This window comes from Rhinolophus sinicus, chromosome 15, assembly GCF_057876585.1.
Source record: "Rhinolophus sinicus isolate RSI-liver-muscle chromosome 15, RSI-T2T, whole genome shotgun sequence".
NCBI lineage: Eukaryota > Metazoa > Chordata > Mammalia > Chiroptera > Rhinolophidae > Rhinolophus > Rhinolophus sinicus.
Genome location: NC_142515.1, coordinates 104,263,423 through 104,497,519, shown reverse-complemented (window position 1 = coordinate 104,497,519; position 234,097 = coordinate 104,263,423). Strand labels below are relative to the sequence as shown.

General features: G+C 39.8%; 1 protein-coding gene and 1 long non-coding RNA gene across 3 annotated transcripts; both read right to left on the bottom strand.

Moving 5' to 3' along the window:
* Window positions 1-8,746: 8,746 nt before the first annotated feature.
* Window positions 8,747-179,363, bottom strand: KIF13B (kinesin family member 13B). Of its 2 annotated transcripts, XM_074338346.2 has the most exons (40): window positions 179,212-179,363; window positions 162,261-162,354; window positions 130,814-130,826; window positions 126,574-126,634; window positions 123,959-124,051; window positions 122,924-123,104; window positions 120,252-120,339; window positions 117,164-117,298; window positions 115,090-115,202; window positions 113,486-113,597; window positions 107,394-107,606; window positions 105,927-106,037; window positions 101,429-101,563; window positions 93,578-93,708; window positions 90,198-90,284; window positions 88,597-88,781; window positions 86,689-86,899; window positions 85,646-85,808; window positions 83,440-83,586; window positions 82,052-82,201; window positions 81,634-81,762; window positions 76,171-76,341; window positions 74,853-75,016; window positions 74,376-74,508; window positions 69,803-69,949; window positions 69,193-69,222; window positions 67,694-67,793; window positions 67,015-67,141; window positions 66,196-66,251; window positions 64,367-64,491; window positions 62,915-63,091; window positions 60,066-60,158; window positions 56,002-56,154; window positions 55,141-55,218; window positions 53,771-53,824; window positions 44,674-44,785; window positions 38,455-38,588; window positions 21,719-21,781; window positions 17,002-18,004; window positions 8,747-13,710 (listed from the first exon to the last, which is right to left on the bottom strand). In XM_074338346.2, exons 1-40 carry the CDS (start codon window positions 179,264-179,266, stop codon window positions 13,421-13,423), a joined length of 5,817 nt encoding a protein of 1,938 aa, XP_074194447.2. In that variant the 5' UTR covers window positions 179,267-179,363; the 3' UTR covers window positions 8,747-13,420. The 2 variants fall into 2 exon arrangements, with proteins under 2 accessions (XP_074194447.2, XP_074194448.2); XM_074338347.2 differs by lacking the exon at window positions 21,719-21,781.
* LOC148755278 (uncharacterized) lies at window positions 173,908-175,742 on the bottom strand. The gene is made up of 2 exons (XR_016019051.1): window positions 175,553-175,742; window positions 173,908-174,001 (listed from the first exon to the last, which is right to left on the bottom strand). It is a non-coding gene; the product is annotated as an uncharacterized LOC148755278 (long non-coding RNA).
* Window positions 179,364-234,097: the final 54,734 nt, after the last annotated feature.

The following is a 234,097-nucleotide window of genomic DNA, read 5'->3' as shown; positions in this document are numbered from 1 at the left end:
TTTTGTTCCCCTTGAAATACCTAGTCAAATGTCTAGTTGGGCTAGGTCAGGAAAAATAATGCCATAAAAGGTTTTTACTTAGTGCTTCTCTTCCTGTAAGATCTGAAAGTGACTGTGAGACCCCACCCCACATGCCAGCTTTCAAGGTCCAAGTGCAGTCACAGAGGCTTTTCTGTGGGATCCTCTCAGTCTTCTGACAGTTGGAATGACTATGGACTTACGACTCCGAAGAGCAGAGTATCTCATCCCTTTTCTTATTTTCCTAGCTGCTAACAGAAATGCCACGAGAATCGAGAATCTGTCTTAAGATTAGCAATTCTGAGAACTGACTAGATGAGTATAATTCTGTGATTTCTGAGAGATGCATGCATTAAAACAGCAAGCAGAACATTCTGATTATCTGCTTACATTCAAAGAAAATAGAATTATCACTGCAGTTAAAACCTTCTAACGCAATCTGCAGTTTTAGGGGTCAAAGTATTAGATGTGTTGCTTAAGGGATGGTGCTATTTAAAAAGACTGGCGTTGGCCAGACACTTCCCAGATGTTTAAAAAGAGGCCACTTCAGTGATTAAAAAACCCTACACCATATATTCCTGTACCGTCAGCAGCCCTCGCTAACAAAAAAAAGGAAACCAATTCACCAAAATCTGAAAATATAGGTAGTGCTTACCCATGAAATACGTATTTTTTGGAAGAAGAGGCCAGAAGTAAGTTGTTATTACAAGAAACTAAAGATTCCATCATTCTAAATCATACAAGAGACATTCAGAACTCCCGGAGCATTCAAAGCTCACGACACGACAGCTGACGTGTGCTGAGCATGTGCTGTGTGCTGTGCTGAGGGTTTTACTGCCTCGCTTCTCAGATGTGCAGACCCTACACTGAGCTGTACCACTGTAATGGGGTTGAGGGATCGCTACTTACTTCTTTCACCTTAGTAGGATGCTAACCGGCCCTGCTCTGAGTAAAACCACTGCATTTACTGCCATCATCCTTCCCCTCGCATGGGACCACGCTACCCTGATGGTCTGGACACCGAGTGTCCCTTCCCCTGGGCCCTTCTCAGCGATGGTGACAGGGACACTGAGCCTTGGCAGCTGTAACGTGACACCTCTTGTTTCAAGTCTCCGGTCTCCGAGAGTGTGAAGGTCTTGGCTCTCACCGGAAGGAAATGTTCCAGCAGCCTTCTGGTCAGTGCTGAGGGGCACTGGTCTTCCCGGCGCTCCCTGGGTGTGGTCCCAGGGAGCCGAGGCAGAGAATATGAGAACCTCTCACACGTCCTCTTCTCTGTCTCGTCAGCTCTTCTGGCACTTTCTTAGCGCATCCTGCCTGTGCTTAGCGGTGTTTTGCTCAGCCATTGCAACTCATTCCACAGTCCCTTGCCCCTCCCATCATTGTCACAGCGGCCGTGGGGCTGGGCCAGTACTTGTGGAGATGGGAGGCCCTAGAAGGAATTCCAGTATCCGCTCCTGCCCTGCACGAGCTGTCTCTCGGGCTCCTCGTGAGCCTCAGGTGGCCAGCAAGCAGCAGTTGCATAGACATCCATCCAGATTTTGGCTCAGCATAAGAACTTTCTAGTAACCACACCCAGCAGCAGGGCAAACGGCCTCAGGGTTCTTGTGGGGGCTCAGTGCCTGCTGTCAGGGACACGGGCGCCCAGCTGACCCGAGGACGAGACTAAAATCGCATGTTTCTCTTCACTCCATCTCCAGCTCTTTCCTTCTCAAAAATAAGTGGTTCTCCAAGGGCCGGTTCTGTCATGTCCCAGGCGTCTTGAAGCCCAAGAGAGGGGGACCGCCCCAGGACCAAGGCCCTAGCTGGAGTGGCCACATGAGGGGGACTGGGGGTCCCTGTGACAGGCACCTTGTTTCATGAGCTGGCTAATGGGGTTTGGGGTTATGCACTGCCCCCGCCAAAAAACCTGCCCTTCATGTGAAGGGAAGAAGATATCCATGCCTCCATTTCAGTATTGATCCAGATTTGGCACCTCTGGTGACAGACATTCTGGAATGGAGACATTAACTCCTCCCTCTCACCAGCCAGTAGGCAGGGCAGAGCTGGGTCACAGAACTGCCCCCCACCACCACCCCGACAGCTCTTTCAACTTCCCATCATTTCCAGGTCAAGTTTCAATCTCAGTCTCATTTTCTGGCTTCCTTTGAGCATAGAAACCTCTCCCTTTTTTTGCTTTACTGGAACTAGGAGCCCAGCATAAACTTGTGAGGGTCATCTTTCCACTTCATCATTCATTGAAGCTATTAAACTGGAAACAAAATGACATTAGTGCTGTATTAATGTAAACAGCAGCCACTCGAGTGATATTACATTGAACTCTTGTTTTTATGCCAGAGTCATCGTGGGGTGGGGGGGCAGTACATACATTAGTAGAATGGATTGAACGAAGGTGAGAGAGCTCAGCTGTGGGCTCCTTTCAAGAGCATGGTTGTTAGTTGCCTTGAAAACCACATTTCAACATACTGGAATCAGTGGACCCCTTCATGATGCGTCTCTGAAAATGGGCACGGCGAAGCCAAAACCAAAGTTACGGGGGCCAGGTGGGGGGAGCCGCTCTGTTCAAGCACTGGCGACTCTGGCAAGGCTTCTCTTTCCTGCTCACTGGTTTTGCCAGAACACTCCTCTTGGAAGGGCCTCTTCTTCTCCTAGTTGTTCTCCCCCCGTAATAGGAAGCAAGTCCATGCAGCCTGCGCCTCGCTGCCAGTCGTCCTGCCTGAGTCTAGAGCAGGCAGTCCCGACTGCCTTTCCATTCAGACGGAAAGAGAAAGGTCTCTGCTTGCCCCAGCCCCAGTTTCTTCCGATTGACCCAGCTGCAAGGTGGGATGCCGTCCACGCCAGAAAATGCCACGCACATCATAGTTGCCTCCCTGGAAGAGCCCACAGCCTTCTCAGATTCCCCGCGGGCTCCCCTCCCTTCCACGGCCATGGTCACTGGGGATGCAGTACCTTCCGAGGGTAAATTTCTATTTATGTTTTTTAAGTGCCTAAGCAAGTTACAGACCTCTGGAACCTGCCAGAGAGCCGGCCTGTGCCCTGCCCCCTCCCCTCCCCACCCTGCACTTAGCCTTCGGCAGAGGGCACTGGTGGCTGCCCCTCACCAGGGCCCCCAGCGTTCTGCGGGCAGAACAACTGCAAGGGCAGGATCGTCATGACCCCGTCAGGCTGGCTTTGTCCCTCTTTCCTGTGCTTCTTTTCTTGGGGTGTTTCTGTTGATGGTGTTAAGGTCTTGGTTCAGAGAGCATGTCAAGGAGCCTGCTTAGCAAAATCTGTAGCTACTGAGTGAAGAAGACAGGCGAGCAAGGCAGCCTCAGAGCAGCTGCAAAGCGCGTCCAGATCCAGGAGGCAGAGTCAACTGATGATAGTTAGAAACATGATGATTCATTTGCCACCATTAGTCCCTGGAACCCTGGCCCCTCTGCAGCCTCTCCGCCTAGATGTGAGGGTCAGGGTGTCTGCTCAGAAGGGCCGTCATCAGTCTGGCCGAAGTGAGATCAGAAGTGCGTCTTTGAAACTGAGTAAGATTATTTGCTTGCTTCTTTTTAAAGTTTAAGTCTGACCGAAATCCGGGGCCTTTATTCCGTGGTGGGTGTACGATGGTATATGTTGTGACTGCACACTGTCGACCTCCCAGCAGTAGGCGACACTCAGATGATTTGTTGGTGCATTAGAAGCTTTTGCAAAATGGAACAATCCATAGCCAGGCACTTTATTTTCATTAATAATCCAGCATTTTTGTTCAGACAGTGTAATAACCCAAGCGCTGGGCATTGACATTTAACATGCAGGGGCATCTCTGCCAGAGGAAGTCTTCTGACTTGGATGGAGAAGGGAGGCAGGCTGAGGAAAAGTGCTCCAATGGGGAAAGATTGCCTTGGTAATAATGAAAGTGAGGCTTTTCTGGAGCGTGTGTTACTCCAGTTCTCCAGACGCTGTTTTCACAGGTTCTACCAAGTGCTTGTCAATTAACCCTGGTTGTAATTGAGAGAGCGATGAATGTAAGCGAGAAGGAGGGCACAAGCTGGGGGAAGCAACAGTGCAGTGCAGTTAGAGGTGAAGAGAGGCCCGGTTTCTTTTCACTTGACTTGAGCTCTCTGGTGAGCGCAGAGCCTGCGTTATGGAATGTGTGCAGCTTTGTCTACCTGCTGTTGCTGCAGGGGTGGCAACTCGTGGGCGCAGCAAGTTAGAGAAAGGAAAGCAAGCTTGCCGGTCATAGTCTGACCCGATACCACGGGCCACATGCCTGGGGCCACCTGGAAGTCTCAGCAGCCACCGAACCCTCGAGCGTCTGTGAGGGGCTGTGCGGGCGCCCTGCCAGGTGGACGGGCGGGGGCCGAGTGCCCCTCCTGCCTTGGCCACCGTGTGTCTTAGTGTCTGTTTCCCTTTGGCGTCTCCCAGTCTCTGTCCCCATCTTGTGCACCATGTGTCCCTGAGGGGAGTCAGTGGCACCTGTGTCTGAGTCTGCTGTAAGGTGTTCAGTCTACCTCACGGGGTCCTCATGGTCAGCTCTGTCCCACAGCAATCCTGACATGGCCACACACACTGGAATGTAGATCTGCCCCCGGCCCTGCCTCCCCGCCAGTCACCTCCTGACCCCGTCTTTCCTAGAATCACCACAAACTCCTAGTGCAAATTGGATGCTGCTTTAAATGTGAAAACAATTGTTCAAAAGCTATAAAACCTGAATGAAAGCTAAAGCTGAATTTATAGTAAGCCTTGTTGCATATGAGCCAAAAGTGCAAAAAGCTCTATATAATGAACTAACCTGCCACTCGTATAAATATAAATATATATAAATATATTAAAATCAGACTGTTCTACAAAATTGTGTATTTGTATTTTTGTGTACGTACAATTTTCTGCTAAGCAGAAGGAGGATGTAGTATAGGAAGCTGTGAGAAGAGATTTGGTTTAATCCTATTTCTTTGTTACTTATTTTTGTTAACATCCGATGCCTGTCTTTGTCTTACGTGTATGACACTGTTTGGAAAGCTGCAGTATCTCTCTCCCTTAGGTCCAGGGTCCATCCGAGAATCAAATCGGGGGTTCAGAGAGTTGTCAAGGCCACCGAACGGGGCCACGTGGACAGAGGTCGGCCCCATACTGCCCAGAAGCCGCTGGTCCTGACGGGGGGACCACGGGGGGACCACGGAGGGACCACGGGAGGACAGGGCCTCTGGAAGCAAACTCCCACCTCTAGAAATCAGCTTCCAAAACAACAGATGGTCAGATCCTTCTACTGGATCCTTCTCCCGGGCTCTAGTGGCCCCCTCAGGAGGGGATGCAGGAGGAACAGGGTCTCTTACCTCTGGGCCAGAAGTTTGCCCAGAAAGCAGCAGGGGCTCTGCCTGGCTTAGTGCCAGCTCATTGGCCGTCCCTCCTGAGGAGATGCTGCCTTCTTCAGATCGGGCTCCCAAATGCTCCCCTCTGCCCAGCTGCTGGCGCTTTACCCCCCAGACCTCCAGCCCAGTTCCCTGGAACATCTCAGAACCCACTTTCCCGGTGCTAACACACAAGAGGAGCGCAAGTGGCTGCCAGTAAAGGCCAGACACCCACCCTCCTGGAGGCCAGGCCGGAAGACAAGCTGTGTGCCCAGGGCTGTCGGCTCTTCTACCACGAGGGCCCCGCCCCCCGTTGCCCACCCCCCCTCCCGCCCCCCTCGGTCCCTCTTGACCTGAACCTTCTCTAGGGAGAGCGATACTGCACCTTCACCTGTGGGACTCATATTTATAACAATGTGTAATGAAATGACTGTAGCAAGAAGCCCTTGTTTCTAGATGTAAATGGTCAAAGAAACAAGTGCCCTATTGTATTGATTAAAATAGTTCCAATGAGTCCTGTATCATTGTATCTCCTATTCTGGATTAGTGCCTTTTGGACAGTAGACTGTTCTGTAATTAAAATGTAGTATATACTGCTTTTTTGTACAGTTTTGTTTTAATAAAACTTTTTTTTAATTTGTGTTTATTTTAGTATTGTACCTATTAGAGAATAAAATGTATAACTGAACAAAGACTCACTGGGATTTCTTTGGGACACGGTCATTTGGGACGCGACTGACACACCCAAGGGGTGGGCGTGTGTTCTGAACAGCAGTCCCTTGTGCTTTAGAAAGGGATCGGTGCACCCAGAGACGTGAGGACGCATGAAAAGGGGGAGGTGACAAACACTACCTGGCTGGGCGCTAATGGGCGGCAGCACAAAGCCCTGAATCCGTCCACTCTGACTCCAACCAAGTGCTCTGTGTCCTGTCTGCTCCGCATTCCCCTCACAGGCCGTTGTGCAGCTTCCGCCCCCCAGGCCACATCTGCCCTCGCTGGGCACCAGCCCTCAGCTTTCCTTCTTCCCACCATCTGCCCACGTCCTGAAGCCACTAGCGGTTTCTATTGTGCTGAGCAGTGATACCAAACACACACCTTCACTCGCCCTCCCCACGCCACACCCTGAGCACCTTTTCTTAAAAGAGAATTCTTTCCTGGGGCTTCTCCTGCAGCAGGTTAAAAACAAGAGAAAGCTGAAGCTTCATTATCTGTGTTTCTTTAAAGGCATCCAATGGTTGGGATCAAATTCTTAAGCAGGAAATTAGTTCTCAGAGCACACTCAGGCTTGCAGTAAATTTTGTAACCAAAAAAAAAATGGGCCATGGGGAGAAGGGATGAGAGATGATGACTATGAAAAAAGTCTAAATTTTTTTTAAGAGCGATCATGGCAAGGACTGGTGGACACATGCTAGAGAAGAGGGTGGAGGGAGCAGAGCTGGCAGAACTTAACAGACACCACATTAGGCGGATAGAACAAGTGATTATAAACAAAAGTAATCGTGAAACTCCGAAGAGTAGACTAGGTGAGAGTTAATTACATACATACATATATACACACGCCCATATTTGCATGGAGATGCTTGTAATAATTATATAGCTGTTTGGCAATGCACTTTACAGTTTGCCACTTTGAAATGCATCTGTTCTGTCTTTCTAATTTTTAAATTGGCTGTACTCATTCTGTGGAAAAGCAAAAGTATACATAAATTCGTAATTGAAACAAAACAAAACAAAAAATTATTCAGCAGGACTCCAGGACAGTGCCCTAGCTCCCCACCCACAACACTCAAATCGATTTACTTTCCCTTCTCAGAGGAAACCTGTAGTAAACGGTCTGTTTTTTTCATTACAGAATTACAAAAGACTGCAAAATTTTAAGCGGACCCCAAACCTTAAGCTGCCAAGTGGAGGTGGGCAGGAGATGGGGGAGGGGCAATACCGAGGGCCATCCCCACCCCACGCTCCTGTTTGGGCCGGAAGTGCTCTTTCTGGTCTTTCATGCCCCACCTGGAAGTCTTCCCCACCTGTCCCCCATCGCTCCTCCGAGTCCCCCAAACACACTTGCCTACGGGTAACTTCCTCAACCTCTACAGCTTCTGCCCCCCCCCCCGTGGGCACTGTGCCCTGTGCCCCATTTCAGGGCTCCCGAGTGCCCTTCTGCATTGTATGTAAATATTCAGTGAGAGACTCAGTGGGTGGGGGGATGAGTACATGAAATAAACGTGACAAATCCACCAGCGCCCATTTCGGGGCCTGAGCAACAATAAAAACCCCACAGCCTTATGCAGACAAAGGAGATCTCATTGAGTTGCACAAGAGGAAACAGCAGCTCGAAAAACAAGATTTATCCTAGGAACTAGATCATTTCTCCATTCAGACTCCTGCCTCAGCGCAGCGCAGCACAGCTCCTGGCGGCCAAATTTCTGTCCTTCTTCAGCAGGGCCTATCTCTGCTGAGAACAACTCTCCACACTTAGGAATATAAACAAGTCACGCTGAGGTGCTCTGACTGATGCCACCTCAGTTCGTCTGAGGGGCTTTAGCCCTACGTTTGGGGGTACATTTTACATCAGACAAAGCCCGAGTGATTCAGTGATGCAGGGAGGGAAACGGCCAGCAGCCCACCGTGTCCCTCCCTGGTGCTGAGCTGTGCCCATGACCACAGGGAGGCCCTGCAGCCAATCTCAGAGGTGTCAGCTCACCTTCCCAGGTTACAGAGGCTGGGCCACCGTCCCCAGCGCAGTCGCGAGCCCACAGCCCACACTGGGCTGCACAGCCGGGCAGGCACCAACAGCTACCATCAGGCCCCACCACCCGCCAGGTGTGCACCCGGTCCGGCCCCCGATGGCGGCCACAGCCCCAATCCCCCTCCCTCCTTTCCCCAAACACCTTGTTGCAGAACCTTCAAGAGTCAACGCACCTGTGCAGCAGCGAAAAGAAGTCCTCTGCTCCCCAGCTGGGGGGTTTGGAGTGGGGCCCATCATGCAGACCAAGGCAGGCAGTGGAGCCCTGTCCTGACAGCTGGGACAATCCCTGCTCCAGAGAAGTGGCCTGTCCCCACCTCTCCAATCTGTCTCCCCATTAGTCCAGAAGCTCTAATTACCTTGGACCTCAGGCAACCAGCAAGTTTCTATTGGTTCTTGGCTCCTGTTAGACATCGTGACTGAGGGGTGTAAGACTGAGCATGGAGCCATGAGGCCTCCCTGGTTCTTTAGTTCAAATCGCAGAGTGCGGGGGCCGGGAGGTGTGCTGGGGGGCCTGCTACTCTCCTGGACCTCACTCTTCTAGGCTCCACCTTGAGAAGCCCCACCTCCATCACTCAGAACAAGGCCCAGTGGGACAGTTTAGAATGAGCCCGAACACCACGGCATGAGGGTGGGGAGGGGAAAGCAACAAGACCGACTTCAGACGTAGACAAGAAATCATCTGGTTTTATTCAGAAGCAGCTGGTCATGTGATGGAAAGGCATATATGGTACAAAATTACCAAGGTTTAGTTCATTATACAACACAAATCATTAAGTTTTTACATTTCATTACAGAGTCTTTGGATTTTTTTTTAACTCCCATTTCACGTGTAACAAATCAATATCCTCCCCCAATCAAAAATCACTTCTTTATATGTGACCCCATCCTATTTACAGAACTCCACACATGGAGAAGGTGTTCTAAGACTCTCCCGACACAATTAGTGTCAGCAGCCTGGCGGAAGGCACGATGGACTTCTCAGAGAGAAAGGTGCGTGTGGGGACAAATGAGTCAGTGTCTTGAGGATAAGATACAGGCTGGTCCCTAAGGCACAGCAGGCAGGCGGGCGGGGGCTGCCCGGGGAGCTGAAGGCACAGTGAAATGCGGCCCACAGGCAGGCCTTGGCCAACGGGGCCAATCTCAGCCAGGGAAATAAATAACCAGGGACGTCCTGTCAGTTTCACATACAGGGAACTTCAAACCAGGAGCAGAAAGCGTAAGGAAGTTACCGGGAATCTAAACACGTGAGCCTTTCAGACTCAGCTGTTCCAGTCACAGCTCATTCTCTCACTGGACACACACAGGCCCGTCACGGCGGGCCCCAGTCACACCACTGGCTGTTTCCTCACCCTCCTGCTGCCTCGGGCCAGGCTGGGCATGGGGACCGCTGCCCCCCACTGCCCGCGGTCCCCTGGGGATGGGGACCTGTAGTGACTGTGCATGTGCAGAGTGGGAGGCAGCGGGAGGAGGCTCCCTGTCCAGTCTCTGTCTGGGGGTGATCGTGTGGCACCCACAGCCCCACCTGGCCCCAGCTTCCTCCTGCCTGGGCCTGCCAGGAACTGAACTGCGAGTCCTAAAGCTGACACTTTATTTAAAATTAGGTCGGTGTATTAGTAAGGCAAGACAGATGACAGATGATATGGAGCCCATCCTTTGAGCTCCCTACTCTCAAGCCCGCACCTTCAGCCCAATACATGCTAGGTCATGGGAGCTGCCCGGGCTTGCGGCTTCAGTGACCACATTACTGCACGGCACCCCTTTTCCAGTCACAAGTTAACATCAGTCTGCACAAGAAGTGACGGTGAAAACAGCAGACTTCAAACACACTGCTCCCCACCTAGAAGGAAGGGGCGCCCCGAACATCCCAGGAAGACACGCCAGAGCCCTGAGTGCACCCTGCACGAGCCATCAACACACTCGCCCTGAAGGGGGGGACCAGGACTGCAAACCCAGCCCCCCACAGGGACCCAGCGCCCCCCAAGCAGGACAGCTGCACTGCACTCTGACAGCTACCACGAGCTGACGGACACTGACGGACGCGGTGCCCGAGGCAGCAGCCTCACCCACAGAGCGGCCACGTGCCGGCCTCCCGAGGCACCGACAGCTCACCAAGAGCGAAATGGGACAAACGTCTCCTCCCTAACACGCTACCAGAACGGCCCCAAACACGCTCTTCCTAAGAAAACCCCAAGCCAGCTGACGGAGACAGGGCTTCCCTCCCAGGAGAAACGGCTGCGTTTCCACACAATGGGCACCAGCAGCTGAAAGTTGTGAACCCAGCTGCCCTCCAAACAGGCTGCTTTGGCACAAGGCGGAAGGAAGGCCGCTTCCAGGGAGGGCCCCGGGGGTGGGGGAGATGGCAGGGCTAGTGGAGTACGCGCGGGCATAGCAAACAGCCCGGAGACAAAGGTGGTCCCAAAACATTTTCAGACAGCAGGGCTGGCGGACCCAAATCACTCACGGATCCTCCACTGTTCCCATGAGCTTCAGCTAATAAAACCTGCTCGAGCCACCAATTCCATAGGAATTTATCCCATTTTAATTAAACGGAATGATAAAGAGAGCACGACACCCTTCATCCCCCACTGAGCTTCCCAAGTTGGTTCCGGAAGGTTGACACCATGTCACAGGGCAGATGGGCTCCAGTAATACTTCACTAAGATCATGAACTCAACCATTTCACAGTGTTTTCCCTCTAACGAGCGTGGGGCACAGCTTGCTGCCCATGGCGGGTCACCTGAGGCTATAGGAATAAGAGCCGCTCTGCCCAGAGAGGGGTCGTTCTGGTCCCCACGTCAACCGACCACACTGATGCTGACAGAGAAAACTCTAACTGAAAACAGACCTTTAGGAACTTCTGTGCTGGTTTAAGTAGAAGACCAGAGCCCAGAACTGAGAGAGCACATTGTTCAGGGACACATGTGCAGCAGGGGCCCCCCAAATGCCAGCTGCACACAGGAAGGAAGGCCTGCCTCGAAGGGGCAAGTCCCTGAAGACCTGGCCCGCCCCCCGGCAGGCACGCGTGGCCCATGGGAAGGAGACAGGAATCTCCTGGCCAACCCTCTCGGAGGGCAAACTGCCAGGCCCAGGTGCCCTCATGTCTGGCAGCCAGAACTAGAGAAACAGAAAGACACCTACCTCCCAGGCCAGGGGTGCTGTACGGGTGAGGACAGGGCACTGGAGGGAGCTACCGCCCAGCGAGCTGAGTGTTCTGAGCTCCCGCCAGGGAGAGCCGGCTGGCATCCGCTGGGGGCTGGGGCAGAAGCCTCTTGTTAAGAGAGCGATGGTTTAAATAACTAAAACCTGGGGGCGGGCCCAGGCCCAGGTGCTCTGAGGGGCTGGCGGTGCTGGTGCTTCCAGGGGTGATGGAAAGAGCCCAGGCCAGGAGTCAGAAGCTGCAGCTTATGTAAACTGGAAAAAAACATCTGAACTTTCCTTGGTTTTAGCCCGTTCCCTGTGAGAATATTCCTTCCAGTTGTAGAACTATGACTGTGCGCTGGGATAAAGCTAAACGAGGAGCGTGCTCTTGAACTCCTGGCCCTAACCTCCTTCTGTTAAAATGGAAGAGGAAGTGAGCGCTTGGCAGTGCTGGACAGGCTGGGGTCTCATCAAGCGCCAGGAAACCCCAGGGTAGGTGGGAGTGGGGGGACAGCCAGCCCCGCACTAGCCAGCTGTGAGCGATTCCATTTCATCCTGCAGCTTATCCAACCACAGGCACCACAGGAAGGCAGAGAGGCAGCTCACCTGGCCGACAGCTGCCAGTTGGGAGGCCGGATCTGGGGCGGGCAGGGCATCACCATGTGTAAGTACTAGGCGCTAATTAACCCTCAGCCCCTTCTCCACGGGGTCTGAGCCTGCCCAGCCATGTCGGGTGGGTGCTGCCATTGGGACTCTGCCTCCCCATCGGAGCCACAGGCCCCACACAGCCTGGCACTACCTCCCATGAGGGGCTTCAAATCCCCAGAGAACCAGAGATTTTTCAAAAACAGGTTTCTGGATGTCATTTTTAAAGTCTAAACATGAGAACTAAAAACAGGCAGCCAAGAGTGCCATGTGCAAACCTCGATCCAGGGGCGGGGGGGGGGGGCGGCCCTCAGAGGTTCTCTGGCCCTGGCAGCCCTCTGCCCCCCCCATACCCCTCACCAGCCCAGTGTGCAAGGCGCCTGCCCTCTTCCGCTTCCCGACACTCTCCCGACAAACCCGGCAGGGACAGGGCTCCAGGACTAGAGGTCCCGGCAGCAGGTGGGCGAGGGCTCCCTCCACAGGCCCAGGCTTAGGGTACAGAAATGCCAAGAAGTTCAACTGGTCTAAGGACCTTCCCAGAAACCAACATTGCACCAAATAAGGTCGCGATGCCTCTGACATGTCACTGACTGAGAAGCACAACATAATTCTCCAAGTGTTTGCTGTCATCTTAGAGTAAGGCCACTTGTGTATCTGCATTAAAGGAACATGGGGGGGGGTCATCCTCTGGCCCCACCAGGGACCACCTGAGGTGGGAGGCCGGCAGCTCCTGAGGGGCCACAGAGGTTGCCTGGGCATTTGCACCCAGGCAGACGATTGTGGCTCGCGAATGATTTCCGATTTTGAAAAAATAAATATAAATAAATATATTCTAAGCACTCTGTTAAGGGAATAAATGGCAAAAAGAAAAAAATGTCTAGCTATAAAGATGCTAAAACACCCACAGAGAAACTGCTAAGAAACCCCGTAGGGAAGTCAGAGGGCAAGGTGGGAGGGGACAGGCCCTCTCTAGGGCGCCCAGGACCTGTGCCAGAGCCCCCCGAGGCCTGCCAGAGGCACTTGAGGGGCACGTTCCTTGGTGTGGGGGGACTGGGGGACAAGAGGGGTGCATGGAGCCTCAGGAGCCAGCCAGCACTTGGGGGGGGGGGCGGACACCAGCCCTGGAGGCTGAGGGAGTATGCCCTGCCCCTGGGGGAAAGGCACTAGTTATGATTATTCTTTAAATTAAAAGGTTAATGAGGTTGCCAGAGCAGAAAAAAAGAGCCCGGGGAGGAGCCCCAGGCTCCGCGGATGAAGCCCGAGGGGCCTCATTCCCCACAACCCAGGCCGCCCGAGTTCCTAGAACCTTCCACCCGCTACCCTGCAGAGAGGCTTCCTCCATTCTCTGGGTAGAGAAAGAAATAAAGCTTCCAGAGTTCCCGGAGAAATGGGCAGGTCACCAGCTCTGCGTCGTGCAAAAAGCTTTCATTGCCTGCTCCCCCAGGGAAGGGGGTTCGAGGTGACTCGGCCCACTCAGCGGCAGCTCCGCTCCAGGGCTGCGGCAGCCGCCTGACAGTCCGCCCCGAGGGCCAACGGCCAGGGCATCCGACGCTGCTCAGCTGGCCCAGGATTTCCGGTTCTCGGGGTTCTTATGGCTCCTGTCTGCGCGCACCACTGCGGTGCCCTCCGCCTTGGCAAGCGCTGCCGTCAGGGAGGCCAGGTTGGTGGCGGAGCCGGTGAGGGTGCTGCTCCTGCGGGACTCGGGGGCGCCCTGCAGCCTGAGCCCCGCGCTGCGCCGCCGGCCTGCACCCGCCGCCCTGCGCACCCGGCCCGGCCTCACCAGCAGCCCGTAGCCGGGGTTGCACTTGAAGTACTGCTTCCCTCCGATGGAGCCGTCGTTCTTACCTGAAGGGCAAGGAAAAGAAGACATGGAGGTGGCTTCTGAGTCTGCTCACGACCCCCACAGCGCCCTCCCGGCAGGACTCCCAAGTGCCAGATGCCCCGCCCCCGCCCCCCGCAGGTTCGGCACTGGTGCTCACCGTTTAATAAATGAGGCTGGGATGACCGGCTCCTGGGCAGCACACAGTGGTCACCAGGGCCAGATCCCCCCACCCCCGCCCCCCAGCCTGAAGCCTGAAGTTGATACGCTAGTCCTACCACTTCTGACACCCAGCTGCAGGTGCCCCCAAAGCAGAGCTGGCACTACCCCCCCACACCCAGGGGCACAGATTATTTTCAATCTAAATAGTTAAAATGTAAACCTCGGATGGATGTTGTTGGTAAAATGATCATTTTTTCTAAATCTATTAGATGGAAACTGGCAAATCACTGAATTGTAGCTGGTCAGACGTGACACTACACATGACATGTCAACGTGGTATAAAGAAGCTTCCCTTGTAAGAGTGAATAAAAAATTCTTTAGGTGCAGGATGAGAACACAGCACCCAGGTAGGGACCATCTGACCCCTACATGTCAACATCCCACGGTGATGGGTTGGTAGGGAAGATGATCTTTTTAACAAAAATGATCATGAATTTTCTACACTCACTGTCTGCACATCCTAAGCGGCCTTTCTCTCTATACCCCACTCCAAATAGGCCCAGCCTGCACCCCCAACTCTCACGGTCAACAAGGATGACCTCGGTCCAGACGACCTCTCGAGGTACGAGGAGACGACCTCTCCCACTCTGGCAGCTGCCAGCACTGGGCGCCGGGGACACTCCCACCTCTCGTCTCAATGGCTCCTCCCTTCCAGTCTTGCCCTCACAGGGCCGGGGGCTGTGCCCTCTCCCTTGGGGGCCCGCCTGCCGTGAATCCTGATGCCTCTTAGCTGTGTCTCCAGCCTGATGTGGCCCCTGTGCCATCTCATCTCCACTGGAACGTCCAAACTGCACGCTCCGCTTCACCTGTCCAACACAGAAGGCGGGTTCTCCCACCCTGCGCCCTCACCTGCTCTCTCAGGTGTTAGCATGTGGTCATGACTCTGGTCTCAGGCCACACTCAGCGGTCAGCCTGACCCCTTTCTCCCCGTGACATTCTCCGTCACTCAGGGCTTCATCGTCATCCTTTTCCTGACTCGACCACTTCTCACCACCTGCACGCCACCACTCATCCTGGCCTGGACGTCTGCGGCAGCCTCCTACGTGGCCTGCCCACTCATCATCCCAAGTCTAGTCTCCTAAAAAAGGTATCTTTTTAAACATTCCAATGGTTTCCTATCATACTTCACCCTTCCAGACGCAGTCACCGCGCCCCTCTGCCACCTGGCTGGCCTTCCGGCTGCCCCTCAAACGCAGTGAGCTCGACCCTGTGTGGAACTTGTGCCTGAGGTGCCCTCGGCCTGCAATGCTGCCCCAGCCGACCGCCTCTCCATCACTCAGGCCTTTGCTTCCCTCAGTCTTATTTAAAATAGCCCCACACCCACTGTCCTCTATCTGCTGAGCCCATTGTATTTCCTTCATGGCGTTTCTTACTATCAAATTCATCTGTTTGTTTAGTTGGTAATTTTCTCCCCTTCTACAATGAAAAGTCCAGTGAAACCAGAGACTCTGTTTTGCTCCCCAAGGTATCCAGTGACTGGAACACAGTAGGTGCTTACTATTTATTTGTTGGATGAATTCATGTATTTGCTGATCGCCCTTTAATTCTTGAGTTCAACAGCAAATATAAACTTCCTTCCCAATTCCCCTCTACATTTCAGAAATGGAGTTCAAAAAATATTCCAGCCAGTGCTACATTAGTCTTCTAGAACCACTTCCAATTTATGACATTCTTAGCCAAAATTACTTTTAAAGACAGTGAGTGACTTCACCGCTGAGCTGAGGGGCCCAGAGACAAAGAGTCCGAGGGGGGCAGGCCTGGGTTGCACAGAGCAACCCCCTGCCCTGCCCCACTCCCACCAAGGAGAGCCCCTTGGAGCTCCCACTCTACTTGTGGGGTGGGAACCACCCTCCACCTGCAGGGCCACACACAAGCCTCCTCAAAACCCATCTCCACAGCTCCCACCCCTCACCTAATGGAGAGGCTGGGTGGCAAGGAGAATGACATCAGCCTGGCAGTCCTCCAAATGTGAACCAGAGAGTTAAGTCCTGGGTAGCTACTCAAGGGAAACGAGAACGTGTGTCCACACAAACACACACAAATAGTCCCAGCAGCATTATTCACAACAGCCAAAAAATGGAAACAACCCAAGTGTCCATCAACTGACAAATGGACGAACAAAATGTGGGGCACTCATACAATGGGGTATTATTCGGCTACAAAAAGAGTAACACATGCTCCAACTGGATAAACCCTGGAAACATGTTCAGTGAAATAAGCCAGACACAAAAGCCCACATATTGTAGGATTCCACTTATATAAAGTCCAGCTTAGGACACTTCATATAAACTTAGAGAGAAAAAAAGTAAATTAATGTTTACCTAGGGCTTGAGGGGCAATGTCTTGCTACGGACATGGGGCTTTTTTGGGGGATGATCAACCTATTCTAAAATTAGATTATGGAAATGCTCACACAATTCTGTAAATATATTAAGAACCATTGAATTGTACACTGTAACCAGGAAGAGTTTATGGCATATAAATTGTATCACAATAAAGGTGTTTAAAAAACATCTAAAGGACGAAATATTTCCTCAAGTCCTGCCCTCAGTTTTTCTGAAAATGACGATTTACTGGCGTTCAGCGGTGCCATTCCAGAATGAGGCCTCAGGGACTGGAAGCCTGTAGCGGCTCTTAGGGGCCTTGTGGTCTGAGCTCAATCCATGGGCCAAGGAGCATGGGGATGTCTTAGTAACAAGTGAGCACAGCCACGGGCTCAGCGTCTGACCTGAGCAAACACAGCAGATACGGCTACTAGTGTAGCTCAAATGCAAATGCTCCTGTGACCAAAAAAAGAATACGTTCATTAACAAATTTATACTTGATTTCAATTAATGTCTTAGGTTTCTGAGGAGTTTCTAGAAGTTCAAAAAAGAAAACTTGACTCTTAAAACACTTAGGAAGAACTTAGAGACAATCCCTCAATTTGAAAAGTGGTGCCTGAGAGGCTCAGAGAGGTCGAATGACGTGTCCAAGGGCACACAGCAAATTTTGGGCAGCACCAGAAGTGGGGCCAGAGCTTTTCCGCCCGATTACAGTGAGCATATGCAGTCACCTCCAGTGCCAGGAACCTGTCCCCGACAAGTCACACTTACCTGAAGGTAAGTCCAGCTCCACGCCAATCCATGTGCCCTCCTGAAAGTCGGTGGGCCCGATGTATCTCACGATGCCCACCTTGTTGGCGCCCAGGGTAACATACTCTCCCTCTCTGAGCCACTCTGGGACTTCACTGGCTTCCTCGGAATCAGAGGAAACTTCCAGCTTCTCCAGGGCCTGCCCCCCAGAGCTGTCGTCGCCCAGCCCTGCAACAGCCAGGGGGTCCTCCTCAGCACCAAAGGGGCCGCCGGTGTCCCCACCGAGCATGCGTGTGAATGACTTCAGCTCCGAGGTTCGCACCTTCCGGATTCTGAAGGGAGATGCTGGTGCAGGCGACTGAGGCAGGAGGTCAGGAGGCAACTGGGCTTTGGAGACATCCGGCTCTAAGCTGGGGGTCGGCGTGGCCTGGGCCTTGGGTCGTCCTGGCGGCTTGCTGGCAGGGGAAAGGTCTCCGCACTGCGAGCTGGCTGACTCCTTCTGGGGGGCAGAAGTGGGAAGACCAGGGGGTGATGTGCCAGCTTCTCCATTCTGCTTCTCTGAGGAAACCGGACCCTTGGCCTGGGCACTGCCACCGTCACTCCGCACAGTTGGCTTTGCTGGGACAGGCAGTGATGGAAGGCCGCTGTGACCCTCCAGCAGAGCAGGGAGAGCACTGTCTGTGCTGGGGGCAGCGGATGCACATGGGGGCTCAGTCTCTGGGCTGGCCTGGCAGGAGACAGCAGGCGGCGAGCTGGGCGTCTGCATGCCAGCCTGGGCCGCGGCATCCTGGCCCGGGGCGAATGCATCAGACAGTGTGGCCGTGGAGACGCTGTGCGAGAAATACCCACTGGAGGCCTCACTCAGGGGGCTGGGTGGCCCCTCTTGCACTTCGGAGACCTGGGTATTGGTGGCCACGCACTGCGGTGGAGGCAGTTGAGCTGGTTTGTCACCGGTCTTCACCACCGGGGCAATCTGCACCGTCACATCCGGGGCCACACTCACCCCCACACTCTCTCGGTGAGTCTGAAGCAGGAAAGGGGGACGAGTAACTGGTTAGAATTCAATGTTAGGTATTCATGTCCACAAGAGTCGAGACAGATGCTGTTAGTTGAAACCGTACAGCTCTGACAGTGAAAAGCGCGCTGCTGGGCAGGAGGGCAGACCTGGTCCCAGTATCAGCAACACCACTTACCGGCACGTGACCCGGCTTTCCAGGCACTGGATCGTGAGGGCCCCAGTGTACTCTGCACGTGCTGAGAGCTGAGCAAACACCATGCCCCTTCCATCTCCTCACCTTCTATACAAACTATAGACTCTAGTAGTTGCCTGTGACACTGGCATTTATAATAAGAATATATATTCTGGCTTCATCCCCGTTTCTGGCATAGCGTTCTTTCCAAAACCTGTGGAATTTCCTAAGTGGTAAGAGCAATAAAGGTACCTTGATATTTATAATAAGCCCTTCCAACAACTCCTGAGTGTATATTAATAAAGGCACTCAGAAATCCCCTAATGATGAGGGCTGGTTGCCAGAGGAACCAACCATGCTTAGAGGGTTGGAACTTTCAGTCCCACCCCCTGATTTCTGGGGAGGGAAAAGGGGCTAGAGGATGAATCAATCACCAATGGCCGGTGATTTAATCAGCCAGACTTATGTAATGAAGCCTCCATAAAACCCCAAAAGGATGGGTTTCGCAGAGTTTTGGGGATTGGTGAACACACGGAGGAGCAAGGAGAGTGTTGTGCTCAGAGAGAATCGAATGCAGAGAGTGTGGAAGCTTTGCACCCCTTCCTCATACCCTGTCCTCCACGTCTCTTCCATCTGGCTGTTCCTGAGTTCTTTCCTTTTCTAATAAACTGGTGATCTAGTAAGTAAAATGTTTCTCTGAGTTCTGCGAGCCACTCTAGCAGATTCATCAAACCCAAGGAGGGGGTCATGGGGACTTCTGATTTATAGCTGGTCAGCAGCACAAGTGACAAGCTGGCCTTGAGATTGGTGCCTAGAGTGGAGGGCAGCCTGCCGGGACTGAGCCCGTAACCTGTGGGACCTGACACTATCTCTGGATAGACAGCGTCATAACTGAGGTGAACTCAGATACCCAGCTGGTGTCGGAGAACTGCTTGCTTGGCAGTGTGGGAAACAACACATACGGGGCTGCCACCGAGGGTCTGTGTGGTACGAGGCAATCGAGGCCTCACCACAGAGCATGGCACACATAGGTGCCCAGAGACCTCCACTGCCTCATCCCCCTGGCACTCCCACCTCCCTGCACTCAGGCTGAGAACTTTGCCCCTATGGAGAGATCCCCTGCCCAACACCGACTTCCCAGGGGGCCTGGGAGAATCACTAGAAGCCGGAAGAGCACTTTCCTCCTGTAGAAGTGACAGGATGATCTCACTGGAGGATCTGAAAGGGCTTCAACTCAGCTTCACCAGCTCAGGTTTGAAGAAATGACCTTTGGGCCGACTGCTGACTGGCTGTTCCTGGCTGGGAGGGAGTGGAAGACGAGGGGACAGAGGCTGCCTGCAGGCCATACCCTTTCTCTGAGAGCCTGTCTTTCAGGCTGATGCTGAAGGCTGGTCCCATGTCACAGGTCAGGGGGGCCTCTGCGCCTGGGAGACACCAGCCAAGAAGCAGTCAGCCCCGCAGGAGGGGTGACTGAGGATGGAGCCACAGCGGCCGGCCTCTCCCTCTCACGTCACAGCCTGAGTCACTCTGGCAGAGACACACACACAAAGCCCCGTCTCCTGGGGAATGACACAGCCACTGCTCATCCAAATTCTACTGTTTCTAAGGTGCTCATCAGGTGTTCTTTCGCTGATAACTTAAGTCCGATGAAGAAGGTGGCAGATTGTCTTTCTAGTCCCAATTCACAATGACGAGGGGGAAAGATGGCAGGAACGGAAAATGGGGTTGGGGAGGTGGAGAGCGTGCTGTTCAGAAAAAGAAATATGTTTTCCAATATTTACGGAAAGATTATTTATATTACAGGAATGGCCATTTTCCATGTGAAATACAGGATTTATTTGAACTGGGAAACAGCTGAGATCCATAAGTCTCTCACAGTCACTTGGCTTAACTCAGCAGTTTGATAAACGATGCATTTTCACGTGAATTGTCATTTATAGTCCTGTCTCCAGAGGCCCTCCTATCCCCACAAGGCACACTTTCAGGGCACGAAATTAACGACACCTCCTGAGATTAACAGCCCATTTTTGTGATGGATCTCTAGGCTGCAAAATTTACTAAATCCAATAGATCAATAACTGTTGCCAGCACAAATACTCTAAAAGATTAGGCAATCCTTCAATCATTTTTCTTTTGCAACTTATACATGTTTTATTTATTCTTTCCTATTTCATTTTTAATATCACTGACCAGGTAGGGAAGACACATGAACAAATTCCAAGAGCCCAGAATCCAAACAATAACTGTGGGCCTGAAACAGCACGTGGAACTATCCCCTCCTGGGGGAGACCCCAGCACTACCAGATCAACAGCGGCCATCTGGGTTCTGTCCTGAAGAGGTGACAGTCCAGTGACTTTAATGCCTTAAATTTCCCTGGTATTACCTGTTTGCTTCCACATGAATCCTTTGATATAGGCCAGAAACTATTATCATATTCATTTTACAACATGGCCCCGTAGAGGTTAAAGGATTTATCCAAAGCCACCAGGAAGGGAGAAACCAGGGCTCAGAGGTCAGAGCCACACCCACTACAAAGAAGAGACCAAAAGCAGCCAGGGAACACCGATGGATCGATCGTAGTATTCTTCCCTGCTGAGCCAAAGCAAACAGCCTCAGATTCCTTCAGTCACTGCACTGCAGGCAGTGGTATGTCAGTGGAAACCTATCTGCCGTCATCGGGTTCTATGCTTCCCATGAACATACTTCTAGAGACTGCCGTGAAAACCTAGACAGGAGAAAACCCCCTCGATGAGCTGCCCTGAGCTGCAGAGGCCATGGCAGGTCAGGTTCCTTTAGCGGTAAGGCACTTGCTCCCACTCTGTCCCACTGGCCCTGGAGCCCCAGTCCTGCCTCAGCAAAATCATACACACTACTCACGGGGGAGAGAGGGGGGCCACGGTATTATCTTCAGTTAAATTCGTGAACACCAAGGCTGTACTGGGTTGAAAGGGCCTTTTAGAAAGCAGGGCCTTCACGGAGGCCCGGCTTTTCTTTCAGATTATTTGGCCTTTTTTGCTGTTGTTTTAATAAATAAAAATTTCCTATGAAGATATAACATTGCCTAAGAGAATGAGCACGCAGTGGGAGAAAATAGATTTGCGACTCATAAGATGAGAAGTGCTGTTCATCTGTGGGAGATCATAAGAGACTATTTTTCTCCCCAGCCTAGCATTAGTCTTTTCACGCTGATATCATGAATCGGAATGAAATGTAAAACTGAGAATTAAGCAAACACTTAGAATAAGGAGATTGTTCTGTTTATAGAATCCGCCTTTGCCTAGCAGTGGGCTATTAAAGCAGCAGACTACATTAGCAGTCGAGCACCCAAAAGTTTAGCAATCATATGATTAACAAGTTGAAAATAGCAAAGTGTAACCAGGAAAATACAGAGGGAGAAGACGGTGGCCTATATCATGGTTAATTATCAAAACGGGAACCCTAAAATAAAAAACCACAGGTGTGGACTCAACAGTTATACCCTGGGGGCCACCCACTGGATGTGGGGCAGCTACCAGCCACGGCGCTGCCCTCGGCCCCCGTAACTCACCTCCGCCATCCTGGTCACCCCGAAATCCGCAGGAGCAGGCTGTACCAAGATGCGTGGCACGGGCTGAGGAAACAAGGGAAAAGGGGGCCTAGGCATCAAGAGCAACAGAATGGAGACACCGGAGGAGGATTTTCCTGAACTGACTGGAGAGTCCGTCACCGTGCGGGGATTCTAACAAGTCACTGCCAATGAGGCATGCCAAGTGCTAGGAGCGCCACACTACACAAGGAGACGGGAGAAATAAAGAGCACAGCAAGTGGCTCACCCCACAGTGGGCAACACAAGACACATGCTAAAGACAGTAATTTGTGTGGTGGGCTCACACGTTGCCAGGCTCTCTCTCCATTCACACACAACATACATTCATCAAAGGGCTGTGTCTGTACAGACAAGCGTTACAGGACTTCATGGAGAGAAGTTACTGGGACGGGAAAGATCGGGAAAGGCTGCAGGCAGGAGGCGGAATTCAAACCAGGCCTTGATAACCAGGGACACCTCGTGGTGCAAAAGGAGGAATGGTGAAAGCAGTCACAGAAAGTGAGGAGTAAGGAAGCCAGTCTGGCTGGAGCACAGCTCTGGGGCTTCAGACAGAGCAGGACAGACGCCTGGAGAGAGGCTGTGGCATCTGAAACAAACCTAATGAGGTAATGTGGTGAGGACCATCACAGCGGCCTGGGCAGAGAAAGCAGAAGACCGAGAAGACTGATCTGAGGGTGGCAGGCAAACTGACTGGAGCCATATCTATAAAGACTAAGATAGGCACATCACTAATGCGACTCCAGCAACAAAGCAGGTGCGAGGTGAAAAGAGCCTGAATTAACGGATGCAAGTAACATCACGAGAAAGGACTCCGTTACTTATGGACATGTCATTTAAGGAACATTAACATAAAAAAAAAAATACAATCAGCACCAGGATGATGAAAAGGGATGTCAGACAAGGAGCTGGTAACTGTGAAGGAGGAATCAGAAAGCCACTGTGGCCGCTGAGCTCACCACGGCAGTGGGACACAGACGCAGAAGTGATCAACCATCTAGAAGAAACCGGCAATCCACCACTTCTGCCTTTATACCCTCAACCAACCTCTGGCCCCTTCCCAGGTCTCCCTGCTCCCATGCAAGAGTCTGGACCTCAGAACGCTCAGTTCTAAGAGGGCTCCATTCCGGCAGAACAAATACTTACAAGGGGAGTCATAATTGGGTGTGGGAGTTGGTTTCCGTAAGGTATGAGTTGCTCTGCTCTTACTGGGTCCACAGGGAAAAGAGCTGGTCAGTGATCTATTATCTGATCTAAACTGCGAGCGGTGCAGCCTCTTTATCTTTCCACTTCTCTTCTGGCCCTAAGCGCTCCAGGTCCTCCCAGTATCTGGGTGTCTGAGGCTTCTATGCCGTCAAGAGTGGACAGAGTCTGCAGGCATGGAGGCTGGATGGCCAAAGACTTGTTTCCTACCAGGCAGCCCAAACTCTTAACTGTAGGGAGAAGAGCCTACATGCAACTAACAGGCTCACTGAGGTCACAGAACAAACTAACGGCATTTCTGCAAAGGGTACCACTATAACCAACCATGCCTTGGGGCTGCCTTTGGGAGAAAAGTGTGAGAAGGGATTGATTCTGCTGAAGGTAAGGGAACAGTGACAGGATTTGAGAAGAGGCACAGAGGAGAGGCGATTAAATAGGAAACGATACAAGATAAGGCTAAACAGATGGAAGGACCTAGGGATACACGAAAGGAGCATACGAGGTGTGACAAAAAAATACGGTGAATATTTAAAAAATTTTTTAAATGTATTACAGTAAAAGACACATTGCCATTAATCCCCCTCAAAATGCTCCCCCTCAAAATACTTCCTCTCACTTCGAACACACTTGTCCCATCGTTCTTGCCACTTTCTGAAGCAGTTCTAGAAGTCCTCTTTCATGAGTGTCTTTAGTTGCGCTGTTGTGGCTGCCTCGATGTCCTGAGTCATTTTGACTTTGGGGAAGAGCCAGAAGTCACATGGTGCCAGATCCAGTGAATAAGGTGGATGAGGACACACAGTAATGTTCTTACTTGACAGAAATTGCCGTACCAGAAGCCATGTGTGACAGAGCATTGTCATGATGGAAGATGAAGTAAAGACACTCACAAAAGGAGACTTCCAGCACTGCTTCAGAAAGTGGCAAGGACGATGGGATAAGTGTGTTCAAAGTGAGGGGGAGGATTTTGAGGAGCATTAATGGCAATGTGTCTTTTACTGTAGTAACTTTAAACATTCACCATATTTTTTTATCACACCTCGTATACTTTGCCCTGCAAACACCGGGGAGTTACTGGGAGGTTAAGGCAAAAGAGCAGAATCAGAGATGTATTTAAAAAGACAATGGAACAGACAGAGGGAGGACGCCCTGGTGGCAGCCGCTGTCTTTATGCCCATTTTTTCCCATATTATCTGAAGTCCCCCGCCCCTAACAAATGAAAAGGTGTTCAGATCATATTTCTTAGTAAAGGCAGAAAAAAATTTTCTTAAGTTCTAACTTAAAATACTTACATTTTCAGTTAGATCTTATTTAAAATACACAAGGGCTAAACATTTCCCTCAAAGTATAAAAGCAAAAATCCCACCAACGATGGAACTATAACCACCCAGGATGAAACCTTTTCTAAGATGACATAACTCTTGCACTCCTAAATAAAGCACAGAAACATAATTTACACTTTTCTTTATGACTCAGAGTAATTAGAAAATTCCAGTAAATGCTTTAAAAATATTAGCTACGATGAATTAAAGGACCAGATTGGCTGTGACACCATGCTGGAATCCAGGGGACCACAGGGCTGCCTGCTGCTCAGGGCCCCTGGGCCCTGACTTCACGACTCCTAGCTACTAAGCTGAAAACCTCACATGTAGCACTCACACATCTCCTGTCACCATCATTCACTCTCAAAGACCACTTCTTAATCAGGCAATACGTTTCATCAAGATGCCACCCAACCCCCACCATTTAAATAAAGTGTGAACCAGAAAACTAGATGATTCAACACATCTGAAATGGCTAAAACTGGTGTCAAAACTAAGATGCGATCAGGTCTGAGTGGGTCCTGAGTGCAGCCAAGACTTGGGCCACACCTACTCTCCTGGTCATGCACTAGTCATTCCATGGTGTCTCCCTCCATGGTGCCAGGTAGTGGTGGCTGCCAGATGCCCGCTCTGGACAAGTGGGGATCACAGGAAGACACTTCTCCAACAGAGCATGTCTGAAAGATAGATGCTACAAATTGGCAGTTACGAAATAGTCATGGGGATGGAAAGTACAGCACAGGGAATATAGTAATAATATTGTAATAACTATGTACGGTGTCAGGTGGGTACTAGACTCATCGAGGGAATCACTTTGTAAGGTATATAAATGTCTAATTACTATGTTGTACACCTGCAACTAATATAATATTGAATGTCAACCGTAATTGAAAAAAAATTTTAATTAAAAAAAAAAAAAAAGAACGCTACATGCTAAAAAGAGTAGGGGTACAGACATACAAGCTTAGCTGTGTGTTCACTTTTCTGGAATCTGAGTGACGAGTACACAGGCATTCACCCCAGGACCCTCTCTACTGTGTGTGTTTCACATTTTTCCATAGTACTGCCCTACACGAAGAAGGCAACTTGGCTGTGAGTCAATGTGAATTCAGTTCAGCAAAGACTTATTAGGCCACAGTGCACAAGGCATAGCAGAAGCGCCGTGGAGAACACAAAGGTCAGACAGACAATGGCTTTGCTCTCAACAGACTGGCAATCTGGTCTGTGGGACGGACACGCATGTAAGTAACTAAAATGTCAAGGAATAGGACAGACATGAGAATGGACGCTTCAATAGCAGAAAAGACATGGAGGAGGAAGGGATCCCACATGGAACAGGCCTAGAGTTCCTTCATGAGGGTGATTTTACTCTGAGATGGGCCTCGAAGGCCGAGTGTCATTTCCTAGGACACGGGGACACTTCCAATGTGAAGCGTGGCATGACAAAGTCAGGATGGCAAAAGAGCCACTTTGTGTCTGCTGCTCCCTCTACTCACATCTCTGCCCAGGGAAAAGCTACTCCATCTTCCAGGATCTTTCGGGGGGTTAGAGAGAAGGGTCTGGACAGAAGAGCACCGGGCAGAGGGAGAGAGGTGAGGGCCACGTGGAGCAGGCTGTATGAGCTCAGGGTTCATTTTCATAGGCAAGAAAGAACTATCCAAGGTTACTGAATGAAGCAGTAATAAGAAGTATGCTTACAGAAGATTAATCCTTAAGTAGAGGGAAGATACTAAACGTGGGGAAATCAATTAAGAAGTTGCTTTAATGGTTCGGTGGAGAGCTAATAAGAGCCTAAATTTGGATGGGAAGAGGAAAAGGAAATAGAAATTAAAATTTAGATATATGAAGGAGACTACAGAATACTTGGAAACAACTGGCTCTGGAGGCAGGGGAAATGGAATCAACTTTGATGCCCAGGAAGGAAGGGTGAGAGGGAGACGGGCAAGGGTGGTATTAACAGAAACAGTGTCGTGTGTGTGTGTGTGTGTGTGTGTGTGTGTGTGTGTGTGTGTGTACACATACACACACATATGTGCAGGGGTAAAGGGTACTTAGCTTTCTGTATTTGGCAGTGGCCTGTGATGAATTCAGCAACCTTATTAAGAGTTCCAAAAATACTACAAAGTATACTGAAATCTTAAGTGTGCCATTTGTCCTTCACACGTAACAGCTCAAATTTCCAAATGTGTATTGTTTGCATTTTAATGCTCTTTTACATATCCCCTGTGCAGGCAGTTGCCTCCTATTTCAGGAGCTCAAAACATTACAGATCATAAGCTCATTAATCCTTACGACACATCTGGTAACTATTAATAAAAATGACTGCAAAGTATTTTGCAGCTATAAATATTAAGGAGAAGTCCCATGAGGCAAGCGAATATAAGTATAATTATCTACATTTCACATCACAGAAACCAAGGCTCAGAGATATTTACCTAATGGATAAATGCATTAGGGTTGCCCAGTGAGTTAGCGACAGAGATGGAAAAGGGGTGAGCTCTCAAGCACCAGCTGAACCTGCAATAACACTGTCGACTGAGCATTGCTAAAACTGTTAACTATTAAGGAGTAGGTTACAGGTAAGAGAATTGCTTAGAACTATTGCAGGGGAGGGGTGATGGTCACTCCTCATAGCATATATCGTCATTTTTTTTTAACTCTGGCTTTCACTTGCCACATGAATGAAAATAGGGCAAATTAGCTCAGAATTTCCTAATTGGGCCTAAAAGCTATTTTGGAGACTGCTTTGCCTAAAAGAATAAAGTTTTAACTCCTTGGCACAACATGAAAGACTGTCCCCTCTCCGCGAGGCTGCAGGCTTCCCTGGCGTGTAACACTAACCCACGCGGAGCTCCCTGAGCCTTCCTCTCGCTGTCCCTTCCCCTAGGGAGTCATGTCCCACCTGGTGATCACCTAGTCATCTCTAAGTCTCAGCTCAAGCATGAGCTACTCTTCCCGAAATCACAGGGAGAAATGCTCTGCCTTCAGACACACACATATTACAGCATCCATGACATCATCCTGTTTATGTCGCTGAGGGAGCTCCTCTGAACCAAGCTCTCGGAAGGGTTGGATTATGTTTCATCCATCTCGGTATTCCCACACATAAAACAATAATGTTTGTTGAGTGAATAGACAAATAAGTGAATGAATGAATGAATTACTGAAGTCACATAAAGGCCACATTGCACAGGTACATCGAATCTGGAAAAGAATAGACATTCTGAAATTTGGGCATATGGGTGGGTAAAGGAGAGAAGAGAGATCAGTTGAAGGAAAAAATAATCTCTGTTCAAAAACAATAAATTTTCTGATGCACTATTTTCTTGTTTGAAAATTAACCCTGCCTAATAATCACCCCTTACCCTGAATTTGATAAATTCTTGTCATTTCCTAGTGGTGCCTAAGTTAACATCCTCTAAGTCTTTTTTTAAAACTCTGACCATCATTTAAATCCAAGCACAGGAGTATACAACAAGAGACGTAAGATTTACTTTTGCTACAAATAACCAGTACCCAACCTTTGATTTTCATGCTGCAAAGTGAGAAGAATACAAGGAACAAAACCAAGCATGGGCAGTGCATATAAACAAAATGCTTCCTAATCTTCTAATATGTTCTGTGAAAAGTAATAAACAATGGATAAAATCAGACATGTACACTTTACCTAAAGATCAAGACTCAGCAATAACCTAATCAATATAAACATAGTTTGTAAAGGTTACATTAATCAGAGGCAGGGTGGTTAGGCTGCAAGACGGGAACTGGGAAGTCACAGGAGGAAAGCTGTGGGAAGCACCCAGCACCGGTGCAGAGGGAGGCGCTTCCGCGACCATCGTCCAATGCCGTCCGTAACCGGATCACCCAGCCCGCTCCCCATGCTCACAGAGCACCCTTCTGGTTTATCCAGTGGCTTTTCCAGGGTGATCCAGAGGGGAGTGTGTTAGCTATGATGACATCAGCACTTCTCTCCATCTGGCAGTTATATTTCTTATTTTAAAGGAGTAACAACATTTGAATTGATCCATCCGTGCTTTGTTTGTGTAAACCTGATCACCTCTGGGGTTGCACATCTGGGAGGTGGAAATCGAGTCCCCATGAATTGTCTAAGCAATGGCAGCCAGGGAAGATGACAGGTGGCCACCAGCTGGTCCCCGTCAGAAACACTGGTACCCTACCTGCCACATGCCCCTTTCTATCAATGACATGAAAGTATCAATTTGTCAAGCATGGAAATGTGACTTCATTTTTCTGACCAATCTGACAATCCTTCATGACGTTTTTGCATACACTTGAATAGATTCTTCCAGTTTTATCCTCTTCAAACCCACCCTCCAAATTGCAGTCAGAGGAGCTTTCAAAAATACAAATTTGCCCATGCCACTCTCCTGCATTAAAACTGTCATTTTGATTCCCCACTGCACTGCCCACAGATCATTTTTTCAGAAACAAATGGGCAAGAAAAGGAAATATGGACAGGTCCTACTCAGTGTATTTCCACAGCTTGAGCAGTGCCTCCTTCAAGTACTTTATAGATTCATTCATTCTACAAATATAACCACTTGCTATTTTTAATCAAATCCAGTGAAATCTCTTAAGATCACAACTGTGCATTAAATTTTGCTTCTTGAATATAAATCTCAGTTCTACCCTCACGAGGCTCTGTAACCTTAGACAGAGTCTAAGGTTAACGTCCCTGAGTCTCACTTTCCTCATTAGCTAACTCAGTATCTAATATCACCCTCTGACTTGGCGCTGTCCAACGTGGCGCCCACCAGCCACAGGTACCTACTGAGTACCTGAAATGTGACAGAGAAGTGGGAGAAACATTTTTTTTATTTCACTTAGTTTTAATTAATAATATATACATTTAAAAGTTAAAGTGCCTTTAAGTGCGTTTGAAACAGCTTGGGCACGTGGATCTATTTTTTCAACGTTACAAAGTCTAAATGCTGCAGATCAAGTATTTCCAATGAAAATCTAGTATCCGAGTTGAGATGTGCTAAAACATGTGAAATACACACCTGCTTTCGAGGCCTGTACAGAAAAAAAGATGGAAATACCTCAGTAAATGTTTTATACTGATTACAGGTGAAATGGCAATATCACGAACATACTGAGTTAAGTAACTGTATTATTAAAATTAACTTGACCTGTTTCCTTTTACTCTTTTAAATGTGGCTACTAGAAAATGTAACATGACATCCGAGGGGACACACAGGAAACCCCGGGCACACAGTGAGCACTCAGCACATGTGCAAAACACCATGGCTGTCCTCGCCACTGGAACGCTGTGCGTTGTCTTCCAACATATCTCTGGGTTGGCTTACCATAAGCACATTTTTAAACCATCAACAATTATATCTTATCTAAAAAATCTGAAGTTCCTACTTGTGTTTATCAATCCCAAAGCCATTCATGATACAACATTAATTCAATTTTCTTTCGAACAAAGAAATGTAGGCTTTATTGATTTACCCATTTACAAACATGTACCAGGTAGCTATTATATATTCTAAAGATTGTGTCCGGAGCTGGAGATACAGTATGAGCCAAACTACACAGTGCATAGTCCTCATGCACCTCAAAAACAGGCACTCGGGACGGCCCGGTGGCTCAGGCGGTTGGAGCTCCATGCTCCTAACTCCAAAGGCTGCCGGTTCAATTCCCACATGGGCCAGTGGGCTCTCAACCACAAGGTTGCCGGTTCGATTCCTCGAGTCCCGCAAGGGATAGTGGGCAGCACCCCCTGCAACTAGCAATGGCAACTGGACCTGGAGCTGAGCTGCGCCCTCCACAACTAAGACTGAAAGGACAACAACTTGAAGCTGAACGGCACCCTCCACAACTAGGATTGAAAGGACAACAACTTCACTTGGGGGAAAAAAAAAAGTCCTGGAAGTACACACTGTTCCCCAATAAAGTCCTGTTCCCCTTCCCCCAAAAAATCTTTAAAACAAAACAAAACAAAAAAAAACAGGTTCTCAGGGTCCAATAGTTGATATTCCTATTTAATTTTAATTACACAAAACAACTAAAAGGACCGTTTCTTCTATCAATAAGTAAACCATTTTCTCAGTGGACAAAAGTGAATGAGACCATCCAAATAAACTTTATTTCACTATATGTGTTAGTTCGACTTATTAGAGGTACTGCACATAGAAAAATATGAACACTAATATTTCTGGAGTTGTCAGAAAAAATAGTTTCTTAATTTTAGAATTTACGTTTTAAACTTCTACATGATAATTGTTAAAACTTATTTAAACATTTATGTGAAAAAATAATTTATATTCTTTAAAAAGAAGATATAACATTCACTTCATCAAAAATGATGGTTGTTTTTCAAGTGTCCATGAAGGATGATGGATGTTTACTTAAAACACAGAATATTTGTTACTCTGGAAACTGAAAAATAGGGTCTAACTCTAGACTCTCTCCAGCTTGGTAAGTCCTTTAAGTAAGCATAGTTTTTACATTTTTAAATTGTTGAAATAAAAGAGCACTTAGTGACATGTAAAAACTACATGAGATTTAAATTTCAGGGTTATAAATAAAGTTTTATTGGAACACAACCAAACTCATTTGCTTACTATTGTCTATGGCTTGTTTTAACAGAGCCTGTATGGCTTGCAAAAGCCTAAAATAACATTATCTGGACGGACACACACACACACACACACACACACACACAGGTTGCCAATCCCCGATCTACAGAATTATACAAAAGCATACAATGCCAATTTCTGAAAAATGACTGTCAGACTGAAGTCTCTTCGATCAACTTCTCTACTGCCTCAGGAACTATCTTATTTTCATTATTTTTCACATCAGCTACTAACCCTGATTCTGAAGACACCTTTGTCAACTTAGTATCTCTAAGTATGTCAATACAGGAACCATACATTTCTGGGGCAAAGATAGACAGCAAAATGTTATGACTTTGGAAAAATAAACCAGAGATAAGAATCTTCTACTACCAGTAGGAAGAGTACCTAAGAATTCTTCCCTCGGAGCAAATGAACGGAAATCACTTGCCTCGCATTTTAAAAGAAGTCTGCATTCCAGAAGGAAGGCCTGTGCAAACTTCCCTTTGTTATCTCAAGAAGAAGTAAATTTAAAGAACCTGAACAATTATGGAAAAGGGAAGGCTAGATCCTTTTTCTAATCTTAGTTAAGATGATGAACCCTTAATCAACAAACAGGGATAGGGAGGGGAAACAGTGATAAGGAGGGTCGTTTCTTCAAGGGAGCCCAAGTCCAAGTAGTCTAAAGCAGCATCTTCGTGCACAAGGGAAGGATGATAGCGGCTTCTCGGTTCCTATTTTATATATGAAAAGATCCCTGATATGAAGGCAGAAGAACTAGACAAGCATCTTTCCAGATGGCACCAGAGACATGCAGGGTGCTGCTGTCTCCCAAGGCTCTGTCCATCTACCACGCTGGAAGCTGTGCTGAAACTGGAGATAACTCCCAGCGGGTGACGAGGCCAGCCATCCTAAGCAAAGTGCAGGACACTGAAAAGGGCAGACAGGGCAACAAAGACAGGCTGGAAAGGAACTCGGACTGTGCTTTTGAGGGTGGATATTAAATCTGAGCGTTAACTCTTTAATTCCCTAGATGAACCACAGATGCCATCTGGAGTCCCGAAGTTTGAAGTACAGAAATAGCATCATCTGAACACAAACTTCTAGATACGTGAAAAAAGCTATTATGCCAAATTAATTCAATCTAACTAATTAGAGAGCAGGAAGTTCTTTCAATTATTTTATGTGCTGTCTGAGAAACACACTTGAATATGAGTACAGATTTCATTAATTGCAGTTCATTATTTTCCAGATTAGTTACTAAACTTGCATCAGAAGGTCAAAGGCAGCAATTTTGTCAGCTGTCACCTTCTCCAGTGCAGTCTCTTTGCATTTCTGGGACTCAAGACAGAAACTGGTTACAAACAAAAACAAGTCTCTATAAAAATGAGAAACATAAGTCTTTATGAATATGGTCAAGCCAAAAGATTCTGTATTAGAATCTTTGTTTCTTAAATCTTCTGAATAAACTGTTAACCTCTACCTTACAAGAAAAGATCCATGAATCTTTTCAAATATTGAAATATAATGCCAAAAAAATAGCATCTTGATCTGAGAACCTGCTGATTCCAAAGAATAAGTTAATAAACGTTCATCTTTTCATTAGAGTTTCACTGTCGTTGTATGTTTGTATCTTTGCATGAGGGAGGGAACTGAACATTCTTGTTTGAAAATGTCAAGGACACTCTGATTAAAGGTACGTTTTTTATAATAATCATTCCCTTATTACACAACTCCTGTCTCTTCCACATAAGCTAACATTAAAAATATGAGGAATGAGTGGTAGAAACAGCATCTATTCCATTCCTCAGTTCTTACTTGGACTATTTTTATACCCTCAAAATCTTCTTAGTTTTGAAAAATAGAAGTGACAAAAATCCCATTTTTTTAAAGAGTATCCTGCTATCTATAAATCATTTTACTTACTCACAGTTCTTACCATTCCCTTCATTAATTTCATTTCTGTCATTCTATGCCTTTCAAGCCAGTGCTTTAGTGGAACTCGCCTTATACAATTCTTCCCCGCCTGTGGTGTTGATCGGCCTTGAATGCTTATACAATCAGCTCTCTCGGTCATTGTTTGGTCAAACTATAAATAACTCCTTTAATCCTTCCTCATAAATCATTTCTGATGTTATTCTCTGAAATAATTTCAATTGGTCAATGAATTTCTAGTAGTAACGAATCCAGAACCAAGTGCAATAATCTAAGTGTAGTCTAATTACGCCACAGAGAACCGAAGGGTGGTGTTTAGGTAGGTGAGGGTCAGTGTCTTCATCATTCTGACTGTTTCAGAGAAGGAATTTTAAGTCTCCAAACTAAACTGGGACAGAAACATAAAAAGGAAGGCTTTTTAATATCTTTCACCATAGTTAGGTGGGAAATGGAAAGAGAAATGGCTTTCAAAATGATGAAAAAAGTTGGGGGTAGGTAGAAATAAAAGGGTGTGCTATCATACAGGGTCTCCGGTTATCGTGTTCTGTCTCTGTTGATACTCAAACCATTTGAGGTTTTTGTATTTTTTGTGTGTGCCGTTTCACATCATAAGTCTTAAGGAAAGTTACTATCTACTTACTGTCTCTAAGTCTTATGCAATATTGATAGATCAATATTTATCCCTTCCTATACTTAGAATTGATCCAGATTCCGTTAAGGCATATGCACTGATTTCTATTTCTCTGCGTTTTGTCTTTGATGTTATTCCAAAACCTACAAGTTTGTTAGCCTGTTATTGATTATTTAATGATTATTTATATTGGCCAGTGAAATTAGTATACTCACAAGGCACTAGCAGCAAATCAAAATAGAGAGCAAGGTTCAGAGTGTCCATGCATTTCTTTATGCTACTGGTAAGCCAGACCATTAGATACTCACACAGAGCTACGGCAGAGCCCTGCAGTGCACAGGGTGAGCAAGAATGTTCATCAGCATGAACTTCTGTCTTAGGCTAACGGGACTGGTGATATAGAGGACTTCACGTATCTAACAAAATCTCCCACTATCTCTTTGGGGGAGGGACACGGAGAGGGTAAAAAGAGAGAGAGAGAGAGAGAGAGAGAGAGAGAGAGAGAGAGAGAGGTGGACTAAAGACATAAGTTACTAAATACATAGGCCTGAAATATGTTGATCTGTCACCCTGTGATTTGAGGAGTGATCTCTGTGTATGACAGCATTCTCTCTTCCACCCTATAAAGTTCAATATTTTGTTTATGACTCAAATGCAGACAGATTATGCCCTTAAAAAGTTTGCAGATGATAGCTAGAACACATGTACTTTAAAAATAATTGCTCAAAAAAGTATCTTGATATCCTAGAAATGTTATAACAAAATCAAGTTTCAAAATTTTAGCAATAACTCTCAAGTCCCTTATTTATTTAAGTATTTTTATACATCAACTAAAAAATGTAGTGATAAGGGAGAACTCATTGCCAAGAGTGTAAACAAATAAACAGGAAAAAAACACACAAATGTTAACTGACCAGAAGCATGATGAGTTAATATATGCCTTTAAAAAAAAGTACAATCGTATGCTACTTTGGTAGAAGTACATTATTTAGAAGAGAAAGATAATAGTTGCATGATTTTCAAGCATATGGATTGCCATTTCACTTCTGGGCTCCCCACTTTAATAAAGACCCTGGCAAGACAAGTGAAAAATGATGAAGCATTTATTACATGAGATGTAGTTGACTAACGTGTAGCTGTAAGGTCTGGAGTAAGCCTAAGGGAACAGAGATCCTCCTTCTCCCCTCCCTGTAACTCCTGAGTAATAGCAGAGAAAACTCTGAGGCAAAGACTAGCTGGAAATTAGCCGAGCTTTTCCCTGGAAGACCTGGAGGTTCCACAAGGAGGGGTGGTATAGATTATCAAAAAAAGTACGAACCTCAACTTTTAGGCACCAAATCTGATTACCAAGTGAACGGGATGCCATTGGAGTAAAAAATTGGGGAACACTCAAGTAGCCAATAGCGCCTTGTTCTTGTTGCTGTTATTTTGAAATTCCACTGGCACTAAAGTATTCCATTTCCAAGGATGAAACACCATTCAGGTGGTAACAACTCAAAGCATATTTAAAGTGGCCCAAGTAATGGAACCTGTATATTGATATTGTCATTTAAAATTATAATTTACTTCTCTTAGAGCTTTAGCAGAGACAGTCAGTGAAAATGAGATGAACACAAGTATCTTTGATCAACTGAATCCAAAATGATAAGCTACAGTGTTTCCCTCCTTTAGGAATGGTTCTTTTGGTGTAACTTACATCAATCAGTCTTGGAAAGAAAGTTCATGAGTATGTCTTGATATCTCAAATCCCCACTAAGATGTGATTCTCTCACCTCTAAACTATAAACAGAGTCCTTTATAGCACCAAATGACACTGGGTACATACAAGCTATCTAATATTATAATCTGTATGTATGTCACGGTCCATCGACCGGCAGACATTTTGTTATTGACTATGCCCCCGCCCTCAAGGATTACAGTCTAGAGGGGAGACAATCAATAAACATACAGACGTAACACTAACTCCCAAGGAAAAGATTAAATACAGCAACACAACGTACTGTGCATGGTGGAGGCTGTTGTTTTAGTTTGGTTGGTCAAAGCCACTCTAAACTCAGACGATTGCCTCAGAGTGGCCTTTCTTGGCCAGTCAAGTAGTAAACCTTTCTTCCAGAGATCTAGGTGCCACGCAAAGACTTGGGGAAGAGCAGTCAAAGCGGAAGGAAAGGCAAGTATGAAAGCCTAAGACTAACAGAAGCTTCATGTGTCATTGAGATAAAAAAAGAAAGAAACAGCCAATATGGTTTAGTATGATGAGCAAAGAGGAGAATAAAGGGAATAGAGAGTAAAGATCAGGGGATCAGATCACATAGGATGCTGTTAGTCACAGTAAGAAATGCAGATTTTATTTAGTTTCAGTAAGAAGCAGTGGAAGGCTTCAAGCTGGGGACTAATGTAAGGTTTTAGAAGGTCGCTCTGGCTACTTTGCGCATGATACACGGTCGTGAGGGAAAAACAGTGTCAGATAGACCAACCGGAAGGCTGCTGCCATAGTTAAGAGACGACAGTGACACGGATGAGTGGTGGGAAATGGACAGGACCAGAAGTCACTGGATTGCAGGTGGTTGGTACCCACACAATTTTTTTTTTTGTACCTACCCAATTTTACTGATGCACTATTTGTGAGGTATAAGCAACCAGGTGGATGTTTGTGCTACATACTGACGTGGGCATGTATTTTTGTAAGTATTTTGTGTGTTGGGGGTAAACAGAGTTGTGAGCTGAAACAAACAGTAATGTTTTGGACTTGTAAAATGTGAATGCCTAACCGATACGTATCTAAGTGGAAAAGCTGAATGGACAATTACATCCATGCAGCGAGAGGTCAGTGGCTAAGTCTGGGCAGGGATAGAAAGGTGAGCACGGTCAGTGTATAAATAGTTAAAGCCGTGGAATGACATTACCCAAGGAAAGAATGAGGTTTGAAAAAAGAAAAAGAAGGCCCAGGACAGAGCTCTGGGGCACCTGAATATTAGCGGCTTGATGGAATAAACGGTCCCAGAAAAGGCAATCGAGAAAGACTTAGCAGTCAGCAGAAGGGAAGCTGGCAAATGTTGTAGTGAACGAAGCCTAGAGATGAAAGTGTTTCAAGCATGATGTTCCTGGAAGGTCAAGTCAGATGAGGACAGAGGCCGTGCAGGCAAGATGCAGTTCCCTAGCAACCCTGAGAAAGGGTCCTTCATTGGAGTGAGGGTTTCACAAACCAGTTGGAACATTTCTGCTCCACTGGTGAGCGTCTTTGTTAAGTCCAGTCTTGCATTTATCTTTTCATTTATTTATGAAATATAAAACATTTGGGACCACTTTCCCCAACACTTTCGCTCATATATGCTCCAAAAAAAAGGTAAACTGAATTAGCAAGTACTGCTTTAAGATAGCTTCAAAATATTTCAAGATTACCGTCCTTAAATTGGATAAATTACAGTTATCCTCCAATCGCTAGATTTGTTTCTAACACATTATTGCTCTTCCAGAAGAAATGATCACTTACTGTCAAAACAGTAAAAATAATTTCTTATTGTAGCAGGTGATTTGACTTGCTACATCAAAAACTCAGAGTAGCTTTAAAAAATAATTGTAACTATTGTAGGCCGATGCAATGACTTCTAATGCCATTCCAATTTCCTTTAACGTATATAACTGTCTTCACCAAATGGCAATTGAAAAACAGTGGTTATCAAACTTTAATGTGAGTAAGAATCACCTTGGCTGCTCATAAATGCAGATTATAAGGTGCCCCCAGGTGGGGTATGGATTATGAGATCAGGCGCTTTTTTATTTTTATTTTTTGGTACCATTTTTTAAAAGTTACCATGGAAATTCTGACACAGTCCATGAATCATACTTTGCAAAATAACAATGTGGAAGTTTAGAACAGAATAATGTATAACAAACCCTTGGAAAAATCATTTTTACCCACCTCAACCCCCACCAAGTATTAGACTTGCTATTTCTCTTAGCTCTAACGGTCACAGATTCATTTTGATAACTTTCCAATTTTAGTATATGTGCTGCCGAAGCGAGCACCATTTTGATAACTTTCAAGCACCCGTTATATGCCTAGTTAAATTTAGTCGAAACATTTCCAAGATCACAATGTTTTCATCCAATGTGTGTACAGGTATGCTTATATAATACGAGATTGAAAAATTATATATCGGCACAGCAGTCTTACAAAACTAACACCATCACCCTTGCATATGTATTCATAAACTTAGAAATTCTTTTAAATAGTTAAGGTCTCAGACAAGGGCTCACCTGCATTTCTGTAACTTGAATGTTTTAGTGAATGTGGAGAAGTTGATGTCAAAAGACCTATTTCAACAACTGAACTTGCACTGTATGTGTTTTTGAATGAGTATAAATAAATCCTCATTTATCATTTTCTGCTGAATTCACACCTTTAGAAGTCTAGAAATTGCATTTCCAACAGGCTTCCCACTCACCGTCTCATAGGAGCAGTTTCCTGATTATTTGGAAAACGCTTTAACATTTTCTCCAAAACTTATTCTAAGGCCAGGTGGAGTTTTAAGAAAAAGGGGAAATAAGACAAATGATCACTTTTAATATTATAAATGAAAGAACGGATAAACCACAGTAGAGGAAAAAGAGGCTGAGAGGGAAGGACAGTGATGATAGGAAATTGTTTGAAATAAGAAATGAAATCAAGAATTAAAAATAGAATTGCATTTTCTGTTTGGCAATACACAAACAACACTAAGTGCACTTCATAAATTTTACTATTGTTGCTCTAAGTGGTATTACCATAAATCACATTAGTAGCGTACTTAGCATTTTTTAAAAGCAAGAAGGATTGAGAGTGTCAATAAGTTTAAACAGCTCTGTTATCTCTGAAGAGAGTGGAAGAGAAATTATCACAAGCTTTTACCAGATCTAAAAGCCTAGTTCTAACGCCCCCCATTGTTGCTTTCTACCCCCCTCCCTCCAGCTCAGGGCAACACAGAGCACCATTTTGCCAGCAATCTATTTTGAAAAACGTTCCCTGTTGCTTTTTGATGCTTTTACCTGATGTGCAAAGGGAGATGACTGCTTGCCCCTTTTTTCGTCACGAACAGGGAAGAGAGACTTTAGTAGCTTCGGCATCTGTGGCACAAAGGATTTTACTGGATTCAAGTAGGAGGCCGCAAGGCTACTAAGTCCTGTCAAAAATATCGAAGGGAAAAGAGATAAGGCAAAAACAGTTGCAACAGACATTTTCTTCACTGTAAATTTGCCAAATATCATTTGTAAGCATATCTAAAAATACAGATTAAAAAAGTATACTTAAAAATTAGTATTAAAAAACATAGTATTATTATAGTTACCCTCAAACACAATGGCGTTTCCTTTTCTGAATAAATAGGAGGAAGTGGGATACTTCTAAAATGTTCTAATATCCAGGGTTCCTATTAGTATGCAGAAGGTAATCCAACCCCAGTCCTAGTGACTAACTGGTTCAAGTTCTAACTTCTACCCTAGAATAAAATAAGGTTTCTCATTTTTAAATCACATAACTGATGACACATATGGATAGCATTCCATCTAGACTTTAAACTCTTCAGGGACTACATATTATTCAACTTTAATTTTTCATGCTATTTACTGAATGAAGATGATAAAACTGACCATTCAGGAAGAGAGTGGTGTTTTAGTTGTTTTTACAAGTGAGGGACACATGCCCTGAACCAACAATGTTCTTAGCAGCTCTTCATTACCAAAGCCTGGATCAGACATGCAGATAATGCCTATGATATGAGATTTCTTTCCCTTTCGTGAATAAAACTAAATTATTCGAAAAATCTAATTCCAGTCATAATGATAAAACACTGTATACTCATAACACTTCTTTTAAAAAAGCAAGACCACCGGAGGGGTTTGTAGGAGGCACTGCCTGAACAGAAGGGCACAGCCACACCCCTATCTCTACTCCACACTGACCCTGAAACGACTCAAATTTCACTGGCATTACAGTTCGTACATGGACTTATACAGTTGTAAGGTTTCTACATTTTACATAAAGTAGAGTCATATTAACTCTGGTGAACTATGAAAAGGTAAGGCTGTTTTGTAATCAGAACAGCAATCACTAAAAATATAAAGCAGGTGTACAATTCTGTATTACATCATCTATAAATCCCATTGTGTGTTCACCACCCAGAGTCAGTTCTCCTTCCATCACCATATATTTGATTCCCCTTACCCTCATCTCCCACCCCCCTTACCCTCTGGTAACCATTAAACTATTGTCTGTGTCTATGAGTTTTTGTTTCTCATTTGTTTGTCTTGTTCTTTTGTTGTTTTGGGTTTATATACCACATATCAGTGAAATCATACGGTTCTCTGCATAAAAGATATTTTTGATCCACTCGGGGAAATCTAAACTCTAACAAGATGCTTGATGATACATAGGAATTATTTTTAATTTTTCTTAGGAGTAAAACGGTATTGTGGGTATTGCTTTAGAGATACACGTACAAATATTTACAGATAAAATAATATCTGGGATTTGCTTCAAAATTGTCTGTCATAAGAGGGTGTGGAGCAGTAGTGGGATTGCAGATAAATAAGACTGGTGCTGAACTGATCATTTTGAAATCAGGAGTGGGTACTGGAGGGCACATCATGTTACTCTTTCTACTTTGTATGTTTTGTATTTTCCGTAGTGAAAGGATTCCAAGTGAGAGCAAAATAAAAACTTCTAACATATAAAAGAAATAGTTTATCACTAAAATGTGATTGCTAGAAGCACTAATGATGGATATAATTCACCAAAAAAGAGACTAAACTCATAAGAATGGTGGGGGGTACAAGAAGCAATAATGACCAAAGCAAAGTAGTAAATATGAGTATGTAAAGCAAGTAAGTATTGCATATATATATATATATATATATATATATATATATATATATATGTATATATATATACACACACACACACACACACACACACACACATATATATTCTTAAAAAAACAAACATATTTACAGAATTTTAAAATAAGGTGGTACTCTATGGTCCAGTAATTTCACTCCTAGGTATTTACTTGAAAGAAATCTTCACAGAAAGACTTACATAAGAACAAACTTTGTTCACAGTAGCCAAAAACTGGAAACAAACCAAATGCCCATAAATAAAACTGACTAAAAACTGTGATAAATTCAATTGTGATAATGAACTATTTCTCATCAATAAAAAAGAATAAATTACTGATGCATGCAGCAGCCTGGATGACTTGAACAGGTATGTTGAGCAAAAGAAACCAAACACAAAAAGAATATATATTGTATAAAACCGTTTATAAGAAATTGTAAAACAGGCAAAACTAATCTGAAATCAGAACATTGGTTGACTGGGTGGAGTAACTGGAGTCACATAAATCTTCTATATCTTGACTGGGGTATAAGTTATAATACACATGGGTAAATACATTTGTCAAAACTCACTAAAAAGGACCCATCGTCAAGATAAAAGCACTCAACAGACATAGAACATGAGATGGTCCCGGTGCTGGAGTTAGCAGATAAAAACTTTAAAGAAGCTTCTTTTTTATAAAGAAGCAGCTTCTTTATAAAAGCAGAAGCTTCTTTTATAAATAAGACTATGGTCTTAACAAATATACATACAGGGAATATCAGCAGAGAAATTAAAACTATTAAAAAAGAAGTAGAAATTCTAGAACTGAAAAGAAGAATAACTGAAATAAAAAATTCCCTGGGTGTGCTGAACAGGAGACTAGAAATGACAAAAAAATATAAAAAAAAATTGCCCAACAAAAAGAAATAAGAAAACTAAAAGCTAAAAAAGAATAGAGCTTCGGTGACCTGAGCAATATTAAGCAATCCAACATACGTGTAATTAGATTCTAGGGTCTCGGGATTTCAAAGAGACAAGGAAAGTGGGTAAAAATTTAATGAACTAATAGCTGAACATTGCCCAAATTTGTTGTAAAACTTCATCTTACAGATACAAGAACATTGGTGAAACCCAAGCAAGATAAATTCTAAGAAAACTATATCTAAGCATATCATTGAACTAACTACTAAAAATAATAATAATAATAATAATAATAATGAGAAAATTTTGAAAGCAAACAAAGTAAACAAAGACACATTACATGTAGGGGAAAGGTGACAGAAATGATGGCTGAATTCTCATCAGAAAAGAAGGAGTGGGATTGCTGGGTCATATGGTAATTCTATTCTTAATATTTTTGAGGAAACTTCACACAGCAATCCCTGTCCTGGTATATACCCAAAATATTTGAAAACGTTCACCCGTAAAGATATATATGCTCCAATGTTCACTGCAGCTCTATTTACAGTGGCCAAGACATGGAGACAACCAGTGTCCTTCAATAAAAGACTGGATAAAGAAGATGTGGTATAGATACACAATGGAATGCTATTCTGCCATAAGAAAAATGAAATAGTGCCATTTGCAACAACATGGATGGATCTTGAGATTATTATGCTAAGCAAAATAAATCAGACAGAAAAAGTCAAGAACCATACGATTTCACTGATATGTGGGATATAAAACTGAAAACAACAAAGGAACAAGACAAACAAATGAAGAAACAAAAACTCATAGACACAGACAATAGTTTAGTGGTTACCAGAGGGTAAGGGGTAGGGGGGATGGTAGAAGAGGGTAAAGGGGGTTAAATATATAGTGATGGAAGGAGAACTAACTCTGGGTGGTGAACACACAAATGTGATATATAGATGATGTATTACAGAACTGTACACCTGAAACCTATGTAACTTTACTAACCATTGTCACCCCCATAAACTTTAATTAAAAAATAAAAAATTTTTTAAATAAAGAAAAGGAGTCTAAAAAATAATGTAACATCTTTGAAGTGCTAAAAGAAAGAAACTATCAACCCAGAATTCTCTATCTAGAGAAAATATCCTTTAAAGAAAAAAAAAGGTGAAAAAAAGATATTCTCAAAAGGGAGAACATTCTTCTCCAGGAGAACTCCATAGTAAGAAATAATACAGGATAGTCTTCCAGCGAAACAGAAATGATATCAGATGAATATAAGATATTCCGGAAGGTTGGATAGTGCCAGAAATAATAAATATGAAGGAAAAGAGGAAAGATTATCCATAGTCTCTTAATTTCTTCAAAAGTGGCAATTTTAAAACAAAAAGAGTAACACTGCAAAATGGGTTCATAACATCTAAAAAAATACAACAATGATACAAAATAAAGGCAGGGTGGGGGATCAGATAAATGGAATTATACTGTTACAAGGCTCTTCTATGTGTGCAGTAGGAAGTGATATTAATTTGTAGACTGTGATAAGGATACATACTATAGTCCTCAAAAAATACTTCAATAAGTAAGCAAATAAATACAGGTATATCCAAAAGCCAAATGAGGAAATAAAATCAAACACTCAAAAATACTTTTCCATTAAACCAAAAGAAGGCAGAGAAGTCACAGTGAAAAGAAAAAAAAAAAAAAAAATAGAAAAGCCAAATAGAAACCAACAGCACCGTGGCAGACATAATAATATTAGATGTAAAAGAATTAAACATGCCAATGAAAAGGAAGAAATTGTCAGACTAGATTTTTTTAAAAAGCTATCCCTTACTATATGCTGTACACAAGACAATCACTTTTAATTTAAAGACATATACAGGCTAAAATTTAAAAGACTGAGAAAAAGATACACCATGCAAACAGTAAGCAAAAGAGAGTTGATGTGGCTGTAGTAATATCAAGCAAGAGATATTTCAAAGTATTACCAGATATATAGGGACATTTCATTATGAGAAATATTACTTAATCAGGAAAAAATAACAATCCTAAATGTATATACCGTGCATGCCAAAAAAATGTGTACACATGACTTGTATTCATCTTTTGTTATCAGTATATATTATTACAATTTTAATACAGTTTTTTCCTTTCTTAAAATGTGTATACATGGTTTTGGTACCCTCTGTATACCTAATAACAGAGTTTCTAAGTGAATGATGCAAAAACTGGTATAAAGGGAAAAATAGACAATTTTCAATCATATTTGGAGATTCAATGCCCACTGTCAGTGACTGATAGAATAGGAAAAAAAAAAATCAGTAAGGATACAGAAGATTTGAACAAGGTTATCAACCACCTTGACCTAATTGATATATCCAGAACATTATGTTCCAAAACAGAATAGACATTCTTTTCAGTGCACACAGAATGTTCACCAAGATATATAGCACAGTCTCAAAAAATTTCAAAAGACTGAAGTCTTTCCTCTGATAATGAAATTAAATTAAAAAATTAGTAAGACCTCTCCACACATATATGAAAATAAATTAACATGCTCAATAATCCATGGCTCACAGAATAAATCAGAGGGACATCAGAAAATATGTTGAATATAATGACAATGAAAGCACAACATGCCAAAATGTGAAATGCAGACAGAAATAACAGAAATCAATGAAAGAGAAAATAAAACCAAGTGTTGGTTCTGTGAGAAGACTATGAAAACTGATAAACCTGTCTCAAAAGTATTCAAGAAACACAAAGAAAACAAAAATTATCTATATGAGAATAAAAAGAATATCAAAACAGATCCCATTAAAAGGGCAACAGGGAAAACTGTAACATTTATGAAAATAAATGTAATAATTCAGATGAAATAGAAAATTCCCTGAAAAACATAATTTATGAAAACTGTTTCATAAGGGTATTCAAAAAGTTAAGTAACCTTACATTAAAGAAACTGAAGTCATAATTTAAAATCTTCCTATAGAGAAAATTCCAGGCCCAAATAGTGTCACTGGTGAATCCTGTCAAACATTGAAGGAAGTAACACCAAGCTTACATAAACCCTTTCAGAAAAAAAAGATGATGAGGAAAAAATTCCCAAGTCATTTTATGAGGCCAACATAATCACGATACCAAAACCTAAGACATTATTGTGAGAAAAGTACAGCTAGATATCCATCATAGAACATAGGCACAAAAATCCTTAACAAAATATCCGCAAATGGAATCAAGCAAATACAAAGTATAACAAACACATGATGATCCAGGGGGATTTATCACAGGAATGCAAGACAAATTCAACATTCAAAAATCAATATAACTTAACATGTCAAGACAAGAAAGAGGAAAATTCAGATGGGTTTTAACCAGTAGGACAGTGGTTCCCTGGTAGGAAATCCTGATTGAAACTATTTCTGAAAGCTGCTCAAATTTCATGACAATGATTGACAAATGAAAATATAAGTTACCTGGATCAGGAGAATGGTTATTTTGGGGACAACCAGGGAGGGATGGGGCCACAGGAGCTACTCCTCTGGAAACTTCGGTTTGAGATACATCCTGCTGACTTTCCCATCGACCCTATGCAGGACAAAATCGGAAATTTTGATCCAAATCAATCATCTAACAAAAAAAACTAAAGACACTTAAGACTGTTATACATTACTAAAGCTTTCTTCCCTTTATAGGACACAATCGATTTGATTACATAAGTACTTTTACTCTTGTACTTTTTAATCTTCTTTGTATTATATTATTAACTTCCCTAATAATAATAACACCTCACATTTGGATTTCCCTCCAGTTTACCACTCAGTTGGTCTCCTCAGTTCCATCCTAACATTCTTCATACTACATCATATTGCTTCCCACAAAATATGGATATAGTAACACATTCCTTCTGAAATTCTCCCTACATTCTGCTTCTTGGGCTGTTTTGGCTCTTCTGCCTCAAGATAACCATTTTTCACTTCAGATTCTCAACTGAAACCCAGGAACAACTCTAGTGGTGTCAGGTGTCTCTTCTCTCCTCTCCAGGAGTGCATCTTTCCATCCATTCACATATCGTTCACGAAAGGAAAAACTGTAGAACAGTATATTACCACGCTTCTCATTTTAAATAGACATTAAAGATAAGTTCCAGTTAAGTCCAAACCAAGGAACCCCAAGTTCCCAATAATGGAAGTCGGAATTAACAAGTTTTATTGCACTCTCAACTTATTTTGTAAATTCCCATTAAAGAGATTTCATTGGGTAATACCAAAACAATGCCAGCTACCGTGTTTCCCCAAAAATAAGACCTAGCCGGACAATCAGCTCTAAGGCATCTTTTGGAGCAAAGATTAATATACGACCCGGGTGGATATTAATGTTTGCTCCAAAGACGCATTACAGCTGATTATCCAGCTAGGTCTTACTTTCGGGGATCACTGATTAATTTACCATTCTAGAACTTGTGGTGAGCCATAAAAATGGTGATACCATCAAAGCACTTTTAACATTAGTCCCATCTTGGAAAGAAATAAATCCCAACCAAATGTTACAAGTACACAAACCAGTAATGGAGATGAGACGCAAATATTTCAAACACTTTAAGTTTCCATTTGATCCTCTGTTAATCACTGACTTCTTTTTCACTAGAGTTAAATAATGGCATCTTATATTAGTTTAAGCTAGTATTGCACAGATGAGCGACCGCCGCAACTAATGTGAGTTTTCATTAGTAATCGCCCGCAAAGCGAGTTTTCACCGCTCCAGAAGACAGATTGAGGTGGAAAGGCCTCTTACGTTTCAGATACGGATTGGAAACCTATCTGCTTTCAACAGCAACCTAAGTACTGATCATAAAATCAATGAGCTCTAAGTGATCTGGATCCTGTTTACCTTAGAGAACACTTTGCCCTAGGAACTCTCTCAGCACTTGACTTTTTTTCTTTAAATGGTATGGTGTTTAGCATTAGGAAGCAAGGAAACAAAAGAGACATGAAGAGAAGGTTTGGGAAGCCAAGAATTCTGAAATACTTCACTGCAGGAGCATTTGTGCTACTATGAATCACACACTGATTTACATACTTTAATGTTTCATTAATGTTGTTTGCATTTAAATGGCATCCTCTGTCTGGGAAGGGCGGCTCTGTGTATTCTGGGACATCGCACTCAGGTGGGTGAACACTAAGGTCAATAGCCCTTGGGGCTTCAAAAGCCTCATGCTTGGTTGACAGTGCTAAGCTCCTGCAAGGCTATTTTGAAGACAACTTACTCAATGTGAGAATACATTTATTTTCATATTTCAGATTTTCCTTCCTTGTTTGGCAGCTGACAGAGTGGCACTCTGTCCCTTTGGAAAACTGAGGAGCTGATTTGGAGTCGGCACCTCAGCTGTTTGGTGTATAATGGTCCAATGACAAATAATGTAGGTGTCACCTCTTCCCCAAGGCACACTCGGGGCTCTGCGAGCTTCCCGAGTAATTTTTCCCAGTTGGCACTCCCACACACAATGTTACTACCAAATCAGAATGAAAGCAATAACTCTTACTGTCTCATATATTCAAATAGCTCAAGTGAGAACATTTGAAAGGATGCACACAGTACTCACACACCGCCTCAGCCAGCCTGCTAGCCTTATCAGATAATGACAAATGGCGACACATTTCACTTCATCCACCTATCGTAACCGTCATCTTAACCTTGAGGAATCACGTATGCTAACTGTTCCCAGGTCTCGGTGACCAGAGACAAGGACACAGAGCGTCTCAAATCACTTTGAGACAGAACAAGCTCTGCTTCACAGGGAACAACAAATTTGGATAATGAACTGGGTACAACATTCCTCCCTCCTCTCTGTGACACCCACAGATCTCCGGGGAAACACTCTACTGAAATCATTCATTATATTCTTTTTCTCAAGCAGTACATGTCCCATTCTCTTGCCAGAAAATAAACCTGTGGTTCAGGGTCTAGCTACACCATGTACGCTGCCCTCCCAACCCCAGGGACAAGGCAATTAGTGTCTTTACAATTAATTTTATATGTTTGGCTGTTCCAGAGTCATCACCCTGTACTGAAAAGTTGGGGGGGGGGGGGGGGAAGCATCCCAGTTGAAGATAATTTAGAGGGAGAGGAACTCAGGACAATTAATAAAAACCATTTGGCCAGACCCTGGACCTCTCTGCTCTCTTATGAGCTCAGCTCTCAAAGTGAGAACGTGGCTGCTGCTGCTTTTTTTTTTCTTTAACTTCTACCACAGTTATCTATACTCTACTACCTAAAATCTAAAAAGATAAATCTGTGATCTGTTTCTAACATTCTGCTTGTCTATCAAACTTCAGAATCAGCCTAGATGAGGAGAGACGAGAGAGAAAACTCGGACATTGTTGTGGATCCTGCACTAGCCTCACACGTATTACAGAGGATGTGTCCTTACAGGCTGGATCCAAGGAAGCAAAATGCTGCTCGCAACAGTGACCATTTGTAGCTAGCACATGTTTACAGGCACAGGGGAAAAACACTGGAGGCTCTCAGCTGACCTGAGGACCTGATTGGGTCTCCGCCGCCCCCCCCCCCCCCCCCCAGCCACGTGCAGCCTCAGGTTTCCTGTGACGGGTCCTCTACGAGACACAGATTCTCTGAGTTTTCCACAAAGAGGTCTGTTTTTCATCAGGAAAGTATCAAAGAGGTACATCAAAAGAAGTGCCAGAGACGTTCCAGGCCCAAAGATGGCTTCTAACGCAGCTAAAGAAGTCGTCACACTTGGCATTGGCCCTTCCCAGGGCCACACGTGCTAACTGTAGTTTTGGGGAAGGGGATGTGGCCAAACACACAATTCAGTTTTGTTACCTGTATAGCCATCTAGGCTTCTGGCTGCTTCTAATTACATCAAAAACTCCAATCCGAAGATGACAAACACATTATCTTATTAACTTATTAAAAAACATAATTCCATCCAAAAGGGCTTTAGAAAACCCATTGTTTTTATGTTGACAATGTTCTTTGCATTGTAAAAGAGCTCTATGCACAGCCAATTTTTAGATGGAAAAACAATGTGCTGAAAATAATTCTGCACCTCAACATGAGTCCATCTTGGTAGACTGGTCATAAAAAAGTTTACTAAGTTTTCAGTAGATCTATAAAAGAATTGCCTTATGAACAGGGTGAAATATCCAGTTATAGTAAATAACATCACTGTGACTACGGATAGTTTATATTTTTAATTGAAAAGCTTATCAAGAGTAATTTTTTTTTTTTAGGCCCTAAGGTATATTTAGAAGTTGAGAGTAGTTAATCAAATTCAATTTTGATGGCGCTCAGGAAAACAATTCCAATTTTAATATGTAGCAAGCCTTGATAAATAAAGGAATGCAAAATACGGCTGGCTGAATTTGAAGTGTTACAGGCCCAAGTGTGAGATTGTTTTCCTCCCCCCTCTCCAACAGCGCTAATCCTATCAAGCTCTCTGTTCCTGCCTTCCTGCCACAGCTTTCAGTGTCATGCTGCTCCCAACTGACCAATCTTTTCCATGATATTAACTGAAAATTAGGAGAAAGGGAGACCTGAATCTACTCTGTGGCCTCTCCCTGCGTCTACACAATCTTTCCACTAACCTAAATGTTCTGAAGTCACACAGGGGAAGACACAGCAGATCAAATTCTTACTGTGTAATTCTGATTTCATAATCAAAATCAGAGGGAAAGCCAAAGGTGAACGTAAACAGAGAACCCAGAAATCGGCCCATTCAAGTTGACAAGGTAGACGTAACTAATGAAACCATAATTTTCAATTATTTCAGAAGACATCTTCAAGCATTTTAAGCATCATCAACTCCAGGTTAAAATGATATTTCTGACTCGACTCTTGTACATTAAATACTTTTGTGCAAAGAAACCAAGATGGTCCTGCTGAGCAAAGTTCTGTGGTGTCGACGGAATGCGCAAAGCACTTTTGCCATTTTTTCACTCCTCTCCTCTTGCCCCATGCTTGAGAAAAGAACATCTCGCAAGTTCTCAAATATTTATCTGTATTATTGGCTTAATATAAATTGACTCCAAATCCTCAGATTCCAGAGCCTTCTAAATTCAGTAAGAGGCCTAACTCCTCGTCTCTTTTGACCGATATTTTCAGTCTTAGGCCAGGTAACAAGAGATGTTAGAAAACAATCATACATACAGACTTCAGAAGTTACTTTCACAAAACGGTAAGTTGAAGAGCCAAAGAATTAGTATAATGTCGAATTTTGTCACCTTATAAAAACTATATTTAAAAACTCATTTTTATTCTCAAGGGAAAAACAAGCATGTTAAGTTTCAGACAGTAGGACAGCACTTGCATCCTGCTCATTAGGAAAACCTAATGGAATAATTGCCTCTCCCTGGATCTCTGACAACAGAAGAATACAGGAATCCCCAAAAGAAAAGAAAAAAAAACAAAAAAACATGAATCTGAAATTTTCCAAACAATTTCTTCAGTCATCTTTCCTTTAGGATTTTGTGAGCAAATTGTTATGGATAAAGCAACAGAAGATCTTCTCAAACCACTGCATATAAAAGAACAAAAACTTCTAGCTACTTAAAAGGGTAGAGAATAGAATTTTTACATTTTAATTTATTTAATTTTTAAATAGGTTATTGGTTCACATAATCTAAACCCAAACAATATAAAAAGCATACAGTGAGAAGGTGCCTACCTCTACCCCCACATATTTCTACCCTTTCCCGAGGCAGATGAAAAATGGTATTAGTTTCTCAGAGAGCCTCATAAGGTTTCTTACGTATATGGAAGCAAATCCATAAACAGCCACACACACTTCTCTCTCGTCTTCCCACTTTGGGAATACAAATGGCAGCATACTGTTCTGTACTTCATTTTTAATCACTAAGTATATCCTGGTGACCTTTCCACATTAGTAACTGGAGGGGTTCCTGATTATTTTTACAGCTGCACAGCATCCCACTTATTTATTTGTGTGTGCACGCGTGCATGTGGGTGTGGGTAAAATGTGCTTAACCAGACTAAACCAAGGGACGTTTAGTTTGTTTCCAATCTTCTGCCATTATAAACAATGTCACAGTGGACACCCTTGTATATATGTCGTTTCACATGTGTGTAAGCACTGCTGCTGTGTAAAGGGGTTTAATAGGACTCACATAATCTGTACGTCAGTTAGTTTAAACACTACGCAATTCTGAGGAATTCGGGTATGGGTCGCATTAATAACACACTTTGAATACAAGGCAATGCCATATTTGAAGATATTTTTCATTGTTTCATTAAAAAGGCCATAGGGAGAACCTCTGTTCATTGCTGCTGATAGGAGGGGAAACGTTTCTTTTCTCACATGGAAGTAAATATAATTTTAAGAACGTTTCAACTACTGGGCTTGGAGATGATGGGTCCTGGAAAAACACACTTAAAAAATAAATAAACAGTTTGGGAAAAAAAAAAGAATATTTATTTTCCCTAAAAATCTTTTAAGATGCTCTGCTTTAGACGACAAAACTACTGAGGGCCCCTCATCTAACAATGGACGAGCCACTCTGTACTCCCCGCTGAGGTGAGCCTGACAGCAAGTCCTCTTTGCTTAGTATTCTTTTTGCTTTGTTTTCTAGCATCACAGGTATAATCCTCTACTACCTGACTTTCTTTATGCACTAGATAGGTCCATCCATCATAATCTGTCTTAGAACAATTTTCCTCAACCTTTTCCCTAGTGAAAAGCAAAAGGTCTCTAATTTTGATACGTAAACATTCATTCAACCTGCAGATCTGGACACAAGCGAGAAGTGATGCCCATGGGACAGTGACAAGACAATGGCTGAAGCCCAGTTATACCTGGTACCCTTTCAGGGCTCATGGGTGCCAAGAGTTCCAAACAAGATAAAAATGATAGGTCCACACTGAACGGGGAGCAGAGCTGGACTGGCAAGTGGAGAAACCTTCCGTTTTCCCTGGCAATGTAGTATCATTACCAGACACGGAAGTACCACTGTCTGTCAGAGAGTGGGGACTGCTATGGTCAGGGAGGAGCAGGAGAGACCGAGTTCTGAGGAAGTTGCTGCAATGAGAGTCAAGGATGTGTCCCTTTTTTTGACATGTATGATGACAACTTAAAATACATATTGAAACAGAGTGGCGAGACCCATATCCTTCTCGCTATGATGGCACCACGACATCAGCAAAATCGGAGAGGGTGGAAATCAGACTTTCCTCATCTTCAACAAATTACCCAGGCACCCCAAGAAATCAAGATGACTAAAATAGGGGAAGTCCTGGTGGAGCAACAAAAGTATGTAATGTTATATATACTCATTTAAATGACTTCTAACTTCACCCCAACCCTCCACAGAAATTGCCCTGGGAAAGGTCTCCAACAAACTCTTTACTGTCACATTCAAATAGTCTTTTCAGTCCTCACTTTACAGTCTCTGAAGAATCTGGAAGGGGTCCTTCTTCACACCTTTAGTTGCCAAGTCACACTCAGTTGCCAAGTCACTCTCCCTTCCTGGTCGCCTTGCCTCTCTGAGGCTTCCTTTCAGTGGCTCGGCCAGTTTCTGCTCCTGCACTTGCCGCTACGTGTCATCATCATGCCCTCACGGCCTCACCTCTGTGACCTAATCCCTCCCACTATTTCAACTATGCCCTGACCTCCTCACTCTGTTTTCAGCCCAGGCTTCCAGACACTTGAACTGGCGATAGATACCTTACTGTCAAAAACTGAACTACATCATTTTCTTCCCCAAGCCTGCCCCTCCTACAGTTCATCTCTGTATACAATCGTCCAGAAACCCTGGTGCCACCCTAGTCTCCCCGCTCACTCAGCCTCACCCTTCATGCCCACAGAATTCTGAGATTCTGTCTCCTTAACATATCTCAGTCTCTCCTCTTCCCTCTGCCCACTGCTGAATCTTCTCCCTTACCTGATCTCTCCACCCTCCAATTAAAAATTTGTTCGCACTTTTGCAATGATAACTGCATGCATTTTTACTATATACATTATTCCAATGTAATTTTATGGATCATAGCCAGGAACAGAAGTGACCTTTAGGTGAAGTGTTAAAAAAAAAACTTTCCAATTCAAATTTAAGCATGGTACACCTCCAGTGGCTCCTTGGCACACGTAAGATCTTCTCAAATAAGGCCCCCTTTCTCTGGGGGCCCTCGACTTTAACTCACGCTGGGTGCACTGTCATGAGCACAGCAAACTCTTTCATCCCTCCACACTTTGTTCACACTATTGCTTCAGCTCCTTCTCTGCTTTGGGTGGACCTTATCGTCTTTCCGTGTTAAGCTTCTGTGGGGTTTCTCCTCTCTGCAGCCTCTTCATCTTTGCATAATGCACATAAAAGTGTCCACTCCCTGCTTTGGGCTCCTACTCTACCTCGCCACACTTCTATTAGAGCATCTATGCTCCTTTATTCTATTTATTTGGAGTTGATAAAGCACAATATTTTTCTTTCAAGTAGATACTATTATTTTCTATTATTTTCTCCATTTAAACATAAGGAAACTGGGCAGGGGTGGGGGGGATAGAAAAGCTAAAAAAAATTTGGCCACTTCTTTCAATAAACTTACAATTGAGGATCTGGGTTAGATGTATTTCCAAAAAACACAGAAAGTCATGTTTTTGCCTTATAAATAGGCTTTCCTTAAAATATTTCATTTATTTACATTTTAAAATAATGTAAACAATTTTCCAAAAACTCTGCTTCATTCAGGTAATTGCAACCTATGCTTTGCTTACCAAGAGCTAATCAAACTTATTGAACCAGTATAAAGGAGTACTAAACCTTAGCACACTTTCAGAGACACGGTAGATAATCAGTAAATTGATGAGTTGGAAAGCAATTTATATATCTATAAACATTTACACACACACACACCACACACACACTCATTTTTATAATCTAAGTTACTAGTAGTTTGCCTGAAGTAACAGGATATACACATACATACATATTATTATTTCAGGCAAACTACTAGTAACCTAGATCCTAAAAATGAGTGTTTATCAACTTTACTCTTTTTATAAGGAAAAGTTCAAACATATACAAAAACAGTATAGCATAACTAACAATAATAGAAAGAGTAGTGTAATGAATCTCACTTAGCTTTAATAATTATCATTAAATAGCCAATCTTATTAACAAGTAAATAAATTCCAGCTAACAAAATTTCTGTTCCATATTTTTTTTCTTCTAAAAAATAATATTAACTTTAGGGTATAATCTTCTTATTCTTCATACATTTTCAATCATTACATTACTATTTTATCATTAAAAACCTGATTTGAAATCCCTTTTATGACACAAATTGGAAGAACATTTTAAACAGAAATATAAACTTAAGCAACAAAGTTGTTTTTTAACCCCTAAAAAGTAGAGTAATAAGAAGGTCTATTAAATCATATTCTAACTGGCAGGTAAAAAGAAATGAACTCTAAACACATTCCAATAAATTTCACAGGCACAGAAGAATAGGAGAACTTCTGGCCTGCAAAACTAGCACGTGATATTTGAGAGAAGGAAAGCTGAATGGGAAATAGGGCTAAGACACAAAGAACGTACAAAAGCTTACCTTGTTGCTGCCTAGACTGTAGGATGGAATGAGATCTTGACGGCTGCCAGACAACTGAACAAGACATAACGAGGGGGATTAGTCCTTTATGTGTGAAAGTACATAAATCAACAGTCCTAGAAACAAGACTTTGAAAATCAAATCAACCGCATGTTAAAGTTGGATGGTAGCAGAGAGGTTGTCAAGACAAAAGTTGCAAACTAGATTAGTGAGTGGCCTTGGGATATTGTGAGGCACAGATTTTTTAAAAAGTGAATTAGTTATCAACAATTTTAAGACGGGAGGTTTGTGTAAGATCAGATATCCAGTTTCCACTGAGACAGCAACTAAATGGGCCTAAATAAGAGATACTCTTTTTGTTTATCCCCTTCCATTTAGAGCACACCAGGTCACCGGGTACCTTACCTGTGTCCTGATCTTACAACTCCTTTTTCTAGATATTCATAGAAAATGTATACACTCAAACCATTTTAAACCACATGATTATAAATACCAAATTGTTGCAGATGTCAGTACATTTTAATATATCATATTCTGAAGGAATGAGAAGATATTTATGTTGAATTAAAGTGACATTTCTTAATGTCTGAGAATGTTCCCAATATTTCGGTCTCAGAGCATTAGTGATGTCACTCAGTCACTCAGGGGCCACATGTGCCCTCCGGTTTGATACCCTTCTTACTGCTCACTATTGTCTCTCAAACACTAAGGCTAAGGGACAGCTACTCTTTGTCACAATGCTTATACTGTGTTTTTTCTTAGCATAAAGTTCAGACAAAGGTATAGTATTTCTCATAACTACACCTTTATCAAAAGTAAGAAAAGGAGATAAATCACAGGGTGTCAAGCATATTTCTTTGTGAAGAATTATTTGCATGCTTAATATGCACATAAACTATTTATCTATGTTTAAAAAAACAACAACAAACTTAAGATACTTAAGTGAAATAAACCTAACTTGTTTTACACACTTATACTATACTGGATGACGTGTAAGCAATTCAATTTGTAAACCTCACCCAGACTTCTCTCAATTTAAAGTCATTAAATTAAGCCCAGAAAATTCAAAAGGGATTCCCTAGGCACTGGGCTAGGTTGGTTTTAGTTCAACACTCACTGAGCACCTACAGTCACTATACCAGGCACTGGTGCTTAGAAATAAAGGGGAAAAACTAGAGAGGAACTTAAATGGGTACCCTTCCCCTATTATCAGTGAGGACAGTGATAGACGCATGCACAGATCCTACCGCGAAGAGAAGGGGCAGGCAGGGCACTGCCATCAGTTCAGAGAAAGAAATGACATCCAAGGACGGAAAGAGGAGGAAAGGAGAACACGAGCAGAGCACAGAATGGGGATTCCAGGTACTCACCCTGTTCACATTTGGAGAGCTAATACTCCTCCTATTCAGCTTCCCTTTCCCTGTCAACTGTTCCTTCACTGCAACTTCCTGTCAGACAGGAAAAAGAGGAAAAATACTTACTAGAGACACACCTCCAAAGCAATACTATCAACAGCGGGCTTTGAGCTACCATGTCTACATACACATTCCTAGTTCTGTCATGTTACTTCACATGACAGAATGCTCGAATTCCAATCACTGCAGAATATTCAGTTAATGATACAGCTGGCAGGTTACCTACACCATTCTCTTCTTTATCTACTGATGGTCCCTTTGCAGACGGCCTCTCCTGGGAGGTGAGTCCCAGGAGAAAGATCGTGAAAATTAGACCATTCACATTTATTTTTCATTAGTATCTTTGGTTTTTTAAAAAAGTCTCAATATTGCTAGGTAAAAGGAGGTTTAGGGTTTCGCTGAGGACTAGGTTTATTGCTGGCATTTCTATTATACCTTCTACACACCGCTCTAAGGCTGTAGCAGGCATACCCAGCTACGAGGGGCCCACTGTGCCTCATTACTGCGTATTTCTTCAGCAACATTATTGCCCAGTATGAAGGAATTTTTAAAATAATTCTTTAGCCAGTAAGAGTTAAATATTTTCTTCCATTACTCCAAGGCAACTAAATAACTATGTAGTGTCTTGGAAAAAGTAATTTTCCAAATGTAGCTTTTATATCTTCAAAGACTTAACCGGCATGTTTAAGCTAAATTAATATGCTCCACTTAAACAGACACTTCAAAAGTTTAGACATAACAGTACTGTGAATTGCAGAAAGTCAAACACAGAATCAGGTTGGGTTAGCACTGCGGCTACCAGCTCTGTGGGCTGACCTGGCGAAGACGATCTAACGTGAGAAGGTTCTCCACGGCCAGCACACTTCTGAGGTATTTTTCAATATAAGCCTCTGAGTCAGGGGAAGCCGTGTTTTCAACATTAGTTGCCATTCTTGCTAATGTTTCTCGTTCCTCAACTCCCTGGGCATCCTGGAGAATGGAAAGTGGTGTATTAAAATTAAGTACACTGCAGAAGAAAACATAAATGCTTCTTGAGCTACACAAATACACACACAAATACATGCATGCGCGCACACACACACACACACACACACACACACACAGTACTGAACTGAACTAATAAATAGGATACATTCCAAAGTTCCATTTTAAAGTCAGCTTCTGGAACTCAAAACTCATTTCCCACAGAAATCACGGTATAAATGGTTATTAGGTTGTCTTGAAAGGCTAGTTTAAACACAGTGTAGCTGAAAGAGCACACTCTCAACAAAACTGTCCTCTATTGCCATTGAAAACAAAAACATTAGTTAGAAAGGATTTGGTGGGCTAGCTGGAAATTGAACCACCACAACACTTGAGGAACGTATCTTGAAGGGCAAGAGAGAGGAATGAGGATCTGGGGTGACAGCTAGAGAAGGGTGGGAACCAAACAACTACAGTAGGTGGCAGACACGGGTATGGAGAATAAGAGCGGAAAGAAGGGCTGAGTTTCAACACTTTTACTAGGCAGCCTATCACGGACCACATGTTCAAAATGCGGCAGCTTCTAAAACTGGTCTCCATCCACAACTCTGGAGGGGCAGAGGCCAAAAGGCAGGGAGCCTACCAAGAAGAGAAGGAGCTCGGCATTCTCCCTCACTGTGCTTTCCAGTAGAGCCCACCCTGCTCCTCTGACGGGGGCAGATATGCACAAGCCAGGGAAGGACTTCGTTAATGTACTCAATCACCTCAAGCCAACTTGTTTCTAACAAATTACTCTTCTCAGGGAAAATCAGATACTTTATTTACTTGTAAACTGGTTATAATAATGTCAAAAACTACAAAATATATGTCCGTATGCTACTGCAACTGAAGATGCCATCAACTTTAAGAAATAACATCTTTCTATACAACTCTCAGGAGAAAAAAAATTGCCAATTAATTTTAAGATATCAATTGTAAGCCACATTCTAACCTCAAAAATATTTTTAAAAATTTAAATGAGCATTAGAACAGACTAAACAAGGAAGAATTTGAAAGATGGCAAAACTTCTGTCTCCTATAGTAATTCATCTGAGCCTTTTAATAACTCTGAAAAGAAGAAATCATTCTCATTTTATAGATGAGGAAAGCGGAAAACTATATAATTAACAAAAGAGGTTAAGATTAGAACTTAGGTCTCCTGACTCCTGATATTGCATGCATTCTTTTTACCATTAATTCTTTTTACCATTCAACACAGAATACTTTCTGGTGTCTGAAGGGGATAGACATCATCCTGATTTTTAAAAAAGGGGAAAGTTTTAAGAAACACATATATCCATGTTACTCACACAACTATCAAGATGTCAAGTATTTCCGTTACCTCAGGAAGCTCATTCATGGGCTACAGTCCCTTCGTCACGGCAAGAGAATTTCTTGGCCCATAGATTAGCTTCACTTGTTTTAGAATTTTAAATAAATGGGATCATACCCTTTTAGGTCTTGCTTCTTTCACTCAGCATAATGACTCTGAGATTAATTTATATAGTAGTTCATTTCTTTGTATAGCGGATTAAGATTCCAAAGTATGGATATACCACAATTTATTTAGCCATTCATCTGCTGATGGATGTTTGGGGTTGTTTCCAGTTTTAGGTTATTTTGAATTAAGTTGCTATGAATATTCTTGTGCAAGTCTTTATGGATATATGCTTTCATTTTTCTTGCTTAAGGACTTAGAAGTGGAATTACTGGATCATGGGGCAGGTGTATATTTTCTAAAGCGGTTGGTATCATTTCATACTCCTACTAGCAATGAAAGCATTCTGGTTGCTTTTTAAAAAACATCTCCTGTTGCTCTCTGGCCTTTGACCATTTCTTTTTTGCCATCAGCCTTCAAAGCTTCTGTCAAATAAGGAACACAAAGAACTTTTCGGGGCTTCTTCGTGATGAAACCTAGCTTCTTAAGGGATCTTTTTGTTTTTAAATAAAAAATAAACTAAGTGTAGTCCTGACACTGTAAGCTGTAAGTCTCACTTTTCCTTTTTCTCTACCATCAGGATTTGATAATGTGAAAATAACGCTTGCAAACTGAGATGTTTCGCTAATTATTAACAGGTACCCCAGTCACATGAGGCTCTATGTTTATCTTTCAGCTGATTCCCCCACATTTCTTCCCTTTGAAAACCATATTACCTGAAAATAAAAGCACTTTTAAAGAAGGTAAGAAAACTACCAGTTGGGGGACCGGGGGGAAGATGAAGAGAACAAAGGAAGAACTGAAGACGGCTCACGTAGCTGTCATTATGTACACTAGATTGTGAATGCAGCTGTTTCTCAACTGCATTCAAATCATTTCTAGAGTTAAGATCTGAAACAACTGGAAAAACATTCAGACACAGAGAATAAACAGTAAGTCTCTAATCAAACACATAAGTATACAAGGAGTAATCTATTATAGACCCAAGATTTTGCAGGTAGTCTAACTCTGAAAACAGACTTAACATTTGTTCAGCAGGCTCCAAATTAAATAGTTTAACAGTTAATATTTACTGTGTAAGTCTAACACTTTGAAGATCCAGGAAATAACTAGTTACTATTTGACATTCTTTGAGAGGAAAATGTGCGTTTGCGATATAAGAAACCTAAAACAAAGCCTAAGTATTGCGTAATCTTTTTACTCTTCCCAAAACTGGTCTCTGTATTAAAATATATTGTCCATCTATTGCTCAAACACTCAGTGGAATCAGTCAACAAATCCTGAGCCCTTAAATGAAGAGAATGAGGCTGATACTGGAGGTGTGGTTAAGAGGAAGTGTTCAGCCCCACGGCTGCCGTTCCATTTTCCACTCCTGAGGAAAGTTCAGTCTCACTCCCTGCTTCTGGACAATGAGTGTGTCAGAGGGACTGCTCTTCTTTCTCTTTTTCATATTCCTTTTCTTAGACCCTCTAATTTCTCCCCCCCCTGAAAGAAAGGCCTCCAAGTCCAGCAGTGCCGGTGCCCAGATAAATAAATCTGTCTAATTCAGGAATTAAATATTAGGAAGCATGTATAAACTGCATCCTCCAATAAGCTTCTGTCAGGGATAGTTTAAGCTCCATTTGTTTAATTCCTATGAATATCTCAGTGCATAAAAAGAAATAATAATAAACTAATAGTAGCAACTATAATAGTAATAGCAATCGCAATAATACCAACAATTTGTATACATTGTCTCATTTAATCCTTAAAAACCAGCCTGTTCGGAAGGCATCACTAACCTCATCTGATAAATGAAACTATTTAGGCTCAGAGCACCTACCTAAGTTCACTTCGGTAATAGGTGAAATAAACAAGATTTCTGTTTGACTCCAAAATGAAACACTAACTCTCTATGCTATACAATGTTGTCTCCCTTCGAGGGTTACAATATTATCTTATGTCTTTTTAAAAATTTATTATTTATGAAAGTATAGTTGACATACAACATTAGATTAGTTTCAGGTGTACAACATAGCAATTTGACATTTATATGCCTTAGAATGTGATCATCACAATAAGTCTGGGACCCATTTGTCACCATACGAAGTTATTACGATCTTATTGACTATATTCCCTGCGCAGCACATTATATCCCTGTGACTTCATTTATTTTATAACTGGAAGTTTGTACCTTTTATTCCTCTTCACATTCTCAGTGAAAAAGTGTTGATTTGCATTTCAAAAGAATATTCTTCTTTAACAAAATACTAAAACCAGAACCTTTAAAGCCACAAGTACATTTTACTATGAGTCCAATTAAGATTAGGAAGTTGCTCTAAAAATCTATAGCATTTCCCTAAATATACAATTCCATTTAATACAGATTTCTTGGGTAGGTGACTTTTCAGGAAGTTACATGTTTATTTTCAGTAAATTCAAATTTCATATGACCCTTCACCTCTGGAATATTGGAGACAATTTCAAAAGTCACTCCGCAGCCAGGAATAGAACTTCGATGAGACATCTTTTTTAGGAGACTCTGAGCAAAACCCTAGAGAAAAACAAAATAGAACATATGGTTTCCCATCTCAAAAACTGAGTTTACATTGACAGAGAGACAGCATAAAGATATTGCATTCATTCTAACCAAGAAGAAACAGTATTTCTCATATAAGCAAGTTGAAATTCAAATCACTAAATACAAGTTCCTCAACTTTATCTTAGTACAAACCAACTTAGATACCTGTGCATCTAAATGTGCACAATGGGTGACAGGTCCTGTACCCAGTGTATGAAAAGTATAGACCCTAACCTGGAAACTGGCACTAGGCATCAGGTTCAGCTCTGCTAAAGGGCTACAGAAATAAGGCTGTTGACTTCTACACAATAAAATGACCTTCTAACTAAGATGTAAGCAAGGACTGGTGACTCTTACACTTTTTTTTTTTTTTTTTTTGCAGCACGATGGACATCTTGTACCATGAATATTGACAAGTTCAGGCATTAAATTCTTGACCAAAGCAGGATCGTTATGAAGAATGATTTAAGAGTGCATGGTCATTGTTTATGCTGACTGCGCTCTTTGAGCAGTTAAGAATTGAACTGTTGAATTAATGCATAGATGACTCATTTGAAAATGCTGCTAAGACTGAACATCCTGTAGAGGTTGAAGAGAGCAGGGATGAGGGCAGAATACAATTGGTGAATAAAGATAAGAGGAGAGAATATTAAACGAACACTGAACCTTTGTCTCCATGAGAAAGGGAAGCAGGAAATATGTGAAAACCCCCAAAGAAAATAGAAAAATCAAGCTGTTTGGTTTTAGAAATACGTTATTTTCAAAAACTTGCTTAATCATAATTTCTTTCCTATTCTGTAATCGTCAGTTAACAAATAAAAAAAACAAAAAGATGCTAGCCTCTAAGACTGCAGAAAGACCATTTATTTCACCCCTTCACTCTCTCGCCGTGAGCCTGTGCCACTGCCACTTACATTACCTTTCTTCTAATGGGTGGTGGGGCAAAGTGTGGGTGCTACTGTCATCTTCCTGTTTTGTTTTCTATCTGTATGGAATCGCTGAAACTGACTTGTATGTATTAGGGTCATAAGGAAGTCTCTGTTCTTGCTGTAAAGAAGTCATTTTTAGGAATGAAGTATCTAAAGCTGGGAGGGAAAACAGCCATGCCCTAGGACATTATCATTTCATTCAGCATCCATTGGATACTGTCAAATCATTTCAACTAGGGGGAAATGCGAGAATTCCTTGTTCCTTAAACAAAAAATAGAAAAAAATAAAACAAAACAAAACCTTTAAAAAAAAAAAAGAAAGAAACTTGGTGATTCCACAATGCACCCTTTCTGTTAAAAATTCTGTGGGGCTGGTACGAGGTCATGCTCAGTGCCTGACAACCAGTATCTCTAGTTCTGAAATGGCAGATGACTCTTCAAAATGCTCCCTGGGAGCAACGTGTCTTTTTCAATCCCTTAAAGACTTCCGAGAAAAGGGAGAGCGAGAGAAGAGTGAATGGGCGGCACACCACGTGCCTCTATGGCTAACCCGATGACCTGGATTTTATTGATGTTGGATTGCCAAGCTAAAGAGCTGCAATTTTAACAGCATACCGCCAGTCTTCATTTCAAAGATTGATATCAGTGTGACATTTAGAACTAAAGATTAATTTTTAGGCGTGGAGATTATATCTAGGATTCTGTCAACCATGACTGTGCTCTTTTAAATGAAAAGATTTATTTTCATCTGTCCTGGTTTTCGTCAGTGTATCAAGAAGGCCTCCAAAAAGTAAGAACAGACAGTTAAAAAGAATCCCTAGAGTCAACCTCCCAAATCTTATATTTGCAAAACCCAGTAACAGAAATGGTTTGTATCTTTACCTAGAGTTTTCTACTAACCCCCTTCATATGACACAAGCTCCTTCATAGTCCAGCTGCAATGACGTGACAGCCACAGCTTTGGCCTCTGCAGCACACTCTGTCACACCCTGCTTCTCAAGGTCCCCGGGCCTGCCACGTCCTTTCCATCCTCACTACCTCTGCACATGTATCTCCTCCTCTCCATGGAACAGCCAACAGCTCCTTCTCTGCCTGCCACACTTCCCCGTCTGTAACAAAGCGGCTCACACGTGAGTGACCCTGCTCTCTGAAGCCATCTCTGACTTCCTCGGTCTGAACTGTCTGTCTGTTCTCTTCCCTACAGTCTCCCAGCGCGTGATGACCACCTACACGACAGAACTATTACAACAGAGAAGAGTCACCTGTTTATACATCTACATAGACCAACAGACACTGGCTCTTTAAGGATGCAGACTATTTGTTATTCATCTTTTTACCCCAAAGCCTGACGGAGTACACTTGCCAAATTTATGAATCAGTGAATTCTCAGAGATGACTGAAAGGAAAGAAAGGTATGGAAAGCGAAGGGTAAGAAGCACAAATAGCTAACTGCAGTGAACCTTCTCATCGTGTAGGACCCAGATGAAAAGTCACAAACAAACACAGTGAACTTCGCCTTGACAGGGCCCTGGGGCACCCAAAAGAATGGCAGTCCTTTGTGAATATGCAGTAAGAAAGAGTTTGTGTAACAAGTGAACACTGTCTAGGAGGAAGCCAGGATGACATGTTCCAGGACCGAAACAAGTGCGGTTACAGCAAAGGAAGAGTCACCTGGAAACAAAAAGCTCAGTGCTCCCCAGAGCCTGTTGGGACAGAAGGACAGAGCAATCACTCCCTGGCCCTGCCCTCATGTCAGACCTGCAGTTCAAGTCACTTCTTCAACTAGGAGTAAGGACTCACCTGCCGACCGTGCACACTGACACAGATTCGTTTGCGTAAAACCAGCTGCATGTCGGCCGGATGGCTGAGCTGGACCGTCACCCGCACAATGAGGAACAGTCGCTCATCCGCAGGGGTGCCTTTACTGAGCTGAGGACAACTGTGTACTGCAGAGTCCCAAGAGGCTTCTGCTTTCACCTGCAGAGAAGACACAGAGAACATACTTCTCCTTTTCCTCCTGAAAACAAAAAGCCTCGCAAAGGAATATCTGGGCTTGGGTTGAAGTGGTACATGCCAGTCACAAATGCAGTTCGACCAGAACTACCAAGAGACTGTGGAATATGAGGCTGTGGCCTCAGGCACCTGGTCTGGGAAGTACAGAGCAGAATGTTCCTGGCGGGCTGGCTTTTAAAGTTTTATTTTGAAAAATGCTCAAACATTTAAAAAAAAAAATTGTAACTTCAGTACAGTGAACCTCTGTGTATCGTTCATCTAGATTCATCAACTGTTAACATTTGCTACCTTCCCTTATCCTATCTTTCTCACAACACACATATATATACAGTATTATTACTTTTTTGATATATATTTTTTTTTACTGAATCACTTCAGAGTAAGTTACAGACGTATAACTATATCTCTAATGACTTCAGCAAGTATCTTCTAAAAGCAAGGACATCCTCTTATTTAACCATTGGACAACGATCATATTCAGGAAATTAAACATTAATACAATACTATTATGTAACATAGAGTCCATATTCAATTTTTTAATGATTCCGATCCAGATCACAAATTGCCTTTAGCTGTCATGTCCCTGTAGTCTACTCTAATCTGGAATGGTTCCCCAGCATCTCTGAATCACTCATGACATTGACGCTTTAAAGAAGGGCACAGGCCCTCTGTTTTACAGAGAACACCACAATTAGGTTTGTCGGATTGTTTCCTCACTGTTAGAGTCAGGATGTGCAACTTTGGCATACCCTTCAAAGCACCGTATCAGCTTTCCTTCCTTAAAATAGTTTATAATTTTTCCAATGTACTCAATATTTAAATAAGCCCCCATTGAATACCCATCACTCACATTCAAACATTATCAAGATTTGGCCACACTGGCTTCATCTATTCTTTTTTCCCTCTTAAGAAGTCTTTACTGAAGAATCCCAGAGCAAACCCCACGCATGGTTATCATGTGCCCTCTGCACCTTCCTCCCTAGAGCCTGGACCTCCACTGACCTAAACTATGAGCTTTTACCAGGAGAGGAAGGGAAATGCTGAAGGGATGTAATCTGATGGTCCACTCTTTCTGGAAGTGGTTCCATTCTTTCTGGAAGTCATGATAAAAGGTATTCACTCATCTTTCTTGAGAAATTAAGCACTGAAATGACAACCTTGCTAACTGTTTCAAAAGGCTCATGGGAAGGTTAAAGAAACTACTTTTCATCCAGTCCTCCTGAGCTATGCTTTATTTACCTCTCCATCGTAGTGTTTCACAATTTGCAGTTCAAAGAACTCGTCCTCTTCTTCCCCAGTGAGGGTAGCATCCCACCCACCAGCTTCCGGGTCATCAATATTATCCTGAGAGCTGAAATCATCCGCTAAAAGCAAAGACATTCCATTAAATATGGAGATCATTTTAAAGGATAATCCCTACCAGTTAATTTTCAATGTGCTTAGTATTAGATTCTTCTACGTCAAATTTCATTTACTTTGGCTCTAAAATCTTACGTGACAGAGATGATGACCATTCAACAGTTCATGGATCTTAGAGCTGGAAAGTGCCTCAAGAAATTATCTTATCCAATTTCCTACCTTTATGCTTTATTTTTACATGGAAAGCAACTGAAGCCAAGATACCCAAGAGGTTATTCAAGTCAGCCCACAAATATTAATGATAGGATTATAACCCAAATTCCCTATCTGGAGAAACAAGAATGAGATTCCAATTATCTGACAGTTAAGTTCAACACACGAATCAATTGGCTCCATGAGCTAGAAACTGGAGGGGTGTCCCATGGCGCTGTGGTTATTCAGTTCCAAGCCTGGCTCTTCCAACTACCTATCTATCATAAGCTTGTGAACAGGCATCAAAAGTATCTTTTCTGGTACATGGGGTTGGGTGGACCAAGAATGGGCAAAAGACTGAATAAGGTCCTTATCATATCTAGGAATATTCTTACTAACAGGTCTTCTTTAAGCTTATTCATTCCCACCTTCTTGCGTGAGCAGGCACACACACTCACACAGACACAGACACACACACACACCCTCACCTATCCAGGAACCCAACATAAGACTAGTTCAGAGTCATCTTCAGTCTCTAGAAGTCAAGAGAACAACAAAGGAGAGGGTGCAGTGGTAATATATTACAACCCCATCAGGTAGACAGATGGTGGCTAAATATTATTCCCTAACTCTGTGTATATATAAAAATCTTCCATGTGTCTCAATAAGCTAAGTGGTACAAGATGCGAAATACCTCAGGCATGACTCACTTCCAGCTATCCAGCTAGGTGGAAGAAAACCCCTGAAGACATCTAATCTTGCCCATTTAGAATAGTTACTTTTAATGTATAGTTCTTCTGCAGATGTTTTAGGAATTTAACTGCTGACTTTTAACTTATTTTTAGCTTGTTAATCTACCTTTTCATTTTTATTTTCCCTCCTCAGACAAAGTATACATAAAATGTAGCCACATCCAAAATATTTTACATGAGGGGGGATAAGTCAGAGAAAAAAAATGACAAGTTATTTTAAAAATAGGCGATATAGGGATAAATGGCATAAGAACTCACAGAAAAAGTGAGAAATTTATTAAACAGTGCGAAGAAAACACCGGATAAAATAAAACATGCTACATAAGCAATCACTAGTTATTAGTCCTTTCCAGAGAGAGGTCTTTTCCTAAAATTAAGGAAGGAAATATTCTAACCACTATGCTGTACACCCGAAATATAAAATATTGAATGTCTAAATGGATTAATTAATGAACTATTTTAAGCACAGGAAACCATGACTACCATCCCAAACTGCTGAAAGAACAAAGCATACACGTAGCAGTACGGGTTGTAGAATGAAATATGAGAACACATCACGATGAAACATACCTATTACTGTTATAAAAATATTATTCTTACAGAAAATCCATTCTCTGTCAAGTATCAGAGTCCTCTGGCACACAAGGAATGGTTCCTACTCTTACGCTTACAGAACTGCCTAACCGCATACTTTGTCAGAATCCAGGGATCATCTGGACACTAATTTGTCAGAGGTAAACCTTCAGAAAGCACCTCCTAACTTACCATTTAAGTCAAGGAATATAACAGGAATGTGTGTTTCCATCCCAGGAACTGGGGTCCTAAAACATAATGAACAAATAGCATCTCAAATAAAGCGGACTGTCTCATCAGCACGTACTTCGTGACACAGCCTTAATACACATTCAGAACTATTACAGCTCAAGCCAATAATAGCTCTGCGATTGGATTTGCTATAATTTCACATCAGAGATGCCAGAAAGACTTGACTGTAAGTGCTGCTCCTTTTCACTGGTGCACTCATGTATAATTATCATATGCCCTGAAACTAGAACTCAGTCTTATAAGACACATATACCTGTTTATAAATGAAATCCCCTTGTTTAAAGTTACTTTCTTATAAAATTATATACCTAAGGGCCTCGTATGGCTTAATTCACTATTTTTAATTTCTATAAAGTGGCACAGAACATTTGCTGACAATATAGTTTTAGCCAGCACCAAAACCTAAAACTCCTGGAGATGCAATTTTATGATGACCGAATAGTCTTTTAAGGGAATGACCCAAGTAATTAACATATTAACTATTTTTTTAAATGTTAAGTGCACTGGTACTAAATATTGATTTAGATTCTCAGAAATCTTAATTGCTTGAGCCAATAACAATATTATTTAATAAAACAGTTTTAGGTCATAGTTATTCTGACTCATGAAAATAATTTAACACTTCCTCTAATTCAAACAACTTTTTCCCCACATGCTATAACGAGTCTTCCTTTCATTAAAGCACAGGCAAAATTCCTACAGAAAGCAGTCTGTTTAATGAGCATTTAGAACTTCAGAAGACACACGGCAACTTCATACCATTCTGCAGGGGCCCCTGGAATCCCACTGCCGGCCGAGGGGACCATGACCGCGTTCCTTTCCTCCGTGAGAGTCAACCTCATCTCCAGGAGTTGAGCCTCACGGTCAGCATCATCCTCTGTCTTATCTAGAATATCAGAAATAAGGGACAAAGATTGATATCCCCCTCGCTATTTACACTTTTTGTCCTTTGTAATGGTAGGATTTGCCCATATTTCAGTTATCGGTTGATGAGAGTTCACTAGAAACTTACTACTTCCCGATTAGTGATAAAAAAAATTTCACAAAGAAAAAGTAACTATAAGCTAGAGGGGTTGGTGCACTGTTTACAGCGAGCCCATCCTTGGTTCGTAGAAGAGCACATGAATGATTTCTTCCAGAGTCAGAGGATTCAAGGGCTTTTGGACAAGAAATGTTAGCATCTTACCTTAAGTTATTTTTGAGGGACAATATTTACTTTGTGTATTCTCTTTCTTTGTTGGGGGCTGGGAGGGCAAAGACATCAATTACAACTAGATAAATGTTCTTTTGAAAGGATATGACACAAATAAGAAACACTCCTATGCTCTTGCCATCCACATTATTGATGTGTTCATCTACTTCTAATTTATGTGGCTGCAAATGGGAATTAATTATGCACCGACGAGGGGGAAAGGAAATATTCAACTTGCTTTCCTACCATGTTTACTGACAAGTTTTTGCAATTGTTGATCTAAGTACTCCTGACGTTTTGTTAACGCATTTAGCCATTTTCTACGTAGTCTCTCTAAATCCCGATCCTGGAAGAAGACAAGGGAAATGACAGTCAGTATAATGCCAAGATAAACCGTGCTCTATCTTTGAAACCGTGCTCTATCTTACTTTAATCTGGTTCGAAAATGCAAAGTATTATATACCACTAATGTCTTCATTACCACCATGAGTTGACTCCAACCATTATGCAGGACAGAAACTCTCAGAAATTAAAGCATTACCATTCTAGACTACTACTGTTTCTGAAAGGATGGTGTCTGATACCCAGAATCAGTTTTATTCCTATTGGCTCAGAACGCCAAGAGCTGGTAACTAAGATCTTCTAGGAGGTCTCTTTGCTGAATAAAAATCACAAATACTACTCAATCATCTTCAAAGTCTTCCCTTAAAGCCATCATAAGAATTCTTCGAATTCTTCACTACATCCTTCAACCTGTTTCACTAGTCTCTGCAAACAGCATGTAAATGCTTCTCTCCCTTGTTTTGGTGGTGGGGGGCATCACAGAGATGAACCACTCTTCCAGTCAACACCTGACTGTGCACCAGTCTTACCTCATTTCCTTTTGTAATCGAGTTACAAGACTGGGTAGCTCAGTGGAATGCTGCGGAAATGGTGCGTATCTGGATTTCTCTAAGGCACTTAACCAAATAGCTCATGACATTCTTGCGGACAAGATGGAGAAATGTGCAATGAATCTACTTGAATGAAATCAGAAACGACTGAAATAGCACATCCAAGGAACGGTGATTAATGAAATAATGTCAGCTTAAAAGAAGTCTGTATTGCTGTGCCATAGGACGTTGTATTTAACCCTCTCCGATACAATATTTTTATCAGTGACTTATAGGAAGGCAGACATTTTTATCAAATTAGAATGATGCAAAACCAGGAGAGTGACTACACTGGATGACGTAATCAGGATCCAAAGAGCTCTGAGAGTCCTAACAAGACTAACAAGATAAACCTTAACAGACATAAACAAAATCTTGCAGATTAGGAAGAAGGGTGGGGTGGGGTGGGGGGACAAAACCTGTGTGACTCCATGAAATGGGGAAGAAAGACCTGGCTTCAAATAAGGAAAATACCTAGGGGGTGTGGCTTGACTGACACTCAGTAGGAGACAACTCTTATAAGGAAAGGAGTGGGTGATTCCGCTCAAGGACAGAAAAAGCAGGGAGCCTGGACGGGGAGGAGCTCCAGGTTTGGAAAAGGATAACAGTCACAAATGATTTCCTACACTAAACAGATGTTACTTTCACAGTCTATGAAACACTCATTGTTCCCTACTCTATTTTAATTTGAGAAAAAGCAATATTTGAATCAAAATTGTATAAGTATTAAGTAACAGTATAGCAAGACTCACGAACAGGTAATTTAGTACTTTAATCAAGCTTATTTGATGAGGCTAACAGGTGTTTCATTACCTGGTAGCTGTCCATGTCTTCCTCTTCCTCCTACAAGACAAAATACATTATGCAGAACCGAAACAATACCCATGAATCCGGCTACGCTGAACAATCTGAGTCTCTTCCCATACTTTATATTTTCTCCCACCTAGCTCACCCTCTCTTGGTTTTATAGTTTTCAGAAAGTTGGAGTAAAAACCTTGAGCTTCTCATAGGAAAGTGAAGAACACTCATTTGACCTTTTCGGGGAACGAGTACAATACTTTCCCTGCTGGGTTTATAGTCCCACTCCCCAGGGGAAATCAAACACCTGCTGGCAAATAGTCTTTACAAGCCAGCAGGGGGTTTCTGCAGAGGGGTGGGTGATGGAGGTTAATCATGAACAGGCACTGAGGAGTTTCTGGAGACCGAGATGTTTTAACCCTCAGTCTTCCATGTACCAGGGCAAAACCAACAGTTTGGTGCAGTGATTCTATGCAAATGCACTACAATTAAAAAAAAAAAAAAAAAGACATCAATGGGAAACAAAAGAAATACTGAAAGAACTATTAGTGGAAGGCCGTTTTCTGACAGGTTCCAGCGTCTGGTTGGGTCTTTCAGCAAGAACCTAGCAGGCACAGAGACTTACATGGAAGGCGTCATGGGTCTTGGGGGATCTGAGCGCTCTAACTTTCACACATCCAATGCCAACAGACAGTATACATTCTTCCATCAGTGGTAAAGTCCCAGATTCCTGCACCGACTTCACTTCCACTTGGACTCGCCGGGACTGCCCCTATATCACAGACAATTTTAAGAGTTTTTAAAAATCAGTTTGATTCACAAAAATTTGGTTTAGAGAGACCCCTACAGGCTGATGCTGGGAAAAGCGTTTAACTTGGAGACACTGTATTTTAAATGGTAAGTGGTAAACTACAAATTGAAAAACTAATCAGGAAAAATTACCTTTGAAGGGCGTAGAAAGAGACAGAATACATGATTTACGTATTTTTTCAATAAAAATAAACATTAAAGGAAAACATTCTAACAAAAGAAACGCAAATAGGTAGACAATAAAAAATGGTCAACTTACTAATAATCAAATAAATACAAATTAAAATAAGCATTTATTTTCACTTACTAAGCTAGCAATTACCTTTTAAAAAGGAAATTTCCAATATTGCCCAAAGTTTATGAAACAGGCAATTACATACACTGTTGGTAGGAATATAAACTGATAAAGCTCTCTGCAGAGCAAGTTGCCTTAAGAAATATAAGTTTCCCTTGCAATTCAACTTTCTAGGATTCTTGTCTAAGTAAATAATCATATATGTACATAAAGAATCTTAAAGCAATGTAAAGAATAAAAAACTAGTTACAAATTATATGTATAATACTGTAACTGCTTATGGTATATATAATAAAATATTACATAGTCATTAAAATATGGCTGTAGAAAAATATACATAATATTTTAAGTTAAATAGACTTTTTTATGTTAACTATACAAATGTTAACTATACTTTTTTAAAAAAGAGATTTCCAAACCCAGCATATATAGTATGATCTACTTTTAAAAAATAAGCAATCAGAGTAGAAATAATTACTACTATCCTGGATTCACTGCTCTAATCACAAAATAAAATAATTTTAAATCAAGCTGCAAAATGAAGACTCAACCAGAGAGAACCTATTCCTTATTAGGCACATTTTCAGGATAATTACTGTGTGACTTTGTATATTTAGAATTAAATCTATTTTTCAAAATTCCCAGTTTTCCCAAATTACTGACTTCAAAGCTGGTTTATATAAAGTCTAGAAACATAAAACAGAATTTGAATATACAATTTCAAGTCTATTACTATTCTCCTCTGCCATCAGATTTTGAATCCCAAGAGCTTGGCATTATCAGAAAAATCAATTAGGCAATGATTGATCCCCATCAAGCTAGATTTGAAAAGATGAGCTACAGATGTCTTTTAATATTTTCCAAGCACTATCTATGCATCAGATGTTTTGTGGAACAAGTACCTAAGAAAACATTTTAATTGTCTAAAATAGTTTAGTCACTTTTAGCTAGCTACCTTTTGTTTATTTACTTAGGACAGAAAGTAGCGTATTTTAAATGTATGAAATACATACACTCTGGGGAGGATTCAAGATAAGAAGGAAAAAAGGAGGGAAAAGATCCAAGAATGGTTTAACGTCCCATAGAAAAATGCCTTGAATAGTGTACTTAAACCATTATATTGAACATTCTTTAGCTGCTGATACTTGACCTTTTTTTAACTACAAAACCAGAAATTTCATATGGTTAATTAACCTAATCAGTTTTTCCTCTGTCACTTTTCCTGTTCAAGAACAACAGGTTCCAAGTTTGAAAGACACTGAATTCAATGAACCTACCATTTTAGGCCCTCTATGCTTCTCTAACCTCTCCTGTTACTGCGTTCCAGCTCTTCCTACACGTTACTTTCTATCTAAATTTACCTAACTCCAAGTATCTTTATTCTTTAGTCTTGCCATTTCGGTGTGAAAACCTTTTCTAGCCTTTGTGTGATTCTTATCAGCATCCAGGTGAAGATGCACATCCTTCAAAAAAGCCTTTCCTGATAAACTCAATATATTTTTTTTTGCATGTCTGCATTTATTTTAAATTTTTATTAAGTTTTCAATTAATTGATATACAGTATTATATTAGTTTCAGGTGTACTGCATAGTGATTAGACATTCATATAACTTACGAAGTAATCACCGCGATAAATCTAGTACCCATCTGACACTATACATAATTATTATATTATTGACTATATTCCCTATGCTGTACTTTACATCCCCGTGACTATCTGTAACGACCACTTTGAACTTCTTAATCCCTTCCCCTTTTTCACCTATCCCCCTAACCCCCCGCCCATCTGGCAACCATCAAAATGTTCTCTGTATGAGTCTGTTTGTTTTATTTTCTCTTTTAGATTCCACATATAAGTGAAATCATACGGTATTTGTCTTTCTTATTTCACTTAGTGTAAATACCCTCTAGGTCCACCCATGTTGCAGATGACAAGATGTCATTCTTTCTTATGGATGAGTAATATCGCATTGTATAAATGTAGTACTTCTTTATCCATTCATCTATGGATGGTCACGTAGGTTGCTTCCATATCTTGGCTATTGTGAATAATGTTGCAATGAACATACGGATGCATATTTATTTTCAAAGTAGTGTTTTGCGTTTCTTCAGATAAATACCCAGAAGTAGAAATACTGAAACCCAATTTGTAGTAAAGGTTGTCAGAAGTATGATAAATACTTAAATATTTGATTCACACTAAATCAAAGAAAATTAACTGGTCTTACCTTCCAGATGAATTTCTAAGGGATCCAAAGAAGATATACATAGTTTTAAAGGATGTTCAGAAAAAGATTCTTCACACACTTAAGAATCCTATTCTATGTGTATATCTCATGCTATAATTTAAACTAATTTCCTTTTGCTTTTAGTTCCTTGACCATGCATGAATGAATTTGCTAAAATTCATTTGCTGGGGTCAGAGAATAAGTGCTTATCACCTTCCTCCTACTAAAACATTCAGGAACTTAAATATTTCAGCAAACTTTATTTTTCCTTTAATCTTTTCTCATATTTTGCTTTGAATGATTTCAACATTCATTTTCTAGAGCTATTCTAATATTTTACTATTATTCTGAAGTATGGAAACTATCATAGGATGCAATATTCCACTAAAGTAGAGCCAAAAAAAGTATTTCCATGTCTACCATGTAAATTCTATTAAGATATTCTCTCTCCTCTTTAGTTGGCAGCACAGACACTCCAGATTACAATCTGCCTGGGGTTAAGTGACAATTCTCACATATTTCCCTGCTGTATTGATTTCTGGAAGGTATTCATATCCACCTAGCTGAATTTATTTAACACCTCCTGTGGTATCATAAAAATATATTTCGTCTTTGTCCTCAATTCCTGGCAGAGAGCTCCTAAAACTCTTGGAATTTCTTGAGTGATAAAAGTTATAGGCACATCTTTAAATGATGTGACTTTTAACTTGGCGACTCTTGGCAGGCCCTCAGACAGCTTCAGGAGGGGCTGGTCATCAGAAAGACCCAGCCTTGATTAGAACTGGAACGTTCAGCCCACCTCACAGGGAGAGAGGGGGGCTGGAGACTGAGTATCGCCATTGGCCAATGCTGTCATCAGTCATGCCTACATAATGGAGCATCCACAAAAACCTACGAACAATGGGTCTTAGAGAGCTTCCTGCTTGGTGAACATCTCCAAGTGCTGGGAGGGTGGCGTACCAGAGAGGACACGGGAGCTCCTCGTCCCTCCTCCCCATACCGTGCCCCATGCATCTCTTCCATTTGGCTGTTCCTGAGTTGTACCCTTTATGATAAACTGGTACCAGTAAGTAAAAGGCTTTCCTGAGTTTTGTGAGTCATTCTAGCAAATTATTGAACCTGAGGAGGAGAGCTGTGGGAACCCCCGACTTTGCAGCCAAGTCAGATAGAAATGGGTAACCTGGGAATCCAATACTTGGAAGTCTCATCTGCAGAGATGGCACTCATAGGACACCCAGATGGTGTCTGCAGAGAATCAGAGAATTGGTTGGCATCAGGAAGAAAAAACCCTTCTCATCTCCTACATACCAAGCTTCTGTACTTCATGTGCAGTATCTCCAATCCTCACACTAATCCATAGAAGCTGGTACAATCATCACCTGCAATTTCTACCTGAGAAAGGTTCTGAGAGGTTACCGGGCCTGCACACAGATGTACAACTAGGCCACAGGGGAGCCAGAGCTGAACCCCAGCATGTCAGACTCTGGAGGCTTGTTCTTTCTACCACGTCACATTGCTTCTCCTTGTCTTTATAAATATTCTAATGCTGCTTGATATGTTTGTTTTATTTCGTACAATTCAATTCTAAGTTGTTCTTTAACATTTATCTTTTTCTTACTTACTACTAACCTACTAACTACAAACCTACTAACAAAAGCTAGTTTAAAAATATTATAAATAGAAATACACACATGAAGGAAAACACAGATGAAGTCAGGAGATGATTTTAACACAGGAAATGGACTTGGCCAATCTAGATTTCATTATCACTGACATTTCTGCTAAAAGGAACCCAACATTACACTTTATGGTGCCAAAGAATTTAATGTTAACATTCAAAATGCCAACATTCACAATTTTATTACCTGCCGGAGTTGGAAGATTCCTCCTGTTGGTACATCCTTTGCAGAAATTACTTCTACAGGGCAGTATTCACCATTCTCGTTCTGTTCCAAGATCTGAACCCAGAATTCCATTTTCCTGGTGACTTCACTCCATCTAGGAAATAGTTGAAATTCTTGGAAAATCATACATTTCTATTTAAATACAAGCAGCCTAGGCTCCTACACGAGAATTAACAATGATAATGACCTCCAAACAGAATAGCTCAACAGAATGATCTATAGTTCAATCGGTAATATACACGTACATATTAGTAACTACAATTAAAAGCAAAGTTAAACAAACTTAATAGCAGAACAAGAAATGAGTCCTTTTTTTTTTATTCAAGAAGGTCTAATTACAAATCTATTTCAAAGTAGTTATTTAAAAATCTAAACATTGTAATCACATGTACAGAAGCAAAAACTGTAAATGGAATCAGATGGATATTTAAAGTTCACCTGTCCCGAAGACTGCGTGTTTTTGCTTGGATAATCCCCAAATCCCATAGGGCTGGGTTCTTCCTAGGATCAGGATCGGTCATCTTATGGCCATATATTTCAATTGCTAACGCCCCTTCCGAAAGGTGCTCTATAAAGTCTTCAGTGATGTTAACAGAAAACTCCTAAAAGAAAATAATTACAGAAGAGGAAATACTTTCTGGTAACCTTGTGAATACTTACACCCAACATCACATACTTACTGCATCATGGAGAGGAGAAATAAAAAATAATGTTTTAGTTATAGAACAGAACTGTTATACTACACCCATAATGAAAACTCAGGTGGCCCAAGGGTCTTTCCTTTAAAAATAACTGTAACTCTGACTTTTAAAAAATGTTTCACCTTGGAAATCTATTGTGAAAAACCAGCATTGTATTCTATTGTGTTAGCAATATTTTGAAAGCTATTTTTAAAAGTATAAATAATTATATTATGAATTACAACAATGATCTAGTATGTGCTGATATAAAAGTTATTACATGCAATAAGGTAGCAGAGTGTTTCTCAGTTTTTAGGAAGCTATCTCCAAAACAGAGAAAGGAAATAAATAACGATCATCAGTGCAAAAAAAAAAAAGTCACCTAATTTTTAAAAATTCTCCCAATCTGTCCATCTTTACAAGATAAATATAAGAAAGTACTTTGCAATAATTAGGATAAAGCTCTAAAACTGTGCCACAGTGGAAGACTGAATCTAAAAATCTGACGGTCCAGGCTCTGCTAGTCACTAGACCTGGGCAAACTGACCTCTCAGAACTGGCTTCTTCTGCGGGTAGAAAGCACTCTCGTCAAACACAACTGAGGTCCAGATCAAATGAAAGAGGAACATAAAGTGCTTAGCAGAGCATTAGGTGCTCAATAAAGTCAGTTCTTGTCTTTCTTCTATCTTCACTATTTCTAAAGAATTAGTTTCTTTTTAGATGACAATTTCTTCAGTAATCTAATACAAAATATGATTCCTTTTGGAGAAGAGTATACATATATATGTATGCATGTGTGCGCACGCTCACAAAAGTTAACTTCTTATTGTGGAGGAATTAAATGCATTGACACTGTAGTTTTTCCCCCCAGCTTTCCTGAGCTATAACGGACATATAACACTGTGTTAAGTTCAGCGTATTCAATGTATTGGCAACACTTTTTACAGTTCCACTCTAAGAAACTCTGATCCAAGACATATATTGGTACCAAATTATTCAACAAAATAAGGTTCATTTCATTGTTTTGTTTTTACCTGAATAACTAAGTGTTGACCAAGTCTGGAAAACAAACTTACATTGCAATGATCAAAGACAACCATGCACTGGGGTTCCTTGCTGACAGGGGAGGACGAGGTATCCACTTCAGGTGCAACAGCTACTGGCTCCTGTTGATCCCAGAAGTTGTATTTGCAGAATACAAAATGGCACAGATGTTGTGGCAATCCAGTGGCTTGGAGTATTTTAACCTGAAGGAAAAGAAAGGCTCTGTTTGTTTTTAACTAAGAAAGTTCCAAGAAACACTTGAGCCAGAGATATGGACTCCAGTCCTGACTGTATCACTAACTGTTTATTGACCAAATCCCATTCACCCTGGGGTTGTATTCCTGCCTCTGTGAAATAGTGACAACCACTGTCATATTTAGCAAGCGGGTAACAACAACCTTGCCTATAAAGGTAGGTGTTTTAAAGCATTTACAGTCTGATGAAGAACATTTATATTCTAGGGTCTTATATCATGATCGTCATCATATTATAATAATAATAATCAACTCCGAGAAAGAAAGTTCTCAAACATCAACACCATTCAACAATACAAATTTGGCTAACTATTAGGTTGGTGCAAAAATAATTGCGGCTTTTGCAATTATTTTTAACCTTTTAAACCTCAGTTACTTCTGCACCAACCTAATCTGAATACGTCATAAGAACACAAGATTATTTAGAATGATGAATGAAGAACAAAATCAGTGTATGTGCCAACAAGCAATAAATATTCAGGAAAGGGCAAAAAACATTTCTGTAATACTTTAAAGTATAAAAAGAAACAAGATTCCCAAGTAGAATGTTACATGCTACTAGAGCATTGTTTGAAAAACTTTATCATGGAATCATCAGAAATCTATACTTTGAAGACCTGGAGGGGTAAAGAAGGAGATTAAAGATGGTGAACGTCTTTAATGCAGATTTAGGGAGGACAGGTGGATCAAGGGAAATGTGCCCTGGACTACAGGAGTGTAGAGGTTTGTGAAAACAATGTGCAATTAGAAATATGTATCTAATCAGATCCAACAACACCAGAAGAAATGCCCATATTAGATTTTAAAGCCGCCAAATACTCTGAATATTTCTTTTGGCAGGTAGCACCAGGTTAATTTTTAAGCTGGAGTTGTTGTGATGTTATAATATTCTAAAATTCCTCCAAGTATGAAAGAAATTAAATTCTAAAATTAATTAAGCTAAATTCTGATTTTACAATTGATTAGGCCGAATTTCATATAACTGAGCATTGATCATTTATTTATTCTTTATCTGGTCACTTCCTGTGTTGTATAATGCACTATTCCTTCAGTAAATAAATTTAACAAGAATAGATTTGACTATGTGGCAGAAGTTGGTGTAATTCAGCAACCACAAATATAATAGACTTATCACTTCAGAAAGCCGTAACAAGGACAAAGAAAATCTCACAAAGCAAATGACTTTCTTTTTTTCTCTACCAGGTCCATTATGGGTAAGCAATGAATGGGAACTCCTATTATCACTCATTTTTCCTGTGATGGCAACAAGAGTTGCCATCTAGGTAGAAACATCTAGACCGCAATTCCCTGACAGGCTATGAAAGATGTACTAACACATTTTATTCATTCAAACCAAATACAGTCTGATCAGTTTTCAGCAATTAAGTTTTCTTTAAATTTTAAAAATCATCACTTTTTCGTTAAAGTGTTAAAAATGCTTATTATATTCTTTAAGGTGAAGCAAGTGGTATTTGGGAAGACTACAAGATTTTGGAGTACTTAGATCTAAATAAAAATCTCTGCCACTTATTAGCTTCTATTTTTTGAGCAAATTACTTAAAATCTTAGTTTTCTTAAGCTTAGTTTTTCTCCTTGTGAAATAGGATAGCTACCTAATGATACTGGTGTGATGACTGACCATGCCAATGAAATGGAATGAACGAAAACACTGCCAAGCTTTGAGTGGATAGATGTTCATACATCCGTCTTTGTGATTGAATTCTATTTGAAAGCCATTTTTTTGGTCTTAGAAATCAGTCTCAGTTTTAAGGTTGAAATAAATAAGAAAGCAAAAGTTCATAGGCTGAACTCTCCCCAACAGGCAACTTCTCAGGAATGTGACTTCCCAGGAATGAAGAATATCAGGAATGAGGAACATCTTGATATCTAGAACATAGGTTTGGGGTTTTGTTTTGTTTTGTTTTTTCATTTTTGCAGACAGAAACCAAAAACCACCACAAGGTGTCAGAATATCACAGACTTTAACTTGCCACTGCTCACTGCCCAGGAATATCAGAAGGCATTCATGTTGTTTGGAATTTTAAAATACACTAAAATTGTACTCAATGTAATTGAAAATATCTATGTTAGTATGTGCATACTTTTTTTCACCACAGAAAAATAAATCCAGACTTCTTTTATACGCCGGCGATATTTAACACCCATGACACCTTAAGTGTCCTTAGACTGGTTTCTTTTTTTTCCCTACCAATATTTTGTTTACTGTCGTATAGTTTATTTTTCTTCCTCCTTTTACACAAAAGGCTATCACACGCTCAATATATGGTCTTTAAAAACCATTTTCCACTGTAGGGAGTCAGGTTCCTTGGAGAAATGACTGATTTCAGGTCTAGGACCGGACAGGAAATACACAGCATGAGACCAGAATACTCATCCTGTAGAAAGCACGAAAGCTAGCTCAGTCTATGAGGGTTAGCGTTGTGTCAATAGGACTCAAGAGCCAACTGAAGAGGCCCCCACAGACCAAAGATGGGATCATTTAAGCTTTAATATGGGTAATAAATACAGTGGATTAAAACACATCAACTATGTTTAAATCCAAGAGTTCATAATGGTATTAAAACTACAACAACAAAAAGTCATTGGTCATTTTTGGATATTAGTGGGAAAACCAATTCATTATTTTGAAAATTAGTAAATAACAGGAGAGAATGGAGCATTTACCTGCCTTTCCTGTACAAACTGTATCTCTGAATAGCAAAATAGTTGATAATGGAAGATTCTTTCTATAGAAGGAGTCCGACTAATAAATGAAGGAATGATGGAATTATGTTATCATTCTTCTCTAATGCCTAATGAAATATGTAGGTAATAATCACCAATGATTTCTAACATCCCCAAAAGAGATCCAGACACAATGTGCCTTCTGATGGAAGAACATACTGCCACCTATAAAGTATCCTTGCTATTCTCCATCCCTCATACATCGCCTTTATGTTACCCACTTACTCCCAACACATCTTAACACATTAAATGGTACCAATCGGCAAAATCCAGACTGAGAAAATATTATACAAGGCAACAACCCAGTTTCTACAGAAAATAAATTATAGGGTAAGAGAGAACGAGAGAGAGAGAGAGAGACAGAGAGAGAGAGAGAGAGAGAGAGAGAGAGACAGGGAGTGAGAACATGCACAAGTGCCAGAGCCTAAAGATTAAAATAGACTTTGAGATAAACAACTAAGACAAACAAACTGACTAGATAGTTCATATTAAGAAAGTATTAATTTTTAACTATGATATTATGGTTATATTGATTCTTGTAGGTATGCTTATTTTGGAGATACAAAACTATTTATAGATGAAATATGATGTCTGTGTTACTTGAAAATAATCCAAGGGAAAGGGACAGCATAGAAGCAGCGTGGGTGTATGAAAGAAACAAGACTGACCATGAATTGATAAATGTTGAAGGAGGGCAAATGGGGATCAATAATACTGTTCTCACCACTTTTTATATATGTTTGACATCGTCCATTTCAAAAATCTTAAGATATTTTAACTACATTTTTTAATAAACAAAGCTATGTTGGGGCGGCCGGATGGCTTAGTTGGTTAGAGCATGAGCTCTGAACAACAGGGTTGCCAGTTCGATTCCCACATAGGCCAGTGAGCTATGCCCTCCACAACTAGATTGAAGACAAGGAGCTGCCACTGAGCTGCCAGAGGGGCAGCCGGATGGCTCAGTTGGTTAGAGTGAGAGCTCTCAACACCAAGGTTGATGGTTCAATTCCCGCATGGGATCCTGCAACTAAAGATTGAAAACAGCGACTGGACGTGGAGCTGAGCTGCGCCCTCCACAACTGGATTGAAGGACAACTTGGGCCCTAGAGAAACACACTGTTCCTCAATATTCCCCGATAAAATTTATTTAAAGAAAAAGCTTTGCAACCCAGGATATACTACTTCTTTTCAGTGATAAAGACAAACTTCCCAAGTGAGAGAGTGTCCTTCTATGTTACTTTACTCATGGTAAACTTTCACACAGTTGATCTTTTCACTAGTCCATCACCTTTCAAATGGGCCATTATGGAGTCATCAAGCCTATGTCTCCATCTCTGATAATCCTATAACCTCAAAGGAAATGTTCTGAAATTAAATGCAATACAATAAAGATTAGCCTTTGAGTGAATTAAGAATTCCCGCCCTCTGACGTTCTCTGTGTCTTTCCCCCGGCTCCCATCCCCAGAGCACTCCTACAACTTCCAGCTTCGCACTGCCCGATTCAAGTTGATTTTTGCTCAAATAAACTCTTAAAAATCAAAAAAAAAAAAAAAAAGAGGATTTCCCCCTTTATACTGAAATAACTGACTTAAACATCTGAGGCCATCTTAATATATACAAAGGCCTACAGAAAGTAGCCCAACTTTTGACAGCTTTATTTCCCCATACCTTGCAGTTAATTCCTAACTTACTCTTTTCAATATCAACTTCAATTCTAGAATTATTTGCTGAGACACAGGCCTGGACCTAGGATAGATCATGAAATAAGAGTAAAGTTTAGGATTCCCTCACCTGAGCTTTTAATGGCCTCCTCCTCACTCCTATACTATTCCTGTGACCCTTGCTGATTTCTCTTCCTCAAAAACCTTTTTAACTGGTTCTTCAACCAATGGCATACTGGCTCACTCGAGTGTGTACAGAAATGTATGAGGGGGTTTTTTTTCAATGTCATGAGTGACAGAGGTGGCACTACCCATGCCGATTGAGCAAAAGTCCAAGAATGCAATGACCTACCTAAAATCTACCTACAAATACCTGTGAAAACACCACAGCACCTTATGGAGCAAACACGTTCTCCTTCAAGTCCACACTGAGTGATTTTCCTCAGATCTTCCTATCTGAATTAATTAATGACCTCTCCTCTGTGTCCCAGAACATGGCTTGTCTACCTCTCTCAGAGCATGTGGGTCACACAGTATTCGAGTCTTCTGCTCACGTGTGTGTCCCCCTTTTACACACACATGAACTACATAGGCTGCTCCTTAAGAAGTTCAGATAAACACAAATCCATATAATTTTGGAGTGGAATGGCCCAGAGGAAGGAAATGGAAGTACCAGGCTAACCGGTACGTCAGGATATATGATGAAATAGTAAATACTAAAGATTCAGAGACAGCTATTTTCAAAATTAGAAAAATAAATAATTTATCGTCTAAATACCCATAATCCTTAAAATGAGCCCCATTTCCACGACTTCTAAATGAAACCGGGACTTACCATGCATGTAAGTTTGTTCTCATGGGACTCCTTGTCAAAGGAGGTATCTGCGGCATCGTCTCCTCCGGCAATCCTCTCCACAATGTCACCACTGATTCTCATCACCTCCACATGCAGCCGGCCAGCCACCTGCACCAAGGCGGGGAATGACAGACACTTATTCCAGATTTTGTTCTTTCTTCTGCTTTAGAGTCAAGTAGTTAGGTTAATGGTATACAAGAACCTAGAAGCCTAGATTCTAACAGTAACTTCCCCTCAAATGCTTGCAATAATCATCATGAAGCAGCATGAAAACACAGGTATTAATAACACACATAAATACCATTTGTTACTGATGAAACTCAACAATACAGTATCAACACCCTACTGTTTCTTGAACCGTTCTCTGTAGGATAGAAGGCATGGAGAGAAAACTAACCTCTCCTTTCTGGTTGACAATTGGAACAGCATACTGTAACTTCACATCATAGAAGAGGGACTCGAGGAAGACATTAGCCACCCCAATGAGGCTGTGGTTTTCCTGCTCGTCATAGAATGGATCAGCACGCTTGAAGTAAGACCGTATTACCTTTAAGGAGAGTCAGAACACACAACTTCAGAAAACCGCTTAAAATAAATGAATCCAACCTACCACTTTTTGATGTACTCTAATAAGGTCACTAAACCTAGCTGAAGTGAGCACTGTATTACACACACACACACACACACACACACGCACACGCGTACACACACATGCCTACTCTCTCTCCCCCTCTCTCTCATTCCTATTTAAAATGGTGGTCAGCATCCTTCACCTGTGAGAGAACAATCCAATTAACATGTCATTACTTTTATTATTTCTTCTTGTTTATGTGCAAATCTTGCCATGAAACAGAGAAAACAGATATAGACTAGAAATAGAAGAGTGCACAAAAGTAGTTTTCATTTTTCACTCATATCTATTCCACATGTTTCTACCAAATCATTAGATACGCAGCTGCTAATGAGAGGTGACCCTCTCACAGGAGAATGGTTTGCTTTGTTGTATTTATTGTTAATGTGGTTTTACTTCTACATTGAAATAGGGCAGGGATAGAGAAGAGACTAAAAAATAAAAAAAACCTAAGAAAAAATGTCATCTAACTGTAAGAAGTCATTTTTATTGATGGCATTCTGGAAAAATAATTTTTACAAAACAAGAGGCTAAGGAAGTAAACCACTATATGCCAAAACAGGACCAGCAGTACGGAAAATATGTAAAAATATATGTAATACATATTTCTGTTTTAAATATATACAAGTACACAGCTGATCTAAATGAGAAAACCTGCAACTTCAGGAAAAAGAATCAGAGTACACGTCTATGGCACCTACCTAAGGATCAAAACACCTTCAAAATATATTCCTAATAGTATAAATATTCAGATACCACTGATGTTCAATTCAAAAACGGATACTGTAGGTTTATTATTTGCAAGATTAAATGTGTTGTGAAATAGAAGCGAGATAATAAGGTGTGGTCTCTGTCCTAAATAAATTCACAGTCCAGTACAGGAGAGAGAAACGTGTTACACCAACAGGAGTAAGAATGGGATATAAAAAAATTCGACTAGAAATCCAGATAATACAAAATGAGGAAAAGAAAAAAACAAGATACGAGAATAATGGGTTATTAAAATTCTTGATTAGCTAAACAACTTAAAGGATTAAAATAAATATTCTAGAAACATTTTGCAAAAATGGATAATTTTTCCCTTAAATGGGTAGACTCATTCCTGCTTGGTTCCTTCAATGAGTACCAGTTAAGTAATTTTTTAAATAACTTACGGGGGTATCTTCTTCGCACTCCTTCCACTCCTGATAAAGGTCTCTCATATCCAACAACCTGTTTTCCAGTTTTTCCAAAGACCAAATCTGCTTTCCTTTTCCTTTTCTTCTCACCTGGATTGCAGGTTCACTAAGAAGAGAGCCTCGCTGCAAAGACAGTAAGAGTACTATGTGAAACACAAAAATATCCATCATAGAAGTCAACCTTAAACATTCTATACCCACCAGTCATCAACCAAATGTCATCAACCAAAACTGAAACTATCACTCTTTATTTTGTGAATTGCAAAGCTTCCCAGAAATCTTACAAGTGTAAGATAATGTCTTTATATCCAGATGCAATCAAAATTTAAATATAAATTTAAATTTTCGTTGAAGTTGGATATAAATTTAAGTTTAAAAAACAAAAGACAAGACCATGTGTCATCAGAAGTCAAAAATGTTTTATTCGGGCCATATGTCCAGGGAATATCAGTGGGTACACAGAGAGTCTTGAGTATTAAATAGTAGGGGAAGGTTTGCTGGGATGGGTGGTTAATAAACTATCTTTCACTTTCTAAAAGTTTGAATTAAAAAAATTTTTTGAATGGGTAGCATCTTTACGTGGTATAAAAAAACAAAATGTTTAAAAGAATAAACTGAAAAGTATCCCATTTACCCATTCGGAGGCAAGAAACGACACCAATTTCCAAATATGCATAGTTTGAATTTATAAATAAAACAGTATAAAACTAGACAGAGTTGATGTTTGCACATTGTGAATATACTAAATGCCACTGAATTGTCACTTTAAAATGGTTAATTTCACCTCAAAATAAAAATAGCATTCCTTGAAGTTTTTCCAGCTTAAAAAAAAACTGTTTTTAATGTAGAAAAAAATGTTTAAATTTTTTAAAACAACAAAATAGAAAATAAATATGCCCCTGCGTATCTCCCCCACAGAGATGTATCTATCAGTTATCTAATCGATTTAGATTCACTGGATAAATTTATCAACTATTCTAACATGTCTACTCAGAATTTGGGAGAACTGTGAAATACACCAATGTTGCTTTAACGTCTTATCTAGAACCAGTTCCAAAGAAACAGAATTTATATAATGAGTTCTGAAGGTTAAAAATGACCATTCTTTCACATACTGTAAAGGCCCTTCTATCTTATATTCAGCCAGCTAGGGAAATATGAAAATCTCATTAGTGATCTGTGGGTAGTGGCTTTTCAAAGGAACAATGCTAGAAGTGGGACTAAACAGCAATGAACAATCCTCTGTAGCATCCTGAGTGGCCCTCCTGCAAACACCTACAACAGGGACTGGAAAAAAGAAAAAGAAGACATTTCTGCCTCTTAGCAAAAATCACTAGCTAGAGGTGAGTACAAGACCAGGAGTAAGGACCAGACTAAACAACAGCGTTCACAGCATGGACAAGACATTAAGTTTAAAAAAAAAAAAAAAAGTTTTGGTGGATAAAAGCTTGCAAGACCCAGCCTGAGTTAAGGAGACTGTCTCCTTAAGAAATACTTCTTGTCCAGCATCTCTTTGGCTAAAATCTGAAAATACTAACCTATTAAACCTGTAAAAAGTAGATGAGTAGCCATCTGTTAACAATGGCTGCTTCAACTCCAGCGCTGTGCATCGTCTGCACCGGCAACTGAACCAGGCCCATGAACACACTATCAGGTGTCTGGGAGGACAGAAATGCCCAAGGGGACCTAAGTCACTTCTAGGTGTCGACCTGGATGCCTTGAGGCAGGGTTGCTCCTTCCAACAAAGCCCAAGCCGGGATACACAGAAAAGGGCTGCGGGATGCTTCATGGGGATAAAAGGTTCCCAGCTCGGTTTTTTTCAACTCCAAGACTACAGAATGCCAAAAGGCCTTGCTCTTCTCAGTCTTGTAGAAGCTGAGCCCTGTACCTTCTGCCAGGGAGTTGAATGAGAAAGGGAGTTGAGTGAAATAAATTGGTCGGGCCGGGCCCGGGGAGGTGGAGAGGATGTGTCTAGTAGATAAAGGACATATATGCACAAAGGCAGAGCATTAGAAAGAAGTAAATTCTGCTTGAGCGAGGAGGGCAAGTACAAAAGGATCTAGATTGCGAAGGGTAGAGACGGGGATGAGGACAAACCCATTGGTGTTTAAATAAGACCGGGGAAATATAAAACAGTTTTATCCAACGATATCTTTGTTTTTTCCACTAATGGCAACCTCACCTTCCTATTGGCATCAAGGCTGGAAGCTGGAATCTGTAGGGTTACTTTATACTCTGTTCTTTTATCCAGTTCTTCTGCGATGTAACTAGCTTCTCTCACCAACAGATTGGCTTTAACAATTTGTTCCCGTAGCTTCATCAGGCTGGTATTCAGTGCTGCTTCTCTTTAAAAAAGAAAATTAAAAAAGGGTGGAGGGATAACCATCAAACAGCACATCAGAATATTATATACTACATAGTTAAGTTAATGCCAAACTGCCAACCAAGCTTTACAACTGTCTTTTGCACATGGAATACATTACCCACACTGACCCATGCACACTCTCGTATCTGGGCTGTTATGAGCATTGGCACACACTCGTGTAACAAACAGGCCCTGGATTAGGGCAGTGCTTCGCAAACTTGACTCTGTGCACAAATCAACTGGGGATCTTGATAAACTGAAGATTTGGACTCAGTAGGTGTGTGTGTGTGTGCCTGAAATGCTACAGTCCCATCAATCTCCAAGTGACAGAGATGCTGCCGTTCTGCAGACCAAACTTAGAGTAACAAGAGGTTCGGTTAGTTAAGTACAGTCTGTAACCACGGATAAGACATTTTAGTGCAGTGCCAATCAGCCCGTACAGAGATCAAACTTGCAATCTGCATCTCATTAGCACCATGCTTTACCTACCTCAGCTAATCAGTCCAGATAACCACCTCTTTTTTTTTCCTTTTTTAAAAAAGCATCTACCCACGCTTCAGAACCTAAAGTATAATACAATGATAGAGTATAACGTCTAAGTACGTGTTCGTTCAAATCCGAAAGCCATACAAACTGAAAATGGGGGAGCGCCTAACCTGCGCAGCATTAAGTAAATCGATATAAGTTGACATTCCCATTTTTTCAAAAAAAAAAAAATAATAATAATAATGCCATGTGATTCTTAGCTATACCCTTCTCTTTTAATATACTTCTTTTTAAAGTAGTGTCTAGATTTTTCCACTCTGTATCTTACCGAGGTGGGTTAAATGCACCTAATAAAGGCCCTCAGCCTCACCTACCTCTCTTCGGCCCACTGTCTCAGTCGCTGCTGAGCACTGGGTGAGTGGAAAGAGAACCTGTCCACGCTACGACAGTTCTGCTTCTCAGGAGACAGCCTTCTTCGCAGCTGCTCCAATTCATGTTCATACATAAGCCTCTGGCGCTCTAACGCAGATCGCTTTTCTTCTTCGTGCTGTTGCTCTAGGCTGTTCAATATTGACTGCATTGGATCTGAATAAGATTTTTATTAAAAAGTAAGCAATGAAAAAGGTAACTATACAACATAATTTATTTCAAATGTTATTCTATATGTCGTTTGTCATCCTAATAAAAACATGTATAACTCTTAAAGACAGTGTGGAGTAAATTTAGCTTTCCTTGCTCCTCGTAGGATAACAGTTCTGACAATTAAGTTCACAAACTCGTTGCAACAATGTGGCTAACCTTTTTTGATATCAGAGAGATTATTCATTATGAATTTGTACCAACTGGACAAACAGTTAACCAAGTTTACTACTTGGAAATGCTGAAAAGATTGTGTAAAAAAGTTAGACGACTTGAGCTTTTTGCCAACAATTCATGGCTCTTGCATCACGACAATGCACCAGCTCACATGGCACTGTCTGTGAGGGGGTTTTTAGCCAGTAAATAAATAACTGTATTAGAACACTCTCCCTACTCACCTGATCTGGCCCCCAATGACTTCTTTCATTACCCGAAGATAAAGGAAATATTGAAAGGAAGACATTTTGATGACATTCAGAACATCAAGGGTAATACGACAACAGCTCTGATGGCCATTCCAGAAAAGAGTTCCAAAATTGCTTTGAAGGGGGCTTAACTTCTGCTTATAATGTCACACATGCTTATAATGCTAGGCACTGGCATCAGTGTATAGCTTCCCAAAGGGAATACTTGGAAGGTGACCGTAGTGATATTCAGCAATGAGGTATGTACCACTTCTTCTACGATAAGTTTGCGAACTTAATTGTCCGACCTCGTATAATCTAGTCTGTCAGATATATGCCAAACTGTCTTCCATACAGAAAAAGTAGGTGTATTATATGTTCCACACATAACCTAAGATACGGTTAACGCTCTAGAAATCCACGACAATCATGAGCTAGTGGCAGTCAAGTATCAAACCTGAGAAATTCTATCAATGAGAAGAAAGTCTACAGTGACTTGTATATCAAGTGAGAAAGAATGAAAGTTTTTACATAAATATAATACGTTAAAGCTAAAAACCCAAAACACTATAGAGAACAACCTAAAGATTTCCTTTTTTGTTAACACTTAAAAAGTTCTCAGTCGGAGAAAGACAAATACCACATGATCTCACTTATATGTGGAATCTACAGAATAGAATAAATGCACAGACTAATCAGAAATGGTCTCAGAGACATAGAGGAAAAACTGAGGGTTGCTAGTTGGGAGGGGGGTGGGATGAGGGAGAAGGTGAGGGGATTAGAAAGCACAATCAGTAACCACAAGATTGCCACAGGGATACGAAAGACAGTTTGGGGAATATAATCAGTAACGTAAAGGTTTTGTAGGGTATCTGATGAACACTTGTCTTATTAGGGAGACCACCTCAGGGATGATGTAGATGCCTGATCACTGCAGTGTACACCTGAAAGTGAAGCTGAACAATAATGAATGTCAACCATAATTTAATACATATATGGTCACAGGATGTGGAGTACAATGTAGGGAATAGAGTCAATGGAATTGTAACAACTATATACAATGTCATAGGGGTAGTAGATTGGGGGGGTTATCACTTTGTGAGGGTTGTAAATGTCTAACTATTACATTGTTTTGTACATCTGAAACTAATAATAATTAAAAAAAAGTTTTCAGTCATAAACACTTTTAAGTCTCCACCAACTTTAAAAGATTCTAAAATGCATAACAGATCTGCTCACCATTATGGCCCAGAGCCTTCATGGTCACCTCCATCTGTGCATATTCATAACTGAAGTTGATTTCACTGGACACCTCACTCGAGGAGTCTCCATCTACATCCAGCTGCTCGGTGTCGTTCTTCATGGAGGTGTCTTGTTCTTCGTCCTCTCGATCTGCTTTCTTTCTCTTTTTAGGCAAATTCAATCTTGGGGAAAAAATGATATTCTTTTTTAAATAAAGATATGCACTCATTCATATCATTCATTAAATGCTGGCGTTTACTAGATGCCAAGGGAATACTATGTGAGTGTAAGGCAGTTACTGCACTCAGGAAGTTCATATTCTAGTAGTAGAAATAAAACAGACACCCATGGGCAAATAATTACAACAGAGAGTGTGACACAAGGCCACGTGACTGTTACAAGCTAGGTGTTGAAGAACAGCTGAGGACCACTTAAGACTGGAATTAGGGAAGGGATGGTAGAGTAGAAAGCCATCTGACTGAGACTTAAAGGATCAGGATAAAACAGGGCACTAGGGCAAAGGGAACAGCGTGGGAAAATGTGGGAATGGACACTCATTGTCTCTGGAGAAATTATTATTGACACAACACGAGAATACACAAATTTGTATGGCAGACGTTGTGAGGGATAACGCTGGAAAGATCAACTTAACCCAAACTATGATGGGTTTAAATACAAAGCCAAGCAATTTACACTTGATTTGGTTTGAGAAGGAAAACAAATGGAAAATGTTTTCCACACACTTTGTACTCTTCTACCCTTTCGTCACTAATCAGAAGATCAAGCAAAGGATCTCCATGAGCTATTATAAAAGTCAGGTTATGTCTGAAGCACAGTCACCACTGACAGGAAGAGAAACAGACCAGGATTTTAATTTTATACACTATGCAGTGTGCCTTTCCTTGCCAACACAATATCAATTTTGTTTTTTGTATGGGAAACAATGTATGCAGTCCCGGGTCAGATACTTTCCTTGTGAACCTCCCTCTCAGCTACGAGGCCAATTCTACCAAATGAGACGTAAGCGGAAGGTAGCTGGGGCTCTGGGAAGACTTCTGCCATGATGTTTTTGAGGGGCTTAGCCAATGCCAACAACCATCTTCCTTCAGATTGCTTGTTTTGTCAGAGAAATAAACGATTGATTTGAGCCACGACAGTCAAGTTTGCCATTACTTGCAGCTAAAAGCATTGCTAAATGAAATGCAAACCTTATTTTATGGATGAGGAAACTAAAAGCACTACGTTTCCAATAAAAAAAAAAATGAACAACTAAAAAGGTAAGTATGTCAGAAAAAAAAAAATTAATGAATTCTTATACCAGACGGCAAAACTATCATCTTCCACTGAGAAATAAAAACTGTGTAAACTCAGTATTTTTCCAGAGTGTATTGTTCCTATGGCCCTCTGGATCAAACCATATAGTGAAAAAACACATATGTAGTAAATAAATACACATATAGTAAATAAATAAATAAATATGTACACAAAACAATGCATATTTTTTATGGAATTAAGGTTACTTTTCAATATACATTCTTCTATGTCAAAGTATAATCTTCAGTGATCTCCCTCTTTAAGAGCCATGAGTAATGTCATACCTGAAGAAGTGGTTGTTTCCCCATAATATCCTGTCCCCGTGGTGAAGCTGTACAGGGCTGGATACAGAAGAGCCATTTACAAATGTTCTGTGGGAGAAGAGGCCAAACAGGTAAACGATGATTATCATGTTTTATCCATTAATTTTCCCCATTAATTTTCCAATACTGTAGAGATTTAGTTACTAGGAAAAACAAAATAATCAATTCCCCAAATAAAACCTGCCCTTGGTGAATTTTATAATTTATATTCACTTCTTTGCTGATCTATCTAAAATCTTTATGGTTCTAAATATAACAGATTATTATACTCTATTGTTCAGAGTTCTAAATTTGTATATAACATATTAAGGAGTAAATATGGAACCATTACAGCCAATAATAAAAGATGGTAGCAGTACACATTACAACTAAAATGAGTTATGTCCAATCTCATGAATAAAAAGAGACAGTCAACCAACTAAACTCTAGAAATATCTATGGGTATCAATAATAAGAAACGAGACCTATGCTAAATTCTTCTGTAACTGACTAGAGCATAGAAAAATGTCTACATCCTATCAATATACGTACGATTTATCAGGGACACTTGACTTCCTACCTTGACAATGCAGTTCAACAGAAGAAATGGTGGGTAGAAGGATATTAAGGGAATAATTTGGAGGGGCAGGAAATAGAAAATTATGCATAACACTATAAAACTGACATTCCTGTCATCATGCCTCTCTCCTGGTGAATGACTCATTTGCTTAGCTATAGGATAAAAGTCAAGTTCTTTAACTTGACATTACAGGCCCTACAAAAAGAAGCCCTATTCATGTCCTCCTTTCCTTCTTCTAGTAAACTCTCAACTCCAGCAAAATAAAACAAAAGAAGAAAAAGGTTTATGTTCTGTCTGCTACACATGATTGACTCTTCCTCCAGAGCCAGGTTTATACCAGTCCTATAAGCTGGGCTATGGTTCCAGTTCTCTCCATCCTCTGGAGTCTTACTCAGCTCTCACAGCCCACTGTGGTTTCCACTTCCTATGAAAAGGCTGTTCATCATTCCAGCCTATAGTATCTTCTTTAAATTCCTAAAGCACTTACCTGGCTTTACGTTGCTAGTTATATATATATATCTGTCTCTTCATTCACTACTTATTGTGTGTGTATATATACATATATACACACACAAAATCTTATTCTCTATCTAGATTTTACTTACTATGTGAGTTTTTAAACACTAAAAGTAATTTGTCTTTATATTCCTATAGTCTGATTATTCAAAGCATGAGCTCAAAAAATATAGTTACGACAAGCGAGGACCTACTAAAATTAACAGATATTTGCCTTTATGACACAAATTCCTTCAATACAATGAGGAATTTAAGTCAAGGTTAACACCCATATAGGCTTATTTTAAAAAGCTACAGCAGTAAAGCCATATTAGTAAATAAAAAACATGAACGTACTAACAGTTTTCAAAGTGTGGTCTGTGTGAGGTCCCCAAGGTCAGGCTATTTTTATAACGCTCACGTGCCCTGCTGACATCTGCGTGAGCAATGAGCAAAACTGCTGGTGTTTCAGCACAAATCAAGGCAGTCGCCCCAGACATTACTAGACATCACTGAATTATCCACAGCAATGCATTCACAATCTAAAGACAAGTTTCGTTTGTGAATGTCCTTAATGAAGCAATACAAATTATTACTTGTATTAAATCTTGACCCTTGAGTACCCAACTTTTTAAACATATGAGGTGACAAACTGAGAGGTACACAAAAAGCACTGTTAATGCAGGCCAAAGTATGACTGTCTTGAGCAAAAAACATAAACAAAGTAGTCTTCTGGCAGACATGTTCTTGCATATAAATAAAAACTCGCCTGTCACTGGGAGGAAAACTGACAGTACTTGTTGCCAAGTGTCCATTTTAAGCTTTCAAGTGAAAATAAGAGTCTGTGTCTTCCAATCAAAAAGACAGGAGCATTACTGCTGTTGAACAAGTTGGGTTACTGCTCCTGCAAAAGGAGAGCACATGCCATAGGAGCCTGGGTGTCTCAGTGAGAGGGTGCTGGGATGGACCATTGCGGGTTTGGGCTTGAGTGGAATGACTTGGCAGTGGGTCTCAGGAAGTGAGGGTTCTCTATATATCGCATGCTGCCAGAAAACAGGAGTAATTCTATCACTGGTATTTCAAAAAAATCGTACCTACATAGGGGAGATGTAGAAAGAGGATAAAGTTGTAATCGGTAAAGAAGGAGTCACTCATGTCAGCCAAAAGAAAGTGTTTGGTCTTTTGTGTGTGGCAGAGTGTGGCACAGTGACCTTGGTATTTGTGTTGAAACAAAATTATTATGTGGCCTGCTTTGTCTTATTACAGCCTCAGAGTAACTTGCGTGAGGTTGTATTCTGTGAGATTATTTAATAGGAGACTAACATGGCCTAGCTTAGAGTGCCAGGCCAGCTTCTGCTTTTTTTCTTTTCCTTTCTCACTTACATACTTCACCATGAGCTTGATAACTTCACAAGTGAGACCTCATTAGATGAAATCAGCAATGATATTAATGATTTTTTGATATCATATAATGAAATGGAACAACATTCGGCAGATCAATATAAGTCAGTTAAGCATCACTTATCACAGTTACAGATAGTTACGTAACAGGGCAATAACAGCTTTAGAGCTTAAGGAAACAAACTGACAAACATAATTTAATAACGGTATGTCTCTTCATTCATTCACTACTTATTGAGCCCGTGCATCCTAGTCTTATATGACATGCTAAGGATAGAGCATGAAGAAAGAAAGGTCCTTGTCCTAAAGGAGCTCACAGTCCAATGGGATAATAAAGGTTAACAGCCCAGAAGAAGACAACACCAAGTGTTAACATAAAAAGAGGCACAAGGTACAGTGGGAATATATATTAGGAGCTCTTAATTTAGACCAAACAGGGAATTCCCCAAAGCAGATAAGGACAGAGCTTAACCTTGAAGGTCAAACAGGAGTTAGCTGGCCACAGGAATGGCAGATGCAGAGTAATGGGAGTAAAAATAGGATGGGTGTAAGGATTTTGTATGAAAAATGAAAGCCACCTGGCCATCTGGTGAGTGGACAAGGAAAACCACCAATGTACTGGCTAGGGATTCCAGCCACGATCTGATGAGGGCCTTATTTGAATAAGGCCGAGGCAGTAGGTATAGAGACAAAGGGATGGGTTTAAGAAATACTAAAAAGCTAATTTAAAGGACTTGGTAACTAACTGGGTATCTTCATTAGATGAACTTAAAAAGTTAAAAAAAAGGCCAAATATCCTGTGTACCATCTGTGCTTTCTTCTTCTTAAGTGTGATTTCTTCCTCTTAAAAATTATTGTGACATTAATATTAATTAAAGCACATTACCTGGTGTTCTTTTGAGGAGTCAGCATAACCTGGCCTTCTGGCGTGATGTCTATAATACAGTGTTCAGGAAGAATTCCCATTCCACATAGTTGGATATCTTGGGAATTTGCCGAACCTATCAATGTATGTTCCTACAAAAGAATCAAGTCACTGATTAATATTGTACTCTCACATGTACAGAAACTGAAATCATCTACTCTGAGCTCCCTTCTATTGATCCATATCTTAGCTAAGAGATTTTTAAAAGTAAATGGAAAAGCAGGGGGAATTTCTGGTTTTCTCTGAAAATCATTCTATAAGTTTTATTTCCGTATAAAGAATAATGCACTGAGTTGAGTTATATCTTTTAAACCAAAAACTGTAGTTTCATATTAATGTCTATACTATATTCATTATTTTCCATTGCAATTTTGATTCCAAATATTCAATACCACTCTCAGAGTATGACCCACGTACCAAATGATGTACAATGATGTACCAAAAGTATTGGTCTAAAAATTAGTTACTTAAGTTGTATGTCACTTACCTGGTCTCAATCAAGATGAGTTAACTATGAGGATAAAATGCTATTCAAATATAAGGAGTTTGAAAAGACTAATATTATTTTATGAACCACATGGTCTCCTTCATCTTCATAAAAGATGTGGTAGATGTGTTCTTTTACTATAAACCCTAATTTCTCAACTCTCTTAGCCCCAGTCACCAGCCTCACTTTTTGGCAGGTAACTGAACAAATGGACATAAAAATCAAGCTCCTTCTTATAAGTTTCAACATCTGACTGCCCATCCATGATTATATGTTGACATGATCTGGGTGTGTCCCTAGGCCATAGCTTTTAAGGGCACATCCTCAGAGAGGTACATCCTGAACTGACAACCAGAAACAGCCAGACCATCACTCTCATATTTGAATTCCTTACACAGTACTAATTGCTCGTGGGTTTACAGTCATCTCCACAGCTGGCATGGAAACTCCACGAGAGCAGAGAACAGCCTGACCTGCTCCTCACTATAATCCAAGCACTTAACACAGGCCTGGCACATGAAGGCATTCCACAAATATGAAAGGAAAATAAATGAACCATCATTTCTTTTAGTATTCCCTTCAGACACAACGGAAGATGATTGTTTCCTTTTCTTTGCTGATGAGCCTTCTAATTATATTCTGGGTTCCAATTCTTCCCACCTCTTTAAGGCTATCAATCTCATAAAAAGGCCTCTTCCCCTCTAGTATTTTTGTTTCCCCTTTTCTGGGGGTTTCTTCTGTCAAATATACTGCAGTGGTGTTTCCAAGGAAACAAAGAGCTGGGATCCAGAACTGTCCCATGGTACTCTGTTCGATCCTGTTTAATACAAAGGACATTCCAGGCAAATGTCTACTGCTCACTGTTAGCTGAGGCATCCCAGCCAATCGCATACTTTCCTAACCTGGAGAACAAGTCCTACAAATAATGCTTTGGGATGTTCTGTAGCAGGTCTCAAGAATCTATTCCATGCCCATCTCTATTTCCCACCTTGGTTCTTCCTCCCCAGTCTTACCACACCCAAGGAAAGAGAAGTTCCAAAAGGAAAAAAAACAATCCGAAGAGAAAAAGGGCCCAAGATCACCTAAAAAAGAAGAAAACAATCCCCAAAGCACTTGGCCTTAGGCCATTTCTACTGTAACCCCTTTCCTGGTCCTAAGAGAAATTGTAGCTGGAATACTAACTGTGCCTTTGGAATCTTTTTTGTCCTGGGGGTGAAGGTGGAGAAAAGCCTTGAGCTACAGCCTAGATTGGAGTTTGAGTGTAGAACCAACTCCTAGTATCACGGTCCAACACCGCACACAGGTTCATTCCCAGTCTTTGCCCTGCTCTTGTTCTCTTTGCCTGAAATGCTCTATCTTCTCTTCCTCGAAATACAAAATATCTTTCAGCAACTACTTCTAACCTCATCTTCTACTTGAAGTTTTCACTATTAGGCAACACTGACTTCTCCCACCTCTGAACCCTGATTCCACTTAGTACCCCAATTTACTGTTGTGGATGAAAAAGAAGCTCCGTGATAAATCTGACCAAAAGTAACCTCACAGGGTGATCTGATCATAAAATTCCTAACTGGGCGGGTCATGGTAGGTAGTCATGCCCCAGGCCTAGCAAAGGTTTATGTTTGCATTAAGCCAGCCCTGTCCATTGTTCTTGTATATCTAAGTTAACACACCTTTGAAATACCAGAGTAACCCTCTTTTTCAGACCCCTTGAGGCATAACCACCCTCAAGGGAACATGTAATTTTGTTAACTATCCTGTATCTTGCTTTCTCCCACCTTCATGTAATCTTCTTTACTTAATTTCAAATGTATAAAAGAAACTGCAAAACTGTCATTCGGTTGAGATCTTGCTTCCTGGCATGTCGTCAGTTTGGCTCAAATAAACTCCTAAAAATTCCCTACAGGTTTGGCTATTCCATTGATACTATCTATTGCACAAATGTTGTTTTAAACATTATCAGAGACAAGACACTAACTCAAACATGCAATGATCTACTCCAAAGTCTACAAGAAAATTTTCATTTTTTCAACAAGTATGGAGCACCTATTTTGAGCTGGGCGATGAACCACTAGAGATAAAAGACAGACAAGGTCCCAATTATGGAGCATATACTATAAATGACAACTAAATCTCTCATTTGACCTTGTAATCTATTCTGATTTGGATAAAGATTCACTGGAATCTCAAATACTGAGTTCTAAAAGCTCAACTCTGCCAAAACTTTACTGTCTGATGCTTAAACAAGTTAAACAATAAGGTTTTGATAAGTTCTTCCTATAGTGTTCTAAATACTGCAATAAAAACAGTGATGAGAAAAAAATAAATATCATAGCTTGGTATAGAAGTTTTATCTAATCAGTAACTAAATGCTGTGACAGTACAAAGTAATCAAAATAAGATAAAGGTTCATCAGGATAGCTTTTTAGTCTATATGTCATACATGGGCATAATGACAAAAAACACTAGTTTTAGGGAAAACTTTAGCAAATACAAAGTACTACATTTAAAAATTTAGAAATAATCAAAGGATAGGAATGGCTTTTTAACCTTTCTTCATCCATTTAAATTTAATTTCACCAGAGATGATCAGTTACCGTTGTTTCTCCAAAAATAAGACCTAGCCGGACCATCAGCTCTAATGCCTCTTTTGGAGTAAAAATTAATATAAAACTCGGTGTTATGTTATGTTATGTTATGTTATGTTATATTATATAAGACCCGGTCTTATATTAATTATTGCTCCAAAAGATGCATTAGAGCTCATGGTCCAGCTAGGTCTTATTTTTGGGGAAACACAGTAACTATTCTATAAATTTACTTAACCTTGCTTCCTTTATGAATCAACTATCTATGTGGCTCTTTTGAGAATCTGTCTTTGATTAGCCAAATCCTAAAAGGAGGGAAAGACAGGACATATGCGTTAGTGACATATTTCACAGGGTGCCTTTTCCTATCCTGCAAGCAAGAAAAGTAGCATATCAGTACAGCCTGTGCAATCCCTCAGCTTTCTCAGTATTTCTGAAGGGAAAGGTAAATAAGTGCTTGGGGCAACAAGAAGAAAAGTATTTGTTACTCTTTACATATGTAAATAGTCAAAATTCTTAACAAAGAAGTCAGCCTGGCGGGCATGGCTCAGTTGGTTAGAGCAAAAGCTCTGAACAACAGGGTTGCCAGTTCAATTCCCACATGGAATGGTGGGCTGCGCTCCCTGCAACTAAAGATTGAAATGGGCAACTGGACTTGGAGCTGAGCTGAGCCCTCCACAACTAGATTGAAAGACAACAACTTGGAGCTGATGGGTCCTGAAGAAACACACTGTTCCCCAATGAGAGAGAGAGAGAGAGAGAGAGAGAGAGAGAGAGAGAGAGAGAGAGAGAGAGAGAGAGAGAGAGAGAGAGAGAAAATTTAAAAAGAAAAAAAAAGCAAAGCAAAATCTTTAAAAAAAGAAGTTACCCTGGCTTAAAGAACCAAGATTCTGAAGACAGCTTTTCTGGAATGGAGGTGAAGAAGGAAAGAAAAGTATCTTTCTGTCTTTTACAAATTCAAATTCTATATGAGATGAGCCACACTGCTGCCAACCAAGAACTTCTAAAATGCCACAACTGTGTCTTATTCATCTTGGGTTCCTGAAAGCCTCGCCCACAGCTCCATATGTCTAGAATGGTGGTGGCCCCTGCCATTCTGATCACCTCAGTTGGTGACTGTGAATACTGGCAAAGACAACAGGCAGTTTACTTGCAATGGGAGCTATGCTATAGGGTCCCTGTGCTTTGAAGCTGCTACTGAATCACTGCTGCAAATCCTTTCCAAGTGTGCATATGTATAATTTGCCCCCAAATCTTTCAGAATCACCAATGCTTTCCCAGCCATTAATAGCTGACTTGTGTGTGTAGTGTCAGATGGGTACTAGACTTATTGAGGTGATCACTTTGTAAGTTATATAAATGTCTCATCACCATGTTGTACACCTAAAACTAATTAATATTTTATGTCAACTGTAACTGCAAACATTGTTTAATTATTTTAAAAAATAGCTGACTTGTGGAAAGAGTAGATCCACAACCACATAAGCCAAACAGCTCTCCTGAAAGGTTTGGTGGATATTTTAGGGGCGTGATTAGTATCAATCATACTACGATCGCATTTCTATAGTTAAAAAATATGTATCAGTATAAATGTATACACATACACATAGCAATCGATCCAGAGGATACAGATGAAATTATTAAATATTAACTGTGGTCATCTCTGGGTGTTGGAATTTGGGTGCTAATCCCCCCCCTTGTTTTTCTAATATATTTATATAAAACTTTTAGAAAAAACAGTATATTACTGCCATAATGTTTTTAGGCTCTTCACTCTAGAAGCTAGGCTCATGTAGGAATAAATCTCCAAGTTTACCTCAGAACTCCAGGCAGACCTCACTTTGCACGAGTGTGCGGAAGCATAAAAACAATTGTGCAAGGAGAGCTTAATAATAATCAATGGGGAAAATTGCAATTATTCTGTGACTTTTAAAAATGTCTGTAAAAACATTACAAATTCCCTTATTGTTATAATGTACAGGGAAATGAAAGAATAGTAAAACTAGTATTTATTTAGTATGCTATAATTTTAAAAGTAGAAACACTGAGAAGTAAAACATTTTATTTCTTTACAAAAAGCTTATCCAGAGTTGTCTGAACAGTACTTGCTGCGTTCTTCTCAATACGTAACTTACAATACAAAGGGAGCATATTTTTCCATGACTTGGCAAACTGTCACACTCCTTTCTAAGCTTCTATCATTTTATCCTCTGTGCCTTCACTGTTGCAAAATATACCGGTGAGTTCCTTATCTGAGTGTTTTCTGGTTATCACTCCCTTGAAACACCTTTATTCTTATCGTCACAACCACTTGCACTATTTACATCAGTACGTTCACCTTTACTACGCTCCTCTGGCTGAGCATCTAGCATCTCATGAGTGGCGGCAGTGTCAACATTATTTATGAAATTGTGGTAACTGGAATTTGTGTATATGGACCCATACAAACAAAGGACTCCTGATACATGCAAATTAGATGCAGAATTACCTTGGAGTTACGTTCTGTTTATGGTTTAGCCACCGTACCTTGCCTCTGTCAGTTCTAGACAGAACACATATATGGAGGATTCTTTTCTGGAAGAGAACTATATAAATTGGGAGTAGAAAGAATGTTAGAGAGATCTTAATCCAGTGCCCTCGTTTTACAGATGGGATGTCAAAGGTCATCCAGAGATGTGAAGTCATCTGCCCAGCATCTAAATTGACTGGAGAATTTGAAAGCAAAGAAATGAAAAAAAGAAAAACGCTCGGCCTCCAAATTCCTCTATCCCACATCATGGTGTCACTTTACTGAAGCAAAAACTGTTCTTGGACTGAGCTCAGCATCCTTTTGAACGTGCTTGGTCATGAATACTCTTGTCATGGGGTTAGCTTGGGCAGTGAAGAAATCAACACTGTCTCCAATTCTGCCAGAACAGGGCTGACCACACAGTCTGAAACAGAATCCCAACACCTCCACACAAGACGACCAGAAATATTTTGACTACTCTCCAAAAGTCTTTAAATAGTTTCTTTGTTTAACTTTTTAGTTAAGGAACAGATATAAATCAGGTTTTTTCTTGTTGGGTGTGTGTGTTTGTGTGTTCCAATTTGAAATTCGCCACATCAGAAAGAAAAAGAATTCATAGTTCGGAGAAATAAAAAGGGCAGACTATTGATGTCCTATTGTAATACTGCATCTCTCCTAACACGTGTGAATATCTATGGCTCAAATTCTACCACATGCTGCCAACACTGTTTAGAAGCACAGTAAGTGATGTGTAAGACAAGGGTCAGATACATAAGGTACCACAGAGAGTATCAAATGTGAAAATGGTATGTGAAATATTTTATATATGTACACTGCTTCTGTTTACATAGTGTTTCTTTACATCCAATCTCACTTACTCCTCACAGGAACCCCATGAGGTAGCCAGACAGAGAAAACTTCCATTTATAGAAGAAGCATCTGTAGCCGGGAGAGGGCAAAGGACTTGAGATCAGACATCTGTGAAGTAGTGGTACTGGACCAGAAACACAGGCCATCCCCCTCGTACTCCAGCGTTCCTCCCATTACACCACAATACCTGCGAGCACACACATGACTGTATGTATCAAAGACATGATTTAATGCACAGTGTAATAAAACGTGGTATTCAAAATTACACCAAGCAATTATCCTGGGATATTTTTGATAAAAACTGGGCAACTAGCCAATGCACCATGAATTCTTTAGTCTCTTTGGAAATGAAACCACACAATTCTCTAATTTTACAGCAGCTTCCAATTTTCCCAGCTCATTATCTTTACTTTCCTAGTCGCCTTAGTAAAACCCACACATATAGTTCCTATGGGGGGGGGGATGTCCTCCTAATATTTACTAACTTCCTGTTAGGGTCATATAGTCCATTATATAATTCATTTATGCTCTGGGCTTGATAAAAACAAGTTCGGGGAGCTCCTCGTAATTTATGTCGTGTCTTAGGATTCATCAAGTTGTCTCCTGTCTTCCTGGTAGGTCCTGCAGTTTATAGAGCTCAATGTCTGTCAGTATTTCTTTTCTTTCTGTTCCATACTCTGACATTCTCAGTCTCTACGTAACTTACTCTCTCTTTTTTTATAAGTTGATAATCCAAACTTTTTAATTTTCCTAAGAGTTAGTGGAAACACAAATTTCATATCAAGTGGTCCTAGGAACATAACTCTTCTTGTAAGCTAACAAACCACTCACAAAAAGGTGTGTTTCATACAAACCACAAAAGCTTTAGTCTACTAATGAGTAAAAAAAGGCAGAATATTTAAGTCCTATTCTAATATTCTTTAAGCTTTAAAGTTAACTACTTAACTCCACATACGCTGACAAACCACTCACAAAAAGGCATGCTTCATATAAACCACAAAAGCTTTCATCAACTAGTGAATCATTTAGTTTTAAAAGTCATTTTTTAAGCTTTAAAGTTGTCTACTTAACTTCCTACTAGTTACTATTAAATAATAGTAGCTAAGCTACTTAATTTGTTAGAAATAATATCAGAATATCACTTTTTATATCACTAGGTTGAATGACATCACCCAAAAACTTAAAAAGGGAAACTATTTCAGAAACCCAAGATGTTTCTACACTACAGCTTATTCAAATAAAAACAATTTGCTAATTCATTATTTTTGAGTAAGAGTGGTTCTCTAAGTTTTAAAACAATGTTGTGAAACACAGTTCTATTTCATGGCAGGAAATAGTAGCAAAGCCTGATACTTTACCTTTAAATAGTAAACCAGAAGTTCATTGAGAGCAGGATCAGCATTCAGATTAACAAGGAAACATTTGTCATCCCCAACTTTAATTCCAGAAGATTGAAGGGATATTCCGAGACTCTCAAGTTGTTTCTGTCGCTCCTGTAAATGTATTAAAGAAGTATTCATTCCACAGCTATTGAAGCAGTGAGATACAAAAGGTCTTACGTTAGAATAATTATTGAATAACTTTATAATTCAAATATGTTAGCTTAGGACATGGTATTACAGATTGTTGCATTTTTTTCTCTTTCCAAACTATATAATTTTATTCTAATTAAAACTTTTTTATTTTTAAAAATAAAGCCATTACAAATAGCAAGCAAGTATATTATCGACTTCTCAATTTTCACTCTTAAAAATATCTAACATCTTCAATTCATCTTTTTCATTTAATTCTGTATGTATGAGGAAATGAAAGTGTGTTTTACTCAACTGTGATGTTTCTAAAAAGCCAAGTTTTCAGTACACTCTTCTGCTTGATCTCCTCAGTGACTCCCCAGCCTGCATTAAGGTCCCACTCCCTCAACAAAGTTCTCAGGGCCCTTCAATCTGGCCCACTTGCTCCCTATTGCCACATCTTGTCGCTCCTGCCCCTGAGACTGTACTGCAGTTACATGAAACATCTTCCAGGTCGCTCAAAGTGTCAAGACTGCTCTCCTGTTCAAGATTTTACTCCTGTTTTTTTCTATTGGAGCAAACTTGTTCTCACACTTGGTAACTGTTTACTTGCCCTTCTCTCTATGAGGAAATGGACCCTCTCTATCCACTGTGTACTCCTGGCACTTAGCACAATGCATACGACACAGTGAGCACTCAAAATGTTGGTCTTATAAATTCATCAAAATAAAACTTGCATATGCATTCAAGTACTATTTTCATAAGGATATGAACCTCTCTTTTTGTGTGCCTACTAGCTCTGAATGCATACCATGTATGAACGCATGCATATAGGGGGATACATGGGAACCCTGCAACCGACGCTCTGTGATTAAGGTATATGGACTGGGACAGAACAGGGTGTCTGACTATGTACAAACAGCACGTAGGAATGAGTTACAGACACCAAAGACCTTTGATTCTGAAAGACAAGACACGCTGAGTCATTTAACTAGGGCCACACAGTAAATGAGCAGTATAATTAAATTACAGCCTCAGAATTTTGCTATTTCTAGGGATAGCACCCTAATTTATATGGCCACTGCAACTCGGTCAATACATCTAACCTAGAGGTATCCTATTATAAAAGTGAGGAAGGGGACATTTTGGTTCTGGGTATTTGAATCAAGTCTTTCTTCTAACAAAAAACACTATTGGGTTCTTTCAGAAGTTTTGAGTATTTTAACAATACACATTAGAGTTTTCAAGCATTCAGTTCTAAGAAATGATTATCCTTAATACAGAACCATGTTCCTAAAATGAGGAAAGCAATTCTGATGTAGCTTGTGTAGTCCTTTCTGAGGCAAGGCTCTTTTACATAGGAATGTTGATAGGTAATTACTCCAATAACAAGAAGACACATTTCTCTATAAAAATGTTTTTTGTTTGTTTGTTTGTAAACTAGCTCATGAAGTACTATTAAATGAAAAAAGACTATAGTATATCAATTTGTGCACTGGAAAAACCTGGAAGAAAGCACAAAGATATAAACAGTAGTTTTTTCTGGATGATTGGATCCCAGTTAATATAAATTTTCTTTGTAATAATCTTTCTATATTTTCTATAAGTAAATACTACTTTTGTAATACAACAGTTTCTTCTACTTACACTTGTATTCTGACTATTAATTCTCACCTTGGAAACAACAAAAAAATTGAAAGGGGCAGACCACCTCTTTAACACTTGTTATCATTTGTTTTGTTGATGATAGCTGACTCTGGGTGGTGAATACACAATGTGATATATAGATGCTGTATTACAGAATTGTGCACTTGAAACCTATATAATGTTACTAACCATTGTCACCCCAATAAATTCTAATTTAAAAAAAAGAAAGTGGCAGACCGGGTTTTGCCCAAAGGCATATTTCCCAAACCCTGAGCTATGTCAAGGGTTTGATTTCACTTCAGTGTGCGTTTCTTAATGAGACTAGAAAAGACGAAAAAAGGAGACAATTTGATATTGTAGATATGGCACAGGGCTTAGAAATTAGTCAACTTGAGTTCTGTTCATTTACTTGAATATATTACTGAACACACACTTTAAAAACAAAAAGATATAGCCTTTTTTTCTGAGGATCTTACAGTCATTAATAAAACTATACATGAAAAACTGAACAACAGTAAACTACTACATAACTTAAGGGTGAAAAGGGCACAGATAGTTTCCACAGGAATTCTGTGGCAGGTTTGGTCTGTGGGGGGCTGGCCTACTAGAGGAAAATGCCACAGAGCTAGAGGCCTTACGGAGAGCCTGCATGCCTTGGAATGGAACCCCCAAAAATAATGTGAAAAGTCCTTCAAAAAAGTAATCCATTGAACTTAGTTCACCCAAATGTTCCCAAAGTTACCTGAACATAAACCATTTGTTTCCCCCAGAAGGCTTTCTTAACAATTTCTGGCTCTCCTGCCTGAAATACATTTTGGGAAACACTGGTCTATTTTGGAAAGAGGTCAACCATCAACTGACCAGGTCTTGCGCAGTGAGAGAGAAGAAGAAAGCTCAGCAGCATTGAAGCCTGGGGGCTTGGAGAGATAAGGTACTGAATGAGGTGTCAGATAAGATCAGGCTCAGTCCCCAAAAGGGACACGTGAGAAAGGGAGAGAACAGTTAGGTAAGGAAAGATGCTCAAGATAAGATTCACTAGCTCTGCGATCTCACTTAGACCTCCCCTGCTTTGTATCAGCAAAGCAACCCAAGTACAAGAGCACTTCAAAGTCAATGTTTCACCTTCGGAGTAGCTCCAAAAGTTCACACAAATTAGTTCCCAATTGGACAACTAGTTTTTATAATTTATGAAAAACAGAAAGTGAAATATGTTATAAGAAGTAAAGTTTATACATTGGTGTATTCTCTTCTCTGTAATTTGGGGGATATGCTTTAAAATAACCCAGTGGGGGGATACAGATAAGACAAGATTGCTGCTATGTTTTTAATGAAACCTGGTGATGATGGGAACATGCGGTTATACTCTTACCAATTTTAAAATTGGCTATAATTAGTGTTTAAAAATCGACTTCAATCCTACTCTTTACTGATATAAATACAGAGGATGCCAAAAAAATGTATACACTTTACAAGAAAGGAAAACTGCATTAAAATTATAATAATATATACTGATAAGAAAAGATGAATATAAGTCACATTTCACTTCTGCAATTACAAGAGGTGCTCAGAGTGGTTACCCTCAGCGTCCAGACACTTCTGATTACTGCGAACTACTGCTTGAGCCACGTTGACCAAAGTGTCCACTTGTATCCATTTTTTTGGCACCCCCGGTATAACATCCACTTTATGCTACATAACAGTAGTCCTGTGCTACAACATCTGAGGTACAGACTGGTTCTGGAAAGCACACTTAAAGATGGAATCTACCGGGTGACAGAAGCAGTAGCAAGTTCTATATATTTGCTCATATCGGGGACAGGTGAAAACACTAGATATTTTTACCTTTAAAAAAGGAAAGGAAGAGGCATCAGTGACTTTAAAAACCTGGGTAATAATAGTCTCAGAGGGCTATTGGAGGATTAAATAAAATACTGTATTTAAAAGTGTTTAACACAGGGCCCAATACATATGTATATCCAATAAATACTGGATATTATTGTTATTATTAGTTACTACATACAAGTGGGACACTTACTCTCTTAGCTTTGGAAGAACAAACTAAGGCCAGTGAGCAGAAATGAAAGAATGAAAGAGTTCTATTAACCAGCTACTATTAGAGTTGTCCAATCATGAAAAGACTGCTTGACGGGGTACTGGACTCCACATTACCATGTTTCTAAAACAGAGGCTGAAAGCCACTGTGTAAGTCTTTTATTACGGAGACAGTTGGACGTTTTAGTATTCTGTCCAAGGCTAATGGTCCCACTGTAAGATTTAAAAACTCTATATTAAGTGTTCTAAAAATGAGAGAGAGACGGCTACCTCAGATTTAGGTATTTCGTATTACTTTTACTGAGTTGTCACATGCAAGCAAGAATCTCATAGCCTAATAGCTACTACTAATAATTTTGTGGTTTGGGAAAGTTCCTTAGGTCTACAAAGCACTTAATAGAATTTGGTGTTCAGAACCAGAGGCTACAAAACAGTTATTGCATTAAAAAAACTTTTCACAACCCTAAAAAATTATTTCTAACATAATTAACAATTAATTATGTCTTATTTTATCCTGCAAGTTATTAATGGTGCTAGATTTACCATCTTCGAAGCTGAAAATCAAACAAGGAACCAGAAACACCATGAGTTAGTCCCACTGCAGGGACCGCCCCGAGGTTTCTCGCCTTCATCAGGAAGCACCAACCTGAGCAACCTCCTCAGTCTTCCTTAATTTCTCCTCCCAGGTCACAGTCATTTCCTGGATTAGCTTCTCTGACTCTTCCAGCCGGTCTTTTAGCTCTGGAGATTTCATTGCCTATAAGCAAAATGTTTAATTCATGAAATGTCTGTACGATGCCCTGACAAAAGAATTAGATAAATCCAGGAGGACAAAAGTTACAACCTGCCTCCTCTCGGCTCTCAGGCTCGCTGAGGTCTCTGATCCACCTCAGACATAACTGACTGTCACTGACACACAGCATCCGACTATGTGAGTCCCACAAACTCATCCAGTCATCTAACATGGGTTTGAATGGAAAACGTCACTTTTTCCTTTTCCCCCAACCTATTGTTATTGTAAAGATAGTTCAAACTATCAAGGGCTTATTTTTAAAACCCCAGGAGGTCATATGTCTAGATTCCTCCACATGATTCATGCAAGTCTTTATTGATGATTATCGATGTCTTTATTTATTCAAGGGCATACGGACTAAAGGTGCACATGTTGCAAACTGGATGGTGTTAACAACAGGAACACAGAAACAAAATTTCAAAGAATCTTGATGAATTGTAAAATTATTCCTATACAAATAGGGTAAGATTCAAATGGTAAAAATACGATCAAGGCAACAGTTTTGACCATGTGTTTTACCCATTTGCTACCAGAAAACATGTTCTGACAAAGAGGGCTATGGTTCCATCCCCAGGAAAGAGTCCCACAGTGCGGGAAAACTGTAGGAACAGAAATGCTAATTAAAGCAGGGATCCCAAATCTGATATTTTATTCCTCTTTTAACAAGAGGATGAACATTCAGCTGTAGGTTAGAATTGTGCAGGTTTCAAGTCAGTAATGGAACAGAAATATCATACATTATAAAATGTTCAAGAACAGTGGAAATAGAGTACCACTAAATAGGTGGGTACTTCGGTTATAAAATATTTTTCCTACAAACATAATTAACCCACATCATGGAAAAAATAGATTATTATGGTGTGACAGACCTTAAGATTTGCATTCTGACTTCAGCCAGTGAACAAATGATACAACAAAAACCTGTTTGATTCCTCCGCCAATCAGTCTATACCCACCCTCCACCATTTTCTGCACTAAAATTAAATTACACACATTCTGTTTCAAGCCTCTCTCTTTTCCTCTCCCTTGTTCTATTATACCTCTTCTCTCGTCTGCTGCCTACACTGTGGAAAGAAATATTCTCTCAATGCCCTTTATCCTCTCCTCTTATTCAATACATAAATACCTGTCAAAACGCTCTACATTTCAACTACGACATTCTATCTCCCTTTATTACTCATCTCAAATTTCTCTTCCTATGGGAAATTCAAAAATTCTGAGTGGAGTGCTCATCACTTCTGGCTGAGGGGAAGAAAATTCAAGTTCTAGAGTTACCACATTTTCCTCGGCCCATAAACAGACACTGTGCTTTGCCTGTACCTCTGCTTTGGTTAGCTGGTCTCGGAGTTTTTCCACTTCTTCCCGGAGATCCCGGATAATTCGCGCATTGGGATCCTCATTGACCACGGCGTGGTTCACAATGTTCTTGGCGCGATCTGCGTACCGCAGCGTGGAAAGCGTCTCGTCATAGTTATCAGCGGCCGGACTCACAGTAGCCACCATGGCCGTCTTACTGTTACCCCCGAGACTGTCCTAGAGGAGAAGAGAAATTGAGCAGAAATGTAAAGGTGGAAGGAAACATGACATGAGAAAATTGAAGTTAGAAATGGTGAGCTAACATCCCAAGGTCATACAGATATTGAAGGACAAAATCTGGACTAAAATACAGGTACACTGACTCCCAATCCCATGCTCTTTCTTCTCTGCCAAGCTTCTTGTGTAAAAGGGAATGATGGTTTTTGAGAAAGGACAGGAAAATACAATGAAGTCTACATTTATTTTAGTTTAATAAAAATTAATTCTAAGTCAATTTGTGCTCTTTCAACAGGCAACATGGTACGATAAGTCAGCAGACTACTCAGAATAAAAAAGAATGATTTCTTAAATGTTCATAAAATTTTCCTTGGAAGAACTGAACAACTGTGATATTATTTGTTATCTGATCAAAGAGTAATTACCTACAATCTATAACACCATGTACCTGGAATCTCTGAGAAGCCTAAACAGTGGCTCAGAAAGTGTTATTGTTACAAGCTGTCAAGCACCTTGCAAATTCTTTAAAAACAAAAAGGTACAATTACAGTCTTATAAAACAAAAGATCCATTGAAGGTACTTCATTTTATTCCCTCTGATAGCACTTCAAAAACAAAAACAGGCTTCATGTTCCACACAACCACTTCTACAGTCCAGAGAAGGGTGCTGAAAAAAAGTTACTACTTTCCTTATACTAAAACTGGTAAGTACAGTGAAATGGGCTTGAGAACAGGCTCCAACAAATTCAAACAACGACTTCACTTGAGAACATTAAAAATAACTAGCTATAATTCAGAATTACACTAGACTTGGGAAACTAAGTCTACCCCCACTCCACTTCACCATACAACAGCTGTGGCAGGCAGCCTCTCAGCTGGCCCCCAGTGACCCCACCTCCTGGTAGTCAAGCCCTGTGTCATGCCCTTCCATTGAGTGTGGGCAGGACTTCTTGATTTGCTGCTAAGGAATAGAACACAGCAGAAGTGATGGCATGTCCTTCTGAGATTAGGTTATAAAATGACTGTGGCTTCTGTCATGGTATTTCTCTCACTCTGGGGGAAACCAATGCCATGAGGTGAGCTGTTCCTGTGAAGGGACCACAGGAGTGAGTTTGGAAACAGATCTTCTGACACCTGCCAACAACCACTTCGGTAAGCAGAGCAGATCCAAACCCATAAGCCTTGAGATGACTGCAGCCCCTGATGACACTTTGATGGCAGCCCATGAAACATCCCAGCCAGAACCACTTAGTTAGGCCACACCCAGAAGCCTGACCCTTAGAAGCTGTGAGATAATAAATGATTGTCATTTCCAACTGTTAAGGTTTAGGAGTAATCTGTTACACAGCAATATATAACTACTAATACACTAATATACCATCCCAGGATGAGTGGAATTACCCCAAAGAATAGATTAAGTACCCTCTTTCAGTAACAGAATATCACTGAATTACAGATTCTCAAGATTAGAGAGAATACTCAAACAGGCCTGTAATAGGTAACTCCCTAGGTTACAGGAAAGCCAACATTACCTTTGGGTAGCATTAACCAATATAAAATTCTTACTTTTGAAGGTATTAACTTTTTCCAATCTCAATATACCTAAAATTCGTTTTGAGCAACCTGTGATTTATACAATCTTCGTGCGTAGACTTTATTTAGTCCTCGGCCTTTTGTGAATTGGATTATCAGTATCGGCATCTTACTGATGAAGAAGACAGAGGTTTGTTCTGACAAAAAAGGTTCAATACCTTGCCGAAAGATCCAGAACTAGTAAACTGAACAATATTCTAGTCTAGTTGTATTTTGCTTTCAAGTCCAATATGACTTCTACTCCCCCACAGCTACCCACAGTAACATAGTAACAAAACAACACTTGGCAACACACAGAGAGTTCAGACCTGAGGAATAAGTCAGGTGACCTGACATCTTTCCAAATTATTTTGCCCAAGTGCCAGAAACAAGATTATTCCCTAGGTATACCTAACAGTTCCACATCATCACAGACAATATGACCATGTATTTATCCATTACTGAAAATGGGCTTTTCCACAGAAAACATAGCTAATAAATCTTTGAAGGAAATATACTTTCACGCAGAAAAGGTAAGGAAATATAAGTGATCTGGGCTTTCGGAAACAACTACAAAGCCTGACTTCTGCAAAGCCTGTATGATTGCTTGCTTCTATCTCACATTGTTGGTGGCCAGCTTTGGCAACTTCCAGGAAAATGTCAAGGAGAATTCCATGCACATTAATGGAATTCCAGTGCCATATAGAAAGATCAGAGGAATTACATCTCAGACTGCAATTCAGGAGTGCTGCCCTTCAAGAACCACTGCATTCTGTTAGCCCACATGAGCAGCAAATGCTACTGGGTAGAGGGGGATATGTAACAATAAGTACCAAAGGAGAAAAGCATACACATTGTGCTTCAATTTGTGCTGAGAAAAGGAAACCTGGCAAACAACAAATACTTGGTATGTTAAAAGCCCTTGTGCGTGAGCAACAACAGTACTGCTTGTATTCATAAATGGCCTCAGGCCATTAGCGAAAAGGAAATGGCAACAAAAGACCTGGCACTCATTCAAGGAGAAAGTATAAAGCTTCTTGTTTACTCTTTAATTGTTTAATTAGACAAATCAGCGAGCTTTGTTTGTAATGTAGCAACTGCAAATTAAATGGATTTAGGAAAGAAATTTAATTTGGGGAAGTCAGAATTTTTTTCAAGCTGAAAGAACACTTTGAAGCCATTTAATCAAATTATTTCATTTTACAGACCGAGAAATTGAGACCTAGGAAGATTGACAGACTTACCAGAGGTCATAATGCTAGTTCAGAGCAATTATTCATTCATTCATTCATTCATTCATTCATTCATTCATTCAACTCCTTGTTTGCACAACAGGGCAAAAGATTGGTCTTGAAAAGTTAGGGAAGACTCCCAGAGAAAGTGACATTTGAGACCTTAAGATGAATAAGCATTACCCAGGTAAAGGGGAGGAGGAGGGAAGTAGAAGATTGAAGAGAGGAGGAAGAATGTTCCAAACAGAGTCACTTAGCTAGAACTGATGATACCAAGAGCAAAAGATGAACGAGCAGTAGGGAGGGGTCTGATTACAAAGGGCCTAGTAAACTATAAGTTATTGAAGAATTTGGACTTTATCTTCAGGGCTCCTGGAGAGTTATTGAAGAGATTGAAGTTTATGAAGAGTATTAATTTAGAAAGCTATTGCAACCTAATTATAAAGAATGGAATGGACTAAGAAAGCTCGAGGGAGAGGTTTTCATCATCCAAACGAGAGATGAAAGTTGCCTTTATTATGTAAGTGGCAATAAGAATGGGAAAAAGTGGATGAATTCGAAAGATGATCATCATTGGAGCATCTGTTACCAGAAGTTACTTGATCTTAAGAGACCCATGTTTAGAAGGGTACACAGAAAGGCAAAAATCTTCTTAATACGAAATACTTCCCCACTGACCACTCAACCTTCCCTGAGAGAAAAACACTCCTATCTATGCCCCACCAAGTGTATCAATGTTTCTCCAACTCTCAGGTGTTATAAACTTCAATAGCAAAACATAAGTATAAAGCAAATACAAGGCAAAAATAAATAAATAAACTTTTAAAAGAAATTGCAGATCTTATAGAGGATGAGCAATTTTATGAGTACTATTTAAATTACGTTGGAGAATACCAGAATCATACCAAGCGGAACAAGGATTAGGGAGGTAGGCGAATTGAGAACCAGGAAAAACTAACAGAGACATAAAATCCACTTCAAAGGAAAATGATCTGCATATCAATGGATTCCAAGAGGCCTTTGGGAAAACTGTTAAAACCCTGAAATATGTTTTGCATAAACGCTCCTACTTATAATCTTACTGCAAAAGTCAAACATAATAAAGAAGATCACATAGTTTTTAAGAAAAAAATGTCAAAAATCAAGGAAAGTATTCATTTTTCTACCCTAAGAATTAACATACGAAATTTACAATTATAACCTAATCATACTAAACAGAAGATAAACTGAACTTTTTAAAAACATTGTTAGTTTTGTTCTTCAAGTTGAAGTTTTTTCAATAGTTTCTATCAATGTTTGATAACAATCAAGTGCTTCTCCTTCTAATGAAAAGTAACCTTTGATAACAGTATAGCCTAAGCAAAAAAAGATGGCAGCGAAGAGGGCCCTGGATTCCGATTTTGTTTCTGACTCTATTTTCTCATCTGTAAAATGGGAATACCATCATTTACCTTTCCCAGGAGTAAATAAGATAATGTACGTGAACCATTTATGGTACCAGATTCTCCTCAAACAAGTCCTCACGGCCTTTAGCCATGGAATGGCCACTGAATAATTACCTAGGCCATTTTAACTATGTCAATTAATTTAACAAAAGATATTTCCCATTGTTGATTTAAATAAAGTAGCAACATTGAAACAACAGGACAATGAATATTCTGTCTTTTAAATCAGTCATATCCAGGGAATACTCATGAATGATCAGGAAATGTTTCTGTGGAAAGTGAGGGGGAAATAAGTATCTTATTAAGATTTCTTCTGGAAATTAAATAAACGAGATTTCAAGGTTAATAACACATGAAGACCAGTAGAATTATTTCCTCAGTAGTGAAATGTTTTGTAATATCCCTTTCATTCAAGCGTTATTCGAAGTGGTTTTTAATTATGAAATTGTTTATCCTTTTGTTTTACATGTCAATTTTACTGCATTTTGGTCAAATTACATTTAATAAAGCATGTCCAAATGGTGTACAGTTTTGGAAAGTAAACTTGAATACCAGTGACCCTTTGAGAGGGTGTAGAAACTAGAAGAAAATCCTATTCCCTTTACAAACACAGTTCTCTAAAGAAGCCGTGGAGTAAGCCAAAGTTGGGTCTTCTACTAACGCTACTTAAAGGCTTGTGTTTAACTCATCTTCATATTCTCAACCCCTAGCACAGTGAATAACAGGTGTTCAATACATTCTTCATCAATGAGAAAAAAAAACCTCACAAGACTAAATGGGGCTCATAAAATTATTTCTTCATTTAAAAAAATAGAAAACAGTTATCAGGAAAATATTTTGTTCCAGGTTGGCCACTCTGTAAAGAGTTCAACTATCATGAGATTTTTATCCTCTCATTCCCAGACCAATATGCAATTCACCAAGGCTAAAAGGAACCTCGAGAACTAGAAGAAACCTGGGAAGTCTCTCTTTTCCCCAAACTCCTATTACACGTTATTACTACCTGTCCCATGGAATCGCTAACTCATGTCATAATATGTGTGTATTTACTGTGTCTCCCTTACTAGATTCTGAGCAATTAAGAGGGCAAAGAATGTCTTACATTTCTTTATGTTCTCCTCACAGCACTTCACAAAGTTTTTTTTTTCTTTCTCATTTGCATTTCTCTTATTTACCGAACCAACCAATGAATGGCTATGTGATTTACTCTGTATCTTAACATCTATAAAAAGATGAAAGCAAATCAAAATATCATGAGCAGTCTTGAAGTTAAATAGAAAAACAAGGTCCAAAATGCCAGTCAAACGAAAGGAGTCTGTAAGACAGTAGAAACTCCTTCTCCATGATTCACACAGCTGTTAGATTAGCACTAGGTCATTTTTCTACTTCCCAAACATCTCAGAGGCAATTGTGCAATACGGAGTGCCCAAAACTCCCACTGCTTCCAGGTTCTGGTGAATTAGGAAGAAACCTATGCTTAAGCAATTAGAATTATGATTATCATATAAGAGCCTAATGATTACATAAAATTGAACACTGATGGAGAAGAAGATAACTGGGAGGGACTAATATTCTCCTCGTTATTCTCCCTATTGCCAACCACCAAGAGGACGGGGAAAAAATAACTTACTTTGAGCAGCCAAGTGAGAACTGAGTCACGATATGGAACAAATTTATTCTTGTTTTTGCCAGCACTCTGATCTGCTAGGGCTGAGATAACCAGACCGAGGGTTGTGAGGGACCTGCGTGACAAAACAACCGTGAGGATCATAAAAGCCTCAGTATATCAAATGTCACGTTTCAGCACAAAGACTGAAACATCCAGATGCCTTTGTACCTGCATGAAAACAGCACTGTTGTCAGCATTTTGCTGCTCTGTTTAAAAACACAAACTCTAAAAGCTGCTATCGCTCTACTACTAGTGTAAGCAATAAAATTGCTTAGCTCAGTTATTTTTTTTTTCATTTTTGTAAATAAAAATGTGAGCTGTAAACCTCTGGGTCAAAATATCGACACAAACACCACATATCTTTAAGAAAGGAAGCCACACATGTCTTATTAGGGAGACCACTTCATGGATGGTGTAGATGCCTGACCACTGCTCTGTACACCTGAAGCTGAAGCAGAATAATATTGTATGTCAACTATAATTTAATATTTATACAGTCACAGAATATGGAGTACAGCATAGGGAACAGAGTCAATGGAATTGTAACAGCCACATGCGATCTCACAGGGGCAATAGATTGGGGGCGGGGGGGGTTATCACTTTGTGAGGGAAGCCACAAAAACAATACAATTAATTAAAACATAGTACAAGGCAAAAAAAATTCTATATATACAATACATATGTATTATATTACATATATTATATGTTATATATAGTACATATATATGACATATATGTACATATATATGTCAGCATTCGGTAATAGCATAGCATGTGGATGATGGTGCTCTATGATCTTCAGGTGGTTACTGATGACTCGTTACCTCACTATGTGTCCTTCTGGGAGCCACGGGGATAGAAAATATCCCTGCCCACAGGAGCTAATAATGTAGCTTGAGGTAGAAAATATAACCACATGAAGGAATTGGTGAACAGAACATGACTTCATAAAGCCCTAGCTTTTTGGAACAAATAAGCACCACAGGAGTTGTAAAGGGAAAGCCGATGTGGCTCGTATCCAGGTTGTTGTTTGTTCAGACAGCGACACCCAGGTCAAGATCACCAGCTAGACGCTGATAGACTGATTCTCTTTGTTCTTTTCTGTAGCTCCAACCAGCGCTTTTCCACTGGAGGTGACTGTGCCCTGACAGGGAGCAGCTAGCAATGTCTGGAGATAATGTGGGTTGTCATTACTGAGAGTGGGGGACAGAGGTGGCAGATACTAACGCCCCTTAGTGGGGAGAGGCAAGGAATGCCCCCAAACATCGTAGAATGCCAGGACCACTCCCAGGGACAAAGACTTGCCAGGCCCCACATCTCAATGACGTTGCTCTTGAGAAACCTCTGACTTGACTGGGTCTGCGCTCCTCAGCCCCATCAGACATCTCATCAAAACATACAATAGGCTTGGGCCCATAAAAATATATATACATCTGAAAAAAACTCTGAAAGATCTATTCGTACTTTGAATCTGTCCAGAATCTTATTCTTTTAATAACCACAGAAGTTCCCCTATTTGGCTATGAATCAAGAAAGCAATAAAAGTAAGCTTCTGAACAACTTACTTGTTGATGTTGCTCCCCTCCTTCAACCTGTCACCGGCAGCTCCAGTTTTTGTTGCTCGCTCACTGCCGGCTAAATCGACCAAGCTCAGTTTGCCCACTTTCTCTCCAGATGTCTAGAAAGTAAATGGATAAATACTAATACACAGTTAAAGAATACCAAAAGCGATGACTCCATCTCTACAGAATGAGATTATAGAAACTCTTTATTAAGGAGTTCTTCACTGTTATTTCAAAATGAGTTTGTGCTGCTATAAAACAGCGTAAGAAAATTGTACAATCTAGATACAAAACTGTAGATACAAAATTATACACACCTCTACTAATCCAGACAGAGTGAAAGTTATTTCAGAAAAACAGTGCCCTTCCAAAATGGGATATTTTGAAGGGAACCCAATAAAATTTTCTTGAGGGGAGTATACAAAAACACTTATAAGATATAAATTTTAATAGAATTTGAAACTATGCTTAAAACTTCATGAATATTTACCAATAATTCTAAGGAAAAATATTTACAATTTCTTACTGATGCAAAAAAAACCATTAATCTAATTTTCATAAACAGAAGGATCCCTTAAAAACTCAACACTTTCTAAAATTTTTCATATTATTCATATATAATAATTCCCTTATTTCATAATTCCAGGTATTAAATTTACATATTTTTTCTAGTTAATATATTATATATATATATACACACACATACTGATATTTTCCTTTATCAAAATGTTCCTTAACATCTAACATATTTTAATACTTCAGCAGCAATATAAGAAATGTGGGAAAACAATGCCAAAATCTATAGACTAGATCATTTTTTAAAACTTTCCTTTAAAATATACATTTATAGTTATTTCCATAAACATGTCGGTAACAAAAAGATATCCAGCTTTCCAAATCAAAAATACATTTGGTTTTAAAAAAAAATGTCTTTAGTATGTTTTTTGTTTTATGCTGAAAAGGAACTAGGAAACAAAGAACTTTTTGTTGTTACACTAATCTTGCTGTGATGGTAAACGAAGAAAAATATGCTTTCAGCAAATGAAAATCTTGCCAAAATATAACACTTTGCCAGGGTGATTATTTTAGCTTCTGGGATTTGAAAATGACTCACTGGGGGTAGGCATCAAAATAAAATATGTGAAGTTCATATTAAAAGTAAGAGGGAAACATAAATGTATGAGGCACCAGAGAAGCTTTCAGTGTGTACACACATACACATCTCTGGCTCTGTTTACTCTTAGAAGCTTCAAAACTAAATACTCAAAAAACTATTCTATAACTCTAGCAAGCATATGGCATTATTCCCCTAGTGCAATTTATTCTTCTAATATTTAGCTGCTTAGTAGAAGGTAATATTTCAAAAACATCTCTACTGAATCACCTAGAGTATTAACATTAGCTTATACCATTAGCCATCATAGCTTAAAGCTCAAAAAATGCTGTGACAGAGACTCTGGACCATGAGCTTGCATAACTTCTGTTCTACCTTCCTTTAGTTTCTCAGGCTTCCTTGCAGGCCAGGGTTCAGGATGTGACTTAGGGTCTGTCAATCAGATACACTTGCTTAAGATTTGGGAAGCAGAAGTAAAGCGAAGGCCATCCCTTTACCCCGTTTTGGGTTTTTCTGATGGCAAGCAGGATAGTGAAGTATAAGGTTTTCTACAAGAGTGTCCCTTGTAGGGACACACTCTCTGCAGCTTCCAAGGTGCTAAGAGGCAGCTGCACCAACTTCTGGTGTCCTGGATCATAGCTATGGGGCGTTCCTGGGACTTATGGTTCAAACTGCAGCGGTAGCAGCTCCTGGTCGGTAAGATCTGCGTGGCTATGGGAGTTATTCCTAGAGATTCAGTCTAGAACTCATTCCTCCTCGGGTGTTCCAACAACTATGTAATCACCCAAACCCCTCCTTTAAATCTCTTTCTGTTCACCTAGTGTGGCTTCTGTTTCTTGCCCTGTGTCCTAATTGATACACATGTCCGGCTAGGGCTTTACGTCATTTAACACCTGAAGGGAGTAAGATAAACCATGACCCACTTTTTTTAAAAAAGAGCTATAACATTAGCTGAATACCTACCCCAGACTTCACATCGTACAAAGTATGTGTGAGTGTAATTTTGAAGACTGCATGGGACCGACTGCTCTCCTCATTCATGTTGGTGGCAGCAACGGTACGAGATTTGTTACCCTCAGACATCAAAGACTCAATGTCCTAAGTGGAAAAAAGTCACCGACACACATTTCATGATCTGGCTTATTCTTAATAATATTAAAATTATTAATATTAAAACTCTTCAATACTACGAAAATTCATTACAAGGTTCACTACTTAGTCAACCCTATTTGGCGTTCACACTTTGTTTTTCAATGACTACTAAGGCCCACAGAATGCAATGGCCATTACTATCTATGATACTATCTATGATATAAAAGGCATTATTTTCTGTACATGCAGAATAAAGCAGCAGCTTTGACTGAGAGGAACGTTTAGAAGCGACATGTTGCAGCTCACAAGAGGGACAAATATGCCATGCCAGTCCTCATCTAATCTAGAAATTTGAAAAAATTTAGTGTCTTTCATTACAGAAGCAATAGAAGTTAAATCAAATTAGGTTAATGAGTACATAACAAACAAAAATCATTTGTAACCCCTTCATGGAGGCAGACCACCACATCACCACATTGGAATATATCTTACCAGACCTGTTTATAAAAATGAAAACATCAAGAGACTTTCTGCACAGATTTACTATGTCGCCATTACTGCTAAAAGGGAGACAGCATGATGCAATAAAGATCATAGCATCCTCATTTCAAAAAATGTTGTAAACTCTAAAACAGTTACATAACCAATCTGAATTTTAGTTTCATAAATAACAATACGGAGCTATAACATCATCTACCTTAACAAGGATTTTTTTTTTTTGCCAATATGATCAACATTTATTCAGGGAAAAACAGCCACCAATCATCACTAATAATAAAATAATATACATACACATTCTCCTACAAACAAACAAAATATATTTTCAGAGCCAAGCATGATGTTAGGCCCTGGAAGTACACACTGACAAGGGTATACTACCACTCTCAAAGGAACTACTTTCTTAACAAGGATTTTAATGGGACAAGAAAAATGATATGTGTGAAAGAGTCCTAGCTGCCTCCTTTAATCCAATCTTTTCCTCTTTTCATTAAAGGAACCCAATCTTTTAATGGACACATTACAGCAGAGTTAAGGGACAACATTTCCCAGACGCCTTTGCAGCTCAGTCTGGCCACATGACTAAGTGAATAAGAGGTAAAGTATAATACAGGTCATTGGGAATTCTCCTTAAAGGGAGTAGGCATGCTATCACATCTTGGTTCTAAAATCCATCTTGAACCATGAGCACAGGGGCATTACCATAGAGCTAGCAGGAATTGAGCATCTTTGGGGCCACCATACCAGACTTCTCACCATTCATTCTTTCATTCATTCATTCAAATATATATTGAAAGTACCTACTGTGTGCCAGGTACATTTTAAGATACTGAGGGTACACACACATGATCAAACAGACAATAATTTATATTCCAAAGAACTTAAGTCCTGTTATATTTTTTTCTGTTATATGAAGCCAAACAATCATAACTGACACATATAAAAAAACTTGAAAATCAAAATCATAAAGTTCTATTTTGCTGTATAAAAGAAGAACAAGAATATTTAAGGAAAAATTCAACGTGATAAATAAAATACCTCAAAGAAAAAAAACTAACTGCAAAAGAGATATAAAGAGGCACCAGAATGGAAAAACAATAGCAAAAGGTAAAAATCATAATTTTCTAGATCCATTCTAAATCCATTTTAGACCCATTAAATCTGACAATCCTGAGGCTTAATGTAAAAGCTTTATCCTATTTAGCTTACATTTATTCATTGGTCTCTAATCTGTTGTCTCATGCATGAACTATGTATTAAGCCTTTTAATTTTTTAAACAAGCAAATTGTCTTTTTATACTTTCCAATCTCCTCTGAGCTCTCAGAAATATCTTGATCTCTCTCCAATGTTGCATAAATATACCCTCAAACGATCATTATTAAAGTACCAACAATACCTAACATTTATATAAATATTCTAGAGTTTTCAAAGACTTTTCACATGCATTATCCCATTTGATCTCCAGGAAGCCTTCCCAGACACCACCATCCCCAGACACCTACATATGCAAATGACAATGAATCCTGAACATGCATCTAACACTGCACTTAAAACTATGCTAAATATTTTTTTTAATGAATAAAATGTCAATAACTACAAAAAAAAAACCTGTTGTTGTATAATACTTTTATAACATCTGTACCCATCTGGAGGTAATGGACCATTTCATTCACTTGTTATATCCTCAGCACCTAGCACAATGTCTGGCACATGACAGGTGCCCAATACGTGTTTACTAAATGAAGCATTATTGACCAAATCATAGAATTAATTAATGAACAAAGGAACCTATGTCATAAGATAATCAAGACAATAAAACTAATTTCTATTTTTAAAATTAGGACAAAGAGGCTTGCGAGGTAGAGTAAATGATCCGGACTCATACAGAAGTCACAGAAGCGAATTAAATGTCACTAGATCAACATTCTCTGACTCTTAATTCAATGTACATTACATCACAGCATGTCACCACACCCCCATCTCCCCAATGCACAAAGCCTGAGGGATTCACAAAGCACAACCGTGAAGCTTGAAAATGAACTAACTAAAGGCCAATGATCAACTCTCTCAAGTTAGAAACAGGCTTGGAATTCCACCTACTCAACTCATATATTTTATTTCATTAAATCAACTAAATTATTCTGTGTACTAAGAAGAAAAAGCCTGCCTTTTATCATTTTAAAATGTAATAGAAAGCACATCACAATTTTAGAGCTTGTAAAATATGAAAAAATGTATCTCACAATAGATGAACAGGTGTGCCTTGCAAATATGTACATCTTCTCTCAAAATTAAACTGTCCTGACAGCCATATATAGTTTTTTAAGTAAATATTTTTGTAAAACAAAGTGATTTAAGTGATCTACTACTGTAATTTTTCTTAATTCCAAAAAAAAGTCACAAATTAAACAAAAAAACTGCTACACTGAACCCAATTCATTTACACAAAGGATATGTTACCTTATAGCTTGCGACAGCCAATTTAGAAAGTCCATCCACATAGGGTCCCAGCACACTGTGTTCTCTGACTTTTAATGTCTGACGGCTTCTGTTCATTAAAAACAAAGAAACAATTTTTAAACAATAACCTGATTTTTAAAGGACTCAATTGTACTCAATAAAATACATACTGAATTCAACAAAAATCCCAAATAAATTAAACCAACCGACTTGATCCCACAAGAATTTAAATCGAAATTTAAAATCCTGACTGCTAACAAAAACTTCATAATGTGGTAAAATATCACATCACTCAAAAGGGTACACTGTGGGATGTCTATTTACTACCAAAAAGAATGCAGAGTCAAATAAATACAAACAATCTACTTGTCATTTCACAGAATGTGGTACAAAGAGCAGAAACCCAATAAATGTTAACTGTGCAGGAAAGGAAAATTACAGACTAATCTCGATCATGAATAAAGACAAACAAACAAAAAATGACAAGTAATAATCTGATGATTTAAAAACTTAAACTTGGTCTTATCTCAGGGTTGCCAAGGTTTTTTTTAACACTGGAAAAAGATTCATGGCCTTTACCACATCAATAGACTAAAGGGGGGGGGGGGGAATACACATGACCATTTTAATAAATGTAGGAAAAAGTATTCAATAAAATTAAATACTTCCTCATGATTAAAATAAATAAGCCTCTTAGCAAACAAGGAACTGATAAACCCAGTAAAGGACATCTACCAAAAACATAGAACATCTACCAAAAACATAGAACATATAGCATACTTAGTGATATCAACCAAAAATATTAAGAATATTTGTTGATTGTATGTCATGTGAACTACATCTCAAAAAGCTCTTTAAAAAATAAAAACATCATAATGTAAGAATATTTGTTGATGGTAAGATTACAAGTGATTCTTATTTTATGTAACTTAATATTTTCTAACGATCTGGAATTTTTCAGTACCCTAGGATCAACCACTAAAAACTTTACTTATTGCAATAAAACTGTGCATAAAGATACTGTACATAAAGAACAATTATTTAAGTTAGCTCTGACTTAAAGATATAGTCTAACGTTTTCCTTTCCCTTTTTCCCTTTATCTTAAAGATAATGTATACTTATCTCTCCTGAGTAAAATAACATAATTACATTAGGATACACAGTACATGCTGACTTGATAAAATTAGTACCTGAATAACAAAACGAAGTTCTTTCAAATAGTCTTTCCCCTTTGGAAAGAGATCACTTTTACAGTTTTTACTCTGTTTACTTCAACTCTTCAGAAAACACTACAAAAACCTCAAGAAACTTTCATGGGGGAGACAACAATGACAACAGCTAACACTTATTGAATGCGTACTATCTGCCATAAATGTACAAGGGCACAACACAGAGCAAGATGTGGGTACTTAAGCCATATCTTTCTACCCCTGGTCTCCTTTTGTTCCCCGTTTTGACTTCCATGCATACTGCCCTCCAGCCACACTGGACAGCTGGGTCATTCTCCAAACAAGTGAGTTCTTAATACCTCCATGCTTTGGCTCAAGCTATCCCCTGTGCTTGAATGGTTCTCATCTAACTTCTCTGTGAACTAACTACTACTCAGCACAAAATTCACCAAGCACCTTCTGTGGACTCCTCCCTTCTCCTCTGGGCAAAGATACTCATTTTGATGGAGTGTTGATTTACTATGGTTCACTACCCCTAAAGACCATCTTTCCTTGATCATCTTCCTCATCCAAACATAACCAGTGTCCGCTCATTGTCCTCCACACCTTCTGTAAGTCTCAGCTCATTTGGCTCTTTGTCCTTCTGAATACGTTTTTCTTCCAATTACAGTTGACAGTCAATATTATATTAGTCCAAGGTGTACAGCATAGCGGTTAGACATTTATATACCTTATGAAGTGATCCCCTGGTAAGTTTAGGGGATCACTTCTGAACACTGTTTTTACGTCAGTAAGTCACAGGATGTGATTATTATGTTTCCTTCTCTCTGTTATTGCACTTTCTTAAAATCTGAAGTCAAAGAACTCTGTGCAATGAATACATTTCCTTAGATACCTCTTATCTTCCTCAATATGTCCAGATATGACTGTAGAGTGAGAACAGCATTTTTTAAGGCTTTCTAATGCTTCAGAGCCATTTCTCTTTCATACTCTATGCCACTAAATGGGCCTTTTCCCCTTCTGGGAATCTGTAAAATTAACTACGCTAAAGTCCAGGTTTTATATCTCTAATTATGTCTCTCTCACTTCACAGCCTGCAAACACCTGATTTCTGCCTGAAATTTCTTGGTTTAAAAAAAAAACAAACCTATTTGATTAAGGATACCAGTTATCCTGATACTAAGTAACTTACTTTTCATTATGTAACTTTTATTTGTAGTTTTGGATGTTATGTGAGAAAGACAGAATGACCAAACATGCAGCTCAACCACACTCCCCAGCCCCAACTGCCCAAAGTTCAAAAGCCCGGAACTGGCTGCAGGAAGTCACTCAGTGTAACTGACAAGAAATCACAAAAACAGTAACTAGATAAAATCACAAAGACAATAACTAGATAAATAACTCTCTAGTAGAGTTCAATATAAAGAATTTCACTTAAGCCAATTTATTAAGTTTGTTTTCGTCCATAACACTGTAACATTTAGAGTCTTAAAGCCATTTACCCTTTGGGATCAAGAAGGTCTCTGACTTTTTCGTTATAAATTTCCATATAAGACACTTCTACTTTAAAACTTTGCTCTTCATTTTCCTCTTTTTGAGTCCGTTCAAAGAGTCCACTGCAAAGTCTTGGAATTAATCCAGGTTGGTCAGCTGTGCCCATCATGGTGTAAGATTTTCCAGATCCTAAAAAATGAAAATCACAGCTATTACTGTCATTTTGAGAAGTTTAAACACAAAATCCTCTTTCTAGTGCTCGTAATAAATTATTAGCATTGAGCAAAATGCCCAAAATAAAAATATACCCAAATATAAATAGGAGACTGACAGAGAAGCTTTCCTACTGCACATGTAAAAAGTCAAAAATAAATATCCTTTAGGAAGAAAACAAAAACTTTAACCATCTTCATACTTAAAAAAAAAAAAGTTACCTAAAACAACTGAAACATAGTGAGTCTGAATAGCGTCCTAAAATTAACTGGGAAGATCCATATGAGCAATACTATTGTGTCTGCTCCCAACCACTAACCAAACCACGAAAAATCTATGTCATCCCTACAGGCCCAGAGCAAAGGAACTTACCACCCTTTGGCAAAAGTACAGAAACCAAACAGTAATCTTTTTCTACTACAAAATTATTTTCTCTATTACATCAAGAATACATATTCACCAAAGATAATTTAGAAAACACAGGAAAAGAGAAAGAAAAAAAATTAAATCACTCATAGTCCAATCTTAAGTATAATTCTTTTTCCTTTCTTGCTCGTATACCCACACCACACACGCTGCCTCTTAAAAATATCATAAGCATTTTTCCATGAAAAATAAGCTATATAATATGCCCTTAAAAAAGTGACTCCTTCACTTTAAATAGAGTTTTTTTCCCTGTTGACCACAGAGGTACAGAAGTCAAAATGCTCCCTATCAATCATAACTGATCCGATGCTAGCAATACGTAATTTGTTTTTGGTATTTTTCTGTTCTGATCCTTAAAGCTTAAAGAAATCATGTATTATTGAAGCTTAAAAAACAAACATTACCAGTCTGTCCATAGGCAAAAATACATGCATTGTAGCCATCAAAAGCATTTTGAAGAATATTCTCCCCAAGGCACTTGAAAACATCATCTTGACCTAAAAGAGAGAAAGAGAAAAAGGATGGTTTAAGCCAAAGCTACATATGAACAATTAAAAAAAAACCAAAAGCCGCAAAAAGGCACTTTTTTTTCCAGCTCGTTTATCTCCAAACAAGATTTTTAAACTTGATGAATACTTCCAAAGGCTTATGCTCTTCAGGTTATTTCTAGTTAGCACATACGAGAAAATCAGTAAAATGTTCCTGATAATATGATGTTGAATTAATAAACACTGACCAAAAGTCTTCTGCAATGCAAAAAGCTAATAATGCACTGCTGATTTTATAAACAGTGATTATAAATATCCAAAATTTATATTTGGGACCTAGGTGAACCTGAAATTAACTATACACCACTTAGCCAATGCTTTATTCAGTGGTTACTAGAGTTCAAAATAATCATTTATATTAATTCTCTCTCCTTTTCCTCAATGATACTTTTTCTTCATTTGGAAACATTTATTTTTAAAACACGCTGGTATGGTACAAATGGTCTTACCAGGCAGAAAACATTGCTCTGGAACTAAATTTCAATCCTCTTCATAAAAAAATATAATTGTGATTAAATTCACAGATGGCTTGTTTTGCTTCTGTAGCCAAACGTTTGGAATCAGTGGTCTTTGGTGACTAGAATTCTCCAGGGACTCTTTTTTTTTTTTCCCCCTCAATGACAATTTTAAATTACAGGCTCTACAGTGTAAGGTCTACAGCTAAGAGAAGGTGGAAATCTTGGAAATTTATTCTAGCTTTCAATCATGGACATAAATAATAGGGTCAAATGCTCCTCCACAGTCTAAATTAAATACACCAGTAATCAAACGTGACCTTAACAAGTCATTCAACATCTGAGTCTTGAATATTGCGACAACACTATGATTTATAAAAAAGATATACTTGGTCTTCGTCCACAGTTCCTGGTTCACAGCTCCCAAACTCTTGGAATTTCCTTAGTGTTGAGAGTTATAAATATGTCTTTTGTTATTAATGAGGTGACTTTTGGATTGCACCGATGGATGGTGGCTGGTTGCCAGGAGAATCAATCATGTGATTAGAGGGTTGGAACGTTCTGTCCCACCTCCTGACCTCTGGGGAGGGAAGAGGGCCTGGGGGTTGAATCAATCATCAATGGGCAATTTAATCAATTATACCTATGTAATGAGGCCTCCACAAAAAACTCGAAAGGAATGCAGAGAGCTTCCAGGTTGGTGAACATAGGTAGATTTGGGGAGAGTAGTGCGAAGGCATGGAAGCTACACACCCTTTCCTCATACCTTCTCTTCCATCTGTAGTTATAAGCCTGAGTTATATCTTTTTATAATAAACTGGCAGTCTAGTAGGAACCCAATCCCAGGAGGAGGTCGTGGGAACCTGTGATTTCTAGCCAGTTGGTCAGAAGCACAGGTAGCAATCTGGACTTGCGACTGGTTTCTGAAGTGGAGGTGGGAGGGTGGGAGCCAGTCTTGTAGGACTGAGCCCTTAACCTGTGGAACCTGTGGACGCTATCTCTAGGTAGACAGCACCAGAACTGAGTTGAATTGTAGGACTCCCACCTGGTGTCCGCAGCATTGCTTGGTGGTGGTGATGGTGGTGGGGAAACCCCTCCCCATCACAAACTGGAATTGGGATCTGGACACACTTCAAATAAAATATGTAAGAACTGGCGGCTATTATGTTTGTTATGTTTTAAATGCTATCAGTAGCACTCCATTATGTCTTCTTACTTTCTAGTTAATTTACCAGATTAGTATATCATCATACTTCCCATACTAACGCATCCCTTAAAGTCATCACTGGACCAGCTAAACCTAATTACCCTTAACTTTTTGAAACAGCTGTAGTACAATCTCTCCCGACAAAAGCCAATACCATATGACATTCCGTATTTAAAAGAGATTGCTTAGAAACAGGGGTCGTAAGTAGTTATGGATGGAGGAAATAAAAGGTTGTCACTATTGTCCTAAACTTGCGGTGAAAAGTGGCTTGAGACAGTCATCATTGAGGAGAGTAAGAGAGTAATAGAATTCCAGAGCAACTTTAGAGAGAACACAGTAGGTTCCCTCTTCCTTTAAAGAGAGAACACAGAACACTGAAAGCTTAAGTGATTTACTTCAAGTCACAAAGGCAGTCAGGAGTAGAACCTTGGTTAAATTCAAGGTTTCCTTTTCTCCTTGACTCTTCCTTCACTACACCAAGCTGCCTCTCTAGACCACATAACAGACATTTAAGGGAATCTACATAGCTACTGTGTGCTCTTGGGGCCATGGAAGGCCTGGGGATGCGTGTGAGTAAGATAACCTCACCCATGTACTCTACTGATCTAACTTCATCATCGTACACCAAGAACAGCACACTGGGACTCTCCCCTTTCCCAGGCAATGTAAAAACCCTAATAGCAAAGATGGGAGGAATTTCTCTATATAGTTTTTAAAGTTACACAAAATAATACAATGATACTTTATGGAAAAAATATTAAAACACCTTTGCTATATTATCAGTAGTTAAGAGGATACTGTAATCTTACCTGCATACTTTTCTTTGACAGATTCATCCATAGACCAGAAACAATGATCATATGCAAACACCTGTTGAAAATAAAAATAATAGTGTGTAATAAGAATAAAACCTTAACATACTTATAACATTGATAACATTGTTTATAATAGTGAAATAAAAAAAATTTACTGCCCCGCAATGAAGATTAAATTATTTATCGTAGCCTTACAATGCACAACTAAGCACTCTATAGATGATAGAAAGTTTTATTTTACATGGAAAACTTCAAAATGTTAAATGAAAAGGGGGAGGTTACAAAACAATATGTACAATATGATGTGTATTATATACACATATCACACAGTAACACATATACATAAAGTGTATTTCTGCATAAAATTAGTGTTTTTTTGTTCTCCTCTTTAGGCTTTTATGTACTCTCTCTATTTTTCCTTTCCTTGTTAGAGAAAACAAACACATTTTTAAGAGAATAAAATGTAAAGATGATTACAACATGTTGAAAATAGCAGTAAAATAGCAGATTCTTTAAATTTAACACACCCAAGTGTGATATTATATAACTTTAAGACTATAGAAGACTAATAAGAAAATGTTCACATATTAATGTATTAATGTAAATGTTATGTAAGTCTGGACCATGATCCCATGTTTGTACAAATATCTATATAGATAAAAAGTAGAAAGAATGTACATTGGAAATATTGATAGTGGTTAATGCCAGTTGGTGGAATATCACAGGTGATTTGTTTTGCTCTGTTACGGTTACTACTTTATACGTTTTGTGATCTTTTAAAAGTTATTTTCAGTTTTTGGATTTCATGTTTTATAATTTAGTCTCTCTAAGGATTTTAAGTGTAATTGGTTTTTTAATTAATTACAGCTTTTATTTCAAACTCTCCAACTTTTGGAGTTTGTTGCCTCACTTCCTGATGACAGTTTTCCTCTTGTGCCTTGCAACTGCGTCTGAATTGAGAGTTTGTGTTTTATGGTTTACGTGATTGCTTGTTATTTCCCTCTCCCTTTGGCTACCTTTACATGACTAGTTACGTTGCCACTCCCAGCTACTGAAGCCCAGATTTTGGTATTCCCAAAGCCCCAGTGTCTCTACTCCCTGCTATTTACACAAACATTAGTGCAATGTTGGTGGCCAAAATCTTTTTGTAAACCTTCATTCATGGTGGAACTGCACCCAAACTCAGTCTTCACATGGTGAGCTCCTTCAGCCCTCATCCATACATCAGGACCCCCTTTAATCTGCAAGAGTTACACTCCTAGTCCTCTTCAAGAACCCACCTCTGATTCCAAGGCACAGAAAATACGCTGCTTCAGCCCCAACTTGCTATTAGTCCCCAAAGTTACATATGTCATTTTCAAATATGATGACATGATTTTAACATTTTAAAATATTTCACCTGTCCCTGCTGTGAGTTTGGAGTTGGCAGGAGAATTTTGTGTGAACTTACAAGGCCATCCGGACCAGAGGTCTAAAGTTCACTTTTTTAACAAAAGAAATGAGATTAGGATGGTAAATTAAATATGCATGTCTATATCTTCCATCCCACCTGAAATTAACTCAAAATGATGGTGGGAGGGAGAGAAAGGGCCAAAAGGGGAAAGAAAGGGGGAAAGGAGAGCAAGTTTTGGAAACCAAAATTGCGTGCTTGTACCTAGATCAGAACTTGAGAATCCCTGAAAAACAGTTCCAACGAGACTGATGGGGATTGGGGTGGGGGCCACAGCAAGACCACAACCCTAACAGCGCGAAAGGAGATGGCTGCACGGAGCAGTTCTGGGAGTGGACCAGAACAAGGAAATAAACAAGAGAAGACCCTGGGGCAACCAACAGGATGACTGGTTAAAAACACCTTCAACGCTGGGTAGGATCAGAATACCCATACCTTGGTGCAAAACAGCAAGCAGGGGAGGCATGTGTCCCCTGGGATGGGCCAGGTGATGGAGAAGTTATGCCAGAAAGGCAAGCAGAAGCCCAGTGGCTGACAACACCCAAGAGGCAGGAGTGCTGAAGTCCGGAAGCTACCACCCAGCTGCCATACTAAGCTTCAACATTTGCCCAAAGCTACACATACATCTATCAGTAATGGTGGTGGCTCACTATGTTAGACATTCTCTAACAGGGTGAGGAGGAAAAGAAGAAGGAAGCTAGAAGGCAGTCCCAAAGGACTGTGTATCAACCTTTCGGGTAGGGCTGCTTTTCAAACTATATTCATCAGCCCTGGTGAGAATCATTTCATCAGGGTGAGATGAAATGAAATGTGAAGCTCAAATTAAGTTTCTTCTGTTCTAGCTTTCAACTCTCATCTCTGATAGTTTTATTTAATTCTGTTCTTAGTAAGGTGAAGCAGAAATCACCCCAATTCTTTCTTGGGAGCTGAGCTCTCACTTCAACCATCCCATCACCATGCATGTACACTTATCAAAGATGCGGCTTCTAAATGGCACTCCTCTCTCCATTATTATGGGTTTCTTTCCCCTCATCTTTGTCTTTTTAATTTAGGGATTTCTTAGACAACCGCATTTGTTTTATCTTTTTTTCTTTTTTTACACACTTTTATTTATTTAAGTGTGTTTTTCCAGGACCCATCAGTTCCAAGTCAAGTAGTTGTTTCAATCTAGTTGTGGAGGGTGCAGCTCACACTGGCCCATGCGGGGATCGAACCAGTGACCTCATTGTTAAGAGCACCGCGCTCTAACCAGCTGAGCTAACCAGCCACCCAACAACTGCATGTCTTATTCTCAATTCCAGTAGAGAAGCTATCATTAAACTAACTATCCCAATAGCTGATACTCCATGCTCAGCCACTGAGGTACAAAGGCCATTGAGGTACAAAGAAGTTAAGAACTTGGTGGCTAGCAGGAAGGGGAGCTGGGAGTTGAACCCAGCCTTTGAGCCAGGATTCTGCTCAGCAAGAGGCTTCCATCACTAGCCTAGATTAGCTCTCTCCCCCAATTACATGAAAGCCCCACAGCCTGGTACAAAGCTGAAAACTAATGAACACTTAGTCTTCATGATCCCCTTAAGTTTCAGCAATTTTATAAATTATTATAGGGATCTTCCAGCCAGAGATTTCCTAAAGCAGACAAGCCGTTTTCTTTCTAAATATTTTTCCTTAAAATTTTAAAATATAAAATTTTTTTCAAGTAACAGACAAGAAACACATTCATTGTAACAAAGTCAAATAACACAGTAGCATAAAGTAAAAAATAAAGGTCTCCCATTCACCAAGCATACCACTCATTAGAGGTAACCACTATATTAATAAAGTGGTATTATTGGTCCTTCCATAGTTTTTATGTCAACACATTTTCTCTAACCATTAAGATACAGGTGAATTACATAAAACATGAATAGTTTTTAAATAGTCATGTGATGTTTCCTCACATCTTTACTGTAATCTCCAGCCCCTGCTCCATCAAAAAATAAGAAAATAAAAATAATCCAGCACCTTTTCACAGAAAAGATGAGATAAAACTAATAAAATCAGTTTTACATATTTAAAGAAATGAGTGCCACATTAAACTATTTCTTTTAATCATTCAGGGTCCCAAACAGCCATGTCTAGAACATATTTTAGCAACAATAATAGAGAATGAAATTACAATTCAACCGCAGGCGCTAAGCAAAAACAAAACTCCAAGAATGTAGATAAAAATCTGAATTTCCTGGAAAGTTCCAAGTAACTTCAGAGAATGGTCATTTCAAAAATACAGCCCTGTGCCCACACTGGCACACCTATAAATTCCCTAAGAGATACAGGCACCAAAGCACCCCACTGAAGTTTCTTTAGAATCTGGGTTCAAATCGAAGATGGAAGCCTGGTCCCCTGAGGAAGCTGTGGGCCAGGGTAGGTTTCTATTGGCCCAAGAATGTGTCCCCAGCTGTCTCGGGAGCAACATGGATGCGCCTGCCTAGCACAGTTCTGACCACAGTTTGGAACAACCAGTTTCGAGCCAGTCCATGGTGAAAAGCAGAGCACAAAAGGAATCTGTGTTGTAGCTGCCAGGAAGGAGACTGGCCAGAATTGGTCAAAGTACAAATACAGTTTTTCCATAAACCTCCAGTCCCTCTTATGCCAATAAATGGCTTCGCATTTATGAACAGGCGGACAGCCTACATTACTTTTACAAAAATGATTGAGAGAAAATACTTTTGAGAAGAAACTTACCAGTACTTCAAAATATGCACATAAGATCTTTACAAGCATTGCATAATACACCAAATCTCTTACCTTTGGCTGGCTTCTGAGTTCCCCAAAGAAATGTTATCGTTGACATGAAAGAAAAGGGAGAGGGTTAAAAAATTTTCTTTAGTTTAGAAGGTTCTTTTTGAAGGGCAAAATTATAATAATCATGTAAATTTTTATTAATAATATGAAATATTAATTATGAAATCAAATAGCAATTTAAAATAAAGGATCAATTAATATCTATTAACTAGTAGGGGAGAGTGCTAATTGTAGAAAACTGACTCGTATCTCTCAGGTAGAAGAGAGATTACCTGAATACTGGATAATTTTTAAAGTCATCATATTTCTGCCTTATACATTTTGCTTATCCTTGTATATGTCTTATAAACATATATATTTTTTAATTCTTTACTTTTTATCATCTGATTTTGCTTCCAAGTAGTTTTTTCTGCTTTGATACAGCAGCCGCTTACTCTCTATCTATACAGGCCCGTCTACAAAAAAAAAAGAATTCTGTTCTGGCTAAGGAAAAAAAAGGTTAAATTAAAGAAACAACTAATTTTTTTGCCAGTGAGTTACTATTTACTGAATTACACACTTATTACTTTTTTTTTTATGCCTCCCCAGGTGCTTGTAACCTCCCTCCCTCCAAAACTGCCACTCGCTTACATCTCAGCGTACAGGAATATAACTCAATCCAATATAATTTTAAGATAGTTTCAAATTTAGAGAAAAGTTATAAGAAAAGTACAAAGAACTCCCATCACCCAAATTCACCAACTGTTAACATTGCCACGACTGCAATATCATTTCTCCCCCTCCCCCATATAAACATGTATATACATATAACATATATACACATATATTATTTCTTCCTTAACCATCTGAGAGTCAGTTGCAGACATGCTCCTTCTGCTCTGAACACTTCAGTGTATGTAATTTCTAAAAACAATGACAGTCACTTACATAACCTGAAATTTTAAGAATAAATGAAAGTACTTTGGAAACTAGAGTGAAACAGGAACAAATGACTGGAGCTTTAGGAACAATTGGTCTCTCTTCAGAGGATCAAATGGCAATTCAAACCTAAAACTTGAAAGAAAACTGTACATGGAAATGCTTCCTTCCAATTATCTGTACATGTTCCTGTCCCGTTGTCTCATAAAAGACAAACTTTAATTTTTTTTTTAAAAGATTTTCTTCTAAAATAAATTTAATACTTTATTTGTGTCAAATGATTTCAGATAAGAACACGGAAAGTCCAGCAAATGAGTGACATTTGTCTAACAGATTTTGGAGTAAGAGCTTATGTGGCTAACACATAAAAGAAAATAATTTCTTTGGAGTAAGAGATATGGAGAAGCTTCCCAACAAAAAGATTTGTGAGATACTGGTAGAGGTTACCGACATATGCTATCATCTTTTTATAGGACTTGATAAGCAAAGCAGGTTCTCATCAGTTGCAGACGGCTTAGTTATAAACCTAGCTGGAAGTCAGAACAAAGCCAGGATATATGAAATGCCCCCATTGGCCTTGGTACACTGCATGCCACTTCATTGAATTCTCACAATGACTTTGAAAGATGTTATTATTATTCCAGTTTTACAGATGAGAAATTTAAGGCTCAGAAAAGTTAAATGACCTGTTCAAAACACAATAATTAGCAGTGATCATTACTGAGATGCAAAACTAGGTCTTCTGACTCCCAAGTCCATGGTCTCTTCCTCTCCCACACTGGTCAGAACAGCCTCGTCAAGTTTCTTCTAGACTTAAGAATCTATTGAGTCATATGTTAACACTGCTCCTGCTAACAGAAACATTTCCCAATGTATTAATTTCCTCCATTCTAATTATTACCCAATGAAAGATTACCATTGGTGCTTATACCAGTGTAAGTTTATTTATTCATTATATATACAAAAACTCCAGACTGTCTTTTCTGAGAGAAAAATAAGATATTTAGTAAGATATTTCAATTTTAAATAAAATATTTTTATACAAAAATCAGCTTATCCTAAGAGACAACCAACAAGTTGTCAGTAATATACAACACATAGCAAAAGAATCCATGGGACTAACCTGAATTCAGAACATAAAAACAGAACCAAACTGGTAAGTTAATTACAGAGCTAAGTTTCCAGCTAGGGGTTCTGATGGCTACAGCAGTAAAGCTCAAATAACCTGGAGAGCCATTGGAAACCCAAAGATGTAATTACAGCTCTGCACAAAAATAAATAAGTAAATTAATTAATTAAACAAAACCTTTCAAAGTGTAGTTGCAATCCAATCCGGCAACACCTCACTTTATCCCAAAATCCCTTAATAAGAAACCTCAGCTATCCAGATCACAGTGGAGATTTAGGAAGCAAAGAAAACCATCCCTAACCAATCAAAAGAAACATCTCAAGTAAAAGCATGAAAGTCTTATTAGTTCGTCAGCTGAGTTGAATTACTTTCTGTTGCTGTTGTGGCTTAACTTCATTTTGAAATACTTTCAGGCTTACAAAATGTTCCAAAAAATAGTACAAGGAATTCCTGTGTACCCTTCACCCAGCTTCCCCAAGTGTTAACATCTCATAGAACCACAGTTACAAAAAAAAAAAAAAAAAAAAAAAAAAAAAGATCAAAACCAGGAAATTAACCAACCTAAGATTTATTAAATAATCTAGAGCCAATCTTACACAAATTTTTTGTCAATTGCCCCATCAATGTCCTTTTTCTGCTCCAGGATCACACACTGTATGTAGTTGCCATGTTTCCTCCAATCTGGGACAATTTGACTCTCATGACCTTGATATTTGATGAGTACTGGATAGTTATTTTGTAGAACGTCCCTGAATCTGGGTCTGGCTAATGCTTCCTCATGACTAAATTCAGGTTATACATTTTGGCAAACACAGCACAGAAGTAATGTGCCCTTGTCAGTGCATGACACCAAAAGGCACATAATGATGTCCACGTGATGGGAACTGATCACTTGGTTAAGGCTGAATCTGCTCATTTTCTCCACTGTGACAGTACTAGTTTTTTTGTGCAGGGAGACTTTGAGACTATGTAAATACCATCTCTCATCAGACTTTCACCCATGAATTTTAGCATCCATTGATTTGTCTTGTCTGCAACAATTAACTGTTTTCCCAAATGGTGATTGTCTAGGTATTGGAGATATTAACAGCCCAAGACAATCAACACAGACAGATGTGCTTTTTTAGGACGAGGATAGCATGGGAAACAACAAATGATGTGGTTGCATATTTCGGATAGAACTGTTATCTATGAATAACATACTCACTTCCTTATTTTTACTGACCTGATTTAGGGGCTAATGCTCACTTCTCATTTAAATAATAAATTACACCAGAAAACTAAGTAAAATTATATTCCCAACCTTTAGAATGTCACCATATGAAGAAGAAATTTAGTGATGATTTTACATGTTAATGATCTTTGGAAATTTTTATTAATACTTCTGACTATGACAAAAACAAAATCAATACTGGATCCAAAAACAAACCACAAAGTATTGTGTATGTGTAAAACCCGAAGCAAAGTCAGTAGAATGACAAGTTATAAATCAATTACTGCTGTCAACTACCAAAATCAAACATTATACCCAAATACCATCACCTCTTTTAATTTTAAAGATTTCAGTTTCTGAAACCTTCACAATTAGAAATATTTGGAATCTTTTTTAACATTTTAACAAGATCCTACTCCACCCTACTCTATAACGGATGTATACATCACAAAGAGCTTATTCTAATACGGCCAAACTACGTAATGATATTGCTGCTGTTTTGGACTTAGCTGGCAGTACCAGCAACCAAACAACAATCGGTGTGATGATCATTATTTTTGCTTTGTCACCCTTCCCCCAATGCGCTTAAGGAATAAAGCTGACCTGACTGAAAAATTAGACACTGACGAGATTCACAAAGGCAGCTTATCAATCTTTGCTTATCTAGCCAACTTTAAGAAGTACAAATATCACCAAAAGACCCATTCATTGTTTCCTCAACATTTGGAATACACCATTCAATCCCGAAGAATTTAAAAGTTGCATTGATAGAGAGGAGTATTTTGGAGAATAGCATTCAGGATGTAGAGGGGTTTGAAAACACTACCACTGAAAGAATAAATCAAAGACCCGGAACTACATGTACACTCATCCGTGCTCAATAAATGTTAGATATCACTGCTGTAATTTTGATTCATGATATGATGTTAACTTGGGCTTCAAGTCAGCTAGCGGGTTGAGCAAAACTGAAATTTCTGGCTCATTACTACAATTACTCCCTAAATCCATTGCTTAGCAAAGATTTCCTTAGCTTCCTTAAGTAGTAACTCAATTTCCAAACATTCTCCCACTAAATACTTCACTACTTACAAGGGTATAAACTGCTTAGTTAACTAACCGAAGATTGCTGTGTTTATCCCTTTCCTGAGGTACGGTTTACATCTTTCAAATGTCTCTTAAACCCATTTACTCTTTCATTCAGCAATATTTACTTATTTACTGAGTATCTATTATAAGTCAGATGGTAACCTTGATACTGGAGAAATTGTGCTGAACAAAGCAGACAAAAACCCTATTCCTCTAAGAGCATAAATTCTATTACAATAGAACGAACGAATGAACAAGTGAGTGAATGAATGAATGAGTGAATGAATGAATATGTAATATAATAAGTGCTATAAAAAAAATAAAGCAGGGAAGGGGGACATGGAGAAGCTGGGTTCCCATTCTAAACAGGGTAATCAGGAAAAGACTCATGGAATGGCATCTGCTCAGAAGCCTATGGGAAGTAAAGGAGTGAGCCACACGGGGAGGCAGCAGACACAGTGATGCCTATTTCTTCATCTTCCTCTAGATCTGTCTACCACATGGCTTCCTCACTGTGCTCTTGCAACTCCAGTCTCTTCTCCACTCACTCAGTATGGACCTAAACCACATACCTGACGAGGTCATAATTCCGGAGAGGTGGGAAGAGGTGATATTATGGACAGCCTTTCTTGTTTAAGGAGACTGAATTTTATCTTGTAGGGAATAAGAACCAATGAAGGGTTTTAGGCAGAACATGGCTTAGGAGTTAGGTAGATGTGGGTTCAAATCTAGATTCAATACATGTTCGTCCTCTTACCAGGTCCAAGTACTATTGTAAATGCATGCATGTGCTCTTCTCTTTAATCCTCACAACGACCCTAAAAAATAGACCCTATTATTCTCCTCATTTTATAAGTGAGGAAACTAAGGCTCAGAAAGACTAAGTAACTTGCTCAAGGTCAACGATACTAACTGGGGATTCAAACCAAGGTTGAAGCAATACTCTACTGAAGAGACAAAATCAAAACATGTAGGTCTTCAATACTACATGAGATCATCAATACCACATTTTCTTTCCAGGACCAAGTTGCTAAAGTCAATTACGTACCGTGGCTCTTCCTTCCTTGCATTAGTTTTTTATGTTTTTGTTGTGTCCTCCTTCCCTCCCTCATGAACTATGGTTTCCTGGATAGGCAAACAAGCGTGACGGAAATGTGTTCCAGTCCCCAAACCAACTAAGCGGTATTTGCGGAAGGGAAAGGGGCGAGACAGGTATCCAGGTAGAAGAGATTATCAAGCCTATCTAACAAACAAGCAAAATACATTTTAGTGCAACACAGAGGAGGGAGGGGGTGTGGGGCACAGGTACACAGCACATGGGAAATATCTTAAAGAAGAAAAAAAATAACCTACATCCTTTCATTATTTCATGTTCCAAGATACAACTGACTCTTAAAGAAACAATGCCTTCAGAGCTGATGGAATCCCATAACCAAGCTAAAGTGTTTTGAAGAAAGCAGCAGCAATCTCTGAATGTATTAGTTTGAAAGACAAGAGAAAAGCATTGGAAGCTTTTGAACATAAATTTAGACTCTTGGAAATAAAAGAGTAAATGAGGATATGAATTATTAAAATTAAAATTCAATTTGCATATAACATATAGGGGACCAGTACTGCATATAGGAGGTATACTTGCAGATTAGTTTTGTGCACTCACCTTCATACATACAAGTACGTGTGTGTCTGTAGATAACCAGATGAAATACCTAAGTATTCATCAGTATTCCCATGTCCCAGCAGTGTTAAAAGACGTGCCTAAGAAACTTGCTTGTATAAAACTGTTCAAATTGTTTTTGTAAGCATTCAACAAATTTAAGTCTGTACTTTTCATGTCTTTATTAACAATAGAAGCTACCTTTTGTTACTGTGTGTCAAATGCCCAGTGTAAGTTTAGGTCTAGTCCTTACGCCAACCCTGTATGGTAGGTCTTACATTTTCTCTTTTATAAAGTAATAAGCAGAGAATAGCACAGAGAGGTTAAATAATTTGTTCAGTAGCAAAGTTGAGATTCAAACCTAAGTTTCTGATTCTAAAAGTATTTCTACTGTCACATTCTGCTGTTTCTACTTTCACATTCTGCCTCTCCCTATACATACATGCAAATGATGCACGAGTACAAGTTAAAGACAGCTTTGCTTGTTTCAGGAAACTTGAGGAAGGATGCTTGTTTAAAATGACTTGATTTGGGGTTTGGGGGTTTTTTTGTTTGTTTTTGTCCCTTGCCTCCAAATAAAGTAGGCAGCATGAACCAGTGCGCTACAAACTAGGAAGGCCCAGCTGGGGAAGTACAGACAGCAGCCCAAAGCTGAAGCTGCGTGAGCTGCGGTGCTCACGTGAAATCTGGTTTGGGGGAAGGCTGCCCTTTCTCCAGCTCTTGCCCAACCTATGCAAACTCCCCCAAAAAAGACTTGGTCTTAAATGAAGCAAGAGGGCTAAGGAGTGAATACTTTATTCCTCATTCCTCGTGCTTCCATGTGGGAGAACTCCAAGTAACACTCCTGAGGTGTCTAAGGCCTTCACTCTGCCTCTTGAGGAAAGGAAGGGTGAATTAACAAACTAGTGGCGTTCAAGAGAAGGAACTGGACTCTGCTCCCCCATATTCCACAGGGAGCGTGCAGCTGTCCAGCGGGCCTGTGCCTGGCTAAGGCTTTAATTCAGGGGGGAGGGACCAGGAAGCTCACTTGGCCACCCGCCCTTACAGCCATTTTCTCCAACAGCTCTATCAGGAACCAAGGTGAAACGAGATGCAGGAAAACAGTAGTAAAGAGATGGGGCTCTGGAATCAAATTGCTGATTCTGAATCCTGGCTCCACCACTTACTATGTGACCTTGGGCAACTAACTGCTCTCCTCGTCCCAGTTTCCCTTATCTGTAAAATATGGACAAGAGGAGAACCTATTTCATAGGGTTGCTCTGAAGATGAGAACAGTGCCTGGCACATAATAAGCACCAGGTGTTAGTGTTTTCACTTTTGATCTGGATGCTTCCTCTCTTGGACTTCCTGGTCCCCGTGACGACCTCCGTTCAGAATTGGGGTAGGGGAAAAAGAGAGTTTTGTGTATGGGCTTCCTAAAATCCCAACAGAGAGAAAGAATCTCTTTCAAAAGTCAGATGAGCTAAATGCCTTTGACTTTGGTGACAAGATGATGCAAATGTCTTATTTTACTCTTTGGTGAACTGGTTTGGAGGAAACTCCAGAATAAGGGCTGGTATCTAGAGGACACAAGGCAGTCAGGTGTCTAGTTTAAAATCTCCCCAGGCATAGTCACATGGTTTTCTTCCAGGGCAGAGGGCTGTTGGACAACATTCCCACACACCCCCAGATGGTGCTTTATACTCTGCTGTGGTAACTGGATCTGTCACTGACTAATTACAAATGTTAAAGTTTGGTGGCTTTTCCCAATCGCACCTCTCTTTTATGGGGATCAGCTGATTCCCCCATGAACTTCTTAAATCCATTTCCTATCTCAAACACCTATTCCGTCTTGGGACAGTATGATCGTGCTAATTAGATGGGGTAAAAAAAGTGAAGCAACTAACAAAAATTAATGTAAGACCCAGTCTTATTTTAGTGTAATATAAGACCGGGTCTTAATATAATACGATATAATATGTCAGGTGATATATTAATTTTTGCTCCAAAAGACGCATTAGAGCTGATGGTCCTGCTAGGTCTTATTTTCGTGGAAACACGGTAACGTATTATTACATCATAGCAACTGCTTGCAGGTACATTTGAGTCGACTACCTCCAAACCAGCTCCTTCATCTTGATATCTCAGCACCTAAATTTAGCCCAGCGCCTGCCAAACTGCAGGCATTCAATGAATGTTTATTGAAATGAGAGACTAGGAGTTAGGTTAACCATGGCTACATCCTGTCTAAAGCAAAATCTTCCCTTATAAGCCTCTCCTTAAATCTCCAGACACCACTTTTCCTATGTGTATCTTTGTCAATATTGTGTCCTTCCCGCATTGCTACACATTAGACTCTAAACTACCCGTTTCCTTAAGAAACCATGATCTGAAAATTAAAAAGAGATGGAGAATGTTAATAATTCTTCACTGAATTCCAGATAAAAGTTATATAAGAGCAGGTCTAGAACACAACCAGAAGACGGAAGGCTCTGAAACAGAGATTGTTGGAGGAAATTAATAGAATAATCTAGCTAAGAATTTGAGACAAAGAAAAATTAAGAAGGAGCTAAAGGCAGAATGAAAAATAAACAAAACTGCAGGAAACATAAAAAGCTATTCAAGTGATTTGTGGTCCAAATATAAAGCAAACAAAAATGTGGTACAATCTGATGCAACTGGTAGAGCTTAAGAAAAGAATTTATTTAAAGTTTATGCCAGAACACATTCCATCAAAGAGCGCATGGGTTGTGATAATGAACCAAGAGAAGGACCAGCAATCCTGACACACTATTTGGTCTTGCACTGAAATAAATGAGGATGGATGATGGGTGAATGGATGTGTGGGCAAGCAGGCAGACAGATCGGTGGATGAATGATACATACATATATACATGTAATATAATGTCAACCTATGAATAAAGCAAGTGGGTTGTGAAAGGGGAAGGGTGGGGTCCTGATCTTGATAAAGAAAGAGTGAACAGATGTTTAAAGTTGATTTACTATGTTAAGTAAAAACATCACAGAAATGACCAACAGAAATAAAAATAATATAAAAATCAAACAGTAGGAGAAGAAGCTGTATAGATAAGCTATATAATCTTCTTCAGGAAGTCAATGAATATACATCTAAGATTAATAAATCAAGGTATGCGCACATTAATCTTGAAGCTTTTTTGCTCAGATACCCCCAAAAAACCTTGTTGACGCCTTATTCATTTTTAAGTTGTCATATAAAATTTTTCAAAAATGAGTTCAAATAGCTGAAAAGGATATAATTTCTGAAATGTTGTATTTTAAAATAAAATTTCTTTTAATATACCTATTGGTGTCCAAGTACTATAAATGTTTGTAAATTTGGGTACTGATATTTTATTATTGATATTGTCAGCTATTTTTGTAAATGAAAAAAAAAACTCTTCTTCAATAGTCAGCAATTTTATATCTTCCCTTTTTCCCCACAAACTCGTATTTCCATTCCACTTTCCACAAAATATTTTATCCTAACGTAAAGTTTTTTGTTAACTACTCTATCACTCTTTTCTGCAAAAATATCTACATAAATTAAGATTTTCAATTTCTGTGGTTATTTTTCTTCTGCATTGAACTATCAATATAATTACTAGTAGCACATGATTGATCAGAACAAAACAATTATATCACACACTTTGATAAACATAAGAAGTAAAAACTGTATTGACCTTTAATGAAATGAATCCATGGGACGACTATGACTTACTACTACAATGAGACAGCATTGAGTATTAATTCCATTCCTATTTCCTTTTGTAGAGAAGTGCTAAAAACCTCGCTCAAACATATAAGCGGATGGGACTGGAAGGAGGTTTGCTTGCTAGAGCAACATCACTCAAATCTTTGCACAACTGTCATGGTACCTCCCCGCAGCCCCTCCAAAATCACATAGTGATCTAACATCAAATATTATTTCTAATGATCTAGAAGCTGATGAATCAATTAGGTCTCCTGAAAGCAAAGAATTGGAAACTGACTTGCAAAAGGAGTTGTGACCCAGGTTACAGTGTACTCATTTTCTCAGCTTCTTGGACAGATGGCAAAGACTTAATCATAATTTATCAAGCTAAATTATGATTATTATCAAGCTAATTTATCAAGCAAGCTAAACACTTGCTATTGTTTCACTTAGTGGAACTTTGCTTAACCTCTGAAACCCAGAAAGGGTTGAGAAAAATCAAATCTTGTTAACTTTATTATACCTTTGACAAAATAGTATTATTTGAGAAAATGATTTCATCTTATGACATGCTTTAAATATATTTTCCTCCAAATACTGAAGCTGCATATTTAGCTAATTAAATATATGGAAAGACTTACCCTAATAATCTAACTAGAATGTGGCTTTATATCAAAATTTTATCTTACGTATCTTATCAAATCTTCTCTTACTATAACAAAGCTGGGTAAATCAAACAAATTTTCCGTAAAATAACCTGACCTCATTTTAAAATCTCAATAAAAGTTTTAACACTCATTTCAAGAAGAACAGAATATATTTTATAAGCTAGATAATAATCAAGTAGGAATTTAAATTATCTACATCTAGTAATTTTAAATGGATAAAAGACAAAATAGATCAATATGCTGTTCCTCATTGATTTGTAATAATAAAAGTTAATGTGCAACTAAAACCAGAAGCTATTTACAAAACAAAGAGTATGATAAAGACATAGTTCTCCTGTAACTTGTGTATCAAATTCTGGTATACTGAGTTTTTAAAAATAACTAACCAAGAATAAGAGAGAAGTCCATTAACTTTAAGCAGATTAGACTTTTCCGAGTACAGTATGTATTTCATGAAAGAGAAGAGTACACAGAACTGTAAACCACTCTAGCAGTTGGCATAAAGTGCTTTTTGTTAACGGGTGGTAGAAGATATTAATTATTTTATAGTTTAAAATGAGATGAGGATTGACTGTAATTGAAATAAATACTTCATGATATGATTTAATAAAAATACCTTTTAACTACCTTATTGAATAAGGTATATCAAAAACCTGAGTGAAATAGCATAAAAATTTTATCAGTGCATTTAACCAATGCATCCTAAAGGTATAATTTCAGTTTTCCTGATGGGGCTGTTTGAAAGTGCTTGTCCTTCCAATTAATGGCTTGTCCTAGGGATGAGTATTAAGAATATGAAAGAATTGCTTCTGTTGTCCAGCCTACAATTTGTTAACTGCAATTAACAACTAAACTTAAACAAAAGCTATTTATTCAGAAAATACAGTTTAAATCAGACCAACAGTCTGTCAACATGAAAGTGAAAAATAAACATGTGGAAGTGAAAAAACGCGAATGCAGAGAACATATTTGAGTGACTAGGAGGGTAAAAATTTGAACATTTACTCTTGACTGACCTGAAAGTATTCATTGCTGGATGGTAGATTAAAAACAAAACAATACTTCTGACCAAAAATATCAGGGAGTATGAGATAAAGTGGCATCTTTCCGGGTCCTGTGAGAGTAATGAAAGAGCTAGAAGGACTGCATGGGTTGGTGTGCAGGGAATGAACATCTATGGGTCTTCCCCACCATCCGCGTACAGGCTCCTAAGAAACATCTGTCCAATCAATGAGGCCACCAGCTGAACCTGGGCTCAGCCATAGCAAGCTTTGTGACCTGGAACCTAGCCCCTCTGTAAATGCAAAATGTGGATTAGGTACGTTTTACAAACTCCCATTAATTCCAATCATGTATAATGTGAAGAACTACGGACTCTCGTTATTTGTCTGCCTGGCAGTCGTGCAAGTTCACATTTTTTTGAGCCCTCTTGAATCTGTTTATTAGAGAACTCACTATATTGCTGGAAACCTCTTTTCCTGGCCCCAGGAAGCCAGGACTTACTGCGGTGGCTGCTGTATTTTACATCAAAGATGGATCAATCCTGCTCCAGATCCTGAATGTATTGTTAGTCTGCCCTTGACCTAAAACTTTCCCTCCTACTTCTCTTGAGTTTTCTCAAACTCATTGCTAGCAAATAAGCCAGATTTTGAATGTTTCCGTTGCTGTGTGACAAGGTGTTAACTATCTTTTACAACTGTAAGCTTAGTCACTATGCAGTGTAACATTTGGGAACCTTTCTACTTGCCGTTCCCATCTAGACAAGTGACTAAGGGGGTGCTTACTGTAAACATTAGCTGATGATTACAAGAAAATCCTGCCCATAATGAACACTCTTCAGTGGGGGAGAGATACTTATAACACAGGAATTGATCCAGCCAAGCACATATTTAAAACTAGCTGGTAAAAATCTCTACTCAGAAACACGGGACTTTCATTTCCTATTTTGTGGCTGTTGTCTAACTTGAAAACATAAACGTGTAGATTTCCAAGCTGGAAATCTAACTCTTGCCAGTATCATTTTAACAGTCTCTGACCTGATTTTCCTATCTCCAGTTGTGCTCCTGCCTAATCTTTCCTCCACAGTGTCATCAGTGTAATCTTGTATTGAGTTGTTTTGAGTCCAGTGGAGCCAGACAAGGCCTCGTTTTGACTCTGGGCACAATACTTAATCTCTCCATGCCTGTTCCTCCATCTGTGAAATGCAAACAAGAATAGGATTGTGGTGAAGATGATATAACGTAACATGTGTAAAGTGCTTACAACTGGGACTACATAATTATGTCCCTCACATACAGGAGACTCTTCCAGGCCTTGCCCTCCTTTATGTGTGACTCCATTTGGCCTTTCCACCTTCCATCCCCACCGTCACGCTAGTCTCTGTATCTGAAATATCTTTTTATTTCTGAACCAGACAGAACAAAGCCCTAATCATATCTTTTTCTGGAATGTCTTTTCCAACCTTAAGAATTACACGGTAATTGTAACTTTCATTCTTTCTCCCCATTTTTTTTTCTAACAGCCATAGCATACATCACCGAATTCAAGTTTGTCTAGATCCTCTTATCATAATTGTCTTTATTTTAGACGAGACCCTTTTGCCTTTACTTTAAAACACTTCAGCATAATCCCATTACACGTCATAACTCTCTCCTACGGAACTCTTCACACACTCTATTCTGTATGTACAGTCTCATCATCCCGACTAAATCACAGAAAAACAGAAAAAAGGCAATTGATGCAAGCATTAGTTTTAATCAACATGTAGGGATAATCAGTTAATATTTGATACCCTAATCATGAATATATACTCCAGGGTTGATTAGGTAGCATATGAAAGACTGTAATCAAGAATGCACACTCTAGAGCAGGGATTCTTAACCTGGCCAGAATGAATGGGCGTCTATGAAAAGGGATAGGAAAAAAGTTACATTTTTATTTTTGCTAACTTCTGAAATTCAGTGATTACCCTCAATTATAAATGTAGGTAATAAAATACAGTATTAGCAATGACTTTGTCACCAATAAAAAAAAATCACAGCTATTTCCATTATCACAATTGTTGCAAATGCTTTGCATTTACATGCATCACAAATATGAAATTAATGCAATTATTCCCAACACTAGACCTTATAGTGAGTACTGTAATAAAAAAGCACATATTACTGTATCATACATCTTTAAAAATATTTCTGATAACTGTATTTCATTATATTTGCTTTCCTTTGCATTTTACCCTTTTGAAAGATTAATTCTGCGAAGGGTCCAGACTTTATCAGATTGCCAAAGGGGTTCACGGCCAACATAGGTTAAGAATGTCTCTAGAAGCAGGGCTTACATGCCTTCAGCTATCTCTTTTTCTGATCGACACGAGGTTTGTTAATCAGCACAATACTGCAGAAAGCATTTTTCATTGGTAGAATGCAGTGTTAAAACTATGTAGAAACACCGTAAACTGTGTACAATGGACTAGAAATACAGGTTACCTCCATTCTTGGGAGAACAAAGTATAAGATTCTCACAAACCTAGCATCTTGTGCCTTTAGTATGAGTGTTCTCAGCCTAGGGCTCTACCCAGATCTGGATTCATATTCTGTCACATAATCCTAACCAGGACTCGAACCCTGCTACATGTATCTCAAGGGAAACTTTCTAGCAAGGTGCTTGTCTCACAGCTGTGACTTCATTGAGCATACAGCAACAGGTTGTACGACTAATGCTGTGCCTACCTGCAAATAAGTAGCACAATTCAGTCAGAACTACCTGGAACATACCCCTGGTAGAAGGCCTGTAAGCTCTCAGCTAGCTCTAATCATATGAGGTTACTAATACCTGATTATAAACAACCAAAATGGCTTACATCAGTTTATAATACCCCTGCTGGACTAATAAGCTCCATGGGACCAAATTCCCTTTCTTTGTTTTTCTAAAGATTTTTTTTTTTAATTGGGGAATGAGAACAGGACTTTATTGGAGAATAGTGTGTACTTCCAGGACTTTTTCCAAGTCAAGTTCTTGTCCTTTCAATCTTAGTCGTGGAGGGCACAGCTCAGCTCCAGGTACAGTTGCTGTTGCTAGTTGCAGGGGGCGCTGCCCACCATCCCTTGCAGGAGTCAAAGAATTGAACCGGCAACCTTGTGGTTGAGAGGATGCGCTCCAACCAACTGAGCCATTCGGGAGGCAGCTCAGCTCAAGGTGCCGTGTTCAATCTTAGTTGCAGGGGGCACAGCCCACCATCCCTTGCGGGATTCGAGGAGTGGAACCGGCAACCTTGTGGTTGAGAGCCCACTGGCCCATGTGGGAATCGAACCGGCAGCCTTCGGCTTAGGGGCACAGAGCTCTAACCTCCTCTGCCACCAGGCTGGCCCCCAAATTTCCTTTTGTTCATCATTGTTTTCTTAGGATCAACACCATCCTGACATACAGAAAGCACTCAGTTAATAGTTGTTGAGTGAATTAATGAATGTAATATACTTAGCTGTGCATGGGTTTTCCTAACTCCAGAATGTAAGTTCCTTTTAAAAAGTGCCTGTCATATTTATCTTTCCCTTATCAGACACCTTACCTGGGTTGCATATATTAGATTATCACTCAACAGTTGTTGAATGCCCATAGTGTTGCTCTCATCTGAATTAACCAATTATATTTTTTCAAATGTTTAAAGATTAAGAAGATGTTCTTCTGTAAACTCAGAAGGCAATGAGAAGCAGTGAGCACAGCTGGCTTTGGAGAGATTAGTTTGGGCAGACCTGAGCTGAAATCCCAGTTCTGCCACTTAGTAAGTGTGTGATCTTATGAGATTACATTAACACCTTCCTGCCTCACTCCCCTTCTGAAAATTTTGAGGTAATCACGGTACCTATATTTTTTGTTGTACTTGTAGGTAAAACCCTTGCAAAGAATCCAACACTCTATAAGCAATAATAATGCCTATAAATAGATGCTATTTATCATCAGTGAGAAGATCCAATAACTAAATTCTCTGTTCATTTTTTGTTATTTCCAAGAACTCTGTACTGTCTCTGTATTACTTACACGTTCTAAGCATTCAAAGACCTTGACCACTGAGTTCCTTTTACTATGATAATAATAACTCTTTGCTCAGAACAAGGAAACCAACTCTGAGCAATATTATGCAAATTGATGCTCTTCAGAAAAAAACCACAATTCCAGAAATAAACATTTTGTAGTTGCTATCAGGAGGGTTAAGAAACTACACTTAGAACTACAGCGTGTCATCTAAGATTATTGCCAATTAAAAGCCAAAGGGCATGATTTGTTATTAGGAACATAATGTAAGTTTACTACATATCTAACCCAGCCAATAAATATTTACTGAGTATCTAGCATGTGCCAGTGTTGTTTGAAAAAAAAACATTACTTAAAATATGACATATTTCGATGAATAAGATTTGTATAAAGAAAGTTGATCAGAATAAATAAATCAAGAAATAACAGCAGCTACCATCTACCAAGTACCTACCACATGCCAGGCATTTTACAAAAATACCTCATTGACGCACGCAGCAATCTAAAGGATCCATATATACTATGGTGTTCTCACCTCGATTTTACAGAAAAGGAACCGGAAGCTCAGGGAGGTGATGTAAACTTCCAAAGTCACACCGATGGTAAATGGTAGACCCAGAACTCAAACCATAGTCTGAGCCGTGCTCCTCTGATGCCCTTCAACTCACTCTTGCCTTGTCCTAGCCTTACGATCAATGCGGATGGTTAAACTCCACTGGCAGTGCCTCAATCCTAGATCCTTTCTAATGCGTATGAAGTTGATACATCTAAAAATGAATCCACTCTATGAAGAACAGACGTATCCTCTCCCTAATTTTGAAGTTCAGGTCACGCCAAAATACATCAGATCAACTTGACAGTTTAATACAGAAGAGAATCCATTTATATATAGGCCGATAGCATACAAAAAGGATTTCTTTAGTGTGGATTCCTCAGAAAGCCTAAGGCTTATCATGCAGTACAGTCCCAGGGAAGAGGGGGCAGGCATGAGGTGTCAGATTATGTCCACGTGAAGTTGGTCAGAGTCCAGTTTGAGTTGGCAGCAGCCAGGGGTGAAAACTGATCAAAGGCTCTGGGGAGAGTGGGGCCAAGGGGATCTGAAGTGGCGCATAAGAGGTGTCTGACACAGGGGATAATGATGAAATCAGAGTTAGAAAACTTCAGTGAAGCTTACGGAAATGGCAAGGCACAAAGTCTTAGTTCAGTGCCAAGATATGACTTCATCTTGAACCAGTCTCTGTCCCAGTGTCCTACTTTTATGCTTCCTTCCTGATGTAAGTGGATAAAAGCTGGCATCAGGTTCAGTCATCATAAATATAACTTCCAAAGAAAGGATTTTCGCGCAATAGGGTTTTCCTGTACTACTTGCATAGCTTAATGAGAATGACTAATGCGAAATAATACCAAGTGTGTATACAACATCTGGTTCCTCCCATTATACTGCAGATGCCAACCCCCAAAGACTATTGCAAATTGCAAGGGTGGCTATGGCTGGACAAGTGACTAAGTGGGAGTAATAACTGAACATGCAAAGATTTCGCTTACACACAGGGTTTCTGTTGTGGTAACACTTTTATGAGAAGAAAGTTGAGCAAGGAAGTTTACTTGTTACATATGACCAAAACATCAACTCACCCAATTTTCTACGCAGAGGAATATGTAAATCAAACAAAATAATAAAGTACAATTATAAGAACAACAGTTACTATGCACAGAATCATATGATGGTTTTCATTTCATAGGATAAAATTTATTGTTTTAAAACTTGATAATTTTGTGAATATTTATACCATCCAAAAAATAAAAAGGAAAAGGTTTGCCTTAATGGAGAATTACATACACATGAATTATTGCATAAAATGATGTGAAAATCCCAGTTTGCAAAATAAAGAACTCCAATCAAAACAGCTTATACATGACAAATTCAACTTCCAAAGAATCTGTAACTTTCCAGCTACCTAAGAACTAACAGATACACTGAAATTTGAATTACTGTTCTTCGAAGTAAAAATTAGTCTTGCCATCCTTTACTCCTTCACAGGGACTACATTCTGCTGACATCTGAATATTTTTAAATTTTCGTTAAATTCTGTAAATTTTTGACACACAAATTTATAATCAAATAATTCCATCTCGTTGGCAATAGAATTTTGATTTGTCAACGATTTGCTTTTTTAGATCAATTTTGGTATATACTTTCCCGCCTTTTCTGTCCTCTTTAATATCCTGACAGCCACAGAAACGTCACATAACCCACTCTGAAGAACAGACCTACCCATCCTGGGAATCTGATGCCCAGAGGAACTCCTTCTTGAAAGGTAGAGCGGAGACCAAGAGAGCCACCGGGACTCGCCCTCCTCGAGCACTGGGGACTCGCGGCCAAAGACCCTTCAATAATCAGCGCTATAGTTAAATAACCCCTAATTTTATCTTCTCCACATACACTCCCGCAAGACTTGTAGAGCCTGTCCCAGTTCAACACCATGAAGGAAATTTTATGAGATGTGTGCTAAGGACTTTCCACCCTCTTCTTAGGTTAACAGGACAATTTACATGATGGTTTTCAATTGCAAGTTTTGCTTGAGAGCCTTGGTGCCTAACCCTATGCTAGATACTAACAGATAGATACTCTGTCCCTATAAATCCTTTGGGATCCTTAATATTCTTATAAGAATATTAATTCGAGAGGATTCAATTCCTAACCCACAGAGATCTAAAAAATAGTTGGAGACACAAGACAGGTATTTGCAACCAGAGAATCAAAAGATGTGTGTGTCCTGACTATAGGTACTGTCCTACTTGGACAGCTGCCCAACTGAACTGGTCCAGGCATTCCCCTGCCCTAGTTACAACTGTTGGGAAGTTCTCTCCATCCTGTCTACCTCCCTTTCTATTTCACCACAGCAAAAGCAAAAGAATTCCTCTTCTCCCTTTAACTGTTCTATGACTCCACTGGTATAAGGTGAGGGCTCTATACTGGGTAAGCCAAAGTGGAGAGCAGAAGGAAAAAAGATTTCCCCTGTGCTCCTCTGCTGGGAACAAGCAACAGGCAGCTGGTGGGTGAATGGAAAAGAAGAGGGAGGAGCAACTTCAGGAAACCACGGCATTGCACCTTCTCTTCCAGGTTGTCCACCTCTCACAGGGAAGGAGGTAAGATTATTTCACCCCCTGTAAGTCTCCAAGAAACCCCCATTTTCTTCTCTACAACTGCATATCCCCTTTGTAAGGCCCTCCCTCCCCCCAAAAACAAATCTGAAATCACACCAAAATTCCATCTCAGTTCTTCAAATCCTCTTCCCACTGTTTACCCAACAAACTCTCTTGACCAAGAGCAAGGGAACAATCAGAAAGACTTAAAACCAGGAAATCCATGACCCCCTACCCCAAAAGATAAAAAATTAAATTTCCTGGCATTCTAAATGGGAGCTCTGAATTCACAGAATTATTTGTTCAAAACATCTAAGTTGAATAATGCTACACATTTCAGAAATACCACATATTAAATATACTTTTGCAGGGACCTAGAGATGATTTACCCATTTATATGATGTGGCTTACAAGGTGAAAATGATTATGTTCTAAAATTTTGATGAGTGCCTCAGACAATTTTAATGAACCTGGGCTAACACATTATCTTTTAAGATTAGACATTTTCAAACTCTTTGGTATCAGGACTCTTTTACACTCTTATATATTATTGAAGACCCAAAAGGGCTTTGTTTTTTAAATGTGGGTTATGGCCTATGGAAATTTTTTTTTGAATTAGAAATTAAAGCTGAGAAACTTTTTTAACATTTTATTAATTCATTTAAAAATAGCAAGACTTGTTACATTAACATAAATAATGTTTTTAAGAAAAATAACACTATTCTCCAAAACAAAAATATGTGAGTATAAATATTTATATATTTAATAAAAGAATGGCATTGTTTTATATTTTTGCAAATTAATATAATGTATTAAGTTGAACACGTGATAATTTATCAATAAAAGTCATGTCAACCTTTATGGAATTCACATGGCTAAACCTAGTATACTAAAGAAGATTTGAGAATACAGCATATTCAGAGTGCAGAGATTGATGGTCTCGAAAAGTAATGTGAGCCCCCAAACCCAGGCCCAAGGTCAGGAAAGGGTATGTTTTGAGACTGCAGCCAGGAAGAATCTACCCCCAGGGTTGTAAATGGAAAGGTCCACAGAGGTCGGGCAAATCACACAAATAAGAGCCTATGACCTTATCAAAGGAGGCTGCAAGCCCAGTATTGCCAGATTTTCAGGTTGTTCAAGAAAAACTACAAATCTGAATTTTTATATGAAACCTGATTGCTAATATTGAAACTGCAATCCAAACACAACACATATGTGGGTAAATGTAGCCTACCCCAGTTTGCAACATCTTTTCTATGTATTACAAACAGAATTATCTAGTCTTTAGGAAATTCCTCCCGAAGGAAGTTTATCCTACAGCATGATCTATTATTAGATCACTAGGAAAGAGCAAACTTAAAATATAATCAATGAAAGCAACACTGAAACAAAAGGTTGTAAAAACGACAAGAGCAAAACAAAACCTGTGGTGCTACATGAGTAGACAAGAGACTGCTCTGGTGGACAAGAAATCTATTACCAGCAAACTGTACTGTACACGGTGGAGTGGATGGAGATGGCTCGTAAGGCTCTCCCGCTGCCTTGAGAAATACTCTTCATAAAATCCAACCCCCAGACACAAATCTCACTCCCATCCAACTACTCATTGGGGATAGTATCAGAACAGGGGGCTTTCTAGAACAGCTGTAATCAAACAACAGACATTTACTGAACACCTGCCACTTGCAAAGCACTGTAAGAGACACAAATAAAAACTGGTCTGGGCTTTCAAGCAGCCAGTCTATAAAAGGGGAGTGGGGCTCCAAACACATAGGAAAAAGCTAAACAGTACCAGCACTAGAAAACAGGGTGAGACAAACATACAAAAGATGTTACCCAGGCAGTGACATTCCTTAATTAGTAGAAATAATACATGCTCTGAATTCAAAAGGCAGATTATACGCAATAGAAGCAAGCTTGAAGGAAGATCAGTCTGGTATTAGTGAGTTCCAGAAACCACTTAGAAGTCTGTGTTGTAATCTAAACACTTATGGTCCTAACTAGGGTAATGTCAGAGAGAATGGAAAGGAATGTCAGGATAAAAACATTCACAAGAAAAATCAGCAAGATTTGGCATCTGACTAAATAAGGATAACTTATCCTCTGTAAAAATTCACTAATTAATCCATCTACAGAACAAATGATCCGGTTTCTTTAACAACCAAGAAACCAACAAATCAAAAGACATATTATCCAATCACAATATGTCGGCCATATTTGGATGCTATTGAAAACAAACTTCAGGGGAAAAAACTTAACAAAACAACTGGACACGTGAACACTGACTGAAAATTTAATGTGATTACATAACTACTGTCAATATTTTAGGTGTAATAATGGTACTGTGATTATATTAAAACTAATAAAATATATATTAAAATATTAAAATGGGGTTTACTTCAAAATAATATGAGGAAAAGAATTGCAGATGTGGATAGGACACGATTAGCCCTGGGTTAATGGTTTTGGAGGCTGAGTGACAAGCACATAGGAGTTCATTACACTATTCTGTCTACTTCGGCGTATCTTTTAAATTCTCCACAACAAAAGGTTTTTTAAATTAAATGGCAAATCCAACTTTTACATACTTGATGAACTTTACATAAATTCTATTTCAGTTTTCCTAAAAGTAGAACAAAGTATTATTGACTTGTTTCATCTAAGGGTCAAAACACGAAGATAAGGATTTATTATTACTCTTAATTATTACCCATTCTATATAGAAATGTTATTTAAGTATATGTAAATTTGGTTTGATAAACGTGAAGCAAATGTGAAATCCACCATCATACAAGGTAATTCTTTAACAAAGTAAACTTTTTTAAAATTTATTTTTCAACGACAGTTGACATACAATATTACATTAGTTTCAGGTGTACAGCATACTGATTAGACATTTACATACCTTATAAAGTGATCACCCCGATAAACCTAATACTCATCTGGCACCACAGTTATTACAATATTATTGACTGTATTTCCTATGCTGTACTTTACATCCCTGTGACTGATTTTATTATAACTGGCAATTTGTACTTCTTAATCTCTCTCACCTTTTGGCCCATCTCTCTAATCCTGGCTCCCATCAGGCAACCATCAGTTTGTTCTCTGTATCAATGAGTAACAAACTTCTTAAACTCTAAGGAAGATTTTAAAGGGCTCAAGGAAATTATTTTTCATTTTAGCTAAATATCACTCTCCTAAGAAAATGCAGAATGCTCAAAATTAAACAGCAGAATCTTTTCAAGTGTGAGCCTGCAAAAATCTAACCTTACATCCACAAGGGAATAAATCAACTTCTCTTTCTACTTTTCAGTTTTCTGTTTGCTTTGTTCTTTGTTTTAATAGTAAGTTTACAGACCCTATGTGCTAAATATAATTTAATCACAACTTAATGGAACTAAGGATTAATAAAGATTATCCTAACTCTTAGCCTAACACTTGGCAGTGTTAATGTTCAACTGATAAATTGATCATAACCGTTCTTAAGGTATTTTTCGGGTTGGATTGGTTTCTCATGTCCCATTTCCTCATGTAGTACTGCTCTCTCCATCTTTAAAACAGAAGTCTACATTCTTAGACAATATCGGTTTATATTAGCAACAACTGCTATACTAGTGATTGAGTCAAAGAACCCTTAAAAAAAAATTTGTCAAACAAACAAAGGCAAATTTTTTAAACCTCAGTAATGGGACTTGGCAGTTTTACCTGAACTTTATTCATAACTAGATATTTATATCATATACTATGATAATTTTATGCTAAATCCAGGATTCTGGGGAAATTCAAAACATTTAATTCCTATTAGGTTAACTTACTTAATCTATTAATAGTAATTGACCATATACACATAACCCTGAGTCTTCATTATATCAGATGTTAGTATTTAAATTGTATTTCAGGCACAATGATAGAGATTTTTTTCTTGTATTAAAAAAAAGTTTATTCCTTCTTATTGCTGTACCAAAAAAAAGCAATAAAAGCATGAACGAGATCTTTATATATCCAATGATAATGCTAAAATATCATAAACTCTACTATAAGTCTACTTTTTGTTCAGACAGGTTTATTAATCAGCTATCAAACAGTTCATATAAGCAATTTACTAATCTTTGCTGGTAAAACTTCAAAAAAATCTGTATTTATTGCTATTTGATTACCTGCTACTACTAACTATGCAATGACATGAATTCAACCATATATATTTTATTACCTTTTTGTCTTTTAAGAGTCTCCCAATTCATTTGCACAACAACATTCAAAAGTAGTAAACGACTTGTACACCCAGAGGTCATAGTGTTTTTTTAAAAGAGGAATCATCTAAAATTTCTCAGTACATAGACCAATGCTCTCCCCACTTTACTCTGACATAATCAGGGTGGACAGGCTCCCCTAGTAAGGGCCTCTTTATGAAATTAAAACATACCACATACTATTCTCCAGAGGAGTAAATTCTATTTGGGCAAAATTATTAGCCTCACTCGAATCATTTCACAGCAAAGAAACAAACAGGTCTATTGTACATACCATAATTACATTTTGCATGACTTCCTTCAATTAAAATCTTTACTTAAATTAGCATCCACATAGCAGTAAAGAAATTTTAAATGTCATTATCTAATATGACCTAATGATGCCTTCCACTAACAAGAAATTAGTCTGAAAAAGATTTCATGTATTTCAAAACAATTATTGGCATACAGCCCTCCCCTTGGTAGCATTTCTCAGTCCCTTTGCAAGAGAAATGTATATGCATGGGTCAACCTCACTTAATTCTGCATATATTTCTGTATATATTCATTCCTTTACCAAAATCTGGGTACTCTGAACCTCCAAAGAAGGATTGGGTGTGCTTTGGTCATATTAGGCATTTCATTAATTACCTAATGATCTTGACTAAACTGTTGTCTAGTAAACAACCAGAAGAAATAAAAAGATTTTTAGTGACTTTACTGACTACTGCTGGTTGAGATCAACACCTCAGACATTCTTCTGACAAGACTAGTAATTACAACCTTTACGTTATCAATTCATCACTAGGTTAAACATGACCAAATGGAAAAGTTAGGGGGAAGAATCATATTACTATAAAACAAGAAAATCTCTGCTGTCTATGGCTTATTCTGTCCATGTTTGAGAAATTCTCCAATACGTACTAAACAATAGGCCATTTCACAAAACACTACAGAAATCAGTGTTCAGGTTCATTAAGAGCTTGAAGTCTAACTCTCCAAATGTTTTCTACTTCTGAAAATTCTGGTCTTAAATGCTTACACTTGGTAGGATAGAGTAATAAGGAAAGTTATAAGAGAAATTCCAAGTTTATGTATTAACTCTTGTAGTGTAACACACACACACACACACACACACGACAGAAAACAGAAAGCTAAAGAAGAAAGTGGATTAACTGACCAAGGGATTGAAAAGTGCAATTTACACCGAGGATTTCTTTCCCTTTCAGGCTTCAGTTCAGCGTGGTCACCTCTAACAGGCTCACTGATCCAGTCCTTCAAAGATTTGGAAGTACATTGAAACAGTTTTCACTGCCACTCTTGCTTGAAATTCACTGCAAATAATAGATGAGGGAGAAAAGCTTGTGTTTTGTTTTGTTCTGTTTTGTTTTGTTTTAAGAGGAAAAAAGGATACCTGATAAACAGGGTATTTGATAAAATACCAACTTTTACCTTTTCTCCCCAAGACAACTGTGATATTATTTTTGGCTACTTTTAGCAAAATTCTTTTTGCCTTTAAAAATCAGGCATTATACTTTATGAGTAGTCAATCTCTTTTAAGTCACATATCTAATCTGACTTTTTACTAGAAAAAAGGATTCATGTACACATAATATTGTGCAAACAATTTTACAAATATACATAGTGAAAAATGTAAAGAAATACAAGAGAAAGACAAAAAAACAAATTCAGGGAAATGGTTCACTGTGGTGGAGAGGATAGGGGTTAAAATTGAGAGGCAGTTCAGAGAAGGCTTAAATTGTATTGGCAATGATTTGTTAAACTGAGTGATAGGTACATGAAAGTGTTTCATTCTTTAAACCTTTTTGTATACTGTATTTTAAATTTTTTGCTCAATTGTTTTTAAACCTTACAAGAAGTACTACTCATAGAAAAGTATACTAGAACCTGGGGTTCCAAACAGTAGCCTAGGGCTGAATCTGGCCAAGACCTGTTTTGTTTGGACAGCACAATGTTTTGTTTTGCTTTTCAGTTGTAATTTGAATGTCTTCGGGCAGGGATATGCACTCTTCAATCAGCCAGATTACAGTAAATGAGAGTTCTTTAAAAGCCAAAGTAATTGGAATCCTCACACATTTATGGTGGGAACGTAAGATGGTAATGCTGCTTTGGAAAACAGTCTGGCAGTTCTTCAAAATGTAAAGCATACAGTTAACATATGACCCAGCAATTCCATTCCTAGATGTGTACCTAAAAGAAATGAAAATATATGTCCACACAAAGACTTTTACACAAACATTCACAGCAGCATTATTCACTAATGGCCAAAAAGAGGAAATAATCCATATCCAATCAACTGAAGAATGGATAAACAAAACAGAACACTATGAAATATTATTCTACCAGAAAAAAATGGATATACTGATAAATGCTCCAACATGCGTAAACCTCAAAAAAAAAAAAAATTATCCTAAGTAAAAGCCAATCACAGAAAACCGTGTAATATATGATTTCATATATATGAAATGACCAGAATTGACGAATCTCAAGTCTATAGAGACAGCAAGTAGATGAACAGGGTGCTTTAAATGTCATAAAATTAGATAATGGTGTTGGTTGCACAACTGGTAAATACACAATGTCAATCAATGGTCACTGGTACCACTGATTCAACACCAACAGGAATCCCCAGTTTAGGGTACGCTGAAGGAGATTCAGCACAAACAGCTCAATAACGAAACAGCACAGCTGTCAAGCAGCCCTCAGGGTAAGGCAGCCCTCAGTTGCTCTCTGGCTAGACAGCTCTGCTCTGCTCCAGTGTGCCAAGGACAGCTCCAGTCCAGTCCAGTCCACTTAGACATCTTCAGTGTTTCAGCTCCAGCCAGAGAAAGGCAACATGGACAGGGAAAGTGCACTGCCCAAGCCAGAGGGGAGCTGAGTTACACAGAGAAAAGTCTCTTCCCCCGCATACTCTCTGGTCTGTTCTCATGCACATGAGGATTCTAAATCTTCAGAGTTTGATTGGTCCAAAAAGCACTGTCCTGAATAGTTATAATGGAGCTGCTCTGATTGGTCGATGAAGATGCTAATGAGGATATAGCCGCAAAGCTCCAATTGGACAGGGAAAGTCCCGGTCCTATTGGTTGAAATACAATTCTAAGAACTCCTTTATAAGGGTTGGCTCAGACAGCAGGAACACCAGGAACAGATGCAGGCATCCAGGCAGTTAAGTGCAGGCTTCTCCCTGAAGCTCAGCTTGCATGAAAAGCCCTGTTCAGCAATGGCTGCTGGGCCTTGTTTTTTCATTTTTGTTTTTTTAATTTGAGCCCAGTTAGCCACCAGGAGTCCTTCTCAACAGGTATTTTCTTTGTTGCGGTCAACATTAAAAACAATTTAATTGTTCACTTTAAAGAGGTGAATTATATGGTATGTGCATTATATTTCAATAAAGTAGTTTAAAAATAAACAAACCAAAGACACCATTCATTTCCTAGAGCTTGTGAATTAGATTAATCCCTAAATTTGGTTCTCACATTGTGGTCTGAGAACTCCAGGGAGTCCCCCCCGAGCTTTTCAATGGGTTTTTAGGTCAAAACTATTTTCATAATACTGAGACATTTGCCTTTTTCACTGTGTTGATATTTGCACAGTTGATATTTTTCACTGTGTTGATACGTGCAAAAATGATGGTGGGTAAAACTGCTGACACCTTCGGCACAGTGACAACAAAGTATACCAGTTACTGGCAGTCACTGAATTCTTTATCACCACCTACCCACACCATAAAAATAAAATCCTTTCCACTTCAAAATGTTCTCAATAAGAAATACAAATTATTAATCTTATTCAATCTCAACTCTTGAATACACATCTTTTTAATGTTACATGTGATGAAATGAGAAGCAGCTATGAAGTACTTCTGCGGCATACCAAAATATAAAAAGTGTGATTATACGAGATGTGGGCCAAACGAGTCACTTTTTTTTAATAGAACAGCATTTTTACTAGAAATGACTATTGGTTCCTATGGGAAAATGCATTCCCATTTCTAAACTCACCTATACATAACTTTTACAACAAAACTGTTTCATAACGTGGAGGCTGCCCCTCTATGGGAAGTCACACCTTACTCCCTTTAAAAAAAAAAAAAAAAAAAAAAATTTAAGTATCTCAATCAACCTTTTAACCTGAGTTAGCAGGAAAGGCCTGTTTGGTGGGTAGAGGAGGGAATGAGGAAAAAAGCAGAAGAAGATAAAACTTAGCCTAAGAAACTATTTTGCCTTATCATGGTGACAAGCTAACTAGCATTAACATTTTATTACACGATAAAATTTTACTAAGTCTTAAGGTATAATTCAAACAAAATAAGGCTTAAAATGTATTTCATTATTTAAAGGGGACTGTCCTACATCATGGTACTATCCTAACTAGTTACAAAAGGGACTTAAAGTACCCCGAAATGCTAAGAACCCCATACTGAGAATTACACTTATAAAAATTTACTAAGAACAGGTAACGACTTAGTCATCTATTAGCACTAAAAGATGATTTGTCAGTATGTGGCCAGTGAAGATTTGGAAAACCCCAAGGACCAACCTAGAAAACTAAACTGATTCAGGGTAAAAGGTAATTCCAAAAAGACATTTAATTGTATTAGTATAAGTAGTGTAGCTGTACATGAGAAAATAAACAAATCAAATCTACCAGTGTGTGTATCCAGTACTATACATATAAGAAAAAGACTGATCTGGTGTATTTCAGTCACTAGTGTTCAAGTAGAGTGTTGCAGAATAGAAAGAGTTCGTCCTTAATCTTTTCCACATTTGATAAAACGTTCCTTTGTTCTTACCCATGTTCACAAGCAATGTTTTGACCTGGTTTCCCAAGTTAGTTGATACTAAGCAGAGAAGCCCAGATTGCAGGGATTAATATTTTATTCGCTGTAAACATGAAATCAGGGGTCCTATCTCTCTAACAGATGGCGTGTTGGTTCCCAGGAGTCCCATCAACTTTGAGCAAACTAGATAAGAGAAAGTTTCTGACTCGGCAAAGCCGAAATTTGTATAGAACAAGGTAACTTCTTGATAGGCATATATACTCAAGTAATGAGTTGAATACATTTTGGTTGAAAAAAAATTTATTTCCTTTATGGAGTTATATTCTAACTCAGTAAACATACCAAGGACTACAAGTTAAAAACAGGCCATAATAATAACAATAACAGCAGTACTCAACATTTATATAAGGTATATTGTAAATAAACAGGCACTGCCATTTTACATATTTTAACTCATTTAATCCTGATAACAACCTACAGACAACTACTATTATAATCTCTACTTTACAGATGAATAAACTGAGGCTGAGGACAATTTAATAACTTTTCCCATATCACACATGTTAAATGGTGCAACTGGGATTCAATCCAGAACGTCTGGCTCCAAAGTCAGCATTTTTTAATCTTGTTAGCCTTGTACTATCAATTTTCTGAGTTTTAAGCATCTTATTTTCAAAATTCCATATATAACAACAGCAAAAATGTTTCCCAAGTCCCCATGATTAAGACATTAAACTGGAAATAGTTTACCTATTCATTTAACCATGGTTTCTATTAATTTTAATAAGCATAAACATCAAATCATTAAATTCTCAGAAGTTAAAATTAATTAGAAAATATATAAACCATTGTTTAAATATATTTATGCTCACTTCTAAAGTATATACTGACATATAAAATTAGTCACAGTTTTAGGTTAATGAAATTGGATACTTTCTAAAAGCACGGATATTGTGGCTTTTAAAGGAAAAATATTAAGTTGAGCCTTTCTGACGACTAATTCAAACAGACTCAGATAACTTAACATGGTAATTTCAAATCTCTGGCTCTCTAGTTACAAGTACAGCTCCTGTAAAACCATAACTTATTTTATGGATTAGTCCTTCTATAAGCTAAACTGTAATTAACCTCATGTCATGTAAAACAGCTTTTAATTTGTTCTTTCCTACCTTTTTTCCCCTCAAATTTAATGAAGTGAACATATACCACTGAACTGCTACATTCCAAAATTTGTTTTCTTTTTCATCTTGATATTACATTAAAAGAAAAACCACTTCTCATGAGGTAGTCTTTTGTCATACTACCAATGTCCTTGTTTTTTTATCTGGGTGCCAGTTACAGGAGTGTGTTCAACTTATGAAAATTCATGAAGCTATATACACTTTTCTGGATGGACATTACATACTTCAATAAAAAGCTGTTTTTTAAAACAGCTGTGCTTCTTAACTTTATTTTACCAAAACCACTTACCTACCAACATTATTGGAAGTTGTCATTTTTAAGTTTTTTATCAAACTGTACTCTATAGCACTAAGTAATACTCAATTTGTATTTTTAGCATATGGAAAAAGAAGAGCCATCCAAGATATTCTATGGAACCAAAAAATGTTTTTTAATTCTTTCACAAATGCCTGACGTTTAAAGATCTCAAAAGGAAAGAAAAGTTATTTTTCAGCTTCTATGTACTCATTTTATTCTCATCACTACCTTATCAGGGAGCTAGTATGACACACTTGTGGCAGACTGTTTTCCAAAGACAGCCACAGCAACACATATCCAAACCCCAGCTGTTTTTGCTAATGTGACAATGACATCCCTCCACTGAGAGATGAGTCTACATGTCCTCTTCTTAAAACCGCGTAGAATTTTATACCAGCCTTGAGTAAGAAAATGTGACATACGTGAGGCTACGTGACTCCCGCGGTTAAAACACAGAAGGCAATACTGCATCCACCCGGCTTTCTCGCTCTCAGGATGCTTTGCCTGCCCCTTGGAACCTGGCACCAGACTGTCAGTAGGTGTTCTGCCCACTGGCCCAGCAATGCGTCCAGCCAACAGGCCGCATCAACTACCAGACCTGCATGAGCGAGCCTTGTCCGGGTGACTCCTGTCCCCAGACTTCAAGTCCTCCAGCTAGGCCCCAGACAGTGTGGGACAGTGACAAGCCCTCCCCACTGTGCCTTCTCTGAATTCCTGACCCACACAAACCATGACATAATGAATGATGATGGCTGTCTTAGGCCACTAGACTTTTGAGATAATTGGTTATGCAGCAATAGAAAACGAAAACACTTTGTAAGTAAGGAACACAGGTAGGTAACCATGCTAGCAAGTGGCAAAGCCAGGATTTGAATCCAAGTCAGTCTCTATATAAAGCCCAGACTCTTTCTACCATAGGATATTGCCTCCAATTTCCAAATTGGAGTGCCCCCATTTCCAAAGAAAGCAAAAGTCTCCAGATTGGAAAGTCTGAGAGCAATAAACAGCCTCTAAAAATTACTGATTTCAATGAATACTTAGGACAATTGGTCATTCAATCAGCAGGCCCAACCTCCCAGCATCATTTTTGACAGACACATCTATACCCTTCACACCCTGATAACAGCATGTCTGATAGTACCTTATGCTAGAGATGCTGAAGAAATAACACATCAATAACAATAAAACTGAACATTTACAGAACACTCTACAAAGCACTTTAACAATCACCAGTTTGATCTTTAGAAAACAGGTAAGGTAGGCATCACACAGATGAGGCTTTAAAAAGTTAAATATAAGTAGCTGCAATAACATAGGTAAGGATTTGATTTCAGATTTTCTGAATCTTAAATCCAGTGTTCTTTTCAACTCCACTCCAAAGAATATTTATGGAGTGTCTATTTCCACATACAACATTGTTTCAATAAGTACTTATAGTACCTACTCTGTGGAAAGCATCACGGCAGGCACTGTCTCTCTGATTTGTGTTCTCCACTTCCAGGATCAGTACAAAAACATCTCTGATACAGCTAACCTCTATAAAAAAGCCAGTCTTTCCCCAGTTGGATCCATTCTCTAAACCGCCAGCTGACAACTTTTCCTAATCCACCTCCTCAATCACAATATTCAAAAACTATCAAAGGTGACATCTTACTGATCAAAATACAGGCCAAATTTCCTTATCTGCTTTCAAGGTCTCCTGTAATCTGATCCCATCTTATTTAATTAAATTAATTTCCCTGCACTTACTGGGAAAAGCCAAATTAATCTCTTCCTTCTCCAAATTCACTTTCTTTACATCTTCTTGCCCTCCCTCTCGCCCATACTATCATCCAAACCCCAAAGAGATGCGAAAGTTTTCATCCTCAACCCCGACGGAGTCCCTTCCCTCTAAGACCTGATGATCTCCTGGAGAACTACAATGAACAATTCAAAACAACATACAGTGACTGAATTAGTAGTGATTACAGCTGACAGGAATTTAAAGAATCACTGAGGGCTGAGAAATGCCAACAGGAAGAAGGTAGCACTTGACATGGGCTGACTGACACACAGGATTTGAACTGGCAGAAAGAAAAACAACATAAGCTGAGGAACAACCTAAAAGCCGTTCTTCTCCCCTACTTCTTCCCATTTAGATCTTACTTAATCCTCCTGCCAGTACCGTCTCCTTCAAGAAGCCTTCCTCGGTTACTTCACCATCTCTTCTCTGAGCTTCTAATACAATCTAAAAAGCTCACTCTGGCTTTTGGTCATTCCATATTAGAGACCTCATCTCTTCAACTTGACGGCAATATGTCTCTACGTCGTAAGCATTCACCGTTTGCTAAGATGAACTCAATTCAGCGGCCACTGCTGCTTTCGGTCATTCAAAGCCCACAGATCATCACACTGTTTCTTAACTTACCGGGCATCACCTTTGGAAAGGTTGGTATTTACAGGATTAAGGATAACTCTGTTTGCATCGACGTCCACCACGCATTTGGTATGCAAGTCGGTTTCTGCAGATAAAAAAAGAAAAAAGTAGTCTTTTTTTTTTTTTAAGTAATTTTACTTCAGAAAAACCATTTGACAAAAATCCAACACTCTTTCATGATAAACATACTCAATAAACTAAGACTAGAAGGGGACTTCCTCAACCTGATAAAGGGCATCTCTAAAAACCTGCAGCTAACTTCACGGCTTACTCTCTAACAATAACACAAGGATACAGTGGAATGTTACTCTGCAATAAGAAAAGATGAAATACTGCCATGTGCGACAACATAGATGGATCTTGAGATTATCATGCTAAGCAAAATGAGTCAGACAGAAAAAGTCGAGAACCATATGACTTTACTCACATGTGGGATGGAAAACTGGAAGCAACAAATGAACAAGACAAACAAACAAACAAAAACTCATAGACACAGACATCAGTTTAGTGGTCACCAAAGTGCAAGGGGGGTAGGGAATGATAGGAGAGGGTAAAGGGGCTCAAATATATGGTGACAGAGATTTGACTTTGGGTGGTGAACACACAATGCAATAGACAGATGATGTATTATAGAATTGTACACTTGAAATATATATAATTTTATTAGCCAATATCACCCCAATAAATTTAATAAAAATTTTTTTAAAAAAGGAATAAGGATATCTACTACTACAACTTCTATTCAACACTGTACCAGAGGTCCTGGTCAGGGCAGTTAGACAGTTAAACAAACAAAAGGCATACAGAGTAAAAAGAAAGAAGTAAAACGATCTCTACTTGCAGATGATATAATCTTGTGTATAGAAAATCCTAAGGACTCCACTAAAAGACTACTAGAATAAACAAGTTCTGCGAAGTTGTAAGATACAAAATCAATATACAAAAATCAGTTGTTTCTATACACCAGCAATGAAAAATCCAGAAACAAAGTCAAGAAAATAATTTCATTTATAACAGCATCAAAAAGATTTAAACACTAAGGAATAAATTCCAAAGAAGTGCAAGACACATATACTGAGAATTCAAAACATTGTTGAAAGAAATTAAAGACTTAAACAAATGGAAAGACATCTTATGTTCATGAATTGAAAGACTTAACACTTAAAGATGGTAATACTCCCCAAATTCGTCTACAGGATTCAAGACAATCCTTATTAAAATCCCAGCTGGCTTTTCCTTTTTTCAAAAATTAACAAGCTGATCCTAAAATCTATATGGAAATGCAGAGATCCAGAATAGCCGAAACAACCTTGAAAAACAAAAACAAGGTAGAAAAGCTACACTCACCAATTTCAAACTTGCTACAAAACTGCAGTAATCAAGACAGTGTGATACTGACATAAGGAGAGAAGGACAGACAGATCAATGGAACAGAGAGTCCAGAAACATACTGTCACATTTACGGCCAAATGATTTTGACAATGGTACCAAGACAATCCAACAGGGAAAGTATAGTCTTTTCTTTTTCTTATTTTTGGGGGGTGGTGGGGGAAGGGAACAGGACTTTATTGGGGAACAGCGTGTACTTCCAGGATTTTTTCCAAGCTGTTGTCCTTTCAATCTTAGTTGTGGAGGGCGCAGCTCATCTCCAGGTCCAGTTGCCGTTGTTAGTTGCAGGGGGTGCAGTCGATCCAGCAACCTTGTGGTTGAGAGGACGCGCGCCAACCAACTGAGCCATCTGGCACTGGCCCATGTGGGAATCGAACCTGCAGCCTTTGGCATTAGGAGCATGGAGCTCCAACCACCTGAGCCACCGGGCCAGCCCAGGTATAGTCTTTTCAACAAATGGTGCTGGACAACTACATATCCACGTGCGACAGAATGAAGTCAGACCCCTTCTTAACACCATACACAAAAATTAACTCCAATAGACCACAGACATAAATGTGTAAGAGCTAAAGCTGTTAAACTCTTTGAAGAAAACAGAAGGGTAAATCCACATGACTTAGAGTTAGGTGATGGTTTCTTAGATATCAAAAGCACAAGCAACAAAAGAAAAAAACATAAATTGGACCACGTCAAAATGAAAAACTTTCATGCTTCAAAGGACGCCATCAAGAGAGTAAAAAGACAACCCACAGATTCAAGAAGCCATCTGTAAATCATATCTCTAATAAGGGACTTGCATCAGAAAATATAAAGAACTCTTACGACTCAATAATAAAAATATATGGTGATAGAAGGAGAACTGACTCTGGGTGGTGAACACACAATGTGATCTATAGATGATGTATTATAGAATTGTACACCTGAAACCTATGTAACTTTACTAACCATTGTCAACCCAGTAAACTTTAATTTAAAAAAATATATAATAACAATAATAAAAAGACAAACAACGCACTTTTTAAATGGGCAAAGGATATGAATAGACATCTCTCCAAAAAAAGATACAAAAACGGCAAAGAAGCACAAGAAAAGATGCACAACCATCATTAGACACTGGGGAAATGCAAATCAAAACCACAATGAGATACCACTTCACACTCACTAGCTTAACTACAATAAAAAAGGACAGATAATAAATATTGGCAGGATATGGGGAAATTGGAACCTTCACTCGTAACTGGTGGGAATACAATGTGCACTCACTTTGGAAAACAGTCTAGCAGCTCCTCAAAGGTTAAACACAGAGTTAGCGTATGACCCAGCGATTCCCACTCCTAGACATATAGCCAAGAGAAACGATACCCCATGTCCACTCAAAAGCTTGTACTGAATGCTCATAACAATATTATCTGGCTATTCATAATAGCCAAAAAATGAAAACAAACCAAATGTCCATCAAATAATGAATGAATTAATATGGTATATCCATAAAATGGAATATTGTTTGGCAATTGAAAGGAATAATACTGATACGAACTACAACATGGATGAAAGTTGTGCTAAGTCAAAGAAGCCAGTCACAAAAGACTACCACATATTATATGATTCCCCTTATTTCAAATGTCTAAAATAGGAAAATAGAGAAAGCAAATAGACTAGGTATTGCCTAGGGCTGGGGCATGACTGCGGGTGGCTACGGTTTTCTGTTGGGGTGATGAAGGTGCACTAAAATTGTGCTGCTAGTTGCACAACTGCGTGAGCACAATAAAAACCACTGAATTGGTCAAAGTGTATCATATGTACATTATATTTCAATAAAGCTTTTTTAAAGTATAGGCCACATCATATTTATGTTCGCGTGTTTTTATATTCTTATCTTTTTCAGACCCAAAGTATAAAACTGTTTCTGTTTGCCTTATCTCTACTACCCAAAGATATGCTCTTAAGGAAAAGCTGTACTCCACTGGACTCACTCTGTATTTCCCGAAGAACCTTGGCCAAATGTCAATGTCATGTTCATTATAACTTTAAAGTATTTCCACTGCCAGAAAAGATAACTTCTTTTTTTGTTTTAATTTGTATAACTGAAACAAATGCAGAAGGAAAAAAAAAAAGAACAAACCCTGTGCCTGCCACAACTCGGCTTTTCTCATATCAGTTATTCTACATTGGTTCTCAAAGATATGATCTAGAAGTACAAAAAAATTAGTGGTCTTTTTTTTCAGCCAATGCATTTTTTTCAGGCAAAGAGAACTGAAAGGAAAACATCAGCTATGTTTCACCTGGGTGTGGAAGACTAACCGCCAAAAAGGCCTATGGTTCCACCGCAATCATCTAGCATTAACATCTATTTCTAATGCTTTGTGTTTAAATCCGCTCTAGACTATCACAAAAATGCTGCAAGAAAGTGTCAGCCACACTGCAGAAACGTGTCAAGTGTACAATTGTGCTTCTTCTTTTCCTTAGGCTCAGAGCTCAAGAACGTTTGCTTTGTTAAAACTACCCTTTAATGGTCTCTGACCATACTGTATTGGCTGGCCCATTACAGTCAAATCTGTATTATATACAAATGCATTATCAACCCCCCGGAAACTGTACTATGACTCAGAATATACTATCTCACCACAAAGTTGGTTATTAGTTTCTTGCAAGAACGTCTGGTCTGAGCAGAGGAGCTGCATGTATAGAGTTGTATGCAGAATATACATATAGAATATATGCCTGAAAGAGTGTAAATCAAATATTCCCCATCACCAGCAGTGCTTTGCCTTCATTTCAAATGATCTTGAATTGAGACAGATCCCAACATTTTCCTCAATGTTTGCATGCTTTTTCCCTATCCTCTTCACAGGTCCTCCCGCCTCCCCTTCGTGACTTCATTAGATACAACTAATAATTATTTGGAAGCATTAAATTTCATGATAAAGCAACCAATCCCTGGAAAATCCTACGTAATACAAAGAGTCACCTGATACCGTTAACAACATACCAACCTAAACTCATTTTGTCCTAAAGAGTGCAACGCTTAACAAATGTCCCTACATGTAACTTCCATCACAGTTGGCCTTTAAAATATCAACTACTGTCTTCACTTCTTTATTAGCTCAGTTTTTATTATCAAACAGAATTCCCACCCCGACTCTGTTGATTGATACATAGATATTAAGAGAAGACTTTTCACAAGACTGTTTAGAATATGGGTGGAACGCCTAGGAAACACACCCAAACAAATAAATCAGTAAGATTTGCAGCGTTTCAGGGTCAGGTATATGAAAAGCATTTTCATATAAAATACTATAGCTAGTGTACCATCAAAAGCTACTAGTTGGTTGAACTACATTATAGTGCTCTAAGAGTCTAAATATGACACTTTCTCCACAGAAAACTTCTTGCTCTATATGGCTTAGAAAGCAAAGCAGTTGATTTAACAGCAGTAACAAATTTAGGCTTTCAATGTAATCTGAATTTTAAAAAGTTTTAAAAGCACCAAAAATCCGAAAGATACACATCTTCCTCTTCATTTGGAACAATACTTAGATTAACAAGATAAGGGCCTAGCTGCTGTGCACTGTCTCTGCAAAACTAGCACTGACGTGCACCCACAGTCACAGCCACCGTTTTCACAATAGCAGAAAGGTGGAAGGAACCCAACTGAGCACTGGTGAATGAATGGATCAACAAAATGTGGTATATACATTTAACAGAATATTATTCAACCTTAAAAAGGAACGAAATTCTGCTAAAACATAGATGAACCTTGAAGACACTATACTAAGTACAATAAGCAATCACAAAATGACAAATATTGTACAATCCACTAATATGAGGTGCCTAGAGGAGTCAGATTCATAGAGATAGAAAGCTGGACGGTGGTTGCCAGGGTTCTGGGCTGAAGGGGCAGTGGGGAGTTAATGATTCATGGGTACACAGTTTCACTTTCGCAAAACAAAAAAGTTCTAGAGAAGGTGGTGATGTTCACACAACAATATAAATGTACTTAATTCCAGTGAACTGTACACTTAAAAATGGTTTAAGATGGTCAATTTTATGCTACGAATACTTTACCACAATGAAAAACAGCAACAAATATTCATCATTATTATAATAAGTAACACATGGACACCAGTTTATTCCTAGTGAAGCCTAAAATAATGAGATTGGGATTTAATTAGTACGATGTCTGGAAACCAATAAAAAACCAGAACGATCTTCAAGTTGAGCACTGTAAGTTTATGTCATGACTAATCAAGCTGTATTTATAGTACTCAGAACCATGAATGCTTTGATGTATCGACAAGTCCTTAAAACAAAGAAAAATTTATTCCACTAACATTAAAGATCCCATATTGTTTTCCAAACAGGATCCCTTTCTAGGGCAATTCCTCAAGTTGAGTATTACAATATCTGCAGCTGATATTTCAGCTTATTCAGCCAGCAAATTAGTCACCTTGTAAAGTGAACAATAATTTGAAACACGTCTTTCTTCAATGCATAAATCAGCTGTGCCTCCTTCTCCAATGACATCATCATAAAACACAGGCGGAGCCTGGGAGACTCCCTTTACACAACTCAGGTTCCATCGGGGGACAAGCATCATTCTCGGTGAGGACAAAATAATTCTGAAATGCATATTTAGTAATCTAGAAAATTAATAATTGTTTTCAAACCAAAGCTACTACCTAGAAATATAAATGTACGTCCCTTTACCTACCAGTCACATTCCTAAAAAACTAACTGTAACTTACCCTTAAAATTCATGAGAATCCATTTTTTAAATGAAGATAAATTATTTGTAAGATTCACATTTTAATTAAATTGCAAACTTTGGATGCTATACTCATATATGGTTGTATTTTCAACTGTCTTACATGCCTAATACTTTTACATGTCTACGTTATGTTCATATAAATAAAATATTCATCTCTAATAATTCACGTATAAAGGATTTGTTTTCCCAGTTGGACTGTCATATTCTTAGCAGCAGAATAGAGAATATGATTTACACTTCTTTACTATATTTAAAGGCTGCTTTGGATCCCCTTAAGGCCCACTGACCCAGGAAGAAAAAAAAATTATGTGATGCCACATAGGTACAAAGCAAATTGATCATTTGGTTTCTAGTAAGTGATATATAAAATATCCTAATAACTTACTTTTATGTTTTTACCAGTGAATATGCAAATCTATTCAATAAATTAAGGATAAAAATGTACCTAAACATATCATATAGTTATTCTAAAGAAAAGGAAGGAATGAAGGAATATGCAAGACAGGATGCCTGATAAGGGGAAGAGAAGCTATAGTATGAAAATAATTAAAATAACCTTATATGGTCCAAAACATGTGTAAATCCATGAAACGAATCAACTTCATAGGGGTAGGAAATAGGTGTTTAAAAACGTATGAGGCAAAACCAGGAGAGCCAAACAGTCTTGAAAAAGAACAAAGCAGAAAGACTACACTCGCTAATTTCAAGCTCACTACAAAGCTACAGTAATCAAGACAGTGTGGTACTGACAAAAGGACAGACACATAAATCAATGGAGTAGAATTGAGAGTCCAGAAATACACTGTCACATTTATGGTCAATTGATTTTCAACAAGAGTGCCAACCCAATCCACTGGGGAACATATAGTCTTTTCAACAAATGGATGCTGGGACACCTGGATATCCAGATGCAAAAAAATAAAATTGGACCTCTACCTCAATATCACATTCAAAAATTAATTCCCAATGGATCAAAGACCTACATGAAAGAGCTCAACTTATAAAACCCTTAGAAGGAAGCATAAGCATAAATCCATGTGACCTCGTGTTAGGTAATGGTTTCTTAGATGTGAAAAGTACCAGCAATGGAAGAAAAAATAGATAAATTGGACCACATCAAAATGAAAACTTTTGTGCTTCAAAGAACATCATTAAGAGAATGAAAAGGCAACCCACAAAAATAAAAAAAATCTTTGCAAATCATATATCTGATATGGGACTGGTACCTAAAATATATGAACAACTCTTACAACTCAATAATAAAAAAGACAACCCAATTTTAAAAATAAGAACAGAGTTTGAATAGAGATTTCTCCAAAAATAAACACGTGGCCAATAAGCACATGAAATGATTCTCAATAACATTACACATCAGGGAAAAGCAAATCAAAACCACAATGAAATACCACTTTGCACCCAGTAGGATGGCAATAATCAAAAAGAAGGACAACAGCAAGTATTGGCATGGACATGGAGAAATTGGAACTTTCAAAAGTTATTGGTGGGAATGTAAAATGGTGCAGTCACTTTAGAAAACAAGTTAACAGTTCCTCAAAAATTATATGACCCAGCAATTCCACTCCTACGGATATATATACCCAAGAGAAATGAAAATATACATCCACACAAAAACGTAGAGACAAATGTTCACAGGAGTATTACTCATAATAACCAAAAGGTGGAAACAAGCCAAATGCCCATCAACTGATGAATGGGCAAACAAAATATGGCATATCCATAACACAATTCATTCAGCTTTAAAAAGGGATAAAGCTACTGATTCGTGCTACAGCACGGATAAACCCTGAACACATTATGCCAAGTGAAAGAAGTCAGGTACAAAAGTCTACATATTGTACTCGTATGATTTCATTTCTAGGAAATGTCCAGAATAGGCAAATCCACAGAGACAAGTAGATTAGTGCTTGCCAGGGGCTGGAGGGAGGATGTGGGAGTAGTGGGTGGATGGGAGTGAGTGCTAATGGGAGAGAGTATCTCTTTGGGATGATGAGAATGTTCTGGAATTGCATAGTGGTGACGGTTGCACAACTCTGCAAATACTCTAAAAGCCACTGAACTGTACACTTTTGATGTATGAATTATAGCTCTAAAAAAAAAATACTTAGAAGGAATGACCCCACTGTCCTCCATAGATATAAAATATGGTTAGAGTCCTTCAATCGCATTTCTAAACATTTCACTACTCTGAGGATCTCAGCCAACCCAATTCTTCTTACTCTTAATTAATAACCTCACATTCTACCTCATCAAGGAAATTAAGCACTCCAGGGCTTTCCCATTATATAATTATCCTCTTCCTCCCATATTTCAAAAATTTCCCTATTATTGGCTCCTTCTTTCTGTTTATAACAAGGTTCAAACATTTCCCAGACTTAAAAAAAGACCCGTTCCTAATTACACCTCTGGATAATACTTTTTTTGTGTTTGTTTAGGGAACAGTGAAGATTTCTTTTGATTTTTTAGAGTTCACTGTTGGTGTGTATGTGCCTGACCACTGTGCTGTACTCCTGAAGCTGAAGTAGAATAATATTGGATGTCAACTATAATTATACGTATACATATGGTCACAGGATGTGGAGTACAGCATAGGGAAGACAGGCAATGGATACCACTCGTTACCCTTCCCTTTTACATGGAGCTACGTGCAGGAATATTCATGTACACTCACTGCCTTCATACCGGCATGCCCACTTATTTCTCAGCTCACTACGGAAACACGAACACTGATTCAGTCAATCATTATTATTCTTCTGAAAATTGCCACTGACTGCCATGATCTCAAATCCACTGAACACAATTCAGTACGATCATACACACCATTCCTGTGATATGTGACAACTGACCGCTCACTTTTTGATACATTTTCCCCCCAGGCTTCCACATTACTTTCTTTCACCTGGTTTTCTTCATGTCTCTTTTCTTGGCCTCTGTGACTTCCTCCTTCCAAATTAAGAACACACCTTAATTTGGTCTTTTATCTTCTAAATATAGTCATGACTCCCAAATCTACCTGTATCTCCAGTCCCTTAGCTTCAGATTCATTTATACAACAGCCTTCTGGATCCATCTGTTCGGCTGTACTTCAGACACTGAAAACTGAACAAGGCTGTTGAGTTTCGTTTCGGCACGCATTCTATCTTATTCACAGCTATAGGTACGGTGTATGACACATGACAAGCACTGCCTAAATCCTGCTGAATGTCCAAGAACAGAACTCACCGTTTCCCACACCGCCACCCTGAAAACCTGCTTCTCCTAGACTTCTGGTCTCAGTTAATGACCCAGCATCCATTCGCTTAGCCATCTAAATCAGAAGTTTGCGGTCTTCCTGTATTTTCTAAATGTCCGTTGCTTCCATACCACCTTGACACATTCTTGCTGGATAAATCCAGCATGCAAGGCCATAAATGTTCATTACCCAGCCCATCTCTCAGAAATGTGTTTGCAGCCAGCAAACCTTGAGGAACTAGGGCTTCCTTCAAGACAAAGAGCAGGCTTGCTGACCACTTTCGAGCAAAAGGAGTCCCCAAGCTCAGTGTTCCTCAGATACAACACAAAGCTTGCGGAGCATCCATCTGGACACATCCACGTGCCCCCTGTAGGACCTGCAGGAGAGAGAAACTGCTCACACTGCTGCCTGTGCCATGAGCAGTAGGTCCTCTGACCCACAAGTCCCGGGTCTTCTACCAGCTGCCATGAAACAGTAGCAAGCTCATTTATTATTAGTTTGTGGGCAAGCCAATAACTCGGACAGCAGGAAGTACCTGTATAATTTACTTATACATTTAGATTAGTTTACCTGTCTAAGCATCACTCTGACAGTGCCACTACTCTATTAAAACACCTACGATCACCCACCAGACTCCTCAAACTATGTTTGAGATCCTTCTTACTCGGTCTGTACCTCCCCTAAATAACTTCATATCCCTAACTCCCCACAAACCTCTTTACTTCTGTAAGGCCAACTTCCATCACTCTTCCGATCTCTCCCTCCCTATACTCTTCTAGCTTGTCCAAGAAAGCATAGAATTTAACGCTGGGGTTCTGCACTTGAACTGCCTAGGTGCCAAGTACCAGCTTCTCCACTTCATATCCCATTTCCCCGAAAAGAAAACCTAGCCAGACAATCAGCTCTAATGCATCTTTTGGAGCAAAAATTAATATAAGACCCGGTATTATATTATATTACACCTGGTCTTATACTATAATAAAATACAACTGGGTCTTATATTAATTTTGCTTCAAAAGATGCATTAGAGCTGATGGTCCCACTAGGTCTTATTTTCGGGCAAACACGGTAGTTAGATGATTTGGGGCAAGTTGCTACACTTGTCTAAACTCCCATTTTCTCATCTGTAAAATAGAGTTACAGTATAAATACTTCCTAGCCCTGTTGTGAGGATTAACTCAAATAATCTAGTTCAGTGCTTGGGACCCTGTCAGCATACAGTAAACTTTCAATAACTCTAAATTATACACATACTTCCTGCTGTCCGAATTCTTACAGCTAACTTCCTTTCTTGCAAATGTCTTGCTAATTCCTACATCCACATGCTAATTCCGACTACTCCTGTTGTACACCCCAAATGCCATGCCTTCCTCCCTGCCTACTGTATTCACTCATTCCTCATCATTCTGAAGGCCCACCTCCATTTCTCTAATTCATAATGCACTGTCATCACCGCATTGTGTACATATATACTTATAAGTGCTCACCTGTGCGTCTCTCACTACCAACGAGACGGTGAGCTCCTTTGGTCAATGATCACGACTTACGCTTCTCGTGTACCCTGCACATCTTTGAAAATTATGTAAACTCAGGAATGGAAGGTCCCCTTACAAGAGCCTCATGTCCAACACAGTAGTAAAAGCACAGGCTTTAATGGCAAAGTAGGTAAAATTCGGGCTCCAAAATACTGGTTTTGTCATTCTGGGGGAATCACTTAACCTCTCTGAGATCCTGTTAAATAGAAATTCTGTAACTACCTTTTTCAAAGTTTTGTTTGAAGAATAAAATAACTAATAAAATGTACCAAATTCTGTAGCTCACTAACAGAAATCTCTCAAAAAGTGGCTAGTATGTTTTCTTCAACCAACACGTTTTCAATCAATACCATCTTTTAAAGATATCTACAGCTTCTGAGCGTTAAAGCCCAGCACAAATTAAGTCACAGAACTGTGTTCCCACAGACCGGTTAGCTTCACACTTCCGCTAGATCATACCATTCATCTTTGCCAAGTTTGTTGAAGAACATGCTCTGAACACAAGGAGACCTGATCAGGGAGCATAAACATCAATAATAAATCCATTTCCACTCAATGAACATCTCAATTCATCTGCTTAACGAATAGTTTTGTCAATGGCTTTTTCCATCTTCCAAACTTAAGCACTAGAACAGTGAGACATTAGTCATTGTTTTATGGAGGTGGGGGCGGGGGAGGTAAAAATGTAAATACCAATTCAAACAAATTTTTATTTTATTTTATAAACTTGTACTTTCTTCTCCAAAAGCCTCTGGCCTTCTGTGTATGAATCCCAATTTCAGTCACTGAGCTGACAGGAAAAACAAAACAATGTTGTAATAGATGTGTGTCTCATTTCCATTAGCATATCAAGCAGATGCCAGCAAAACAAGTATCTTCTGTTTTAGAAAACATGTCAGAAATTTCCATCCACAGTCATCCTTAACTCCAACACCAGTTCTAAGAAGGCCAAAGAACTACTGTTGGCCTCAGAGTCAAAAACACCTTCCTGTTTCAGATTCTCCTGCCCTACCGCCCCTTCATGTCCTAAGGATTACCTGTTTCTTCACTGACTGCTAGGGCCTTCTAAGCTTCCTCCTACTTCCTCAGTTTCACCTTGCCTTTTTTTTTTCTCAATTACTGCTGCCATACAATATTATATTAGTTTCAGGTGTATAACACAGTGATTAGACATTTATATAACTTATGAAGTGATCACCCCCATGAGTCTAGTACCCACCTGACACCGTAGTTATTACAATATTATTAACTGTATTGACTATGCTGTACTTTACATCCCTGAGACTATTTGTATAACTGCCAATTTGTACTTCTTAATCCCTTCACCTTTTTTCACCCAGCTCCCCAAACCCCTTCCATCTGGCAACCATCCGTTTGTTCTCTTTAAGCTTGATTCTGTTTTGTTCATTTATTTTGTTTCTTAGATTCCACATGTAAGTGAAATCATGTGGTATTTGTCTTTCTCTTACTTATTTGAAAAGGGGACCCTCATATGCTGTGAGTGGGGTTGTAAATTGGTGCAGCCACTACAGAAAACAGTATGGAGGTTCCTCAAAAAATTAAAAATAGAACTACCATATGACTCAGCAATTCTACTTCTGGGTATTTATCCGAAGAAATCCAAAACACCAATTTAAAAAAATATATGCATCCCTAGGTTCTAAAAAGCTAAATTAGAGCACACGGACCAGTCGCCCTAAACCTCGACTTCTGGGCCTAGCTAGCATGTGGGTTCCCCGCAATTTCGCCCTGCCTTTCTAATTTCATTCTTCCCTAATCAACTTCACAAAACCTACCTTTCTGGCAGGCAGGCTGAGCTTGACTCTGCTGCCTAAACTTGCCTCGCTCATTCCCATCTCTGTGCCTCTGCATTCGGGCCATACTTCTTCCTCAAAGAACCAGTCCTCTCCCCTCCTCTCCTACCTTGCACTCGTTCCACTCAAGGCGTCCCCCAGAGAAGCCCTCCCTAAACACCTGGCTTCCCGGGAGCTCTCACTCCTCTGAATTCCTGTAGTTCCCTATCATCCACCTGGCACTTAGTCACTCACCTGACAATCTGCTATAGTGTTTACCTTTTAATCTTATCTTTTCACATGACAGTCATTTCCTCACGATCATGAACTATAAAGCACACTTTTTAAAAAGTGAAAGCTACAATACTAGGCGACACTAAGAATTTTAGGACATAAAATTATCCCAACGAGACCAATCAATCTCATTTTTTCATGTTTCTTTTAGCTCTTGTCCATCCCTCTTTACATTTTTACATAACAATAATCCTACGAGTAGACTGAATAGTAGTAGATGACTACAACAGTAGATTCAATAGAGTTACACATACCATTTTGCATTTTGCTTTTACTTCTAACATAGAAAACAGTCTTCCTTATTAAATGGTTTTGATTTTCATCATTTTTAATAGCTATATAACAGTCTTTCCACTGAGATGCTAGACAGTGATTTACTTAAGCGCTGACTTCTATTACACATCACGTTCTTCTTTGTCTTTCTTTGTGTCTTTCACTGCATCAGGTACTGTAAAATACAAAGTAAACCTGAGAAATGCCTGTTGAAATAAATTTATTATACACATTTCTTAACAACTGCAATAACCCACCTCACTGCTTTTCTCTCCAGCTAAATTTCTAAGATAGGTAGATAGCAAAGGAGTTTTCCAAACACTTTATATATGTAGATTTATTTATTTTGGTAGTTGATCTTATACATATTTAAACACGGGAAGCCCCTTGAGGAAAAGCAAAAAGATCCCATAATATCTAATATCTAAGCTAGACACCTGGCAGGCACTCAATAAATATGAAATATTGTTTAAACCAGCTAAAGTTATAAAATATCAAATTCCTGAACAGGAGAGTGTCATTGATCTAGCTAGTACCATCATTTATGCTTGTAAAACTTTCAGCTCATTTAATAGATTGATTAATAATGTATGAATGGGTGTTCTTTACAGTAAGTATATTGAAGAACACAAACAGAGTTACCTGGTAAGTTGTATAAGTCTGAGAGATAACATGAAAGACAAACAGTATTTGCAAACAGAACTTCAAGAGCTCATGACAAAACAAGTTTACCCCTTTTTCTTTGGCTTAAGTTCTTATTTCAGATGAACAAAAGCAAAATTAAAACTGTAAAATTATAGATGCATGTGAACACAAAGTAGAATGGAAATAAGAAAACGAGAGTATGAATTGTCAAGATGGAAGGATGTCAGAGACATTTTCCTTTTTAATTTTTGTTTGTTTTGTTAGTATAATGTTAAAATATGTAACAAGAAAAACATTCCTGACAAAAGCATATTCATTAGCCATTACATCTCATGCTATTATTGAATCAAGGCCTAATGCTTAATGTTCAAATAACATTTCTAAAACCCACATATAAGTTAGCAAAAAACACTAAACCGCTCTTACTTGCAGGACACACATGAAATAATAAACCAACTAACTACCTTAACACTTAAGCATGGTCAGATACTGAATCCCATGCAGAACGTAATGGTACATTAGAAGCTTTTTGCAAACTTCGGATTTTCCTCAAAAAGTAGTTAATGTGAGTCCAAATATCAGAATCTATACAGAAAAACTACCTCATCCCATTCTCATTCTTATTTGTGAAGAGTGATTTCTGGGGCTGATTTCTGCATTAGTATGCTAAGAGAGAAACAATTATGACTAAAGGTTTACTATCTGTCATAATTATATACTATTATTTAATACATTAATTTTCCCAAAAGTAATCGTTGGTCAAAGCAATATGATTGATTCTTTTCAAAATTACTGAAAATGAATATGGTTTTGTTTTAGCCTTTTTAAACAAACTTCTAGATGGAAGTTTAAATATCACTGGTTTTTAGAACTTCACTACAGTATATTCCATAATAACCTCTAGATTTATGTAAACAACTACTTCCTAACAAAATAGAAATAGAACCAATTTTAATTATCTGTGGTAATCCCTGAACAAAAAAGAAGTCAGTGTGCATTCAGGAAATATAAGGCTAGGTAAGAGATGGCACTAAATGAATGAGGCAGCGCACCACAAATAATGTACTTCTATTTATAGGATAATTGATCTATGTGTAAACCTTACTTTTAAAATGGGTTCAGCCAAAGGAACAGCTAACATCAATTCCATAGCTAAAATTATTATTCTATACATCCATCAAAACTCTGATACTTACAACGATTACAATCTAATTAATGACAATTTGTAAAAAGGGTAGTACTTTCCCTCAAAAACTGACACCCATGGAGGAGAGGAAGAGGGGAGATAGGTCTTTTGTGGTGGTTGGTTAGCTGGCCTCTTTCTAGTACTGACGTTTCCAAGTTTTTTTATGAAAAAGAAATTTTAAGAATGTGCTAAGATCATCCTTTCAGATCAAATCCCAGATCAGTTGTGTTTTACGTGGCTTGGTTTTTTAGGTTTTTCCTAATTTACTGTGATGGTAATAAAGACGAATTTAAATAAAGATGCCTGAACACTGAAGAACAGAAGCTTTTGAAAATTTTCAGAGTTCCTCTAAATTCTTTCATTTTGTCAGAGCACGGAACAGTGAGGTAAAGTCTTAAGTAGTTTAAGTTCTTAGGGAAAAACTCTTCCGTGTCACCTGACAGCCTTAAGCTGACCTAGTAGGGACAGAAGGAATCACCAACTCCAACAGAAGGTCTAACTCCAAGAAAAGAGATAAACCAACTCCCAAAAGAAGGACAAACCAACAAAGAAAATGTCAACCGGTTGACCTGTATATCTCACTAAACACAAAAGCCAGCAAAGAAAAGGAAAATTGGAAAACAACTCCTAATTTCTACCGAACTTAACACTTGATTATGGACAAAGAAGTGGCAAAAACGATTTAGAACATGATTCTGGTACTTACAAATGACTCTGATTAGTTAAGAGTCTTGTCAACCGAAAAGTAATCTCCTGGGATTATAATAGTGATCCCTAATGATATAACCTTGTACAGAAAGTGTTTTCAAATATATTATCTCATTTAAAGTAATCTGCCCAGTCACGCTGCTAGTTAAGCATTAAGACTCGGACCACCTCCTCTTAGAACTTCTAGTTGGGGTTCTCTCCACTCCATTTCACTGCCGAAAGAGGATTTAAAACGTACCCGGTTTTTCTGTTTTCTCTACCCTCCCTGCAGGAATAGAGAGAATGTCTGAAAGATACAATTTCACAAGAATCTTGGCACTTAAACTATTTATTGTTGAGAGATGACAAATATGACTTCAAGCAAAACCAAAACTTTCTCAACAGTCGAAAGAAGCGGGGTGGGGGGGTAAGGGACACCTCTTTTAGGAAACTTCAAAGTATTTACAACTCTTTATGACCGTCCAGGTTAAAGGAATATAAAGTGAAATAGCAAGACGAGGAATTTTTGCACTTGAGTGCTTTCCCAGGAGGAGTAAACCAAATTCCCTGCCATTTTTCCTGCCGCGAGCCACCCAAGTGCAGCGTCGGGCGACCGGACCACAGGATTGGGGCCTCGGGGTCCCTAGCTGTCTCCGCCAGGCCGGAGGGGTGAAGACCCAAGGGGCGGGGGCCGCACTGACAGCTGGCGAGGAGACAGCGGGAACGCGGCGAGGCACGGGCCGAGGGGCAAGAGACGGGGAAGGAGGAAGCGAGGCGGGGGCGAGGGACAAGGGCGCCCTCCTGGAAGGGCAGGGGAAGAGAGAGGGATCGAGGGCGAAAGGGCGCTGGGGCGGGGCGGGAGCGCCGGCGGAAGGGGCAGCGGACCGAGACGTGGGGCCCGTGGGGCCCCGGGACACGGTGCGGGCGAGGGGAGGAGGGGCGTCCCGCGCAGGCGGGGCGGCGCGGGGGACCAGGTTTCGGGGTGCGCGGGCCGCCCTCCCGCCCGGATACGGATTCCAGGGCTGGGCGTCCGGACCCCACACGGCGGCCGCCGCAAAGGAAAGGGCGCACCAGGCACCTGCCGCCTCCGCCGCGGTGGCCCCAGATGGGCTCGGCTCTCACCTCTTCGGTTCATGGGCCGGATCCGGACGGCCACTTTCACTTTGGAGTCTCCCATCCTGCCGCCGCCGAGAATTTCGCTCGGCTTCCGTCTGCAGCGGCCACCGGGCAACTCTTCGGGGCTGACCGGGCAGGAGGGGACTGCGGGCGGGAGGGGGCGGGGCCTGCCCGTGGGCGGGGCCTGTTGAGGGGCGGGGCCGGCGCATCCCCGCTGCTTGACGGGACTTGTAGTCCCTGAAGGTGGTCGTGAGCAGTGCGGCGGCGGAGGGGTTCTGGAAGGAGAATTCAGTGTTTGGGTCTCAGGACCTTGTAAATGCCCCTCCGCTTTCACACCGTCCTTGTTATTCTTATTCTCGTAAGCTGTCGATGAGCTGCTACCTCACTTGAGAAAAACAGTTGAATAATTGGCACTGGAAACCCTGCAGCCTCTTCAGACTCATTTCCTGCCAACTTAGGGTTTGATCCCTGGCTCAAATCATTTCCTCTGCCTAGATTGCCTTCCTCACCTGGTTTACAGACATCATCCTTCAAGACAAGTCAAAAGTTACCTCCTGTGGAACTCTTCATAGATACACAAGTTAACCCTATACCACCCACAAGTTAACCCTATATCACTCCACTGCCTACCCTTCTTTCAGTCAAGACCTTGGTCTCTGGAACCAATGTGGGTTCAAATCCTGCCTCAGCACTTTCCAGCTCTGTGGCCACTTGCAAGTGATTTGATCACTCACTCGGTGCTTGTCTTTTCATATGTAAAATAAAGACAATAAGAATGACTACTTATAGGATTGTTGTGAGGTTTATTTGAGTTAATACACCTAAGCTCTTAAAAACTCACTGGCACATAGAAGTGCTCAGTAAATGTTAGTCATTATTTTTGCTGTTAGGAGCATTTATGCTGCAACTATTTATGGCTCTCATAGCATGTATTTTTAAAACCGTATCTTACTGATACATGTAGCGTAGCCTGTAATAGAGACCCAGTAAACATTTATTGCATCAATGAATCAATGAAGCCACACTAAAATTGGCTCTTTATTAAGTTGTTAAAGAAAAAAACCACCACAGGCCCCAAATGGCCTCGCTCATGTTAAAAGCCCATGACACCAAACCTAGATTTAATACCTGATCAAATTGCAATCTCAACCTCTCCCAGAAATATAATCTTAATCAACCAGTGTGGAATTTTCTGGTCAAGCACCAGTAAAGTAATCTGTCCTCTTTATCCCCCATAGAAAGAAGAGACAACATACATAATAAAAAACCTGTCCCAGTTCTTTTCCCTCTAAAAAAGATGTCCCTGCCCAAGAGAAACCCTTTTCTTTTTCTTTCCCTAATAGCTCCTTTGCATCCCTTCTTCCTATAAAAGCCTTCCATTTTGTACCACTCCTCTGAGCACCCTTCTAATTGCTGGATGGATTGCTACCCAATTCATGAATCGTGTAATAAAGCCTATCAGATCTTCAAATTTACTCCATTGAATTTTGTTTTTTAACAAAGCCCTAGCAGAGACTGCTAACTGGTGGCTTGTGGACAAGATCTGGCCTGTAAATATGCTCTGTTTTACCCAACAGTATTCACCAACACATGAAAAATCAAGAAATTTTTATATGCACTATTGGGCCTACATTATATATCAGAAATATGGATTGGAGCTGAGGAGCAGTGACCACTTTCTAAGAGACAGGTCTCTTCAGTTCACCATAGCCCTCCTAAAGACTGCTTTACCACTCACGTGTCTAGATCCCAAGGGTTTATGATGCCTGCTTGTATATGTTTACATGATAGTACAGAACTCAGAACTATTTTACAGATGAGTAAACAGAGAAAGCTGGCAAGACTTGCCCTTATACCAACCATCCTACTGTTGAAAGAACTTCAATACAAGCAGAGTTGTCAAAAAGGTTAATAACACCTTTAAGAGGGATGTAATTCGTACATATGCTACAACATGGGTGAACCTTGAAAACATGCTAAATGAAATAAGCTAGACACGTAGAAACAAACACTGTATGATTCCACTTATATCAGATAGAGCAGTGAAATTCATAGAGACAGAAAGTAGAATGTTGATTGCCAGGGGCCAGGCTGGTGGGAGTATACAGAATTAGTGTTTAAAAGTGTACAGATTTTCAGTTTGGCAAGATGAAAACGACACTGTGAATGTACTTAATGCCTCTGAACTGTACACTTAAAATTGGTTACAAAAGTAAATTTATGTCATGTATATTTTACCACAATTTTAAAATGGTTATATGTAGAACCATTATATTATACACCTGAAACTAGTATGTTACATGTCAATTACACCTCAATAAAAAAAAAGTTTAAAAAAAATTTTTTTAAAGTTAAAAAAAAATGAAAATACCCAGGAGGCCCTCTTTAAAAGAAGGGGATTTCTTTCTTAGAGGCACTTCCTCTGAGGTCTCACGAGGGCCTTCTCAGCTAGAGAAACAGTAGGTTTTAGTATAGTAAGTCTTAAGATTTTCACAGCCCAGTAAAGCAAAAAAATAAGGAGAACCAACTTAGAAAAAGTTGTTTCATTTTACCAAGTAAATTCTTTAAAAACTAATGCACACAACAATTGCTGTCTACGATCACCATCGCTCTTTTTTTTTAAAAGGAGGGTCACAAAGAATATATTTTTATATTGATTTTTATATTGAAATCGTTTGCTTGATGATTGCTACTGTCCTTTTGCTTTGGAAAAGCACTGAAAAACTTTTGTCGTGGCTCCTGGGCTGATCACCACAGTTGAGTACTCTGATCTTAAACAAATTTCCTAATAACCATCTCACCACGTACAGGTTATAAACAAATAAGGATTTGCAATGTGCCAAGAATCCTGGGCATCTATTCTTCATTTTACATCTCTTGTTTTTTAAAGGCATATTCTGATAATAGCTTGAATCTAGCTTTTAAACAGAAGCAAAGCAGGCAGAAAAAAAGAGAAGCTGCACAGTTTCTATGGGAACATTGTATTTAAATTTAAGCTCAAATTTCAGAGGAGAAAGCCCCTAAGGAGTTGAAGGAGGGGTGGGGATTAGTAGGGGAGAGGTGAGGACTTTCTCTAAAGTTCCAAAATCAGTTCCATAGTCTTACAAACATTTGATTGGAAGAAAATGATAGTAGCTTCCCAAGGGACTGTAGAGAAAAACCCATGTGCCTATTCTCCCTTTTGACTTCTATTCACACCAATCTCTCTTTTGACTTCTGCAGTTAAGGTGAGGGGAGAGGATTCTGAGAGAATTCTGAGAGAAACGACTGAGATGCGAGTTACAACCTGCAGCCCAGGAGCTTGGGGACTTTCACACCAGGTAACTGGAGAGTTGCCTAGTCACCAGACTGGGTGTAGGCTCAGACTCCAACAGGAGAAAGGGAAAGTCTTGGTTTCTTTCTTTTCAACTATTAAAAGAAAGAAGCAAAAAATAACTCATAAATGAGTCCCTCCCTTGGACCTTTGTTTTGTAAAGCAATTACTTAAGATAACAACCAATATTTATGGTGTAGATACTACGTTCAAGACACAGCAGACGATCTGTTTAATATTGAAATTTAGCTGTGTTGATAAGAAGTTTCTCCTTGTTGTTTTGCAAATCTGATTATTTTAAAACTGATTTCTGGTTTATTTTTTGTTGCTTTGATCCACGCATTCATCAGTTTCTGATGGTCCCTACACAGGCTGAGGAAAACATTTAGTCCTATATTTATAAGATCATGATTTACAGAATCATGATAACTAACATATATCGAACACTCACTACATGCTAGACACTGTCCTAAACATTCTACACGAATTTACTTAACCCTCACACTAACTCTATGAAGTGGCTACTATTATTATCCCTATATTACAGATGGGCAAACTGAGGACCCGAACAACTTCCAGAGGTGCTGCTGTGCTGCTACTGTGATCTCCCACTCTACAGTCTTTCATAATGGGAAGTATCTCCATGCAGATTGCTCCGCGCGTAGGAATTTGACCCCATTATTCTACTCTCCAAAATAGTTTCTAAAACCTCATTATTTTTAAAAAGTGGGAACTCTGTACTAGGTTCTAAATTTCGCCTTTATAAAAAGGAGGGAATGAGCTAATCACTTCATCAAGGCCAAAGACCTCTCCAGCATAAATCAGTATTTACCTTCTTGCCTGAGAGTTAGCTTTGGCAGAGCGCTTAGTTTTCCCAATTTAAACTGTCTCTTCCTGTCTCCCCGTGTATACTGTGAGCACAGGGAGAATGTCTGGTTCAAGCCCCTTTCCCTCTGACACCTAGTACTTTCCTGGTACTTAGTAGGCAGGCACTTCATACGTGTTCGGAAATGAAGGTATTAACAAGCGTCATGATTAACCTCAGAGAGACTAATTAAATGACTTGCCTCAAGTCGTGTAGCTAGTAAGCCACAGAGTTGAAATACAAATACAAATGTGTTTGATTTTTAAAAAAAAAATCTATGCTGTTTCCACAAAGAAGGCGGCGCCATAGGTCGGAGGTCTTACGTTATTTTTCATATTAGCGTTATCTTTCCTACATTGTGAATTCTTAGTGGAAGCCTAGGTCACAGTAATAGCAGTCGTCTATAGCCATTATTTCTTTTTTTTTTTTTAATTTATTGGGGTGACAATCGTTAGTAAACTTACATAGATTTCAGATGTACAATTCTGTATTACATCATCTATAAATCCCATTGTGTGTTCACCACCCAGAGTCAGTTCTCCTTCCATCACCATATATTTGATCCCCCTTACCCTCATCTCCCACCCCCCACCCCCCTTACCCTCTGGTAACCATTAAACTATTGTCTGTGTCTATGAGTTTTTGTTTCTCATTTGTTTGTCTTGTTCTTTTGTTGTTTTTGGTTTATATACCATATATCAGTGAAATCACATGGTTCTCTGCTTTTTCTGTCTGACTTAGTTCGCTTAACATTATACTCTCAAGATCCATCCATGTTGTCACAAATGTTCCTATATCATCTTTTCTTACCGCCAAATAGTATTCCATTGTGTATATATATCACAACTTCTTTATCCATTCATCTATCGAAGGACATTTTGATTGTTTCCATGTCTTGGCCACCGTAAACAAAGCTGCAATGAACATTGAAGCACACGTGTCTTTATGGATAAATGTTTTCAGGTTTTTTGGGTAGATACCCAGGAGAGGGATTGCTGGGTCATAGGGTAATTCTATTCGTAATTTTTTGAGGAAGCTCCACACAGCCTTCCATAACGGCTGCACCAGTCTGCATTCCCACCAACAGTGTATGAGGGTTCCTTTTTCTCCACAGCCTCTCCAACACTTGTTACTATTTGTCTTGTTGATGATAGCCATTCTGACTGGGGTGAGGTGATATCTCATTGTGGTTTTTGTTTTATAGCCATTATTTATTAAGTGTTTATTATGTGCCAGGCTTTGTGCCCAGCCCGCCCCCTCCTATGTATATGATCTCATTTAATTTTCACAGCAATCCCATGAGGTTGGTGCTATTGTTACAGCCTTTGACAGATGGGCAACTGAATCTTAATGAGGGAAGTTATCTTTGTGCGCTGGCCTGAGTAAGAGGTTCCTCAGTGCAAATCCTGGGTCCACCTGTGCGTCTTGCCTGGCCTGTCAGACCGTTACTACACCTGGACCTGCCTCTTCACTACAGTACCTGGTGTTTTGCTGGGGTCCCACGCATTTAGTGATACTCTTCATTAAGCACCCACCGGCAGGGCGTCCCATGCATCCTGCCACGATCTAAGACTGCGTCACCTATGAAATTTACTCTCATCCACAACCTCATCCAACCTGACTCGCTCTCCTATGCCTAAGTGCTCTCCTATACACATTAATCTTAAGCCTCCAGTTCCTCAACTTACCCCTTTTCTCACACTCATGCTGCTTCAGGGATTCATTTCCCTACATTTTCAGTCTAAACCCCCCTCTTGACTGTGTTGTCAACGAAACTCATGCCCTGTGAATCCCTAAACTTAGGTGATTTCCCTTCTTGTATGCTTCCATGTTGGCCAGGAGCCCAGATGGAGGAAGTCGTATATCCAGGCACACTGATGCCCTTACAAATCTGTGATCTTTGATTTCAGTATGGCCCTCAGTAACATTTAAAACCCCCTTTTCCTGCTCAGCTCCCTCTCTCATTCCTCCCACAGCCTTTACCATCTTCACCACTCTCTTCAAGCCCCAACCCAACAGGGCCACTCCAAACTCATGCCGCTCCTACATCACTGCGAAAAATCAGGGCTCTCAGGTGAAAATGCCCTAAACTTCCTGTGCCCACAACTTTATCTAGTATGATCCTGTGCGTCATCAATTTCTCCCCTCCGGTTGGAGAGATAGGTGTGCATCTTCAGCTTGAGGCTAAGGCCTCTAGTCCATGCTCTTTCACCCAGACCCCTCTGTGGCGATATTATTCTGTTAGTCATTGCCTGTCTAACCAATACAATCTTTCCTTCTCCATTAGCATCTTTCCCTCAGCTGAGAGTCTCCCATGGAAAAACAAGAACAGAAGCAAAACTTAAAGAAAAAAAACAAAGACAACTTTCCCTTACTTCTATTTACCAGTCTCTGCTTTTGCCATAGCCGAACTCCCACAAATAATAATCACACTCACTGTCTTCCCTTCCTCACCTGTCATTCATTACTCGACCAACTACAGTATTAACACAATCACACATTCACCTGCCCTCACCCCGCCAATAAAACTGTCATAGCAAAGCTCATACCATTGACCTTCTAATTGCAAATCCAGTAGCGTATCTTTCAATCCTCATTTTCCTTGATTTCTTCATAATATTTGGTGTTTTGACCATCCCCTTCTTGAAGCTTTTGATTCCCATGCTTTCTGTGGCATCACTCTGTTCTCCTTGTTTTAATTAATTTATCATCTTAGTCAACAAACTTCCCTACCATGTGCTTGGCACTACAGCATTTGATGCTTGGGATACAAAGATTAAAAAAAGATGTGGTGATGGTCCTTAAGGACTAAGAAGTTGGGTCAGATTTCTGGAAATTTTGCAACTTCTTCAAGTTGTTTGGCTGCCTCTTTGTTTGTTTCTCACTACCATGTGGGAATCCCCTCTAAAAACAATGCCCTACGAAGAAGAAGGTTCAGTATGCCTGGCTTGGGAGATCACATAAAAGACAAAGCTAAAGATAATCCATCCAATGCTAGAGCTTGGGAGCAAAGAAGAGCCAACAGATGGAGTGGGCAGCTAAGAGATAGAGAAAGTAGGCTTGAAACAAAGAAGACAAAGGAAAGAAACATAGTCTGCCTCAAAGAATAGATGCAGGAGCATAGATTGCAAAACACTCATGTGGGTTCCTTTAAGTCAAAAGCTATGTCTCTTGTACCTATTTGTTCCATCCCTATGGCCACCATCCTACTGTAAGCCTTCTAAAGTCCTTGCTTTCCAAGCCTCTGATTGACCCCTTCCCAGAAGATACCTCTGGGCAGAAAGTACCTACATCCTGTGTATGGGACTCACTCTGGGGTCATAGAATTAGGTTTCTCCTGAAAGGGTAAACCACAACTTTGTGAGCTTAGGAAGCTAAGTGGAATTGGCTTAGGCTTTGAGAAATGTACATGTTTAGAAGAGTCCTCTTGGGTGATGGAGGTTAAAGACGTCCCCTGAAACATGCTAGTAGGGTGGACCTAGGCAAGGCTCTCTTTCCTTGGGATCTTATTTGGAATGAGGTAGGATTGATGAGCCCCAGAGAGCAAGGTATACCTTGTAAAAGTGACTATTTATGAATCAGTTTCCTTTTGGTTCTCTCTTTGTGCTTAGTGAAATTTTCTCACATTTATGTTGATTTGACCTGTGCTAAGGGAAGCAAAGGAAGGGACTTTTGTACAGAGCTCTAAAAGGGAAGAAATGTACTTCTGCGGCCAATGTGGTGAAGGCAGTGGGGACTGGGGAAAGACCACAACAAGAGTCAAATCAGAAGTATAGATTTGAGATTCCTGGGCTCTGTTCCACAAGGGTCCTCTCTCCACACTAACCTAACAGCCCGGGGTCTTACTTTATTATGGAAGGTGACATTCTCTCCCTCCTCCCCATCCCCTTTCTGCTCTCTCCCCAGTCACTGCTGCCTCTCTTATCCCACTTTTCTGTTTTGGTTACTCTCACTCAAGTTGCTACCTTCCTTAAGATGCCCACCCTCTGCCAATGACAATCTAACCATTCAGGCCCCATTTTCTCCATAAAGTCATCCTCCAGTAATCCTACACACATTACTGTCTCCCTTCTGGAAACTTGTCTAGTATTGTACCATATTAGCATCGTGTTACAAGCTGGCTTAAATAATGTATGTAGGTCTTGTCTTCTCCAATTAGACTGAGGACTCAGCAGCAGGGTGGTGATGTCTTCTCACCTTCAGTATCACTCCGAGTGACGGAGCACACAGCTAACATGACCTATACCAGGTGACGGAATTGTTCCAATTCAAAAGGCACAGAGATGAAAGAGCCAGGAGATAAGAGAAGGGCTGATAATCTAGAGTGACAAGAAATCCCAGGAATAAAATAAGCCTGAACAATAGTGGGATGAAAGAGCTGTAGAACAACCCTTTGCCCTTTTTACAGAGGAAATGTGAATTCCTTCTAATCTCTGAAGATCCAGAACTAAAGGCCCTCCCCAAATGCACAGATTTCACCTTAAACTCCCCCAAAGTGTTCACTATCTGGAGGAACATAAATTCACTTAATCTTTTGTTGAAAAGTGTCTCTAAAGAACAACATCAATAATGAATCTCTGATGGGCCTAGTTCATCTCCATAAATCATTTAGGGACGGAGGTCGGGAGAGGGTACTCTTTTGGCATTACTCCAGGCAGATTGTACAGTTCGGGCCCTTTAGTGAGCACAAAAGAACAGCCATAAAATATTCATAGGCTGCAGTACAAACACATTGACTGCTTGTGCGACCCATGCCTGAGGGCTTAGATTAGTCAGCTCTATGGCTGCAGCAGTCTATTTCCTTAAACTCAGAGGTTTCCACAGCTCATCAACAAATCTGATTCAGAATGTAAAGGGGTTTTGAAACCACAAGAGAAAGGGTGGAGTAAGCAGGAGGTAAACTATTTTGCCCAGGGCTCCAAGACAAAGAAGAAGTAACTGCCTTTTTTTTCACTAAGACGGCTATCTGCAGAAGGAGCAAAAAAAGTCCTCTGAGAAATATTGGATAAAATTAAACTTGGGGGGGGGGGGGGAGAAATCTCCCAGAAATATATCTGGGGAGAAGTAAATCCTTGCCACAAAAAACTCTTTCCTCCCTTTATTCATTATTGATTTTTTTTACCAAATATAATTAAATCTAACCAATATTTGATATTATATATATAATCAGTGCAAGGTACTTGCCTGATAAGGAATCGAAAAGTGAGTCTGACAAACTGCATTTCCTGAAGATTAGAATGTATTTGAAGATAATTATAGTCATCCTTCGGTATCCAAGGGACATGGGTTCCAAGATCCACAGATACCAAAATCCAAGGATGCTCAAGTCCCTTAGTTGGCCCTTTGGATCCGATTCAACTAACTTTTTTTTTCTTTTTTTTTTTTTCGATTCAACTAACTTTTGATCTGAGGTTGGTTGAATCCAAGAATGCAGAACCCGCGGATACAGAGGGTCGACGGTATGCTGTTACAGTGGAAAAAATATCCATGGAATTCCTCCTTTGATACTGGGCAGGTAATTAAGATCCTGTTTTCCCAGGTAAATTGTCACCTATTGCAGCTGCAGGTGGGTGGAGCCTGAGCCTAGCTGGGGAGAGAAAAGGACCATTCTGAGTCACCCCAGATTTAGATCTGGAAGGTGTCACCTAGGCAGGAAGCGTGAGGGTGGGGCACCAAATTCCTGACACTGGAAGAAAGAGAAGGGCAGAGCAAATAACCCAGGCTACAGTGAATGCCACGTGTGGTTTTCATCTTCTAGACACTGGGAGTGAAGTGGTTAAAGAGAAACCCAAGACAGCTGCAGCCCAGGGGCTCTGTAATAGGAAGTTATCTTAGAGTTCATTTTTCTATGCCACCAAGGGAGACTTTTTTTTTAGCTGGGACCCAATCTGGAAGCTGTTCTACCCACTAGAAAGCCAGGAGCTATAAAACCCTTCCAATGCCACAGCATGACTCAGAGGCAGCTGAACAAGATTTGGTACTGAGTGAGGACAGCTGCACCAGTCTCGCTCTTTTGCATCGTCTAGGGGAGGAAAGCAAAACCTCCTTAGAAATATAGAATGATGTAGCCATCATTCGCCAATATAAATTCCAGACAAATGAAAGGCTTACATGTAAAAACTTGAAAAACTAGAAAAAATAAAAGTGAATATTTAGCTGATCTCAAGCAAAGAAAGAAGTCATCAATAAAAGTATGGAGAAACTTGCTCAAGGTCTATCTCTATATGAGTGGAGCCAGGCCTCCCCCTTGGGTCTGTAACGCCACAGTTTAACCCTGCCCAAAAGGCTTCTTTAAGGAAAAAAAATAAAAACAGGTAGTTCAGAAAACAAAGATTTCTAAAGTATGCCCCCAAAACTCACCAAATATGGAAAGAGAGGCAACAAATTGTGTGTTGGCAACCTATGATAGACATAGAAGTATGGTCCTAAAGAAGATTTATAAACCAAAAAGAATAAGACAGAAAGAAGCCAAAAGAAATTTTGACAAGTGTTAACAAACAGGCTGTTTCCAAAGGAAGAAAAGTGGACAATGAGCACATTAAAAATGGTTAGTCTCCTTACTATCAAAGACATGCACATTTAACAAAGACAGCATTTTTTCATCTAACGCATTGTCAAACTTTTAGCAAAAAGTTAATGCCTAGTTTTTCGTGAGGTAAGATTGGTAAGGTGACCAACTGTTTAGAGCGCCAAACTAGGAAACAATCATGCCAGACAAAAAAGTTAATGATAACATAATGTATAATAAATAATTACACATATATGTGTTATTACATTAACATAAAATATGAAAACTTGGTATTAATTTTAAATACTATATTATTCTGTATTATTTACTTTTCTGTTACATGACTGCTATTTAAACAAAACCACAATGAGTCTAGTAAACAAGGACAACTAGTAGTAAACAATAATAAAACAAATTGAAAACTAATGTACAAGAAAAATATAACAATATTTTAAAAAGATTTTATTTAAAATATAGCTAACATTCAATATTATATTAGTTTCAGGGGTACAACATAGTTACTCAACATTGATATACCTAAAGAAGCAATCACCATAAGTCCAGCTACCATCTGACACTGTATTACACTATCACAATATTATTAGCTATATTCCCTAGGGTGTACATTACATCCCCATGACTCACTTGTTTTATACCTGGAAATTTGAATCTCTGACTCTTCTTCACCTTCCCCCTGCCACTTTTCAACTTTTCAACTACAGCTGACACTCACTACTGTTTTACATAATTTTAGATGCACAGCACAGCAGTTTTATACAATTCAAGAAATGATCCCCTTGACCAGTCCAGCACCCACTTGGCACTACTATTCTTGACTATATTCCCTATGCTGTACTTTACATCCTCATGGCTACTTTGTAACTACCAATTTGACTTCTTAGTGCCTTCACCTTTTTCACCCTGTCCCCCAAACCTCTCCCATCTATCACCCCAGTAAATCCCCTCCCATATATCACCCCAGTAAATTTAGTACCCATCTGACAGCACACATAGTTATTACAATATTATTGATTGTATTACTTATGCTATACCTACATCCCCATAACTACTTTGTAACAACCAATTAGTACTTCTTAATCCCGTCCCCACTTTCACCCATTCCCAACCCCCCTCCCATGTGGCAACCATCAAAATGTTCTCTGTATCTATGAGTTTGTTTCTGTTTTCCGTGTTTATTTTGTCCTTTAGATTCCACATATAAGCAAAATCACATTGTGTCTGTCTTTCGCTGTCTAATATACTTCACTCAGCCCAATTCCCTCCAGGTCCATCAATGCTGCCACAGAAGGCAAGAACCCATTCCCTTCCCTGGCTGAGCAATATTCCATTGTAGACTTGTATGTCTATTTCTTTTGCCAGGTTAGGAAAGCTTTCAGTCATTATTTCTTCAAATAGGTTCTCAATCCCTTGCTATCTCTCTTCTCCTTCTGGTACCCCTATGAAGCAAATATTATTACACTTGATGTTGTCCCAGAGGTCTGTTAAACTATCCTCGATTTTTTTGGATTATTTTTTTCTTTCTGGTGTTCCAATTGGGTGTTTTCTGATACCTTGCCTTCCAAATTGTTAATTCGATCCTCTGCTTCATCTAGTCTGCTGGTGATTCCTTCTAGTGCGTTCTTCATTTCAGTTATTGTATTCTTCACTTCTGACTGTTTCTTTTTTTATGGTTTCTAAGTCTTTTCTTAAGCTTGCTATCTCTTTGTTGAAGTTCTCAGAAAGTTCCTTGAGCATCTTATAACCACTGTTTTGAACTCTGTATCTAGTATGTTGCTTGCCTCCATTTTGTTTAGTTCTTTTTCTGGAGTTTTCTCCCATTCTTTTATTTGGGTTGTATTTCTTTGTTTCCTCATGTTTTGGCTGCCTCTCTGTTTCTATGTATTAGGTAGACATGCTACATCCTCCAGTCTTGGCCAGGTGGCCTTATGTAGTAGGTGCCCTGTGGAGCCCAGTGGCACAGTCTCCCGGTCACCTGCACCAGGTATTCTAGGAGTGTGCCTTGTATGGGTTGTGTGTACTCTCCTGTTATAGTTGAATCTTGGTTGCTATTGGCACATCAGTGGGTGAGATTGACCCTCAGGGTGATTGGCCACATCCATAGCTCACAGGCTGCTGTGCGGGGGCTTACCCCACTGAGTGGCTTCACCCCAGCAGGCTGTAGTGTCTGTTGAGACCACCCTTGGTTTATTAAGTGTGCTGCTGGTGGGGCTAGTTGGGTGGTGCTCTGCTGTGGTCTGAAGCCAACCTCCAAGTATGTTGGTTCTGGGGCTTTCTGGGAGGGGTTCTGGTGCAGGCCCAGGGCAGCCACTGCCTGTGATCAGCTGGGGACTACCTAGGAAGAGATACGAAGTAATCCGCAGTTGTTCACTGCCTGTGCTATACCTAGAGGCATGTGGGAAAGGCCACGCTGTGAACTGAGGATGAGGACGTCTGCCACTGGTACTGGGCTTGGGGTAGTTCTGCAAAAAGCCAGGACACCCGTAGGCCTGCTGTCACCTGCCAGCAACCTTAAGGTTCAGCCACTGATAAAACCTCGTGCAGCATGCAAGTTGGGTCAAGCAGGGCCTCAGGGAGTCACTAGAGTGGGAAGAGTTGTGGTCACCAGGTTAATGTAGATTCTGATTTGGTGCCAGTGCTGAGCCTGAAGGTACTCAGCAAAAGTCTCAGAACACACTGAGGTCAGTTGCCACCTGCCTGGGGTCTGTTGGACTCCAGGCAGTTTTCCAAGAAACTGCAAGAAACTGGATAGTTTTCCAAGAAAGAATGCAATGCAGGTGGGGCTGGGTGCTCTTGGAGAAAGTGCCTCTGATGTTAGGGGAGTTGGGTCCCAGTGAGTCAGCAGGATGGAGCTATGGAACTCACCAGGCCAATCAGATTCAGATTTGGCCGTAAACGTAGGGGGCGGGCTCAACACATTAAAGATGGTGGCCACCAGCCAGCTGTACAGGAGGAGGACTCCTGGAAGAGACAATGCCGATTATCCTCCATCCTTCCTCTCAAAGCCACACAACTCAGTCTGCCCTCCGCATGTCTCTGACACCTCCCGAGTTACTGTCCCTCCTGGAGTCCAAGGTGAGTGCCTGCGCATGAGAGAGTCTGTGCGTGGGCCCTTTAAGAGGACGTCTGGGTTTCCTGCTGCCTTCCTTCCCAATCCCCACTGTTTTTCACAGAGAGATGTTGTGGGGGCTCCTCTTCCTGGCACCAGTACTCTGGGTTGGAGAGGCCTGTGTGGGGCTGGGGTCCCTTGTTCCTCTGGGGGGAACCTCCGCTGTGGAGATATCCCTCCCGCTTCTCTACCGCCATACTGAGGTTTGGGGTTAGCCAGTTCTGAGTCTCTGCCCCTCCTACCAGTCTCAATGTGGCTGCTTCTTTATATCCTTTGTTATAAAACTTCTGTTCAGACTTCAGATGGTTTTCCAGGTTGATTGTTCTATAATTTAATTGTAATTTTAATTTGTTCATGGAAGGAAGCAGGCACAGTGTTTATCTACTCTGCCATCTTGGATCTCCCCCAGGACACTTTAGTTTTAACCTCTGAATCGGGAAATGTGATCAAGGTAACAATATGAGAATTAGTGTTCCATAGTGGAGTATGTTCACACTAAATTCAGTGGCCATTTCTTTCCACTAAGCATTGGTGCCTTTGGGAGAAACAAAAAAAATTTTGATTGATTTAGAAGGACTTTGGAGATTTAGTCTTCCAGGTGTTTCTATATCCCCTCCCCCACCATGCCTGACCCCAAATTATTTTCTGCCCCTGTGTAGTATGCTCTGTTTTGGTTACTTATCTCCCTAATCACATACCTGTGTTCTTTCGTCTGTCATTAAAACGACACAGTCAAGCGACTTCTTTTTCCATGGTGTCTGGATCATGCTGGTGTTGGTACTGTAATGTGAGCTCTTAGAAAACATGAGCACAATATTCATGATGTTAAAAATTAAACTAGCTCTCAATACAAACAAATTCTCAATAACAAACAAAGCACAATAGTTCATCTACAGGCAGAGTCAAAGACAAGTCTGTTAAAGCTCATGATTACAAGGCCCTTGAGTTGCAGATTTAAGTCATATCATGTCTAGTGATGGAACTGTGGAGGATCTGTTATTGGGAACTGAAAATCATGGTAGCCATTAGCAGTCAGTGACCACGGGAGGTGGATATCTGTTTGACACTAAAAGCAGTGTTGCTTTCAGCCCCTATGTTTTGGCTGCCATCTGAGCTTTGTATTTTCCCCTTAATCTTTCACACCTATACTGAAAATAAGGACTTCTGGTGTCTGCTAGAGGGTTTCCTTGAATGTGAAACTTTCAGTGCTAAATCCACAGGAGTCAGCCCCTGTGAAAATAGCACTTTAGATATTTCTATTAGGAGGTATACATATATTGGTGCAACTTTTCTGGAGAGCAGCTTAGACTTGAATTTCAGGAGTATTAAATGCTTCTAGGGACTTTATCTTAAGGAAAGAATGAAAGGAGGTCATAAATGTTTACGATTATGGATATTCAACTATGTTTTATATATAATATTCAAAGATTGAAAGTAGTTTAAGCTTTCAACAACAGGGAAATAGTAGTTAAATAAACTGTGATATGTTTTTTACAGCGGGATGCGGTTATTAAATGCAATCATTAAAATTCATGTTATGGGGGAATATTGATTGGCATGAAAAAATATACCCAAACAATAACTGTAAAAAACACTTTATAGTATGATCCCATTTTTTACCAAAATGTGCATTTATACACACACACGTAAATATACAGTAAAAGAAAAAGAAAAGTTAGAAATACCTCCAGGATGTTACATTTCAGTGGGAGGATTATGGCTAATTTTAATTATTTGTTATACTTTTCATATTTTCCCAATTTTCCATAATCAACAAATTTTTTTCTGATGACTTTTTGCATTTGTAACAATTAGTTTATTTTTTTGAGTTACATATTTTAATGACCAATAACAGCCTTATAAAAATAAGAAAAAAACCTTCTCTGTATTACAATGAAATAAGAGCAGTTTTAAGTTAAGATCAGATTTCTTGGTTGGCCACTGTCAAGATGAAAAAATTAAAACAGAATTTTGATCGATATTATCCTATGTACACGTGAGTGATCCCAAGGGACCCTACCCAACAGATCACTTCATTCTGTTACTTGGGATACATTTTGTATACAAGCTGGTCTTCATTCAGATGCTCTTCTCCTCAGACTTGGAGCCATTATTTCTTTCATGGATGGGGCAGGCAATTGATGTAATTATCTTCAGATTTTCTTTTGTGGATTTCCCTGATGATTTTTTTTTTTTAATGATCGGATAGAATGTTATAATACTGCCTGAAGGTTGAGCAATTGCCAACCATGAATGTGGTTGTCATAATTTCAGGAAACGGCTTTTTCATTTGCAGATTTGTATGGGAAGCTGATGATGAAATAAACCATGACAAAATAGGAGACTCCACAAAGAAATTTGTCTAAGCTTTCACCAAGAGAAGAAATTAATATCAAAACATTACTGCATATTATTTAGTTATTATTTATATAGTCATGTTTACACTAATTATAGAGTAAATTGTGCACAGTTCTCTTTCCATAGTATAGGATTCTCTTACTCTTGATGAATCTTTTAGTTGCCTTTAAAGTCTTGAGTCAAAGAACCCCTTGAAGTGTCATACTAGATAGATCCGTGAACTAAATTGCCCTCAGTTGACAACTGCAGAGAAATGTAATTGCTCCAAGTGAGCTGATGTAAGAAGCAGCACTTGCTTCTCTTAAAATGCAACTTCAAGCTTAGTCTTTCATGGCCCAAAGTCAGGAGGGAGAAGATGACAAGTCTTAAGTCTATTGCGAGGGTTTTAATTAAAGAGCAAGCTCCTTCCAGACTCCTTCCAGATTGGTGATACAAATATTATGTGAAGGACCTATGTAAATGATGAATCCTTGTCACCACCTGTAACTTTTTTTCACACTCCATAGTCCAACATGGCTTGATTTGTTTTTGAAATCTCATTCTTGTTTTCATTGTAAAAGTAATTCTGATTTCCTATTCGGGTTCATGTGCCATGTGTGATAAAAGGGAGAAAAGCAAAACTGGAGGAGGGACTAAACAAGGAGTGAAAGCCATGATATTAAGATGGGAAGGACTGTGATTTTTGCGCTGTGTACTGGAATAACCTATCCATTACCCTCAGGTTCCTAAAACACACAAAAAAGGTACATTGTGTTGGACCAACCCCCAAACTGCACTCTTCCTGCATTAACTTATCCCAGACTTTTTTCTTCCTTATTGTTTTTCAATGTTTAGCTTATCACCTAGTTCTCTATCAGAAAAGTAAGCGGAACCTAGTCGCCCAAAAGGCACCAATGGTTGGGACTAGGGGCTAGGATGGGGTTAGAATTGCAAAATGGAAGTTAAAGGTTGTCAAAGCTCAGAAGACTAGGATCTATCAAGTGACAACCAGGAGACAAAGTACCGAGAGCAAAGAAGTAATGAATTCCTGCTAGTGTAGGACCAGGAAAGAGCCCAGAGAATGTGAGATTCCAGCCCCAGCCAAGGGGTGAGTAGGTAACTGCAAGTCAGAAACTGGTTCTCCATGCAAGATGTTATCAGTAAACCATAAACCGGACCGAGAGTTCAGGAAGTTATGAGGGTGAGTCAAGGTGTGTTTGTGGCCTGATTTGAAGACAAGGATTGTTTGCATCAGAAGATACTTCTTTATAAATCCTTCAGGGCAGGAACTGGTGTGACTTGGACCTATTCCAGGCAAATTGGGAACAGAAACAGCCAGCCAAGGAGCCAGCACCTGAAAACTGTGTCGTTGTAAGTGAGTTGGCGCAAAAGTTCTACCAGGTGTGACAAGGCAGAGGTGAGAAGGGTGCCACTGAACACTGGCTGCACACTAGACTCACCAGGGGAGCTTTAAAAAAAAACACAAAACACCCCAGAGTCCAGCCACAACCCAGACCAATTAGCCTGGAATTTCTGGGGGTTGAGACCAGGCGTTGGGATGCTTTAAAAAGCTCTCCAGCTGATTTTAATATGCAGCCAGGACAGGGAATCACTGAGTTTCAGGTAGGTTCTCAGAACTGCTTCCTAGGTTAATTCTGACAGATTCATTTTCTTGTGTCCAACTAGTAATTACAATACAAGCTTTTCAAAAATTGTGTTTAAAGAAGCATTTAAACAATAATAAACTTGGTTTTAAAATCGAGATAAATCAATTCCACCTGAAACCAAGGAGTTGAGTCTTCATCCAAACTGAGCAAGCTCTGGGAGGATTTTGGTCAGGGGAGTGAGATAACAAAAACAGCAATCTAGGAAGAGTAATTGGTCACTAATGTATAGGGAAGAGCCAGTTTAGTTCAGCAAACATTTATTAATGGTAGCTAGCATTTATTGAGGCAAATACTGGGACAGTCTTACTCAATCCTGCCAACAGTCCTATGAGGTGGTACTTTGGTCACCTTGTTTGAAAATGGAAAATCTGAGTGACAAAGGTTAAGTGATTTGCCCAAAGCCATGGGTGAGTGAAGAGCAGAGACAGGATGTGAATCTAGCCAATCAGACTCCGAGCTCCCTTCATAACCACCTTGATGCACCACCTCTCACTTCATGAATGACTGTGCCAGTGTATTCTTTGGGGACACAAAGAGGGATGTCACAGGTCTTGCCTTCAAGAGAGGGGCAGAGGTGTCAAGAAATAACCACAGTGCTGGATGATAAATGCCTTCATGGTGTTCTGAGAACACAAATGGGGCAGAGTAAAGCCTTCCTAGGGTAATGATGCTAGAAGAGTGGAAACGGGGGGCCTAGTTAGAAAGTCACTGCAATAATCAGATCAGGAGCTGGGATTGTGGCTGCGGCAAGGGGAAGGACGGGTCAACAGACAAGGACTAAGGTATCTCAGTCTGTTCCGGCTGCTATAACAAAAATACCACAGACTAGGTGAAATAAACAACAGATGTTTATTTCTCACAGTTCTGGAGGCTGGGGGGGTTCAAGATCAAGGTGCCAGCAGATTCGGTGCCCGGTGAGGCCCTGCTTCCTAGTTCACAGATGGCCATCTTCGCCGTGTCCTCATATGGCAGAAGGGTCGAGGGAGCTCTCTGGGGCCTCTTTTATAAGGACACTAATTTCATTCCCGAGGGTTCCACCCTCATGACCTAAGCACCTCCCAAAGGCCCCAATGTAATATCATAACATTGGGGGTTCAGTTTCAACATGAATTCTGGGGTGGGGGGACACAAACATTCAATCTATAGGAGTGAGGGAGGTCCCTAGGATACAAGATTTTAGGAGGCACTGATCTCAGGGCAGTCCCCGCATTTGTGCTGCCCTGTGCACGAGTGCCACCTTAAAGTTTGTGCCTTAGTTTCCCAGTTTGCCTCATCCTAGACGGCTGTCTGCCTCTATTTGGAGAGAGCAGTACTAGCGTAAGACTCCTAGGGATTCAGCCACCTGGAAATGAAGAAATCAAAGGCACTTTGAGAATTCAAGCTTAGGTTATCAAGAGAATAACATTACATATGCGAATATAACATGAGATAATGTTAGGATATCAAATTGGAAATGTGCAACAAACACACTACAACTGGACCTCGCAACTCCGATCTCGACTGGGGATGTTGACTTGGGAGTCATGAGAATGGATGTTTTACAGCAATAGAATAATCAGAGGTACGAGCAGAAGGTTCAGGGTCTCCCATGGGTAGGCTGAGGCTTGTCCAAAGAAAACCAGCTTCTCATGTGGCTTTCCCAAAAGATGGGCAGTAACATTCACTATAAAGGTACTCCACAAAGCTTGGCAGTGAGTGCCCAAACAGAGAGCACAAATTGTTTCACACCTTTTGTACCATTTCTGAGAGTTTCCTATAGTCAAAGAGCAATTCCTATATAAGCAATTTCCCATAATTGCTACTGAATCATTTACAATTATAAACAATATTTTTAGTAGCGCTCCCTGATGAAACCAAGTCTAGGATATAGAACGAGCTTAAAGGCTGTGCAAGTTGTCTGATTTTCTAAGATACATGAAGTAAATGGGAGGTAGAAAGAAATATTTACTGAGTCTCAACTATGAGCCAGGCACTTTTCTAGGCACTTTCATCTCATTTAGTTTAATGACTACCATTAGTATTTTTTTTACATCTTTGGGTCTGTTTATAAGATAAAACTCATGGAGGAGAAACCCATCCCCAGGAAAGCAAGGGTTAATTTTCACTGGGTGGTACCTGAAAGAAGACCTAATGTTTCAACTCCTTGACTTGGCCTTTCGGGGAATGTAGGTCTGCTCTGTGTTTGAGAAGACTCATTGGACAATATTGAGGGATGGAATGGGACAATCTAGCACTCGGTGTGTGTTGAGAAGAAGCAGACTCTGGGAGCCTTTCTTGGGGCCAGAATTATGTCATTATCAAAACCAAGAGCGTGGAAATCCCCCACCCCCTTGAAGCTCAGTTGAACAACGGCTGAGGTGTTAGAATCTTGGACAGACTCCGCAAAGGGAGTCCCACGTGAGACCAGAATCATTCAGGAGAATTTCTGCATTCCCACCTCTCTAAATGATGGGCAGGTAGATGATCTTGAGGGCCAGCTAACTGGGTACAGCTGGCCTAGGAGAAGTCAGAAATGTGACGACAGAAATGTGAGATTTCTCCACCTTCCTAATAAAAGGGGGTCTGTGTCCAAACTGAAGCCACACATCACTTTTCTAAAAGCTAGTGCTGCTGGTTGGCTCTGAAGGGCAACTTGCTCACAAGCAGCCCAACACATTCATCTTGCTTTTTCTAGGAGGAGTGTTTCATGATTTCTGCCTTGAAAATTGGTTTCCCACCCAAACGATTAAGTTCCATCTCTTGTGGCTGAGCTCTTAGATGATTTTTCCTTAAAAATATTTTCGATTGTGGCAAAATATATAACATAAATTGACCAACTATTTTAAAGAATACAGTTAAATGACATTAAGTCCAAAAATAATAAAAAAAAAAATATTAAAGGGTCTTTATATCCTGGGATGTAAGAAGATTTAACCACCTTTTGTTCTGCTCTTGAGAACTCAAAGTTATTCTAGAACTGAAGAATCCTGCCACAAGAAGAGACTTTTTGTTTTGTTTTGTTTTGTTTTAGTTTTTTGGTATCTATGCTGTCTTGAGAGGGAAATTCCACCTTTTTCTTGAATTTTATAAAGTATTCACATAGGAACCATTGATTCTCTTCATTAAAGCCACATAAAAAGCCTAGGCCCATTGGTTCATAGGATAGAGCAGTCTTGATTAAAAAAAAGGAAACAAACAAACAAAAAAACTAGAGACATCAAATTTAAAAAAAAAGAAAGAAAGAAAACAATGTTTGGCTGCTTTAAAGTTTTCTCTGACTTAATTTTTGCTCAGGAATTTGATTACTGTGACCTAACTAATTACAGTAATATTATAATACAAGTTTTTTTCCCCCAAACAATAGCAACAATACAATTTTTAAAAAATCTAAGTGCAATATAAGGTGTTTTACGTGTATTTAATTCATTTAATTCTCACAAGAACTCTATGTTAGGCACTGTTATTATCCCTAATGTACAGATGAGGAAACTGAGGCACAGAGAGGTTAAGCAACTTGCTCAAGTGTATATGACCAGGCAGCTGGGTCCATAATCAGTGTTTCTTTAACTGCCTAATGTTGTCCTGCCTTAGAGTCACAACAACTTACAGTAAAATTTCCTGCCATGAGCATATTACTGTGGAGTCCCCTCACGGATCCTCACAAAGAACCTCCCTTCCAGTGAACCCCGCTTCCATCAGCCCCACCTCCTTCTCTGATGTTTGTGGGAGAGGCTGTGCAGACCAAGAGGAAGTAGCATTCTCGGGGAGGAAGATGTGTTCAAATCCCAGAACCACCACTAGCTACGTGCCTGTAGCCAAGGTAGTTAACCTGTTTTCCTCATCCACAAAAAGGGGCTAATCATAGCTTCTTTGTGGGGCTGTTGTGAGGATTAAATAAACCATGGCCCAGAGTCGATATAAGTGAAACCAACATGCTCAGAGGGTGTTGGGAGGAGGTATTCAGCTGAACCGGGGCAGCTCATTTATTTGGATCCATGTTTGAGACTATTTATTGCAGACTCAACTTCATCTAATTGGATCTAGCCAATTGTTACTGCCTACTTTGGTCATTCTGAATCGTGATCAAAAGTATTTGATAACTTTCCCTGCTTTGTGTTGTTGAAAACATGGTCAAGTGAAAGACAGACCTTTTAACTCACGTCTAGAAACCTCCCTCCATTCCCCCCATGCATATATGCAGCCCTCATTTCTCTGTCTCTTCCTTAAGGAATAAGACCGTGGCCACGTCTTACTGATGACCCCACAGAATAGAGAACACAGATAAAATGGAGCCCAGACAGAATATATACAACCTAGCTCAGTAAGCCTCTCAGAGATAGGAAATGAGCGTCTGTAAAATTTATTTCCCTTTCTTCCTGTTCTGATAAAATCAAATTGAGTCTCAGATGAACCCAAAGGTGAAGAGTCTGGCTGTGATTTGGTCATTCTGCCCATCCTTTCCCCGCTCCCCGCCTCCCCCCCGATTTAGTAATTAAAACTAATCTGGGGGCCATTTAGCCTCATCAAGGACCCAACTAACTCGAGTACTGAGGCGGAGGAAAGGTTGACGCTAAGGCAACAGCGCCACCTTGTGACCAAGCTATATTTTTACTGCCGTCAACGTGCCCCGGTAGTGGACCTTCATGATGTGATAACACAAAGAATATACACAATATTCCTTTTCAAATCCTCTGAGTTTTGTCAACCGGTTAAAGTCTTAACTTGAGCATCAAACATGGATCATATGTCTAAGTCATGGATGTGTAGTACATTGCCCATTTCCACAGGTACTTTAAAAGTCTTAGACTCTGGAGAATTGATGCCTTTTTCATTAGGTGGTTTATTAGCATTTCTTAGTTTTTATTACATTGCCATCAACCGATTTATACTGTGTGCCAAGCTCTGTAGTGATAGTGGAGGGAAAAAGTGACATAGAGTAGGGGGTCCTTCACTTCAAGCAGATTACAATCTGCTGATTAAATTCATCGTGTCTTGAATTAGACTGATGTCTCCTCCGTGAAAACTTGTGGCACCAAAACGTGGGTAGACTTGGAAATCTCGCTGATGCCAAATACCAACACTTGAACTCCAAAACATTCATCATTGGGCAAGAACGTGGGGTTAGGAGCTTGCCTGAGCTAGATTTCTCCAGCAGCTATTTAGTCCTTTCCTAATCCAAGGATAGATTAGGACGCTCTACCCAGGGACATACGCCTGTCCTACTTTGAAAAGGAAAATAACTATGCTCCCCTGAGGAGACAGTCGGACTCCTCTGACTAAAACTGGTGTTTCTCAATACCAGGGCCTCTGAATCCCAAACGAACTGGGAAGTCGTATTGGATCTCCGATTTCCTCTCTCTTTTTCTCCCTTCCTTAGTTTCTTTCTTGCTTTCTCTCCCTTCCTCCCTCTTTTCTTTCTTTCTTTTAATTTTTAGCATTTCAAAACTTCAGTGGATATTTTACATTTCCCTAGGAGAAGGCTAACTGAAAAATTATTTTGGGGGTGCTGGGATTTGATAACACTGTTTATTTCAGAGTGATATGAAACATGTGGTGGCTATTATTTGTGTCTTTTGTAAGTAAAAATTGGAAGCCCACGTTGCTTATGTCTTACTAAATTTAGTTTATTTGGCAGACAAAATATCTCAACGTGGTTTAGTCTTTAGATGAAAAAGGTGGAAATTCTGCTTTAGAAACGGGTAAGTGCTGACCTCTAGTGGATCATGGAGAAAAGACAAGTTGCTTGATAAGTTGTTATTGAATGCATTCTGCAAAGAGTGCTCTGTTTTCTTCTCTTAAGGATTCCTCAGGACCCTGAAAAATTCTCCTTTATCTTATGAATCACCTTTCACATCCCAGGAGCCACAAAAAAATCTGCTGTTCTCTGGTTGATAAGCTAGCTAATCCCACTCTCATAACTAGCTCCCTCCCTCTTGCCTACTGTGTGGCCTAATTACACTTTCCTATTCATAAAGCAACCAGGTTACCCATTATCCGGGGCTCTTACTAATTCCATTCTTGCTGCTGGAGTTGGAGGTGGAGAACAAAGGGAATGCGGGAACAATTTCTCTTCATTGGCCCCATCAAGGGCCAAGTCGTTTATCTTCTACTCTTCCAGAATATATTGATGACTTCATAACACATACAAGCCATTTATACAAAATACATTATTAAACAAAACCCAAGAATGCATTTTTCCTCCCTTAAATAGCAAGGGAAACGAGGATGAAGCGAAGATGGGGAAACAAATGTGGTTCTTGTCCTGGCCCTACCCACATGGCCATGGGCACCGGGACAGTCTCCTTCCCTCAGTTTCCTCACCTGTAGAATGAGAGAGTTGGCTTACCTGTGCTTTAAGAACAAGTTTAGCTCTACTTTTGTATGGTGTATATTGTCTGGACTCTTCATGAAGTTTCTATTCAAAGGTAACTCCTCTGAGGATTTAGTAATTTGTTAGTGTATAACCATGCACAGAAAGACAGTGTGGTCTCAAGTAGACCTGTCAAATATCAGATTGCCTCGTATTTGCAGTGTATAACACATTACCCCAAAGCTTAGTAGCTCAAACAAACATTTATTATTGCACAGTTTCCATGAATCAGGAATCTGGTGTCAGCTGGGGCTGCAATCTCATCTGATGGCTTAGCCAGGGGAAGGATCTGCTCTGACATTCACGTCTATGGTTGTTAACAGGGCTGTTGGACTGGGGGTATCTATTTATTCACATGAGTCTCTCCACAGGGCAGCTCATGACATGGTAGCTTGCTTCATCGGAACAAGCAAGTGAGAAGAGCCAGATAAAAAGAGAAACAGGAAAATGGAAGTTAGTTTTTTGTGTCCATTCTTAAGGAATGGGAGTGATACAACAATGTGGTGAGGGTACCAGGAGTCCGGGAACTTTGGGAGCCATTTTAGAAGCTGCCGATCACATGGTGTGACTTCAGGAAAGTGGATGCCTTTATACTTCCATTTCTTCAGTTTGTGAAATAGGGGTGTCGATGCCTCTCTCTCAGGTTTGAGGTACGAAATAAATGTAGAGTGCTGGACACCTAGTAATTAAGAACTCAATGACCGTTAGTTCCCATGTATCCCCTAGAGAAGAACTTCCATATAAATAACTATAAAGTTGAATTACCCAGGCTAATTCATGTTTTGTCCCCTAATAGGCTTTGTGGTCTCTGAGGAATAGTAGCAAGTGGAAAATAATGGAAACACGATGACTTATTTTACCCTTAAAGTTATAAATCAAAACAATAAAATAATCTTTAAGCCACCAATTATACCCAGGAAAGAAATTAAGCAGTCCTTGGAGGGCTGGTTTCTGTATTTCTCACTATTGTATTCCTAGCACCGTAGCATCTGGTTCACGGCAGAAACCTAATAAATATCTCTTGAATTATATACTGTTTTGTTTTATAAACTGTTTGCCAAGGAAACTGACATAATGTTGCCTTGACTTAAAATGACAACAAGTTTCTTGATATCCTAGGGAATGTTGCTAAAAAAAAGCACCCAGACATCAATGTCTTGTCCTTATTTAAAACTACGGATTTTTCTACATGGAATACTGTGAGATTTCTGGTACTTTCAGAAGAAACTATCTCAGGGAAGCATAGTTTGAATGGTGACTAGAATCTGAAACTCAAAGGGCCTTATCTTTAGGATAAGGGCAAACCGTCCCTAGGTTTATTATCATCTGGGTGGTTTAGGAAACCTCAAGGAGTGCCTGGACTTTTACATGTCTCCACATCAGGCAGGAGCCAATGCAAATCCTCTACAGGGAAAAGAAACTTCATCTGAGGCCTCAAATATTTCCTATAAACAATTTTTCTAGAACACATAAAGATAGCAAATGTAAAAGGAGAACAGAAATATGACTAAGTACCAGAATAAACAATTGGACAAGGCCCACAGAGACCCAAGTTTTTGGCATTGTCAGGCACAATTAAACAACTATGTTTATGTTTAAATAGATAAAAGATAAGTTTGAATATATTTATAGGGAAATGGAAAGAAACAGCAACCGCAAAACTAATTTAATAGAAAAAGAACAAAGTAGAACATCTCAAAGTAAAACCTATAATAACTGAAATTAAAAGCTCAATGAATGGGTTCACCACAAGATTAGATGTAACTAAAGACAGAATTAATCAGCCTGAAGGGCAGTCTGGAACATGTTCCAGGAGGAAGCACTGAGAAACAAAAATGATAAAAAAAAAATACAGAAAAAAGTTGAGACAGAATGAAAATGTCTAACATATAGTTAGTCAAAGTTCCATAAGGAAAGGAGTGAAAATGGGAGGCAACAACAACAGCAATATTTGAAGAGAAAAGCTAAAAATTTTCTAGAAATTCCTAGTAATTAGTAGAGATATCAACCCAGAGATGTAAAACCCCAAGAATCACAAGCTGGTTCAAGTAAAAAAAAGAAAAAAAAGAAAGAAAGAAAGAAAGAAAAGAAAAAGCCACATTGTGGTTAAAGTGAAGCTTAGAAGACCAAAAACAAAGAGAAAGATCTTAAAAGTTACCAGAGAAAAAAATATCTTCAAAGGATAGGCAGCAAGACTAATAACAGACTTCTCAATAGCAACAGTGGGAGCCAGAAGACAATGGAATGATAAGGTCAATGCATTAAAAGAAAATAACTGCCACCTTATATATAGTAAAAATATACTTCAAGAAAGGAGGTAAAATAGAGATTTTTCATACAGACAAATAAAAAGAGAAAGTTTGTAACTATCAGAAGATCAATAAAGCAAATGCTGAAGGATATATTTCAAACAGAAATAATGTGATACCAAATTAAGAAAAAAATCGGTTGGATTCCTACTCAATATCATTCACAATAAAACATTTCCGGGTGGATAAAATTCCTAAAAATGAAAGGAAAACAAGTTAGGAGATAATATATAGGAGAATATTTTGATGACCTTAGAATAGGGAAGGATTTTTTACAAAGAAAAATGATAAATATCTAGATAAAATATAAGTTAACATTGATTAGATAAAACAATAATGTCTTGTGATGTTTAAAATAAAATTAAAATGCATGACAAGAATAGCAGATATGTGGGAGAGGGATAAATGGAGGGATAAGTGAGGTTAAAGTGTTCTAAAATTTCTTAATTGTCCAGGGAAAGGATAAATACTGACTAAGTTCAGAATTTGGTAAGTTAATTATGCATGCTTTAATGTCTGTGTATTCATTAAAATAATAGAATCAGAAAATATAACTTATAAATCAGCAGAGGGATAAATAGAATGATAAAACATAAACAAGTGAAAAGAGGCAGGAAGAGGGGGGAAAAAGAAACAGAGAATAGATGGGATAATTAGAAAGCATACTAAATTTAAAGATACTAAGTTTAAATCCAAATATATGAGCAATTGCATTAAATATAAATGGACTGTATGCTCCAGTTAAAAAATCAGGTGGTTTCACTGGAAAGAATAATTCAAGAAACAAATAATTCCAGTCTTACACAAACTTTCTAGAAAATAGAGAAAGGAGTTCCTTCTAATTCATTTCTTAAGCTGTCATAATCTTGATAACAAAATCTGACAAAGATAGAATGTGAAAAGAAAATTATAGGCCAATTTCACACAAATACAAAAATTATAAACAAAATATTAGTAAGTAGAAGCCAACAATATATAAAAAGGATAGTATATCATCACCAACTTGATTTATTCTGGAAAACTATGGTTAGCTTAATATTAGAAAAAGAATTATTGTATATCACCACATTACCAGGTTAAAAGTGTAAAGCCTGTGATCATAATTTCAAAAGATGGATAAAAAAAATCATTTGATTAAATTTAATATCCATTTATGATAAAAAATTATAGTAAAATAAGAATAGGAAAATTTTTTAACTTTATAAAAGATATCTACAAAATAAAACACAATCAAACAAAAAACTAACAAACAAAAAAGCTTTGACAAACAACACACTTAATGAAATTTCACTTTCTCTTTGAGATGGGAAACAAAAATTCACTATCACCACTCTATTCAACATTTACTAGAAGTCCTAATCAGTACAGTAATGAAAGAAAAATAAAATTAAAAAAGAGAAGCAAAATTTCCATTATTGTAGATGATCTGGTGTATACAAAGAAATTAATGAGAATTTACAGTTCAAGGACCAGCATTAATGAATGCTGAGCCAATAGACTGGATGTAAAAATCGATGTACAAAAATCAGTTAAATTTCTATAATATTAGTTAGAAATGGAAAATGGAAAATATCTTAATATAATTTACATTAAAAATGTGAAGTACATCAAAATATCTGTGCAATGTCTTTACCAAAATAAATAAAAGTTATCATGAGGTATTAAAGTATACCTAAATAAACAGAGAAATATACCATGCTTATAGTTTGGATGAGTCAGCACTATAAAGTGTCATTTCTATTCCGTTTTATTGGTAGAGTCAATGCAATCCCTGTAAAAAATCCAACAAATTTTTGGTGGAACATGATAAGCTGATTCCAAAATGTACATGGAAATGCAAAGGGCCAAGAAGAAGCAAGACACTCATGAAGAGGAACGTGGTTGAAGCAGGTGTTTTATAGGTTATCAAGAGTTATTATTAAACGAGTGTAGTGTTGAAATAAAAATAAACAGATAGACCATTGGAACTGAATAGATACCCAGAAATATTTATGGATACTTGATGTGTGCTAGAATTGGCACTGAAGAATATTAGAGAAAGAACGATCTTTTCAGTAAATAGGGTTAGGATGAGTAAGTGTCCATATGAGAAAAAAAATCAGTTGGATTTCTACCCAATATCATTCACAATAAAACATTTCCAGGTGGGGAAAATTCCTAAAAATGAAAGGAAAGCAAGTTAGGAGATGATATATAGGAGAATATTTTGATGACCTTGGAATAGGGAAGGATTTTTTACATAGACACACAAACTTTCTGATCTTACGGTCAGGAAAAAGACCATATACTTGACTATATAAACATTAAGAATTTCTCTTAATCAAGACTTTATTGAGAGTGGTTTTAAAAAGCCACAGAAAAGAAGATATTTATTGCGACAAATATACTTTACAAAGAACAGATATCTAGAACTTAAAAAAAAAATCTTCTGGTAAATCAATCAGAAGAAGACAAACAGCCTTCCCCCAATGGACAAACCACTTGAATAAAAGGAAATCAAAAATTCCAATGAATATATGAAAAATTGTTCAACCTTTTTAGTAATCCAGGAAATGCAAGTTTAAACCGCTGTGAGAAACCGTACGAGTATGTCCACCAAACACTTGTGCATGAATGTCAGTGGCAGTATGTTTATAGTAGCCAGGAAGAGGAAGAACCCTAATGGCCATCAACTGATGAATGGATAAATCGCATGTGGTAAATACAGTAGGATATTATTTGGAATAAAATTGAAGTACTTACAGATGCTATCACATGGATGAACCTTGAAAAATTATGCTAAGTGAAAGATGCCAGTCACAAAGATCCACATATTTATGCTTCCGTTTGTATGAAATATTCAAATCTATAGGGACAGGAAGTAGATTAATGGTTGCCTACGGCTGGGAGTATCAGCAGTGATGGCTAAGGGATGTGGGTTTTATTTATTTATGTGTGTGTGTGTGTGTGTGTGTGTGTTAATGAACAAGTCCTAAGATTTTAAAAATATTCTTTTTTTCAGCTTTATTGAGGTATAACTGATAAATAAACTTACAAAACATTTAAAGTGTACATTGTGGCGATTTGACATATGCATACAAAGATGTTCTAAAATTCATTGTGATGATGGAAGCACAACTCTGTGAATAGACTAAAAACCACCAACTTGTACACTTCGAAAGGACGAATTGTGTGGTGCAGGAATTCTATCTCAATAAAGCTGTTTTTAAAAATCTGTGACAATACCAAGTGCTCAGGAGTATAGAGAGCAACGGGAACTCTCAGGTGCTGTTGGTGGGAATGCACATTTGTGCAAAAAAAGTGCAAATAGCCACTTTGGAAAGACATTTGACAATATCTAGTCGTTGAAGATATACATCTCTGTAACAGGAATTTCACTCCTGAGGACACCCCTAGGGAAACTTGTATACATATGTACCAGGATCCAGTTACAAGAATAGCAGCATATAATTTATAACAACTCCAAACTGGAAACCACCCAGATGTTCGTCATCTGTAGAATGTGTAATTACATTCTGGGATAGTCATATAATGGAAAACTATTAAAAAAGAAAATGAATGACCTAGAACCAGGCTCGCACACATGGATGAATCCTAAAAACTTAATGTTCGGGGAATGAAACAAGACACACAAAAAATACAGATCGTCCATTTACATAAAGTTAAAATCAGACTGAGCTAAAGTTTAGCATTTAGGGGTATATCCATAGATGACAGAACATAAAGAAATACAAGAAAGTGATCTTCTCAAAAGTTTACCCTTCCTTTGTGGAGAAAGGACTCATAGGAGGTTTGGGGACCCTGGCAATGACCTTCTTTGACCTGGTGTGAGTATATAGCTGTTCCCTTCAGTGTTATTCATTAAACTGTATATTTATATATTTTTCTCTTTTTCTGTGTGTAATAATACACAATTTTAAAAGGCCAAAGAAAAGTTTGAAGAAAGTTTGGAACGAATCAAGGGAATGTTGTGTTAATATTTTAAACCTATTTTTAATTTACTATTTATAGATTTTTGGAGTGAAGCAGGAAGAATTATATGTGCTTACACATAATACTGCCCTCCTGACCCAGAAGTTGATATATTGCTTTATAAACAAAAGAACTCATTATCTGTAGTGCCTGGAGTGGGACCACAGGCTGAGGTTCAGGAAGGGTTTAGATGAATTGATGGAAGAGAGATCTCGAATGGTGATACATAGGATAAATTCCTAACCTTTTGAAGCAGATGTCAAAGAGGGTAATTGGATTCTCTTCAACGTGTTTCTTGTTGCTGCTGTCAGATAGAAAGCTAGACTGGATCGATGGAGGGGCTGACCCAGGAAGGCAAATCTCATCTTTTTCTGTAACTACAGAAGACACAATTCTTCCCCAGAGGATCTCGGTCCATGTCAAGTGCCCAAAATGAAGGTCGCAGCTGATCAACCGGAGTTTGCCATGCAATTTAGGATTAGAGTAGATTCTTGGACACTATTTTCAAAGAATTTACAATCTGACTGGGGAGACAAAAGTGAGACCCCTGAATAGAAACTTTAAATTTTGAAGTGCGTAGTTTTAATTATAAATGTATTAGGAGGGAAAATATTGCAGATGCTTATCCAGAAAAATTTACAAATCAGTCATAAAAATATAACAACCTAACCGATAAATGGGCAAGGGACCCAAACACGGAGTTCACAGAAAAAGAAATGCAAGCAGCAATAAGCATAGCAAAAGCTGCTTACCTTCACTCATAATTAAAGAGCTGTAGATCAAAGCAACAAGTTATTTCTTATCACCTGTCAGATTGGCAAATGTTTACAAATTTGAAAATAGCAAGTGTTGGTGAGGATGTAGGAAAACAAATAGTATCTGTTGCTGGTAAGAATATAAATATTAATTTACTAAGTCCTATTTAGTATTACGTGGGGGTTAGGGGTGCCTTTGCAGTTGAAAATCCAGGTATAACTTTTGACTCTCCCAAAACTTACATTGTCCCTCAGTAACCACAGGGGATTAGTTCCAGGACACCCCACAGATACCAAAATCCTCAGACGTTCAAGTGCCCTCCATAAAATGGTGTAATCAATGCATACAGTTGGTCCTCTGCATTTGTGGACTCTCAACTACAGTTAGAAAACAGTATAGATATTTACAGAATAAAAAATCGGTGTATAAGGGAAGCTGTGCAGTTCAAACCCATGTTCTTCAAGGGTCATCTGTACTAATTATTAAATTACATTAGCACAATCTTTTTGAAAAACAAGTTGGCAGTCTCAACTGAAAACAAAAAAGTCACGTACTCTGACCCAACAATTTGAGTACTTAGAATTTAGCTTTTGGGTATTGTCTTAAAAGTGTAGTAATATAGACATAGGTATGAAAGTCATGACATTAATTGCCACCGTGGAGGAAAACTGGGTGGCTGGTGGCTGTGAAGGATGGGTGGAATAGGGATTATAGGAAAAGGGGGGGACTCTTTTACATTTGGATTTTGAGTCATGTGAATGTGTTACTCATTTTTTAAAAATAAGACTTAAAAGCGGGATTTCAATATAAGGTCATTGGAACATTATTATAACAAAGGACTGAAAATTACCCAAATGTCCACCAATAGGGGCTGGATAAATAAATAGACATACAGTGGAATACTGTGCAGCTGTTTAAAAGAGTGAGACAAATTCCATAGAGAATGTCTCCTAGATGCATACAACAAAAGCAAGCTCCAGAAATGTGTACAGGATAATTCCGTTTTTTATAAATGGAAAAATACATACGCAGATAATCTTTGGGGACAACTGGCATTGGGAGGAAGATTTATCTTTATTTTGTAATTTCTGTATTGTTTGAATATTTTACATTATACTTTTTTTTGCATATGATTTTTATCTTAAAAAACATTTTAGGAAAGATCCAGAGAAGATTGTTACTTCAGCAAACACTTACTGGTATTTGTTGTGTTCAGATTTTGTGCTAGGCAGACGAGGTGAAGGTAGGAAGAGACATTACACCTTTGTTGGAAGAACTTAGACTAATTGTAGACCCCAAAAATATTTATAGGTAATTATAATACAACGAAATAAGCCCTACTGGGAGAGGGAGATGAAAGCTGTCTAGAGAGTCAAGGAATTTTGGATTTTGGAGAATCTGTACGGGTTTCCTAGGCCGAGAAGGGAATGTTTCCCTAAGCCACGATCAGGATCCAGTCTGGGGCGATGGCAGTGAAGAGAGGAGGTGATGGGTTGGAAAAATGTTTCAGTAGTAGAAATAAATACAACTCACCCGAGGTATGGGATTCATGGGATGTGGGTAGGAGATGAGGGAGTGGGCTATTTCCATGCGACTGGGTTAGGGACATCAACTGAATTTTGTATTATTTTCAGAGCAGCAGAAACTGTTATTATGGACTATGCTAAGTGTTGGGATGCAAGATGTGTACAGCAGGGCCCCTATCCCCAGAAAGGGTTACAATCTTGTTGACAAGAAAAATAATATTGGCTTTCACTGACCGTTGGTTTAAGCGGACCCTTCAATTCCACTAAAACATGCCCTTTTACTGACACCACTCAACCTTTCCCATGCAATGTACATACATCAATGAACACCATCCAACACCTTCATCATGTAGCGTTGCCGCTAAATCACACTAAGAAAGTCACACGAAGAAAACTTAGCTGGAGTGAGGACCTAAGAAAGAAGCCCCAGAGATTTCGTGCCCGTGGTAAGAGGATAGAGCCAAAAGAACATTAAGTGGGAAATGGAAGGAGAAGCACTTCTGGAAAAGAAAGAAGTTTTGAGACTTAAGAAAAAAAATTCAAAAGTATAAATAAAGGGAATTGAAAAACAATGAGTTAGACTCTGGTGGGGATGTTGATAATGGGGTGGCTACATGTATGTGTGGGTACAGGGGGTCAATGGGAAATCTCTGTCCCTCCTGCTCAATTTTGCCGTGAACCTAAAACTGTTGTACAAAAATAAAGTCTATGGGGCGGGGGGAGAGTGAGAAGGGAATGATAGGGGCAGACAGTGACCTTTTCCTCTTCCTAAAATGTCTCTTCAAAGAAAAAAGCGTCTATTAATGAGCTGTAATTCATTCCTCTACTTGACATTTGGAGATGGTTTGAGAAATCCTGCCATGATGTATGTGGGGGCTGCAGGCTGAAGCCTGCCTAATCCCAGATGGCTGGAAGGGGGTGGCTTTCTTTCCTTGTGTCTTCTGAAGATGCCTTTCAGAGGAAGATCCCTTGGCCTCCGAAGAACACTGGGAGGAAAAGTGAGCTTTCCTGGACCCAGAAAGGCAGCACTAGACGGAGTGGAGGGTCTGGGGCCCAGATACAGGGCTTTTCTGGTGACCTGTGCCTCCATCACTATGTCGCATCTGCAGAGCCCTGTTCATATGTATCCATGTCAATACAATCGCATTTCCATCTCAGCAGATGTCCATTCAGCAAGAGCAAGTCCACGTGTCAGGGTGTGGGCTGACCCATCTGACCTTTCCACCCCCAAAATAGACAGCAGGCCATTGCGTGGAACCAAGCCCTGGGAAGTGATAGGCCTTTCTTTCTCTTGTTTTTCCTGGGGATACCCCTTGACCTACAGGTAGTTGTGGTAATACTGACATTCAGAGAGGGACAGCAAGAAGAGAGGAGGGGATCAGAGAGCCAGTTTACAATTTATCAAGAGTGATCGTGGCCATGCTTTATTTCAAAATCTTTCCAGATTATTCACCCTTTTTTAGCAATATCTCCATGTCACTTTATCTCTTAGGATCTACTCATACTGCCTGAGGCCGATCAGCTTTTAAGGAGTCTCCAAAAAATGTTTGAGACCTAGAAAAAAGATGTATATCTCCAAATTAAAAAAAGAAAAATGAAATCAACAGATGTTCAACTAACTAGTCACAAAGTATAATTTTACATCAATTTAATACATTATTAAATGTATTGTTCATAAAATTCCATTGTATTCAAAAACTCTATAGGTTTGCTTTTTCTCACTTCTCAAGAATTCTGGTATATGCTGAATGATTGCTGAGAAGTCAGAGCCAAAATAGCCAAATTACATGTGTTCTTCAGAGCTAAATTTCAAAAGCGACTTACAAAATCCTTTTAATTTTTTTACAGCAAAACTGATATTTAATGTGAGCTGAAGGTACATTTACAATCTTTGGTATGAGGTAGGGTGGGGCTGAAAGAACATGAAATCTTATCTGGCAATACATACAAACTTATACTTTGTGACATACCGCAAGGATATTCATCACGGTGAGGGTTATAACAGCCTAAACGGCCACCAACTGGGGACAAATGATGGTACCACACAATGGTTACTAGCTGACCATTAAAAATGAAGGAGAGTATTTAATGATCTAGCAAGGTGTTCACGATATGTTAAAATATAAAACAGTTTGTACAATATGATTGCTCTTTTGTGTTAAGGAAAAAAATATCCTTAGAGAAAAGACAGGCAGATATACACCAACATGATAATGAATAGTAGCTATCTCTGGATGGTAGAATTATCAATAAGTTTTCTCACAAAAGTCTATTTTTTTTTTTTTTTTTTACTATGAACATTTATTGTTTCTGGAAAACAAAGATAAGATTTATAAAGATAGGAAACCCTTAATATTTGATGTCTCTTTCTCTGATCATTAATATATTCTAACTAAAGAAGCCTATGGGTAGGAATGGATTGAGTGGAAACTGCTGGTATTTGCCTTTCTCATGGTGAAGGTTGAACACCATGGAAACATCATTTAGATGTAGATTTTTGACTGAATAATGGACAACAAACCAGTAGCTCATGCCACAACCAGTAGTCAGAATAAGCCATTTGAAAAATAAATTGAATTTTTCTTTCAATGTCTTCTCCTTATACTTAGGATAAGATCTTAATCCTTTATCTCAGCCAGCGCCTTCTCTCCAGCTCCGTCCATATCTCCAGGGTCATCTTCAGCTGACTCTCACCTTCTCCTGTGTGAAAACTCTGTCGTCAGAAAAGATGTCCCTATCACTCTGGTGAGGGAAAAAGCAGATTACAGAACAGTTTGTATGGCTTATTCCCATTTATGTCAAATTGAATACATATAATTTCCTCTGTATACATGCATAGAACTTTCTGGAAGGAGATACTCAAAATGTTAACAGTGGTTATCCCTGAATACTGTCATTTTGAGTAATTTTAAAAATATATGGTTTCACATTCCTACAGAGACAGTGTCATTTTTACAAAATTGATCTGTCACGTATATTGTTTAATTCACTCTTGTTTACACTAACAGCTTTGCTAGGAAAGAGCAAATTAAATAATCTCACAAGTTAATTTTTAAAGCAGAAAATGGATGGAAATTGTTCTAGAGTAGTAAGGATGAAGTGGGGCTGCTGAAATACTTGGTTTCATTCCGTGGTTGTGTGTTTTTGGTCTCAAGGTTGAAGTGCCCACTGAGAATGTGGGGGGCAGAGATATTTGTTGATTTTTCTTCAGGCTAAGGGCTCAGGATGTCAACACTGCTGAGGCCACTTTTCTTCCACAGAAGGGCACATCCTCCCTTAGGCAAGAATCATAAATGTCCACCAGGGGCACATCACCTTGGAGGAGGATACTAATTTATAGGCAGAGCACATAAAAAAAGAAAACCACCCTGTGAGAGCTGAACATTCAACATTCCATTCAAAGGGTGGTGAGAGGTGTTTAGGAAGATGGTTAATTAGAAGGATCTAGAGTCAGAGAGGCTTCTGTTCCAAGCCTGTCCTAACCACTCCCTACTTCTGAGACCTTCTTAACAATCTGGACACGGTGATGTACCACCCAATTTCTGTGTCAAGGAAGGACTTGCTGCTCTAGCTGCTGGAATTGTGGGTAGCAGACTGTTCCCATGTGTCAGCCCCTTTGGGATCTGCCTCAGCTGCAGAGGCACCTCGCCCAAATCCACCCTTTTGAGGGATCCCAAGTCTAATGATTGATGGGGAGGGAATATAAAGACCTGGCCCTCCTGACCCAATTTGACACCTCTGAAGGGTCATTTTACCTCCAGAGCTTTCCATGGTTTGGCTGAGGCCATTGGTGAGTGCATCACAGCTCAGCTTCTCCTTCTGCCGTCCCCTGTTCCCATCCCTTTCATTCCATGGGTGTTGATTTCAAGGGCACTCCCTGATGCGTGCAATAACTGATGAGTACACAGTAACTCTGGAGTCTGCTTCCTGGAGAGCCCAATCTGGGACAATTAAGTCACTCAATCACTCTCAGCCTCCATTTCTTCATCTATAAAAATTGGGATGATCATAATGGTATCTATTGCAGAGGGTTGAGAATTATATGAGATCACAGATGTAAAATGCTTACCAAAATGCCTGGCACATGATGACTCAAGCAATGGTAACTATTATTACTGTAATTAGGAAAGAAATAGCCTACCCTTGACCACCCACCATTATCATTAACAGTTTATCAGATAGTTTAGCTTCAAAGGGAAGGGACTTGAAGACATGGACATAAGGACATAGGGGGACATACGTTGGTGGAATATTAGAAGGTTTGGAGCAAGGAGTGTTACCAAATGAGGGCAGCCTCAAAGAGTTACATCCTCCAAATGAACGACTCAGTCAATAGATGTTTGGTTTACCAAGGAGTCTCTTACAAGTTTGGTCAGCGCAAGCAGTCCCCTCAGGCCTGGGCACTTTGAGCAAACTGACCAAGTTGAGGTCATGGCCTGCAATGCTGAAAGGAGTTGCTGGAGCTGTCCTGTCTTTGAGAAGATGGAGGTGTCCTAGTCAGTTCATCTCTTTGATGTGTCATTGGACACAAGGAATGGCGAACCACACTACAGGGCCATGCACATAGTAGGACTGAGGACAGTATGTGGGAGGCCAGGCCCTGACGTTTCAGCAAGGAAGGGAGTGGACTGTGTTGTTGGGGAACATATGCCCTCCCCACTGTCACTGCTGTCTTCTGCTGACCGCCGCTCACCCTGCGCGTTTCCTGGGCGTCAGCATCTGGCTGGTGTCCTCCCCCACCTTGGTGCCTGCCCTCACACTGCGCATGCGCCACTCAATTTTGAGCAGCAGAGTGATCGATGACTCTATAGTGACGGGGACTTTGTGTTCCCGGAGTTGTTTTTGTATCTGCCTTGGCTGCATTTTCGTCTAGAAATCTGTGTCCTGGGTATAGAGTTGCCTTTGGGAGAGCTGTCCATCTGGATTTGTTTGATTGTAAAGTGCTGTCTTGTATTTAAAGCTACAGTTGTCCATGATGAAGAGCAGAGCTGTGGCTGTGGTTTTCTAGTCCAGAGATTGCACCAAGCCTCTGGGACTCAGACGGATACAGGAGGCGTGTGGTCTGTAAAGTCATCTGCTGTTCTGAGACACTCCATTTGTCCCCGGGCTCTGGCAAGTGAAGCTGGGAGTGGCCTTGGGCTCCCAGTCTCTGTACACAGTGCCTACAATTTAAAAACTCTTATGTTGAAGATATTATTTAGCTAGTGCATAGTTTTTCTAATGGTTTATTGACACTTAAACATACTGTTTGCAATACTTCCAGTTTGGACTAGTGTGCATTGATGGTCTACCATCTGGCATCGTTAGGGAATAAGGTAATTCTCTCTCTCTCTCTCTCAAAAAAAAAAAAAAAAAAAGATAATTCCATAAATAGAAAAATCACTTTCAAGGTAAATCTTTCTACTATACAATACATACCGTTCTACTATTCCCCCCCCACACACACAAAATTTCCCGTCATTGTTGAATACTAATTATCTGCCAGCCCTTTACGTACATTATTGCAGTCAGGCCTTAGTAGCCCTGCAAAATCGGGATTACCACCATTTAGCCAGTAAGCTCAGAGGACTTATGTAACTTGGCTAAAATCACACGTTGGGTGAGTGCCAAAATGGAAATTTGAATCCAGTTTTGTCCAACTCCAAAGCCCAGGTTCTTGTTACCACACTGTGATAACGCTCCTACTTTTTACAAATGAAAGATTATCAAGCACAGGGGTAACCGTTCCTTGATGAGTTAGAGGTGAAAATGATAAACATCAGTGATAACACAGTGCTGAAGCATTGATTCAAGTGACACCTTTGTTGAAGGAACAGAAATCCAGGGGGGCTCGCTTAGCAAAAAGAAGGGTTTATGAGAAGACACAGGGTGCATGGCAAGACGTGAGGGCAGGTCTCAGGAATAAAGTGGGATTTGAGGCTCAAACCCATCAGACCTTCTCCAGCCCTCATTTCTACTCTCCGCTGTGCATCTATTTTCATTTTCTTCTTTCTCTCCTTGCAGTCTAGTCAGGAGGTAGGCGGTCCAGGGTTGGTGCTGTGGTTCTTGACATCATCAAAGACCTAGCTATCTCAGAGCTGCCTGCCCTGCCTTCCTTTTGCTTTTGTTCTCATTGTCACATGATGGCTGCCCTAGCTTCAGACATCAGGTTCTTATTCCAGGTTAGAATATAGGAAAGGTGAAGGGCAATAGGGAATTTGCCTTTTTATTTAGGGAACGCCCCAGTAAACAGTCAGATCTTGCCCTACCTTCATAGAGCTTATACTCCTTCAGGGAAGATAAACATTGAACAGTTAATCACGCAATTGAAGACTGCTGTTAAGAAGATGCAATTGGGGCAGCCGGATGGCTCAGTTGGTTAGAGCGCAAGCTCTGAACAACAGGCAGCCCACAGGGGATGGTGGGCTGCGCCCCCTGCAACTAAGATTGAAAATGGCAACTGAACTTGGAGCTGAGCTGCGCCCTCCACAACTAGATTGAAGGACAATGATGTGGAGCTGATAGGCCCGGGAGAAACACACTGTTCCCCAATATTCCCCAATAATAATAATAATAATAATAAGATGCAATTGTACCCAAGAGAAGTGAGTGCCTTGCCTATGTCTGAAAGACAGCTATGAGAATAGTCATATACCTTTATCTATAATACAGGTTTCCCCGCTATCTGAAAGTAGAGCATTCCTATGACACCTTTCCTAAGCTGAAATGGCATAAAGCAAAGAAGCAATTACCCTTAATTTATGTGGAAAAAATTTTGAGTGTTCCCAGATCCAAAATATAACTTACCAAATGGTACACAAAACCTAAAATAACACTAATACATTGCAAAAACAGAAAGGCACAAAATAAATAAAGATAAAGCCCAGATGCTCAGACATAGTTCAGAGCTTTGGGGCTTGATGCTGAGTGTGGTTCCCAGGGAAGGGGCTTGGTGGGGTCACGCTCGCTGCTTCTATAATGGCTCATGCAAAACAAATGCTGCATGCTGTTTTTGCTTTTCACCTTTTTTTGTAAAAGTGAAAATCCTCTTCTGATTCCTTTCAGTTAGCAGCAACAGGTACTAATGTAGGTCTTCCATAAGAGCAAAGTGATGTAATGGGAATTTTTGAAAGATAGAGGATACTAGTAGCTCCAAAGTGCATATCACCAAAATGTCCATCAACAGAAGAATGGATAAGTAAATTGTGGCACATTCATACAATGGGAGACTACTTAGCAATCCCCTCCCAACAAGCACCCCCTCCCGAAAAAAACCCCACTGCTACATGTGACAACACGGATCAATCTCACAGGCGTAAGGTTGAATGCAAGAAGTCAGACACAGGACTACATACTGCATTCCATGTACATGAAGTTCAAGGAGTAATTGAGGTCAGAATGGCGGTTACCTCTGGAAGGGATGATTAATTGACAGGAGCCATGCAGATCCGTGATGGGCTGGAAATAATTTATCTTGATTGCAATGCAGGTGTACACACATGTAAATGCGTCAAGACGTATACTTACTATACACTTTTCTCTGTATCTCATACCTCAATTTTTAAAAAGATAAGTGGGTATGGCACCTAAAAGGGAATTTTCAATCTTTCCCAAAATAAACAAGTAAGTCAATAGTCCGGTAAATGTGTAATTAGACTTTAGACTTGCAGTTTTCACTGTCTGCTCGTGACTGTGTTGCAGGGGTTCTCCATCCTGGCTGTGCATGGGCATCCCTTTCCTTTTGTTTTAATTTTGTGAATTTTAATTTGATTTTTTTGATATAGGCAATCTATTTACCTGGTTTAATATCCAGCACATTTAAGAAGGTACACAGTGAGAAGTTGCCCTCTGACCCTTATCCCCCACCCACCCAGAACTCTCTCAGAGGCAACCACTGTCTCTAGAGTCTTACAAATCCTTCCAGAGATATTTTATGCATATATAAATGAAGATATATATACATATATATATATACACATACATATATACATATATATCTTCATTTATATATATTAAATTTATATAGATATTAAAGACTACACAGGACATATATATGTGTACATATATAAATAAATATATATATGTATGTTTATATATATAAACATACATATATATATAAATAAAATCATGCCCTACACAAATGGTAGCATACTGATTTATACCTACTTCATTCCTATAACACTATCTTAGAGATATTTTCTTATCAGTATGTAAACAACTTCCTCGGTCTTTTCCTAATCATTGTATAGCATTCCCGTATATGAATCTCCTATAATTTACCCTGAGGACTTTAAAAAAATGCTCATGCACTAGGTTTTCCCCTGATTTAATGCACTGGAGATGAGACCAGGGTATGATGTGCAGACAGATGTGGGAACCACTGGTGGAGCTTATTGGTGTCTTTCTTATTCAGCCTAGATAGGAATGATGCTGGTTTTTTAGAGCTCAGAAACCTGGATCAGGGTTTTGGAAAGTCAAATGAATCCCTTCTTTCTGATGAACAGAAAGCAGTCATAGATAAGACTTCCATTAGCAAGAGACACAGTGACAGGAAACTGAGAAAAGCTGGCCTGAAGCTCTGAACTTATATACAAGGTGTGACAATTAAGTTTGCGAACTTGTTGCAACAATGTTGCTAACCTTTTTTGATATCAGAGGGATTATTCATTATGAATTTGTACCAATGGGACAAACAGTTAACCAAGTTTACTATTTGGAAATGCTGAAAAGGCTGTGTGAAAAAGTTAGATGATCTGAACTTTTCTCCAACAATTCATGGCTCTTGCGTTACGACAATGCACCAGCTCACATGGCACTGTCTGTGAGGCAGTTTTTAGCCAGTAAACAACTGTATTGGAACACCCTCCCTACTCACCTGATCTGGTTCCCAATGACTTCTTTCTTTACCCAAAGATAAAGGAAACATTGAAAGGAAGAATTTTGATGACATTCAGAATATCAAGGATAATATGACGACAGCTCTGATGGCCATTCCAGAAAAAGAGTTACAAAATTGCTTTGAAGGATGGACTAGGCACAGGCATCAGTGCATAGCTTTCTAAGGGGCATACTTTGAAGGTGACCATAGTGATATTCAGCAATGAGGTCTACAGCACTTTTTCTAGGATGAGTTCGCAAACTTAATTGTCCAACCTCGTATGAGAGTAAGGAGGGGGATTGCAAGGTGCTGGTTCCCAGTTTGCAGACCACACAGGACTTATCAGATAGATGGCGAGAACACAAACTAAGAATCCTAAGATGGAGGAAACTCTTTCCAGACTCTGAGCTACAAAAAAGTAGCAGATGAGTGTCATCATGGGTAAATGAATGATGGAATGTTGAGAAAAATAATAATCCAAACTATACTTATAGCTTCTTGGGTTAAATATATGTCTACACGCAATATTTGTTCTCTGAGCTCATCAGTTCCAAGTAGCCAAGAAAGTTGACTACATGTAGGTGCCAATGAGGAGAGGTATTAGAAACATAAGGGAAAACATTGTTGTACTATCATATAAAAGTAGTGCATTTTTGAGTCTGAATTCTATGCAGAATTTTGGTTGCTAAACCTCAGAAAAATATGCTAGGCTCAGCAAGGGCACTGTAAAAAGTGAAAGGAACATTAAAGATGAGGACAAGAAAGGAAAAGTATTGAGGCTTTTGAATATTATAAAACTAATGGCTGATAGGGCTTTTTTCTTATTTTATAAAATCAAATAAATTTCCAAATTGGAAACAATCCAAATGTCCTTCAGAGGGTGAATGGTTAAACTATGCTGCATCCATACTATGGAATACGATTCAGCAATAAAAAGAAACAGACTACTGGTGCATGCAGCTACTTGGATAGATCTCAAATCTCAAAGTTACGTACTGTATGGTTCCACTTCTGTAACATTCTATAAACAAAATTATAGAGATTAGTGGTTGTCAGGGGTTGAGGGGAGGTGGCTATGGCTATAGAAGAATAACGTGAAGGATCTTTGTGACAATGGAACTGTTCTGAAGCTTGACTGTGGTAGTCAAGTCTACACATGTGACAAAACTGCACAGAACTAAACACACACACACACACACACACACACACACGAGTGTACGTAAAACTAGTGTCTGAATGAGGTCAGTGGATTGTATCAATGCCAATTTCCCAGTTATGATATTGTACTGTCGTTATCCAAATGTCACCATCAGTACGAGACTGGGTGAAAGGTACATGGGATCACTCTGTATTATTTCTTACCACTGCATGAAGATCTACAATTATCTCAAAATCTAATTTAAAATATTAAATACTCGTAAGCCTAGCATGTTAGGGGAAAGGTAGAAATCGACAAAGCAACACTGACATTGATTTTTATCCAATTCAAAAGGGGACAGCTCTTGACCTTTAACAGAAGTAGATTTAAAACCAATGGAACTATGTACGTTTTCACATATTGAATAATGAATGAACACATGAGATGTATTTGTTAAGAGATGTTAGAAAATAAAGATATAAATGTACTTTTAAAAAGTGATAAGGGGTCACTAAGACACATTAAGATTTCTGGGAAGCTGTTTGAAACTTGGAGCTTGAAGAACCACGTACTCTTATAGCAGGTCACAATGTGAGATGTAGGAATTTTAAAATTAATTCAGCAAACACTTGCTGAGCTCCTCTTATGTGTCAGGCACTGTCCCAGGTATTTTGCGTTAGCCCTGTCCCCTAGAAGCTCATTACCTAGAGTTCTTCTATAACCTGGTAAATGTTCCACTGTTCAGGAATTCAATGCTGGTGACATTATTTATGGAACAGAAATGAATGTCATCCTGACAGATATTATTTTTAATGATATCCTGATTAATAGTCACACTTGAGGCTATTTTAAAAATGGAAGCAGTCACCATGAAGTGTGATAGGAATTACCCCAAAATAGACCATTTTATCCTCTGTGAATAATTTAGACCCTGGCACTCCAAATGCAGCGGAGAGCATGAGGATTGTGAAAGAGCTGATTGGGAGCTTTTAGAGAGTAGGGCCTGTATCTTATTATCTCTGTATCTCCGGACTGAACAGTGTGGTATGCACCAGGAACTCAATAAATGCTGAGATGACAACCTAGAAGCTTTTAAAAGTTTTATATACGTTTAGTCCAGAAAGAGCGTATGGGGCTCTGCCATTGATGACTGGAAATTGATTTTGACTGGTGTGAGGAGGATCTAGGATGGGATGTAAAATAAAATTAAAAAACAAAACAACACTGAATGGGGATGTAAAAAGCCATGGCACAGAACTGATTTGCAACTGTACCTGTGGAATGGCTTTGGCAATCAGAGGCACTCAGGCCTGCAAGAACTCTTCCCTACAGAGTAGTCACTCATGCTACCATGAATTTGAGTTTCTCCCTTTTGGGTAAAGGAACAGAAGCTGACCTACTCATTTCTTTCCTTCTAGCCGTTGCATGGGGATGTGCCTCCATTGACCATTGAACTTTCATGTACAAAGTTTAGCCAAGCATCATAAACGTTACACAAGCAATACCGCCACAATGGCAAATCACTATGAATACTAGGCATTATTGAACTTCCCAGAAGTGAGCTTCCCAGAAGACCATTATTGAACAGATGTGGGACAAACTGTGAAGATGGACTTTAGCATCCTCGGTCTAATTGACTGCCAGCAATGGCAGTGTTACCTTTGACCTGAAGGAGAAATAACAAATACCTACCAAAATGGTGGAGACTATGCAGTGATAAGTTTATCTCTGTGATTTTTTTGGCAGAGGTAGCTATTTAGATCAACGCACAAAGATTTAAAAACATTATATGCTTATTCTTTTGTTGAATGTAACATTTTTTTTCTTTCTGCCCAACTGGAGTCAGAGAATACCTGGAGGATTGTAGAGTAGTGACTACACCTCCTAGACCTCTAACTACAGGGATTGTAATTGGCCAAAGGCCCCACTTCTTTGCTCTGAAATCCACAGCCATATTTGTACTGAGTCCATGCTTTCCACTGGGAACTCACAGCCAATGATCATGTGTGTACCAAGCTCCCACCCTCCCTCTCTCCTTCACTTGGGGTCAGACTTGCTTCGTGATCTGACGTGGCTCTCCAGCCTTTTGGGCTCCTTCCCCATTGGCCCTCCCATAGGCATTTCCCCTCATAAAATCCTTGCATGCTTAATCCCGTCTTGGTGTTTGCTTCTCATGGGCTCTGGACAAACACCAGTGCTATTGAGAATGGCCTGAGACAACAGAGGGCAAGATGGGGATATAGGACTGGATCACCCACCACCCCACATATGAAGAGGATAGGAGGTGGGGCACGGAGAGTCTCTGGCACAATGTGGTGGTCCAATTGCTAAAGATTCACAGGTGGTGACCTGGGAAATGTCATGGTGGAGGGGAACGATGTGACAGGTGTGATGATGCAGACATTTTAAAAGTCCAGAGAAACAATGTCAATGAAGACAATGGAGCGGACTGGTTACTGCACTGATGCCCTGCAAAAGGATAATGAGGGCTATTAACAAGCAGATACTGGCTAAGTGCCAGAGCTGGAAGGCCTTGGTGATGGTTCACAAAGAGGCCCTTGCCACCGTGAATGGAAAGGTACAGACACTTGAGCAGCAGGCTGAAGACCTCAGTGTGCGTCGTGGGGCTGCATAGATGTTTGAGGGCTCAGCTAAGGCAGGTCTGTTATGCAAAGGACAAGGCCCTGGGAAAATCTGGGCTATGGACTGAATCGTGTTCCCCACACCAAATTCGTATGTTGAAGCTTTAATCCCCGATGTGACTGTATTTAGAGACAGAGCTTTTAGGAGGTAATTAAGGTTAAATGAGATCATAAGGATGGGGCTCTAATCTGATAAGAGGAGGAAACGTTCTCTCTCTCTCCCTCTCTCCCCCATGTGAAGACTCAGCAAGAACACAGCCATCTACAAGCCAGGGAGAGAGATATCATCAGAAACCAAGAAACCAAATCGGCTGGCACCTTGATCTTGGACTTCTCAGACTCCAGAACTGTGAGAAAATAAAATTCTGTTGTTTAAGCCAGCCAGTCTGTGTATTTTGTTATGCAGCCTGAGACAACTAAGATGATCTGAGACTCTGAAACATCGGACAGGGGCATCTGGATGGGTATTGAGGATGTTAAATCTACAGCCACCCTGGACCTTTTGGGCTTGCAGAGGTAGCTCACCCTTCCCTAGGAATATCCAGCACTTCCACTGTGCTGGAAGATGCTGCAGAAACCTCGCTCCTTCAAGGCACCAGGTGCTCCCCTAAGGAGCTGACCTCACCTCCTTTTCTGGGTGCCAGGCTGATAACTAGTTAAATCTCAGCAGAGATTTAAATCTGGCTGGAGATGTGCTCAGCCAGATGAGGGAGAAAATAGACTCTGCACATAAAGAGTTGTTAAAAATGAGAGAGCATGTACTGGCAGGAGCCGAAGGGGGATAGCTAGGATTGGATTATAGGGGTGTTTGATCAAAGGGGCTGGAATGTGAGGCTGGATGAGCAAGAATGTATTGACTTGGGGCATTTCATAGAACATGAGATTTTACACCATAGTGAGCACTCCAGAGGGTGGAAAAAACTTAGCTGCTTGCTGAGGTGGCTCTCGGAAGCCTAGACAAAACGATGGTCACCACTGAGCCAGGTGGAAGATGCATGAGTTACTCTGGAAGATGGTAGTAGATGGCACAACGAGAAAGTGGGTATAGGGTCAGAAGAAGATCCACCAAAGGGTTTTGTTCCATGAGAGGGCCCAGAGGACATACCATTTACCACGGGCATCAGGAATGAATGAGGAAGTTCCTTGGTGGCCCTCCTCTGCAAGCCAGGAGAGCTAGGAGAGAGGTGGTCACAGAGCTGAGCTCATGAACCTCCACTGGGATGAAGGGCCCTGAATAATAGAGACCAGGTGGCAGCAGGTAACCCAGAAGCCAAGAGGCCACAATTACTGTAAAAACTAGCAAGACTGGAGAGACAGCCAAGTGAGCTTGACCCCCCAGAAATTGTGGAAATTGTTGGTTAGAATATGGCATATCTAGAGGAAAAATAGGGTGCTGTTAAAAAGAGTGCTGTTAGCATCTATAGTAAAAATTATATAAGGCAAGAAAGGAGGTGTAGTAGACTGAGGGCAGCCACTCCAATAAAAACTCAAGATCCTTTGTTCAGTTTCCAGACCTGAGCCAATTGTAGGATCAGGCACCCATGGACTGAAGAGGGGGTCCCTAGCAGACGAGAACCTATAATATCGCAGCAAATATACATTGTGATGATTCCCTAAGTCCTTCCCCAAGAGACCTAATTTATTTGGGTGATTGTGCACTGGGGAAAAGGGAATAACCACACGTTTTGAGGAACATTAGTGGTAGGACATGAGATGACATTGATCCCTAGAGATCTGAGCTCTCCTTACATCCCCTGATAAGAGTGAAATCCTATGAGGACCAGGTAATAAATGGAGTCCTGGTTAAATGGTGGGGCCACCCTGTGGTCATTTCCCCAGGTCTGAAGCGCAGAACTCGAATAGATATAATTGGCAGTTGGAATAACCCCCACATCAGGCCTTGATCAGTGTCATACAGAGCTCCCACAGTCGGGAAGGCCAAGTGGGACCGCTGAAACTGATCTATCCCCCCATACCCAACCAAAGAGAGTAAATAAAAAAGCAAGATCATAGTCTAGTGGGTGGTGGGAAGAGGAGATGAATAGTGTCACCATTAAAAGCCTAAAAGATGTAGCAGTGGTGGTCCATTCAATTTGCCCCCAAGTGGTGGGCCCTACAAAGCTGGTTGGGTCCTACAGAATGACCATAGACTACCACAGGCTTATATCCACTAGCAACCTTGATTGCAGCTACTCTATTGCATATGGTATCATTGTTGGAGCTGGCTAACCAAGCTGCAGGTACAGGGTATGTGGCCAGAGATTTGGTGAATGCATTCTTTTCATTCCAATTGGAAAAGAGGATCAGAAACAGTTTGCATTCCTGTGGGGTGGACAATAATATTCATCGACAATTTTGCCTCAGCTCTATTATTAACTCTTCCACCTTCTCTCATAATATAGTCCAAAGAGATCTGGATTACATCATCACACTGACAACATCCTACGGATTGGTCAGGACGAGCGTAGGTGGCTAGGATGCTGGAGGCCTGGGTAAAACATATGCATTCCCGTCAGTGGTGAAAAAGCCCTGTGAATATTCAGAGATTGGACACTTCAGTGCAGTTTTCAGGAATCCAGTGGTTAGTGTCCCCCCCCCAAAAGAAAACAAATTGCATATCTTGCATCCCCTGCAACAATGAAGAAAGCCCAGCACCAGTGAGCCTCTTTGGGTTTTAGAAGAAAGGCGTCCCACACCTATGAATATTGCTCTTGCTCATATCTGGGGGACACTGAAGGCAGCCAGCTTTGAGTGGGACTCAGAGCAGGAAAGAATGATTCAGCAAATCCAGATGGTGGTGTAATTGCAGTGCCACTTGGGCCGTACAATCTGGCAGGTCCTGTGGGGCTGGAGGCGTCAGTAGAGGGAAAAGATACACTATAGAGCTTATGGAAATCAGCAGAGGGAGAATAACAATGCTGGTCCTGGGATTTTGGAGCAGGGCCAGGCCCTCAGAAATTGATATACCCTTTGAGAATCAGCTTTTGGCACGTTACTGGACTCTGGTGGAGGTGGAATCGAGTTCTGGAAGTTTGGAACTTGGAAGGTTGGAACTTGGTACCCAGTGATTCTACATCTGGAACTGCCTATTATGAGCTGGGTCCTGTCAAACCTGCAAAGTCATACATTGAACAGCTGCAGTCCCTCATAGACTAGAAATGGTACATCCTTGCTCGAGTCTGTGCTGGACCATAGGGCATGAGTAAGCTGCAGGAGCAGGTAGTCTAGACCTTGCTGTTATCACCCATTGCAGTTGCATCAGTGCCCCTTCTCTGTAATTATACCTATGGCTGTATACAGGAGCCTATGTGACCAGCTGAAAGAGGGGGGAATCCCAAGTTTGATTCACAAATGGATTGCTTGATATGTGAGAACAAACTAAAAATGGATAACAGACACATTCAGGGGTGGCCCGGACACTCAGTGTAAAGATCAAATCTTCCCAGTGGACAGAACTGTGAGCAGCGCACTTAGCCATCCACTTTGTGTGGAAGGAAAGATGACCACTGGGGAGAATATATGCAGATCTTGGGCAGTGGCTGAGGGGGACAGAGGTGTAGGCATGTGGATATACAAATGAGAGTGGGCACCACATTTGAAGAATTTTGTAGCATACTTTAATGTCTACCTGGAAGCATCCACATGGCAGAGGCTCTGAACAATCAGACAAAATGACTTGGCCAGTGATAGCAGCTGTCATTATTCACTCCAGAACTGGCACTATCGGCACAGGAACAGAATGACTGAGGTGGCAGAGAGGGAGGCTAACTATGGGTGCAACAGCCGGATTCCCACTTAGCCAGGCCAATAATATGGTGACTGCTCCTTCTGAATGTCAGCAACAGAGTCACCCTTGATCTCGTTCCGTGCCTCAAGGACACCAGCCTGAAAGGGACAGTGGTTCATCCTCATATAGGTAGGTACTTATTCTGGGCATGGATTTGCCTCTCCTACCCACAGCATCTCACCCAACACCACTATCTAGAATGCCTGATCCACAAGCATGGATTTCTAGACAGCATAGCATCTAACTAGGGACACACCTCAAGCTAAGGAGGATCAGAGGCAGGCCTATGACCATAGGATTCATTAATTGTATCACGTACCACATCATCCTGAGACAGGTGGCCTCATAGAATCCTGGAGCAGCCTTCTAAAAGAGTGACTCTAGTGCCATTTCAGAGGGAATATGCTGAAAGGGTTGGGTGCCATCCTTCAGTGCCCAAAGACCTATGATTGTACTGTGTTTCTAAAAGGAAGGATATATGAGTCTGGAAACCAAGAGGTTGAAGCAGAAGTGACCCCCACTTGCCACCACTCTCAGTGACCCACTGGGTGGATTGTGTGTCTCCTGTTCCAACAACTTTGTGCTCTACCGGTTGGAGGTCCTAGTCCCAAAAGAGGGCATACCTTAGCCAGGAGACACAGCAAAACTCTGTCCCCATTAAACAATAACACCTCCCAGCCCCACACAACCACTATTCTCCTGTCTCTATGAATTTGATTACTCTAGGTACCTCATATAAATGGAGTCATACAGGATTTGTTCTTCTGTGAGTGGCTAATTTCACTTAGCAGAATGTCCTCAACGTTTATCCATATTATAGCAGGTGTTGGAACTTTGTTCCTTTTTAAGGCCAGGTAATATTCCATTGTATGTATATACCACACTTTGTTTATCCATTCATCTATTGATGGACACTTGGGTTGCTTTCACTTTTGGGCTATTGGGAGAAATGCTGCTGTGAACACGGGTGTACAAATATGTGTCTGAGTCCCTGCTTTCAATTCTTTTGGATTTATACTAAGAAGTGGAATTGCTGGATCATATGGTAATTCTATTTTTAATTTTTTGAGGAATTTCCATACTGTTTTCCATAGTGGCTGTACCATTTTACATTCTTGAAACTACGTGACCTTTCTATTCTATGTTAAGTATCACTTTTCATTATGTTTTTAGCCACTTGTACAAATCTTTTCTTTCCTGAATTATAAGTTCCTAAAAGGTAAGGTCCACGTCGAATTTTTCTTTGTTTCCTCCCTGATGTCTAGAGTAGGGCCTTAATGTTGTGCCTCACTGGTTGTTTATTTTCCCCCTCACTGGTTGTTGAAGGACTGAATTTCTAACCATACTGACATCCTACTAACGGCGTTCACAAATAATCTTTCACACTCACATCATAATCTTTCTACTCTTCATCCTGGTAGATGAAGCCTCTATCAAAGGATATCAAGGAAAATCAAGATGTTTATTTGCACCAAGAATATTGTGTGGAGATGGTGCGTTTCCACAGTGTTAGCTATTTGTTGCATCAGAACAAACCCAGATTCACAAGGATATGCTATAGACTAGATGTTTCTGTCCCTCCCCCACCCCCCAAAATCCATATGTTGGAACTCTAGTCCCCAAAGCTATGATATTTCGAGGTATGGCCTTGGGGAGGTAATTGGGTTTGTATGAAATCCAGGGTGTGGAGCCCCAGTGATGGGATTGGTGCCCTTATAAGGGGATAAAGAGACCAGAGCTCTCTCTCTCTCTGCCATTGAAAACACAGGGAGAAAGCAGTCATCTGCAAACCAAGAAGGCCCTCATCAGGAACCCAGTCGGCTGGCACCTTGATCTTGAACTTCCCAGCCTCCAAAGCTGTGAGAAATAAATGTCTGTTGTTTAAGACACACCCAGTCTGTGGTATTTGTTTCAGCAGGCTGAACTAAGACAGGATGCAAAATTGGAAAGCCTCTACGTAGCTCCTGATCTGGCCTCTCCAAGGTCAGGCTTGGTAGCTGCCTCCCTGCTTTTATTCTCATCCTGGAACACAGCTTCTCTGTTGAAAGACAATGCTGAAAATCTGTCTCTCTCTCCTACCTGAGAAGGAAACAAGGGGATTTGTTCCTGAGCATTCTCAATCCCGACTACTTTGGGAAGAAGACATCCACCTAGCAAGCTGGTCTGTTTTCTTCATATTTCTCTCCCGTAGCTACTGTCCCTCGTTCCTCAGGTTAACATTTAACTTGAAAAAAAAAAATCACCTACTTAGATTTTGAGCAAATGTTAATCACCAACAGCCGTCTCAGTAATCTGCTTTTAACATTTCTCCTGAGGTGGGCACGGCTAATTTAGCTTGTCAGTGGAGGTTCTGTCTGCTATTAACCTCTTCACCTCTTTGTCTTTCTCGAGACAAGTTGCTTTTGCAGGGTTTAATTGGATTAGGGTTAGGGTCTCAGAGATTTTCGGATCTGGAACCTTCATTAGATGAGAATATTGAAAACAGGAGATGTACGAGGGGGCACTAATAATGCCTGGCTTACAGGAGAGAATTAAACCCAGTATTAGTGAGACTTGGGAACAGGGCCGTTCCATGGGGCTTTTCTTTAGGTCGCAACTGCTCTCTGTCCAAGAACCTCTGGGAGAAGGGAGCAGAGACATTTCTGTTGCTGTCTCCTCCTTTTTCTTTTTTCTTTTTAGGGAGGAGACAAGAAATATTGGTGGCTTGCTATGGAGAGAGACAGCACAACAAGACAGAAGCAGTATGGTGTTGTGAAAAGCACCAAATGTTACACAGTTGGTAAAAAAAAAAAAAAAGTACCAATTTGTGGTCTCCACAACCAGCTTCTGTCATAAACTAAACTTGGATCCTGAAGAATGCTGGGGCTTTGGCACCAGGGTTAGGAGAAATTGCCAGCACTTCATACCATGGGACTCCAGAGGACATGATGGACTCCAGTATATAGGTCTTCTGAGGAGGGAGGACGAGGGAGGAAGAAACCAATCAGATAGGGTAGGGCTCTAGAAATAAGATATTCTACCAGGACCTCCATCACACAGTGTGTGCACTGCACAACTCCAGGGGCACCATTCATAGGACATTGGTGGTCCTAGGAGATACCTGTGGTATTGCCTGACCAGTACCTTTTTTTAGGTGGCCACCCCTTGCTCCTCATCCACAGTTACCATGGGCATTCCATGAATACCTCTAAGTCACACTTGACCAATCAGGGTTTTCCATCTCTTTGGTCAAGTTGATTGGCCCAGGGACAGGCACATGACCTAAGGTGGGCTATAAAATGTAAAGCCTTAGAAATCCCAATGGCATGTTTCTTGCTGTATGGACCTCAGTAGCAGAGGCCAGTTTGCAGAAAGAGAGAATAATTAAATATGCGCAGAAGGAGCAGAGACGGGAGACTCAGAGAAAGATGTTTTGAGACTGTGTTTCCAGCTGTCCTTGTGTTATAACTAGATTATTGTACACAGTTCCACGACACAATACATTCTCCTTCATGTTTAAGCTGGTTCACATTGGGTTTCTGTCACTTGAAAGCATCAGAGTTCTGAATACTATATTAGCGGTCAGGGTCAGGGCTGTGAACATACTGTTGTTTGAAGTCCTTCATCTGATTTGGACTAGGACCCCTCCACAGGTCAAGCCCAGCTCTCAGAAAGTGGAGTCAAGCAAAACGTAGGAAGGGTTTCAGAGAGCCAACCAAGGAGAAAGTTTTGAGAATTTAAGCACAAACAGCCAGGAGACACACGATGACCAGTGAGCATACAGGTGACCAGGGCACCTACCTGATACTAGACTTACATGATAAAGACTTTATTTGGTGGGCAAGGCACTGCTGATTCCACTCTATTTATCAGAACTGCCTCAGACTTGCTAAAGCAATGATTGTCACAACAACAACAATAACAACAAAAACCAAGCAACACAATTAAAAAATGGGCAAAGGACTTGAATAGACAGTTCTCCAAAGAAGATACACAAATGGCCGATAAACACATGAAGGAGAGGCTCAGCATCACTAATCTTTAAAGAAATGCAAATCAAAACCACAATGAAATACCACTTCACATCCATTAGGATGGCTGGTATCAATAAATAAGTAACAACAGAAAATCACAAGTGTTGGCGAGGTTGTGAAGAAATTGGAACCCTGTGCACTGTTGGTGGGAATGTAAAATGGTGTAGTCGCTGTGGAAAACAGTATGGTGGTTCCTTAAAAAAATTAAAAATGGAATCACTATGAGCTATGGACTGACTTTTGTCTGCCCCGCTGCCCCAGCTTCATATGTAGAAGCCCTAATCCCCAATGTGATGGAATTTGACGGTAAATGGTATTTGGCAGGTGATGGGGTTTAAGATGAAGGTGAGGCCATCATGATTACCCTGGTAAGAAAAGACGAGAGGAACTCCCTCTCTCTCTCTCTGCCACGTGAGGACATAGCGAGAAGGCAGCCATCTGCAAGCCGGGAAGAGAGCTCTCACCAGAACCCGACCATGCTGGCACCCTGATCTTGGACTTCCAGCCTCCAGAACTGTGAAAAAATAAATTTCTGATGTTTAAGCCAGCCAGTCTGTGGTATTTTGTTATGGCAGCCTGAGCTGACTAAGTCACTATATGATCCAGCAATTCCCACATGCAATCTGGCCCCAAACTTTCTTTCTGATATACCTAGGCTGAGTTTTGCCAACCTCTTTCTGCCTGGGACAGGGCTCATGCTAATCTTACCATTTAGGGTACCCCCCACCCCCATATCCCACCTGCCTCTTGAAGTTTCCCTGTCCCTCTCATTGGAAAATGCATGCCTTTCATTTGATCTCTCCTAGTAGTTTGACTGTCTCTTGTATGGCACCAATCACATTAGTCTTTGTCATAATGATTTACATATTTGTCTTATTTATCTGTACTGAACTGCAGGATTATTGACGGCAGGGATGGAGTCTTATATATCCAGAAATCCCTCCTAGCTGTCATCAGTGTCTGACACACAGCAAGATTGCAATAAAAATTGCTAGAAAAATGAATATGAGGGAAGTTGAGATGATTTGTAAGTAACAGTATGAGAAATTAGCACAGAACTAAATTTAGGAACATGTCCCACACTCATGTCTACATTTTCCCAGCTACAATTTGGTCTGTGAATAGGAATAAATGTCAGTCACTTGTGTGTCCACGTTAGTCCTGTCATGTCTGCTGTACAGATGTACTAAGTTCTTGTTTCTAAGAATAACCCTTCACAAATGCCGTCCCCACTTATTACACACATGCACGTAGCATAGGAATCCTGAGACTCCTAAAGTCTTCCCAGAACTATAATGGGGAAAGTCAGGAAGATGTTCCTGGCATATGGCCCCATCAGTGACTGGAAAAATTGTACCCCAAAGAGGCCCTGGAGAGGCCGGGCCTGGGCTCATCTCACAGGCCATGTGTGGAGCAAATGACAGGCCTGGCCTCTGATTTGGAGTCTGAGGGAAGAGAAGGAGCTGTTCCCTATGTCTGGATGGGATGGGGCTCTGAGAGCAATGGCCAGGTGTTAGGCTAAAACCTGCACGGCCTGATGCAGTAGCTACTGGCCACATATGGCTACTTGACCACTTGAAATGTGGCTGCTGCAACTGAAGAATGGAATCTTTAACTTATGCTTGAAAACAGATACTCTATTTGGTTACTAGGAAATATTTAAGAATGGTTGGAACTAACTTTGGTATATGAATTTGCGTTCTTTAACTATAATTTTTATGAATAG

Bases quoted from the DNA above. Each gene is read 5' to 3' on its own strand.
- KIF13B (XM_074338346.2), bottom strand. From the start codon at position 179,266: ATGGGAGACTCCAAAGTGAAAGTGGCCGTCCGGATCCGGCCCATGAAC. The intron at 123,105-123,958 runs GTAATGTTTGTT...TTCATTTTTTAG, and splicing joins TTTTGCCTATGGACAGACTG to GATCTGGAAAATCTTACACC. The intron at 64,492-66,195 runs GTAAGTTAGGAG...CTTTGCTTTTAG, and splicing joins TATATTCCTTGACTTAAATG to CGGATGATTTCAGCTCTCAG.